The sequence below is a fragment of the Gopherus evgoodei genome, chromosome 8 (genome assembly GCF_007399415.2).
Source record: "Gopherus evgoodei ecotype Sinaloan lineage chromosome 8, rGopEvg1_v1.p, whole genome shotgun sequence".
Taxonomy (NCBI): domain Eukaryota; kingdom Metazoa; phylum Chordata; order Testudines; family Testudinidae; genus Gopherus; species Gopherus evgoodei.
The window spans coordinates 99,966,374-100,247,491 of NC_044329.1; the positions used below are offsets into that span (position 1 = coordinate 99,966,374).

The 281,118-nt window shown below is 44.3% G+C and overlaps 4 protein-coding genes across 8 annotated transcripts; 1 reads left to right on the forward strand and 3 right to left on the reverse strand.

Annotated features, from left to right (window-relative positions):
- The first annotated feature begins 75,869 nt into the window (after window positions 1–75,869).
- USP24 (ubiquitin specific peptidase 24) lies at window positions 75,870–194,739 on the forward strand. The gene is made up of 67 exons (XM_030574173.1): window positions 75,870–76,304; window positions 104,473–104,638; window positions 105,712–105,779; window positions 107,701–107,844; window positions 108,724–108,846; window positions 110,077–110,112; window positions 110,787–110,852; window positions 113,514–113,579; window positions 115,464–115,538; window positions 116,857–117,015; window positions 118,117–118,231; window positions 118,807–118,910; window positions 126,157–126,264; window positions 126,751–126,846; window positions 126,944–127,105; window positions 128,916–129,023; window positions 129,693–129,842; window positions 130,506–130,637; window positions 131,367–131,478; window positions 131,741–131,817; window positions 132,816–132,956; window positions 133,118–133,171; window positions 133,686–133,801; window positions 137,794–137,860; window positions 138,065–138,175; window positions 138,567–138,665; window positions 138,743–138,913; window positions 139,411–139,496; window positions 139,657–139,750; window positions 141,200–141,355; window positions 144,968–145,065; window positions 145,848–145,943; window positions 146,121–146,349; window positions 148,135–148,294; window positions 148,541–148,696; window positions 150,511–150,581; window positions 153,880–154,040; window positions 155,179–155,240; window positions 156,058–156,249; window positions 157,218–157,335; window positions 158,104–158,248; window positions 158,743–158,862; window positions 159,323–159,448; window positions 159,682–159,780; window positions 163,247–163,329; window positions 164,234–164,375; window positions 164,986–165,105; window positions 165,519–165,739; window positions 166,510–166,634; window positions 167,067–167,208; window positions 167,548–167,698; window positions 168,844–168,939; window positions 169,699–169,802; window positions 171,571–171,684; window positions 173,541–173,637; window positions 176,415–176,531; window positions 177,107–177,199; window positions 177,540–177,642; window positions 178,631–178,752; window positions 179,139–179,252; window positions 179,545–179,610; window positions 182,226–182,292; window positions 189,581–189,659; window positions 190,381–190,456; window positions 192,202–192,288; window positions 192,622–192,732; window positions 192,942–194,739. Exons 1-67 carry the CDS (start codon window positions 75,981–75,983, stop codon window positions 193,002–193,004), a joined length of 7,812 nt encoding a protein of 2,603 aa, XP_030430033.1. The 5' UTR covers window positions 75,870–75,980; the 3' UTR covers window positions 193,005–194,739.
- Window positions 194,740–198,121: 3,382 nt separating this feature from the next.
- Window positions 198,122–222,268, reverse strand: PCSK9 (proprotein convertase subtilisin/kexin type 9). Its single transcript, XM_030573701.1, has 12 exons — window positions 221,877–222,268; window positions 219,288–219,479; window positions 217,237–217,360; window positions 216,284–216,417; window positions 214,163–214,304; window positions 211,738–211,934; window positions 210,598–210,781; window positions 205,248–205,418; window positions 202,721–202,869; window positions 202,168–202,348; window positions 201,294–201,475; window positions 198,122–201,075 (listed from the first exon to the last, which is right to left on the reverse strand). Exons 1-12 carry the CDS (start codon window positions 222,057–222,059, stop codon window positions 200,875–200,877), a joined length of 2,040 nt encoding a protein of 679 aa, XP_030429561.1. The 5' UTR covers window positions 222,060–222,268; the 3' UTR covers window positions 198,122–200,874.
- An 18,010-nt stretch (window positions 222,269–240,278) lies between these two features.
- On the reverse strand, window positions 240,279–247,728 carry BSND (barttin CLCNK type accessory beta subunit). Its single transcript, XM_030571861.1, has 4 exons — window positions 247,552–247,728; window positions 244,092–244,183; window positions 242,991–243,257; window positions 240,279–240,717 (listed from the first exon to the last, which is right to left on the reverse strand). The coding sequence occupies exons 1-4, from the start codon at window positions 247,726–247,728 to the stop codon at window positions 240,279–240,281; spliced, it is 975 nt and encodes a 324-aa protein (XP_030427721.1).
- A 7,827-nt stretch (window positions 247,729–255,555) lies between these two features.
- On the reverse strand, window positions 255,556–270,284 carry TMEM61 (transmembrane protein 61). Of its 5 annotated transcripts, none has more exons than XR_004001765.1 (4): window positions 269,119–270,284; window positions 263,989–264,368; window positions 257,355–258,054; window positions 255,556–257,260 (listed from the first exon to the last, which is right to left on the reverse strand). XR_004001765.1 is itself a non-coding variant. In XM_030574002.1 (4 exons), exons 3-4 carry the CDS (start codon window positions 264,336–264,338, stop codon window positions 257,769–257,771), a joined length of 636 nt encoding a protein of 211 aa, XP_030429862.1. In that variant the 5' UTR covers window positions 264,339–264,368; window positions 269,119–269,648; window positions 269,941–270,284; the 3' UTR covers window positions 255,556–257,768. The 5 variants fall into 5 exon arrangements, 4 of the variants coding, with proteins under 4 accessions (XP_030429862.1, XP_030429864.1, XP_030429863.1 ...); XM_030574002.1 differs by having other exon boundaries at window positions 255,556–258,054; window positions 269,119–269,648; window positions 269,941–270,284; XM_030574004.1 differs by having other exon boundaries at window positions 255,556–258,054; window positions 269,119–269,234; window positions 269,937–270,284.
- Window positions 270,285–281,118: the final 10,834 nt, after the last annotated feature.

The following is a 281,118-nucleotide window of genomic DNA, read 5'->3' on the forward strand; positions in this document are numbered from 1 at the left end:
TTATGGAACAGGACTGGCCAAAGCCATAAAGTTTGGATCTGAACTTCCCCAAAGTATGTGGATCTAAGGCTCCAGGGGTTTAAAGGCTCTGGCATGCTAAAGCAAGACAACCAGACCTCCACTATTCATTCTGTGTTGTCAGAATCTAAGCATGAGACCTACTGCCTTGTGATTGCTGATTTCAGTTCATTTCTCTGATTTACAGTTTCCTGATTTGCAGGTTGTTAAAATACTTATAAAGAAGGCTGGTCTGGAATATGTTCTGAAATAATTATGTTGATGACTAAAAATCAGCCTGAAAGGGCCTTAATTCATAGCAGCTTATACAATAAGAGAGATTTAGGGGAGAGCTTTTATTCTCAACTCATATTTTTTAGTACATTTCATTCACATTCATATCCTGTGCTGCAGACCCCAATGTGAATGTTTATATGACTAAACTGGCTGTAATGGCTAAACTAGCTCTAATCCTGCTCTCAGGAACTGGTTGACTTTTTGGAAAAGCTTTCTAGTGGAAATAAATTCTTCTAGTTGAAGGTTAGTGTTGCGTTTATGCTCTGGATATTTATGTGGGGAATTAATAAAGCATTTTTTTCTTCTTAAAAGACATGAGGGACTAGGGGAGTTTTGAGAGGTTAGAGTTGAAGCTAAAAGTCTATATAGGGAGAAATGTAGTCTCTAAGTTTACTTGCTGCAGATAATGGTCCTGGCTGACTTTGTCCATAAAGATGTGTGTTTTAAGCAAGCAAGAATCCGAGTGAAACACATCCTAAACGATTTTGATACTAGACTTCTCTATTGGTGCTGAGGGGAAAACTTACCCACCATGATCGTGTCTTGTAAGTAAGGCTGAATATTTGGGATTTGTAAAATGTTTTACCAAAGCTAGCATCATGACCCTGCTCCCCAGCAGTAGCGCCGGGCAGGCGGAGTGGATTGGGGTGTGGGGGTGCCCATTTTTATGGGCCCCCCCAATTGGCTGGGGCCCCAGGCATGGGCCCTGTTGGCCTATAGGCTAATACACCCCCCACAGTGCCAGGGGAGGTTTATGGAAAACAGGGTAAGGGGACCAGGCTCCCTTCTGGCTTGACCACAACACGACTGCCGCTTAACAGTACTGGAAGGACATTCCTGCTTGACTACATCACAGCTCCCATTCAATGGCAAGAGGGTGACTCCTGCCCATAACTGGCCCAGGATGGCAGCCTTCAGGGCCCACTTCTTAACCTTTCAAACTAGCACCTTTGTGCTTTCTCCCATGCTGCAGCTTGTGCTTGGGAGGAGCTCCCTGTAATCCTCTACAAAGCTACCTTATTCTCCTCTCCTCCTTTTCCACAATGCCTATGAAAACAGCCTGCTGGTGGGCTGAGATCACTGCCTTTCATGCTGTCCAATAGTGTCTCATTTCTTCCTTGTACTCCCCCATGTGTCTATCCATCTGGCTCGTGCCTTATACTGGATTGTAAGGTCCTGGGGGCAGGGAGTGTGTTTGTTCGCACAATACTTAGCACAATGGACTCCTTCTCCATGACTGGGGCTCCTAGGAGCTGTGGTGATACTTCGATTCTGTGCATTATTATTTGTAAGACACTGTCCCTGTCCCAAGCAGCTTACAATCAAAGGCTATTTCACCAGCCAATTGTAACCAGCCCCTTAAATACAATGAGCAAAATCTTGCCTTGATTTGCAGCTCCATTGGGTACCAGGGGTAGCCCACTGTGTAAGTCAGGATAGTGTTGGGCCTAATATAATGACAGATGGTAAGATATTGCTCTTTCACTTTTGTACTGAAAGCTGACATAGGTTTAAGCGGGCTTCCAAACTCTTTAAATCTACAGAAAACCATGAGAGGACTTATGGAGAGCCACTGGAGCCTGGATCTTGTGGAAATAGTTTCAGACGCTTGTGATAGCTTCAGAAGCCATGGATAGCTACTGGAGGTATCTGTCCATACAGCCAAAGAAAGGATTCAAGTATCAGAGGGGTAGCCGTGTAAGTCTGGATCTGTAAAAGCAGCAAAGAATCCTGTGGCACCTTATAAACTAACAGATGTTTTGGAGCATGAGCTTTCGTGGGTGAATACCCACTTCCTCAGATGCATGGATTGTAGTTGGGCTCAGTCAAAGGCAATTACTTTGAGTGAAGTAACTAGGCCTGAAAAACCCTGTCTACCGCTGCTTTAGAAAATCAGACATATCTGATGTCCAGAGCTGTCATGGTGACCTTAAACAAGATGATCTGCCACCTGCCATGGTTCTCTCACACTCCTCTTTGGGGACTATTCCATAATCTCATAGACTCTGCTGTTGGGAATCTTTCTTTCCAAAAGTATCCTGAGCTCAGTTTCATCCCATTAGTCCTGGTTCCACCCCTTGAGGTTACCCTACACATAAGATACAATGGTGTATTACAAAGAATCTTCAAAGCTATTGCAGTAAACTACTGCTGTAATACAATCGTCCTACTAAATGTAAAGATCAAACATTTACTCAATGTAAAGGCTATTTTAGATTTCTGGCACTCATAGCTACCCTGAAAGATTACAAACAGTTCAGTACAGTACTGGCACAGTTCACTGGGTCAATGTTATGGTGTGGCTTATTCAAGATGGAAACGATTTCCTGATCTTTAACAAGGTATTCCATGTAACGACTCTAATAGGACCTTGAAGTGGGCTGTAGATGGCCTGCAAGACTACCAGCTGAGCCAACTGGAGACAGGTGAAGGCCCATCACAATTGCTGAGATGGGAGGGGGAGCATTCAGATACCTGGTTGATCCAGGCTCTATAAATATCTAAATACATAGATCCAAACACTGTACCGCAGGATGTATTTTCTAGGCAATGGTATGGAGACCTTTATTTAGGGTTAGATTGATTCAAGTCCTTGCTTGGCCTCACAGGAAATCAAAGCCACCTCCTGCTCAGACTGTGACTAGCCAGGGTGGGGAGAACAGGGTCTGATCACCTATCCTCCCCACCTTGTGAGCAAGCAGTGGGTGGAAGGAATGGGGAGCTGTAGGTGCTCAGGCTACAGCCTCTTATGTGCCAGGCAGATGCCCAGAGGGGGGCAGCTGCTCCACCAGAGGCCACCATAACGTATTCCCTTCAGAGGAAGCAGGAGAGATGAGTGACTCCCAGTTTACTCCCTGGTCTGCTCCTGGGAACTCAGGTCAGAGGGTCACCCTATAGTCCAGACCCTAGACAGCTGGATGTAAGTTCACATTTAAGTGCCAACTGCAAAGCTGCCCATAATGGAGCCTTCCCCAAGATAAGGTACATATGGTGTCCCAGAAGTCTAGCTGGCTGCCAAGGCACACTAGTGCTGTTGTGTCCAGTAGTGTTGCCAACTGTCCAATCCCACGCACTCTAACAAATTTGCCCCACCCCCCTCTCCTTCCCTAAGGGCCCATCCCTCTCACTCTCCCCCACCTTCAATCACTTTCACCAGGCTGGGGCAGGGAGTTAAGGTGTGGAAGGGGGCTCCAGGCTGGGGCAGGAGATTGGGTTACAGGAAGGGGTGAGTGGTGCAGGCTCCAGGAGGGAGTTTGGGTGGAGGAGGGGGCTCTGGGCTGGAGTAGGGTGCAGGTTTGGAGGGAGTTTGGGTGCAAGACGGGGTTCCGGGCTGGGGTAAGGGGTTGGGGTGCAGGCTCTGGCCAGGTGGCACTTACCTTGAGCGGCTCCCAATCGGCGGCGTAGCAGCTTCCTGCCTGCCCTGGACCCATGCTGCTCCTGGAAACGGCTGACATGTCCCGGTTGCCCCTGGGGGAGCAGGAGTCTCCACATGCTTCCCATGCCCCAAGTGCCGACTCCTCAGCTCCCATTGGCCGGGAACTGCAGCCAATGGGAACTGCAGGAGTTGAGCCTCCCTTAGCCATGCTGCGCTGCTGACTATGAACCACCCTGCCCCCTCCATGTGCCTCTCCTGGAAATGGCCAGCACATCCCTGTGGCTCCTGGGGAAGTGCTAGAGGGTGCCACACACTGCCCCTGTCTGCAAGCACCACCCCTTCAGCTTCCATTGGCTGCAATTCCTGGCCAATGAGAGCTGTGGAGCTGGGGCATGGGCAGCACGTGGAGACCCCTAACCTCCCCTGCCTCCCCCCCAGGGCTGCAGGGACATGGTGGCCATCTTCCAGGAGTGGCATGAGGCAAGGGCAGGCAGGGAGCTTGCCTTAGCCCTGCTGCACCACTGGACGTTTAGTGCCTAAAATCTCCCGGTTTGGCTTCAGCAGCCTCCAGGAGATAAAGCCTGATTCCAAGAAACTCCTGGCAAAACTGGGAGGGTTGACAACCCTAGTGTCCAGTTAGGCTGGTGAGCCTTGGGGAACTCATCCAGATGCCTATAATGGAGGGAATTGGCCAACCAGCCCTGAAATCTGCAGAGCTATCAACAGGAGTGAGTAGGAGTGTCTTGAGAAGGCATTTTTGGCCCCAAAAGGTAGACCTCTTCCAAGATCAGTTGGTTTTTAAGACTTCCCACATCTTGTGTGGTGGAAATGTCAGTGAGAGATCTGCTGCTTCAGCACAGTTTAGAGTTACAGGACCATCGGCTCCAAACTCTGGCTCTTCTACAGTTGCCTACCTCAAACCCAAACTCTGGCCTAAACTAAACATTGTTTAGAACTTAACTAGCAATGAGTAAAGCAGGGATCAACAAGAGGCAGTCAGCAAGAGGGACGCTACTTCAATCAGGTAGGAGTCTGACCCACTGTTCTCGCTCCATTTCAGTAGAGGCAACCTCGCACCACCATCGGCTGCACCATGTGCTAAATCAAACCTCATTGCCACTTGTTTCCCTTCTTAAAGAATTGCTCCCAAGCAGGATGTAGGACAGACAGAGGCTGAGATTTTTTTTTAGGTCATTTCCACTTCATTATTAATTATTAAAATGTGAATGTTGATTTTTGACTTCCTCTCCTTTGATTACCACTGTTTATTCAAAGGCAAACTGGAAAGGTGTAATTTATTGCCCCTTTTTAAAATATATTAACCTTCCATTCAAGGTTCTGGTTCATGCCCACAAAATGGAGTAGAATCTGAATTAAAGCTGAAAGCTTGTCCTGAAATCTTAACACATGCCTCTGTGCAAGTATGGAAGTACATACAAGTCTGTAAGATCACCTTTGTCTGACATGCCAGTGAAACTAACCCCTAACTGGTGATGGAAGCACCTCTAAAGGTTCAGTCATTCAGCTAAGCACCCAAAGAACCGAGCCAATGTAATTACTCAAAATTTCATGATTGGCTTTCTTGGGAGGTTTCCATTACTTTCTGCTTTTTGGTTGTCCTGGAAAACAGATGTTGTTGGCACTCTTGCTTTACTGGCCAGAACCAGGAAGTGTAGAGGGGCATGAAAATAAGAAGCCTGGTTTTTAAATTGTATCTGACCATTTTTGAACCTCAAAGGTTGGGGTCTGAGTTTTGGGCAAGCATTCAAATTTGCTCTTGATACCTAATCCGTTCACACATGCCTATGCACACAATACAGTGAGCGAAGGCTAGTGTTTCAGTCTTAATTCTCAATTCCCTTGCTTGGGTTCTTAGCCAAACCTTTAACTGCTTCACTGCTAGGGTCAACTGCAGCTTCTCACAGCAGATCATTGTAGGGTTCTTTTGAAGTCTTCCATTTCCATTGGGGAGTTGAACCAGTGGTGACGGCCTACCAGGTAAACTGGGCAACTCTACAGACATCATGTCTCAAATATCTGTTAATTAAGCAACGCTGAAGTGTAACTATTTCATGTTTGGGGATTTGGTTAAGATCTTTGTCTGCAAACCATTGAATTGTAGTAGTATAGTCTGAAATAGTTGCCTGTAGCAATTTTATCTTAAACAGCCATCTCATCAGATTACAGATTTAGCCTAGTTGGGCCCGAGCAGTACTTGGATTGGAGATTTCAAAGGAAATCTCAGATGGCATAGGAAATGGATGGATTTAATTGGTGAGTCTGTGCTTGAAATCCAGACCAGCATAAAAGGGGGTTAGATGTAAGGCAGATATGACTTTTACAAAAGTTTAAAATGTAGGTCACTTGTCAATAAAGGTCCAATAGAACATTTTTTACAGTGGTAAGGAGCTGGTACCCTGGCAATATTCCAGTTTGTCCCCGAATTCTGTACCTTCATTTCCCTCCTAATCACTCTTTACTTCTCTTGCTCCAGTTCTCGGGTGATGGAACTGGCAGGGAAGGGCTGAGGCCTTTCCAAAGATGACTGCATTTCACTGATGAATTATGTGGTCCTTGTACTAGTACATGAGCACATCCTTTGGGCTGAAAGATGTTTAAGTACAATTATTAATCAAGCTTTTGATGACTTAAGAACTTGGCAATCTAGCACAAAAAAAATTAAGGGTGCTTTAGCACAGGTCCGGGCTGTGATTCTTCATGAAAATACATCTTCTAGTACTTTTATATGGCTGCGTGAGGTTTTACCAAACTATTTATTCAATTGACTGAGTAGCAACATTTGTGTTCTGCAATAACCTATTTATGTGCCAATGTTGACGGATTTCTTAAAATGGGATATTACAGAGTACATGAGTATCTTGGATATAATCACCATAATATCCCTGGTGTGTGGCATTACAGCCTAGCTGAGTACTCAAAGGAAGCATGGTAAGAATGACAAGCTATGAACACAAGTCAAGATTACTGCTACTGATTGGCTCACTGCAGCTATGATGTAAGCATACAGCTAGTCTGAAAAACAGGTGGTTGTAAAGCCATGCTACTGAATGGGTTTTCAGTGGGAGGAATGGAACCTGGGACCTTGGATTTTTAAAGCATAAACCTCTACTCCCTGAGCTAAAAAAACAGCTCTATCAGCAAGGCTAAAGTAGGCTGGTCATCCTGCACATGGCCCAGCCACCACAAAAGGGGGTTAAAGCACCTCACTGAGTGGGTATGCCACATTCATTACAGTTGCCTCATTTTCCTCTCCTCCTGTTTCACCCACCTGTTGTCGTGTGGATAAGAACTCTCTGGCAGAATCAGTGGTGCTGGGTAACTGCTCCTTCTCTCCAAAGGCCCTACAGGTATACTATACCCTGCCTGTCCATGATCTACATGAGACCACTGGGAGAAGGTGGGACACCACAGGCTCATGCTGATAACACTCAACAGTATCTCATTTTTGGCTGAGACAACCGCCACCACCACTAAGCTGTCAGTTCCTTCAGGAAACTAGCTCTTGGATTAAGAGTAGAGGGCCGAAACTGAACCCCAGCAAGACCAAAGAGATGCTGCCCAAAAAGGGGAAACACTTCCAAGAGCTGGCCAAGACCATCTCTACCTTCTATGGAAGGTGCACAAATCCTATTTGTCAAAGATGTGTGAAGCCTGGCCTCCTGTTTATCTTCTTGCTAAGCTTGGATGACTAGATGGCCAGAGTTTCCAAAAATGTCTTCATCTCCAGCTTGCTAGGAAATTTTGTCCCTTCCTCCTGAACAAGGATCCAGCCACAGTGATCCATGCAGTTGTCACTTCCATGCAATGAATTACAGTAATTCAGCATCTGAAGCAGAATGTGACTCTGAAGCCCAAACTCCACCTAGTACAGAATGCAGTTCTCCTTCTCCATGGCTCAGGCTGCTGTGAGCACAACAGGCCCATGCTCCAGTCTGCTCCCAATCTGCTTCTGATGCCAGTTTAAGGCCTGGGTCCCAACTTTCAAAGTAGTTAATGGATAAGAATGAATTTTTATCTCTGAGCCACTGTGCTTCTCTGGGGCAATGCGGCTCACCAAGCCCAGGAAAAAGCATGTGAGATTTAGAGATGAAGAATTCTCTGTCTAGGGGATCCAGCTATGGAATAGTCTTCCAGAGGAGATTGGGCAAGTCCAGAGTCTGACCATCTTTAGGAAACATTGCAAAGCATTCCTCTTTGAGACCGCCTTCCCACCAGAAATAAGACTCACAATATGAACACCCCTGTCGAGCCTCAAGTCCTCACTAGCCCCTCTTAAAAACAAGGAAAACAAAAGCCCTACCCCTAGAAGTGTTTTCACCATGTCTGTCTTTTCCAGAAATCCCCTAGGAACTTTGCTATTGCTACTGACTTTACGTGGGAGGCACTCAGCTTTTCTAGAGATGGGCAGCAGTAGACAGAAACTATCTTTGCACAGCACCTGCTACAGCAGGGCCCCAACCTATTTGGGCCCTCAAGGCATTATTGTAATGGGGATAATGAATAATACAAATAATTGCATAAACCTCCCAATGCACTGGGCCAAGTTCACTGCTGGTGTAATAAATCATAGACTCATAGACATTAAGGTCAGAAGGGACCATTATGATCATCTAGTCTGACTTCCTGCAGAATGCAGGCCACAGAATCTCACCTACCTTCTGTATCAAACCTGTATCTGTATTACTTCTGTATCAAACCTGTGTCTGAGCCACTGAAGTCCTCAAATCATGGTTTAAAGACTTCAAGATGCAGAGAATCTTCCAGCAAGTGACCTGTGCCCCATGTTGCAGAGGAAGGTGAAAACCCCCAGGGCCTCTGCAAATCTGCCCTGGGGGAAAATTCCTTCCAGACCCCAAATATAGTGATCAGCTAAACCCTGAGCATGTGGGCAAGACTTACCAGCCAGACACCCTGGAAAGAATTCTCTGTAGTAACTCAGATCCCACCCCATCTAACATCCCATCACAAGCCATTGGGCATATTTACCGCTAATAGTCAAAGACCAATTAATTGCCAAAATTGGGCTATCCCATTATACTATCCCCTCCATAAACTTATCAAGCTTAGACTTGAAGCCGGATATGCCCCCACTACTCCCCTTGGAAGGCTGTTCTGGAACTTCACTCCTCTGATGGTTAGAAACCTTTGTCTAATTTCAAGTCTAAACTTCCTGATGGCCAGTTTATATCCATTTGTTCTTGTCCACATTGGTTCTGAGCTTAAATAATTCCTCTCCCTCCCTGGTATTTATTCCTCTGATATATTTCTAGAGAACAATCATATCTCCCCTCAGCCTTCTTTTGGTTAAGCTAAACTAGCCAAACTCTGAGTCTCCTTTCATAAGACAGGTTTTCCATTCCTCAGATCATCCTAGTAGCCCTTCTCTGTATCCGTTCCAGTTTGAATTCATTGTTCTTAAACGTGGGAGACCAGAACTGCGCACAGTATTCCAAATGAGGTCTCACCAGTGCCTTGTATAATGATACTAACACTTCCTTATCTCTACTGGAAATACTTTGCCAAGAGTGCATTAGCTTTTTTCACTGCCACATTGGTGGCTCATAGGCATCCTGTGATCAATCAATGCTCCGAGGTCCCTCTCCTCCTCTGTTACTTCCAACTGATGCGTCCCCAGCTTATAACAATAATTCTTGCTGTTAATCCTTAAATGCATGACCTGGCACTTTTCACTATTAAATTTCATCCTGTTACTATTACTTGAGGTTGCAAGGTCATCCAGATCTTCCTGTATGATATCCCAGTCCTTCTCTGTATTCGCAATACCTCCCAGCTTTGTATCATCCACAAACTTTATTAGCACATTTCCCACTTTCTGGGCCAAGGTCAGTAATAAAAAGATTAAATAAGATTGGTCCCTGAGGAACTCCACTAGTAACCTCCCTCCAGCCTGACAGTTCACCTTTCAGTGAGACCCATTGTAGTCTCCCCTTTAACCAGTTCCTTGTCCACCTTTCAGTTTTCATATTGATCCCCATCTTTTCCAATTTAGCTAATAATTCCCCGTGTGGAACCGTATCAAATGCCTTACTGAAATCGAAGTAAATTAGATCCACTGCATTTCCTTTGTCTAAAAAAATCTGTTACCTTCTCAAAGAAGGAGATCAGGTTGGTTTGGCACAATCTATCTTTTGTAAAATCATGTTGTATTTTGTCCCAATTACCACTGACCTCAATGTTCTTAACTACTTTTTCCTTCAAAATGTTTTCCAAGACCTTACATACTATGGATGTCAAACTAACAGGCCTGTAATGGCTTGGATCACTTCTTTTCCCTTTCTTAAAGATAGGAACTATGTTAGCAATTCTCCAGTCATACGGTACAACCCCTGAGGGTTGTGAGGTGAATTCAGTAGCAGTAACTTACTTTCTTAAATGATGTTACTTGGTGGATTAAATTAGATTTTCCCCAAACTACTTAATTTCTGGGCTGAAACCTTCCATTTAAAATACACCATGAAGTCATAAGAAGGCCATATTGGAGGTGAAAACAAAGATGTTGATAGCTATAGGTCTGATTTTTCCCTGCTACAAATGGTGCCTCCCTGCCCTGGTGCCTCCCTCCCAAAAAGTGGGAACACTTTCACAATATTTTTCTCCAGAATTGCCCCTTTTAACATCTGTTTGAAAGTCTATATCAATTTTGAAGCCAGCCCAAAAAACAGGATGGCTGGTTGTGTGGTTTTTTGCAAAACTTGTCATGAAAAATCCCTTCTGTTGGCATCTTTTGAAATTCCAGCTACACTTCTGAAAACTTCCACCAGCTTCACTGCACCTGTGGGGATTGAGCAGTGGCTCTGCTGAGGCCTGGGGTACAGGGAAGGAAGGGTGTGCTGACTTGACCGGCTGCCTCCCAATGGGCTTAACTAAGCAGGCTGGTTTAGGTTCTGCTGAGCATTCTACAGGAAAGGCTGGAGTGAGTCAGCACATCAGCCGGTCATCCTGGCCATGATCTTTCCAAGGCTGTTGGGTTACACTGGCAGTGGACTGACAATTACGTATTGTCAGAGCACTCCCCATAAAAGCCTGCATGATCTATGGCTATATCTGGTCCTGTGAGGTTGAAGATAGCCAAGCAGATCCAGGGCTGTCCGGGGGGGAGGGGGGAGGAATGGGGTAATTTGCCCCAGGCCCTGGGCCCTGCAGGGGCCTCCATGAGAATATAATATTCTATAGTATTGCAACTTTTTCTTATGGAAGGGGCCCCCAAAATTGCTTTGCCCCAGGCCCCCTGAATCCTCTGGGCGGCCCTGAGCAGATCTTTCATATTTCAGTAAAATTTCTTCCCCCAGAGATAAGTTCAGCCCAGAGCAGATTTCTTTATAGCGCAGCTGTAAATGTTCACTGGCTATGCAGGCTTTTCTGGAATTCTTATGTAGAGTGTAAGAGCTGCACAGGAAGTGGCTCTGCATTAATATGAATGTCTTCCATAACTCTCTTAAACCTTTAATATTAAAGTTATCCCAACTCAACTGGAAAAGACCCTTAGCTCGAGAGCAGCTCTTAGCACACAGCTGAATGAGAAAGGAAGTCTCACACTTATCTCAAGAAAGGACTTCATCCCAGCAGGAGCAAAAAACCTTGTTAATAATCATAACCATTTTCAAGCACAGCCACTCCAGCCTTATCTGCATTGAGCTAATTAAACAGCAAAAAAGAAACTTGCGAACATTCTGTTCTTCTTGGCAGGAGTTAAACCAGCAGCATAATAGCCAAATACAAAATATTGTTGTTTCATCCTTTCTCTGCATTGATCACCCCTGAGCCAACAAAGAATTCTATGTGGTGTTCTTCCGGAACATTCTGATATTCTTTAGATAGATCCACAAATCAGCTTTCTTATAGCAGCCTGGTAGACCTGTATCTATTGCAGCCTAATCTATGTAGATGCCTATAAAAGACTTGTCATCATAGCTCAGTACATGACAAAGTTTAAATACACTCAGTGGTCTACTGAAAGACCTGATTCCCCCCACCCTGCATTTCTCTCCCTCTGTCCAAGGGCAGGTAGGATTCCTCTTGTCCTTTTATTCTGCTTTTCTCCCCTGGCTTGAAGCAAGCAGAGTTGTGTTTTTGTGGGAGGCACACAGAGTTAATGGACAAGTGTGGTATCAGAAGGCTGTGTCACATGACTGGTGCATTTTCATCCTCTGTGTTCCTTAACCAAGATGATGCATCCTTTTTGATACACACACCTATATTATGTACATATTTGTCTGAAGATTCCAATACTAGGCATAACCAGTATTCTATATAGAAACCTCCAGAGTATGGAATTTCATATGGAGGTCCTGTAGCCACTCAATTGTTGACCTTCATTTTCACAACATATACAGGATTAGCTCTTAGATGGCTCATTTTTAAGCATTTCACTACTTACTAGAGCTGCCAAGCGATTAAACAGATTAATCACATGATTAAACAATACTAGAATACCATTTATTTAAATATTTTTGCATGTTTTCTACATTTTCAAATATATTGATAGATAAATTTTCATCATCGGAGTCAGATGCCACCAGCAGAAAGTTGATTTTGGTTTTTGGTGGTTCGGATTCTGTAGTTTCCACATCGGAGTATTGCTCTTTTAAGACTTCTAAAAGGATGCTCCACACCTCGTCCCTCTCAGATTTTGGAAGACACTTCAGATTCTTAAACCCTGGGTTGAGTGCTGCAGCTATCTTTAGAAATCTTACATTGGTACCATCTTTGCATTTTGTCAAATCTGCGGCAAAAGGGGTTCTTACAACAAACGTGCTGGGTCAACATCCAAGACTGCTATAACATGAAATATATGGCAGAATGCAGGTAAAACAGACGTTGAGACATACAATTCTCCCCCAAGGAGTTCAGTTACAAATTAAGTTAACACATTATGTTTGTAATGAGCATCATTAGCATGGAATCATGTCCTCTGGAATGGTGGCCAAAGCACAAAGGAACATGTGAATGTTTAGCTTATCTGACATGTAAATACTTGCAATGCCAGCTTCAAGAACCATGCGAACGCCTTTTCTCATTTTGAGGTGACATTGTAAATCTGAAGAGGACAGCATTATCTCCTGTAAATGTAAACAAACATATTTGTCTTAGAGATTGGCTGAATAAGAAGTAGGACTGAGGGGACTTGTAGGGTCTAAAGTTTGACATTTGTTTTGGAGTGCAGTTATGTAACAATCTGTAAATTGCACTTTCATGACTAAGATTGCACAACAGTACTTGTATGAGGTGAATTGAAAAATACTGTTTCTTTACCATTTTAGAGTGCAAATATTTGTAATAAAAATAATATGAAGTGAGCACTGTACACTTTTATTCTGTGTTGTCATTGGAATCAATATATTTGAAAATGTAGAAAAAAATCAAAAAATATTTAATACATTTTAATTGGTATTCTATTGTTTAACCATGCAATTAAAACTGTGATTAACTCAAAAAAATTAATCTTGTGAGTTAACTGATTAATCAACAGCCCCTCTACCTGCATGTGCATGGAAATTAATTTTCCAAACAGGGATTTGAAAGGCAGTGTGGACATTCAGACCAATACACAAGAGTTGTTGCCTTGTCTCTGTTCTTAATTATAGCCAGCTTTCTTAATGAGGTAATGTTCTTTTCTGGGTTTATCTTCTAGCAGTAAGGGCAGCAGGTGATCCATTGGGGAAGCACACTTGAAAAACATCAGAGGCAAGCTGTTTAATGTTAACACTGTCATTCATCACTCAGGCCTTTTGGATAACTTGACAGATGTAGTACACTCCCTTGGGATCCCACTGGCCTCTGGCATGCTGCTTAGTGAAATGTATCCATCGGCATCATAGAGGCAGCTGAGACTTGGCAGTGTGGAGGAAGTGGCTAGAATCCTGTAAATCTTCAGGAACTATTCAATAAAATGCTTGTGGCATCATAAGGCAAAAGCAGATTCTCATAATGAAGGGTTTCCAGCAGAAGTCATGGTACTGTTTTTTTTCTCCACAATTTGCATATGGTGTTTGAAAATAGACTCAGTTTCAGATTTCATGCGATGGGTTTAAGGTGACCTTTTGAATTTGCCCATATGGTTTCTGGCTGTTAATTGTGTGTGTGAATATATACACAGCCGCCTTTACGAGGCACATAACAAGTCTGGATTTGGTCACTTAACCCTTCACTAACTTTGCATTTTGTCTCTTCCCTTCATAGTCTGTCTGCTAGGTAGTTTCTAATCATGCACTTTGATCAGTTTGTGCTGGTGGTGGGTTGTTATCACTCTGCTCGTTAGCAGGCCATGCTGGATTTAAATGTCACTAACATTGGATGGGGAATAAGTTGATGATCTCGTCCATTTCCTAGTGAGCCGGTGCCTACATCACAAAATGGGCAGCTCTAAGGATCTTCTGGTGAGGGAATGTAGGAACACTGCAACTTCTTCTGCCTGGCCCTGTCTGTTCTGTGCATAAATACAACTTAAGTCGCAAGTGCTGTCAATCTAGTTCTGTCTACTCAACTGAGCATGGCGGGGGGTGCTAAGCAAATCTCAAGTTCAGCTTTAAATTCACTTGTGGAGGGGGGAAATCTCTCTTCTTCAGTAACACAAAGGAAGATTATCTCTCTCCCAAGAAAGCATAGTCTGCTCCAAGAGCAGCATACATAGAGGGGCACACAGAGTCCTAGTGTTACTATCCACAATGTCCTGTTAGCCAGGTCTCGCTTTGGAGGAGCGCTCTGAAAACGGCTACTTTTTAGACTACTGGAAGGAATCCTAATCATATGCAATGTTGGTGATGAAAGCAGGCAGTGTATTTGTCTCGAAAATCCTGTCCCTAGCCACTGATGGGGAGAAAACTGGGCCAAAGCACTAACCACCAGGCTGTAACGGAGCTGCCGGTAATGTGTCGTGTGGCCACTGCAAGGAATGTGCCCAGCCAGGTCTGGGGAGGGAGCAAAGCCAGCACTAGTACATTGACCTGTGTACCTAGTCTGAGTGGGGGGACTGAGTTAGTCTGGGCTAAGCCTTCCTTGCAGAAGCAGAGCTGTACTCTGTGCAGTAATATTGCTCAAGACTCAAGCAGGAGTCTGGCAAGAACAGAAGCAGTGGGAGGACAAACTGCACGTTCTGTAAATAACCTTCCAGCGAGTTGGTTCATTCTCTGCCATCCCTGGGCACAAGTAGGTCAGTGGGAGGAGTGTGGCCTGCATCCAGGGGAGAGCAAACTCCTTGTGTGCCAAATTATGTGCCAGTATCCTGAGCATCGCTCAGCTCCATGTGGTATCGTGTTGGCTTCACATATTCAAATGCAGATGTGGCTTGTGGTGTTCTTGCTGCCTGCCTGCATGCAAATGTAAAATACATACAGCTCTAGCGGTTTTGAAGAGGTCTCTTGATGACCTTTACAGCAGCAGAAACATAGCATGTACAGTGGGCTTAAATTCTATTGCAGATACGTCTCTTTTTGTAACCGCACTACAGTGGTTTAACTTGCCTTTAATTTACATAATGTCTTCCAATTATCTAGTCACATGCTAAAATGATTACCATAAGCCCTTGGTGTGAGTGCAAGGTGTGCTTAGAGACAGGGCCGGCTCCAGGCACCAGCTCAACAAGCAGGTGCTTGGGGCGACCAAGGGGAAGGGGCGGCACGTTGGGCTCTTCAGCCGCAATTCGGCAGCGGGTCCCTCGGTCCCTCTCGGAGGGAAGGACCTGCCGCCAAAGAAGAAAGTGGCACGGTGGAGCTACCGCTGATCACGATCGCGGCTTTTTTTTTTCTGCCACTTGGGGCGGCAAAAACCCTGGTGCTGGCCCTGCTTAGAGAAGTCATACTCTGGACTCAGTTTAACCCTTCAGCTACAGCGGTTTGACAATAAAGGGCCAGATTGCTGGCTGGTATAAATTGGAGTGGCTCCATTCAAGGCAATGGCATGACTGCAAGAGGCTTGTGCCTATAAGGGCAGAATTGGGTCAATTGTGTTGTTTTGTTTTGTTTTCCTTTGGGATGTCAAAGAAAAACTGGAGCTTGAGACTTGTAGATTTTGAAGGTATTTAGGTGCCTTAACTCCCACTGATGTCAATCAGTTAGGTGACTAAAAATCTTTAAAAAAGTTAGTCTGTAGTCCTGCTTCCCTAAACCCAAAACAAAATAATGCAGAATAGAGGCTTGTGGAAGCTTTGCAAATGAATGAATTACGTGTCTCAACTGCTGCTATGTAATTGCATAAAAAATGCTATCTATTGCTTTTGCAATCTGCTTCCTATAAAGCGTGTGTTCTCTTAATACAGTTCCTGCCAACTTTACCATTCTGAGGCAAGGGCAGATCTTGCACTGCTTATTAAAAGCAGTACACTCCAGGAGTGGGCTGGCTAGTTTGTGTGCAAAACATCACCCTCTACTACACACAGAATCAAAACAAATCATCCTGGTTACACCACATATGCCTAAGAGCTAATGGGAGATTCTCCTTTAGATCAATGAAGAGGAGGATCTGGGATATATCCCAGCTACTCCCAACATTCGGAATTGTCATTGTGTGCAGAACAGTGACTGCTAGAATGATTGTGTAACACGTGACTAGGCAATTCAAATTACCCAGGAATAAGTGCTTCCTCTATTCAGACTGCTGTATAGCTGGGCAAACAATTTCTCCATTCAGAACATCTCTATCCACCATCTAGCTTATTTGCCAACCATTTTTCCCCCTAATATTTGATCAGCTCTTATGGCAACCAGGAAGTCCTCTGAGTAGTCAGGCATGGATGTGTTACACTGAAGGACTCCTTCTAGTATGTATAAATGCAAGAACTGGCCTCTACACAACCCAAGATCTATCTTGCAAAATGTTATGGGGAAGAAGGGTAATGTTCATAAAATTTACACCACAAACTAAGGATGTAGGAAGGATGGTCTAGGGATAAGCCAATGACCTGGGACTTAGGATTTGGATTCTGATCTCCCAGATCAGCCACCTACTTTCTGTGTGATCTTGGGCATGCCCTTTAATCTACCCCCATGCCTTCATTTTCCCTATTATTCCCTATCTCAGAGATTGTTGAGGATATTATCCATTCATGATTGAAGTTTTCATACTATAGTGATGAGGCCATGTAAGTATCTAGACAGGGGGATGGAAAAGAATACAACTTGCACATGTAACCATGTATCCTGATCTCACGGAAATGGTGAGTTTCTAAAATTAGGTTTTTCACTAATAATTCAAACAAATCCTTTTAGATTTGAGTCTCTTTCCTTCCCAAAATAGATATATCTGAAATATAACATTGCACAGGTTTATAAGCAAATCTGGACCAATTTGGTTATAGTGGGAGGACAAAACCTTCAACTTTTGTTTCATGTTACCTAACTTTGAGACTTATGTTTCCCATTTCCCATTGCATGAAGGGGATGTACAGTATCAAAATGCCAAAAATATCTTAGTGTTTCCTTTGTTGTTCCACTCTTCTAAATCTACTAAATATTTCACTTGTGGACTCTGTCCAGTTTCTGGTACACCAGTGTTCTTCATGTAAATCACTGACACAAGTGGCATTAAGGGACTTGCTTTCAGATGGTCTCCATCTTTGGATATGCAAATATGGCTTTCCATGTGCAAATACAGTTACGTGCATAGCTACTAATCGGTACTCAAAATCCTGCATTTTCAGTTGTAAGTGTAGGGTTTGCACATGCAAACGTTGCGTATGCCCCCAAGCCATGGGCTGCATGAAAGTTTTGGCACCCTTGTTGGTAGATTTCCATGTCAACTAAACCTTTCAATTCCCCTCCCTCTGGGATGAGACATGTTGGTAGACAGTGCTGAGTGCCTTGTGCAGCCATTGCTGGTACTGAGTCTGTTCTGAGAGGAAATAAGATTTCAGTCTCAGGACTGTCAGTCTAGTAGCTTTCACAAACCGTGCAAAGCTACTTTTCCAAAAGATCAGCACTTTATTTTTTCCCTAGTCGTTTCATTAATAAGGCCGATTACTTACTGACTCAGGGGAGCCTGCCGGGACTTGGAAATAAGAGCCCCACTCTAATTTAATAATGCAACTTCCTAACAGAGCAATATTTCAGCACTACATAATTGTATCAGTACTTTTTTTCTATACCAGGCTATTCTGCCATTTTTTTTTTCTCCTATGGACATTTGAAATCTCCCTGATTATGATACCATCAGCATTATCTTTAGATTTTGCTTAACCTTGCTGAGAAATCCTATGAGTCTGAGAAGTCTAGAATATTTTTAAATTGCTAATCTACCCCTACATAATACCACTTTATAGCAACTTCCTTGCTTGTAATGAGGAGATCTCTTGCAGATGTAGTTAATCAGAAATAGAATCCTATCACTCTGCAAACACCTGCATTGGACGTCTGGCTTTTATTAGTGTAAATTCCTACTGCTGACAAGCTCAGGGAGACAAGGACAGGCAAGAAAACCAAGATTCCCTTGCACAGCTGGAGCATAAACTTGAAGTTTTGTTCACATTTATTTTTCTTCTGTAAATGATTTAGCCGCTATTGATCAAAATTACCACCAAATAAAAAACAGAGTCTACTAGCTTGTTTTGTGTGTTTACATGGCCATAAAACGTGTCTGTGCCTCCTCTTGGAATCTACAGTACCTCCTTGGTCTGTTGCATACAGAGGTAGAACAACAGAAAGACTTGCATTGCAGATACATTTGTTAATGTTAGGTCTTCAGGAAGCTAGATCCAGTGCTGGGACTCCATATTGCATGTGTTAGACAGAAAATAAGTGAACTATTACAAGAGCCTGCACTATCCAGGAGTGCTAGAACAATTTGCATAGTGAGGGGTGCTAATTTCCTTGTTCCAGCACCTATGGCACTATCTGTGAATTGTAAAGTTCTGAGCACTGTGGCAGGTGTAGAAGACGGAGTCAAACAGGTAAAATATGTGATCTTAAAGAGAAGTCAAGAGTATTAAGCATGTATAAGAGGATAGGGAGAAGTTGTGTAATTTTGTACCGTAGGGAAACAATTCATCACCCTGAGGCCTACTGGGTTCGCTGGCTGATCTTTCTAACACCAGGATTGGCATATGATCTATGCACAGGTGTAGATAGCAGTGGAGAATCAAGCTCAATCTTTTTTTTTAAATAAAGGGACTATCGATGTTGATTGTTGGGAGATGCTGTTTCAGAAGCCTGAGGTTCATATAACTGGGGTTGTGCTAAAAATCTTGGGACTCTTAAACAGGCAAACTTGGATGTAGACACTCACTCTTGGTGGGAGAGCACATGTCTTTCAAGGGCAGAAATGGAAATAGCTCAAGAGATTGCTGGGAGAGTTCCGATTTCCTATGGAACATTAATATACTAAGGTATTATGTCTCCAGGCTCTGGACAGATAATGCTGCTCAAAAAATGCCAAGTGTTCTTTGCAAGAAATGTTAAACTTTTTAAATTTTACACAGTTTTTTATTTTTCTTAAACAAAACCTGAACTTTTTACTAGAAACTACTGTTTTTATGTCCCTAGAATTGCCAGTTTTCAGGAAGAAAATTAGAAAGAAATTTCAGTCCAGCTCTTCCAGGGCCTGATCCAAGGCTTTGTGTGGTCACTGACAGCTATGCAATGTTACTGCGAAATATATCCCATCAGAATTCTCCACTTCCTTACACCAGGGAACAATTTAACCGCTCTTGACAATAGTTTAAATAGCAGGATGGTGGAGAATCAGGCCCTTGCTGCCAGAAAGATTAAGGGGAAAAAAATTAAAGTGCAAAGCAGAAAGGTGAAATACTGAAGCCCATTGATCTTAGTACTTCATTATCCCTTCATTGGGGGTTCAGAACATACACTGCTTCAGCTGAAGGGATTTGTGGGGATGGGTTTTTCTCCCAGGGTATGTCTACACTACGGGATTATTCCAATTTTACAGAAACTGGTTTTTTAAAACAGATTGTATTAAGTCAAGTGCACGCGGCCACACTAAACACATTAATTCGGCGGTGTGCATCCATGTACCGAGGCTAGCGTCGATTTCCGGAGCATTGCACTGTGGGTAGCTATCCCGTAGCTATCCCATAGTTCCCGCAGTCTCCCCCACCCACTGGAATTCTGGGTTGAGATCCCAATGCATGATGGGGCAAAAACAGTGTCACGGGTGATTCTGGGTAAATGTCATCACTCAATCCTTCCTCTGTGAAAGCAATGGCAGACAATCATTTCTCGCCCTTTTTCCCTAGATTGCCCTGGCAGACACCATAGCATGGCAATCATGGAGCCTGTTTTGCCTTTTTGTCACTGTCACCGTATGTGTACTGGATGCTGCTGACAGAGGCGGTACTGCAGTGCCACACAGCAGCATTCATTTGCCTTTGCAAGGTAGCAGAGACGGTTACCATCCCTATTGCACTGTCTGCCATTGTAAATTGGCAATGAGATGATGGTTATCAGTCATTTTGCACCTTTCGAATTTGGAAATTGGCAATGACGGTTATCAATCCTTTTGTACCGTCTGCTGCTGTCATGGGTGCTCCTGGTTGGCCTCGCTGAGGTCAGCCAAGGGCGCATGGACAAAAATGGGAATGACTCCCCGGGTCATTCCCTTCTTTATGTTTTGTCTAAAAATAGAGTCAATCCTGCCTAGAATATGGGGCAAGTGTACTAGAGAACCAGAGAGCACAGCTGCTCCAGGTCAGAGCCCCAGAGATCCAGCAGAAATGATGAGCTGCATGCCATTCTAGGGGGTGCCCCTGCAACAACCCCACCCGTTGCTTCCCTCCTCCCCCAACCCTCCTGGGCTACCATGACAGTGTCCCCCCATTTGTGCGATGAAGCAATAAAGAATGCAGGAATAAAAAACACTGACTATTTAGTGATATAAAATGAGCAGGAGGAAGCCTCCAGCTGTTATGATAGTCCAAGCAGTACAGAATCTTCTTTAGACATGAAAGACGGGGGGAGTTGATGGAGCTCAGGCTCCAGCTGCTATGATGAGGACTGTTTCCAAGCCTTTTGTACCATCTGCTGGGAATGACCGGGAGTCATTCCCATTTTTACCCAGGCGCCCCCTGCTGACCTCACCAAGACCAGCCAAGAGCACTCAAGGGCCGATGATGACAATGAATACTAGTCATTTTGAACCATCTGCCACCGGGAAGGGGATGCTGGTGTTCAGCGCTGCAGCACCCCGTCTACCAGCAGCATGCAGTAAACATAGGGTGACATTGAAAAAAGGCAAGAAACAATTTTTTTCCCTTTTCTTTCGGGGGGGGAAGGGTGTAAATTGACGACATACACCTGAAACACCCGGGAAAATGTTTTTGACCCTTCAGGCATTGGGAGCTCAGCCAAGAATGCAAATGCTTTTCGGAGACTGCGGGGACTGTGGGATAGCTGGAGTCCTCAGTTCCCCCTCCCTCCCTCCATGAGTGTCCATTTGATTCTTTGGTTTTCCGTTACACTTGTCACGCAGCACTGTGCTGAGTCCCTGCTGTGGCCTCTGTCTATCATAGCCTGGAGATTTTTTCAAATGCTTTGTCATTTCGTCTTCTGTAACGGAGCTCAGATAGAACAGATTTGTCTCCCCATACAGCTATCGGATCCAGTATTCCCGTACGGTCCATGCTGGAGCTCTTTTTGGATTTGGGACTGCATGGCCACCTGTGCTGATCAGAGCTCCATGCTGGGCAAACAGGAAATGACATTCAAAAGTTTGCGGGGCTTTTCCTGTCTACCTGGCCAGTGCATCCAAGTTCAGATTGCTTTCCAGAGCGATCACAATGGTGCACTGCGGGATACCGCCCAGAAGCCAATACCATCAAATTGCTGCCACACTAACCCTAATCCGACATGGCAATACTGATTTCAGCACTACTCCCCTCGTCGGGGAGGAGTACAGAAACCAGTTTAAAGAGCCCTTTATATCGATATAAAGGGCTTCATTGTGTGGACGAGTGCAGGGTTAATTGGGTTTAACGCTGCTAAATTCAGTTTAAAAGCGTAGTGTAGAACAGGCCCCATTTTAACCTTCAGAGCTTGGTGTGGCTTGTTGCTTTGTTTTAAATGAGGCTATTTGTCATGCATGTGTGACTTTTTGTCCTGTTTGACTGGGGCAGTCCCTCTTTCAGCTCTGTGCTGGCCGTCCTACTTTTCACTAAAACTGAGCATTTGTCCCTGATTTGTATTGTCTCTGATTTGTGCAGGCAGTGCTACTTTCAGAGCTGTTTCTTCCTCCCCACTCCCCTCTCATGAGCAGCAGCCCCCTCTCTCCCTGCACAAGGGAGAGCAGGGCAGGGTGGGGGTATCCGTTCTGAAGACAGCACTGCCCACCAGCAGCATGATTAGAGAAATTTGCTGCTGGGAGGCAGTGCTGCTTTCAAATCTGTATTCTCCACCCCCCACCCCCTAGCCCGGGCAGCAGCCCCTACTCTGCAGCTGGACACTACAGGACCTGGGTCAACAGCTGTCCACTGCTTGCATCACAGGATAGTGAGGAACCACAGGCTGGGGGAGGCTTGCAGCTAACCCTGCCCCTTCCGCCCAAGGCCTAGCCCCTACCCCAGGCTAGCGCTCCTCCCCATCCCCCCGAGCACCAGGAGGCCAGTGGCACGCAGCCACATGCAGAGTGGGGCGGGAAGCAGGAAGGGGGGCCCAGAGGTGGAGCCACACCTAGCTGTTTGGGAAGGCACAGTCTCCCCCAGCCTATGGTACCCTATGCCCACATATAATCCTTTCCCAAGGAGCTTGGTGGTCTGGTAAAATGAGTGTGCAGCACACACATTAGAATGCTGCACTCTTCCCTGAGTTCAGTGGCTGCAGCCACTGGTCTTTGAGCAGGATGCACGAAGAGTAGAGTGACAGAGTGGAGAGCGGAGAGCTGTGACTGCTGCCAGGGGGAATCAGCTCTGACGGCAGCGATGCCCACCACCAGAAGCAGAGAAACTTGCTGCTGGCAGACAGCATTGCTTTCAGAACTGACCCTGTGGGCAGCAGCCCAACTTGCCAACTGCAGGGAAGAGCAGAGAAGTACGGGTGAGGTGGTATTGCCACCCTCACTTCTGCACCGCCTCAGAGTCTGAGCCTTCCCTACTGTGAGGCTCAACAGAGAATGCTTTGAGTGACTTGACCAGGAGGCTGTAGAGAAGCACTAAAATTAATTTTCCCATCCGCTCAATGCGAGATCAGCAATGAGAAAGGAGGAACCCCATTCACTGATGGGCACAAAACGTGGCTAAATGGATTGTCCACATCAGCAGGGCTGAAGGATGCCGCACGCAGGTCATCCGATGGGGCTTAGTAACAGTGCTGAGTTTTGTTGGTTAGCTGAGTTGCAGCTGCAGGCTGAAAGCAGCATGATGGTCCCTTCATAGCTCCAATGTTTGCCTCGCTTGGGAGCCTGAATGATGAGACGGTGTGAAATAGGAAGGTGTTTTAATTACACATTTGCAGTAGCTAAGGGCTTGTCTACATCAGAAAGTTGCAGCGCTGGTGAGGGAGTTACAGCGCTGCAACTTTGAAGGTGTACACATCTGCAGGGCACCACCAGCGCTGCAACTCCCTGTTTGCAGCGATGGCCGTACTCCCGTTTTGTCTCGGGTGTAGAGGATCCAGCGCTGGTGATCCAGCGCTGGTAATCCAATGTAGACACTTACCAGCGCTTTTCTTGACCTCCGTGGAAGGAGAAGCCTCTGGTAATCAAGCTGTCTCCTTCCCTGCGGTTTTGCTGGGTGGCTCCGGGAACACGAGAGCAAACCGCGGCGAAGCGGGTCTCCTTTCCCGGTTTGCTCTCTCGTTCCCGAACCCCGAGCAAGCAGGTCTCCTTCCCTGCGGTTTGCTGGGTGGCTCCGGGAACGCGAGAGCAAACCCGCGTCGAGCTGGTCTCCTTTCCCATGTTTGCTCTCGCGTTCCCGGAACCCCGAGCAAGCAGGTCTCCTTCCCTGCGGTTTGCTGGGTGGCTCCGGGAACGCGAGAGCAACCGCGGCGAAGCGGGTCTCCTTTCCCGGTTTGCTCTCTAGTTCCCGGAGCCCCGAGCAAGCAGGTCTCCTTCCCTGCGGTTTGCTGGGTGGCTCCGGGAACGCGAGAGCAAACCGCGGGCGAAGCGGGTCTCCTTTCCGGTTTGCTCTCGCGTTCCCGGAACCCCCCTTGAAGCCGCCAACAGTGCTGCAGTGTGGCCACATCTAACACCACTTGCAGCGCTGGTTGCTGTAAGTGTGGCCACTCTGCAGCGCTGGCCCTATACAGCTGTACTAATACAGCTGTAACAACCAGCGCTGCAAAATTTTAGATGTAGACATGGCCTAAGAGTCCCCCTGAACCAAACAGGCTGGCTGCCATAGAGGCAGAGTGCTGCTGTGTTCAAATGCTGGACTGAGCCAGCGTTCAGCATTCCTTGTGAAGGAACACTTGCAAATTGATTCTCCCCTGGTGTTTCAGTAGCTGATTTACCAGACCATAGAGATCTCTGGTATAAACACTTCGACTTGGAGATTAACTTGGCCCATAGCAAAATGGGCTGCCAGGAGCAGAGTCCCAGCCAGAGGCAGACTGACATCATGTATCCAAAAAATCCCTATAAGGAGCATAGACCGTTCTGCTTAGTCAAGGGCTCGTTGTGTTAGAAGTAAGGGTGGTAATGCCACCATGCTACCCTTACTTCTGCGCTGCTGCTGGCAGGGGCACTGTCTTCAGAGCTAGGCACCCCAGCAAGCAGCTGATGCGCTCCGTTGCTCAGCCACGAAGGCGGTGCTGCCACCAAACACACGATGTTGCCAGGTGATGTTTTTGGTCCTTTTGTGGGGCAGGGTGGAGAGGGCTTGTGCATACCTGTGTCCTTGGAAGAATCAATAGTTTGTGTGTGGTCATTTTTCTTTGCTATAAAATGTCTAGGAAAACATCTGTAATTTTAATGAAGACCTCCAAAAACAGGTCAAGTTTTAAAAAGACACTTTGACATTGGACAACAGCAAAGTTGTATGCAAGACACGTGGAGCACATTTCTCCATTGCCCACAGCGGTCAAAATGATATTCCCAGCACCTTCAAAGCAAGAACCATGGAGCTGCTGATAAAAGTAAGTGTATAGTGCCACGTGTTTCAGGATTGTTTTCTGAGGCAAGACACAGGGAGTGTTTGCTTACCACGCAGTGCAGCATGACCACAATTTCCAATCTAGTGACTGTACCATGGGCGCCAGGTTTGTTTGGTTTTTTGTGGTGCCCAGAACGGGTCCAAGCAGAGCCATTCCATCCACAGGGGGATGTGGGGTCCAGGGCAGCCTGGGAGGTTAGTGGGGGGCCTGGCGCCAGCAGCAGCAACCTGGCCCAAGCCCGCCCCTGCTCCGCCCCCATTCCACCCCTTCCCCCAACCCCCCCACCCTGCCTTTTCCAGCTTCCGCCCTCTCCCCTGAGCAACACTGGGAGCTGGCAGGGTGGGCTGGGGCTGGGTTGCTCACTGCTGCCGGCACCAGCCTGCCCCCCACTAACCAACGCAGGCCGCCCTCGATCCCACATCCCCCTGAAGCGTGGGGCCCCCCAAAGCACGGTGAGCCCAAACATTGGTGGAGCCGGATCCATGTTCCTAAAGATTAATGGAGCACAGGCACCATGGGCCCATATAACTCATCGCCTGTGGGACTATACCTCACAATAATTAGGAAACTGTACCAAACCAAGTTTTCATCTGCTCACACAAAATCTGAGGCAATAGTTTGCAACATTTTTGCCCCTTTATCCATTGAAGAAGTGCAGCTTGAGTTGAACAAGTGTTCCTTTATTATGCTTAGTGTGGATGTACTGAACAGAAAGGAGCAAAAAATGATTTCCTGTTCTTATACGGCATTTTCTTCTACTGAGTGGAATTTGCACAAAAATTGACTTTTCGTCTCTACCTGGAGAAACATCACATTTGCATTGTGCATTCATCCAGCAAGAGATTGAGAAGTATTCTTAGTGACAAGATGGTTGGAATATGGGCAGACAACACCAATACTAACTTTAGGGGAGCCATACATTGTGGGGAAAACAATTTGTGGTGAAAGCTCTTGGCCAGCTTAGGAAAAGAGATCTACCCCCAAACTGCAGTCAACTGTCTTCCTTTAGATGCGGAGAACTTTGCTGTAAAGGTTTACAATGTTTTCAATCTACACAGTGCATGTTGAAGAGCTGAAAGACTTCTGTGGTTTTGTTGAAATTGAGTATACCAAATTACTAGAGCATAGCAGCACACAAGTCCCCTCACTGTGATCAGCAATACACAGGATTTTGTTGAGTTTTCGATGGGCTTAAAGCCCATTTTCTTTCTCAAGATGAATGCCCAACACTGCTAAAGAAGGTCTTTGAGGTCCTGCCACTCAATTGTGGCTTCTATTTGCCAGCAAACAAACTGCCATGTTCCAAAACATAATGGAGACTATACAGAAAAACGATTTGTCAGTGACAAAGTTGTAATGCAAATATGTTTCCTGCACGTTAACTTATTGGAGAGGCTTGGAGAAAAATTTGTCACAAGAGAAGTGAAGAACCTACTGCACACTCTTGTAGAATGCAGGCAAATGAAAGAAAAGGAGCTTTTTATGATGTAGTTGACAATTTTTACACAACATGCCTGTCCTACTTAGAGCACTGGAGACCTGCCTTTGAGTGCACTGAAAAGTTTGAGGTGGGCTCTGCTGAGGAATATGCTGAGAACACCAGTCACCGAAAGGTGGCAGAAGATTTTTCAAGAGACAGAAGGTAATGCAGTACAATACACAGATCTAGCCAACGCTGTGGAATTTGTGCTATGTCTGCCTGGTGCTACAGCACCTGTGGAATGTTTTTTGTTTTGTTTATTCAATTATAAATGATACATGGTGTCCTGAAAAATCATGTCTGACTGTCTCCACTATGAACGCTGTCTTGTCTTGTCTTTTCTCTAGACTGTACTGCAAGTTTCTGAAAGACACGCAAACCTTCAGAAAAATAGCATCATCAGAGAAATACAACTGCTATCAAGCAGCTTCACACCCTGAAGAACGGCCAGGCAAGGAACAATGCCAGGAATTACTGACTTCTAAGTGAAATATATGAAACTTATATATAGAGAGCTTATCTTTTTTCATACTGTAAGTAAACTCCCTGAGCACTGACATCTCTTACCCAATGTCCATTTTAAGCTTAGGGAACTAGGGTCACCCTATACATGTTCACACAATCACTATATGGGCTGAACTCAGTGGTAAAAGACTAAGAAAAGACTGGTCTTGGCACTGAAGACCAGATAGTGCTTCAAGTCCTTAGTGGCAGAATTTGGTGTTAACTGGTCCTTGGTAATCAATTCACTAATGCACATATTGTTCTATTTGCGTCATAGGGGTCAGTTACGACTGAGTTAGTAAGGAGTGCCAGAACCCCAGACTATCGAGTGCTCCCTTTCTAGTTGGCTATGAGGTAATACACAAACGTTAGCAATGTCTATTTAAGCCAGACTTAGCCTGTGGATAAATATACAGGTCCTTTGACCTTCAAAACTTGAAGTGCCTTGCACAGAGCTACTGCACTGGCTTATATTACAAGATAAATTATGAAAAATAAATTGACCTCAGTAATTTTGTTTAGCTATTCTGAGCATGAACTTTTTCACTTAACTCTGTTTTCCAGACCACCTATCTTCCTCGCCCAGAAGATGAAGAGAAACTAATCAAGACTGGTTGGAATGTATTTAGACAACTGGCCAGTGTACTGCGTAGGGAGCTCCCTCTAGGCTTAGAAAGTGACAGAGAAAGACAAGGGAGGAAAAAAAAAACCCTTCCATTTTGAAAGAGTTTAATATTGCAAATGGGATAGCTGTGTCACAAGCCAGGAAGGTGGGACATGGCCCTGATGATGTACATTTAAATCAGCTGAGGCAGGTACCCATTGAATCAGATCCTATCTGTATAAAGAGAGGCTGAAGCAGCGTCAGCAGGACTAATCTGGTTCACAGCTGAGCACTGTAATGGCCGATCTCCCACACACAAGCTTGTTGCCCTCAAGTGCCAACCAGTTAAAGTCACAAAATCAAACTAACCATTTCCACATTACTTTCATAGTGTGACACAAACACAGGCCTCTGTGGATGACATTTTCAACCCAATTATCCAGGGACTTGGTCAGGAAATCATTGGCTGGAATTGAAAACAAGCAATTCCCCGCTACCTTTTTACCAAATCTTCTGTCATCTTCATAGTCTTTGCTTCTGTATTACTGTTGCTTAAGTGCCGATTATGCACTCAGCACTCCCCAGGAGCTTATAGTCAAAGACACTGATCCCTCTCACTCACATACCAGTCGTGCTGTCATTTGTGAAACCGTAACTGTAGATAAATCACTGTTAAATGCTTCAAATGTATAACCACGCACTGTACGAACCTGCTGCTGGAATCTAAGTGGCCCTAGTTCATAATGTATTTACTCGTTAAATATATTCTTCTAGGGATGGCTCACGCTGGTAATAATTAGTGCACTGTACAGGCACTTTTGTGGTAGCCCTATCATGCGCCCATGGAATATAAACTTTCATCTTGTTTAAATATTGTGGGCTGGCTCCTCAGCTGCCACAAAAAAGCATAACTATGCTGAAGCTCTCTTTCCAGCCCTCTTGGCTGCAAACATAACCTTCTGAATGCCATCTTTCTGAGCCATATTACAGGTGTCCTCTAACCAGAGCTCCTAGAATGACCTGCTTCCATTTGTCTCAATATGGTATTAGTCGAATGACAAGTAAATGTTCATGAACTTAACTGCTGTTCATTTTAGTAGAATCATCCACAGGGGGGAACTGAGTTGTACCCCTGCTTATCTCTAATGGGAGTCCCACATTGATGGTGGGGGGAATAATGCCTAATCCTGAATGGGGAGTGGAGGGGGAGGACTGCAAATGCAAAGTTATGATCTCATACATCATGAGAGCAGAAGGCCCTTGAGCATCTTCTGAATGACAGCAGAGCTCTCGGCTGGATGACAGCCTTAGTTTTCAATCCAAGAGGAGTCAGAGGACTACGCATTGTTGATAATTACACAGTGAAGAGCCTAAACTAAACCAGGTGTCTTTCCCATTTTGCCAAAGCTAGTTTGACACAGACTAGCTTATAAATGGATGCTTTGCCAGATCACACAATGATATATTGCACTAGCCACTCAAGTGGCCCTACTGGTGAAGCAATTTTCACACAAAAAATGCAAATTATTTTAATTGAAAACAACAAGCAGGCTGCCTGGTATTGTCCTGAAAAGTATGTTAAAGGAGAAGGTTCTGTGAAGGGGAGGCGGGGGAATCTGACAAGTCGTAGGTTATAAAAAATTTCAGTCAAGCTTCATGTTGTGGCAAAGTAATTATTGCTGACAACTTCTTTCAAAGGTAACATGACTTTTGGTCATGCTGAAATAAGACAATCCATTACTTTACATGTGAGTGTTTCTGTTTTAGTGAGCAGTAGCAGGCTTGGTTGGGAATATGGGAAATGGTTTAGTCCAGCAGCCAAGTATCCAATAGCTAAGCATGAGTGCATCTTTAAATGGTTTGTGGATTATGCTTAACTTTCTTACTCAGGTGCCTAACTGGAGGCACCTAAACAGAACACTTTAGGTGTCCTGTACAGTTCTGTTTGCTTGCATGGGACTAAACTCATAGTGACTGCTACCCCCTACAAAAGGACATTGGCTAAATAGAATTTACAGGTGTTATGTAAAGTCCCGAAAAGTGCATCACAGCAGAAAATAAGCATTTTTCCAAGATCTAGCTACTATAAACAGAACTAGGTAGGCTCAAGCCATTACAGTTGGCATTGTCTGGTGACGCCATGAGGTTGCCAATAAGTGATTTAGCTTCCAAGGGTGTTGAGCGCACACAGCGTAAGGGGCACTGAAACTGGATTAGATTAGGTACCTAATTCTAGATCTAGTGACCTAAAATTTGACAACTTGGCCTAACCTTCTACTGTCTTCAAAGTGATTTGTAAGAAATGTTAATGTTGTTCCTCTCCAAAATCAGGCTCTTCTGGAGTAGAGAGAACCCGTGGCAGAACAGACCGCTTTGTGAGAGAAGTAGCTGGTAGGGTGAGGCTAATGTGCATTTCCTGAATCTACAGCGTCCTCAGACCACACAAGCTAACAGAGTTCTGGCTTTTCTGCCAAATCCCACTAGGTAATAAGATACTGCAAGAACTGTGGAGTCAGCGTTTCACTAAGGATCATCTCTGCCTCCTGCCATGGACTGGAGAGATGCCTGAATGTACGAAGAAAAGGCACATGGGAGATGCTGTATTTCAGATGGGACATACACCAAGGTCCTCCTAACAGTTAATGGTCTTTCAAAATATGCCAGGGGATAGAGTAGCTCTTGTCTTCATCCTGTTTCACTTCTGCTCCTGGGGCACCAGCTGGCCAAGGAACTCTGCAGATGTGGGAGGTGACAAAAGGTGCGGCAACTGCAGGATGTGATAGTGCTAGGCCCAGGGCTGTGAAGGGGCAGGATCAAAAGGGGGGCACTTTGCTCTGGCCTCTCATGTGACTGGATCCCCTGATTACACCACACACACACACACACACAACAATACAGGGGTTTGCAGTGAGCCATTAAAAGTGGGAGGGGTGACATGGAGGATCATCAGGTCCTGCCCTTGGGGGTGAGAGGCTGAAAGGGGTGTTGCAGAGTGAGGCAGGCTCCTGTCCAGTGCGGCTGGGCCTGGCTCCCCACTCCAGCCTGGGGTTGGCTCTTGACACAGCATCCCATGACCAGGGTGGGAGAAGGGAGCGCCAGGTTCAATTTGAGTGAGTGGTGTTACAACCTGAGGCACCCTGGCTAGGCCCTGGCTGCTGGCAGCTGCGCTGCTTCCTTTCTCTCACGTTGCCTGGGTCATACAAGGAAAAGAAATAGACGGGGTCAAATGGTCTTACACAGCTGTAACAAATTTGCCTCAGGGGGCATTTTCTAACCCAAAGCTCGTGTGCTTTGACGTGGACGAGCTCTCATGTAGACAGCACTTACTTTCTCTGAGCAGCAGCACATTAATTAAACCGCTTCATGCAACCGTATTTTGGAAGGACTGGCAGAGAAGACTGTTCTTTACTTATATGGCTCACCCTAAATCAGGATTTACCTTTGCAACCCTTATTCAGCTGTCACTGCTCACGGGAAAATAATCCCACTGACCCAACTGGTGCTAGTCATGTACTGCTCACCAGTGTGAGTAAGGGCTGCACTCTTAACACAGGACAGTCTGGCCCACTGACATGAGGAAAATAGTAGCAGTAGGGCTGGCAACAGTAAATAATCCTCCTCCAACATTTATTTTAGCCTAAATGGTTTACATAGGGCTGGATTTTTTAATCTAGGGCTTTTATAGATTAAAGTGGCAGTAATTTATAGTGTATCCACATACATTCCTTGCACCTAACACACATGGTTACTAAAATCTTGGTCACGCTTCTGGATAGAAGGACGAACAGAATACAATGATCTCTTTCATAGTTTCTCTAGCCTAGCCTTCTCTTTGGGTAAGAAATATATTTTTTGAATCTTCTTGAAAATAAACACTCATTCCTCTCCATAAAAATAACATGGTGGGGTGGGAAAGATTTCATAAAAACTGGCACTTGCCTTAGGAGCACAGTCTGGGGGAGGCCAGGAAGGAGAGGAGGGATGTCCTAAGCTCACAGACCTCATAGGATACTGGGTTGGAACAGCCCTGATTTGTATTATACAATGCAGACCCACGCAGGGGATTTCATACAGTCTGGCTCTCAGGGTTGTTTGTTGTACTGGAGGCGCTCATGGCCAGCTGCCCAAAGTTCCTGTTAGTGTTCATTCTGACTTCTGGCTGCTTATTAACAGGGAGTCTGACTCTTGCATGAATAGTTAAATTGCACAACACCATGACAAGTAGTGACAGAGTCATATATGTCCAGTCACACGTGCAAGTAGAGCCCCTGTGTGCACCACGGTCAAAGCTTGAAATATGCACCTTCCAACCCCAGTGTTGAGCAGGTGAACTTCCTCTGGTTAGTGAGAATTAGCAGCACACTGAAATTGACCAAGTATGTTCATTTTCACAGCTGCATTTTACCCAACAATGAACTGAACAGAGATGCTGGCATATTTCAGTGAGCTACTCTGAAAGCAGTGGAAAAGACAGGGGCTCAGTCCTCCAAATGCGGGAGAACTATCCCGCTCTTCACCTGCCCCTTCCTTTTGCTCCCCAGTGCCAGAGCTGCAGAGGATTGAGAACCTCCTGATGCTGCTTTCTAGCAGCTGATCAACTTCACTGCAGATCAGAAAGGAGCAATGAGTCTGGCCAGATTCCTTGTCAATTTCATGCTGCTGCCTCAGAAACTAAGAGCAGCAGGGGATAAGGACTTGATCAGACAAGGAGAAGAAACTAACATGAGAGAATGGGAGAAAGATTCTCTCTCCCTTATTCCCAATTTACCATCATTTTGGAGCCCTCTGTCATGTTCCCTCTTATTTGTCTCCTCTCTAAATGATAGTCTAAATTAGTTCTTCCTTTTGGTTCTAGTTACCTTTGTTACCCAACACTGCCGCCCTCTCTTTGGGCTGTCTCTCACTATTCCATGTGAGCATGTACCACGCATTACATAATGGCATTACACTTTTCTTTAGTATCTTCCTCTGTTCCTTGCACTGAAGTTTGGATTGCTGACCTCTGCTCCAGGCTGAGCAGAGGCTTTTACTGAGTTGTCTCCCATGATGCTCAGGTCCTTATCCTTACAACTTGCTTAGACCCCAGCTGTGTAGCAAGAGAGCAAATTGTTCATTCTAATGTGCATTACCTGACATTTTTTCCAACAATATACAATCTGCTAACCACTCCTTTAGCCTGCTTAGATCCCTCACATTCCTCCGTCTTCTCTAGTCATGACTTTAGAGTGTTACTGGTGCACCAGCTGTGCCCCTTTATACCTATGTCACATGACTCAGTGAATGTAATTCATCTGGTTCATCTCCCATTTGCCAATACAGAAGATGGAACCCTGTATAACAGAATGGCAGAGGCTGCTGCTAAAGGCATTATATTTAAATGTAACATGCCACTAACGTTTTTTTTAGAATACATATTCCAAAGGAGCTAGAGAAAAAGGAACATTGTCACTAGATTTAAACTATATATTACAAACGTAACCCTTCTGCCCCTCTGAGTTGGCAGCAACAAGGGCCGGGTTCAGTATCCAGGGGTTCCGTTTCAGTAACACAATGCATAACCAGCTCAAGCCCCCACCCAGTGACCTGGGACACTTACATACCACACACCCCTGGGCCTCTCTAGGAAGCAATACTTCCCCTCTCGCAAGCACGGATTCTGAGTGTGGCAAAATCTTTTTAATAAAGGAAGGGAATCAATGCGGCATCCATTGGAGAAACACCACAAACAGGGTTATAAAACAAACCATGAACAAAAACCCACCTCCAAGTACATTTGGCAATGTCCTTTTTCCCCTTAGGGTTTTAAGTCCAATCACTCCAAAGTCCAACAACCCAAAAGTCTCTGGTCAATGCCACCCCAGAGTTCGAGAGTTTTATCTGTAGATGTCCCTCCTCTCAGCCTGGGTAGAAAGGGGCACCTTACGTGGTCCGGGGCCAACTGCCCTGCTTCTCCATGGTTCTGCTTCCGCCTTCTCCACGAACTGCTCCGCTTTACCAGCCGCACCACTCTGCTCCTCCAGCCGTCCTCACAAACTGCTCCCGCTCCACCAGCTGCTCTGCTCCATGAGCTGCTCCAGTTCTCCCTGCAACTGCTCGGCTCCGCTCGCTCTGTGGGCTGCTCCAACCATCCCACAGCTACTCCACTCTGCCAGCCGCTCTGCTCCACCAGCTGTCCCGTGATCCGCTCCAGCCGTCCCCACAAACTGCTCCACTCTGCCAGCTGCTCAGTTCCACAGTAGAGCTTCAGGCTCCCCCACTAGTTAGCACAGTACTCAGTGCTCTCAGCTCAGTAATTTCAGCTCTTTAGTGATTTCAACTCTTAGTGATCTCAGCTCTTAGTAGGGGAGCCCCAGTGCTAGTGCACCATTAGCCCAAAGTGAGTTCAGCTCAGTAACCTGTATCTAGATTCTTAAGGGAATAAAAAGTAAACTGACATTCCACAGTGGAGAGAGGAGGCGGGGGGAACTTGTGCTTCTGGCTCCACAAGGAGACTGCACCACCAGGCACAGATACCTGTCCCCAGCCTCTCTCAATTCACCGGGTTTTGGAACCCATGTCCCTTGTCTAGCAAGTACCACTCAACTGAGGTTGAGTCATTTCTGTCACAAAGCAGTCCCACAGCTCGGCAGTCTGGGATGGGGTAGGCATGCCTATGCAAATACACTCTTTGAAATTCTTTCCACCAGATGTCAGGGTAGAGCTCATCCTGACTCTGCTTACACAAACACACATGTGACCAGCTAACATGACTAGTGAAATGCTTGCTTTATAGTGATGGTGGTCATAGAAATCCTATATTAAAATACACAGCTTTGCTTATTAACTAGGGACTGCTTTTTAAAATCCAATTTAGTTCCAAAGGTCATCTGCAGAAATCCCAATTTCCTCACATTGAATACAAGTAGATCCAGTAATCCAGATCTGTATTTTTCACAGTTCTATGTAACAAGGATTTTGAGGCTTGGATGACAGAAACCCATCTGTATCGCATGTAGACTCTCCTAGATGTATTTTCTATTTAAAGCAAAGTGAGGAAGATTCCGGTACACCATTCACTGCATGTAGACCTAATGAATGTTCAGCCAAAAGAGATATCATGAGATATCAAAACCACGAGCCTCATTCTGTTCCCATTAAAGCTAATGGCCTAATTCCCCTCATTAACTCTGGTTGGAGTAAATTCAGCTTCACAGATGTTAACGATGATATTGAGACAGAGGTTTCAGGCCACATCAGCTTTTGTGCAAATGAAATTCCTTATCTGTTAATATCTGAACTATGCAGTGTAGTTGTAGCCATGTCGGCCCCAGGATATTCGAGACAAGGTGGGTAAGGTTATATCTTTTGTTGGACCAACTTCTGTGGGTGAGCGAGACAAGCTTTGGAGCCACCCAGAGCTCTTCTTCAGGCCTGGGAAAGGAACTCCCAGCATCACAGCAAAATGCAAGGTAGAAGAGATTGTTTAGCATAAGGAATTAGCACATATTGTAAGGGACCATTCAAGGTAGAGTGGCCCCTTAATACCTCTGCAGTCCTAGGACAAAAAGAGGGGATTAGTGGGTTACAGAATGTTGTAATAAACCATAAATCCAGTGTCTCTTTTCAGTCTATGATTTTTGGTGTCTATATCATAGCTGAAGTAGTTTTTTTATGAATTAATGATGTTTTTGCCATATCTTTAAAAGCAATAAACTGCAAGAGCTCTGACCAATAGGATTCTTTCATAGGCCTTCACCCTACCTGGAATGGAAAACAAGAAGAAAGTCAATGTTAGAGTATAATTGTCATGATAGAAGAATAGTAAACTCTTAGGAACAAGGATTTTTCCATCCTTCTTTAACCAATAAACTCAAAACCTTGTGAGATGTAGAAAGAACAAAGAGGGCATTAGACATACAAACGAGAAAGGGCTCAATTATTGCATTGCAATCTCCAAGGGTGTTGTTTTAAAACAAATTTCACATTTAGTCTTGCATCTTTTTAAGTGATTCCTTATTTTTCTGCCTTATAAATAGGCATCAGATGCCAGAGGGAATTCTCAAAATGTCAGTGAAACCTGAGATAAAATAAGTAGCCTGAGGTCAGGATAAGTTGTAAAAAAAACAAAAAAACAACACCTGGGATGACTTTTCTTGCAGAACTAACAACATAAAAAGGCCTTTCTTCCAATATTCCACTTTTAAAAGTTTGACAATAGCAAGGAGGCACGAAACACTGTAAAACCTCAAAATATTTGTCACTGCCCATCACCCTCTTCCCTATTAAATAAGGTTCTGGCACTATCCCCATCCTAAAATAGGTGGCCACCTTTCCTCTCCCAATGTCAAACGTCCCCCAGCTGTAAAAATGTCATCAGATCCACAGGGAAATGTATTGTAACATTACAGCTTATGTTTTGTCTGCCCTCACTTGCCACGTTGTTAGGGGAGGAGGGTTGGGGGCCAAGGAGAGAGGTTAGTGCAAAGGCTGCCTTGCTTAACAATGTGTGTGGGCTGGTAGCCAAGTGATCTTGTTTAATCAGTTGGTCCTAGAGCCACATCTCATGTTGGAACATGCAGCTAATTAAGCCATACATTTTAAATTAAATAATTCTACATTATTTTTGTTCTTTTTTTTTATTCCAAACACTTTCCCGCCCCCCCCTCCTTTGAGCCCTCCTGGTTTGAGTTAGTTGGATCAAAGAACAGGGAGTTCTGTACAAGAATGAGACATGTTAAGTTAAGGGGCTTTTGGGGTAAGATATTGTTTTGCAATTCAGGATTTGAATGCAAGGAAGATTCCTGTGTCCTTTCACTGGATACAACGTTCTGAACCAAATACTTTTCAATAGAATTAATATCTTTATTTTAGCTTCACAGCCTTTCAGAAGAATATCCCTATTGTGTTGGCAATAGTCCTGCTTATCTGAACTCCCTTCTACTACAATAGATCATTTTCATTAGGCTCAAAGTGGGCTACTTGCCCATGTGCTGCCCTGCATGGTATCCTGGGTTATATAAGCAGCCACTACCAAGTTGTGAACCATAATGATACACTACAAAATGGGCCTTCTGAGCTTGGAAACTTCATTTCCATAACTTTATATGAATTTTCCTTTTGCTTGGAGTTTATAATGGGCCGCCATTTTCTTACCCTTTGTTCTTAGAGAACAGTCATTTTCCAAGCTTGCCCAAAGGGAGTCTGTAGGAAAATGCATTTCTGCTTCATGCACCAAATCAGTCCAGTCAAAAGTTATTTGAATTGGACTTTGCAAATCAAATGTGGTGTTTCATGTCACCTACTCCTCCACCCAACCCCTGGCCATGGGAACAAATTTCATTTGTGCTCATCAGAGTTAGACATGAGTGTAGCAAGGAGCGACTGAACTTCGTCTTCTGAAAGGAACAATAACTTCAGCTATGCAGAGCACATTTAATTCTGTGTGTAAATTGCAAGTCTGCTTCTCTCTACCTATGCGGCTCCTCTGGGGCTCATTCTTCAGCCCTCCTGCACTTAGAACTCCCATTGACTTCAGCAGAAGTCCATGTGTGATAAAGCAATTACAGCACCCTAACAATTCCTGCCACATGTTACAGATTGTCATATTTAGTAAGCACTCAGATGTCCAGTTCATCAAGAGAGAAGGCGCAGCACTTCCATTGCATGAGCACTCAGCTCGGCATGAATCTGATCAGGTTTCTTGTCCCTAGGCATGCTCAGAGGCTAAGCAAGGCATTAGCCAAAGTCAGACACGAATCTTATTTTGCATAGCCCCTCCACACTTGCAATTTGATACCCTGATCTTTACATAAATAACTTCCTTATATCCTTAAAAATCCAGGGAGTTTCCAAAAACAAACTTACTTTTCACCATTTGCATTTAGTTTTCTGTGAAACTAGATGGTCAAGGTTCATTTTCTGGTTCTCATGCATTGGCACGATGCTGTTCGTCCAGCTTCTTTGGATGTCCAGTGCCACAGAGAAATGGGCCCCCATCCTTATTTAAAATTCATGAAAACATTTTATGCAAATTAGGTTTCTGAGATAGCAGCTTTTTCAGCAAAAACTTAATTCTTTTGGTCTAACCAAGGTTCCCAGCCCAGGTCTTATAGGTGGTCCATAGAGCACAGGCTGGTCACATTGTGCTGGCACCTCCTTGTTCCAGCAACTAAATGGCCCTTAAAATATAACTAAAATTACATTAAATGTTTTCCTACTTTTTCCCCAACTAAGGAAGAGATCACTCAAGCCTCAAATCCTTAAAAATGGGAAAGCTCCTGGCAAGGATAACTTGAAGCAGAATTGCTCAAGGTAAATTCCTAAATTAACTTCATCTATCCTGGCCCCTCTGTTTACAATCAGTCCGGGAAAGGGAAAAAAGTGCCAGATGAGTGGACCAATTGGGGTTATCATGAAGATACCAAAGAAAAGATCTCTCAGTGATTGTAATAACTGGTGTGGTATCACACTTTATCTGTACCAAGCAAAGCTCTGTGTAAGATCATAGTCCAGCATATATCAGAGGCAGTTGATAGCATTTTCAGAAAGAGCAAGCTGGTTTTCGAAAGAGCGTGGATTCATAGATCAGATCTTCACTCTATGAAACCATAATAGAACAGTATTTATTTAGAATGGGAACGGCAACTCTATGTAAATTTCATAGACTTTGAGAAGGCTTTTGATAGCATTCACAGGACCAGACTATGGTTGCATTCTGCGGGGATATGGAACTCCTTTCTGTATAATCAACGTCATCAAAAGCTTCTATTTCAACTTTTACATGCAGTGTGATCACAGTGAGCTTCATTTCTGAAGTCAAAACAGGAGTATGTCAGGGGTGTGTCATGTCTGCAATCCTCTTCAACATTGCCATCAATTGCGTAATGCAGTATACAACAGAAGACATGCTGAGAGACATTAAATGGACACTCTTCTCATCCCTTGAAGACTCCGACTTTGCAGATGATGTCACTCTCTATCACATACCCAGCACCATATGCAAGAAAAAACAATTCGACTCAATGCATTCAGCCAGCGAATTGGACTGAAAATCAACTGCAATAAGACAGATCGCAGACCTTTAATATTTCCTACCATCACCAGTACGGCTAGAGGATATGTTCTCACCAATGTAGAAACTTCTACACATACTTGGGCAGTGCAGCACCATCAGCCAGGACGATGGGAACAAGCTAGGAATCCAGAAACAAAATCAATAAAGCCAGGAACACCTTCAGGAGCTTAGATACAATCTGGAAATCATCAGAAAACAACACCAAAACCAAACTCAAGATTTATCAGAGCTGCTTCTTTTTCAACACTATTTTATAGTGCAGAATGCTGGGGAATGAGAAAAAAAAACATGTCCAAACTGTCTTCATTACATACAACCTGCCTCAGAAAAATCTTCCGTATCTTTTGGCCCAGAACAATCAAACCAAGCTCTATTGACACAGTGCAGCCAAGAGGATCTGAGCACCATCATTGCCAGGAGGCACTGGAGATGGATCGGTCATGTCCTTCGGATGGAAAATGATTACGCCACCAGAGTAGCAATAAGATGGACACCTGAAGGCAAGTGAAAACGAGGCAAAAACAACATGGCAAAGAGCTGTGGAAGCCAAGCTGAAAAATCTGGGGGCACAGCTGAGAAACCCTTTGAAAGACTTGCCAGAAATAGACAGGAGGTGAAGGAGCTTCGTCACTGCCCTAAACATCAGAAGCATAACAGGAACTTGATGATGATGACTTTTTACCCCACCGAGTAGGCCATTGATGCCTCAGGAATGTTGTTTGATTGTGACTAGAAGGGAACTGGGACATAAATTGTGAATGGAAGGAGAAAGGTCCATGAGCTGGAACTGCAATGTGATCCACAGTATGTAGGAGTGGGAAGGGGAATGAACTTCTTGTCTAAACTATCTGGCAGTGTCCCTTTAAGCTTATGCCTATTAAAATACAATTTTTGGCCACAACAAAATTGTTTGGAAGGCCAAGTGAATAAGTCATAATGAGGTAGAATTCAGAAAATTATTCTTTTTCTGTTGGTTTGGCCAGTCTGAAGATCACCCCATGGATGGTTTTAATCTGCTGTAGTTCAAACAGGAAATTAATTCAGCAAGTCCTATGTCCTGTGTCATAAAGGAGGTCAGACTAAATGATCACAATGTTCCCTTCTGGCCTTGGAATCTATGAATCTAAAACCTGGTTCTCAGTTTTGAAGAACTACGTCGTGGTTCTCATGCCACTTGAGCAGTTGTTGCTTTGCTGTGAGTGGTTTACACGTTACATGGTGATTGTTCCCTGATTAGAGGAAGAAGCTCATGAGGTTGCAGTGCAATACTCTCAGGAAGCAAATTTTAAAATTCACTCTAAAGCAGTGGTGCCCAAACTTCCCCTGTGGTGCCCCCCTTACCAATATGGAATCTGTCTATGCCCCCTCCATTACTTCACAGTTGGCTCAGCAGAGGAGCTTGGGCTGAAGGTGGAGCTAGGGGCAGAACTGGGTATGGGGGAGGAGCTGGGGCTAGAGGCGGAGCTGGCAATGAGGGTAGAGAGGGAATGAGGGTGGAGCTAGCTGGGGGCAGAGTAGAGCTGCATCTGGGGCTGGAGCTGGGCAGGAGGAAGAGTGGAGCTGGGTGGTGCTCTCTCCCTGCCCCCCATAGGGATGGCCCAGGCCCCACAGTGTGTCCCCCTCCCCCAAGATGTTCCTCCACACGCCCCTAGAGGGGCACGCTCCACAGTTTTGGGGGGCCCCTGCTCTAAATTAATAGTGATCATGCAAGATTAGAATTTCTTTTCTATGAGATCTGTGCTAGCAAACTCAATCACTGAATGTTTGGCCATGTTCACTTAGCACAAAGTGCAGTGAATAATCAAGGAAACTTTCAGAGCATTTGGCCAGTTCTCATTATGAATTCTTTCTACCTGTTTTTCTGTCCGACTTATAGTGAGGGGCTTTCTTCTGGGAATGAAGAACATTCCTAACAGATGAGTTGCTGAACATTTTGCTGTATGATGAATTCCCAGTGGGTGAATGCATTTTTGAATGATTTGTACTAAGTTAACTTTTTATTGTAAATAAAATCTGCAAGTCGTACTTGTTTTTTACACTCAGAGTAACCCTGGATAAATACCACAGGATGTACCATGTTTTTAGGATTCCGGTGCATATGCGGTTCCCCTACTTACCACTGTTGCCAACAAGGAGTGGATTAGATGGGAAAGGTCCATGAGATGGGAAGTTACTTTTACTTTTCCTCTCCATTTCTAGCGCCTGCATGTGACTTTCCTCTTTGGCTTTGCGCGAAATCTTGTCCAGGGTTTTGTCAGGAAAAATGGTAGTTTAAAGTAAGCAAGGTGAGGAGACCAGAAGGTAGGTTAGAGGAAGATGGAATGGGAACTTTCCAGCCCTCCCTTAGATCAGAAGCTGGAGTGGTCCAGAACCCCGCCCCTCCCCGCCACCTTTTCCTACTTAGCAGGTAAGGCATCGAGAGACGGGGAAGGAAGCAGTTAGCTCTGCTCTTGGTTGGTGGCACACTATGAACATCAGGGTGGGATTCTCAATACACTTCCTGTTGGCTTAACTCTGCTCCAGCTGAAGTCAGCGGAAGTTTTACCAGCTCTCTCATCGAGTCCTAAATAAACTGCTCACATTGCCACCTGATTGCAATAATTAGGCTGGGATGTTCAAAGGGCCTGAGGGAGTTAGGCACCTAGCTTGCATTGATTTTGAGTGGCACCTTTGACAATTCTGGCCTACATTTTAAAGTGGTCAGCAGTGCCAATGGCATGCTAAGTGCTTTGGGAAATCATACGGTCTGTCCAGATCCAAGCTCCAGAAGGCATGCTTTAAGCTGCCCTTCTTACAGTCCATTTATTTTTCGAGTCATGTTGTAAGGCAGCCTTTTCAGCAGTGGAAGGTTTGCCTTAATTATGTACTGCTCACTTGATACCCTTAATTCTTCTGACACAAATTTGAAAAGTTATTTGCATCAAAGCTCAGTAAGTTGGAAACCTTCCTATATATATAAAATAACTTCCTGAACTAAAATTGCTAAAGGCCAAATCCAGTCTTGTTGAGCTCAATGGGAGTTTTACCATTTACTTCAATAGAACCAGAACGTGGGACTAAGAGAACAATACATACTTTGTTCCTGAATGTTTAACAGGTGCTTACTATAACTAGGTAAAATACTGTATCTCTCTACATGAATGAAATATTCTGTCTTGTATTACACCTGTATAATTGTATTTCACATACATTTGAAAGTCTGTAGAACATACAGGATGTACATTTTTCTCATCAGGTTTTGTTCTTTGTTTTTCAACACAGATGTCTGAACATTGGCACAATGTATGTAACGTTCAGTCTAAGGTGTTATTTGAGTGTTCCATTACATGTAAAAGACCTTCTTATTCTCAATCCTTGGATTTGGAGAGGACCACACAGGATCAAACTCTTCTCACTTTGACTGCCTTTTTAGGCTGAGATTAGCACAGAAAGTGCTTTTGGATAATAGAATGGCAACAGTTCATAATTAGGGCTGGTCAGAATCCGGAGTTCCTATTCTGTGAGATATTCTGAAACCTGCCTGGTTTCCATTGGAAGACTCAGCAAAATCAACAGGTTCCCACAGAACATTTAGATTTCAACTAGCTGGCATTTCCCCAAAAGAAAACATTCCACCAGAAAACTTCCAACCAGCTCCAGTCATACTTATATATGCACAGGTTTTAATCCAACACTGTGCTGTTTATACCTTCAGAATTTAGCATTTAGCTGTGTTGTTTAAGACCTTATTTTGGACTTTCTGGAATTCATTTCATAGCTGTTTCTTCTTTTCTCATGTAGCTACAAGTTCACAAAGTCTCTTGTTGGTGATGGATAGTCTCACATCTAGGGCTTGTGAGTGTTGTCTTTATAGAGTCTGTTTTACATGGGTCCTCTTTTGTTGAATGTTTACAAGTTCCCTTTGGATGCTATTGCTCATTGCACCTATCACATGCAGATGGAACACCAGGACCATATACAACCCTAAGCTTGATGTGACATTTTCATAAGTACTTAAGTGATTTAGAAGCCCAATTTTTTTAAAAGTGATTTTAGGCTCCTAGGTCTCATTGCAAGTCAACGGTGACACTGTTTTTCTGATGACCAATCAACACTTTGGTTTTTGAAATAGCTTTCTCAATATAAAACCACCACCACGTCCATTGTTTTGGTTCCTGGGAGGTATGGTGTTCACTATAAAGTTGTAACATGAAGAGTGAATAATAGAGTAGGATTTTAACAATTACATTTTATGCTTCAATTTGCTGTGGAAATGAAGAGAATCCAGTGCAGGACTTGAGAAGGGGCTGGTTCCAGACAGTGGGCAAGAGAAATGATTTTCACAGCCGCATTTTAAAAAGATTGAAGTGAAATGTGTGGGGAGCTTGGTGGCCAGAGGGAAGGAAGATGCAACACTGAAGGTGAGTGATTAGGTCCTAGACAAGGGTCACCACTGATAACACTTAACAGTCCAGCCCTCGGGGACATTTAGCAGATGATTCCCTTAACCATGAAATGCTTTTCTTTAAAAATCATCTCTATATCTTCTGTTAATGAACTAGAGCTTATGACAATGAAGGCTCTTGGAAACTGAATAGTGTGTATCCAACCGTCCCCATGCAGCCCTGCCAATCTGGCTCTGTTCTGATCTGCAGAAATCCCTGGTTTTCCAGGCTTGGGCTCTTTTATTTTGACCTACAAAGCCTCTCTACTTACCCTGTGCCCAGGTCCAGCTCCAGGCACCAGCACAGGAAGCAGGTGCTTGGGGTGGCCAGTGAAGAGGAGCAGCACTTTTGGGTTTTTGGCGGCAATTCAGTCATGGGTCCCCCAGTCCCTCTTGGAGGGAAGGACCTGCCGCTGAATTGCTGCTGAAAAAAGAAACAGCGCGGTGGAGCTGCCACTGATCACAGCTTTATCTTTTTTTTTTCTTTCTTAGCCTCTTGGGGTGGCAAAAAAGCTGGAGCCAGCCCTGCCTGTGCCTCCTTTGAAAAGACATTGAGTGATGGTATTATGACATACCCAAAGGGGGAATGGGCTGAGGCCCATAAACTCTATTTCATTTGTTACCGAGGGCAGCATTTGAACTCTAGTTTCCAGAGGTTAAAATGCCCCCTTCTTCTTCACATTGGAACAAAGGCCAACCAATCAGCAAGGTTTCAAACCCACCGTTAAAAGTGAATGTGATTAATGTGTGGCTTTGAATTTCAGGTATTATTGAACTGTACACATTGCTTGGAGGGCTTTCCTTTTTAAAGTGTGATACAAATGTAAGCTTAAATGGGGAGAGAGGAAAGAGCGAAGCAAAAGTATTTCCATATGTATTTTCAGACTCCTATGCCTGGAGGACAAGGGTGGGATGGAATTTATACTATGTTTCACCAAACCAAAAACCAAATTTGAACCATATTAATGAAGACGCATTGAATTCAATTGCAGAAGAGCTGTGGGATACAGGACCCCTGCCAAGAATGCTTGGAGTTCATCGCTTGTTTGTGGATCTGCTGAACCCCCAGAGGATTGTCAGAGTTAACGTTAACAAGCACAATGCCCTATTTACCCCCTATATAATTCAGGATTATTATTTCTCAGCAATCAAATTCTGAGCAGGTCAGTCCTTAAACAGATTTAGGTCCTGATCCTGCAACAGGATCCTCAAGGCTGGACCTGCTCACCCACTGGTTTTAATGGGCTAGCACATGGACAGAGGGGTCTTTTGGATCTCATTGCAGGGAGGGGGTGCCTTATAGAGTGTTTTTAAATGCAGTTGCCTCCATCAATCCGATGGCCAATGATAGGGATAATTTTAAAATGTGACTGGGCAGTTCTGAAAGGGCAAGGTATGTTGTCTAGTGTTTTGAACAAAGAATTGAGTCAGGACTCTTCCATTTTATTCCTGGGCCTGCCACAGACTCACTGCATGACCTAGGGCAAGTCACTTGACCTCCCTGTGTCTCTAACATAACATGAAGTTAATAGGTGAGGTGCCTTCAACGGTGGGTATGAAATTTTAATTAATGGGCACCAAAGTCTTTGGAAAGCACATTGCATTGAAAGCGTCAAGTGGGAAATGCCTGATGTGCAAGAGCAGGTTCTTGCCAGATATAATATAAAATCCCCGTTCCTACTTCGTGCTGCAGCTACCTTTGCAAGCCCTCTTGATTTATTATTTTTTTAATGGCGGGAAGATGGCTCAACCTCCTGTGGTGCCAGATGGCGTTTGTATTAAATATGATTAGTATATAGAAATGAGCACATCGTCCATGGGAAGTAATGTATGATCAATTTCACCTCTCCTTCTGTTCATGAGTTTGGTTGCTATGAACCTAGTTGTTCAAAATTATTTCATTTAGTGGAAAAATTCTTGACGGGGTTTCTTGATTAAGAAGAAGGGTTGCACAATTATGCCCTAAAGCTTTAGTTCTATATTGCAGCTATGATTCCCCTCCCAGATAACTGCCTTCAGCTTTGCCGCCATGGGAGGAAGTTAAGTTCTCAATGATTATCCCAATCTATAAAGACAAATCTTTAGGACAACTTGTGTTACCATCACTCTGCTCTGTTAACACTGGCATTATTTCAGGCCTGGGCGGTGGAGTGAGTTCAAATTTTGGCTTAGGTCACAAGTTAAATTTACTGTTTATGGAGTGAATTCTCTTCCTTGTCACTGTCCAATCTGCGCCTTCTGGAAGCCTTTTGGACAAGGGGCGGAGAGGGGTGGTGCCTCATCCTAGTTCCCCATTTGTTCACATCACAAACCCCAGTGCACAGTTGGCAGTCTCTGCCCCGGACCAGAATAGCAGGAGTGTTGCAGGTCACTCTTGTGGTTGGATTTCAGAGAAACATGCTGAGCCCCTGCCTGCACTAAATCTAGGATTTCTGAGCATACCAAAGCCTGAATTGCATCATTTCACTATATAACCCTCTAATCCAAGAGAACTGGCAAAGAGTGCCATTTGAATTGACCTCACGCGGGATACAAATCACTGGCTCGGCAGAGAGGACTGGCAGAGATCAGAATTAACAGTGTGTTAGCCTTTTTCAAAGCCCAAGTCTAGGGAATTCCTCAAAGGTTTCCATCGGGATTGGCACCAGGGACTTCATTTGCTTGTGGAAAGGGGCAGGAAGTAGGGCAGGGCTGCTAAACAAGAGAGAAGCAGCAGCTGAACAAATGGAATCTGGCTTCGGAAGCAAGCTGGACTATGCTGGGAGTAGGAAAATGGAACCTTCTCACCTTGGGAGCCCTGTGAATCCCCGTGTCCCATGATTTAACCATCACCAGTCCTAGGATTTCAGGAAACACATCAGGCACCTACTCCATCAGCAGTAATAACTTTCCTGCCTTGATAAAGCTGGTTAAGGGAGATACACGCAAATCTGTGCTTGCCAGTGAAAATTTCCAGATGGTGACTGTAGAATTCCTAGTGCAGCGCTTGTCTGACACTTTTCCAGTACTGATTTTTCTGGCTTCTCTAGAAGACACACATTGAAGAGATCTTGATCCAATAGATTGCAGGAGGAATGAAGCCCAGCACAATGCAAAATTGATTCCCAAATCCCAGAACAGTTCTGAAATGTCATTCATTGCCTATGAAATTTTGGGAGAAAATGATTAATTGCCCTGATGGAAATAAGTCCAGTAGAATGTAATGAACAAAGAATGATCATTCCATAAGGGTGGTTGTTTTTTTTAAACCAACCTATAGAATTTAATGGCAGGGATAAAATTCTGTTACATTCTGTAAGTGTTTGGAGTAATTCCTATAAAACCCCATAAGGATGAAGCCAATTGGATTCTAAAAGATTCTTCCATAAAACTGTTTTCAACCTTCATCTATTCCTTCCTGAGCAAGCTGAATTGTAGGAGAAATCCATGTGTGCTGGAGACCGTCTTGCTAGTGTGTGGCAGTCAGGTGGCTTGACTTGCACGTGAGCTCATTCCATTGGTATTTTAATAAATTCTGAGCATCCCAGAAGTCCTCTGTTGTAATGCCAACCTTGTCCTGTTTAAACTGAGCTCCCCCATTTTTAATTTCACTTGACTAGACCTCCTCCAGTCTTTTTAATTAAATCCAACCGAAAATGGGGAGTCTTGCAAGACCAGCTGATTGCCCGCCCCGCTTAGGCTAATTGGCAAACAGGTATGTACACTCATGTAGTTCTGTTTTCAGGATCTGACCCAGGGTAGGACTCTTTTCATCTATATATATGCATATAGATGCTTTGACAATATGTATATATTGTCAAAGCATTTTTGCACAGGTTTATTTGGACTCAAATCTTCAAATTCATCAAAACTGTCAAGGGTGATTTGCAGGATGTAGCTACACCAACGGTCCAATCAGCTTTGGTGTCACAAACAATTACATGCCAAAGAACGATCCCAATTAGTAAATACCCTACTAATAGGTCACCTCCTCAAGGATGCTGATTGCTTGTGACAGAGGTTTTCATGCTGTCTGCTAGAAAACTACAATTCAAGCCTTTGTGACTGCAGCTTTGGAAAATTCCTTGTTAACTTTCTGCACCTTCCCACCTCCAAAAAAAAAATAAAAATAAAAGACAAAACTGTGCACACACAATTTAAAATATTCACGCAGAAGTGTTATGTCTGTTCAGCTTTGTCACCCAAAGTCCTTTTACAATAAGGCCTACTTCCTGAACAGATCAAAAGAGAAATCCTAAACCATTGCATGTTCCCTATCTTGACTTGCACAAGGAGATCCATGATTTGGTGCTTTTCTCCTGGAGTCAATAGAACCACATAGAAGTTAGAAACGTATTTGCTCTCCCATTTCCCCTTCATTCTGTTTCCCTTTCTCTCCTTTTATGTCCCTTTATATTTTTTTCTGGAATGGACTCAAGGGTGAAACTGTCAAGTTCTTGAACTCCAGCTGATTATTCCTCAGTTAGTGCCGGGTATCTTTCGAGTTTATGTCATTACTTAAAACAGCAGTAGTCCTGCTTTTTAACAGCTACAGTGTCACTTTATTGGATGGAATCAATGAGCCAGGAATGAGAATCTGTATACAAAAATAGGTGTAGTAAGACCTGTAAGGGCTCAGATATTAATTCAAAAACTTTAGTACCGGCGGACAGGGAGGACAGAAAGTGATCAGTCATGCCCTTTCACATGGACCTATAGTGGAATTAAAGGGTCAGCCTGCCTCTGATTTACTAGTGTAAACCAGTCAGTGAGATTGCACTGGTATAGAACTGAGGAGTGCTGCGGCAAGCTCAGGCTGCTGAGAACTACCAAAGAAATACCACTTTCCACCGTGTATGTTCAGCCTCTAGCATTCTGTGCAGCAGATGGCTCCAGCAAAGTACCTGCTCTGGCTAGAGTTTATAACAAGCTGGCTCATTTCATGAGCACTGATGACACAGTAGCTGTGAGATAAGGTTGTGCTGCAGGTTGTAAACTCATAACTGCAGGGGTCAAGAAGATTTCTCCCTTTTGGACAGGATTGCAAAACAAGCTAAATGTTTTAGAGGTTTTTCAGGTACTAGCTACTAGTAGAGACGTGATAGCACTAGTCTAGCCCGGTAGAGTAAATCCTAGGATTCCTTTACTAGGGAAAGATTGTAGATATTTTTAATACTCTAATCCCAAAGTAATTCCTTTGTGCTTCCTTCAGAAGGTGTCGGAGGACACCAAACAGTCCCCAACACTCTAACAATAAAATATCCTCCTGAGTAAAGGAATATTAGATCTGACTCCAGCAAAATAAACCAGCAGTAAACGGCAATTTCCCCTTTAATGTCCATTGAGAATAGCATAGATGAGATCTGAGCCAAACCCTCTGTAAATCAGGTGAGCTTAACTCCCCTTCCCTCTTTATTCACTTGAAAAAATAAGACAAGCCCAGTGATGCCATAACACTCCCAATCATTCATATGTAAAAAGCTCCTGCTTCTCCTCCTCACCCAGCTGGCTGAATTCTGGAGTTCTGCAAGCCTACATGAAATTCAACCTGGGGGAAGGATAATTTAAGAGTAAAATATTCCCATTCTCCCACCATGTGCTCAGAGCATTCAGATGAAATGTGGTAGCCAGGCAAAAGGAATATGCAATTACTGGAAGCTGAGGTTCCTTCCAAAGCAGTTAGCAATAACTAACTGATCTACAGAGCATATATCTTGTGTCTCTCCAAAGGGAGGGAGCTACTACAGGATCTCTGGACCCTCCATTAATGGTTAATTCATCACCATTTGGAGTTTAAGTTGAGACTGTGCTCTCATTCAACCGCAAGTGATTGGGCTTGACAGCATACCCTTACGTAGTAAGGAAGAATAATTACGTCCACTGCAGGAATTGCTGGTTGAAATTCTATGTCCTGGTGTAGTCCATAGTATCCTATTGTACGGTGATGGAAAAGACTCATTTGGTCATCTCACCCAACCGGTGCAGGACAGCCCTGTGTGGGACCTCAGGGAGGACTTGGGCCAGCTCCCCATAGGGGGTGGGGATTCAGGTCTGCCTGGGGCTGTTCCATTTTCCCTTCTGGAAAATATGGTCACCCTAATCCCATGTCATTTCTATCCCATAATTTTCACACCCATTTTCAACTTCCCACAAACCCGCACAGGACTTGTCGCTGTCCGCCATCTCTGGCAGAAGCACGGAGCCTGCACAGCTCTGCCCTGTAGTCATGAGCATTGCAAGCACAGGACGCAAGATCCTCCAATACTTGCAGAGCCGCAAGAAGAATAGCAGGGAATGTGACGTGTTCTTGGAGGGCAGATTGCTGTGGGACATAGTGCAAACCAATTCATGGTTGTTGGTGGCATTCACAGAGCAGCTGCGGATGGTGAAGCACTGATTCTGGGCCCAAGAAATGAGCACTGGCTGGTGGGATCACACTGTAGTGCAGGTCTGGGATGGAGAGCAGTGGCTGCAGAACTTTCAGATATGCACAGCCCCATTCCTGGATCCACGTGACAAGTTCATTCCAGAATCCAACGCAGGGACACCAAACTGACAACGGTATTGACAGCAGAGCCATCAGCTGAGCTCATGGAGGAGCTATATGGCTTTAAAAGAGCACTTCAACAGCCAGCCACAGTAACGCCCTGTGGTATGCTGGGCTCAACCTGGCGCTGCAGTTTGAGGCCTATCGGGAGTTGTGTGGTGCTTGCTGCACGTCTGTGCATATATCACTGACAGTGCAGCCGATAACGATGTGGCGCTTGCTGTACATTTATGACGACTACAGTCTTTGGCACTCGTCCTAGGGGTTGAGTGTACAAGAGCACTACTTTCACTGCCAGCAGGCATTATCCGCCATGTATTGCAAACTGCTAAAGATAAATAAAAGCTTTATTCAGCTACTAAATCAGCTCCAAAAAAAATCTGAAGAACTTAATAAAAAATACATATTAACTTCAAAAAACTGAGGAACCTTAAACAAGCAAGAGAAAGGAATATTGATGTCCATTGTAGCTACACATACAACTGTGGCTCCCAGAGATCACTGTAATGGGAAACTTATTTACACACTTACCGGCAGTTTGCTTCCCTGCTTTGGGCTCGCCCATGCTCAACTGCAGGGACTGGGTGAATTGAGGTGGAATGAAAAAGAAGTCTTAGCTCATGGCACAGCTGGATCCCCCAGCTGCCTGTCCTCCATACTACTCCTCATCCTCATCCACCTCCTGCTCCTGGCTGATCATGGCAGGGGCCTGAAACTCAAGCTCCTCAGAGGTATCCGTGGTGGTGTGCAGGGTGATGGTGAGATCTCTGCCAAGGATGGCATGTAGCTCTTTGTAAATGCAGCAGATCAGCTGCTCTGCACCGGAGCAATTGCTGGCCTCTCTGGCCTTCTGATATGCCTGCCTCAGTTCCTTGGCTTTCACACAGCACTGCCGCTGGTCCCTGTCGTACCCCTTCTCCTGCATCCCCCAAGCTTGTAGATGTCCCCATTTCTGTGACTGGTTTGGAGATGGGCCTGCACCTCTTCTCCCCACAGGCCTAGGAGATCTTGGATCTCCTGTCTGTTCCAGGCGGGAACGTGTCTGGAGTGTGTAGCCCGCATGGTCAGCTGCACACAACAAAGCCGCTAGGTGTGCTTGCCATGCTGGACAATCAGGAAAAAGCACTTCAGTAATTTACTGGGGTTTCAAGGGAGGAGGGGATGAGTGGGTTTCCATTCTACATGACCCTGGGCAGTGGAGTTAACGAATGTGACCAAAGGGGTCAGTGTTGGACATTGTAGGACAGGGGCTAGAGGGACAGTTAGGGTCGACATAGGTAACACGGTGTCTATGCTCGCACTGTGCCGACGTCCTTACATTGACCATGAATGACAAGAGCTATCATTGGAACAGAATGGAACTGCATTCCTGGCTTGGCTAAGGGAATTGTAATGCACAATACTCTCTGAACATCCCTTTCTTACATTACGAAGGATCCAAATGGCTGAGAACCCATTGCATCCACAGAGGGCTCATGACAGTATGGACCATATGATAACCAGAATAGCAGGAAAAGTTTTATTTCAATATGGAGCAAATTCTCCCTACAAATGGAGATGCCACAGCAGGCCCAGACGTTCACCTAGAACAGAGGATGCTGGAAAAGAGACAGCATGGCACTCCTATGGACAAGGCTTTTCAGGATCACATTGGAAAACTATTTGCTTTTAAAATAAAAAATATCATAAGGACAAATCCAATCCTTCACTGGGCATGAGTGGCTCTCACTGAAATCTCTGGAAATAGCACTCGTGTGTTGGAGGACAGAAATTGGGCCCCTACATGTTGGAGTAGCGAAAACTCAGAAGGTTTTCTAGAGTATCCTTTTGCAACTGTAGGACGGATCCCTGAAGTATGTTTCTCAAATGTTTTCTGAGCCACATTTAAAGTGATGTAAATGACGGTGCTTCCACCACTTTCCCCAATCTGCAGTCTAAGTGAGTCTTTAGCAAAGCGGAACAGACCGAAAACATATAAAATACAATGAAATGTCAAGCAAACACACAAGCAGTGAAGAAAAAGCTTTTGTATTGGAATACAGCAGTTTCCTCTTGGAGTATTCCTTGTATTCCCCTAGGGGTCTATGGTCCATCAATGCACAGGTGATTTAGGCTGGCAATGATATCAGTGCTAGAAATAGTTTAATGGGTATTAAATCCTCATCCCTTGCACCCAGTTGTGAGCATAGACCCCAATGTCTCGTCTCACCCATGGAAGTCGCAGCAGAACAGCATCACAATCCACTTTAAAACATTTTGCTTTTGTGTAGTCTCTGAATGTCATCTGCTGTGTTCCTTCTATGCTGCATGCACATGCACTGATTTGGTTCCAGTGCTCTGCACCATCTGTTCCAACAGCACTAAATATTTATACTGTAGACTAAGATCTCAGACAATTGACCAATATCCTGATGGTGTGTCAGAGCCTGAACACCAAGCTGATCTGCTGAGTAAGAACTTGAAATTCAGGCACCCTTGCAACCCTCTAACGTAGTTGGGAAGCTGACCTCACTGGCCTATGATGTTGGTATAATGCAGTGAGAAACTTTGCCAGTAGATTTGACTTGAAAGATGGCAGGGGCAGTAGGGAATTGCACTCTCCGAATGACAGCAGGATCTAATTGCATTTGCTCTTGCAGATCCAGTACATTGTACACAACTCAACTGGATGGAAATAACATCATGTCTTGGCAGGAGGCCAGCAGCAGCTTCCTGAACTGTATGTAAGCAATGGTGCTTGGTCCTGGGAGAGAAACAGCTAGTGTGTGTAGTTGGATATTCTCTAGGCACCTTTCCTTACCAGGGTAAGCGCACTGAGTATCAGATACATCTTAAATCTGTTTGAGAAGCAGTGTGATCAAATGCACAGACCTCTGTGACATTCTGATAATCTGCCTTATCCAACATGCTGACATGGGCTTTGACATGCATGCTCTAACACACAGGCCAAAATGTTTAAAACCGGGTGTCTAAAGCTAGGCGTCTAAGGTTTTTCTGCTCCTAGCCACTTTGACAACAACAGAATGTTCATCATGCTTAATAGCACAATTAATGATTTCCCACTCATTAAAAAATAGTGGTTCCGGAATCTGAAGCATCACTATGTTTAAAATCCAGCTGGTGACTCAGTGTGAATAATAATTTGCATTTTATATGCCAACTTAGCTTCTATCTAAAGATCAAACAGCACTCTAAATATTATTACTAGCTCTATTTTATGGAGGGATCCTATCGCTGTATACAAGGAGTTACCTTTACTCATTTTACAGGAGGATAAACTGAGGCACAGAGAGATGGTGACTTGCCTAGGGTCATCATGAACCAGTGGCAGAGGTAGGGATAGAATCTACATGTGTCCTCCTGACTCCTACCCTGCATTCTAACCATGAGGCCTTACTCCCTCCCTCTGTTTATATTGTATCTATTTGCACAGCTGTTTCTGAGAGGTAAAGTCACAGGAAAACCTGGATTTCGCTCCTGTTCCACAGCAGGTACTCTGCTATCAAGGAGGTCTCTGGGGAAGTTTATCAGGCCAGCCCTATGGGTATATCAGCCAACTATTTGGCGAAGATGTTTTCTTAGACTAGGGACCAAGTCTATCCATGGTGTAACTTCTTTGCAATCAATGGAGTTACACACTATAGGTGATTTTGATCTCATTTACATCTGCCCTACACTGGTGTAAATTCACTGACTCCTGTGGAGTTGTTCTTGATTTACGTGACTGGAGAGCAAAATCAGGCCCTTCACGTCTACAAGAAATAGTTGGCCACCCAAACTTCTTGTAGCATTTTGGTGATCTGTGAGCATCGGTCAGTCTGTCAGAGCAGAGGAATGGCTCATTCTCACTGATACGTTTTAGCACCTCCCTGTCCTTGCCGTGAGTTTATAGACAGTTGTATGCATTTGGGACCGATGATTTCTAAGTGGAAAAAGTATAACTTCCATATAATCAGAGCAGTCAACCAATCAATAAACTTCCCTTAAGGAAAAATGCTACAATAATGGTTCAAAACACAGCAAGTTCCAACAGTGCTATTACCATTGGTGTGGATTACTGTCATTCTGCAATAGTGATCCATAAAGAATTGAATAGGGTCCTTTGTGCAGCTTTTTTATTACATAACTGTATGGATCAGTTTGGAGAGACGCACTAAATTTGGATCTACTCTGAAATCCTAATCCGTCTTGATCAGCACCTGTAGGATTATTGAGATACAAACATTCAGTGCTAATAGTAAACATAATTAGAACAGAAAGCTGCTTTCCTCATATTTACAAGGAAGTGTGGCCACATTAGACTCAGCCTTAGACGGCATAGATGGCTGCCCATCCATTGTATCATCCTTTTCAAATTTACCCTCCCTTTTTTAAACGTCCTTCAGAAATGGCTGCGTTTCTGAAGGGACTAGGAGATCTCTGTGCAACAACACTTCCTATGCTCAAAGTGCTGTACAAATAGTGTCAAATTATCACCTAAAAACCCCTCACCTTGTATAGATGTAGCAGCTTTATTTACTAGGGGTATGTCTATATTACCCCCCAGATCAGCGGGCAGTGTTCGATGTATCGGGGATCAATTTATTGCGTCTTGTCTGGACGTGATAAATCAATCCGCTAATCGACGCCCATACTCCACCTCGGCAGGAGGAGTAAGCAGAGTTGACGGGGGAGCCATGGCAGTTGACTTGCCGCCATGAGGACGGCCAGGTAAGTCAAACTAAGATACTTCAGCATATCTTAGTTCGAACTCCGCCGCTAATGTAGCCCAGGCCTATGATGCACAAAGCACTTGGAGATCTTCAAATGCAAGTGACTATGTAAGTGCAAAGTACCTTGTCAAGGTATTAACATTTTGTAAAGCATTAGAGGACAGAGTCTGTGTGAAATCAGCTTACACAAAATAAAGTACCGTATAATACTGCATGGGCCAGTTCCTCCGCTAGTGTTAATCCATTGAAGACAATGCACTTTACGCCAGATGAGAGCCTGGGTCAATAACTTCAGTTGAATCTGTAGATACACCTTGAAGAGCATTTATATTTTATACACATATGTAGTTAGAAATGCACATTTTTATCCAATTCAACAAACGTTGCAGTAATATTCCTAGGACAAGATTCCACTCTGCAGGTTCAGGGGTGCAAATTACAATGCCTCTGGCTAGGAAGGGGCTTTGCCTCTGAAAGGGCAAGCACCAGTACCAGAGCTCCTGACAGCTGGGGCAAGTTTAAGTTCAGGCCAGGCTCCACACCCACAGCAGGCAGCATCTGCTGCCTGGAAAAGGTGTTGAATCCCCTATGTGGGGGCAGGTCAACTGACTCCCAGGCCTCAGGTAAAGACGGGTTACAATATGGCTAGCACTGGCACACCACCCAAAGAAGCTAGTTGTAAGGGGCTGCCTGTGGCCTGGCTTGTGCTGGCTGTGAACTGGGCCCCCAAAAACTTAATTTATTCCTGTTATAAGTGGAGGTATCTCCTGCTGAAATCAATGAGTGTTGGGCCTATTTGCACCTGGGCTGAATTTGGCCCCCAGGTGAGTTACCTGTTAAGAGGTGAGCTCAGTATTTGCCATATGCATTAACTATGACTGGAATGACTGTGGCTTCCCTTCCTTTACTCCAAAAGGCCAGACTAGAACCAGTTTGATTTCCTGGTCGTCTGGGAAAGCCAATGACACAAAGCCACCCAGGCTCTTGTTGAAGTTCTGAGAGTACAGGAAAAGGTGGACATGGCCTCTCTCTGCTTTTCCTGCGGCTCAGCGTAAAGGTCAGGTGTCAGCCATGCAATTAGTCCTTTGCTTGGAAGGAAGTCATTCAACAAGCCTAGATCAGCTTCTTGTAAATCAGTCTGCAAGCAGGCAGCCTCACCCACACATGCCCACACAAACAGGCCAGCTGCATTCCACACAAACCAGGAAAGATATTGACCTTATTGCAGAAGTCAATTATTTTAATGAGGCAAAAAGGTAAATGTTATGCCACCTCTTTTATCCTTCTAATCTTGAGATTCATATTTCTAACACACCTGTGCCAGCAGAGAGGCCCATCAAATTGCTTTAGGGTGACCAGATGTCCCTATTTTATAGGGACCGTCCTGATATTTAGGGCTTTGTCTTATATAAGTGCCTACTACCCCTATCTTGATTTTTCATACTTGCTCCCCCTAAATTCCTTGTATGTTTGGGATTTAGTAGAGATGGATGCAAACCAAAGCCATAGATCCATTTACTGCTGAACACTGGAGAATACTGGAACTAAGTACAGATTGAATGTTGAAACCTCTCTAATGGACCTCCAGCTCTGAACACCTCCAAACACTTAGTGATGTTCAGATCTGACTGAGGTCTAGTTCTTAGAGTGCTAACCCTACTTCTGTCAAGTAGTGAAGTTCCATGCAGATCTTTGACATACTAAAAACTAACGGGGTGTATTGGATATGTGCCCTGGGGGAGGAAAAATAGACTGAAACAAGATATTTCAGTGACCTCGCATGATAAAAATGAATGGCCAGTATTTCAGGGAATAGCTCCAGTGAAACTAGTGCTATAGCAAAGAGTGCCAAGGCCTATGAGTTTAAAAGAGGCGGCAGTGGGGGAGGGATTGGGACAACTAATCTGAAATAAAACAGATAAAGGGGAAATATGTCCTCTCAGGTTTTTGTTGTCAGGGTATAGGCTAGGCAACAGCGCCACCTAGTGGCAATAAAGTAGAAACAAAATCGCTTCAGACAAAAGGTGTTTTTCTGAATTCACCCAGAGACCAGCATGTAATAGGTCAGTGGTTCTCAACCAGGGGTCTGAGGTGCCGGCGGGGGCTGTGAGCAGGTTTCAGGGGGGCCACCAAGCACGGCCAGCATTAGACTTCCTGCAGCAAGGGCAAAAAGACAAAGTCCTGCTGCAGGGGGTTGAAGCCTGACCAATATGTAATTGGAGATATACCTATCATCTCCTAGAACGGGAAGGGACCTCAAAGGGTCATCAAGTCCAGCCCCCTGCCTTCACTAGCATAACCAAGTATTGATTTTTGCCCCAAATCCTTAAGTGGCCCCCTCAAGGACTGAGCTCGCAACCCTGGGTTTAGCAGGCCAATGCTCAAGCCACTGAGCTATCCTCCCCCCCAAATATAATTTTTTTTTTGGGGGGGGCCTGTGGCATGAGGCCCCAGGCAATTGCCCTGCTTGCTATTCCCTAATGCCAGCCCTGTCTTTTATGTTCAGAAAACCAGTTATTTGTGGCACAGGTGGAGTTTTTGTAGCATGGGGCTCAGAAAGATAAAGGTTGAGAACCCCTGGAGTAGGTGATTCCCGACCTTTCAATTAAATGAGTGACCCGATGAACATGAGTGGAGAAATAATATAGCTGCTATGTCATTTTTAGCCTGTCCTATAACTAAAGTTCAAGGATTCAATGGGTATGTTTTCAGCCAGGCTGAAACCTGACATGCTGGCAAAATGAATTGTGTGTGTAAATCTGAGCACCCAGGCCTGGGATTCCCTGACAGCTCAGAGAGCCAGAAACATAAGTATTCAGTCCCTGCAGCTCGACTGTGGGTGCAGGCACTGCTTGTGTCTGCACCGAGAGGCTGCCACATTTCCTGAGATAGGAATGTTGTGTGAAAATGAATGCAACTGGACAGCAGGATCCCATTGCTGGCTTAAAAATTTGGCCTGTTCTTTCGGAAAAGTTCCCTGGGCAGTTTTGCTAGCTTTCCTCATTGTTCCCTTTAATGGTAAGACAAGCTTTACTTCAAAGCTGCCACATGCTCCAGTTGCAAATTATTATTATAAAAATAAAAGCAAATGTTGGGGCAGACTCTGCCACCCTGGAGTTCTTCACCTCCTTGGATAATCCCAATGAAATACATAGACCACGCACAGAACAATTTACTACACATCAGGAGCCAGGATGGCAGAATTGGTCCCACATAAAGACCATCAGAATGCAATACATATGACTATGCAAGGCAGAGGCAACCAGGCTGTGCATTGCATTGAAGGCATTAGAAAACCTCCTGTTTGGGAGGGAAAGACCATCTGGTTTAGATCCAAGTTAAGATTAAGTTTCATGGGCTCAACCTAATCACTAGTAAAATCTACCCCATAGATGTTCATCCATGTTCTGTTGGCCCTGGAGTATTCATATTTGGGCTCCATCTGCAGCTACACCACTGCAGCCTATAACCTCATCATTAGCTAGATGAAGGTAGGATTTGGTTAACCTTGGGATGGTGGATTTCCAAGGAAATGCTTGGTGCAGCAGGAGCTGATGTTGATGATTCAGGATACGTGTATACACAGGGCAACATGCTCCTGTCTGCTGTACAGCAGCAAAGAAAGCAATACTGGTAGTGCCAACCCCCAAACGTTCACAAATCAGGAGGTAGGCCTCAAAAACAGCATGACATTTTTAAAAAAATGAGTAAGTGGGGGGTTCATTGCATTTACCTTCTGACTTCTAAACCTGGAGGAGTTCACATTTCCAAGCTTTTCTTCCCAACCACAAGGGCTACAAACTTTCATTAAAAAAAAAAAGGCAGCAAGTTGAGATTCTCACATGGTCACCTGGCTCCAGGAGCTGGGGCTTTAAGGAAAAAAAACCAAATATTTCAAGGCTAGTAAAATCATGAGAGTTGGCCACACTGCCTTATGTGCCAGAGTGGTCACCAGAAAGGTGAAGAGGAGAGAGCAGTAGCTTCACAGTCTGCTACTCCCTGGTCCTAAAAACTGCAGAGGCACAACAGACACATCTCTACAGTTCAAGAGTAATGGGTGGAGGACCAGAGGTGGGGAGAAGAAAGGCTGGAGAGTACCCATGTCCTACATTACACTCCCATTTTGCTTTGGGAGATTGGAAATCTGCTCTGAAGTCATTTCTGGTGGAAACTCCAGTAACTCTTCCTCACATGCAAACCCCTCCACACTACAACCAGACTTTAGGTGATTTGTGGGTGCTAGGCAGCCACAATCAGGTACCACGTGGCAGCATCAGTCCTAAGGTGGCTAGTAAATGGCCACAACCAGCCACCATTGGATGCTGGCCAAAGGAAAAGAGAAGCCCAAGAAGTGTGCAAGCAGAAAGAGAGTGAGAATTCTGTTTCCTGGTGGAACAATTATGTTTGGAAGAATAAATCCTCTCAAAGAAAGTCTGTAATTTTGCTGTCTATATCAACAGTCATATAAAACTCTAATCAAGGAGGCTGATCATGTGCTTAAAACCTTTTGTCATGTTTTCATTATTACAATTAGCTGGTTTCTGCAGTACCTCTCTCCTTTCATGCCCGCATCTAATGATGAAACTGCTAGTAGGTTACTTTGCTGTCACTGGTTTCATGCAGTGTTTAAAGTCCAGAGATAAAGCCTGAAGGGGTTTAATGATTTCTTGAGTCCCTTACAAAGTTTTTTTAACCCAGGCCAGGTCCACACTAGAGCGTTAAATCGATTTAACGCTGTAACCGTCCACACTACAAGGCACTTAAAATCTATTTTAAGGGGTCTTAAAATTGATTTCTGTACTCCAGCTAAACGAAAGGAGTAACCCTAAAATCGATTTTACAAAATCGATTTTGGGCTAGTGTGCACGGAAATCGAAGTTAATGGCCTCCGGGAGGTATCCCACAGTGCACCAGTGGCCGCTCTGGACAGGTAAAGGAACTCTACTGCACTGGCCAGGTACACAGGAAAAGCCCCGGGAACTTTTGAATTGCATTTCCTGTTTGGCCAGCGTGGAGCTCTCAGCAGCACAGGTAACAATGCAGATTCTGCTTTTCCCCTGGTTGTAAATCCCCAAAAAAGATTGTGTTTTTTCACAGCTAGTCAGTAGCTTATTCCACTGGTCTTTCATGGCCCAATAGAGGGCAGTAGCGCAAAACAGTTAGAAACTAGTACAACAACTAGCCGTCAGGTTCATTATTGGTATTATGAAGGCAAAATGATTCTCTTCCCCACTGTAGCCGTGTAACATGTTAAAGAATAGGCTAGTCTGTACCTAACAGGAAAAATAATCCTGAGAAAAAAAATGCATTGCAATTATTTTTTTTAAATCACCTTTTAGGAAAAAATATTTGGCAACATTAATCTGTTTCTCTAGAACTGGATGGCTCAGAGAATTGGTAATTGGCTAAAGAATAGGGTGACCAGATGTCCCGATTTTATAGGGACAGTCCCAATTTGGGGGACTTTTTCTTATTCTAGGCTCCTATTTCCCCCCCCACCCCATCCCAATTTTTTGCTATCTGTTCACCCTACAAAAGAGTCTCCTTCTTGTTCATCAGGCTGACTCCAGGCTCAGTCAGTAGAGAGTAGCAGTGATGAAAAGACTGAGAAGCAAGGTGGACTAGTAGGTAAAGCACTTCTCTGGGACTCAGGAGAAGCAGATTTGACTCCTGGCACTGCCCCTGACCTGCAGTGTGACTTTGGGCAGGGAGAATGTGCCCAATCTAGATTATACTGAAAACTGACCACAAGATGCAGAGGCGGAATCTGTTTGTATTTATAAATAGTTCACCTACGTATTTCACAAAACAGCACACGTCGTTATGCAGCTTTGGCTACAGTAAAAACAAAAACCAAACCACCTTCTCCATAGGCATATATCTAGGTTTCCTTTGTCCACAGCCTGGGATATGGGTGCTCAGGTCTAATGATCGGAGTTATGGCACTCAGGCCTAGTGGTCAGAGCCAAGGGGCAGGAACTGGGAGTCAGGAGCAAAACTGGGAACAAGGTGGGTACAGACACAATCACAGCTGCAGACATAAGTGCAGAGTAGCCATGGGACAGTTCCTTCTGATGGGCCTAAATGCAATCCTAGCAATGCCACTCAAATGATCTGTCCAATTAGGAGTTTCAGCTACGGTTAGCGGGCTGATCCCAGGCCCTGATTCCTAACACTGGGCTTTCTTTAGAAGTCTCCCATCCTTTAACTGACCTCGCTGGATCTTGTTTAATGTGAGATTTGGTCATACCTAGAGACTTTCAAGAAAAAAAATGGGTACCGTAAGAAGCAATGGTGGTTATTTAGCAAGTAGTACAGTTCCCTGAATCAGTATGAGCTATTGTCCCTGCATGGATATATGGGGCACCATGTTGCTGGAGGTGGTGCCTTTCAGATGAGCCTACGAGAACCCTAATGTCCTGAACACATTTCATCTTTTAACCTCTGAATAAATACTGCTGCAGTGACTTTTCAGGTCAGTGCCCTAATCACTGTGTTGTAGTGTTACCTCCTTTGATCTCAGAGGTGGCTGTATTTCAGCACTGGGTCTATGATTTCTAGTTTGTAGTGTTACGAGAGTCTTCTGGATTTTAACCTACTCTTTTATTAGAATACCGAGATGCTGCAGGATGTGATTTTGGTAATTCATTATTAGTAGTATCTACTTGTAAGTTACCCAACACTAACACCTGTAGCCTCCAATGATGCTTCATTGTGTTAGGTGCTGTACACATGTAAGAAAAAGACAGTTCCTCTCCCAGGAATTTATAATTAGGCTAATAGCAACAGATGGATAAGACAAGCCAATAAGGTGGGGAGAGGGAGGACAAGGTATCAATCATTTTGACATAGACTAGCTGTGTGTATAATGTCGTTCACCACTGACCTAGCTGTTACCTACTAACAGCGTTTGGGAGATAGCACGCTAGAAGTGAGTCTTGAGGAGGCTAAAGATGTGTCTTTACAATACGTGTAGGGGGCAGAGGGTGAGGAGTTTCTGCAATGCGTAGGGGCAGCAAGGTAGAAAAGCAAGGAAGTGCTGGGGGGAGAAGTAGCCAAACAGGTTGGGAACGCTGGTGGAGTAAAGGTAACAGTGGGTGGTGGGATATGGTAATATGGCTGATAAGTGAGATGGAGCTCAATCTTGAATATGTCTTAAAGAGTAAGGGCAAGAAGCTCCTCCTATTGAGTCCTTATTAGTCCAATATCAGTTTGATGTTAGGGATACATACAGTACTGCTTTAGCTGAGACAAAAGAAAACCAAGGCCCATATCCAATCACGACTATTGAAGAGCTCTTGGTATTTCTTGGAAGCTAACCCTGCTGTTCTAACCAAATTAAATGGGCTGCTCGTAGTTCCATCTGCAGAAATTATTCCTGACTTCCTTTCCTAAACTCTGTGGCACAGAATGGCTGCTGCCTTCCACCCTAGAGTGGTCCAAGTTTTGGTGTTGGTGGGTGCGTGATCCTGGTATGTGCATTTTGTAAAGTGCTTTGCAGCCTGTTGGAATGAGAAGGGAAGTAGAAATGCTACAAAGTGCAATGGAAATCTAGAAATGTCCCAAAGGGAAGTACTCTTCTACCACAACCAAACTGCTCCCAAGCTCTCTGCCTAAATTCCCTCTGGAATGTCAAATGGAGAAATTGTTTATCATTTCCCTTCTTAAAAACCGCTGCATGGTGTTGCATGTGCAGAATGGCTGCTGGATGCTACCCAAAGCAAAGCCTCAGTACTGAGAATGTGACTTTGTCCTTATGCGACACTGCAGACAAATAGGATAACATTTCTTTTCAGTATGCGCATGTGCCTCCCATGAGCATGGTAGGAATTATGGGCCAGATCTTCATGTGATGTAAATCAGCTACGCCATGCTGATTTACACCAGCTGAGGATCTAGCCCTACTGACACCCATTTGTTTAACAAATGTGTATTTAGTGCTAGTTTTTGTTAAAAATCAAATAAAATCACACAGGATCTGTAAAGTAAGGGTCCATTCCCCCACCCTCTTGTTTAATTTCTTTCTTGAGGCTCTTCCTCAAAGTACACCTCTACCTCGATATAACGCTGTCCTTGAGAGCCAAAAAAATCTTACCGTGTCATAGGTGAAACTGTCTTATATTGAACGTACTTTGATCCACCAGAGTGCACAGCCCCACCTCCCTAGAGCACTGCTTTACTGCGTTATATCCAAATTTGTGTTATATCGGGTGGTGTTATATCTAGGTATATAAGCCAAGCTTCTCCCCCTGCAGAATGTTTTATGTCTACTAAATGCTTTGTTAATAGGAGCTTTTAGAATTATTTACCTTTATAGACTTGTTTCTTCAGCTCTGACATTGAATTTACACCATGAGGAGCTGAAGCTCTCCCCCTCCTACCACTCACAGTTTGTCCCAGATACTCCCTGTCTAGAAACTACATTGTAAAAATGAAAATTATGTTAAGGGTGTGATTGACCACAAAAGCCACAATATTCAGATGCAGACAGCGGTCCTTATACCGCAGTCACAACATTACAGTGAATGACCTAAAGAGGAGCTTTATGGAGCTCGAAAGTGTGTCTCTTTAACCAACAGAAGTTGGTCCAAGATCTTACTCATCCACTTTGTCTGTCTTATTCCTTTTATTTATTTATGCTTCTGCATCACAGAATGGAAGATATGTATGATCAGAGACTGTTCTAAGGTTCCTCTGAGAGCTGTTGCACACAGGTATACTGGGACAATAAAACTGTGAAATAAAATCCCCTTGTTTTCAGCCCCTCCAACCCAAGAAGAATTCAATGAAGCTATCTGGACATTAGGATGCTAAAGGGATGGGAAGTGAGATGGGCACATGTCTAATAGATTAGAGTGATCTGGGCATCAGGACTTGGAAACTTCAGATATTTGTTTCATATCTAGCGCCTTCTCTAAAATGTCACTACATATTTATATGCAGCGGTGTTGTAGCCATGTCAGTCACAGGATACTAGAGAGACAAGCTGGGTGAGATAATATCTTTTACTGGACCAACTTATGATGATGATAGAGACAAGCTTCCGAGCTTACAATAACTCTTCCTCAGGTCTGGGAAACTTACTCAGAGACTTTCCCAGACCTGAAGAAGAGTTCTGTGTAAGTTCAAAAGCCTGTCTCTCGACTCTCTCACCGGAAGAAGTTGGTCCAATGAAAGATTGGACCAGCTTGCCTCTTTTCATATTTGTTCATATTGGTTGGTTGCTTTTTTGGCCGTATAGAGAAGTAGGGCCTTTCTTCCAAAAAGCCATGGTCCATTTCCTTTCCAAATCACAGGATGGCATTTATGAACGTTATAACTTATTGTGATTCCTGTGTCTCTATTTCATTGCCACCAAGACCCTTATCCTGCTCTTTGAAGTCAGTGGCAAAACTCCCATTGATTTATTGGGAAAAGGCTTCTCTTTAATTCTCTTTCTGAATCCTCAGTCATGTGCTCACAAGTATGAATGCTCAGCCAGGTTTCCAGTGTTAACAGTAAATGAGACATTTTAATATAATTCAGCTTTGCTCTGATTGAGGTCTAGCACCCGCAGTATTATCATCATCTTCATGCTCAACCAGGTTTGTCTGCTGTGGCTACGGTTGAAAAATAGCTGACAGTTACATTAAATGGCAAATCTTTGTTCCTCCATGGTGATGTCACTGAATCCTCTAAGTCACGAGTGGTGTGCTGAGTCTTCATTTATTCACTTTAATTTAAGGTTTCGTGTGCCAGTAATACATTTTAATGTTTTTTAGAGGGTCTCTCTCTATAAGTCAATATATTATTGTCATGGTATAATTCCCCACTCTGAACCTTAGCGTCCAAAAGATGGGGTACCAGCATGAATTCCTCTAAGCTCAATTACCAGCTTAGTACTTGTAGCGCTGCCACCAACCAGGAATTCCAGTGCCCACTCTACTCCCCCCAAAACCTTGCCCGGGGATCCCCAAGACCCAGACCCTCTGGATCTTAACACAAGGAAAGTAAACCCTTTCCCACACCGTTGCCTCTCCCAGGCTTCCCCTCCCTGGGTTACCCTGGAAGATCACTGTGATTCAAACTCCTTGAATCTTAAAACAGAGAGGAAAATCCACCTTCCCCCCTCCTTCTCTCTCCCCCTCCCAGACTCTCCCTGAGAGAGAAAGTAATCCTAACACAGAGAGAAACTTAACCTTTCTCTCCCCCTTCCCTCCTTTCTCCCCACCAATTCCCTGGTGAATCCAGACCCAGTCCCCTGGGGTCTCACCAGAATAAAAAAACAATCAGGTTCTTAAACAAGAAAAGCTTTTAATTAAAGAAAGAAAAAAACAGTAAAAATTATCTTTGTAAATTTAAGATGGAATGTGTTACAGGGTCTTTCAGCTATAGACACTGGGAATACCCTCCCAGCCTAAGTATACAAGTACAAATTAAAATCCTTCCAGCCAAATACAAATTTGAACTCCTTCCAGCCAAATACACATTTGCAAATAAAGAAAACAAACATAAGCCTAACTCGCCTTATCTACCTAGTACCCACCATTCTGGACATATAAGAACCTGTATTAGGGAGATTGGAGAGAAACCTGGTTGCACGTCTGGTCCCTCTGAGCCCCCAGAGTGAACAACAACCAAACACTAACAGCGCACACAAAAACTTCCCTCCCTCAAGATTTGAAAGTATCCTGTCCCCTCATTGGTCCTCTGGTCAGGTGACAGCCAGGCTCACTGATCTTGTTAACCCTTTACAGGCAAAAGAGATATGAAGTACTTCTGTTCTATTAACTCTTACTTATCTGTTTATGACAATTATATAACTAAACTATTGTTGTATGTAAAGTAAACAAGGTTTTAAAAATGTTTAGGAAGCTTCATTTAAAATTAAATTTGCTGACCTTACACTGCTGGCCTGCTCAGCCCGCTGCCAGCCTGGGGTTCAATTCACCTAACCTGGCAGCGGGCTGAGCGGGGCCTGCAGCCGGGACCCCGGCTGGCAAAAGGCCTGCAGCCAGAACCCCAGACGGGCACTGGGCTGAGCAGGACCAGCAGCCGGCACCCCAGACCGGCAGTGGGGGGCTCAGCCTGCTGCCGGTCTGGGGTTCCGTCCACCGGCTCCTGCCAGGCAGGGTCCCGGCCCCGCTCAGCCCAGTGCCAGTCTGGGGTCCCGGCCCTGCCCACATAGAGTAGGTACCTACCTTCTCCCTGGTTTTAGCCCATTCTCTTCCTCTCTCTCTCCACTGAGCACAGGGCTGGGGGTGAAGGAACAGGCTGGGGGCTGGGGTGTAGGGTCTGGCCAGGAGCTAGAATGAAGGAGGGGGCTCAGGGTTGGGGCAGGAAGTTTGGGTGTGGAGCACGTACCTGGGCAGCTCCCATTTGGTGTGAGGGGTGCAGGTGGGAATGTGGGGGTGGGGCTGCAGGAGCTTCCATTTGGTGCTCAGGGTGGGGGTGTGGGGGTGCAAGAGTCAGGGCATGGGGTGTGGTGGACTGGGTGTGGGGGGGGTGCAGGAGTCAGGGAAGGGGGATGAGGGGTGTGAGGAGGGTGCAGGAGTCAGGGCAGAGGGCTGGGGGCATGTGAGGGGGGTGCAGGAGTCAGGGCATGGAGTGTGGGGGAGCTGGTTATGTGTGTGGGGTGCTGGAGTCAGGGCTGGGGTCATGGGGGGGTGCAGGGGTCAGGGCAGGGGCCTGGGGGTGTGGGCTGGAGTCGTGGGAATGCTCCCAGGCCCCTGCCCTGAGCTGCTCACGGCAGGGGGCTGGAGGGGATATTGCCCTGATTCCACCCTCCTTCCCCAAGGCCCATCCCCATCTCTTCTCTGGAGCAGCAAGCACACTACAACTGCGGTTCCAGCTCTGCTTCTCCTCCTCCCTCTCCTCCTCCCTCTCCAGGGCCTGTTCAGCTGCAGGGAGGGAGAGGAGGAGGGGCAGGATCCCAGGATGCTGGGGGAAGAGGCGGGGGAGGATGGAGCTTGACTCCCGATGGAGGCTGCCCTGCAGCAGCAGCTGGCAGGACCAAGCTTCTGCCCTCGCAGGGGAGAGCAGTGGGTGGAGAAGAGCAGGCTGGGTCGGGCAGGATTTTTAATTGCACGCTGCTGCCTTCCAGGGTCCTGGCCGCTGGCCCCGCCCAGCCTGCTGCTGGCCTGGGTTCGGCAGTGGGCTGAGCAGGGTCAGTGACTGGGACCCCGGCAGGCAGCAGCATGCCATTAAAAATCGGCTTTCGTGCCGTCTTTGGCACACGTGCCATAGGTTGCCAACCCCTGCTCTAAGTAGTCACGTGGATCCTGAATAAGAGCTGCTGGGTTACTCTGGTGGTCTTTTCTTCCTGATTTGTTGAATGAATGCTCATAATCCACTCTTAATCTAGTTTCTGCATCCTTAAAAGTGGAAACATTCAAAAATTATGTAGATGCTCATCATAGCTCCTTAGTTAAGATTGAGTTCAATTTTGCACTTAAAACCTCTGTTATTTGTGAAGAATACCACATATCCTCCCCAAAACTGCTAGAGAGATTAACAGTGTGCGTCTGAATATCTGTGGTTGTGTATATGATTGAGAGCTGATTTATGAAGGGATAGGCTTTGCATAGTATTTTCTGTTGTGCGGGGGTGGGGAGTTGTTACTTTTAGTTTTGTTTTATTGTCCCATAGTAACCTTAACAGTTTTTCATAGAGATGTGGGTGGGGGGTTGTTTGAATAGACTATAGACAAGGCCAGCCCAACAGCTCTGGTTCTGCTTCACTGGAGCCATTGTGACATCACAGATAACTAGCCATCACGGTCCTTCCACAGCTAGTTTGCACACTATGATTTTATTGGCTGCAATGAGGAACTAAGTGTGATGCCTTCCAAGGGTACCCAGGGTTGTGAGGCACCTCACTATCACTTGCCCTTAGCATGTGGAAGCCTTTTCTGTGCCTATTATGGGTGAGCTACCCAGATCCACTGGCAATACTAGCCCTTTCCTCTAGACCAGGGATCGGCAACCTTTGGCATGTGGCCCGTCAGGGAAAGCCGCTGGTGGGCCAGGATGGTTTGTTTATCTGCAGCGTCCACAGGTTCGGCCAATCACAGTGCCCATTGGCCATGGTTCGCCAGCCAATGGGGGCTGCGAGAAGTGGCATGGGCCAAGGGATGTGCTGGCCACCACTTCCCGCAGCCCCCACTGGCCTGGGATGGTAAACCGCAGCCAGGGGGAGCTGCAATTGGCCGAACCTGCGGACGCTGCAGGTAAACAAACCGGCATGGCCCACCAGTGGCTTTTCCTGACAGGCCACATGCCAAAGGTTGCCGATCCCTGCTCTAGACCTACGCAGGCCCCTTCTCTCTGAAAGGCACATTCCAACCTCCAAGCATCTCTCTACAGTGTCCAGACTCTGTTCTACTGAACACCCCTAGTATTCACAGAAACCATACACACCAGTTTACTAGTTCCACCTCCAATCACCACTCTGCTTAACACACAGTACTTAGATATATTTACAGTGAAACGATGTATGAGTTTATTTAACAAAGTACAGAGATTCAAGTGATAGCAAGTAGAAGCATTGGAAACAAAAGGTTACATAGAAAATAAAATCATAATACACATTCTAGAGTCTAAACTTAAATAACAAGATACTCTCATCTGAAGTATTGTTCACCAGTACTTTACAACCAGGCTTGACTGTGAATTCCTGTTCACGAGATAAGTCAGCTTCTCTTGCAATGAAATGTCTCTTGGTACCCTTAGATATATTGGGACAGTCCTTTTCAAGAATCCCCACACTGGCATGCCACCTCCCCACTGATTGTTCTTTTTCTATGACTTCTCTCTCTTGTTGATTTCTCTTGGTTAGGATCCAGTTCAGTATGCAAATAGACCTCTATTGTGAAGTGGATAATACAGAATTCACATATGACCAGTCAGGGAGATAAGCATCTGTTACCGCCTGTGTGAAAGGAACCTGATGCATATCACTTCTTCCAAGATCTTAAAACACACTTTTCAGTATAGAGATATAACTTCTTAAATACTATTCTTATATACACTATGCAATGATTGTGATGACCAGCAGCCTACTGGATCTCAGTAGAGACATTACATGCCACCCATTGTGAACTAATATGTACATATCTGACTCAGGCAGTCTCTGCAAACCCCTGTGCCCTCTGTCAGTTGGCACTAAGTGATTTCTGGATTACACTGAGAACCATCATGAACTTCACCAACTTCCACTCCAATTGCAAAGGTGAACTTTGCTGACCTGCATTCTCTAACATAAATACATAGCAACTTGCATGTATAAATCATACCAAAACAAGATACCCCACGGCACACACTTTGACTCCTGAGGAGAAGATGAAAGAAGAAATAGCACAACAGATGTTGGTCGTATCATTTAACATGCTACTGGAAGACACTCAGGTACTATGATGAGTGCGGTATAAGAACCTCTGTAGAACAGAATATAGTAAGCATTGCTTGTACTCAGCTCATGAGGCAAAATATAAAAATTATGTCTTTAAAATCATTTTTATAGAATCTAGAACCACAAACATTAAAATGCATCAATCATAATTGTATGATTATTGCATGACTACTGCAGGGTGGAGTTATGGGTGTTTGGCTACTTTTACATGTTTAGATTTTTTTTTAATTTCACCCTATATCTATATTTCCTGGGTTTGCAGTTTGTTTTGGAGAAAATCACAACATCCTTGTGACTTCTTTTTAACATTTAAATTGTGGAGTGAGAGGAAGTCTTGTAATGCTGGTCTGAGCTGAAGAGCAGAACACAAGATTGGGTATATCTACATTGCAATTAAATAGCCCTGTACCCTGATCCCTGCCAGCCCAAGTCAGCTGGCACAGGCCAGCTGTTGGTGTCTAACTGCAGTGTAGACATACCCTATATGGTCAATCAGGAGTGAGCACTGCAGAGCAATTATGATCAGACCGTTGAATAAGTTCTTTCCTCCCAGTTGTATTTCTCTTAAATTACTGTTTCACTATTTCCATTGCTGTATCATGCTGTTCTCATTCAATGGAAACAGTGTGAAACTTTGATTTTGTATTTAAGAGAATAGCTAGTACTGTTATAATAAAAAGTGCCAGAGTTCCGCTCCTGTGTTCTTTGACCACCAGGATGAGAAGGGGATTAGTCTGCTGCCTTTGCTGGATGTTGCACCTCTAGTGATCACACCAGGATTTGCAACACTAGAAGTGATTAGGTGGGGCTGGGGTAATATGGGGCTATGATACTCCCCGCTCCTCTGTAAAGCACTTTGAAATGCAGGGTTACAAAGCAGAAAAAGTAAATATTGTAATTAGGATTACGTATGCACATGAGCAACCCCCTGCTTGAAACCAAGGTAAGCAGCATTAGTGCAAATCACAATTTATAGCAGCTTTGCCTGAAAGTACAGACCAGTGCAACCATACTGTTATCTGGCCACCAGCAGCTGTAACTGTGGGCAAATCCACAAGGCCTAAGAGTCTTGCATTTATTTGTTGTTTTTTTTTACGCTTGCCTGTATCACATGGTGCCAATTAACACCAACAAACTTTGTCCCTGTTAAAATCTTCATTTATATACACCACTGCCTCGATATAACGCCACCCGATATAACATGAATTTGGATATAACGCGGTAAAGTGGTGCTCTGGGGCGGGGCGGGGGTCTGCGCACTCCGATGGATCAAAGCAAGTTCAATATAACATGGTTTCACCTATAACGTGATAAGATTTTTTGGTTCCCAAGGACAGCGTTATATAGAGGTAGAGGTGTATTTTGCCTATATTTGCCTAGATGTCTCAATATCTAACTGCATTTGTGTATTTACTTTGTTAGTATCTGTTATTGTATTTGTATTTTATAGGATATCTTTCATGATCCTTACTGAGCCCTTTTGATTCCTCACTTTAAAATTTCTCTTTAAAACTGAAGATAAGCTAAATTATTTCTTCACAACTTCACCAAAGAAGCTACTGGAGACAGAACTCTCTCCAATATCCTTTCTTCCGGTAATACATACTGATGTGTTAAAAGAGGAGGTGCTGCAACAAATAGCTATATTAAAGAGCTGGAAATCACCTGCTACTATAAAGCACACTCATTATGCCATCCCTCTTTTATAATGTTTTAAGTTAATATGTATTATGTTTTGGGTAAATGAAGATAGAGAGGGGATATACCTGTAGCCAATGATTTAAGTTTATTATTCATTTATTGTGTGATTTTATGATTAATCAACATGTTATGTCATATATTCATTGTGAGTTAATTAGTAGGATTATCGAAGTATAAGATTAATCAGTATTTGCAGGGAATTATGTATTAGATATAAGTAAGACAAGCTAAAATGCAAGAATCTGTGTTTTGAAGCCTGCAAGATTTTAGCTTAGCTATTTTAGGCCTTGGAGACATGAAATGCTGACATAAGTAAATGACCGAGGAATATGCTCTAAGATTATGGGGGAAAAGGCACCAAGTGGTAATGTTGTGAAAGTCTAGCCAAAAGATTAAATTTTAAATTGTAAAACACTGTAAAAGCAAATCTTGTCTCCAACATGTCTTAACACCGGATATAGGTGGTATGTCAATATTAATGAAAACCTACACGGCCTATAGAATTCAGGGTCCCATATGTTTCTAGGGGACACAAACCAGTAAGAGAAGGTTGACACTTCCGTGTACATGTGCAGAATGTAAGTATAGACAGAATCACATTATAAAAAAGGGCGCCCACAGCGGGAAAACTGAGCTTACTATGGGAAACCTCCAGCAGGATCCATCTCCATATTGATGATCAGTCCATCAGATGGCCATGAGACTCTAATACCATCTAAGAGGATGTGAGTCTGTTTGTAGTTATAACGGGTGCATGGATATATTTAGGAATTGTATATGCTGTAACATTTATAACTTTATTGGCAGCTTTAATAAAACTACTAAAAATAGTGAACCTTGTTCTTGTAATTGTGTTACTTGCCTTTGATTTCATGTGTTCCTATGAGCTCTAAATCTAAAACAAACAGAGATAACTCTTATTAAACTTAAGACTGTAGCCGCCAAAGGCAAACCCACTGTAGTATAACAGTGCTAAAATTAACATTAAATAAAACAAAAGGCTACATACCTAACTAAAATAATAAAAATGACCATCTCAGCTCAAGAGCAATGTGCTATTAATTTCTTAATTTATTGCGTAATCCTGTCATGTTTCTTGACAGTTGTGTGTGCCAAGTTCTCACCCATAGTTTTCACCCTTCTGCCCATGGAAAGAGATGCTGTTCATTTGGCTGGCTACCAGGCTGGAAATCTCCATTATCATCATCTGATCTGCCTGCATCAGGTGCATTATCCTAAACCATTAAAGTGAGTCAAAAAGAGTGTTCGTCCCTCCCAAGTAGAGCACAGCTGCTTTTTGTAATGCACATGACTTGCATACACTGGTCTACACTACAAACTTATGTCAGTATAACTACGTCACTCAGGAGTGTGGAAAACTGACTCATCTCCTGGTGTAGATAGTGCTATGTCAACAGGAGGGCTTCTCCCATCAATATAATTACCGCCTCATGGAGAGGTGGAGTACCTACGCTGATGGGAGAAGCTCACTAAACACTACAGCAACGCATCTGTACTAGCACAGCTATGCCGCTGCAATGCGGTAAGTGTAGACAAGCCTTGTGTCCCTTCATAGAATGCCTGGAAAGAGAAACTCTTTTCTGAGGAGACCATTTATATATATGTATTTCTTACCATGGAGGATAAAACTCCTGTTTTATGCCACTCCTATTGCTTACCTACCTGAGTTTTGAGTATTCAAAACAGTAATGTACCTGTCTTTTTATTCCACTTCCCTGTATGACTGTTTATTCATCGTTTTAAGGATTTATAAACAAGAAGGTTTAATCTCATCACAAACTCTCCTTGATAACATGTTACTCTGCTACTTCAGGGAGTCAGTCCTTTACCATAAATAAATCATATACACAAAATAAAGGACTTGTTGGCAGTTTAACAAATTTAAATTCTCCTCTACTAAAATCGCCAAATATTTGTTAGTCACTTTCAGTTACAAGAAGCTGAAGCTTTATTTATTATAGGCACATAGGAAAATAAAAACAGGATCACAAAAATTTTTTCCAGTAAATTCAAAGATTTTGGGTGAAATTCTCACTCTGTTGAAGTCAATGAGGAAACTCCCATTGGGCCAGGATATCACCCTTTGCCTGTGCTGTGCATGCATTGTCTCCACAGCAACACAACTGTTTGTTCTCACAGAGTGAAAATGTTGCATTTGCCGTTTAAGAAAAAGTGATATCTAAAACACCGCATTGCTTGGGTCTGTGAAGAAAGAATAAACAGCCAGTTACAAATATAAATCAACACAACAGCCCTGCACCAATATCTCTGCAAAAGTCATTATACTGGATTCAGTCATATCTTATTTTTAGGCTGGCTGTCTAACAAATCCAAGCTAGCTATGACTGCCATCCCAAAAGCTGTCTACAAGGTCATGTACTTCTGGCACCTACCAAAACATTAGTGACTATTGCAAAATACTCTTGTGAGTAAGTAACATCCTTGGGGGTTCTTAGGTATTTGCATACCATTAATTCTGTAGGAACTGGTTAATTTCTGTAAAAATAACACAACTCAAATAGCTGGTAAATTCACAATATATCAAACAGGAACACAATTAAATCAATCACTGAATATCTACACACATTCCTGGTGACCAAAGTGCCCATTTTGATGCTCTAAGCTAGGGTGGGAAACCTATGGCCCGCGGGCCAGATCCGGCCTGTTGCTTAATTTCACCCGGCCCATGGCAAGCTCCAAGCCTCGGTGCCCCCCCACAGGGCTGGAGCTGTGAGCACAGGCTTGCCCCGCCGCGGGTGGGAAGCCCCGAGCGTCGATGTCCCTCTCCCCTACCCTGTGGGGCTGTGTGTGGCTCGCCACTAATTTTTTCTGTGGGCCAATGGCCCATGATAGAAAAATGTTCCCCACTCCTGCTATAAGCATCCTATGACCTTAACTCCTCAGTGCCAATTGGCAATGAGATTATAAGAATATTCCAATATGTACACTCTCGTTCTCCAGAGAATATCACGTGAGGTCTTAAATGAAAGCCAACAACACGTTGGTTGTTAATATTGTTGTGAAATGCGTGTACAGTAATTATGTAAGGAGTTATGTGTGTATATTGGGAATATGTTCCTAAAGTCTGTATCAAGACAGAGTTGACAAACAGGTTTTCTGTCATAAAAAAGACGTTTATCACCTGTCTCGCTGGCATGTAAATTAAGCATATAAGTTAACACAATGGAGACTCACTAACGTATGAAGTCAATGGGAGGGTTGTGAACTCAACAGGGAGGCAGCACACCAAAGAATAAGTGATGAGAGTAGACGTCATCCAAATTCTGAAGTTCACACAATGAACTTTGGGGAATATAAGGAGAAGGCAAGGAAGAGAACCCTTCATCCTGCACCTAGCAAATAACTGGGCAGTGCAATAACAGTCATGAAAACAGGATCACAACCTGTCATGGCTGGAAATGCTGCAAAGGACATTTGGATGAGATAAACTTTAGATAGAAAGTTAGCCTGTCAGATTTAGTTTCTAGAAATCATGTTATAAATATACATGTTTTATGTAACCCTATTGTTCCCTTTATCCTTTTTCATTGTCTCTTGAATCTTTGATAATAAACTTATTGTTGTGCTTTCTTGCACCCTCCAATGACCTTCTGGGTCTCCAGGCACCACATCCTCTCAATAATGCTCCATTTGGGCTGATTTGCTCAGTTAACCTCCTCCATCTGGGGCATAAATTTCTTCTAGTGATATCACGGGAAAACTGTGTGCAACTTGGGACCGACAACATTCCTGGAGGATTACTGAATATCCTCCCCAGCACCTCCACTAAGCTGTAAAACATAGTCATTGCCTGAGGGCTGTCTCCAATGAACCCTGTCTGGTGAGATGGTAAAAGGGGTCTTTGGGACTGGCACTTCTGGTTCTCAAGTGACACTGCACTGTTATCACTCAGTGCTACCTCCACATTTGGCTAAAATGTCATCAATCTGCCCGATATAAAATTATAGCTCGCAAGTTTCAGCACTGCTTGGCTATAATAGAGCATCTATCATTACAACTGAGTCCTTGACATTCTGCTTCCCTACTACTTCTGCCTGCAAGCCAATAAGGCTTTAATTCATTCACCTGCATGCAAAATTACAGATGTAGTCTGCTGAGCTGAGTGCTGGGCTTCCTCTGTATAGCCTTAGGCAAGTCACTTAAATGCTCTTTGCCTCAGTTTTCCCATCTGTAAAATGGAGATAAGTCTGACCTACACACAGTGTGTCGAGGACTAATATATGGTTGTAAAGTGCTTTGAAAAAGAAAAAGTGAAATGAAAGCAGTACTGTAGGTAATATGATTGACTCAAGAGTCAACATTCAACATATTAAATGAATCAACTAGAAATGCTGGAATTTTGCTCAAGCCCGCCACATTTGAGCTTTGGCAACTCAATGAACTCTAGTACCTCATGACTGGAGGTATGAATTAAAGTGTGAATGAAAGTGCCCTCCCTAATTCTAGAAGGTGAATTCCAAACAAGCTCAGAACTTACACACAATTGATTTGTACGTAGTTCTATTAAAAGCACGAGAGGAATTAGAAAGTTTATATTGTGTGACCACTTTTTCTGCCCATTGTTTATGTTGACATGAGGAGTGTGATGGCTAGTGACATACTGAAATACAAAATGAGTAAACATTTACTATGTCGAGTTGTCCATTGTTTCATCTAAAAACTGTGTCTCTTGAAATCTTTATCTTAATTGATAAGTACTGTAACAAATCCAAGGCATCTGGGACATCAATGTCACTACACACCATACCATAGCCACTTGGAATTTCATAATGATAGTGATGATGTAGCTCAGATCCTCCCACTCCAAAAGCACAGGTCCTACTTCTTGAGTTAAAGGAGACTCTCCATTAATAGCTAGCAGTACAGAGTCTATGGCATACAGTTGAGCATTTTTAATTATAGTCTGTAGAAGATACACAGTACTCAGCTCATTATAGTATTATAATCAATGCCTCTTTCTTAGTTGTAGTCTCTCTGATTTTAGGGTCAGCTTTTCAAATTTCCTCCTAAATTGCACCCACAGGGTTTGCCTCTACATCTGCAGAATCCACCACTTTTCTGCCCGCGCTCCTTGACCCTGCCTGACCATTTGCACATGTACCTCACGTTTTACCGCTGTCACGTCCTCATTTATGCCAGCAGTTCTGCCAGCCTGTGCTAGCACAAGGTGTATGGGCGCAAATAAGCAAAGCGGGCAGAGGCCGGTTTGGGAGGCTCTTTCCCAGTCCTCACTGCCCACAGGACAAAGTGGCATTAGTCTGAAAACCCTCGTCCACTCCTCTCTCTACGCCCCCAGCAGCCGCCTCCTTCTCTCCTTGCTTTGCAGCCTCCTCCATCAGATCCCTGGCAGCCCCCTCCTTCTCTTCCACTCCTGGGAGCCTCCATTCCGCTCCCTCAGCCTCCCCAGGTACCCTCTTGCCCTAGACCCTTCTCCCGCTCAGGCTCCACAGGAGGCTGCATCCTCCCCCTCAGAGCCCCTCCCTTCCAGCCCGGAGCCTCTCTGTCCCCTCTCCTTGCCCCCGCAGCAGCCTTCTCAGGTTCCCATAGCAACCTCCTCCTCCCTCACACCCCGCCCCTGCCCGCCTCGCCCCCATTCATGCCCAAGAAGCCACGCCCCTCCCTTGTCACGTGACCAGGGCCCCCGGCGTGTCCCCCCACCCGGGCTTCCCGGCCGCTTCCGGGTGGGTGCGGGGCTCCGCGGCGGCGGTCCTGAGGCGGAGGGGGAAGGCGGTCGTCAACATGGCGGCGCGCAGAGCGGGCAGCGCTTGAGCCCGGCTCCCGGCCCCTATCCCCCGCCCCCGGCCCGGCCATGGAGAGCGAGGAGGAGCAGCACATGACCACGCTGCTCTGCATGGGCTTCTCGGACGCGGCCGCCATCCGCAGGGCCCTGCGCCTGGCCAAGAACGACATCAACGAGGCCGTGGCGCTGCTCACCAACGAGCGGCCCGGCCTGCACTACGGCGGCTACGAGCCCATGGACAGCGGGCAGGGCCAGCCGGGGCAGGGCGGACACGGCTCGCCGGCGGGCGGCCAGGGCTCCCGCGGAGGGGACGGAGACGGCGGCGGGGGGAGCGGCGGAGGCGGCGGCGGGTTCGATCCACCCCCCGCTTACCATGAGGTGGTGGAGACCGAGGTGAGGCGCGGGGGGCTGCCTGGGACGGGGCCCCTCACTCCCGGGCGCTGAGAGCTGTCAGCCGGCGCCGGGCTGCACCTAACGGACCGGCCGCTGTCTCCTCATCCCCGGGTTAACGGGCCGATCCCCTGCGGCGGCCCGGCCCGGGAGAGTGGGATAGCGACAGCCCCACCTCTCTGCTCAGCTCCCACCGCTCGCCTGGCAACATGCTCGGCCACCTCCCACCCAGCCCCAGTGCAAAAATTACCTGGCAGGGGCCGCAGCGTCTTGGTTGTAAGGGTGCCGGTCTCTGACTCCACCCGACCTGGATGACTGGGCTACTGGGCCAAAGGCATCGGGGGGCTAGTAGGTTTCCACTGCTGCCTTGGGGCGGCTCCAAAACTCAGTGGGTGCACGGGTGAGTGCTGCTCTCGCTGCTCCCTGATGTGCTGGCAGAGCACAAACTGACGGTGGTTTTAGCTTCTCCCACAATATGGATCCTGTTGTAGATTGATCCCAAAATGGAGCAGCTCTACCCTGGGCATGTGGTAGCCAGTTTCAGCCATCATCGGCTCAATTAATTCAAGGTATCGCTGCCTCCCCCCTACCCCGCCCCACTGCCCACTAAAAGCATATCATGGCATTTTTCTCCTCTTTGGTGACTGTGGAGAAAATATGCTGTATTTTCTAGAAAGTGAAGTGCTTTCCGTTTGCTCTTAGCATTTTAGGAACATAGTATTATCTGGCTTTCCCAGGATTTTTTTTCCTTTGCCTCATTGCATCAGCCAGGTGGCTCTACACTGTTACGTTCTATTTATTATTATTATTATTATTATTAGGTTAAAAGAAAGAAAAAAATACGGTGTGATTACCTTGATTTACTTTGCCCAAATCAAAATAGAGTTGGGTTTGTTACTGGATGCTAGGTTAATACAGATAAAAGTAATGGAAATAAGAATAAATGATCACTTAAAAGATGGTGAACTGAAATAACAATGCCTTAAAATATTGATTCCCCCCCCCCCAGCTTTATAATTTAAACTTATCTGTATTTCAGAATAGCTTTTTGATAAAGGTACTGAAGAATATTGCCCCTTCACAACTTTGCCTCTTCCTACTGGTCTGCTTTGTCTCTTTTCTCTCATCTCTCCTCTGCTCTGTCAGTTATGCCAGCCTTATCCTCAGCCCTTATGCCAACTTCTCATGCAAACCTCTTCATGCCTCCTATGCTGTCTCTCATGTGTGGATGTCTTCTCTGACCTTATGTGTAAAGCCATTACCCTTTCTTCCCTCAAATCTGAATTCAAAACTCACCTTTCCCATGATGGCTTTAAGAAATGAGACAATTAATGTCTAGGTTGTTGAATATAGGGGAATGGCTGGTGCTTATCTGTATTTTTAAATGTTGCTATTATGTGTGGATAACATCTGTATGTGTATGTATACATACACACAAGCTGTTCCCCAACTTTCACTGCATCACTTTACTTAGGCAAGCCTTAGGCATGTGAATAGTCCTGTTGAACTCAATGGGTTAAAATCTTCAGCAGATATGCTATGATGTACACCAGTGGAGGATTTGCCTGATGGATTATCTTACACGCATAATGTTACTCATGTGGAGATGTCTGCAAGATCAGAACCATATATTGTTTGAATCAACAAAGTTACAATGGATAAAACAAAACCTGGTTTTTAGTGTCTGTCTTGGAGAAGCTGGTGGGGGGCTGGTATCATGATCTCAGTATGTGTAATCTGTTGTCAGTAAGCAGTTTATGACCAAGAGGAAGGGATATTTAGCATCTTTAATTTCAAATAAACATGTATAGTTAAACGTGAGATAAGATTTTTTTTAATATGATATTTAAAGGGACACTGACCATTTAAACATTACATTTGTCTTTGGGCTTGTCTACATCACAAAGTTGCAGCGCTGGTGAGGGGGTTACAGCGCTGCAACTTAGGAGGTGTACACATCTGCAGGGCATCACCAGCGCTGCAACTCCCTGTTTGCAGCGCTGGCCGTACTCCCATTTTGTCTCGGGTGTAGAGGATCCAGCGCTGGTAATCAAGTGTAGACACTTACCAGCGCTTTTCTTGACCTCCATGGAATAAGCAGGTATCCCAGCATACCTGAGGATACCTCTCTGGTAATCAAGCAGGTCTCCTTCCCCGCGGTTTGCTCCGGTGTTCTCCGAATCCCCCCCCAAGCGGGTCTCCTTCCCCACAGTTTGCAGGGGGGTTCGGGGAACACGAGAGCAAACCGCGGGGAAGGAGACCTGCTTGCACGGGGGTTCGGGGAACGCGAGAGCAAACCGCGGGGAAGGAGATCTGCTTGCAGGGGGGTTCAACCGGGGAAGGAGACCTGCTTCCCCGCGGTTTGCTCTCGCGTTCCCCGAACCCTCCTTGAAGCCGCCCAACAGCGCTGCAGTGTGGCCATATCTAACACCACTTGCAGCGCTGGTTGCTGTAAGTGTGACCACTCTGCAGCGCTGGCCCTATACAGCTGTACTAATACAGCTGTAACAACCAGCGCTGCAAAATTGTAGATGTAGACATACCCTTTTTTTGACCTATTCTTGTTACAAATGATATTTAAATTTACGATACTACCTCTGAAAGAATAGAGGGTGGAAATTCCTTTGTATATGTGATGCTTTGTGTATAGTGAACTTCACTGTTTCCCTTTCATAGTAAAATATTTCCCTTTTAGTGGTAGTGTTACAGAAACTAGGGAAACAAAAACAAAATGCAGAAAATATGACACGTTGCAGAGGGTTAGGAGCATTTGAGAGTACAGTTTCAGCAATAAGATTCACACAGATACAAGGGTTCTTCCACAGTAACAGATCTGATTACAAGATTGAGAGCCTATTTTTTTGTAATGTGAAAGTCTTACAGGAATAGTTTAAAGAACAAAGTTAGATGTTTTTCTATTGCACTGTTGCAGTTCTTCACTTATTCCAGTTTTTCCTCTTTAAGGTGTGAGCTGTGATCTGCTATTCTATTTTGTCTTTGTTTTTTAAAATTTTAACCTGGAGCATTCCTATATATATACTTATATGATGAGACTACTATAATAGACACCTTCTGAAGCAGCGTTTCAAGATATACAATTGGTTAAAGAGACGCAGGCCACTGAGAAATGTTTGTTTGCAACATAAGATGCTCTTTCTTTTACTAATGCTAGTTTACATTATTAAAAAAGAATACATTTTAAAATCCAGTTTACATTTTAATTTAATTGAATTGTTTCTTTCTCATCATGGACAATGAAAATTAATCCCATGTTCTTAATGTTGCAGTGTTTAGGGGACTTGCTTAATTTTAGCTGCCCCCTTTGTGCTTCAGATGAGTTGTTTCTGGGATAATTTTAATGAGGTTTTAAATAAGGTTTTCTCTTGAGAATCCATTAAACTTTCCAGGGAAAAATATTTCCATGGTATTTGGATATTCCTAGAAACACCTATCTGTTATGTTTGTTGTGATTACTAGAGTTGCATGTTAAGCACTTGTATTCAGTTTTTGATAAATAAGCAAGGTGATGGAATTTAGTATAGTCATATAATTCACTTGCTGATTATGATGCATGCCATGATGACGGGTTCTATTATTGCCAAATGCCCTACCCTGAGCTACCAAAAAAGTCTGTTCAACCATCATCAACTCCATCCATCTTAGAGATATATCAGGGGGAGCCTGTTTGCTTGCTGCTTTATTTGCCTGTGTGGGCATGGAGTCCATTAAATTTAAGGCTTTAAAAAAACCCAAATAAATTTGACATCTTGGAGACCTTTCTGAGCTCTTAATTCCTGTTATGCTGTCCTGTTTTTTTGAGACCGCATGGGACTGAGACTTTTGAGCCTGAGGCTTGCAAGAAGAGAGAGTGGTGGCTCTGGGGTTGTGGGATCTCTTCTTTTTAGAACTTATGGTAACAACTTAAGACCCCTTTAGAAAGAAATGTTAGATCCTTTTTTATTTCAGAATGTTTTAGTATGGCATGTTTCATATTTTTCAAACATCAAGGTTTATTCTCTTGTTACAAATTATAAACTTTGATTCAATGATTAAAATGCCTAAGCTGCTTGTAAATAGATGCTATGTACATTTAATAATAAAGTCAGCTATAAATGTACACTATAATTGCATAAATAATATACTTGTTAATTTGTATTTACATTGCACATCTTAAGGATATGCAGTCTAAGGCTAGACAAAGCCAAAGGATGAGAATCTAAAAGGTGAAGTGTTCAGATAAAATCCCATGAAAACACAGGAAAGGAAGAATTTAATCAGGAAGGTAATATCTTGATCAGGAATACTGTGCAGTACATTAATACAAATGATGTAATTAATAACATCTCTTGGTTTAAGCTTTGTGGTGAATGGGTGAGTTTCAGTGAGCAAGGTCCAAGAGTCTATCTACCTGTGCCCACCTTCAGTGAATGGATTAAACATTTGTTATGTGGGGAGAAGAGCTAAGGAACTTTATCATCTTTTGATGATTGTAGTGAGGATTGTGGCTGTTATATAGTTACCATCCTCCTCTAAATGGATCAAAATAAATATTCTCCTATGAAGGTGGAAACTGATCTTAAAGAGAGAATTTGGTAGCGAGGAAAATTTAGAGGGCTGGGAGCTCATTATATAACTTAAACCCTGCAGTATGACAGAGTAGTAACTTGCTGTGTGCTTCACTCATACTAATGCACTTGCTGATCTGCAACGTTATGTGTTAGTTTCATTTCCTAACTTTACAATTAAAAAGAATCTGGAGTTCATGTTAGTTTTTCAGGTTTTTTAGATAGGAATTTCCTTGGTGCTCACTCCCTAGTATCTGAATAGTTCACATACCTGAAGTGTCACTGCATTTTTCAGCTACCAGTCTAATTAACAGTGATGGCAGGGAAACTGAAACTGTGATCCAGTGTCTGATTCTTAACTGTAGTCCTGAACCAGTGTCATGGCACACCAAGAGCCAGTAGTTCAAAGTTTAATAGGTTTCATCGGGATAAAGGTATGTACCTTCTATTTTTGTGAATCCGGTTGTTAGTTTTGACCTGAATCACAGGTCTGCTGCTCCCCCTTTCTCTCCATCTTCTCCACTAACTGACACTTGTCTCAAGTGCTGAGCAGGGCAGAGCTGAGGCCCTTGCTCAGTACTGACTTCAGGGGTACTTCAAAATGGGATCCTCCAGCTTGGGGAGTACTGAGCAGGCCTTGCAATTCTTGAGCTTGGCCAACCCTTTAGATGAGAGTGCCAACATAATGTTCTGGAATGTATGAGATACGAAAAGACAGCAAGTTTTCTGTTCAGTATTTACTTCTGGCATATAATGCTGTTGAAAAGTCAATGAACACAAATTACAGTAATAGTATTCAGCATACACTAGCATATTTCTGCTGTTTCCGTTGAACTTCATGTTAGCATTTTAAGACTTGCCAGAAAGTATACATCGTATAGTAAATATGATATTGCCCCTCTCTCTGTTAAATCTATTTCTAGATTATCACTTCACAAAAGCCACAAAGTGCAGGAGTGTTATGCTTTTTTTATCTAGATGGTATGTTTCAATACAGTTCATGAACTTGTGGATGGAATTTATTTTTTACTATAAGATGTTTTTTCTCTAGACAGAACTGTGGTGGTATGGTGAAGTACATTGTATCAGTGTGTTTGCCTTACAAAAGTTACCATTTTTTATAATACAAAATAGTAGAGCTTCAGGCATGGTACGAGTTGCAGAACGGGTTTGTATTCTACCTTTTCAGTTGGAGTTCTGTTGCTTCTGTATAATTCCTACTGCAGGTTGTCATAGTATCTTTCCCCAATCTGAAACTTAGAGTCCAAAAGTTGGGGTACCAGCATGAATTCCTCTAAGCTTAATTACCTGCTTAGATCTGATAAGCTGCCACCAATAAGGAATTCCAGTGCCTGATACACTCTGGTCCCCCCAAAACCTTCCCTGGGGACCCCCAAGACCCAGACCCCCTGGATCTTAACACAAGGAAAGTAAACCCCTTTCCTCACCATTGCCATTCCCAGACTTCCCCTCCCTTCTCTTCCCCTCCAGGTGTTCCCTCCCTGGGCTCCTGGAGAGAGAGACAGATTCACGCTCCGTGAATCTAAACCAAAGAGATTCCACCCTTCTCCCCTCCCTTCCCCTTCCCTTGAGCCTCAACAAGGGGAAAAATCAGACAGGTCTTAAAAGCAAAACTTTTAATAAAAAGAAAGGAAAAAAAAGTAAAAGTTCTCTCTGCAATTTAGATGGTAAAAGTTACAGGGTCTGTCAGCTTATAGACACTAGAAAGAAGCCTCCCCCCAGCAAAAATACAATTTAAAATACTTACAGTAAACTACACATTTGCAAATACAGAAAACAATCAAAAGACTATAACTGCCTTTCTTACTAAATACTCACTATTCTGAATATATAAGAGACTGTAGCAAGGAGATTGGCAAGAAACCTGGTTGCACATCTAGTCCCTTCCAGGACCCAGAGAGAACAAAACCAAACCCCAAAACACAAAGGCTTCCCTCCACCGAGATTTGAAAGTATCTTGTCTCCTGATTGGTCCCCTGGTCAGTGTTTGGTTCCCCGTTTGTTAACCCTTTACAGGTAAGAGACATTAACCCTTAACTATCTGTTTATGACACAGGTCTAAATAGATTTATAAATGATTGAATGCTTTACGTAGTGGTGACTGTGAAGGAAAGTGTGACCGTTATGTAGTTGCTAATGTACGCAGAAACTTGGATGTTAGAATCTATTATGTTGAGTGAGGGAGAGTGTTGGCCAGAACAGAGGTTCTTTCACCTTTTTGCCTTTTGAAGATGACATGACACTGGATAGGTATTGAATGCAGGAAGATAGCATGAAGGATACCAGATTAGCTGCCCCTCTTCTTCCCCCCAAGTGATGCAGTGTCAGCCTGGGAGGGGATCCATAATCATGGTGTGAAAACTAAATGCCACATCCACTAGCCCATTGGTTCTCAACCAGGGGTACGCATATCCCTGGGGGTACACAGAGGTCTTCCAAGGGTTACTCAACTCCTTTAGATCAGTGTTTCTGAACCTAGGGGTTGCAGTCCTTAGGGAGGTCATGGGATGGGTTAGGGGGTTGCAAATGTAGGGCCAGCATTACGGGGTAGCAAGCAGGGCAGTTGCCTAGGGCCCCAGGAAGCCAAGTTACATGCCTCAGCCATGCTGCATGTAGGTCGAGCTTTAAACAAGGCTCACAAGTGAAAAACAGGCCAAAGTTTCACACTGAAATGTAATTACAATATTTATATTTAAATTGATTTATTTTTTAATTATATGGTAAAAATGAGAGAGCAGTTTTTCAGTATTAGTGTGCTATGACACCTTTGTATATTTGTCCCATTTTGTAAGCAACTAGTATTTAAGAGGTGAAACTTGGGGTACGCAAGACAAATCAGACTCTGAAAGGTGTACAGTAGTCTGGAAAGGTTGAGAACAACAGCATTAGCCCAGAAGTAAAGCTGCTACCACTGAGCCATCCTGACGCACTGAATATTTTGTATCCCTGGACATATTTTGTATGTCATGGTTGAGAAAAAGGGAAAAATTATAAATTCCTCTTTGTATGTGGACTGAAACTTGAACTATACAGCAGACTAGTTTATTTACTTAGAGTGAACTAACCTTTAACTAAATTTCATTGCAAATAGTTGAGGCATATCGATTACAGTCAATCTTGTTGGCATCTTCATGCCCATCTCATCAAGAAAAATAAAAATTGAATGTCAAAATTCAAAGAAATGCAAAAAAAAAAAAAAGTTTGATTATTTTTGCAACTCTTCTGAAACATAATTAAGTAGCACAGTAGGGTTTCAGTTGCCCCAAAAGGTCCTCCCTGTATAAGGCAAAACACCTTGGACCTGCTAAGTTGGACCTGCTTATACAAGTCTTGATTAGGCCCTCTTAGCATAACATAAATTGAATGCATATCAGATTTACTCCAACCAGCAGACAAATTGATTTGGAAAAAAAATAGAATTCTGTACATCACATTCTTTAAACAACATGTTGGATTTTAAATTAAGCTGTTTTCACAAAAAGTATGAAGCGTTTACTCGTTTCATATGTCTCTTATTGGCCATAATAGAAGCTGTTATACTTGCTTGAAACAGGGTTGTGAATGAATGATGATGAATGTCAATTTTTTAGCAAGTATCAGAGGAATAGCCGTGTTAGTCTGGATCTGTAAAAAGTGACAAAGAATCCTGTGGCACCTTGTAGACTAACAGATGTATTGGAGCATAAGCTTTCATGGGTGAATACTCACTTCGTCAGATGCATGTAGTGGAAATTTCCAGAGGCAGGTATAAATATGCTGGCAAGAATCAGTCTGAGATAACGAGTTAGTTCAATCAGGGAGGATGAGGCCCTCTTCTAGCAGTTGAGGGGTGAACACCAAGGGAGGAGAAACTGCTTTTGTAGTTGGCAAGCCATTCACAGTCTTTGTTTAATCCTGAGCTGATGGGGTCAAATTTGCAGATGAACTGAAGCTCAGCAGTTTCTCTTTGAAGTCTGGTCCTGAAGTTTTTTTGCTGCAGGATGGCTACCTTTAAATCTGCTATTGTGTGTCCAGGGAGATTGAAGTGTTCTCCTACAGGTTTTTGTATATTGCCATTCCTAATATCTGACTTGTCCATTTATCCTTTTACGTAGGGATTGGCCAGTTTTGCCGATGTACATAGCAGAGGGGCATTGCTGACACAAGATGACATATATTACATCAGTGGACGTGCAGGTGAATGAACCAGTGATGTTGTGGCTGATCTGGTTAGGTCCTGTGGTGGTGTCGCTGGTGTAGATATGTGGGCAGAGTTGGCATCGAGGTTTGTTTCATGGATTGGTTCCAGAGTTAGTTACTATGGTATGGTATGGTATGTGGTTGCTGGTGAGAATATGCTTAAGGTTGTCTGTGGGTGAGGACTGGCCTGTCTCCCAAGGCCTGTGAAAGCGAGGGATCGTTGTCCAGGATGGGTTGTAGATCACTGATGATGTGTTGGAGAGGTTTTAGCTGAGGACTGTAGGTGATGGCCAGTGGAGTTCTGTTGGTTTCTTTCTTGGGTTTCTCTTGGGGCAGGAGGCTTCTGGGTACGCGTCTGACTCTGTTGATTTGCTTCCTTATTTCCTCATACGGGTACTGTAGTTTTGAAAATGCTTGGTGAAAATCTTGTAAGTGTTGGTCTCTATCTGAGGGGTTGGACCAAATGTGGTTGTACCTCAGCGCTTGGCTGTAGACAATGGATCATGTAGTGTGTCTGGGATGGAAGCTGGAGGCATGAAGGTAGGCATAGTGGTTGGTGGGTTTTCAGTATAGGGTGGTGGTAATGTGACCATCACTTACTTGTACTGTGGTGTCTAGGAAGTGGACCTCCCGTGTAGATTGGTCCAGACTGAGGTTGATGTTGGGGTGGAAACTGTTGAAATCATGGTGGAATTCTTCCAGAGTCTCCTTCCCATGGGTCCAGATGATGAAGATATTGTCAGGGTAGCGTAGGTAGAGAAGGGGCATGAGTGGACAAGAGCTGAGGAAGCATTGTTCTAGGTCAGCCATAAAAATGTTGGCATATTGTGGGGCCATGCGGGTACCCATAGCGGTGCCACTGGTCTGGAGGTATATATTGTCACCAAATTTGAGATAATTGTGCTTGAGGATAAAGTCACAGAGCTCAGCAACCAGTTGTGCTGTGGCATCATCAGGCATACTGTTCCTAACAAACATCCCACACACAGATGGAATACAAGTTGTGTAGAGAGCCTCTACATCCATGGTGGCTAGGATGGAGTTTTCTGGAAGATCACCAATGCATTGTAGTTTTCTCAGGAAATCAGTGGTGTCACGGAGATAGGTGGGGGTGCTGGTGGCATAGGGTCTGAGTAGAGAGTCCACATATCCGGACAGTCCATCAATGAGAGCGCCAATCCCAGAGATGATGCGTCCAGGATTTCCAGGTTTGTGGGTCTTGGGTAGTAGATAGAATAATCCCGGTTGGGGCTCTAAGGGTATGTTGATTTATTTATTTGTTGATTTTATATTTTTTAGCAGTAAATCTACATACTTTCTCTTCAGAGAGTGGTATCAGAAAGCGAGCAAAATGTGTAAGTGAAAAGTTACTGTATAAGTACTGTAAAGTTGTCCTGGTTAACGTTGTTTCATTGTTACGTTGCTGATCAATTAGAGAACATGCTCGTTTAAAGTTATGCAATGCTGCCTTATAATGTTGTTTGGCAGCCGCCTACTTTGTTCACTGCTTGCAGGAAGAGCAGCCCATTGGAGCTAGCTGGTGGGGGCTTGGAACTGGAGTGAGCCGTCAGCCCCTCTATCAGCTCCCCTCTCCCGTAAGTTCCCTGTACAGCAGCTGCCCAGCAGGCTGTCAATTGTTGGCAGTTCAGCTGTCACGCTGCCTTGTGCTGCCCTCTGCCTTGGAGCTGCTCCCTGGAGCCTCCTGCTTGCACTGTGGCGGGGGGAATGTGGGGCTAATGTCAGGGTGTCCTCTCCCCTGCTCCTGCACCCTGCTTACCCCATCTCCATAGAGTGTGGTGGAGGGACACGACAGGGTTCAGGACGGAGGGAGCTTCCTGGCAGCAGCTTCTGTCTCCACTTGCTGATCTACTTAAAAAGGCAGTGTACTTAGTGGGGTCAGCATACTTAAAGGGGCAATGCATATCTTTCACATATGTGTGTCTGTCTGCCATGCTGTCTCTCCTCCTTCCGTTCGTGCTGCCTTGTAGAGTGTGAGGCTACGTTAACAACATTGGTTTAACCCTTGACGGCTTTGCTGGTTGCTAGTTCATCATTTAGCAGTAAGACATTCCCAGGGAAATATCCCACCCTCTGACTTCACCACCTCAACCAAGCTTCACAATCATCATTGCTGCATACCAGTATCAAATTGTTATACTCTGTGTGGGGGTGGGGGTGTATGTATACACCTCTACCTCGATATAAAGCTGTCCTCAGGAGCCAAAAAATCTTATCGCGTTATAGGTGAAACCGCGTTATATTGAACTTGCTTTGATCCACCTGAGTGCGCAGTTCCTCCCCCCGCAGCGCTGCTTTACTTCGTTATATCTGAATTCATATTATATCGGGCCGCGTAATATATATATATTTGTTTAACTAAACAAATGTGTTAAATTTAACCCTATGATCTTGCTGTGCATTTCAGACGGACCTGTTTATTGCACATATTGATTTTGAGCTATACAACATGAAGATCTTTGTATGGTATTCCGGAAGTTTTTACAATGTGTTTTACATAAGAATTGGCCTTGTAAAATAATTAAGCAATCAAATAAAGCATTGTGGTAGATGCTATCATTACAATCCTGTTTAGCTGCCATGTGGCTATCAAGTGGCATTAGAATTTTAACACACTTGCATTTCTAAAGACTACTGAGTAAGCTAGAGGACGTCTTTCTTGGCTTTGCCTATTTAAATTTTTCAGCGTTTCTTTTTTTAAGTAACTTGACATATCTTTCACTATTTATGAATCTTGATGGGCCAAGAGTAGAGACAGATACCAAGAAACTACTTGAAGAAGGGAGTACTGGATGAGAATTAGACTCATAGTTGCTAATACTAAATTCTAGCTTTGTATTTCAGAGGGCTTGCAAATTGCTTGGCATGTAATCTGTAGTGTAATGAAGTAGTTACCGCATAAAAATTAATGCTTTTAAATTACTAGATTGACTCAGGACACATGTTATAGAGGTGATGTTTGTAGTCAGTGCAGATGAGAGCTTGACTTGCTTTGTATATAGGCAGCTTCTCAGCTGGGCAGGAAGTCTCTGATATAACATTCTCTAGCTGCATTTTCTGGTCATCTTCCCAGCCTAAAGCACTATTCTGTGGCAGCTGTTTAATAAGGAAGTGAAATACTGAAGGAAAATGGGGATAAAAACAAATTGCCAGTGTTAGACGTTAATTCCAGCAGATCATTAGGAATGCTTTTGGATTAACAAACAGTAGCTCTTTGTAAGAAGAGGGCTGGGAGGGCAAGGGAAGTGCTTATTTCTTTGTAACCCTTATTTTCAGAAGCACTTGGGTATGTTAAATTTGCAATAGGAATAGTTTTCAATATGTAAGTTTCTGCCACACTCTGAGCCAAATTCAGAGGAGTCAGGGGTAGTCTGAATTTACCTTGTTTCTTTAGCTCCTCCCATTGTCTTATTTACACAAATGCAGACTCCTTCTACTTGCACATGCTTCACTAATGTGAAGTTTACCCCTCCTTATTCATTGTCTCTGTATGTGGCTTTTGGAGTTTAAGGGAGCCTAGCATGGTGGTGTTTGCCGGCTGTGGGGGTAGGAGGAAGGAGTGTTGTGGGTGGGAAAAAGAACAGCTAACAGAAGGGTGTAAGAAGATGAGTTAAAGAAAGCCACCTCCTGCTTAAATTTACATTTATCAAAGCTCCCTGCTGTGTACGCTTTGTCATTAGACTCCTTTTACACTCCTACATTAGTAAGTGGGTGTAAGTAAGACTAATATCTGAATTAAGCTGCATATATGGCGGCTTAGAACTGGCGTGATATATTCTTGTTCTCTTCATAGCAAGCAGAATTAGGCACTTGTTGATTTTCGTAAGCAGGATGGCCTAGTAGCTAGTGCTACACACTGAGATTTAAGAGAAATGTCAGTTTTGTTTTCTTTACTGATTTATTGTGATCACCCTAATTTAATACTTAGTTTAGAATCTTAAAAATCTTTCCCTACTGACTTATTTTGTCATTGGCCAAACATTTTTATATCTCTAGTGATCTTGCAGCACTGTGATGTCGATACCTAGTGTCCTGGCAGAAGCAAATAGTACTAATGATTTTGTTTTTTTCATTCTGGAAATCTGTCATTCATTAAGGCACAATATTTAATTCCTACTAAAGATTGTTAGTTGGAGTTCTGACAAGCAGTATGTTTGTGTGTGATCACTCTAAAATGTTCATAATTATTTACTCCTCAGCATCATTACAATGACTAGACTATAGAATTGCAGCTATGAATGTGGAATGTACCTGTACACAAATCTGTTTAAAATATTTCTTGTTATAGTGTTTAAAACATTTTCACCTTCAGGTTTGTTTTTACATGTACATGGCATGTACAAAGCCACAGAAGAAGCTTACAGTATCAATGGCATTCCTTGTAATGGCTTTATTTTCTCCTTTCCCAGACTAATGCTAGCTACCTAACTTTAAAAATGAGGCCAAAAAATGTTTGTAATAGGTTCTATTGCACCTCCTGATCTGTCATGGTTTCCAGACCGTGTGATGGTTACACTAAAGCAGTGGTTCTCAACCTGTTTACCATTGTGGGCCGCATAAGCAGCTCTCTGTGTTGTTTGGGCCATATCCACACGCTATATATACTACCTGTATGGCCTTGAGGATGTCACAGGGGCTGCAGCTGCATGCTGATTGGCCACAGGATGAGAACCACTGTACTAAAGGGATCAATATTGCCCTTCCTTAAGCCATATGTCCCCCAGGAAATCACATGTGTGCAAACCAGATGCTTAGGATCCCATTGTCTGTTTTCAGCTATAACCCTACTAATATATTTGGGCACTGTGCTGGACTCTGAACATTTAGACAGCTGGGCCAGGGAACACTGAATGGTAACGTTGCACCATTACCCTGGAAACCAGGAATTGAAGTTCCAGCAGTACTCTTATAAAATTTTAATTAAATAAGTTTAAGTTTAATTTCTAGACTGGCTTTGGGCTAAGAGGATTTCTTCTTGGAAATGTGTATAGCATTTCTGTATCCAATCTTATATGCTACACTGGTTTTGTTTTTGTAGCTTGCAGTTTTGAGTGGAGGAAATAGGTTCATCTTTTTAGATTTTCCATCGGGCCTAATTATTAATAGTTATTAGGGATTGTAACAAAGAAGGGTAAGCCCACTGATAGATCCATGGTAACGTGACTGTTAGTCTAAAGTAGGCTCAGAACCTACATCTTGCTCTGTGTGTGTACGCTGAGTTAGAGGTTTGATGGGAGCATATTTAAATTCACCTGTAAAAAGAATTCCAGTTAGCTTCAGCTAGGTGGAGCTAACCCTAAGACGACTTATCTCTTGTGAAGTGAAAAGCAATCCTCCCATACAAGTGCTACTGTTAATTGCTTCCCATACCTATGCTGCAAGCTACATTTACATTTGTGTAAAATAGCAAAATTTGAGCTAAAGGAGTTGACTTTCTTTAGAAATTAGGTAAATCATCCAAATGCTTAAGCAGTCTAGGACTTTTTTGGTATCACTTTGGTAGCAGAACAACAATAAAGTAGAACCTTCCTGAATTTGCTAATCAGTGAACTTCATAATTTTCACACATGAAACAGTGTCCCTCCTTTACAAAGATTTAATAGCAAAGTGCTGTAGTGTCTTCTTGTTCTGCTGAAACTTAATTATTCTAACCATATATATGCATGAAATATTATCAATAATTAAAGATAGACTGCACTCTCAAAATAAGTGAACACCACATTTATAGTACATTTTGGCATGTACTATACTTACTAACTGGTAAAATTCTGTAAATCACAGTGGGTCTCTGTCACTAACTTTCACTAATGAAGTTCTGCAAAGTTTAGTTTTGATTCTCTTAAGATTAGAAATGGATGCCAAGTTTGCAGTGAGCAGTATGGATTAGATGAATTTCGGCTAATGTTGAGAGTCAAAAATCTTTGGTTCTGTTCTCAGATCTGCCACTTTTGTGACTTTGGGGAAATCACTTAACCACTGTGCTGATGTCCACCAGTTTTATAAAATGAATAGAAAACTAACATTACATCTCACTTCATAAGGTAGACCAAGTGTTTTGAGATATTTGGTTGAAATCACTGTATAACATGCAAAGAAGTGACTCTGGGTGGTTGATTTTAAAAAAAAAAATCAGCTTTCAGCAGCTGCCAGAATAGATCCTAGACGCAGAGTCCATCTTCCTTTTTAAAGATGGGTTTGTAAAGCTTTTTTTAAAAACTGACACCTCAGACAGACCGCAGAACATACATGCTGTATTAAATATGAAAATTCCTCTGGACAGCTAACTAGAAGAGGAACTTGAACTATCATGTCTCGATTTCAGGATTTATTTCTGTCTCCTAGGCTGACAGACATCAAACCTTACAGATCAGAGAGCAGAGATAAAAGCTCCCTGTTTTATGAGTATGTGATGTGGTACTTTTTATACTGCCTTTAAGAACATAAGAATGGCCGTACCGGATCAGACCAAAGGTCCATCTAGCCTGGTATCTGTCTACTGACAGTGGCCAATGCCAGGTGCCCCAGAGGGAGTGAACCTAACAGGCAATGATCAAGTGATCTCTCTCCTGCCATCCATCTCCATCCTCTGACGAACAGAAGCTAGGGACACCATTCTTTACCCTTCTTGGCTAATAGCCATTTATGGACTTAACCACCATGAATTTATCCAGTTCTCTTTTAAACACTTATAGTCCTAGCCTTCACAACCTCCTCAGGTAAGGAGTTCCACAAGTTGACTGTGCGCTGTGTGAAGAAGAACTTCCTTTTATTTGTTTTAAACCTGCTGCCTATTAATTTCATTTGGTGAGCACTAGTTCTTGTATTATGGGAATAAGTAAATAACTTCTCCCTATCCACTTTCTCCACATCACTCATAATTGTATTTACCTCTATCATATCTCCCCGCCTTAGTCTCCTCTTTTCCAAGCTGAAGAGTCCTAGCCTCTTTAATCTTTCCTCATATGGGACCCTCTCCAAACCCCTAATCATTTTAGTTGCCCTTTTCTGAACCTTTTCTAGTGCTAGAATATCTGTTTTGAGGTGAGGAGACCACATCTGTACACAGTATTCAGGATGTGGGCGTACCATGGATTTATATAAGGGCAATAATATATTCTCAGTCTTATTCTCTATCCCCTTTTTAATGATTCCTAACATTCTGTTTGCTTTTTTGACCGCCTCTGCACAATGCATGGACATCTTCAGAGAACTATCCATGATGGCGCCAAGATCTTTTTCCTGACTCGTTGTAGCTAAATTAGCCTCCATCATATTGTATGTATAATTGGGGTTATTTTTTCCAATGTGCATTACTTTACATTTATCCACATTAAATTTCATTTGCCATTTTGTTGCCCAGTCACTTAGGTGGCATTGTCAGAAATGCTCCCAGTTCCACGCGCAGGGCCAGGAAGGCAGGCAGAGCTTCAAAGTCTCAATGCGTGGATGAGACGATGGTGTAAAGAGGAGGGGTTTGCATTCATTAGGAACTGGGGAAACTTTTGGGATGGGGGGAGCCTATACAGGAGAGATCGGCTCCACCTAAACCAAAGTGGAACCAGACTGCTGCACTAAACATAAAAACTGCTCTACAACCTTTTTAAACCTAGGAGATGGGGGAAAGCCGACTGCTGCAGAGGAGCATGTGGATCGGACACAGACTTCTATTAGGGGAGAGTCTGATGATAGAGAATCTCCAGGTTATAATCAGGAGCAGAGGACGGAAGAGAATAATGTAAGGGCCAGATCAGATGATAAACAGTCACATAAAAAAGAATCTGGCAGACAAATAAACAGGGACAAGTTTTTAAAGTGCTTGTATGCAAATACTAGAAGTCTAAATAATAAGATGGGTGAACTAAAGTGCCTTGTGATAAAGGAGGATATTGATATAATAGGCATCACAGAAACCTGGTGGACTGAGAGCAATCAATGGGAAGCAATCATTCCGGGGTACAAAATGTATCGAAAGGACAGAACAGGTCGTGTGGGAGGGGGAGTGGCTATCAAAATTAAGAACCCAATAATAGTGGGGGATTTCAGTTATCCCCATATTGACTGGGAACATTTCACTTCAGGACAAAATGCAGAGATAAAATTTCTCGATACTTTAAATGACTGCTTCATGGAGCAGCTGGTACAGGAACCTACAAGGGGAGAGGCAACTCTAGATTTAATCCTGAGTGGAGCACCGGAGCTGGTCCAAGAGGTAACTATAGCAGGACTGCTTGGAAATAGTGACCATAATATAATAACATTTAACATCCCTGTGGTGGGAAGAACATCTCAACAGCCCAACACTATGGCATTTAATTTCAAAAGGGGGAACTATACAAAAATGAGGGGATTAGTTAAACAGAAATTAAAAGATACAGTGACTAAAGTGAAATCCCTGCAAGCTGCATGACCGCTTTGTAAAGACACCATAATAGAGGCCCAACTTCAATGTATACCCCAAATTAAGAAACACAGTAAAAGAACTATAAAAGAGCCACCATGGTTTAACAGCCATGTAAAAGAAGAAGTGAGAGATAAAAAGACTTCCTTTAAAAAGTGGAAGTCAAATCCTAGTGAGGCAAATTGAAAGGAGCATAAACACTGCCATATTAAGTGCAAGAGTGTAATAAGAAAAGCCAAAGAGGAGTTTGAAGAACGGCTAGCCAAAAACTCCAAAGGTGGTAATAAAATGTTTTTTTAAGTACTTCAGAAGCAGGAAGCCCACTAAACAACCAGTGGGGCCCCTTGACGATTGAGATACAAAAGGAGCGCTTAAAGATGATAAAGTCATTGCGGAGAAACTAAATGGATTCTTTGCTTCAGTCTTCACGGCTGAGAATATTAGGGAGATTCCCAAACCTGAGCCGGCTTTTGTAGGTGACAGATCTGAGGAACTGTCACAGACTGAAGTGTCACTAGAGGAGGTTTTGGAATTAATTGATAAACTCAACATTAACAAGTCACCGGGACCAGATGGCATTCACCCAAGAGTTCTGAAAGAACTCAAATGCGAAGTTGCAGAACTATTAACTAAGGTTTGTAACCTGTCCTTTAAATCGGCTTCAGTACCCAATGACTGGAAGATAGCTAATGTAACGCCAATATTTAAAAAGGTCTCTAGAGGTGATCCCCGCAGTTACAGACCGGTAAGTCTAACGTCGGTACCGGGCAAATTAGTCGAAACAATAGTTAAGAATAAAATTGTCAGACACATAGAAAAACTTAAACTGTTGAGCAATAGTCAACATGGTTTCTGTAAAGGGAAATAGTGTCTTACTAATCTATTAGAGTTCTTTGAAGGGGTCAACAAATATGTAGACGAGGGGGATCCAGTGGACATAGTGTACTTAGATTTCCAGAAAGCCTTTGACAAGGTCCCTCACCAAAGGCTGTTATGTAAATTAAGCTGTCATGGGATGAAAGGGAAGGTCCTTTCATGGATTGAGAACTGGTTAAAGGACAGGGAACAAAGGGTAGGAATTAATGGTAAATTCATCTCAGCGTCTTGAAGCATTTTGAAAATACTCATGAATCATGCCTCAACACACTGAGGTAGAGAAGTACCATTGTTGCCATTTTATAGCTGAGGAAACTGAAGCAATGGCTATGCCTACGGAAGAGCTGGAAGCAGGTTCTATATTTCTTGGCTTCTCATCCTGTGCTTAAGCACTAGGACTGTTATTCCAAATGTGTTACTTACTGATCTTCAGTGTGAGTTGTGTTTACATATAGGCACAGATTGAAATCACTGGAGAAGTCTCTGAACTAACAAATTGAGGCACTTAGGGTTTGGCTATACTCACAGGTGTGCAGCGCTGGGAGTTAAAGCTGTCTTTGTACAGCTGTGTAGCGAAAGCGCTGCAGTGTGGCCACACTGACAGCAACCAGCGCTGCAGTGTGGCCACATTTGCAGCAGTGTTGGGAGTGATGCATTATGGGCAGCTATCCCACAGAGCACCTCTTCCCATTCTGGCGCTGTGAATTGTGGGAAGGGGGCAGAGAGTGCAGGTCATTCAGCTTCCTGTCCCAACGCCCCTTGATGCATTGCTTCACATCCCAGCAATCCCTGTTATTCCGTCCACGTTTGGCGCCATCTTGATTCTTTCAGCGGTTTCTGTGCAGCGCGGTTTCTGTGGGAAATGGAGCCTGAACTGCTGAGGAATGTGCTGACGAGTCTCGCCAGCACATCACGTTTGGCAGTTGAGCTATTCCTTAAGATCCAAAGTGATGAGGAGTCCGATGATAGCGAGTCGCCTGACGTGAACGACACGAAATTGCTTGGAGTATTCACAGAAATGCTTAGCACAGTGGAACGCCTCTTTTGGGCTTGGGAAACGAGCACTGAGTGGTGAGATCACATCATCATGGAAGTCTAGGATGACGAGCAGTGGCTGCAGAACTTTTGGATGAGAAAAACCACTTTCATGGGACTGTGTGCTGAGCTCGCCCCCACCCTGCGGCGCAAGGACACGAGATTAAGAGCTACCCTGCCGATGGAGAAGCGGGTTGCTATTGCAGTCTGGAAGCTGGCAACTCCAGACAGCTACCGATCGATCGGGAACCAGTTTGGAGTGGGAAAGTCGACCGTTGGAATCGTGTTGATACAAGTTTGCAGGGTTATTAATCGCATCCTGCGAAGAAGAACCGTGACTCTGGGAATGTTTAGGACATTGTGGATGGCTTTGCACAAATGGGCTTCCCTAACTGAGGAGAGGCGATAGATGGGACGCCTATACCTATTCTGGCACGACCTCACCTGGCATACGAGTACATTAATCGGAAGGGGTATTTCTTCATGGTTCTCCAGGCACTTGTGGATCCCCGTGGGCGTTTCATTGACATTAACACAGGCTGGCCTGGAAAGATGCATGATGCACGCATCTTTCGGAACACTGGCCTGTTCAGGAAGCTGCAGGCCGGGACTTTTTTCCCAGACCAGAAAATCACAGTAGGGGATATTGAAATGCCCATTATGATCCTTGGTGCCCCCACTTACCCGTTAATGCCGTGGCTCATGAAACCATATACAGGGAACCTTGACAGGAGCAAGGACTGGTTCAACTGCAAGCTAAGCCGGTGCCGCATAACTGTGGAGTGTGCTTTTGGCCGTTTAAAGGAGCACTGGCGATCTCTGTATGGGAAGCTAGACTTGGGGGAAAGCAGCATCCCCATGGTTATATCCGCGTGCTGTACCCTCCATAATATTTGTGAAGGGAAAGGTGAAAGATTCAGTCAAGCATGGACCTCTGAGGTTCAACGCCTGGAGGCTGAATTTGCACAGCCAGAGAGCAGGGCTACTAGAGAGGCCCAGCACAGGGCTGCAAGTATTAGGGATGCCTTGAGGGAGGAATTTGAGGCTGAAAACCAACAGTAATGTTTGGTGCCTTGCATGGGAGTGAAGTGCAGTGGTTACAATGTTAGTAGGAATCTGTGTTTCCTAAGCTGATTTGCAGTGCCTGTTTCTTTCCTGGGCTAAGGTATCTTTGACTTTCTGCAATAGTGAAGACTGTTTTGAAAGCCAAGAATTCATTTATTGAAAAGAAAATTCCTTTATTGGCAGACACAACTTTTTGGGACCCTAAAAGGGCAGGGAGGTGGGGTGGGCAACTGTACAGTCACAGGTTTGAATATGTCCTGTCTGGAGTGCTGTGCAATGACTGCTGCACTTTAGGATGGCTATACTACATTAAAAGTCTTAAAGTAAAATTAAAATTAAGAAAACATCACCAGAGTTAAGTTGCTATTAATACTAAATTACACCAAGAATAAAATACTTTAACTGTTAAATAAGAATTAAATTAACAAATCAAATTTTAATTTAAATCTTAGTATTGGATAACTGTTAAAGTATCCATTTAATACCAAAAATATTTAATACTTTTAAATTCCAAGTGGGAGTTGAGGAAGGTGGCTGTCTGGTTATAAATCATAACTAGAGAATTTTGCCAAAGTCAATTAAATCTAGAATTGGTCTCAGTAAATAGTGTAATACTGAAACATGCATGCATAGTGCATTTCTGCAGGATATCTGGCTCTCGCATCTGCTATTAAACTCTCATTTTCAAGAGCACTACACTAATTCTTTTTTTAAAAGTTGAATAATAAACCATTTGATTTAGAAGCCAAGGATGATATTAACAAGAAGCAGGCATGCATTTCTAGGGGAGTTACCACCCGTTTCAGATTTGATATCTTCTTGTGGCAGGGTTTTAGCAGAAGAAAAACTCAGCTGTATTTTCTCCAGTCAAAGGAATATGACAAAGAATGCTTTCCCTTTCCCAAAATGATGGCTTAAGTGAAGTCAACCTTCTAACCACCATCATCACCACCATCATCACCACTTCCTTGTATAAATGACATTCCTTTCCCTATGCTTTAGTGCACATAAGTGACTGACCCCCTCGGAAATACAGCAGATTGTTGGTGGAATTGTATTTAACATCTCCTCTCATTTCCTCAGTGGTTCTAACTTCAGTGATCACCTTCTGTTTTACAGTTTTTAATCTCTTAGGGGAAGGAAGCATAAAAGGTCAGTACTGCTGAAAGATAAGTGACACCAGCTGTTCACAGTGTAAGTCTTTTAATATGTTCAACGTTGGTAGTAGCAGTTGAGCCATCTATGCCAGTTTAAGAATAAGGGCTGGTCTACACCTGAAACTTAGGTTGACCAAGCTAAATCACTCAGGGGGGTGAAAAGGGGGGTGAAAAATTCACCCCCCCCCGAGTGACATAGTTAAGCTGACCTAAGCTCCAAAATAGATGCTTCTAGATCAACAGAAGAATTTTCCCATTGACCTAGATACCACCTATTGGGAGAGTGGTTAACTGCAGCGACGGGAAAACCCTTTTCATTGCTGTAGCAACTGTCTGCATTTATGCTGCCGTAGTGTAGACGTACCATAAGCCTCTCTTAAAACTGCCAACAAGATGCAAACTTATGCCAGTAGTGGATTTATTTTTAAAAAACACACTGAGGTTTATCCACTAAGAAATGGATGGAGTCCACAACTCACTTCACATAAACCAGTCACTGAAAGGTTGTTTTCAGTCACTACAAACCTGGGTAGGAGTCAGATTGGTGACCTAGGTGTCAGTGGCACATGAGTGCAGAACCTATCTGAATTATTTTTCTTTTTTACTGGACTAATATTTATCCTATCTTGTATTAGAAAAAGACGACTCATTTTCTGGTCTGCATGAAATGAGTTGTGATTTCAGTCCCTTTCTTAGTGGATAGGTGGTTGTGGTAGCACCCCACTAGCAGTGTTTAAAGGGCCAAGTCTTAAACTGATGTGGAGGTTCAACTGTACTACTTACATTGTATGTTTTAGAGCAGTGACTCAACCTTTCCAGACTACTGTACCCCTTGCAGGAGTCTGATTTGTCTTGCATACCCCAAGTTTTGTTTTACTTAAAAACTGCTTGCTTACAGAATCAGACATAAAAATACAACAGTGACACAGCACGCTATTACTGAAAAAAAATTGCTTTCTCATTTTTACTGTATCACCTTGATCAATCGATCCTTCAGCCCTCATATAGATTGCACCAATCACAATATGCATTCCATTCTTCTCGTATCCTTGCCTTCCTTTTTCATGTGCGGCCATGTCTTTTCACGATAAAATCTTCCCATCTCTTTGGAGGTTGGCCGAGTGGTCATTTCAGTTCCCGTGGGTACCACTCAGCAACAGCTGCAGTCCGTCGATAGTGAGCCTCGCTATATGCCTGGCCCATTGCATTTTACTGTGCATGCTCTCAACAACGTCCTGCACTTCACTCTGCTGTCTGGTCACTTCACTGGGGACTCTGTCACTGATTGAAATTCCCATATTCTTCTTTCCATCGTTCTCTCTGTGACAGAAAGTTACTGCTCCTCTGTCTTCATCAGCGCCCATGTTTCGCTGCCGCACAACATTGTTGGCAGTACTGTTGAGCTGAAGAGGCTGGCGCATGTTGCCTTACTGATTTTTTCCTGCTTTCTTTCTTTGCGAGAGTTCACCTTTCTGATCATAGCGCATGTTAGTTTCTTGGCCAAACTAAACATATTGCTCAACTTCTTCTATTTGTTTTCCCTTGATGATTATTTGGGCTTTTGGCAAGGTATCAGGCCACAAAAATTTAGTTTTGGAGGTGGTAATTTTCAGTTTGACTTGGCTGCTTTTTGTGTTGAGTTCTCGCAGCGTTTTCTGTAGTTTAATATCGTCCGTGAATCTGAGATGTTTTAACTTCTCTCCATTGATGTTGATTCCACCCTTCCAGTGCTTCCACCTTATTACCATTTCAAGGCAGGCTGTGAAGAGTTTCAGTGAAACCGTGTCTCCTTGTTTCACACCTTTCTTAACTGGGATGTAAAGGGGAATATCAAAGTTATATTTGTAGTGCAGTCAGAATTTGCTTCCTTTAATAGTTTGATATAGTTTGTGTCAATGCCCTGCTCTGCAAGAGCTGTCGACACTGCATTGATCTCTATGCTGTCAAATGCTTTTTTTATCGTCGACGAAGGCAATACATAAAAGGAATTTATATTCCCTTGAGTGTTCCAATAGCTGGTTTATAGTGGAAAATATGGTCCATTGTGCTGAAATTCCTTTGAAAGCCTGCCTGCTCTCTCAGCTGTTGCTCATCCAGACTCAGAATCAGTTTATTTTGGTGAACAGGCTGTAAACGTGTGAAAGCAGGGATATTGGTCTATAGTTCTTCAGATCTTCATGATCGCCTTTCTTGTACAGCAGAATGGTGTTGGACTCCTTCTAGCTAGATGGTATCTTCTGCATTTCCAAGTCATGGCTAAACCTTTGAGCAAGGGTTTCCCAGAGGTCTTGGCTTCCAGCTCTTATTTCGATTCAGTCCATCTTTACCTGGGGCTTTTTCTTCCTTCATTTGGTGAACTACATGTCGAACTTTGCTGACAAGGACTGGGAGTATATGCTCATTGGTCTGTTGAAGTGTTGGTAATGGGACATTTATCTGAGACGCGAACAGTTCGGTGTAGAAATCTTTGCAGACTGCTTCCATCACTGTTCTGTCAATTACTGTTTTTCCGTCCCTGTTCTTCAGTGCCATTATTGTACCATATAATTATAAAATAAATCAACTAGAATATAAAAACTGTACTTATATTTCAGTGTATAGTACAGGGATGGCCAAACTTACTGACCCTCTGGGCCGTGCATGACAATCTTCAGAAGTTCAAGAGCCGGGGCTCACCTGCAGCCCCGAAACACACCCACCCCTCCGCCCCACTGCCAGAGGTGATGCATGGGGGGAGGCCCATGGGGTCATGGTTCCGTCCCTCCCCCCGCCCCAATTTTTGCCAGGATTTGCTGGCTCTGCTCAGTCATATGGGGCCGCTGGGACCCCTCTCTGCACAGCAGCTGCTGGGAGCTGTGGCCATGAGGAGAGAGCAGCAAACAGCTGGGAGCTGCAGAGAGAGCTGCTGCTTTTGCTGCTGCCTCTCCCTGTGGAACTAAAGCAGTGGCCCCTCGCTGCAGTTTCCAGCTGTTTGCTGCTGCCGCTCCATGCATAACTAACTCCTGGAAGCTGCAGGGAGGGGCTGCTGAAGGTAACGGGGGATGTGCCTAGGTGTGTGTGACTCAAGCTTTTTTGGGGGGAGAAGGGGCAAAACATTTAAATTTTGCCCCTCACTATCAGTAGGCACCACTTGTCTCTGGCAGAAGCTCCTAGAGCTGCCACAGGGCAGAAGCCTGAGCTTCTGGTAGGCAGAGAATGGGGGGCGGCGTTGGGGGCTCCATGAGCCACACTTTAACCGTAAAAGAACCGCATGCAGCTCACGATCCACAGTTAGGCCACCCTGGCATGGTATGTAGAAAGGTATAAACAAGTCATTGTCTATGAAATTTTAGTTTCTACTGACTTCACTAGTGCCCTTTATGTAGCCTATTATAAAACGAGACCAATATCTAGATGAGTTGGTGTACCTCCAGTTTAGAACCACTGTTTTAGAGCACTTGTGTTGTCAGTTTTGTCTCCAATATCTTTCAGCAATAATAAATTCATTAATGGTATGTCTACAGTGGACCTAGAAGGTGTGATCTCTGGCTTGAGTAGACATATTAATGCTGCATCTGATGAACGAACACGCTAAAAAAGCAGTGTAGCTGCCATGGGATGTGCTCGCTTTCCCGAGTACATTCTTAGGATCTCAGATGGGATTGCGTTCAGGGTGATTAACCCATCCCACCACTCGTGCCACTTCAGCTACGTTTCTCTTTTAAGCGCAAGAGTTCTGTTAGAGCTAGCGTGGGTATGTCTGCTTGAACTGAAAATTACACCTTCCTGCTCCATACGTACCCTAGACTTTCAAACTCCTCTCACCTAAAAAACTTACTAAACCTCCTCCCCCCCCCCCAAAAAAAAACAACTAATTTCAGACATAAATTATATAGGAATGTATTTACCGCATCAGATCAGGCTATTTCAACAGCATAAGCCAATACCTGATGCTTCAAAGGAAATACAAAATCCTGTAATTGCTTGCTAACTGTATATTGTTTTTCTCAAAGTTGGATGTGGGGGAAACTGCTTCCTGTCTGCTGACAAGCTCATGCCCTGAAGTTTTGGACTTAATTACTCTTTTGGACTGTGCAGCTACAAATATTAACGGTGGTGATATCCAGCCTTGTTGTGTTTTACTTCAGCCACTGTATCCCAGTGACACCTGTAATAGTAAATGTCATGAGTCAGTTATATACAGTCTGAGTTTGTTTCTAAACTTACCGCTCTTGAATCACTGTTATAGTTTAGGTCAAAACCTCCATATTGGGGATGCAGTGAGAACTAGGAACGCCATTATTTGCTCAAACAGACTGAATTCTGTGCCACTTTCTCATGGATTCTGTTTTCTTTTGATTTTCTTTTCTTTTGTTCATTTCACTTCCCTGACCTTTTTTTTTTTTTTTTTTTTTTTTTTTTACACATTTGAATATGCTTTGTCCTTGTTCTTCCTCCCCACATTACTCCTGAGGGAATTCTGCACACAATATTTTAAAATTCTGCAAATGTTCTTTATCAATAAACAAATGTGGAGGCTCCAGCACTGCAGTGGGGAGCATCCTCCAGCTCCTTGCCCTGGGACAGGGACTCGGCAGTGAAACTGTACCCGCCCCTGACAAAGCAGAAGGGCTGGGCCTGCCCCAGAAACACCCTGGGGCCCTGCCTTCTGTGCTAGGCGCACCAGTTGTGGGCAGGCAGGCTCCGCACAGCAGAATCTAAGTGTAGAAAGATTTAATGTGGGGAGATCTGGGTGTGGGATCAGAGGGCTTTGTGTGGGGTAATCTTGGTGCAGGGGCAATGGAACTCTGCAGGGGGTCCAGGTGAGGGTGGTTGGGCCTCAGCAGGAGGGGTCTGAGTGTGTCGTAATGGGGCTTGGTGGACAAGTATCTGTGTGGGGAGCTCAGTGTGGGGGTCTGGGTGCTGGGACTGAGAGTGGGCTCATTAAGGTGGTCCAGGTGCAGGGGGAGGGCTTGTCTGGGGGAGTTTGAAGGGTCTGCTTATTGGGAAGCCCCTGCTGCTGCCACTGCCGCCAAGAGAACGCCTCATGCTGGGCTCCTGCTTCCCCGTCCCCTTCTCTTCCCCTTTCCCACCATTCCCTGCCCCTATCTCTTGCCCTCATGCCAACATTCCTGCCTTGTCCCACCCTCCTTTCTTCCCTACTGCCTCTTCCCCTATCCCATTCACCTTCCCCTGTTTCCACCATCCCACCTCCCTTGCCCAGCCCCACGGCAGGCACTCATTCCTGGACAGAAGACAAGATGGCCCTAGCACGCAGAAGGGGAGCACGTCCAGTACTAGGACCCATGAAGCAATGTCCAAGCAGCACCCTCCTTCAGCTGGGCAGCTCTGTGCTCCAAGAAATGAGGGGCAGTAGCACATGACCTTATGTGCCCCCATGCCTAGCCTTTGTTTGGGAGGTCAGTTCCCCTCCAAACTAAGCCCGTGGGCATCCCCAGGTCCCCCACCCCCACATGGCTTCCCTTTGCTTCCCTGTCATTTTCTGTGGGGAAGCAAAGAAATCTGCGTGGGGGAATGTATTCTCTGCATGTGCCGTGGCGCAGAATTCCTCCAGGAGAATCACATGTTCCTGGCTTTTCTCTGGAGTGCAGTCCTGTTGCTGTTACTGCACTTTTGTTTTCATTTATTTCCAACTGGTGCAGGACCTGATCCAAACATTCTGTCCTTTCTCCTGTTAATGTTCTGCCTCCTGTTTTAGTGTCAGAGGGAAAATTCCTCTTTATGAACCCCACTACCTCACCACACTGAGTGATCAGCATTTGAAACAAAAGAAATGGTAGCTTGTTTCCCACACCGTTATTTTATCTGCCATCACAGTTTTACCTCACGTGGCACTTCACAAAGAATGTTGGGCTAATTTTGTGTGTGCTTTCTGTATGCAGGGATAATTGCAATTCAGTGGCATTTACAAGGAAATGGGTAAAGTTGATCTGAGCTGCAGATTGCTTCTTGTCCTGTGTGGGAGGGGGATGGGAAAATACAGCTTGGTGTTTTTTTGTTTTTGTTTTTTTTTAGTAACTCATTTTGACTGTAAAAAAGGGACAGTTGTGATTGAGATTTGGGGTTGGGTTTTTTTGATAAGCCACTACTATACGTACAGCATATTAGAACTATTTTAGCCTGTCCTTTTTCTGAAAATGGGGGAATTATATTGTCATACAGCTGAATTACCTCAAATGATACAGTATCTTGCTTAATCAGATGGTTCACAATGAATATTTAGTAGACAATTACTGAGATAAAATTGCAGAATTCTGACATGAATAGGGTACTTCACACCATAAGCATGAGTCATTTATTACCTTTTAGTATGTAATATGTTCTGTGATATGTTGTGTGTGTTAGATATTATTTAAATACGATATTGTTGACACCAGATGTTCAAGAGTCATGAGGCAGGACCCCCAACATTGAGATTGGCTTAGAAGCTTGAGACTTTAAAAAAAACCAAGCTTATTTTTAATTTGCCTTCTGGTTTTTGAACCTCTAGGGTTCATGTTTTCCATCTTTCCTTCACAATCAGGGCAGTTTTTTATTCAGCTAAGAGTCTCCTGTCACATGACTCCAGGAAAATTAATATCACAAGACTTAAGTTTAAATCATGAGTTGGCAATCCTGGAAATAAGACATGTAAACACACAAATGTATAGAGGAAAGTACAATCCCTGTATCAATGGATATTCAGTTGAAACTTCATATTCTCCCCTCAAACATACTTGCAACTCCATTTGAAATCTGTGGGAGTTGTACATGCTAATGATAGGGCAGGATTTTGTCTTAAAGGAGTTGATGAGCTTAAGTAATCACTAGGAGCAGCTAAAAATGCCTTCTTCATTTGCACCTCTTCTCATTCACAGAAAAATGATGAAAATGGGAACTGCTCTGGAGAAGGTATTGAGTTTCCTACAACCAATTTGTACGAACTGGAGAGCAGAGTCTTAACAGATCACTGGTCCATACCATATAAGCGAGAAGAATCCCTGGGCAAGTGCCTAATTGCATCTACCTACCTAGCAAGACTTGGTAAGTTCTGTTTTTGACTTTTTTTTTAATAAGTCCAGTGTGTAATTAGGAAGAGTACTTATAAATTCTGTGTAAAGGTGTATACAGAGGATACGCTCTAGAAAACTGCAATTTTTATACTTACTACCTGGTGCCATACAAAAATATTGCACTCTGTCTAGAACAGTTAACTATCTGCTGTTGTGAGCTCATACTGGTTCTGCAAAGAGCATTTGAATTTTGTCTTCATGTGTGCTTGATTGTAGAATAGAATAGGTATGCAGTTCTTTTGATATTTTAAAGATTGTAATATTTTTATATGTAAAATTGTTTTTCATTTTTAAAATTACTGTTAATGAAGAGCTGTATTAATTTACTTGGGCATTTGTTGTTGTTATTATTAGTGATGTTTGTGTCCAAGCTCACTCCATATTGAGCTGTAGAGTAGGTTATTTGGCCAGGCTGTCCTAGTGGAAATACTCTGTTGCCATATCATAGACTTGGGTTGATTCCTTCCTGGTCAACAAGTAGTCAGGGGCTGAGGGTGCTGTGGAGGCAACATGTTCAACTCTTGAGGTTGAAGGTATATGTGAACTTGCTTTTCAGTATGCTCTCTGGTGAGCTAAAAGGAAGTTATGCTATGTTGTTGTGTTGGTGGAAGACATTACAGTGCTTAAAAAAAATTAACTGAGTGTTGTATGTGAGTTTCTTATGATGGATGAGCAGCAGAATACTTATGTTTTAAGTATCAAAACATAAACTATGTTGTTGAAAGGAAAAACACCTACAGAAATGAAGTTCTGTTAATGCCACATAGTTGGACCCGATGGAATGTTTGGAAACTAAACGGCCCCAAATTTCTAAAAGGCTGGAGATCTAGTTTCTTTGACCTCCAGCTCCTTTTGTTGGAAGACATATAGCACAAGTAATGTAATCCCAATAGGATGCTTATTGCTTTGTGTTGCAAACACCTTATTTGTGAGCTCATCTTCTGTGACCTCAGTAGCAAGGCTTTGAGATCTACAGCTCATGAGGCTGTAAGAAATCAGCCAGAGGTAATCATAAATTATATACCCTCTATCCTTTTTGAAAAGGTCTTTCTGATTCTGATGAGAATTGCAAAAGATTCATGGACAGATGTATGCCTGAAGCATTTAAAAAGGTAAGGGGGAGGAAAGTGCACAAATCCAACTTTTGTGTTTGGGAGTCCATTTCGTGAAATATTTATGCTGGTCCATTCTGATGTGTGCCTCAGATATTATGGGGACTGGGGTAATATACATTTTTCAGTAGAATTGAATGCTTATGCCCAATCCTGCATCTGTGCTGAGCTCCATTGAAATCAGTGGGGTCCTTCATATGGATGGATCCCTCCATCCAAAGTCAGTTGCAGGGTCACAGCCTTAACTGGTGTATGTTGATACAGTGCTTTGAAGGTCTAAAGATCCATAAATATTAAGATGTATTATTTTTTAGTACTAATGACCAATGTTCCCTTCTCATTCTTCATTGTAATCGTTCTGTCCCCCAGGTCTGAAAAGTTGGAGTCATCCGTGACTCCTCTCCTCTCTCCATTACCCTACACAGTTAGATTTCTAACTCCTGCCACTTCTGCCTTTTACAGCCTAGCCAAAATTTGTCCCTTCCTTTTTGTGCTTACCGCCAAAACTTTCTTCCATGCTTTCATTTCCTGCTTTCATTTCCTGCCTGGCCTACTGTGAACTCCTACGCTTTGGAGTTCTCAATATCCATCTTGCTTTCCTCCATCCTGTTCCATAATCTGTGGCCTAATTTTGTTCCTTGCCCATCACTCTGTCCCACTTAAAATTATCTTTGCTGGCTTCATGTCCCCTTCCACGTCAGTCTCAAACTTTTGTCCTTCCATTCAAAGCTATGAACAAACTCTGTCCTGCTTTTGTCTCAGCACTGGTTGATGGTGCACAGACTGCCTTACCCTGCTACATAAAGTGCCATGTGCATCTGTGGTCCCGTATTCCAATGGTAAACAAGGGATAGACCTTTGAAACTAACTGGTATTTTAGGATTTAAGAATAATTGTCATATATAATTTTCTAAATGTACATCATTTATTAAGCCCTACATTTTCCAGGAAAAATTATATTTCAGGTAGAAGGATATTAAGAAAATAAAATCATGTTCCAATTGGTTTTGAGATTAATGTTTGTGCTTTTTTTAACCACTTGGTGCTTTCTACCCACTTAGTTTTCATCCTGGATAGCTGGGGTGTCGGTGGGGTGGAGAGATGAAAGAGGGTAGCTGAAAGATTCTGTTTGCAGAGATTAAAGTTAAATCTGCTGCTGGGTTACATTTATTCTAAAATACCCATAAGCCACTTATGAAGCTTAATGCACTGTAGTTTCTGAAAATCTTAAAAAAAATAAATAGTCTTTTGGTTTCTTTGAGGTTCTAAAGCATAGTAATTTGAATGCAAGCGCTTCAAACACAGCTGGTAATGTTTATCTAATTGCTGTTTCTGCCTTTTAAAAACCTAGTGTAGTTCTTTTATCAGTTTGGCCTAACACGTTGGTTTAATGCTGCCTCTCAATCTGTTAAAAATGTTCTTTAAACATCCACCTCTTCAGTAGTGCACATTTTCCTTGGTTTCTAAGGAAAATTATATTAAAGGGGTGATATAGTAAACCATGACTTCAAGCAAAGTCATGTGGCTGTGTGACAAACTTATTGGAAAAATTCAAAATGGATTATCTAACATTCTGCAAACATGTTAACAGAGTTACTCGAGCACTTAAAAATAAAGACAGTGAAGTGAATGGCCATCCTCCATACAAAACTTTTCTGAGTTAATAGTGATTTCCAAAGGAAACTGTCAGTGTATTTTGATAATTACCTTTTAGTCTCTGCTGTACCCTGTTTTTGATTAGTAAGTTTTAAAATGGTGAAATTGTGAATATCACTGTTGCTTTTCCTACCTTCCTGCTGTATAAAGATATCATAAATAATATTTATATTAGAGTACTACTATCAAGTATTGTGATGGAAAAGTGTTACTCTGAAAATAATGATCAGTGCCAGAGATTGATGCATCTTTCTCATTTTGGTAGCTGCTGACATCAAGTGCTGTTCATAAATGGGGTACTGAAATCCACGAGGGAATCTACAACATGTTGATGCTGCTAGTAGATCTGGTCGCAGAGAGAGTGAAACAAGACCCAATTCCTGTTGGCCTTCTGGGTGTGCTTACAATGGTACTCTATTTTTATCATGCAATCTCTTGTAATGGTAATATTTTACATCCATAGAGACATTTGAATCACTTTGAAGGAGAATAGAAGTTCTAGAAGACATTAATATTCATTAGTTTTATTAATGTCCTTAAAATATGGAAGTCTCTAGAAATCCGTTCTTAAACATCATAGATGGTTTGTTTACAATCTTCAGGAAAGCACTTATGACTTCTAATATTTCTGTTGTTACTGTTTACCATTTAAAAGCATGAACTCAAACTGTGACCAAAATATTAAAAAGTGAGTAATGATTTTTTGCATGTCTATTGTTGCATTTTGAACTTGAGGGACCTAAAAAGGGGCCTGATTTTTCAGACTGAGTGCTCAATGCTTTCTGAAAATCAGCCCTCTAAGGTATTTCAGGTTTTAGCATTCAAATCATTTGTCACTTTCTAAAATCTTTGCTTGTATTCCTCTTCTGAAGAGGCTATCATTGCCAAAAGAATGACCATAGTCCTGGGAGGCGGGAATTCCTATCTTCTAATCCCTGCTCTGACCTTACTGTGGCCATGTGCAAATCACTTTAACTCCCTTTCAGTCTGTCCTCCCTCTCTGTAGAAGCAAATCAGTAAGGGGATATCTACCTGCCTCATGTTGGAGGATTGTTGGAGATTGTTTGTACCGTGTTCGGAAGTTGTAATACTGTATATGTTAAGTACTAAGTATTGTTAACATGAATTATCCATGCTAAACTGTTAATTTCTCTTTCACTTGGAAAAATTAGCCGTGCTCAAGAACTATGTTCAACTACTGATGTCAAATATTAACAAGATCTGTCTTTGAGACTCACATATAAGCCTCTTTGTGGTTGTTTTTAATCAATTTATTTTTTGTTTCAAGGCTTTTAACCCTGACAATGAATACCATTTCAAGAATCGAATGAAGGTATGCCAGAGAAACTGGGCAGAAGTCTTTGGAGAAGGAAATCTGTATGCTGTCTCACCTATATCTGCTTTCCAGAAGGTGATCATACATATTTTTGCCTGTTTTATAGAATAGAAATGCTTTATAACCCTAGCATATAAAAGGCTTATCCAGTATATGTAAATACTTATCCAAAATAAGCTGAAGTAAATGTTACCAAAAAATATTGAGTGGCTTTTGAATACCAAATTTGGTTGCTGTTTAGAAGAGCATTCCCTTTTCGTGACTGTGAGAATGTTCTACCATGGAGACTGGATCTGGGGATTGGTGCCCATTCCTCTCTAAATCTGCCATTATTACTGCTAGTTCAGTAATAAACAAGACCATCTGTCACAGTGGTCACCAACCGGTAGATCGCGATTGACTGGTCGATCCTGGAGCCTCTGACAGTCGGTTGCAATCTCAGGGGTGAAAAATCCAGTAGTGCAGCAGGGCTAAGAAAGGCTCCCTGCCTGCCCTGGCCTGCGCCACTCCTGGAAGCAGTCAGCATGCTCCTGTGATATGGGGGAGGGGTGCAGGGGTCTGTGTGCGCTGTTCTTGCCTGCAAGCACCGCCCCTGCAGCTCCCATTGGCGGCGAACGGGAAACTGCAGCCAATGGGAGCTGCGGGAGTGGGGGCTCAGGGGCATGCTGGCCGCTTCTGGGAGCGGCGTGGGCTGAGGCAGACAGGGAGCTGCCCAAGGTAAGTGCTATCCGGCAGGAGCCCGCACCTCAGCCCTGAGCCCCCCCCTGGAGCGAGCACTTTGTACCCCCTCCTGTACCTCAACACTCTGCCCCAGCCTGGCACTCTGGTAGAGATGCAATTTGAGACTTGCAATGCCATTGTAGGTGCTATACCTGTTGTATGGATAAATAAGTTTTCAGTCTCTGGTTGTCACTCTGTTGCTAGAAAGAAAGCTCGTGGCTTGTCAAAACAAAAAGAAGCTTTGCCAAAATTCAGGGAAAGTTCTTCCGTAATATTCCACACTACTGATAAGTTATAATTATGGCTGTGTGTCAGTCAGCAGCCACATAGCTTAATGTTGCCAGTGATGACAGGGATTGTCCAAAAAAGGAGGAGGAGGGGGAGGATAAGAACAACCCAAAGCTCCAGCTGCACTCAGTAAAGAAGGTAGCATAAGCACATTAATATATTCTTTGAAGTAGTAGCACATACTTACAGCTCATTAACCCAAAATGCTAAATGCAGCACATGATTAAAAAAAAAAAAAATTGCCTTTCATATATTGTTTTAAAATATGTTGCCGATGACCTTTTTTTAATTGTCTAGGAACCTCATGGGTGGCTGGTGGACCTGGTAAACAGGGTAGGTAAAGCTAAACTGAAAAGAACTGTTCATAGTATATGCTGTCTGTCACTTTAATTCATTGCTCTCAAAAGTGATTCTTCATATTTGTTCCCATAGAGGATGACAGCTATGTAGAGCAATGAGTTTTTTATGCTTTTAACCCTGCCCAACATAGATGGTAAGGTCCTTGCCAGGCAATTATGCTTCCTTGCCCACCTTTGCACTACTGATTTGTACCCTTCAGCTGTGGAAGGCCAGAGGTCACCTCTGAGGCTGCAGTGCCATTCCACAAACAGCTGCTAGGGAATGCTAGAGAGATGCATCCCGCCTGCTGTCCCTTAGCTTGTCATCCTATGTGGATCTTCTAGCCTTCTTCCCTCATCCACCTTTGCTTAAGGAGGGAGAATCTCGAGCTTGCTTTTGAACCCAGGACTCCACCATAATAGTATGTTGTGTTCTCCAGTGAACCATCAAATAGACATGAAAGCACATGTCTTATATTAAACTTAAAATCTCACTGTGAAAGATCCTTGTTGACAGCTCAAGCATCTTGTCTTGAATTCTTATTTCAGAGATGATCATTGGAGAACAAAGCGTTATACGCTCCAAGTTAAAGTCTGGAATATTTGCTTTAATCACATATTTAAAAGGCAGACTGTTGTAATTCATTGACTTGCTGTGGCTTTTTGCAGTTTGCAGAGTTGGGTGGATTTTCAGCAATTCAGTCTAAACTCCATTCAGAAGATATTGAACTTGGGGTAAGTTAATCTTCTGTTGATGTCTTTTTTTTATATGTTAATGTTCTATAGCAAGGGATACTGGTAATTTGATGCATTGAATGCTTTTCTTCAGTACAGAAGTAGTACTCCAAAAAGAATGCTGTGAGAATTCTTTGGTATGGGATGGTTGGAGGTCAAGGAACTATATTTGAGATGTGACTTAGAGTTGGTCTCTACGAAGAGTTGACACCTGGCAAGCTGGGGTGTAAATCTACACATTGCAGCTGCATCCTAACTAGTCATGTATACCCTGTTACCATACTCTAAAAGTTCTGTAACGTATTATGGTTCTACTGCTGCTTGGGATTAGAACAAAGTCTTGACCACTTGTTACTAAAGATCCCATGAATCTACCCAGAAGAGAGCAGTTATTAGTATTGGTGTCCTGAATTAATTTCAATTTGGGTAATTATGTTTAGCATCCCAGTTTTAAGTGGGTGTAAACAATTACATAGTTTTAGCATTTATCACTGAAGTAGCTGCATTTCAGTTGCAGGGATGGTGATTCCCATGTTTAAATTATTTTAAAAAAATCTTTGGTTCATATATTTCGCCTATCTTTTTTATCAATGGAAGAAAGCATAAAATCGTCACTTGTAAAGTTTGCAGATGTCCCAAACATTGGGAGAATGTTTAATAATGAAGAGGGCACGTCACTAAAACAGAGCAATCTGGATCGTTTGGTAAACTGGATGCAAGCAAATAATATTTTAATATGGCTAAATGTAGGCCAAAGCATGTAGACCATACTTACGCAATGGGGGACAATATCCTGGGAAGAAATGCCTCTGAAAAGGACTTGAGAGTCATGGTGGATGATCAGCTGAACATGAGTCCCCAGTGCCGTGCTGTGCCAAAAGAGCTAATAGTGATCCTTGAATGTGTAAACCGGGGAATCTCAGGCTGGAGTAGAGAGGTTATTTGGCACTGGTGCAAGTGCTGCTGGAATTCTGTGTCCAGTTTTGATGTCCACAATTCAAGAAGGATGTTAAAAAATTGGAGAAGGTTGAGAGAAGAGCCATGAGAATGGTTAAGGATCAGGAAATGTGCCTTATAGCGATAAACTCAAGATGACCGACTCTAGTTAGCTTAACAAAAAGAAAGTTAAGGATTGACTTAACCTCAGTCTAGAGGTACTTACATGAGGAACAAATATTTAATAATTCTCTCCAGTCTAGCAGACAAAAGTATAACTTTGCTGGAAGTTGAAGCTAGGCAAATTCAGGCTGGAAAAGGTGTAAATTGTCAACAGTGAGATTAATCATTGGAACAATTTACCAAGGGTTATGAAGGATTCTCCATCACTGGCAATTTTTAAATCAAAATTGGATCTTTTCCTAAGAGATTCTCTAAGAATTACTTTGGGAAAGGTCTATGACCTATGTTTCAGAGGAGGTCAGACTAAATGATCACAATGGGACTTTCTGGCCTTGGAATCTATGCACTGAATAACTCTAAATATGTTAACTACTGCATCAAAATTTGACATATTTAATTACTACATAAACTATAAGGGGTCTTAGGTTCATAACGCCTATCACTGTTTGGTGTTGAATATAATTTAGAAGACTCAGCTATAACAGATTTCAAATCTAAATAACCATGTCTGAAAACCAGAATACTGAGAGGAAGCACATTATTTCAAATGTTAATTGTCTGTAAAGTAATAACTTGTTCATCACCTGCAGTTGAACTACAAATCTGGAAAATGCTATTTTCTTTTAGTGGGTTGATTACTTCTCCCCCCCACACACACACTTATTAAGGAGAGGCAAGTAGTTTATATGCAGATATGACAGAGGGGGAGTTTCTCGTTAAACTTAGGCATTGCTATAGATTCTCTCCTCTTAACTTATTAGTAACTCCTTTCTTAAGAAAGTGATTTTTGACTAGGGACACTTAACTTACAGGCTGTTGTTTATAGTGAGACACTCACTATTATGTAAGTCATTGCCTCTTCTCAGGAGGAAATTGGTCTTGATATGTCATAATGGCAAGTGAATTTCCTTCACTCTGCTTGAAAATAGATAAAATTTGGAAACCTTGGATCTCAAGTTTTTTTTCATTCCATATATGAAGGAAAATTCTTGTGTGACTGATCTGCATAATGAACATTCTTCAGCACTGGGTCCTACACAGAAATTCACTTTCTGTTGAAGCAGTCTGGCAGATAGTGATAGGATTCATGAAGAAGATGAATGTTGGATTTGGGGAAAGAAATTCTCTCTTGTGGCTGTCCACCAAAGAACATGCATTTGTACTCTACAGTGCTACAGAGTGAGCCATCAAAGCCTTTATTGGCTCTTGCATTGGACCAAAACAGACCATGAACAGACTCTAAGAACAGAACCATAAAATGACCAAAACCACTGAAAGTCGAGAAGGTCCTTTGTGTTAGCAAGCAAGAGATGCAATACTTAATGCATACCATTATTTTAAATCTGTTCCTTGGACTGCGTGTTGTCCATCATAGCAAGAAGTCCCTTCAATGCTGAAGCAAAATTTTAGGCAATGGGAGGATAATTGGGATGTATGATACATGCTGCTTGTTAATCTTCACCTGTGTTTTAAAGAATTTGATCATCAGTCTTAAAAGGGATTACTGTGTCTGCGCCTAAATATCTACTATCTTTCTTCCAGGCAGTCTCTGCATTAGTTCAGCCATTGGGGGTGTGTGCAGAGTATCTCAACTCTTCTGTGGTGCAGGTAAAACCACCATTTTTATGAGTTAATTTCAGAAAGTAGAAAAATGAACTTCGAATCACACAGCTATATTGCTCCCTTGAGTTTTGTATTAATTTTTCTGTGTTAAAATGGATCTCTTAAAAAATGGCATCCAGAAGGCAACACTACTGGTACTTAAGTTTGGCATGAGAATCAGAAACTTAACATGGAAAACTGAATTAGTTTATCACTGACTTAGTATCAAAGTGGTGGTTAATTTTGAAACCCTCTTAAACATGTCTGGTTTAGAGTGCAGGGTAGTTGTTTTGCATAGGCTAATATTGGTTGAGTGACACTTTTTTTTTTTTTTTTTGGGCAGTAAAATGTGCAAATAACAATTTTTAGATGCATTCACAAGTGAAGGTGGGGTGGGGAAATAAGTTGCCTTTCACAACACATGGCTAATAGCCAACGAGTTCAGATATGTCAATTTTTGAAAACTTTTTTGAAAAAGCTTTCTCAACATACTTTCTCCACAAACTAGGGCTGAAAGAATGTTGCATGCATTAGAGAAATTTCTGCATATTACAGTGGTGCAGAGCTACCCAGAACAAGGAGACCACATGTGCCATTTGTTACCCAAGAGAGTAGAAATGCCATTTTTAATTACAACTGTATAGTCTAGGGATGAGATTTTTCAAAGTCAGTTGAAAATCTCAACCTAACGTCTTGGTTTATATAGAGTAGAAGGGTTTCTCACTACGTGAACATCCATATTCACATCCCCATATTTGCTGGGGACAGTAATCCTGAATCTCCTGATCTTCATCAGTGTAAATCAGAAGCAACTCCTTTGCAGTCAGTTGAGCTATCTCAGGGTAAAACAGATGTGACAAGAATTTACCCCAATGAGCACCGCTTGGTCTGGACTCCTAGCTTTGTGACTGAGATCTAGGGTGGGTATGTGAGCATGAGTTGGAAAATACATTGCTGGAGAGAAAAACATCTGTGATCCACATACCTTTGCTAAAATTATGGCAGATATTGCAACCCCATGCAGTATCTTTAGGGGCCATTGTATTAAATTTATGAATGGCTTATGTATGATTGTGTTCTTCTCAATGGAGGAGGACTACCAGAGCTCTTCTAAGACCTAAAAACAGTGAGGACGATTAAGGTAAGTCACTGAGACTGAACAATCAAGAGAAATACCACACCCTGGAGTGGTTGGCATATGTACTAGTTCAGACTGGGTTTTCCAGAGACAACCAGCCAAAGAAAGGGCTTTTTGGGATAAAAAGGCTGGATTTAAACTGACTCAGGACCTTCTTTCTGATCCAAGAAACATGAGGCCCCAGCTCTTGCAAAAGAGTTGGAAACACTTAGGCCTACTATAGTCCTGTAAGACTTGTGGGTGACTCCTAGTATGTTTAAATCTATTTATTGTTTTTGGTTTTTTCTGTAATACTTTTACCTTAAGAATAAACGTGTTTGCATAGAAAGAGCTGTGTGGTCATTTCTAGCTGCTGGCAATACACTATTCATAGCCTTCAGAGAGAAAGCAACACAAGTTCTGGCTGTTAGGCAAACTGCTTGCTGGGAATATTGCAGCTGGTTTGGGGGGTTTTGGGTCACTATTGAGAAGAGAGGCTGATAGGAAGCCACTAGATGTCAAGTTGACTTGATTGTATGTATAGCAAGTGTTTGTGTGTTGAAAAGATTAGATCTCTTTACTAGATACTTTTATGGTACAAGCTGCTGTTAGTTTATCTGGGAAATGTTGGCTTCTTCCTTTGTATTACTTCATTGCGATCTTAAGTTGTTTTGGCCTTTTTAGAGAGAGAAGCGATTGTTTCATTTTCTTCCAAGTAACTTGACTCTGGAAAATAAAAAATGATTGTCCCTGTATTTTCTCAAATTCCTTAGCCCATGCTGGATCCAGTCATTCATAAAATGATTAAATATGTACAGAATGTGGAAGAGAAGGACCTAAAAGACAAGGTAACATTCTGATTATATCAAATATACACGTAGAAACTACTGTAAATGTCAAAAGTGCTAAACTGTCATAACTTGAGAACAAATTATACTAGTTTCTGTTTGGAAAGTATCACTTGAGCTAAATTTAGACTGAGAATGTTTGTAATAGGAAACTGTGCTAGTGGGTTGGCTGTACTTACCAGGACCCACTCTAAAATCTTATTCAGTGTTAGACCTTCCTGTCTAAAAAGTCTTCCCCCTCATATTTATCCAGCAAGTTTACCTGGTTCCAGTCATGCAAGGTGCCTAACACCCTCTATTCTAGTTGACTTTAAGGTGCCTAGTACCTTGCAGCATTAGGCTCTATAGCCTAGATTTTTAAAGGTACAGAGGCATTTCTCAGCTGAGTGTTGCAATGTCTAACTTACTTAGGAGCTCTAGGTCTCATTTTCAAAAGTGACTTGGAAGCCTAAGTCAGTTAGGTGAGCAGAGTCTAAATACCTTTAAAAATCCAAGGCCTTCATGGCTGCTTTGCTCTGCGTTGGCTGTAGCAAGTAGAAAATGGCATTACTGTTTACAGGTACAAATATTATATTGTTTCCAAACGAGTTTGCTGATCTTTATCAGAGGAGATCATTAGATGTCAACATCATCTGACTTTTTTTGTTCTACATTGTGCTGAATTTGTCCTTTATTTCTAATGAGTCTTTATAGTGTCTTTTTTGTTAAGATCATTTTAGGTTATGTCTGCACTGAAATTGAGAGTAAAACTTTTGTCAGTCAAGGGCTTGAGAAAATCACTCCCATGACCTACTGATGAAAAGCAATGCTATGAACAGTGCTTTGTTGGCGGGAGATGCTCTCCTGCCAACAAAACTACTGCTCTTCGTTGGCGGTGGTTTTATTTTGTCGGCAGGAGAGCTCTCTCTCCTGCTCACAGAAAAGAGTGGCTACACTGTGTACATTACAGCAGCATGGCTGTAGCAGGACAGCAGTGCCACTGCAAGGTGCATGGTGTAGACATAGTCATCGTGATGTGTTGGAAATGTTATTGTTTATGCACTTAAAGAATAGTGATAGACGTGAATATATATATCTTACAAATTAAACATTTTAACATGTTTAACTTTCAGCAGAAGTTTCTTCCTTACCCCTAAACTTCTACAGATGTTCACAGAAAGACAAAGTATTGTGGATTATAGATCAAGCAGCCTTCACCAGCTCACTATTATTACCCTTTGTGTCTATTATCCAAGTCTAAAACATGACAGAACTTATGCTTAAAATAAAATGTCTAAAAATCTGTATAGCCATTACTAAAAAAAAATTTTTTTAACAGAGGCTGGTTAGTATCCCCGAACTCCTGTCTGCTATAAAGCTACTGTGTATGCGCTTCCAACCTGACCTGGTAACTGTGGTGGATGATCTACGATTGGACATTTTGTTGCGCATGTTAAAATCTCCCCACTTCAGTGCAAAAATGAATTCCCTCAAAGAAGTAAGTTTGAATTTTTGTTTGAGTATGAAAGGCTATTCTTGCTATACCAACAGTAATGTCTGAAAGGCAAAGGTGGCAGGGTGGTTTTGTGCCAATCATGTGGCCTTAAGGATGTCTTAATTCCAAGTAAAGAACAAAGGAAGTCAGTCTAACAAGAATTATTTTTGCAAGTTAGCAGTGGATGCAAGGGTTGTGGTTTCCTTGGAAAGAGTCCAAGTCATATCAACGTTCTCTAAGGACTATTGTTTCAGCTGTATTTGTGAGCAGCAGTCTCTGCCATGCCTAGGCCATTCATGGGTATTTCATAGTAAGCTAAATCTTAAGTGTATCCCAAAGGCTGTGCTGAGCTAGCAAACGTTTTATTCCTCATGTGGGACTGCATAAAAAAATAAAACTCTAAATTCAGCCTCTCCAGATGTCACTTACAGTATGCAAATTTAGTCATTCAGTCCTCATTTCCAATGTTGGTATATCTTAGTACTCCAAGAAATTGCTTTTTTAAAAGCCTACCAAATTAAATGTATTTGAAGGCTTTCTTGGTTCAGTTCTTGTTTCTGGGATATATTAAATATTTCTCAATTGTCATTTGAAATCAGTAGCACCAATATGTTTATCATTAATCTTGGGTCCTGGATATAAGTGTATCACATTCCTCGTGAAATTACATAAATGCATCATTTTGGGCTTCATCCAGAACTTGTACTTTGGTCACCTTTATCACTAGACTGAGCTGAAGTGTAATGGTTTACTACCATGGAGATAGGGAACTAATTTGAGAGCCACAAAAAGAAACCTGTTCTGCAATAATAAAATTTTAGTAAATCTAAAGAAGTTTGTGGTACAAGAGGGCCCTCCTGTCTGTGACAGAATTGGTGTAATAATGGTACCCAGCAGGCTTTTCTCTTTTTAAGACTGTAACTGGCCTTCGGCAGTGTATTGTTATATTCTCCTGGGGCTTGTACTACTTTGGGCTTTGCAGGAGAGTGAACCTTGTAAATGAACGTGTGTGTGTGTGCGCGCGCGTGCTTGTGTGTGTATGTATGAGAGAGAGAGATGAACCTATAGAGTACAGCAATAGTTTTAACATTCTGTGATTTATAGGTAACCAAATTAATAGAAGACAGCACTGTATCCAAATCTGTAAAGAATGCGATAGATACAGACCGATTATTAAACTGGCTAGTAGAAAACTCTGTTCTATCAATTGCACTAGAAGGTAAGCTTTTTTACCAGTTGTTTTTACACTGTGAACTTTGAATGTCATAGGCTTCAAGGAACTGTCAACTGGACTTTTTAAAACTGTTTTCTGATAGGGCCCTTTATAAAGTGCTTGGGTTTTTCTACAGTGTTTTGATTATTTAGAAGGGTTCTGAGAATCCCACCACCGCGCATACTGAAGCACACTTGTTTCCTTTTTGTCGTCCGATGCCTCTTCGGTTGCACTTTTAGCTTTGCTGGTATTATAGGTTACTACTTGCTGAGTGTAGGGGAGGATGTGAGCTTTTTCAAAGCACTGAAACTGACTAGATGCGATATGTATCAATTACATAAAGAAAACAAGCTGAAAAAATAGAGAAATGGTGGGTATTTCTTTGATTTTTCTCTCTTAGTAATCTTAAGAATTGCCTGTAATAGTAGCAGACACAGAATTTTCAGATGGAAATGACTTTTCAAATTGATACTTTTCCTTTGAAATAAAGTACCAAGTTTCTTGCTATGACTTGTGTTAAATTATTCATTTTTATGATATTATTCACAGTTTCTAATTTAGCTGTCCGTTTGTTCGATTAGGTAATATAGACCAAGCACAGTACTGTGACCGCATAAAGGGAATTATTGAACTGCTGGGCAGTAAATTGTCTTTGGATGAGCTCACTAAAATTTGGAGAATACAGGTAAGCTTAAGGATTTTCTATTTTATGTATCATTAAAAAAAACAGTCCAGCATTTTCAAACTTAAGTGCCTAAATTTAGGCACCTAACTTTGAAAATAGTGAAAATCTAGCTGTCCATTTATTTACTGGATCACATTACTTTGTTCATTCCCTATGGGAATCATGGTGTACATTATTAATGGACTTAAATATCAGTGTAGACTCCTTACATTCAGTTTTCAGCCGTGGGCGTTAGTATTTCACTTACCTCATGAGCACCATGGCCCTGACAGCAAAAATGCTTTTGGGAAAGAACACCTTAACATGTACACATTTTCCAGTCGTTTACTATTGTAACTACTGCCTTCAACTAAACAAGTTTAGATTGCTGTTTATTTTGTACCTGTGTTAATCTTTATTTCTTTATAAACATCTCTACCTTCAAGGTTGCACTCCTTGTTCTAGCTCAGTGTTTCTCAACCAGTGGGTCTTGACTTTGGAGGTGGGGGGGGGGGGTCACAAAAGGCAGTTGAGGGGATTGTGAGGTACTGAAAATGTTACAGTCTAAACCAAATAAACCCCTTCTCCCTATTTCCCATGCACCCTTACCACTTAGTCAGGTATTCCGTTTACCTCTCAAAACATTCACATAAATTAAATAGGCTTCTCATTGATACCTTTTTTATGCTTTTATAGTGAGTGTAAGGGGGTTACAAAAACATGAAGACCTGGGAGATGGGTCGGAAACAAGAGGGAGCGTGGGCTATAATGGCAGAGAGAAAGGAGGGTCAGGGCAAAACTGGGAGGCAAGGTCAAACCAGTATCTTAGATGCCTATATACAAATGTGAGAAGTATGGGTAATAAGCAGGAAGAACTGGAAGTGCTAATAAATAAATACAACTATGACAATGTTGGCATCACTGAAACTTGGTGGGATAATACACATGATTGGAGTGTTGGTGTGGATGGGTATAGTTTGCTCAGGAAGGATAGACAGGGGAAAAAGGGAGGAGGTGTTACCTTATATATTAAAAATGTACACACTTGAACTGAGGTGGAGATGGACATAGGAGACGGAAGTGTTGAGAGTCTCTGGGTTAGGATAAAAGGGGTAAAAAACAAGGGTGATGTCATGCTAGGAGTATACTACAGGCCACCTAAACAGGTGGAAGAGGTGGATGAGGCTTTTTTTAAACAACTAACAAAATCATCCAAAGCCCAAGATTTGGCGGTGATGGGGGACTTCAACTATCCAGATATATGTTGGGAAAATAACACCGTGGGGCACAGACTATCCAATAAGTTCCTGGACTGCATTGCAGACAACTTTTTATTTCAGAAGGTTGAGAAAGCTACTGGGGGGAAGCTGTTCTAGACTTGATTTTAACAAATAGGGAGGAACTCGTTGAGAATTTGAAAGTAGAAGGAAGCTTGGGTGAAAGTGATCATGAAATCCTAGAGTTTGCAATTCTAAGAAAGGGTAGAAGGGAGTACAGCAAAATAGAGACAATGGATTTCAGGAAGGCGGATTTGGTAAGCTCAGAGAGCTGATAGGTAAGGTCCCATGGGAATCAAGACTGAGGGGAAAAACAACTGAGGAGAGTTGGCAGTTTTTCAAAGGGATGCTATTAAGGGCCCAAAAGCAAGCTATTCCAGTGGGTAGGAAAGATAGAAAATGTGGCAAAAGACCACCTTGGCTTAGCCACGAGATCTTGCATGACCTACAAAACAAAAAGGAGTCATATAAAAAATGGAATCTAGGTCAGATTACAAAGGATGAATATAGGCAAACAACACTGGAACGCAGGGGCAAGATTAGAAAGGCAAAGGCACAAAATGAGCTCAAACTAGCTATGGGAATAAAGGGAAACAAGAAGACTTTTTATCAATACATTAGAAGCAAGAGGAAGACCAAGGACAGGGTAGGCCCACTGCTCAGTGAGGAGGGAGAAACAGTAACAGGAAACTTGGAAATGGCAGAGATACTTAATGACTTCTTTGTTTCGGTTTTCACTGAGAAGTCTGAAGGAATGTCTAACATAGTGAATGCTTATGGGAAGGGGGTAGGTTTAGAAGATAAAGTAAAAAAAAAAAAAGCAAGTTAAAAATCACTTAGAAAAGTTAGATGCCTGCAAGTCACCAGGGCCTGATGAAATGCATCCTAGAATACTCAAGGAGTTAATAGAGGAGGTATCTGAGCCTCTAGCTATTATCTTTGGAAAGCCATGGGAGACGGGAGAGATTCCAGAAAACTGGAAGAGGGCAAATATAGTGCCCATCTATAAAAAGGGCAAACAACCCAGGAAACTACAGACTAGTTAGTTTAACTTCTGTGCCAGGGAAGATAATGGAGCAAGTAATTAAAGAAATCATCTGCAAACATTTGGAAGGTGGTAAGGTGATAAGGAATAGCCAGCATGGATTTGTAAAGAACAAATCATGTCAAACCAATCTGATAGCTTTCTTTGATAGGATAACGAGTCTTGTGGATAAGGGAGAAGCGGTGGATGTGGTATACCTAGACTTTAGTAAGGCATTTGATACGGTCTCGCATGATATCCTTATCAATAAACTAGGCAAATACAATTTAGATGGGGCTACTATAAGGTGGGTGCATAACTGGCTGGATAACCATACTCAGAGAGTAGTTATTAATGGCTCCCAATCCTGCTGGAAAGGTATAACAAGTGTGGTTCCGCAGGAGTCTGTTTTGGGACCGGCTCTGTTCAATATCTTAATCAATGACTTAGATGTTGGCATAGAAAGTACACTTATTAAGTTTGCGGACGATACCAAACTGGGAGGGATTGCAACTGCTTTGGAGGACAGGGATAAAATTCAAAATGATCTGGACAAATTGGAGAAGTGGTCTGAGGTAAACCGGATGAAGTTCAATAAAGACAAATGCAAAGTGCTCCACTTAGGAAGGAACAATCAGTTTCACATACACAGAATGGGAAGAGACTGTCTAGGAAGGCGTATGACAGAAAGAGATCTAGGGCTCATAGTGGGCCACAAGCTAAATATGAGTCAACGGTGTGATACTGTTGCAAAAAAAGCAAACGTGATTCTGGGATGCATTAACAGGTGTGTTGTAAACAAGACACGAGAAGTCATTCTTCCGCTCTACTCTGCGCTGGTTAGGCCTCAACTGGAGTATTGTGTCCAGTTTTAGGCACCGCATTTCAAGAAAGATGTGGAGAAATTGGAGAGGGTCCAGAGAAGAGCAATAAGAATGATTAAAGGTCTTGAGAACATGACCTGTGAAGGAAGGCTGAAAGAGTTGGGTTTATTTAGTTTGGAAAAGAGAAGACTGAGAGGGGACATGATAGCAGTTTTCGGGTATCTAAAAGGGTGTCGTCAGGAGGAGGGAGAAAACTTGTTCACCTTAGCCTCTAATGACAGAACAAGAAGCAATGGGCTTAAACTGCAGCAAGGAAGATTTAGGTTGGACATTAGGAAAAAGTTCCTAACTGTCAGGGTAGTTAAACACTTGAATAAATTGCCTAGGGAGGTTGTGGAATCTCCATCTCTGGAGATATTTAAGAGTAGGTTAGAAAAATGTCTATCAAGGATGGTCTAGACAGTATTTGGTCCTGCCATGACGGCAGGGGACTGGACTCGATGACCTCTCGGTCCCTTCCAGTCCTAGAGTCTATGAAAAAACATTGATTTTAAAATAAGAGATGAAACATTATATTAGCCTCTGACCATACTTTAGTGTTTTAATTTTCTTGGATGAAGGTATGAATCTGAATCCAACTCTATCTGACTTTGAATAGAGGGAGCTCAAATTCTATTAATTGCCTCGTAACATTTTCTACTCTATTACATTGACAACAATCTGTTAGTCTTATTATACACTCACATTAATCAATGTGTAGAAAATGATTCTCAAATGCTTAATGCAAACTGCTGTTTGAAAGCTCTATCCTCAACCAAAACTGCTTGGTCTGAAATTTAACTGCTAGTGCAAAGTTGTAGTCGACACAGAAACAATTTAGCCTTTATATTTTGTTTTAAATAGTTATGTAAGCTTTTTGGACACCTTGTATAAATCTACAGTAGGGTTGGGGATAATAGCAAGTCTCTTTTGCTCAGTGAAGCTGTGACATTGACATGATTCATCTGGCACTTATTCTGAGCTCAGCTGTAATATTTTGTCTTCCTGCTGGCCTGTTTGTGACGTGGGTTTTGTATTGAGAGGCTTTGTATCACTTCTTCCTGAAAAGAGTCTAAGTATGATGGTGGGGCTATTGAGTATGTAAACAGAGTACCCTGAACGTAAAAACTGTGTAATGTTGGTGGAAGACTTAGATTTTAACTAGACTTTGGGTTGGGAACAGGCATATTTAAGGGAGACCCTACTCTCATACCTGAAGACGTCACATCCAGAAAATTTTCCTCCCTATGCATCACCCTCCTGTATTTCAAAAAGTTCAATTTTGTATGCCAAGGCCTTTCTAGATAGGCTATGTATGTTACTTTTTAAAAAAATTAATAGTGCATCAAGACCATCAATCTTATTCAGAGAACAACAATTATTCTAAGAAACAGTATAGTATTCTTAGTAAGAAACAAGACTGATTTATGAAGGCCACAAGGAACAGAAGAATATAAATTTCCTATTTAGCAAACAAGTTCTGTTCAAAATTCCCAGTGTGTAATGTAAAGAAGTTGTTGATAGCTTGGCTGGTCAGTGCACTACAGTGTATTCAGATTAGTGTTATGTTATTGGTCTGTTTTCACATCCTGTACGGATGCTATTGATGTGAAGTTTCCTAGGCTTTTTTTAATGGTAGCTGCTGACACAGCACATCGCCTCAGATGTGGACAAGTCAACGCAGCATTTTAAAGATGCTGCACACATGAAACAGCTGGTTTTTCCCCCCACATCCCACCCCTCATTTCCTTCAAGATTGAGTGCGTCATCTCTGCCTGAAGAGTAACATTTCTGTACACTACTGAACTTGAAGACTCTTGGAGCTTGCATAGAAGGCACTCCAACTATTGGCATTTTGTTTTTAATAGGAAAATCTTAACTGGGCTTCCCCCACTTCTTGCTTTGGATTGATTAATCTGCTGTGTATTGGTACATTCAGTATTGATGGGTTTTTTACTTCGTAAAATCGTAATACAAAGATTTTTTTTTTTATGATTCAGTATAACTACTGTTTGGCTGCAGTCAAACAGGACACTTTATTTGAATGATTTTCATGTCATTGTCCAGATCTCAGGAAGATCTCTGACTCTCAAAAGCTTGTCCCTTCCACATCACCTGCCTTGTCTCTCTCATTCAACTTGATATTTGATTTTCTCAGATATAAACCCTATCTTCTGAATGTAGGAACTTCCTCATGTTGCCTTCTGGGATGCACCCATATTCTGGCCCAAATCTCCTCTTTCCTATTTTACTTTATTTTAGGGCGAAGCGTAGCTTAGTGGTTAGAACACTAAAGACTAGCATGAGTTTTGGTTTCTGTACCTAGCTCTGCTACTAACTTGCTCTGATCTTGGACAAGCTGCTCATATCTGTGCTTGTTTCTCAGTGTGCCCTGGGGTGTGTACATTGTAAATGGAGAGGGTGGTATACACCAAGAAGCAAGGGTGCGCATGGTGCAGTTTAGCAATGGGCCTCATTTGATGTCATGCTCATGTTATTTATTACTTCATGGTCATTTGGGAGGATGACTAGAGTGTATAGGACACCTGGAAGAAGCATGATGTTGAGGAAGGGATGGAAGCATAGTAAACCTAGTTAGGGTGGGTTTCAGATCTAGAGAGATGCAGAAAGATGCACAGAAAAGAGGACACAGGGAGTGATTAAATGTGTTCTGGGAGGCATAAAAAAAATTTGATTTCCCCACCGCAGCTGGTATAGAGTGAAGGTTTAGGCTCCACTTTTTCATGCAGCATCAAACCAGGATGACACCATGCAGTTTAGGTTTATCAGGGTTACGTGTTTGGAGCTGGGATCCCCAAGCCAAATTTTAAATTAACAGCACTCTGTTCTCATAATGGTAGAAACCTACAGGTCACTGAGTTCAATTTTCATTTTTTTCCCCCAATCTTGTGAAAGCTTCCCATGCTCATTCTGTGTTCCCATGTAATGCGATGGAAAGTTCTAGTACAGGAGTCGCAGATACTGCCACCATTGTAATCAATGGAAGTGCTTTAGCTGCAACACCCCCACTGTACATGGGACTGAGCAGTTGACAAGATATTTTCTGAGAGAACCCTTGATTCTGGATTTTACTACTTCCACTCCTGTATCCCCCAGAGCCTGGATCTGGTAACTTTCTGGTCACTGTGCAAAGCCCACTTCATCTGTCAAGCACTCACTGGGTTGTATAGATTGATGACTGGGGTGGGAGAAGTGTTTATGGAAAGCTGCTTATTTATATTGCTGGTGAGTGTTTGAAGGCTATGTGAGATTCAAGGATTGTGATGATTTTCCTCATGAGGGAATCCCAGGGGCTTCAGTGAGGCTTTCTAGAGGTGCAGGAATCAGGGCCTTAATGTTCATAAGCAGAAAAAACATTTCTATATATGCGCATAACTTCCCTGAATAGCTTTGGAAAATGGATGTATGTATGGAGAAAAGAGGAAAGATCTGTCAATGCTGTGTGCAGTAGTGCCAGACAACTGCAGATAGCATCAATACCTTCCTGCTTAAATGTTAAAAGTATTTCCATATGTAATTTTAGACTGAACATCTTGACAAGCAGTAAACTGACAGCTGTACATTCAGCAGACTGATGGATGTTGTGGTTCCTCGTTCTGCTTCTATGGGTTCCACCATCCTACCTTAATTGACGCAATCAAAAGTCTGTAATGGTGGCCACTAGGATGTGGAAATCCTGCAAACACCAGTGTTGCCACAGCTTTTCCTATTTCTTAAAATGGTTAAACACTGAAATAGAAAATACTTCTGAAAGAGTGAGCAGTTAATTTAAGGTCAGTTACTCCTGCCCTACAGTATCTGCCCAGAATATTTTCAATTAACATAGCACTTTTCTCACAAATATGAACTGCTTATTTTTGGACAGTATTTCAACCACCTTTGGGGGTTTGGCAGATTGAGAGTACTGTCCTGTCTTGTTTTAGAATGATTCTCTAAATTATTCTCTTTCCATGAGATGTGTCAATACTCATTTTAAAGTCATTGTTGCTCAGATATCTGAAGGATATTACATGTGCACAGTCTTGATTTTCTCCTCCTTGCAAAGAACCAGTTGTTGTCTCATTTCCTCCCCTCTTATTTAGTCAGGACAATCATCCACTGTGATTGAAAACATACATACTATTATTGCTGCAGCTGCTGTGAAATTCAGCTCCGATCAACTTAATCATCTGTTTGTTCTTATTCAGAAGGTAAATCTTTATCTGAATTTAAATTTCTTACTAAAACAGGAATGTTAATATATTTGAGCATCTAGTCTACAAGTAACATTTCTAAATACAATTTTTTTTAAAACCTATAATATGACTTTGAGAAGATTAAAATATTTATTTTAAATAACTCAGCTCCCGTTGTGCTGTCGATTTTAATCTTTTAACTCAGGTTTTAACCATGTTAGGTGTTCTTACTGCTAAAGTATATTCAAGCAAAGATTTCATTATTGCCTCTAGCCACTTGTGATAAATTTTTGGAAGTGTTTGGTGAATTAGATCTCCTATTAACAAAACTCAGTTCGCATTCTAGTGAAGCTGGCAGTGGCACATGTTGAAACCGTGTCCATTTATTAATTGGTGAAATCACAGTAAAACAGGCCATAGCTGGAATCAATTAATATGAAACTTTGCATTTTTATTACATATTTGCTGCTGTAATAGAAATTCTGTGTCTTTGTCCTGCAGAGCTGGGAGACTGAGAGTGACAGAGTGCGACAAAAACTGTTGAGCCTGATAGGACGCATTGGTCGGGAAGCGCGCATTGAGACAACCACCGGAAAGGCATGAGAAATAAAATCCTCCATTGTTAAGATAAAGAACAGAATTGCATCTCTTTTGTAATTACTATTGTCCCTGACCATTTATGCTGTTCTTGAAGGTCCTAGAGGTGCTTTGGGAACTGGCTCATCTTCCAACATTACCCTGTGGTCTAATTCAGCAGGCCTTGGAGGAACATCTGACAATTCTTAGTGATGCTTATGCAGTGAAGGAAGCAATCAAAAGGAGCTACATCATCAAATGCATAGAAGATATTAAAAGGGTTCGTTTCTCTGTAGAATTACATTTTTTCCCCAAAATGGTATATTCTCTAAAGAGTGGCTTGGGCAGTATCGACACTTCTTTCAAATTACATGGAATTGGACACTTGTTGCCTCTGTAAGCTTGTACCTTGGGAGAATCTGAGAGAGGGAGATTTTATGTGAGCCAGCTTGTTTACCGTGAGACTCCTAGTAAGTCTCTTGCCTTGTTTTAAACAATTGAAAGAGAAAATCATGTTTTCTGATTCGTCTGTTAGACGAGTCGCAAAATGTCCTTTATTTAAAGAAACAGGCATGAAAAATGTCTTCTGGCATAAGAACCCATTTTGTAGCTGAATTTGCTCAGATGTCTCCTGGGCAGCAGCATGTTTTTGAGGGGAGAGGGCTTTGACCATGTGAAATTCATGGCACATAGCTTAAAGGATTTCCCATTCTATTTACAGATGTGCCCATATAATAATGATCTTTCTATAGGCCTGCAAGAATGCACCTGTCCTTGTTCTGTAGTCCAAGATGTGCCATTATAAAGGAAATGGCTTGTTACTTCGGTTGCCCTCTCTTGTGCTAAACTAAACTTAAACTAGCCTTTCTGTTTTTCCAACATCATCCAAGAGTTGGGGTTTGGGTTTTTTGTTTTGTTTTGTGGTTTGTTTTTGGTTTTTTTGGTTATTTTTTTTGTTTGTTTTTGGGGTTTTGGGTTTTTTTTTTTTTTTTTTTTTTTTTTTTTTTTGGTACAACAGATATTCCTTAGGTGCCAAGGTACCTTGCATTCTTGCTTTTTCTCTAAAAATCAAATGCAGATCTCAAGCTGTCTGCACTAGGGGGAATGTTTGTTTGAAATCCAGACTATTCTGTATCTGTTGTTCACGTCTCTTTCCTGTTCTTACTAGAAACGCCTCCAATTTATTCCAAGGCATCCTTCTGTAACAGTTTTTTTTCTTACTGCTCCCTGTTGCAGTGCCTCCATCTAAGGCTTTGATAATATGTAGTTTTAAGCTAGTTTTACAAATGCAATATTTACCTATCTACCCCCACCATAAACAAGGAGAAATTAAAACAACATTTGAGAGAATATTGACAGCACTGTCAAAGGTATGGAAAGGTCTTCAGTGTAGCTTTCTTTCTGACATGAACAAGCAGCTGAGAATGTAGCATTGATTGTTAGCATCTAATCTAGAATCAAGATGCTTCTTTCCCAAACAGAATTTGGTGTGCCAGCTTCTAATGTCAGACTTTATTGAAAATAACCCTCCTCCCCACCCCCAAGGGTTCAGTCCTACAAAGTGCTGAATGCTTCTGACAGAGGTACTCAGCACCTTGCAGGATCAAACTTTAAGTTCTCTTGCAAAACTGAGTTTAAATATCTTATCAGAGGGCTCCTCGTGACCCTAAAATGTCTCATTGAGATAACTGCTGATTCCCCCTTGGCTCTGAATCCCTTGGTGGTATTTTAAATAATTTTTAAGTTCTGTTTTGCCTGACTCCTCTCACCACCTCCCCAACCTGGTCTTTCATTGAGTAGCTGTATTTGGTTACATTTGCCCTCTAAACTTGGTTTGCATCTCCATCTTACTTGCAGTCAGCTAGCCATCTCCTTCCTCAGCTATCTGATGTAATTGTGAAAGCTAAAACAGACCGTCAGTGAAGAGAAACCAAGGACTAGTGACTGCAGATTTATGAAAGAAAATTATTATCCTGAAGCTGGGGAATGGATGATGATGAATAGATTTCTAGGATTCTCTTACAAGAAACAATTATAGTATTGTTGAGCATGAACATGTGTGTAATTATTTTAACTTCTGTTATTACTAGTCATCCCAACATCATAATCCCCAATTTGTTTGGGTGGTACCAGCTTTACGTCAGCTCCATGAAATCACACGTTCGTTTATTAAACAAACGTACCAAAAGCAAGATAAGGTAAGGCACTTGCTAAAATATTTTTGAAAGCAAAGTTACATCCATCAAACTTCAGCTCTTATAACAAAGTTTAAGTTAAAAATATGGTTTTAATTTAAGGCACTATTTGAATTGAGAAGTTTAATATATTGGTAGTATCTTAACAGTATAGTTTTACAATGGTAATTCCTTAATACTCTGTGTTGTCCATTATATGTGGATAAGCTTATCTCTTCTGACATACCTGAATTGGCTCATGTTATCTTTGTGCCATTGCTAACCATAAGTGAACCTGATTGACAAATTTAAGGGAAGAGGTTGTTTTTTGTTGCCTTTTGACTGAAATAATAAAATCAGTTATGACCTTTCAAAAATAGAAATGACTCCAGTCTACTACCAAGTTGTGCTTTGCGTTATGCCAGCTTTGAGTGGAAATGTTTGGCTTTGCATGTAGTGCTGTGCAGTGCTACATAGTCAGATGCTGAAAGCAGTTGCTCTGTAGGATGCTTTGTAAATGGGAAGGATGAAGGTGAACCTTCAGGACTCCTTTGTGACAGTTTTGATAGTGCTGAAAAACTCCACCATTCTCATTTAAAAAAAAAAAAAATTCCCATTAAAATGCAAAACCTCTAAGTGTGCCTGTTGTGGTGCTTCATTTCTTACACTGTCTTTCTCGATGTTTCTGCCAAGAGCATTATACAAGATTTGAAGAAAAATTTTGAAATCGTGAAACTGGTGACAGGAAGCCTAATAGCATGTCATCGATTGGCTGCATCTGTAGCAGGTCCTGGTGGACTAGTTGGAACAACGTTAGTGGATGGCCGATACACTTACCGGGAGGTACTGAACACTGCTTTCTGATGTTAGTTACTAGAAATTGTCAGATGAACCATGTTACAAATCACCCCAAAAAAGCCATGGTCAGCTGAACACAGACGGCTAGACAATGTAAAATATCGGACACTTAATGTACACTGTATCTATATATGCTGCATTTCCTCCCTCCAAAATTACACTGTTTTCTAATATATTGAGCTTTATTACTTAACTGTTAAATTAAATGGTGGGGTAGCCTCTCTATATTAAAACTTGTGGCATATTTTAAATGGCTGAATTTGGTACCGACTACTTAAAGCCAAAAATATTTTTCTGTTAGTATATGGATTCATATATCCACAGAGCACTCGCAGCACAATGTATTGCACCTTAGATCTCCTTTTTATGCCAGGTGGTGGCTCAGGCTAGTTACTATTACGGCGATCGAGAGCAACCTGAGTGTTTTCAGAAAAGATGCCTGAAATGAGGTCTTTTGTTTAAAACAGTGAAAATTAGAAATTATAATTGCAGGCCCTGCTCTGTCTACATGGAGTTCATTGCAGGATCAGTCAGTTTTTGGTTCTTCACACTTTGCAAAATGTTAAAAAAAAAAACCAAAACGTTGTATTTCTAATTTTAAGTTCTCTTTTGGAAAGATGACACTCAGTTTTGTTGTTCTCTTTTCAGTACTTAGAGGCGCATTTAAAATTTCTGGCATTTTTTCTGCAAGAAGCCACCCTCTATTTGGGTTGGAATCGTGCCAGGGAAATCTGGGAATGTCTTGTGACGGGTCAAGATGTTTGTGAGTTAGATCGAGAGGTAAGAAACCCAAGAGATCAACATCTGGAGACGGGAAAGGAATTTAATAGCTCATGACTGGAATGCATGTATAGAAAATAAATTGTTTATAATGTTTCTCTCAGTCAGTGTCTTCAAATGCCTTACAAAGCACTAATGTATTCGATCCCGTTAGTGCAAGGACGGTGTAGGCAAATGGAGCAGCTATTATGTGTTTAACTATAAATGGCATACTGCCTTGGACATTGAGACCTGTTTAGTTGAAAGGGAATGTTGATCAGGAGACTAGATGAAAGTTATCTGCTCTTTGAGCTGTAACTTCCATCTGAACAGCCAGGGATGTCATAAATGAAGAACCTTCACTTAATGTTTTATGCAATAGATGGCATTAGTAATAATGCCTGGTACCCTAATGCAGCACTGCAGGCTTGTGTAATATGTAAGAACCTGAGTCTTGGTGTGGAATCTGAACCTTCTGCTCCAGAAGAAAGTCTATTACTATCTGAGTTATGCTGATGCACACAGCATTACTATGTATTATGTAACAGCAGTGAACTTCAGATGATTACAGACTACTGAATGTTTTGACTATCTTGCCTTTTCAAGACAAGTCTTTTATCTAAGCTTTTTATGCACTCGTCACTATAGTATCTGAAGTAATTTAAAAAAGCAGTGTTGATGTATTAAAAAACATTGTCTGATCTTCAAAATATGGACCATATACACTTATACACCTGTACTCGTTCACAGATGTGCTTTGAGTGGTTTACAAAAGGACAACATGATCTGGAGAGTGACATACAACAGCAGCTTTTCAAAGAGAAAATTCTCAAACTGGAGTCATATGAAATTACTATGAATGGTATGAAAATGTTTTTGGTCACCAGGTCAGAGGAGTAAATATATACCCAAATACTAGATAGTTGCTTTCTAATAAAACATTAAACTTCGTTTTTAAAGCTCTTCATAGGTCTAAAAAACTAACACAATAAGAGGTCTTTTTCCATGATTCTAAGTTTTTAATTGCTATTAAAAGTATCCTTTATTCTTGTGTATTTAATGTCCTGTTTTAATAAAAACAGGAATTTATTCTAAATAAAATCTTTCATGATTTTTACATACAGGTTTTAGTTTATTTAAGACATTCTTTGAGAATGTGAATCTATGTGATCATCGACTAAAACGACAAGGAACTCAGTTGGTAAGTGTTTTTGCAGTTTCATTCCTAAGAACGGCACATGAGATCTGGGGAACAGGTCCTTATTTTAAAAAAAGCCAGCCAGCCATTTGATATGGTCATATCTGTACTAAAATACCTCAGGTCCTTTTAGTATTTTCATTACAAATTCTTGCGTTTTACCTTGAGAAATTAAGGGTGGGATTTTCATGAATGCTGAAAGTTGATGTAAAAGATTTTGCGTTGGAACGCAATAATGTCATGAAACTTGAAAGACTAATTCCAGTTTTCCTTTTCATTGTTAATGAGCAAATGAAATTCTAGTGTGTGTAACTTGTTTCGCTGATGCCTAAAGAAAAAACCTATTGTATGTTTAGTTATTTGTGTACCTATTTAGAAGAGATATGTTTAGTAAATTTAAATAGTAATTAAGTTGTAATTATTTTTAACTTTGGTATGATCTTGCACTGCTTTTTAAAATAAAATTATATGGCAAAAAATAAGTTTCAGTATACATCTGGATCTGCTTATTGTCAGGGACTGTTAATTTACCTCAGACTTACCTATGGTGCTCATGGACCTGTTGTGAAGTACGTTAACCCAGTATGTGCCACTTGATGAGCATTTTAGCCTATGATTTGTTGCTCTTTTGACTTATCTGTGTAAAATAAATTATGTTTTGTATGATTGTTGAACTCTTAAAATTATCTTTGAATTCATCATTATTCCATTGCTTGGTGAACTGTTTTCTGTAGAAGTCATTATTTGTCCATATGTAGACAAAGTGGGTTACACTTAAAATTTCCACTGATTTATGTAGATTTGAAATTATATAAATTTAGTTCATATTGTATAAACATTTTTGTAGCGTTGACAACACACTGAAAAATACAGCTTCTAAGACTTTAGCCAAAAGTTACTTTTCCAGCAGATATAAAACAAACGTGATTTTATGATTATACATGCTTATAACATGTAACAAAGTCAAATTGTATTTTACTAATGTATTTTCTTTTGAACAGAATGTAGAAAAACTGGAGTTAATAGGGATGGATTTTATTTGGAAAATAGCAATGGAATCACCTGATGAAGAAATTGCTAATGAGGCCATTCAGTTGATCATAAATTACAGCTATATTAATCTAAATCCTAGATTGAAAAAGGTAAGTATAGTCTGTTACCAAGAAAGATATTCGACCAATACGAAGAGGTCTAATACTCTGGAAGTTGTAAGATATTACGTTTATTTAAACTTGTTGTTGCCCATTTTATTCTCATGAAATTATTTTTAAAGTGCTAATATACCTGTCCTTCATACCTTCAGGATTCAGTGTCGCTGCACAAGAAATTCATTGCTGATTGTTATACAAGATTAGAGGTAAGTGGCAGATAACATTTGTTCATGTTCCTAAAGCCCTTTCTGTCTACAGTGTTGTTTTACTTGCAGAATTGAAGCTGTTACAAAAAACTTGCTTTTCAAAAACTAGAGAATGCAATCCTATGCTCTCTCCCAAAATATTGCTAATCTGAAATTGAAGGTCTATAGAGGAGAATCCACAAGCTTCTGCATTTTAGCTGAAGATGTTTGAACTTCAAATCACAGTGCAAACGGTATATTATGTGGAGACTAGACTATTGAATTATGGTAAAGATGCTTGTTAAATTATTTTGAACTTGAAAATCAGCTTTATTGAGGACTTAAGATTTTTCTCCTCTGTGACACTATTTCTGCAATGTAATGGATGTAGAAAACCTCAGAATGTAGTTAAATTTTGTAATCTTTCCTATTGCCTAACTAGGAAGAGCTCTAATAGTTTTCATATAATTTCATCACTTCAGAATAAGTAATACAGTAGAAATGCTGTTTTACATTGGTGCATCTTAAATTCTAGGCAGCCAGTTCAGCACTTGGTGGTCCAACATTAACACATGCTGTTACAAGAGCTACAAAAATGCTTACAGCAACTGCTATGCCTACAGTTGCAACGTCAGTACAGTCACCCTACAGGTAAGTCTATGTTTGAGGATAAACATAATAAATGTCTAACTCAGCACTTAAATTCATGTGGGAAGCATCTTGACAATAATGGGCATATGAGGAGAGTAAATGCCCCTGTTGAATACAGCCTCACGTTTTATATTCCAAATCTTTCTACATCATAAAATCAATATATATTTATTTTTTCAGGAATACAAGGTAATTGTAGGCTGGGCTTACTGATGGTCTGCCGCTTTGAATTTCTGGTAAATCATTGAGACACAGTCATGAGCGATGGAATATTCATCTTCTCCTCTTTATAGCTCTTTATATCTCCTCATACAAAACAGGTTGCTCAGTTGTAGTGCTTCCTTTCCCTACTGAGCATACGAAGGGAGGGAGCTGAGAACATTGAAGGACATCAGTAGGGAGAGAACATAGAAGGGAGGGGAATATTTCTGTACAGACTTAACTGATCAGAATCTAGTAATTACGAAAATGTAAGTTTTGAGTCTTAAGGTAGTCCATCTCAAAGGATCACCACCATCAGAGTTCTTGTGGACAAAAAATCTCTTAGGTTTTAAATGCCACAACTGTGTGTTTGTAGAGAATGGTCGTTATTTTCACTATCCATCTCCTTCTCTAAACAGAAGTGTACTATTCACAGATTCATAGACTCTAGGACTGGAAGGGATCTCGAGAGGTCATCAAGTCCAGTCCCCTGCCGTCATGGCAGGACCAGATACTGTCTAGACCATCCCTGATAGACATTTATCTAACCTACTCTGAAATATCTCCAGAGATGGAGATTCCACAACCTCCCTAGGCAATTTATTCAAGTGTTTAACTACCCTGACAGTTAGGAACTTTTTCCTAATGTCCAACCTAAATCTTCCTTGCTGCAGTTTAAGCCCATTGCTTCTTGTTCTGTCATTAGAGGCTAAGGTGAACAAGTTTTCTCCCTCCTCCTGATGACACCCTTTTAGATACCTGAAAACTGCTATCATGTCCCCTCTCAGTCTTCTCTTTTCCAAACTAAATAAACCCAATTCTTTCAGCCTTCCTTCACAGGTCATGTTCTCAAGACCTTTAATCATTCTTGTTGCTCTTCTCTGGACCCTCTCCAATTTCTCCACATCTTTCTTGAAATGCGGTGCCCAGAACTGGACACAATACTCCAGCTGAGGCCTAACCAGCGCAGAGTAAAGCGGAAGAGTGACTTCTCGTGTCTTGTTTACAACACACCTGTTAATGCATCCCAGAATCACGTTTGCTTTTTTTGCAACAGTATCACACCGTTGACTCATATTTAGCTTGTGGTCCACTATGAGCCCTAGATCTCTTTCTGTCATACGCCTTCCTAGACAGTCTCTTCCCATTCTGTGTATGTGAAACTGATTGTTCCTTCCTAAGTGGAGCACTTTGCATTTGTCTTTATTGAACTTCATCCGGTTTACCTCAGACCATTTCTCCAATTTGTCCAGATCATTTTGAATTTTATCCCTGTCCTCCAAAGCAATTGCAATCCCTCCCAGTTTTGTATCGTCTGCAAACTTAATAAGCGTACTTTCTATGCCAACATCTAAGTCATTGATAAAGATATTGAACAGAGCCGGTCCCAAAACAGACTCCTGCGGAACCACACTTGTTATACCTTTCCAGCAGGATTGGGAGCCATTAATAACTACTCTCTGAGTACAGTTATCCAGCCAGTTATGCATCCATCTTATAGTAGCCCCATCTAAATTGTATTTGCCTAGCTTATCAATAAGGCTATCATGCGAGACCATATCAAATGCCTTACTAAAGTCTAGGTATACCACATCCACCGCTTCTCCCTTATCCACAAGACTCGTTATCCTATCAAAGAAAGCTCAGATTGGTTTGACACTATTTGTTCTTTACAAATCCATGTTGGCTATTCCCTATCACCTTACCACCTTCCAAGTGTTTGCAGATGATTTCTTTAATTACTTGCTCCATTATCTTCCCTGGCACAGAAGTTAAACTAACTGGTCAGTAGTTTCCTGGGTTGTTTTTATTTCCCTTTTTATAGATGGGCACTATATTTGCCCTTTTCCAGTCTTCTGGAATCTCTCCCGTCTCCCGTGACTTTCCAAAGATAATAGCTAGAGGCTCAGATACCTCCTCTATTAACTCCTTGAGTATTCTAGGATGCATTTCATCAGGCCCTGGTGACTTGCAGGCATCTAACTTTTCTAAGTGATTTTTAACTTGCTCTTTTTTATTTTCTCTTCTAAGCCTACCCCCTTCCCATAAGCATTCACTATGTTAGACATTCCTTCAGACTTCTCAGTGAAAACCGAAACAAAGAAGTCATTAAGCATCTCTGCCATTTCCAAGTTTCCTGTTACTGTTTCTCCCTCCTCACTGAGCAGTGGGCCTACCCTGTCCTTGGTCTTCCTCTTGCTTCTATGTATTGATAAAAAGTCTTCTTGTTTCCCTTTATTCCCATAGCTAGTTTGAGCTCATTTTGTGCCTTTGCCTTTCTAATCTTGCCTCTGCGTTCCAGTGTTGTTTGCCAGTATTCATCCTTTGTAATCTGACCTAGTTTCCATTTTTTATATGACTCCTTTTTATTTTGTAGGTCATGCAAGATCTCGTGGTTAAGCCAAGGTGGTCTTTTGCCACATTTTCTATCTTTCCTACCCATCAGAATAGCTTGCTTTTGGGCCCTTAATAGTGTCCCTTTGAAAAACTGCCAACTCTCCTCAGTTGTTTTTCCCCTCAGTCTTGATTCCCATGGGACCTTACTTATCAGCTCTCTGAGTTTACCAGAATCCGCCTTCCTGAAATCCATTGTCTCTATTTTGCTGTACTCCCTTCTACCCTTTCTTAGAATTGCAAACTCTAGGATTTCATGATCACTTTCACCCAAGCTTCCTTCTACTTTCAAATTCTCAACGAGTTCCTCTCTATTTGTTAAAATCAAGTCTAGAACAGCTTCCCCCCAGTAGCTTTCTCAACCTTCTGAAATAAAAAGTTGTCTGCAATGCAGTCCAGGAACTTATTGGTTAGTCTATGCCCCGCCGTGTTATTTTCCCAACATGTATCTGGATAGTTGAAGTCCCCCATCACCACCAAATCTTGGGCTTTGGATGATTTTGTTAGTTGTTTAATAAAAGCCTCATCCACCTCTTCCACCTGGTTAGGTGGCCTGTAGTAGACTCCTAGCACGACATCACCCTTGTTTTTTACCCCTTTTATCCTAACCCAGTGCCTATTGGGCACTATGCCAAGGTTTGCTTACAACAATCTTTAGGTGTTTGCATTAATGGCCACAAATAAGAACAGCAGCTCTCTATGTGAACTAAGCCCCTGTGTTTAGAAGGAGGAGTGGCCACTGTGTAGCAAGTTCTGTTCTTAAATGGAACTTTTTTTTGAAGAAGCATAAGCAAGTCAACATCATGGAATAATATTTGCAAACTTAATTTTGTGTCTTTCTTTTTAGTGGAATGAGTTCCTTTTCTTTTAATATTTGTAATATTTCTGTCTCTAGGTGTAAGTTTACAGCCACTCGCCCAGTAGCTTTTCATATTTACATTAAAGAGTATTTGCTTTCAGAAGAGATTTTTTTTAAACAATCTCAGTATAAGGAATTAGACTGAAAGTCTAAATGCGTAAGTCCTCGAAACTACAGAGATTATTGCTGCTTAAGAGCCATCAGATCTATGGAGTAGGAGATATTGGGGGAGGGAGTTTGACTTACTGTCATCCTTGAGAGCACTGACGTATTATGTGTTTAGTACCTGGGCACAGGGATGGGCCCTTTAGACATGCACAATGTATGTCCCCTCAGACCTAGTATGACACAGGAAGTGCAATTCAAGACTTGCACTCTGCTTTGCCAATGTGCCTCAATCTAACTACACTACCTCAAAGAGTGAGAGTTGTATTTAGTCTCTACTAAATTCAGTCCTTGCCTTCGGCTGTTGTCTTTTGTGATTGAACTGAAACCACTCACCTTATACTTTTTAAAAATTTTTGGATACAATCTTTAGGTCAACTAAACTTGTCATAATTGAGAGACTGCTCCTTCTGGCAGAACGCTATGTGATAACTATAGAGGTAAGATATTTTCTTGTTACTTAACATTCATGTCCTTTCTTGTAACTAGACAAAAATTTAGATGCTAACTCAATATTTTTAACAATACCGTGAGCTGTTCAGGCCCATGTACCGTAGAATCAGTTACTACTAATACTGTGAAAATGTTTTTGTTCTTCCAGAATTGTTTACACTGTTTTATTTTGTTTTTTCCCCTTTCTGTAGGATCTTTACTCTGTTCCTCGTACTATTCTACCTCATGGTGCTTCTTTCCATGGACATCTTTTAACACTTAATGTTACATACGAGTCTACCAAAGATACCTTCACTATAGAAGTATGTTTACCCAAGCTACATGTGTCATGCCATATTGATCTTATTTGTGAAAACATAGTATTCACTAACCGCGTCATGTTGCATGGATGACGTGAAGGACAAGCAGAGAAGTGTAATGGGCACAGCTAGCTTGAAAGCCACATTTTTCTAAAAGCTTTGTGTTCGCACCTAAAGTTATAATAACAGAAAGGCTTGTGGAAAGAAAATATTTTCTTGCAGCACTTGGTATAGTCACTTTCACTCTTCCCCTGTATAGTTAGTCTCCCTGGCTGAAAAGACCTTTATTAATATAAATAGAGGAGCTGAAAACCCCTTAATGTTAACAGAACACTTAAAAAATCAGGCCCCACTGTTTAAACAGCTTCCACCAAATGATCTCTTTATTTTACAGGCTCATAGCAATGAAACTGTAGGAAGTGTCAGGTGGAAAATAGCAAAGCTTCTGAATTCTCCTGTGGACAATATACAAATATTTGCAAATGAAAATCTGGTATGTGAATTACCTTTTATCTTGTGAGTTTGAATCGTTCCTTTCACCAGAACTAAGCGTTAAATACTTTGTTGCAGCTAACGGTAAATAAAGATCAGAAGCTACTCCACCAACTGGGTTTCTCTGAAGAACATGTACTTACAGTAAAAACGTCAGGAAGTGGAACCCCCTCGGGGAGCTCTGTCGATTCCTCAACCAGCTCCAGCAACAGTAGTGGTGTCTTTAGTTCATCTTATGTGATGGAACAGGTACAGTATAGTAGTCTGAAATCTGCTTTTACAGTGCACCCTTTGACAAGCATGTCACAATTGGGATGAAGTGGCAGAGTAAGATAATGCTGTAGTCCTTCACTTCCTGATTTGGTTTCAAATTCTGCTAAATATCAGAATTGAAAATGGGAGAGTTTGGTTTGCATTTGTTTGTATTACAAAATCAACACACAGTGCAAGACTCGTCTCAGGTGATTTAGGATTGGAACCAGTGAAGCTCAGGTGTGTTAAATTAAAAAGTTGGGAGTGGGTCAAGCTAACTGTACCATTCTGCCATTGCTCTCCAATTCACAATTAATAGTTGGCCTAGAGACCATCTTCTGTCTGATATAGATGTAATGCTGCACAGTGACATGCAGATATGAGAGAGACGTGGGGGGGGGTAATTGGAATTCAAATTATGTCTTGGTCTACACAGTAGCTGAAACATCCCTGGGGGGAAAAACCCTTTGTAATTGTGTCTTTTTAATCCTCAGGAGAAATCCCTCCCTGGAGTAGTGATGGCTCTTGTGTGTAATGTTTTTGACATGCTTTACCAGCTTGCTAACCTAGAGGAGCCAAGGTAAACAAGTTAAATAGTTATTAAACAGTGGAGAAATACTTGTTATTGAAAGTCCAGATAAGACATCATTAAAAATTGTTACCAATTTACGTGGACTCTTGTCCAATATGAATCTGAGTGAATCCTATCTTATGTGAAATAATTGCTTTGAACTTTCCAGGATAACTTTGCGTGTACGGAAGCTTCTGCTGTTGATTCCTACTGACCCAGCTATTCAGGAAGCACTTGATCAACTAGATGCCCTAGGAAGAAAGGTATGGATTAAGCCCATATTAAATTCCTGTCTTTGTAGGGCTAAAAAGAGGCATTTAACAGGGATTTTGTAATACTGTGTGTGATGGGTTGTATCACAGAAACCCCCTTGGGAGCTGCCACCCGATGTGCCAAGACTACTTCTATCCCTGCCAGCTCAGGACCCCAGCACCCTGTCTTGCTGAGGGAGACACTCCTGTCTGCTCCAACAAAGACCCAGGGTCTGAATTACCTGCCCCAAAGCTTCAGGTTTACCTGAAAGCAGCTCACAGAAGTGTGCTTTCTTTAACACTCAGATGCCCAACTCCCAGTAGGGTCTAAAACCAAATAAATGCGTTTTACCCTGTATAAAGCTTATGCAGTGTAAACTCATAAATTGTTCACCCTCTATAACAGTGATAGAGAGATGCACAGCTGTTTGCTCCCCCCAGGTATTAATACATTCTCTGGGTCAATTAATAAGTAAAAAAGTGATTTTATTAAATACAGAAAGTAGGATTTAAGTGGTTCCAAGTAGTAACAGACAGAACAAATTAAGTCACCAAGCAAAATAGAATAAAATGTGCAAATCTGTCTTATCAAACTGAATACAGATAATCTCACCCTCAGAGATGCTTCAGTAAGTTTTTTCCTCAGACTGGACACCTTCCAGGCCTGGGCACAATTCTTTCCCCTGATACAGCTCTTGTTCCAGCTCAGGTGGTAGCTAGGGGATTCTTCATGATGGTTCCTCTCTCCTCTTTGTTCTGTTCCACCCCTTTATATGTCTTTTGCATAAGGCGGGAATCCTTTGTCCCTCTTTTTGGGTTTCCACCCTCTCCTTCTCAATGGAAAGACACCAGGTTAAAGATGGATTCCAGTTCAGGTGACATGATCACATGTCACTGCACAACTTCATTACCCACTTGCCAGCACACAGGTATACAGGAAGACTTACAGGTAAAACACCCCCATCTGCAGACAATTGTCCTGGTTAATGGGAGTCATCAAGATTCCAAACCACCATTAATGGCCCACACTTTGCATAATTACAATAGGCCCTCAGTTATATTTCATATTTCTAGTTTCAGAGACAAGAGTGGTATATTTATACAAATAGGATGATCACACTCAGTAGATAATAAGCTTTGTAATGATACCTTACAAGAGACCTTTTGCATGAAGTATATTCCAGTTACATTATATTCACTCATCAGATTTTTATAAAATCATATAGACTGCAACGTCACACTGTGTTGGGTGTTCATTTGTGAAGTTTTCAAGTTATGTAAAACTTTTTAGTGATAAAGCAGAATAATATTGTCTCAAGGTTTTTAATGCTTTGTTTCTAGGTGGCTGGGAGGGCAGAGAAGGGTTGTTACTGGGACTATACAAGATGCAGTTCCAAGGCCTACTTCTCCTTAAGCGGTATTCTAAAAGTGCAGTTTTATATCTGTGCTTATTCCCCTCAGAAAACACTGCTGTCAGAATCGAGTTCTCAGTCTTCGAAATCGCCATCCTTGTCTTCAAAGCATCAACACCAGCCCAGTGCTAGTTCGATATTGGAAAGTCTCTTTAGATCTTTTGCTCCTGGCATGTCCACCTTTAGAGTGCTCTACAATTTAGAGGTAAGAAACCGTTTTGTCAACACGTGCCTCAGTTTTCTAACATTGCATTTAAAGCAATGGATACAGTTTGTGAAGTCCTGCTAAAAATATTGTCAACTGCTAAAAATATCAGCTAAACTACATCTACCTCTATCTAACACTGTCCTCGGGAGCCAAAAAAATCTTACTGCGTTATAGGTGAATCTGCGTTATATCGAACTTGCTTTGATCCACCGGAGTGCGCGGCCACGCCCCCCCGAGAGCACTGTTTTACTGTGTATAATACCCAAATTCGTGTTGTATCAGGTTGCATTACATCGAGGTAGAGGTGTAGGATTAATCTGTTGCACAAAACAAGTGATGTAGAGCAGAACATTACATGATCATGTAGTAGATTCAAAAGAGCTTGGAGCATGAAATATGAAGCTTCGCCTTAAGGTTTCATTACGAACCCAGGCCCCTCTCATCATTGTAATTGTAAGATGGCTTTTAAATGTGCTAGTAAGCAGTACAGACAACTTTGTAATTTATCTGTATTTTTCTGTCTGCTATCATAGAAAGCTTTAGCTATTGGTTTAAGTCTTTGGCTGGATCTGCAGAGGTTCTAAACACATGCATCTCTATTAAAAGTGAATGGGAGCCACGGGTGCTCAACATCTCTGAAAATCAAGCCAAATTTAATTTGGATTGTTTGGATTACAAAATAAGCTCTCCAGTAAAATGAGCCACTGTCAGATGTCACTGAAGATGTGAAGGGAGCTGACAAAGCAAAACATTAACTGCTTTTTAAGAAGAAATATGCCAAGGCCCACTATTAGGGTCCCGAAGGGGCCTTTTTAGGAGATGCAATTAGTGTGGTGTACTGTATTTCTGAATCTCCAAATAGACAGGGATATTACTCTAATGGATACAAGTTCAACTGCAGGAAAAGGGATGAATATATTACTCACTTTCTCCTGTTGAAGCTGTTTCTCTGTTCCAATGACTATTTATACAAATGTTGGATTCAGTGTTGTTGTAGCTGTGTTGGTCCCAGGATATTAGAGACAAGGTGGGTGAGAAGTAAAAAATATAACCTCCAACACCTTGTCTCTCTCTTTACACAAAGTGGGAGTGAAAATGACCCTGCTCCAGTGAACCCAGTCTCCTGCGTCCCAGGAGAAAGCCCTGACAACTGAGCTAAAGTGTGAAGGGAGACACCACCAATGTCATCGCTTTTTGACTGAAACTATTTGGTGAATGTGTGTCAAATTTACAAATAGTTACGCTGAGGGGAAAAATGTGCAGCTCTAGAGTTAATTTAATCAGGGCACTGAGATGTAGGGCAGACCCAGGACCTCTTCCTGAGGATGAGTGTTAACTGGTCTGAAATGCTTCAGTGAGGAAAGTTATTGGTGGGGAGCTGCCAGGCCTTTTGTGGGCTGACAAGACCAGAAGATGTGTGAACATCTGGAACAGAGAAGGAGGTTAATCACCCCCAAAAAAAACATATTTGGTATGAGAGTTATTCAGGGCAATGAGGTCGGCCTCTCCAACAAGGAAGTGGATATATTTTAGCAGATTTAGATAAGAAATTGTTAGCAATCTGGGAACCCAGCTGGAAGTAAAGGGGAAGGCAGCTAAGCGAATTGCTGTTAGCTCTTTGTGGCTAATGTCCAGTACATGTACTTGTTCCACACGAGTCCAGTTCCCTGATAAACTGGAACTGGAAGTGGACTACGGGAAAGGCATCCCCTAAAGTTGAGGTATGGGATGGGAGATCCTAATGTCTGATACAATGAGAAGACAACCTCCTTTCTCTAGCCCCTTCACCTTTGTACAAGTTGAGGGCAGTGAGTTCCCAGGAACAGGCTGGGGACCAGCTGGAGGGGTGGGGTCCTGACAGCAGCCCTCGACCAAGTTCAGATGACTAGGGATGGAATCATGACCTGCATGGTATGAACTGTTGTTGGATAATTCCCACAGCAGTTAAGTTAAACTTGCGGCCTAATTAATCCATATACCTTGTATATCTTGTCTGTCTTTCCACATGTTCAGAACAATGAGTCAAATACTATTGTAGGATGACTCTTTTACAACTCCATTACGGACCTATCTAGATTAATATGTACAGGTTTGGGGTCCCATTGCCAGCCACTGTTGTCAGCAGCAGGTTAATTTCCTAGTGTATTTGGGGCATAAGAATCCCCCCCCCCCCCCATTTCAAATCCTTCCCGGATGCCACAAACAGAGGCATACGCTCATCTCTCAACCCTGGTGTCTGCAAAGCCTTCTGCAGGAATTTTTGTAATAGCCATTTACCTTCATATGTCTGTTACCAGTACTGCAGTTCTCCACTTTTTGCATACCACATCCCATGTTCTAACAAGTTTCAGGCTGCTCCTCTTCCAAGGAGCCATGAAGAAAGGTAGAGTGATTGTAACCTCCTCCCCCCCCCCCCCCCGCCCCCCCGAATGTGTTTGAAGCTCCCAGACTGAGAGAGCAGTCTGCTGTGTCACAGAACAGATGCCCTCCTGGATGAGAGGATTCTGTTTTGCAGTGGGACTAGTATCCCAAAATGATTTTTTCACTTCAGACCAAATAAGTAAAAAATGTTTATTTCCCAGCAGTAAGACTAATGAGGAAGCAAACCTAACTAAATATTCCTTAAGTCCAATAATTAAATGGATTATATTAGCAGATTTGTTCCTGAAGTTCAGTCAAGCATAATGGAAAATATTTTTCTCTCCTAATAAGCCAGAATTATTTTTAATCCCTCATATTTTAGTCTACTAAAGCTATTAAACATGGGTCCAGCCAAGAACATTAGTATGGCTATTTACTGAAAAATGGCTCTAAAAATTTACCACTGAGTCACAGACACAAACATGAAATCTTACAGAATATTGCAGAGAATAGAACACATCTTGACTTTCTGTCTGGCTCGTGGATTATACCTCTTGTAATAGTAAAGATGCTGCAACTGGAGTAAGTAGCTAGTAAAAATAAACTTGTGTTAAATGTTAAAGGAAGAAGATTCAACTCGGAATACACATGAGGATCTCATCCGTCAGATGAGCAGGTCCCCATGTGGTCACTTTTCTGACCATCACTGCACTTTGACACACTCTGCTGAGAAGGGTACCTTCTTGCAAATGAAAGGAGCGGTATAATAAAGATGATGTTCCTAAAAGTCATAAAATTTCTTGGATCCTCTTAATTTTTTTCACACCTCAAAAATAAAAGTAGAAATGTAAAATCAAAACCTCATCCTTGGGAGCTCTTATTTAATAGTTATTTCCATGAAATAACAACATCTTAACTAGAAAGGTGTTCAGATTGTAACCCTCCAGAGCTCCTCTTAAGCCTGAAGAAGTAATTCACATGCAGGTCCAGACTCTTCCCTTCTTACTGTGTGAGCTATTTATGATTATATCAGTCACTTGTCAGAGAATAAAACCAGAAGGCAATGGTTTAAAATATTGTTTGGCTCTTTATGGGTCAGATTGTTGCAAGGCTGTATCTTTGAATTACTGAGAGTGGGAAATGCTCAGATTTAGGGTGAGACTGCCTAGGATATTGTATGCCACATCAGAGATGCTATAGTTTTTGTGTATACTAGTTATGAAACATTTTTACGTGCATGCATTTCAGGTACTGAGCTCCAAGCTGATGCCAACAGCAGATGATGAAATGGCAAGAAATTGTGCCAAATCTTTCTGTGAAAACTTTCTGAGAGCAGGAGGCTTGAGGTTAGGTCTTAGACATTTTCTTTTTTTCCATAACGCTAACTCTTTCTTATCAGTGATAACTGTATAGTTTCTGTAATAGGCTCTAACACGCTGCTTATAGTATAGCACACTTGCATAGGTATTCAGTTGTTTTCATTTAGCAATATAAAACTAAAATGGATTGGGTCCTGTGAATAAGGAACTACCTGTGGATTTACTTACTTTCACTAGTAATGTCAGCCACTCTGTATCTACAGTATGTAGAGTATAATGTATATAGTGTTAAAGTTTGAATCAAAGCTGATTCATTTGCATTCTTTTTTCTGTTGCTGTAGTCAGTATTTGGGTGCTAAATAAGTGGTCTCACTTCAATTCAAGATTACAGATGTGCATATTACACAACCTCCCCAGCTGACACTAGTTGGCATTTTTAGCAGTGTTAAAATGGACCAGGAATTGGTCAGTGCAGTTGATCTTTCCATTCTTATCCATAAAATTGGTCCCTCCTGGTGAGAGTGGAGGGACAGTGGGCATTTTGGAAAAACTTGCAGAGCTGCTGCCTGTGCAGTACTTATCAAGTGATTCTACTTTGCTCTTACAGCAGTTTTCACCTATAGCTCTCAAAGCCCTTTGTAATGGGGGGAAAATAGGGATCTCGTTCTCAAGAGGTATCAGTCTGGTACTTCTGTCAGCACTAAGTCACTGAGAATGGCTGAGGGGGAGGTGGGGGGAGATACCCAAAACTCATTACCAACAGTCTGTTTTTTACACCATCTCATAAAATAGTCTCTCTCATTTTTAAGTTTGGTGGTGAATGTGATGCAGAGAGACTCCATCCCATCAGAAGTGGACTATGAAACAAGACAGGGAGTCTATTCCATCTGCCTGCAACTTGCAAGGTATGAGATTGCCTTTCCTTGTATATAAGGCCACTAGTAATGCTACTTGCATGTTTTGTTTTGTTTTTTAGCAGTTGGCCTGTTATCTTGAAATGTAACAGTGATTCGAGTTCTATACTAAAACTCTGATCACTCAATATTGAAAAATAAGCCTGACTCTTTTCTTTGTGTGTTTAGGTTCTTACTTGTTGGCCAAACACTTCCTACCTTACTAGATGAGGATATCCTCAAAGATGGGGTAGAAACACTGTCCTCACGCCCATTCCGTAATGTGAGCCGGCAGGCTAGCAGGCAGATGTCTATTTGTGGAACACCTGAGAAGTCATCCTACCGACAGTTGTCAGTTTCTGACAGGTCCTCCATTAGGGTGGAAGAGATCATACCTGCAGCACGGGTTGCGATACAAGTAAGGGAAGGTTTGACAGTCTTGAAGATGTAGCAGTGTGCTGTAGAGTGAAAGTTGAAACTTGCAGTCCTCCACCATAACCCAATATAGAGATTTTAAAAGGACCTTTCAGATGGGCCCGGGTACAGTGGGGAATGGTCCACAGTCCTCCAGTCTGAGGGGGTCTGCTGTGGATCCCGGACAAGCCCCCAAATGGTTGTGGAAAATTAACCACTCGTGTTTGAATCAGAAAACGCCTGAGGCTCCTTTAATTTATGCAAGCATATATGCAAGGAGAGTCAGCGTAGCCCCATGCAAGGTGGCAAGCTGCTCTGCCCTCCCTAAACTTTAACCAGCTTATAAAGGTTCAAACCACAGACAAATTACATATACTTCCATATTAATTTCCTTATTTGGAATACATTGCAAAATCAATACAGGCCAAAAGCAAAAACAAGCATGTCCCCCTCTAGGCCCCTCCTGTTACTCACTGCCTGTTCTTTTGCGGTCAGTGACCTTTTTAACACAGCTGTTGCAGTTATATATTTCATAAGCCTGGCTATTGCAAATTATGCTACTTGGGGACTTTTTCACTCTGCCCCCTCATGCCCTTTGTACACACAAAGCCATTGTTCTGCTTTGGGGACTTTCATACTAAAACAGGCTCAGTCAACTCTTTAGGCCTGTAAGCTTGACCAGAATCCTAATACCCCCCTCCCCCCCCCCCCACCTATTTTCCTTCACACAAGTAAGGGAAAGTTTGATAGTCTTGAAGATATAGCAGTGTGTTGTAGAGTGAAAGGTGAAACTTGCTCTTAGTTTCTGGAGTTTAACATAAGTAGCTGTGAAACTGGTTCTCCATGCACAGGTCTCATCTCAAAGCTTAGGAGACAATCCAGGTCCTATCCCTCCTCCCCCAAATCTCACCCTGACTTTTATTTTTAACTACAACGTGTCTCTGAAAGATCTGTAACCTACTGAAGTAGTAAACCAATAGGTTGGCTATTCACGTTGGTTTGCCGGGGATGTTTGAAGATATTTAGATGTAATGTACTTTTCTGTTCATTTTATTTTACGTTATATTTGTTGTCACACTGTCCCATCTGCAAAAGGAAGAGGTGAAGTATTTGATTTCATTGTACCATCTCAGAAAGCAGAATTGAGGGTTGACCAGTTACCTTTTGCCAATGTGACTAAACCCCCAGGCGTACCTGGTTAAAGTCCTGAAGTTTCTAATATACCACAATTGCTTTTAACTGTAATTTTATAAAAACGAAACGTGCACAATAGCTTGGGAAAAATGCATCTAACTTTTTGTAGCATGAGCAAGATGATCCTAAGCATCCAGAATCAGAATTTCCTAGTGATTAATATGTTGGGAGAGGCCACGTACTAAAACACACTGCTATAAAAGGAATAACTTGACCCATTTTCCTATTGTCAGATTGAAAGAAATTGCATGTGCCATGATCTATTTGCTAGCACAATGTGTTATCGTGTATAGGATCTCAATTTAAGATTCAGTTGGTGCTTTCTTACCAGGGTGAAATTAGCATTCTTAGCTCCAAATGGAAGGTGGGGAGTCTCTCTGTAGCGACTCTTCTTTCTGTTTCAAAGACAGTACCGGCTGGCTTTCAATAAGCCATATTAACCATTGTTTCATATGAGCAAAAAGTCCTTGTGTCATGGCACCAATAACGAGCAAGGAACAAAACTGAATGAAAAGACCTTGTGGTTTCTCCTTTCCTCGTGGTAAAGGAGACTATTGGGTGTGGCATAAGTAACCACTTTTTCCTGTTCCTTCAGACAATGGAGATAAATGATTTCACATCTACAGTGGCTTGCTTCATGCGACTTTCTTGGGCTGCTGCTGCAGGACGACTTGACCTAGTGGGGAGCAGTCAACCGATAAAAGAAAGTAACACTTTATTTCCTGCTGGGATTCGAAACAGACTTAGCAGCTCAGGTATGTCACTCATAGATGAGACTGCATCATTTTAGTCTAAACAAAATACTCTCAACTTACTCCAATTGTCTAAGACTTCTAGAGTTCTTAGAAGATGAACTCCTTCTAAATTGCTACTTAAATCTTCTGTATTTGCTGTGTTCTTACAAGTACTTTTTAAAGTACTTTTTAAAAGAGAAATGTTGATCAGTAAAGCTTTAAAAACCACAACTGATTATTACATTTGTTGTTTCTAATCTAATGCAGGAAGCAATTGTAGCTCAGGAAGTGAAGGAGAGCCAACAGCACTCCATGCCGGAATCTGTGTGAGACAGCAGTCTGTATCCACCAAAGATGCTCTGATTGCTGGAGAGGCCTTGTCTCTACTTGTTACGTGCCTACAGTTACGCAGTCAGCAGTTGGGTATGAAGTAGACTCTTACTAATTCAGACTTTCAGTATAATGTAATTAGTGGGGAGTCAGGTTTTGAAGATGAATTTATACATTTTGTGCTTTCCTCCTTACTGAATTTTGCTCTTATTGAAGCATCTTAATTTCCAGATACAACTTAATTTTTAAAAAATGGAAAGGAAGCTTTCAGTCTGCTGGTTTTCTCTGCAAGATTTAGTGTTAGATGGCCTGCTGATATTTTTATAAATGTATCAAGGTAATTGGGATAAAATATTTCAATCACTTTTTAAACAGAATTAGTGAGGTGGCTTCTGTATCAAAAGCCTTTCATTATGTAACTACTATAGAACTAGTGCTTTGGGGATGATAAACAATATTCTTTCAGTATTTCTTTGAGGGGCATCTACGATGAGAGCAAATGAAACTGAAATGTTCAGGATTGTATACTTTATTGATCAATTACCGCAAGTGTTTTGCTGGTGTACACGGGCTGCATTACTTATTGGCTATTATTTTCTTTTTTAATTTTTTATTGCAGGTTAATGTTTTTTACACTGAAATCTCCTGCAGTATTCATTTCTGAAATAAACTGCAGCAGTGTAATAAACATAGTTTACCAGAGTGCAGGGGTTATGTTTCCTAGGCTTTGATTCAGCAAGATACTTATATCAGTGGAACTGCTTGTGCGCTCAAGTACCTTGCTGAATCATGGCTTTAATGAACTGTGTGTTTTGGGCAAGTTTACTTAATGTTAGCATCAAAATGATTACAGCTTTGCTTTGAAGTAATCACTTCTGCTGATGTTACGTTTATCTAGCTGTAAATTCAACCATAGGGCTAGTAAATCACTTCACTAGCACTTGTACCTTCACATACAGAGAGGCTGAAACCTTTACTGGGAAGAAAAGAGGAACGGTCATATTTATATTAATAATCCACAATCTATGGAAGGGGAGAGATTTAGGTGTAAGAAGATTTTTCCATACCACATATATCAGAGGGATTAATATTAGGGAGGGAGAGGAATTATTTAAGCTTAGTACCAATGTGGACACGAGAACAAATGGGTATAAACTGGACACTAGGAAGTTTAGACTGGAAATTAGATGAAGGTTTCTAACCATTAGAGGAGTGAAGTTCTGGAACAGCCTTCCAACGGGAGTAGTGGGGGCAAAAAACATATCTGGCTTTAAGACTAAGCTTGATAAATTTATGGAAGGGATGGTATGATGGGATAGCCTAATTTTGGCAATTAATTTTTGGCAATTGATCTTTGATTATCAGCAGGTAAGTATGCCCAGTGGTCTGTGATGGGATGTTATATGGGATGGGATCTGAGATACTGCAGAGAATTCTTTCCTGGGTGCTGGCTGGTGAGTCTTGCCCACATGCTCAGGGTTTAGCTGATCGCCATATTTGGGGTCGGGAAGGAATTTTCCTCCGGGACAGGTTGGCAGAGGCCCTGGGGTTTTTTTGCCTTCCTCTGCAGCATGGAGCATGGGTCACTTGCTGGAGGATTCTCTGCAGCTTGAGATCTTCAAACCACAATTTGAAGACTTCAGTAACTCAGACATAGGTTAGGGGTTAGTTATAGAAGTGGATGGGTAGGATTCTGTGGCCTGCTTTGTGCAGGAGGTCAGACTAGATGATCATAATGATCCCTTCTGACCTTAAAGTCTATGAGTCCATATCTCATCCTTGGTTTTGGCAAGATGCATTTTTGTTCTAGTGGTACTTAATAATAAATATAAAACAATAATCAGTTGTTTATATTTTTAACAAGTTCCATTGGCAAAAAACACTGACTGGGATTGTTTAATTTTTAGGATCTTTCTACAGCTTGCCTTGTGTTGCTGACTTCATCATTGACATTCTACTTGGATCACCAAGTGCAGACGTGAGTGGCTGTAATTAAGATTTCTAAGTCATTCATTGAGGGTCCCACTGAAGTATAACATCTTGTTTACATTACTGGTCTCAGACCAAATATTCATTTCAGCACTTTCGGTATCTGATTAATATGTTTTGTATATTATTCAATCAGACATCACTGATTGCAGTATTAATCCCTGTCTCAGTTAAAAATTATACCTTTTTATAGTATTATGTCATACTGTGGGAATATAATCTTGATTTGTTTGCTTCATCTATGACTAGTTATCACAGGGCAGTGTTCCCTTACCCTGGATTCCTCTCTGCAAACAGTCTTCACAGGGGATTTGTGGCAAGTTCAACACCAATGCTTTATTTACAATGTGAATATAACTGAACACAGTTATAAGCACAGCTCAAAGTTTTTACATTTTTCCTAAGTACAGGGTGAGGTGGGGAGAGATCTCACCTCCCTGAGAACTTGGACTTCTCTAGCTCTTCTAGATGTCCTCAGTTGATGAGCTGAGCCACCTTGTTAATTGGCTAATTGTTCAGTAATTAACCAGTTATCTCCCTAACTTTCCCCATGTGGGGATGTTTGCCAAGTGCTCAGGCTAAGTCTACTCACGCTGTGTCACACCAATGTTAGTTGAAAGTAAGACTATGCTGACTAGTTTGACTAACCCAGTTTTGGGGAGGTCTGAAGGCTAACACTATCGCTCTCCCAGTCAGGACTGAGAATCTCACAAGGGGCTGTTCCTTTTAGCTTTCCAGCCAAAGAGGTTTGGAGAAGCATATGAATTCTTAGGGTATGTCTATACTACTCGCCGGATCAGCGAGTAATGTTCGATGTATCGGGGATCAATTTATCGCGTCTTGTCTGGACGCCATAAATCAATCCGCTAATCGACGCTCATACTCCACCTCTGCAGGAGGAGTAAGTGCAGTCGATAGGCACTGCAGCAGTCGACTTGCCGCCATGAGGACGACCAGGTAAATCAAACTAAGATGCTTCAACTCACATAGCTGATGTTGCGTATCTTAGTTCAACCCCCCCTACTAGTTAGCCCAGGCCTCAGGTGCTCACCGAAACCTCTGAAACATACAGCTAAGTGCAAAAGCCTCCTAGCATTAGTTTTTCTGTGTGATTGAGAGCAAGCCCTCAAAAGTTGGGATATTCTGAAAGTCAAGGTTGCGCCAACCACACTAATTTGGTCTCGTAGCACGTGCTGGATATTTTATGATAGGTAGTTTTTTGCATTTTCCTTTGTCTGTTTACACTTCTTGTTACTTTTTATTAATATATTGCAAAATATATAGCATGTCCACCATGGGCAAGTGAACATTGCAGGAGCAACCATAAACATTTGGGGTTTCTTGACATTTGGATGCTTGACTTTCCAATCTTAATGTTGTAGTGATACTAGGGCTGTCAATTAATCACTGTTAACTCACGTGATTAACTTAAACTGAGATTTAAAAAATTAATTGCAGTTTTAATCAGACTGTTAAACAATAAAATACTAATTGAAATTTATTAACTGTTTTGGATGTTTTTCTACATTTTCAAATATTTGATTTCAATTTACAACACAGAATACAAAGTGCTCACTTTATATTTTTATTAGAAATATATGCACTGTAAAAATGATAAACAAAAGAAATAGTATTTTTCAGTTCACCTCATACAAGTACTGTAGTGCAATCTCTTTATCATGAAAGTTGAACTTACAAATGTAGAATTATGTACAAAAATAACTGCATTCATAAATAAAACAATGTAAAACTTTAGAGCCTACAAGTCTACTCAGTCCTACTTCTTGTTCAGCCAATCGCTCAAACAAGTTTGTTTGTTTATAGGAGATAATGCTGCCTGCTTCTTTTTTACAATGTCACCTGAAAGTGAGAACAGGCGTTTGCATAGCACTGTTGTAGCCAGCATCGGAAGATATTTACATGCCAGACATGGTTAAGATTCATATGTCTCCTCATGCTTCGCCCACCATTCCCGAGGACATGCTTCCATGCTGATGACTAACAGGTTCTGCTCAACAACAATCCAAAGCAGTGCAGACTGGCACACATTCATTTTCATCGTCTGAGTCAGATGCCACTAGCAGAAGGTTGATTTTCTTTTTTGGTGGTTCGGATTCTGGAGTTTCCACATCAGACTGTTGCTCTTTTAAGACTTCTGAAAACATGCTCCACACTTCATCTCAGATTTTGGAAGGCACTTCAGATTCTTAAACCTTGGGTTGAATGCTGTAGCTACTTTTAGAAATCCCACATTGATAACTTCTTTGCGTTTTGTCAAATCTGCAGTGAAATTGTTCTTAAAACTAACAATGTGCTGGGTCATCATCCAAGACTGCCATAACACATCATTGGCATGGAAGTATGTCCTCTGGAATGGTGGCCAAAGCATGATGGGACATATGAATGTTTAGCATACCTGGCACTTAAATATCTAGCAATGCCGGCTACAAAAGTGCCATGCAAATGCTTGTTCTCATTTTCAGGTGACCTTATTTTGGGACTATACAAGATGCAGTTCCAAGGCAGACTTCTCCTTAAGTAGTAAAGTGAGCACTGTACACTTTGTATTCTGTGTAGTAAATTAAAATCCATATATTTGAAAATGTAGAGAACATCCACAAATATTTAAATAAATGATGTTCTATTATTCTTTAACAGAGCGAGTTCAGTAGGTCAAGTTACTCCAGTTGGAATTTGGCCAGCATCCCTATCTATGAATAGTGCCACAATACTTAAAAGACTACAAGTGGTTAGGATCTTGTTTTAATATCTCAGCCAAAAGAAGGCATCTCATTAGTCCTCACGTGCTGTGTTAGGTCATAGGCTCAGTTCTGACTGGGAAGGAAGAATGCCATCTATCAAATTGTCAACATTGCTTTTACAGCACTTGCTGGCTCTTTAGAGTCTCTCATTCTATTATTGATTCATATCCAGTGCTACTTAACTTGAGATGTGAAAGGATTACATATGGGATGGGATGCTTTGTAATGACTCCCCTGAAACGGTCATCTGCAAGGGTTGAGACAGAGACCTATGGATCTAAAAGCACAAGTCTCTGCTGCTTAAGCTGAAGAACCCAGGGCCATTAACACAGAGGCAGTAGCAAATTTATAAACAACTTGACATGGTGTTGCCACCACAGGGGGGGACACAGCCACATTCAGTGGGTCCCACAGTCTAGTATGGCTTGCCGATTCTAACTTATATTTCTGATATAGATTTCTAATCAAAGTAAGTGTATCTTGGGGAACATGAAATATAGAGTACTTACAGTGCTTTTGTTTCAGATTCGTCGCGTTGCCTGTGACCAATTATATACCCTTAGTCAGATAGACACATCAACTCACCCAGATGTACAAAAACCAAACCAGTTTCTCTTAAGTGTCATTCTCACTGCCCAGCTGCCTCTTTGGTCACCAACCAGCATCATGAGAGGAATCAACCAGAGGCAAGTTACAGAAAAGAAAATTCACAAGTTTTAGAAAAAGGCTTTTGCATTAAGGATTTTCAAAATCTTTGAAGTTTGAAGATGATGTAACCTTAGCAGTCAACTAATACTGCACCAGTCAGACTTTTTAAAGTTTCCTATCTACGGTAGACTCTGAACATTAGAGTCCAATTCATTTGTATCTTTGGGTGTAACCTTCAGATCTTGGATGCTGCCCCAGGTGCATGGAGGTGCCACTATGTGTTTCCAGCCATCCAAGATTTAATGGCAAAAAATTTGATTCAAGAGAGTCCAGACTGAATGCTAAACAAAGATGTTTGGTTCTTTGAACGTTAAGTCTGGACCCATCAGTTGTGACACTGACCTTACACATTCCATCCCTGCCTATTGCATTTTAATAATACTGTAGATATCAATTCCACTGACTTTTCTGAAGAATGCTTTTTAGTTGGGAAATTGAATTCAACAGTAATTTTGAAATACAAATTCTATGTCCACCATGGTAGAAAAAGAATAACTTAAGAACCTGAAGCATCTTATCCTCTTTCTATCAACTGTAAGTGATCATCTAATATGTAGTTTTGTGAGGTGGGGGGGGGGGGCGGGGAATTGAATTGTCAGTCCAAAATTCAAAAAATGGCTGCTATGAAGAAATTTGCTTAGAAGCTACAGTGGCGTGCATGTGAAGGTATAAATATATAGATCTATAACAGTGGTATGATTGTGTGGATGAATGGTACATATTTAAGCAAATGCTCTAAGGCAGGGGTCGTCAGCCTTTCAGAAGTGGTGTGCCGAGTCTTCATTTATTCACTCTCATTTAAGGTTTCATGTGCCAGTAATACATTTTAACGTTTTTAGGAGGTTTCTTTCTATAAGTCTATAATATATAACTAAACTATTGTTGTATGTAAAGTAAATAAGGTTTTTAAAATGTTTAAGATGCTTCACTTAAAATTAAATTAAAATGCAGAGCCCCCCTAGACCGGTGGGCAGGACCTGGGCAGTGTGAGTGCCACTGAAAGTCAGATCATGTGCTGCCTTCGGCATGCGTGCCACAGGTTGCCTACCCCTGCTCTAAGGTTTAGACTTATTAAAAAACCCTCTTCCCATTTGTAATTACTCGTCTTTGTTTTAGGCTCTTATCCCAGTGTACAGAGTATTTTGACCTGAGATGCCAGTTACTGGACGATCTCACTTGTAAGTATGTGTTCCAGGTTGGAATGAGAACTCTGATATGACATTTATATAGCAACCAGAAGTGTTCTAGGTGCTTAGACATGTAAGACAAGTCCGTGCCCATGAGAACTTACAGTCTAAGTAGACAAGACGTTGAGAAGTCAGGGAATGGGGTCAACACAAGCTTTTATATTTGTGCTTTTTAAAAAAATGGTTCATCCCTCTCAACTCATCTTGCCTGTACCCTTGCTTAATAGTCTGTTTTTGTTTGCAGATTTTAATGTTTTTCAATTTAAGATTCTCTCCCTTTCTACAGAATTACTTCTTGCCTGTTGCCCCTTACATCCCTCCCCCATCTTGTCATGTAGTGACACTTGGCTTTTGACTTGGCTGCCTCCCTGTGTGGCCTGGTTTTCAGAGGTACTGAGCACCTAGGCACCTAAAATGAAGGCACTGAAGGTCATAACTATGAATTTACATGCTTAACTTTAGGCATGCACATTTAAAAATGCTCACCTTAAAGACTTAGACTTCTTATTTCACCTTTTTTACATGTGGTTATGTATTAGCTGTAATTGTACAGATATGTACATTTCCCCTCTCTTTCATGCGCTAAATTTCTTTTAACCAATTTACAATGAACATCAATAAGTTGATGGTGAGCTGCGGTTTCATGAGCTTTTTAATTAGCTGCATAACTAAATGCCTGCTCTTGACATGAAATGTAATGTGCCATATCCATTGTTAATGGTCAAAGCTGTGAAATTCTTGGAATCAGATTGTCTATCGGCGTTTAAATTCATGTCTGTAACGTCAGTTTTCTCTGTTTATTCCATAGCTTCTGAAATGGAACAGTTGAAGGTCAGTCCAGCTCTCATGTTAGAAGATGAGATCACTTGGCTGGATAACTTTGAACCCAACCGCACAGCTGAGTGTGAGACCAGTGAAGCAGACAACATTTTATTAGCAGGACACTTGAGGCTCATTAAGACTCTTCTTTCACTGTGTGGGGCTGAAAAGGAAATGCTCGGTAAGTATCCTTTTGTGTACCCAAGTACATAAAGCAATTGGAGTTTGATCTCTTTATCACTTGAAGATGTCTGGCTTTGTTTAATAAAGAAGTAGATGGTGTCTTTGGCAAATCTATGCTTACGATGGCTTGTAGAGTACAGGCCCTACACATATAGCTACCCACAGCAGTGAAAGGCAACCTACACCCACACTTGTCCCTACAGTATGTAGCTACATGCCTCAGTGAAAGGCTCTAGCAGCGGGGAACTGTCAGAGCCTTTCTCCACTGCTGGAGCTTTTCACTACGGTGGGAAAGGATCTGGCAGCAGGACGCTATGCTGCAAAAAAATATCAGTGTGGATGTTTTAGTCACTGCTTGGGCGTGTAGAGCGCATGTGTATGTATACCCTTGGGGTTCAAACTTTTAGGGTTTTCTACTCACCAAAGTCATGTTTTCCCTTCTACACTGCTGTTTTTACCCATGCTAGCTGGGCATACAGTGTTTGTATTTTACACACCACCGTAAGTGTAGACATAGCTTTATGAAATCATTTGGTACCGGGAGAAGTAGTGAGGGGTTACATGGAAAAACTTACCTGAGTTAGTAACCATGTTCTTTATTTGCAGGTTGTTTGGGTTTGGTTTGGGATTTGTAGTGAATTATTTAAAGACATTTTTCTCTGCCATGGTCTGTGTGGAGGAAACTTACAGGAGAATAATAATATTGTGGCTGCATATAGTTTTGTTGCTGCTTCACCACTGCTGCAGCATCTAGAAATTCTGAGCATATTTTCCTGTGATAGTTACTAGTGTCTGATTTGAAAAATCAGTAATGAAGAAAATAGGATAGTTCCTGCTGCTGCTGCTGAAAGGCTAGCATGGTGACATTTTAAACAGGTGGCTTTCTTCATATGCACAAGATTTGACTGTCTTTTTGTAGCAATACGGCAGATATTTAATATTAAATGTGGATTTGCTTTCTTACAGGTTCATCTTTGATTAAACAGTTATTAGATGATTTCCTCTTCCGAGCATCTAGGATTATCCTGAATAGCAATTCTCCAGCTGGCAGTGCTGCCATCAGTCAGCAGGACTTTCACCCAAAGTAAAGAAAATAATTTGCATTTTTATTCATGCTGTACAAATTCTTGCCTAGCTAGATTGCAGGCTGGAACTGTAAGCTGTGGGGATTAGTGCAATGGGTCAACTTTCCAGCTCTATCTTTGGGGACTTTAATAACGAGCTACTTGTGCATTTGCTAAAGGGCTGTACCAAAACTTGCCAATTCCTGTGTGCCTTTAAACTCCCGCTAATCTCTAAATCCCAAAGGATTTGCCTGTCAAACCTATTAAGAACATCACATGCAGCAGAGAGCTGTACCCAGTGGGCATGGTATCTTGGCCTAGAGGTGGTGGGGAATCCTCTAGCCTGAAGAATATTCATCACCATGGGAAGATGGCTAAATAACACATGCATGGAAAGTTAACTTCTTCTTCGAGTGGTACCCCGCTGGGTGCTCCACTTCAGGTGTCGGTGTGTCCTGGCGCCATTGGTCAGAGATCTTTGGTAGCAGTGCCCGAATGGGATGCACGTGCACAGTTGGTGTCTCGCGGTGTCTCTTTTTGACCTTCAGCACAAATGTATCCCTTCCCACAAAATGAGTAACATTCACTGGTACCGGTCCAGGGAATACAATTCTCACAGGATGTTGTGAATCAGACTATTGAGGAGTCTCTAAACATCTTTTTTTATTTTGTTTTTCTTTGGTAATTATACGTGGATTACACAGTCTGACTAACAAGATTTGCCAGTATTTAAAATTATGGAGTATGACTACCTACTAAATAGATCCCGCTTACGGTTTTCTTTTTAGGTGCAGTACAGTGGGTAGCCGATTAGCAGCTTATGAAGTGCTAGTGATGTTGGCTGGTAGCTCACTTTCCAATCTTCAGCTTATTGCAAAAGAGCTGCTTTCTATGCACCATCAGCCTGACCCTGCACTTACGAAGGAGTTTGATGTACGTAAAATGCCTTGATGCAATTTAAATTATTCCGTGTGATTTGAAATACTGTTTACAGCCACTTACTTGTTTCAACCACTAATGTTCCAGGGCCTGCATTTTAAAGTGATGGTAATCAGATCTGAATGAATGCATACCTATTGATCTTTCCAAGAGCAAGCACACTTTTGAGTCTATTAGGCAGTTGTCATCTTGATAAATAAAATTATTGCCAAAAAATCATTGACTGGTTTGATTTAAAAGGTACACAACTTTGTAGACCGTTCTTAGGTATCTTCTATTCAATATTTGCTGTACAGCCACGTACAACAATTTGTGTGCATAGCTCTCACAAATTTTCCCCAGATCTCAGTGAAATGTATGAAAATGTTGTTTGACAGCCAGCGTACCTTTTTATAACTGCCTATATTATAATAATTTGATTTACAAGCTGTTGGAGTTCATACTTTCTATAATCAACTGATACAGAGAAATGTCAATTTTCCCATAAGTATCTTCCACCTGTGGATAGTCGATCCACTTCAGGATTTGTGGGGCTGAAGAATGGTGGTGCCACTTGTTACATGAATGCAGTCTTCCAGCAGCTATATATGCAGCCAGGTCTCCCTGAGGTAAATTTAATTTTTAATTTCTGACACATGCTTTCTGCCAGCCCATTCTTTACTATAAATCAGAGCTGAGTAAAGAAAAGGGTTTTTAGTCAAATATTTGTCAAACACTACAAAATTAGTCAAATTATTTTACAAATATTTAATTAGTTCTACTGTAAATTCATTCAAGTTCCAAAATAGATTCCTATCGGGAGTATTGAAATATGCTGAATGGCTCAGGACATGGAAATTCTTAAGAGAAATGATAGGTTATAATATCAAAATCAGTTTTTAAAAGAATTTTTTAATGAATCTATTGTTTAGCACTGCAAGTTTTATCTAAAATGTAAGTTTTTATTCACAAACTCAGTTTTGTCTTCTAGGAACACTTGTGCCTTGTTTTAAACACGCAGTAGTAACAGAATTATTAATTTAAATTCTTATCTGATATTTTTGCAAATGGTTATTTTCCCCCCCCAAGGCATTGCTTTCAATCGACGATGATATGGACAATCCAGATGACAGTGTATTCTATCAAATTCAATCTCTCTTTGGCCATTTGATGGAAAGCAAATTGCAGTATTATGTACCTGAGAACTTTTGGAAGGTATCATTTCCATTTTGTTCAGCCTATATAATTTTCCTAATTAGTTAATATGTGGAACTTGGATTCAGACATGGTGAAACATGTCAATATTTATGATTCTTACTAGTAATTAAACATCTGTCTGGTCTTAAACTAATAAATATCCTTTTTAAGGTAAGTAGAAGCCATAAACATGTAAAATTCACTTTTTACAGTGGTGGCTATAAAACTGATTATCTTTTTGGTCTTTATAGATCTTCAAGATGTGGAATAAGGAACTTTATGTTCGAGAGCAACAAGATGCTTATGAATTCTTTACTAGCCTTATAGATCAGATGGATGAATACCTCAAGGTAGAAGTTTGTGTGGGTTTCTGTTGTGTTTTTGGTGGGGGGGTTTGTCCCTGCACCTTTGGAAAGTAAGTTAAGAGCTGCTGTGTTAACAATTTTTGTCAAGTGCAACAAAATCTTACTAATTTTTGAGAAAAAAATGCAGAGATTTAAAATGAACCGTAATTTTGCCCTGTCAACCTTCCACCCTGCATACATTTTGCACCTTGCATTTTGGATGGGCTTTTGGGAAATGTGGTTTTGATAGACTCTGAGAAGTTCATAACTTGTAGCTTTAGCCCCTTAAATCTCCTAAATCGATTCCTTTGTGTAATTTGCCTGTGGTATCCAGAATTCTGGCAAAAATCGCTTTGGTTATGTATGTTTGATAAGTAAATATAATTCCTGCCACCCTAGGTCCTTCACATGATGCCTCTGATCCCCACCACTTAAATCCTTGGTAATGGAACTTTAGGTCAAGGCCTCACATGATTCATAGCCCAAAATATGGCATGTATTCTAAATCCATCATATAACAATTATGTTGATTAATATTTTGAAGGGGAGATTGTTACCAAGCTACTCTCCAGAATGTAATCATTTGTGGGGAAAGAAATGTAAAAACAGTCATTCCTGGTGAGCTTTTAGAAGGCAGAAAATTAATCTGGTGTATTGATGTAACAACAGATGCATTTTTATTTAAATTATACAGATGGCTCAGTGAGACCAGTTAAATCATGCCTGTCTTTTGGACTCAGTGGTATGAGGAGGATGTGCATTGTTTGAAACTAGGATTAAATCTTTGTTTCCATTGATTCTGGTTAGTGATAAAGTTGGGGGCCTGGTTAAGGTGTGTTTGGGTGACATTAACTGTTCGTTTATCGGCATTCTAATGTTGAGAGCCGAGAACTCCAATATTTCAGTGTGTGTTCCCCTAAAGTTATTGACAGATATTTATTTGTCTTTCACTTTATTAAGATGGGAGTGTTTGGCTTGTGAATTTTCTTTTGGCTAAGAATTCCTCAGTGAGATCAGTTCCTATGGCGCTTGCAAGTTGCCCAGAAATGAACCACATCTCCCCATGCACGTTGTTTCACCCTCCCACACCCAAAAAAGGCCCCTTCTCTTTCACACTCCAAGTGTGGATTCATGCCTCCCACTCATGGAAAGAGACCTATTTTGAGGGAAGTTTTTAGTCTACTCAATGGCCCACCTTATCATTTTACAGTAGCCAGAAAGTACCAGACCTCCATAAACCAACTCTCCTTGTCTGGATTTGGGGAACTATATCTGCATTGGAGCCGTAATATATTCAGGAACTACTTTAATTCCATCCACAAACATACCACCTCCCCGTGCCCCCACCCAATAAATACCACAACTAATCAAACACATCATCATCCAGATAAACAAATAAAACACACCTGGAATTTCTAGGCCATTGCAGTTCTTCGAGTGACTTTCTCATTTCTATTCCATTGTAGATGTGTGTGCTCGCCCCATGCACTGGGTTTTTTTTCCCCTCAGTGGTATATCTGTAGGGGACCAGCTCTAGTGCCCTCTCGAGTGGCGCGCATATGTGCCTGTATAAGGAGTGCTGCTGGCCCCCTACCTCCTTCAGGTCCTTCTTACCACCAGTGTCGGTGCTGGAGCACTGCCCTTGCTCTAGCAAGTAGTTTCTCTTTCAGTGGTTCTTTGAATTTGTGTTTTGTAAATAGTTGTGTAGTTATCAGTTCCTAATAGTGCTAGTGTACTTAGTTATTCATAGTCCTCCAAAGGACTTAGTCCAGGGATGGGACATGCCCACCCTCAGGCTTCAAGCCTACAAGAAGCCCATGCCAATCAGCAATCCGCATTTTAATTGTTTGAAGTGTCTGGTGAGTCCCACATTTGTGAAAAGTGCTGTATCTGCAAGGGATTCAAGCCCTAGACCAGAAAGGAGACACACATCAGGCTCCATGTGCTCCTCGTGGAGTCTACTCTTGTACTGGCCTCGGAGCCGGCACATTCAGACTCAGTGCCGAATACTTCGGCATCGACAAGAAGTGCACCCTCGGCGCCAGCTGTCTCCCGATGACTGTCCTTGCACCGGTACCAGCCAAAAGGCACAAGAAGCACTCTGGGAGGGGGCGTTCCCAGGGTCCTGCAAGAATAAGGGAAATGACAACCCTGGACCTAGTCGGGCCACCTTGCTGCCACCAGAATGCAGTCACGCAGTAGCCTTGCCTATTGGGCCTAGTCCGCCCCGCAATCTGCCTCCAGGGAGTGGTAGAGTACATGGTACCTCACGGTGCCATCCGCCTCAGAAGCCTTTCAAGCGGCAAAAGACATCTTTCTCATCCTGGTGCTGCCTACTCCTCAGGAAGAGAGGCCTAAGAATCCCTCCCTCCCCACCTGTTTCTAGGGGAAAGCCCTCAATGGCACCCCCTACAGAAGTCACCCCCATGGCACAGTACCTCGGCCCACTCGCCAGGACTACCTACGTGTCCCGAACCACAGAGCCAGAGCCACTACTCGGCAGGTTCCTGGCAGTGGCTGAGCATTACACCATTACCCAGCAGGCCAGAGATGATGCTGGATTTGGCAGAGTGGTGTTGCAATTGACCTATGCATGAAAGCCTGTCCACCTCCAGAAGTACTGCTTGGGAGTCACCTACAATCGAATGGACTTGAACAAACACTCGGAGACAAAACGGCTACTAACTTTTCATAACTGGTGTTCTTCAGGATGTGTTGCTCATGTCCGTTCCATAACCCGCCCTCCTTCCCCTCTGTCAGAGTTCTGGCAAGAAGGAATTGAGAGAGGCAGGGGGCCAGCAGTGCGCCTCATACTGGCGCATACGCATGCTACTGCAGAGGTCAACAGAGCCGATCCCCTACAGATACCAGTGAGGAAAAAACTTCTGGCACTGGTACATATAGCGAGTGCACACACCTACAATGGAATGAACGTGAGCAACCCATCTCGAACAACAGTTAAAAAACTGTTATTAATCTTTCATGTGAGATCAACCTTTTAAACTTCAAAACCTCACTTCCTATTTGCCTTAAACTTTTGTGAAAAAAATTCTAATGTGGCATCAAATTACACATGCTGCATTTTAGGAGGATTGATTTAGCACTGGCAAAGTAAGATGGGGAGGGGGAGTGATGAAATGGGGATTAAAATAGAAGACTATATCTAATCTTAATTTTAAACAGACTTGCTTTTTAAATATTTGAGGAGATGCATCTTGGTGATATAGCTTATATGAAACACTAAAAATCAAGGAGGAAGTGTATATATGAAGTACTCTGTACACAGTGTGAGTAAGTTAACATTGCGATGAGTTAACTTCTTCAGTTTCTGCTTTTGTACTTTGTGACCTTAACATTGCATTAGTACAGGTTTTTTTTATGTAATAAGTAAAAATGGGACTAAATTCCTGATACTGCTCTTTGTACATAACAAAAATATCCAACTGATACTTCAACTTTCTATCTTCAACAGAAAATAGGACGAGACCAAATATTTAAGAATACTTTTCAGGGTATCTACTCAGATCAGAAGATCTGTAAGGACTGTCCTCATAGGTAAGTAACTAGGCAGTGTGAGACTTCCCTACATAATGGAGTTTACTTCTGCTTCTTAAAGTAACAGATGTGGGAGGAGAAATAAACTTTCAACTCTATTGTAATCTTAGTATTGCAAATCCCTTTAATATTCACTGACCGTTTGCCCTGTGCAACATAATTTCCTATGCCTGTGTCCTACTGGCTCAGAATTCAGGACCACTTTTCCTTCTTGTTTAAAATTGCTCATATATTAATGTTACATGAGCAAATTTGGAACCGTGTCACCTAGTTGTACAGTACCATGTGATGTCTCCAGTTTTAAAAAGTAGAGCAAAATGGTACTTTGTAAACAGCTGGTGACTAAAATGCTTCCAGCACCTTATCTAGTATAGGAAATATCTAGCATTCTCAAGCTAAAATTCTAAGGCTCATAATTCCTTATATCGGTCATCACATTTTTCTAATTAGTGGCTCCAAAATAGAAGCTGAAAATGAGAGCAGGAACCCTGTAACCAATTGATGGCCACTTAGATCAAACAGAAAATAATTCTAAATCATGGTTCTCTCCTAAAGTCAAGTAGGTGTAAGAAAATAATCCTAATCAGCAGCTGAAATCTCAACAAAAGTGAAGAAAGCTCTGCCCAGAAATTGTAACTACTTTCAGAGCTGATCCTCTGTATATGAGTTATACTTTCCAGAAGTGGCTATTTATCTTTATGAAAACTGATAAGCAGATTATTACTTGTCTGTGATCACTTAGCAAGCCAGTAGCAGAGCTGGGAATAAAGCACACATTTCTTGATTTCCAGCCTTTGCCCTAACAATTTGAAGATTCTACCTAGGAGGACATACCTAAGCTAGATGTGTTTTGCTTCGTTCTCTAATATTTTAATGGTTTTTCCCCCCCCCCTCTTGAATCTAGATATGAGCGCGAAGAAGCCTTCATGGCGCTCAATCTAGGAGTCACTTCATGTCAAAGTCTGGAAATTTCATTGGATCAATTTGTTAGAGGAGAAGTTCTGGAGGGAAGTAATGCATACTACTGTGAGAAATGCAAAGAAAAGGTATTTTACTTTTGTGAGGAGAGATTAAAATACACACTATGACTTAGGCTATGTGTACACTGTGCCGCTAAAATCTTGTAGCTGTAGCACTTGTAGCTGCTCTTTGTCACTGTCCACACTGGCGCTTTTTGTCATTACAACTTTTGTCGGTCAGGGTGTGTTTCTTCCACACCCCTGACCAACAAAAGTTTTACCGACATAAGTGAAGTGTCGACGTAGCCCTTAGTATTTCCTTGTTTTCTACATGGATGTAGGAAGAAAGATTTCATATGGCATGTGAGGGAACAATGTCTTTCATTCATGATCACAAATTAAATTCAAATCTAGAGCCCTAACCAAACATCAAGTTCCATCCCCTATGACTTGTGTTTTGTATATCATGAACGCTCAGATGAGCGACTGGATAGTATAAGATGTTTTTGCTAAAGGTGTAAATAACCCAATCTGTGTGGGTTCTGTACACATTGCTCATTGCTTGTGTGTGTGTTTCTAACTTTCATCTGGCACAGTGTGTACAATTTTGGGACATTAAAAATCATTTAGACTAGACAGGAATCGTACAATGTTTTTTAATGAGTATGTAGACAGGTGACTTTCTTCTCTCTTTAAGAGAACTACAGTGAAGCGCACCTGCATTAAAGCTCTGCCCAGTGTTTTGGTGATCCACCTGATGAGATTTGGATTTGATTGGGAGAGTGGCCGCTCCATTAAATATGATGAACAGATAAGGGTAAGAGAACTGCTCGATATTCTTCCCCGTCCCCGGGCCTCCTCTTGAATTCCCATTTTTTCCCTTCATCCCCTTCCTGAAAAAAAGCATTTTTTCAGAGACCATTGTACTTCTCTGCAGTGATAATGTTTGCATGTAGCTCCCTGTGGAGCCTTTCAAGGGCTGAGTCTGTTGTTTCCACTTTACTCCCAAGTCCTTGATGGCCTGGAAAGCAAGAGCAAAAACCTGCCTCTTAAAGAAATGCTGGCTACCTTATACATTGTGCGAATAAAAGGCAAAAGCACAGCACTTTCATTTGATATTTCCAGTGTATAAGGCATTTGACTAAGTCTTTGTGTTTTTATACAACTACAGCAAGCTGGTACATACCAGATGGTGTCTTAGTTTAATCCAAGATGTTTGCTTTCGAACAGTTTCCCTGGATGTTGAACATGGAACCCTACACAGTTTCAGGAATGGCTCGACAAGATTCCTCTTCAGAAGTTGGTGACAATGGAAGAAATACAGATCAAGGAGGTGGAGGATCCCCACGAAAAAAAGTTGCCCCTACAGAAAACTACGAGCTTGTTGGTGTGATTGTGCACAGTGGCCAAGCCCATGCAGGGCACTATTATTCCTTTATAAAGGACAGGAGGTAACGAATGACAATGATCACATGTTAGTGGGTTAGGACCAAAGCATCTGGGTCTGAAGATGACTCGTTTTAAAAGGAACATCCCAGGTTCCTTGTTAAACGTAGTGAATCCTTTAAAGCTACCAACAAAGACGTGAGCTACTGAAAAAAACGTAAGCGCTTCTGGAAAAAGTTGAAAATTTTAGTGTGAACTAAAGTCCAATCCTGTAAGCTACCCCATTTGATGTCATTGGGTGTGTCTACACTGCATCTGGGCGCAAGCTGCCCAGCCAGGGTAGAAAGACTTATGCTAGTGAGCTAAAAATAGTTGTGTAGACATTGCTTTGACATTACAGCTGGGCTCTCAAGCCTGGGTGGGGAGGGGCAGGGGGCTTGAGAACCTGATCTCCAGCCCAGGTGGCAACATCTGTACAGCTATTTTTAGTATGCTACGGTGAGTCCTGCTATCAGAAGTCTGTTATAACCAAGGCTCTGGAAGGCTCTTTCCAAGATGCAGTGTAGACATACCCATTAGGGTTCCATGTAGGCTTGCAAGATTGGGGCTTTCAGTGATATCTGAACATTAGATGTCATGTTTCATGCTTTTGAATTTTAAATCACACCTTTTCATTTTTTTTGTAACTTTAAGAATAGTTTTAAAGCCCTTCTTGTTCACCATCAAAGCAGACCCAATCTCAGGAATTTCATTGCTAGAGAATTGTTTTTTTTAATTTAAGGTACTCAAACCTATCTTATAACTTCTTTCAACTTTCTGTTGTGTTTGACCATAGGGGATGTGGAAAAGGAAAATGGTATAAATTCAATGACACCGTTGTTGAAGAATTTGAGTTAACTGATGAAACCTTGGAATATGAATGCTTTGGTGGAGAGTATAGACCAAAAGTATATGATCAGTGTAAGTAATAAGTACAGGCTTAATGAATAATGGCCTTGTTTCATACTAATTCACTGTAGAGTTAGAATTAAGTAAATTTTATCCAAACATGCTAGGATTAACACTTTGACTCGGAATGACTAGAATTAGAATGTCTTCAGTTACATTTGACTAGGAAACCTTCCTAAGCAACTTTTCATAAAGCTTTCCACGTTGAGGAATGCTTTTACTGCTTATAGAGAGAGGATTGAATAATACTTATTGAACCAAATTCCCTGTTGCCCCACGGCTTGTGCTCGCTTCCCTCAGAATAGGCTGGGATTAAAATGGTTAAAATTACTTTATATAGCTTACCTTTTGCATTAATTGTCTATTGAGTTATGTTTCCCCTGTAGGGATTTTAAGGCTAATTATACCTACAAAGACTGACTTGAACCTCATTTTTCCTTAAAGCTAACCCTTATCCCGACGTGCGTCGGCGGTACTGGAATGCCTACATGCTGTTTTACCAGAGAGTCTCAGATCAGAACTCTCCAGTTTTACCAAAGAAAAGTCGAGTCAGCGTTGTACGGCAAGAAGCTGAGGATCTCTCGCTGTAAGTTTGTCCTCCTATCTGAAGCATTTCTGATTCCATGATATCTAGATACCATGGACAAAACTAAGAATAGGATAATTCCTGTCCCCCAAAGGAGCATGCTGTCTGCCCTGTTTTTTAAAGGCTGAGTACTTTTTTATTGCTTCCATGAGTAACTTTCATGCTCCCACTACTGTTGTAGTGAGAGGTCTGACACTGACTCAACAGCCTCCAAAAATATATTGAGATAAGGATCAAAACACTTTATTAAGATGACATTTTCCTGTTGGTATCTTGAAAATTGCCTTGCAAGATTATCTCAGGATTCAATTATCAGCATTAAACTTGTCTGTCTCTTAGATCTGCTCCATCTTCTCCAGAAATTTCACCCCAGTCATCACCTCGGCCACACAGACCCAACAGTGACCGTCTCTCCATATTGACTAAGCTGGTCAGAAAAGGAGAGAAGAAGGGACTCTTTGTGGAGAAAATGCCTGTACGAATATATCAGGTATAGAACTCCAAAAATAGGGACTGAATGCTGCTTCTGTCAATTAATTTATTAGGCATAGCAGGTGAAATACATTATTTTGAAGCTGACAATGTCGAAATAGATTTGTTGAAAACAAAACTAGATTAAAGTTGGGAAATGTTTCAGGACTGTTCGACTCGTTCCTGTAGCCATCAGTCCAATACTAATAACTAATTGTACAGCGTGGTACTTTTACACCATATAATTCAAAAACGTTGATTGACAGACTCCCTGCCTTGAAGAATTTTTAGTTTAAAACAATCTAAATGAACATTAAAATCCAGGTGTATAAGGGAGAGAGAAGAGATGATTGATGAGAGCCGAAAGGATGGAGTCCTTGAAGTGAGTGTGAAGAAGAACAGAGAAGATATTTGGCAGATAAACAGGAATTCTATCTAGCTGTCCTTATTTTTGGAGCAAAGTGTGAGAACAGTAAGGTGAGGAGAATGGGAGAAACCAAAACAAAGAGGAGACAAGCTCAGACATACAAATGTTACCTCTGCCGATGAGGGCTTTGAAGTTGGCCTGGTAAGATAGGAAGCCAATGGAGGGAGAATTGGTGACAGTTTAAGCAGTGGAGTACAGGAGGATTTACAGAGCAGTATGGTGTTTAAAACATGTAGTCACAGAAAACAGAATTTGTTTTAAACTTATTGTGAAGCTTCTAGTGAAACTTGCTTGGGGGAAACTGCATTCATGACTCTGTTATCGTGATTCTTTGTTGCACCTGCTAATTTTATGTTCCAGTAACTTTTGTATAGCACCTTAGTGATCCTAAGCTTTCATTTTCTTGGCACGTAGTCTTGTAACATTCCTAAATACAAACAAAACCACAAGCTGTCTTTTGCTGGGCAAGTGGGTAAATTATTCTCACTCTGCCAGTGCGATTCTTACCATGTTTTGGGAGAAAATAATTGCCTTTATGGAAATCTCTCAGTACTAACTTCCCCAAAGCAATACAGTGAGCTCGAAGCACAAATAAGTTAGTTGCAGGACCATGTGCCAAACACTGCCAATCCCACCGGAGTAGGTAGGATTGGAATGTTAATGTGAGCACTATAACCTGGGAAAATGTAATGGTTTCTTGCTGTTCATTACTAACAATAACCACTTCTCCTTTACAGATGGTGAGAGATGAAAATCTGAAATTTATGAAGAATAGAGATGTGTACAGTAGTGACTATTTCAGTTTTGTTCTGTCGTTAGCTTCTCTGAATGCTGTAAGTAGCAGGATTTTAATCCTTGGGTGCTATAATTTTGGACAGGAGGGCATACGTACGGCTGTTTGGGCCCCAGTCAGAAGAGAAGCAGCTGGGTAGATTAATGGAATTCTTGTTTAAATTATTCAATATCTCCGATTACGTTTCCTAGTGACAGCATCTAGTTAAAAGCTGATGCTATTTTCCTGTTCCTGATCATGGAAACAGTTGTCATCAGACTGCAGTAAAATGTACAACAGCATGATTTAAATTTCTGTAATTAAAAACTTGTGTGACAGGGATGCAAGTTGCTATGCTCTGGTTGGTTAGCATTCCCTTTCTATATGAAGAGTGGATGACAAGTGATGATAGTCACCTTCATATCATTCTTTTTCCAGTTCTTGAAGCTTTCTGTAAAACAATGCCTCCAACTTTAAAGGGACATTTATAAGCCTGGCAGCTCTGATAGATGCACTCCAGAGTCCTGGAGCTCATACAGTCCTGTCTACTCACAATAAAGGAACAGTAAACAAACCAGCATCCTGGGTTGGCTGGGTTTTTCAGCAAGCTAGTTCATATTTTAGCAAAGGTATAGCCCTGATTTTAGACTGGTGTTGTATTCTGAGCTGGAGAGTCTTCATTTCAGTGTAGGTAAAATTTGGGGCCGGCCAATGTGCCTCCAAATGAAGCAAAACTTTAAAAAACAAATATTTTGCTATATTTACTAATTCTTTACAAATATGAACTGCTGGACTGGAGTGAATGTGTTATTTCTTTCAGACTAAGCTAAAACACCCCTATTACCCATGTATGGCAAAGGTGAGCCTACAGCTAGCAGTCCAGTTCCTCTTCCAAACCTATCTACGAACCAAGAAAAAACTCAGGTAAGGACTCGTTTTAGTGCTCCATGGACACACATCCAATGAGAGAGTTACTAGCTTGTAAATCCTGTATCTTTTTTAAACATACGTTTAAACCTCTTGACTCCACAAATCCTGTTGATATTCACCAGCACAGCAAGACTCTCCAGCTGTGGAATTCCAAATACAAACGGAATTTGCCCAACACAAAAAAATCCAGGGAGGGAAACTTGACAACTTATTTCTACTGCAGTTGCCCATTTCTGTGGGTGTCACCTATAACATCGTTGTGGGGGCAGAAAGGATTTAAATACAAGTAAAATGGTCAGAGCTTTAATTAGCGTGTATTCTGAATTGAGAAATAAGAACTCTGAATCCTGGTATTTTATGAGCACAAGTAAATTCTTAGTTTTAAATAAATACTTACTTTTCCTGAGTATTGCAGAGTTTATGAATAATGTTAAAACCCACTTTTTGGATCTCAGTGCAGGAATGGCCAGGCTGGATTTGAGACAGTAAAATGTGATGGATGATCTTTTTCCTAAATGTCTCACTATTTTGTCCTGTGCTATCCAACATGTTTTCAATTCAAATCAAGACATGGGCCCTTTATACACTGTAGACAGGTGAAACAAAGAGAGAGGTTTTGAGTTACTGTATCTTGTTAAATTCTTAAGATATTTTTCAGTGGTGGAAGCAGTAGCTCCCTGGAAAAAGGAGTCAAACCACTGCCCTTTGACTGACCAGTTGGGTCTTGCTGCCCTGAAAGCTGCACAGCAGAACAATAACTACCTCTAGAACAGGGGTGGGCAAACTAGAGCCCGCAGGCTGGATCCGGCCTGTCAGGGCTTTGGATCTGGCCTGCAGGATTGCCAGCCCCGTGGCACCGTGGGCCCTGCGCCACTCCTGGAAGCGGCCGAGCACCACGTCCCTGCGGCCCATGAGGGAGGGGGAGCAGAGGGGAGCCAATGGGAGCATCAGGGGAGGTACCACATCCCTGTGGCTCCTGGGGGAGGGCAGCCAGAGGGCTCTGCATGCTGCCCTCACCTGTGGGTACCTCCCCCGAAGCTCCCATTGCCCACGGGGAACCAATGGGAGCTTCAGGGAATGTACCCACAGGTGAGGGCAGCACGCAGAGCCCTCTGCCCCCCTCCTCCAGGGGCCACAGGGACGTGGTGCCGGCCGCTTCCAGGAGCGGCACAGGGCCATGGCAGACAGGGAGCCTGCCCTGACCTCGGTGCGCACCGCTGCCATTGCAGAGCCACTCCAGGTGAGCAGCACCGGGCCAGAGCCTGCACCCTGAACCCCTCCTCCACCACAACCCCCTGCCTTGAGCCCCCTGCCACACCCTGTCTGCACCCCAACCCCCGACCTGAGCCCCTGCTGTGCCCTACACTCCTCCTTCACCCCAACTCCCTGCCCTGAGCTCCATCCTACTCCTCCTTGCATCCCTGCCATGAACCCCATCCCTCACTCTGCACCCCCTCTGCAACCCAACCCCCTTCCCTGAGCCCCCTCATATACCATGCACCCCTTCTCTGCTACAACCCCTTGCCCTGAGCCCCTTCCTGCACATCGCACCCCCTCCCACACCCCGTACTCCCTCCCACACCCCACCCCCTGCCCCAGCCTACAGTCATGGCCCTGCATGAAGTATCCCCACCCAAATGTGTCCCTTGGGCCAAAATGTTTGCCCACCCGTGCTCTAAAAACACCAGATATTGATTATCAGACAAAGTCAGATATGAAATTCTGCTGTTTTACTGATCCTGCTGTCTCTGCTTCATAAAAGGACTGATACAGAAGAATGGATTGCCACCATTGATGCATTGCTTTCTAAAAGTTTTGATGCCTGTCAGTGGCTAGTTGAATATTTGGTTGGATCAGAGGGACGAGAGCTTGTAAAGTAAGTACCAGTATCCTCTCTCAAGTCAATATAAGTAACATTTCTTAAAGGGGTGGTTTGGCACATACTAATAAAAGTAGAAGAGCTGTTCAGTATATTCTGTATCCCTTAATCATATGTTTTGAAATAGTATTTGTCATTATCTAATTGCTTAATTTTTCATGAAGAAGCCAATAAATATAATAAACTAGTGATATCCACGTAAATGGAGGAACAAATGTCTAATCTAGTTTTAGTGATTGCTTTGAAATACAAGAGTTTGTGGCGCTCTTGCCTTGTTTGTGCTACAAGAGGAAGGGAACAGAAAACACAATTAAATGTGTTTAACAAGATCGTTGCAGGAATTCTCAATTTTGTTTCTCTTACAAAGATGTAAAAGCTAAAGCATATTCTTTGAATAAGTTCATCCACCCACTGACTCTTCTGCAGTGAAGTCCCTAGATGAGCAATTTCATAGTTCAAGTTGCTCAGAAGGATGTTATCAAACAGCTTTTATTGTACTTAATAGAAAGGGGAAGTAATTTGTGTTCAAGAAACAAAGTCCACTAAAATGCGCTAATCAGGCCTTATTTCAGAATGCCTTTCATTGAGAATTCTCAAGTTATTTGTCGGTCCTCAGCTTTTTATGAAGTGGTTGTTTACAAAAGCTCTTCAGCCTAGTTTATTTCTTTCTTAGAGGCATTTACATTAAATCCTCCTTGCAGATTGTTGTGTTTATCTTGCACTATTCCAAGGTTTCAGTGGGGATGTCCACAGCAACTCTTTTAAGCATAATAAATCCAGGACATTGCTGTTGCTATTACAGTTTAAATGAGTGGAGAGCTCACAACTAAATACTGGCTTGTTTTGGGATTACAAGAAAATTTTGTTTTGCATCCAAGGCTCTTTTTACTTTTTAGCACATATTCCAATGTATTAGAAAGCTTCATGATCTAAGTTTAAGCATTTTCTTAATTGTATTAAATATTTAGATGATGATAAATCATTATTTTGAGGGAATAGCTCTTCAGCTGTCATACTGTATTCCCATGAATCACCTGATCGTTGTAGTATATTTCTAGCTAACTAGCAATAAAAATCACTAATTGAGGCAAGGAAATTCAAGGTTGACATTCCTTCCGTAACTTTAGTTGTGAGAGAACCCCTAACTTTGAATGGCTTTTTGTTTTTCTGCATCAAACTCACTAGTGTTTAAACAAAGTTCTCTCTGAATTACCTATATGCTTCAAGGTATTTTGGATTTCATATCAGGAAGTCGGTTTGCTGGTTCTTGATCAGAAAAGGAAATATCTAGTGTTTCAGCATTTCAAAGGCACCTATCATGTAATCTAAGATGGAAAATGTTGGAGAGGAGGTGATGGTGGTAGTATGCTGTTATGAAATTGCTTCTTGGATTTTTTTTATTGCTGGAAAAGATTGCATGGTAATCATGCCATGTATAAGATCATCTATTGGTGAAGACCACTGGGTGGGGAAAGTGTGCCAGCTCTCAGAAGTTGAGGCAAGATCCCATTTAATCACTTCTGAGTGGCCTGGAACATATGCTAGGAATCTGCTATGCAACCGTACTGTATGCTGTGTATAAAAGCGCTGATTGAAGAACGTTGATGCTATATGTATAGATGTCTCTTATGAATTGTACTATAACTTCAGTTAGGTCTTTTAAAGTGATCAAATGCAGGTTCACTGCTCTAAAAAACTAAAACATTGGCAGTTGTAGTAGGAGCAAACATGAATGCAAGCCTCAGCTTTTGTCCTTTTACATGCCAAATGCCAAACTTCAACATGAAGTAGTAGCATAGACAAACCGAAAGTTTGATCCCAAGCTCCCTTCAGCTTCATTGTGTATTTTCCAGGACTTTCCTGCTGGAGTGCAGTGTAAGAGAGGTGCGAATTGCTGTTGCCACCATTCTTGAAAAAACTCTAGACGGTGCCTTGCTTTATCAGGATAAGGTCAGTGATATTTAATTCTGAATTAGTGTATTGATTTTTGTAATGTTATAGCTGGCACTGTATTGCCAGAAAATACCATGCACCTCTATTAATGACCGAAGTAGAAGGTTTTATTAACCTCTCTCTCCATAGTTCTTCAGCTCTTGAATCTCTTCATGTGCATTTCGTCTAGCCATGATAATGCAGTGTATCCCAGTCTTGGAGTCCCACGTTGCATATTTTGAATGTCTGGTACACATCACGGGATCTCAGCCCTCTATCTATACGTAAATAGCAGTTAAGTTTGCTGGGGAATGACATGCACCTTAATTTTAAGGTAACAGAGGATGGAAAAGTCTCCAGGAGCAAAATTAGGACCTGTACATGGTTTTCATCAATTTGAAAAAAGGTCTTTGACTCTGTCAATCATGAAGTCCTATGGAAAGTGCTGGCCAAATTTGGCTGCCAAAATGTATTATTTTGTTAAGTTTCTAAGGCTTCTCCATGATCAGATGACTGCTACGGTTCTCTGTAATGGCCTTGAGATGGAACCTTTTTGTCATAAGAACTGGGGTTAAGCAAGGATGCGTTATTGCCCCAACCCTGTTTTCCATCCATTTAGCAGTCATTTTGGTCCTTGTTAAAGATCACCTCCCCAGTGGAGTTGACATTCAATATAGAATGAATGGGTGGCTCTTTAATCTTCAGCGTCTCCACTCAAAGTCTAAAGTCTTCAGGGCATCCCTTACTAATCTTCAGTATGCTGATGATTGTGTCATTCTCGCAGACATTGAGAATGACCCTCATTCCGTACTGGATTTTCTTGCACAAGCTTATCGAAGCCTAGACTCTCACTCAATATTGAGAAGACTAAAGTACTTGATCAACCTGCTTCATGCCTTGTACATGACCCACCACAAATCACCATCGAGGGTCAGACTTTGGAGTGAGCACTTTTGCTACCTGGCCAACTTTCTCAAAATGCAAAAATCGAGAGTGAGCTCCACCACAGGATCCAGTGCACAAGTGCTTCCTTTGGGAAATTGCTCCGATGTGTTTTCATGAACCGTGACCTACGGCAGGACACAAAGATCCAGGTCTATAAGACAATTATTGTTCCTACACTCCTCTATGGATGCGAAACCTGGGTGACCTATCGACAGCACCTCAAGAGTTTGGAGGGATACCTCCAATGATGGTGCCAGAAGATCCTTCGCATCAAGTGGCAAGATCACCGCACTGACGCCAGCATCCTTGCTGAAGCCAGTGTCACTAGCATGGAAGCAATGATCCTCATGCCCCACCTTCGCAGGGCTGGACATTCTGTGCGGATGCCGGACTCTCATCTCCCAAAACAAGTCCTCTACTCTCAGCTCACCCATGGTCAGTGATCCCGTGGTGGTCAGAGGAAATGCTATAAAGACACACTGAAAGCGTAGCTTAAGAAAACTGATGGGGACATCACAAGCTTGGAAGAGCAAGCTACCAACCAACCCCAATGGCATCATATCCTCCATCAGACAGTGGCCCACTTTGAGGAGAAATGCCTTTCCCTCGAAGCTAAAGAGAGACAGGAGGAAGGAAAAAGAAATAACTTGCTCCTAGCAAGCCTCTGACCTGCCACAAAATGTGTACCTACTGCAGGCGGATTTGCTGTTCTAGGATCAGATTCCTGAGTCATCTCAGGACCCATATGTAAATCCATGGTAGAGATCGAGATCATCCTTGAAACTGAGGGATCACCAATCAATCATCAATTTTAGGAGCTCAAGTTTAGTTAAAACACAGTATTCCCTGTAAAAAAATATATAATATTCTCAAGTTTGTTGTCTCACAGAGAAGCTGACCCCACACAAAAAAATTGAAAAACATTGTTTGAAAATCATTCTTTGTCATGTTTTGGTTTATTCTCTTTTGATGTTACCAAGTCTGGTGTACACACATTCAGAATCTGAGTTACCTGCAGCTGCTTCCCCTTCTTTATCTGAAGTCAGAAGTCTCTGACATCAGCATAATATAGTACCCTGAAGTGAATATAAATGCAACGGTGATTAGAGGATTAACTCTGAGTGAGAGCGCCTCAGTAGGTGAGCTTTTTCAGTGTTCCTGCTTACATGCAACTGTCCCTAGTAACACCACAAGGGGGAAACCACAAGAAAATATGAAACAGGAAGTACTTTCTGAACAGTGTCTTTTCCAGGTGAGAGAGATGAATTTAGGTGTACTCTCATGGAATTGTCCTTGAGTTGTAAGAGAAATTGAGAAAATATGATCACCATTCTGTGCTGCTAGCATATTTCCATGCATTGCCAATGGGCTTTTAAGTTATTCTTAATTGCCAGACTGCGATTCACAGCAGAAATTAATTTCCTAACTTTGTATATGGACTTTTTCAGTGAATGCTTCTGTGTGATGGATTAAGATAACTCTCTCATGGGGAGGAGGATGTTCCTACCCCTTTGGGGCCACTGTTTAGGAAGTTGTCTAATTAAGCCTATAAGGAAAGTCTGCTAAATGGCCCAGTGAGACAAAGCTGGCCAAATTCCATTTCTCTGAGCAAGTTCTGCTGAATGTTGATATTTTGCTTTCATTTTCATAATGTACATAATATTACTGTCTGAGAGGGGAAAGCAGGTTTTGACTGTGCTTCATCCTGGTTTGGTTTTTCTCATCACAATAAGTACATCTGAATATAAACACGGTGATGTTAACTAGCCCTCAACCTTAATAGGGGGTGTTTTTGAATGATTTACACAGTAGACAATTGCCGCTTTAATTTAAATATTACTTTTTGACAGTTAAAAAGTCTACATCAATTGATGGAGGTGCTACTTGCTCTGTTGGATAAAGATGTTCCCGAGAACTGTAAAAACTGTGCACAGTACTTTTTCCTGTTCAACAACTTTGTACACAAGGTAACTAAATGAACTAATAGCTTCTCAAATTATTTTAATTTAAAGAGACGTGAGAAAAGGAACTGGTTTTGGATACTCTAGAACCTATTTAAGAAAACAGTGGTAATGAGAACTTTCCAGAATTCAAATGAGTAAAACTCCTATCTCTGTAAAGTACATGGCTTTTGAACACTAGATTGGGACCGAAGAGTACAGAAATACAAGCAATGTATACATGTTAAACCCTGCCTGTGTTGCTTAAGTCTAAATGCAATAATTTGACAATATTTAAAGAAATAGGCTGAAAGGTTTGCGGTGGAAAGCTGAATAGCAGAGAGGATGGTGCTGTACATCACAGCATGGTTTGTAATTGTTTTAAAGGCACAAAAAGCTTACAAACCACTAAAGAAGAATTTAATAAAGCATCCTTTATTTAGTGCTCTTGCTATGTGAAGGTGTAGCTTATTGACAGAGAAACACTTTCTTCGTAAGTAGGGAATTTAGAGTCTAGCCTGTGCAGCGAATTACTTTTGCTCCTAAAAAACGTAATTCTTTATCTGTACAGCAATGTAACTTTGCATTCTGTCTTTTGACAGCAGGGTATAAGGGCTAGCAATCTTCTTCTCCGACATTCTGCTTTAAGGCATATGATCAACTTTCTCCTTGGCCCCAATCGGCAAAATAACCAGGTAACACCTGAATGGCATGTATGTCGTGTGTGCTTAGGTTGACTATTCCCAGATTTTTAATATGCTTAAGTCAGAGGACAGACTTTTCATGAGGTTTAAAAAGGGGTATTGCTCTGATTATTTTATCATTTTCCTTTAAATCTGTGCTTAAACTCCACCTTTGTCTGAATGAATTGATGTTTCGTAGCTGTGATGGATTGAGTGGGTTTTTATTACATGTAGTACAGGAAGGTTTCACTGCATCCAGAGAAGAAAAAGTTATAGATGCTTGGCTTTGAATGTGTTACTACCTATGTAAGTAGGCAGTGATGTATATTTTGCTCCATGCTTTGCCAAACAGAACCGCAGGTGGAGTTCAGCTCAAGCTCGGGAGTTTGGATTCCTTCACAATACTGTGGCACTACTTGTTTTGCACTCTGATGTTTCCTCACAGAGGAATGTGGGTAAGAGTTACTTTTCAGTTTTTATATGGCACTTTGCTGAGATGATCTTACGTTTGTGGATGGAACTAATTTTGTCATCATTGAGGGAAATAAATTATCTTGAACATCGAAACCAATAGTGTTTGTGAGATGTACAGCAGAGCCCCACGTGTTTTTCATTTGTGTACATGTAGAGGTACTTGAATACCATGGTGAACTAAAAATATGGCTAGCATTCTAGGAATGTGTGAATATATCATTTTCATAGCACCCTGTCATCCACGTGTCCAAGAGAGTTTTACCAGCATGAGGGAATTAAGCCATGTCAATCCAGTCTGGACCATGTACCAGACACGACCAGCTTTTAACTTTGTACTTTGCTTGCATTTTCCGTATCCCTTTCAAAAGGATATTTAATTATTAGGTGAAGTTAAATAAGCAGTTAAGTATCCAGCCATCTGCCGCTGGAAGGACACCCCTGTTAAACTAAGTGCTGTGGAAGGGATAAAAAGACAAAAGTTGGGATCCTCAGTGCTTGAAGTGGGACTTTAGAGACATCCCCTCCCTCATTTGAAAGAAAAGTTCCAGTACGGAACAGAATTATTAAATTTGCCAAACTTTGAGATGGGATTGAGGTTTTAAAGTACTAGAAAGGTGTTAAATTCTGTTGTAACACTTGAATGTGGTGGTAGTGATTGTGTTTAAAACTTGAGATACAAGTATCCAAGGTTAATGTACGTAAGTAAACTCGTTTGCTGTGGTCTTTTAGCACTTTATTAAGTTGTCACTAGGATGCTGACACCATAATAAATGTTTCATTTTCTGTGCTTAAGTGATTGTGTGGTGATTCATATTGTATGTGGTGCAACATTTGAGATGAAGGTTCTTGGAAACTATTTGCTGCCAACAGAGATTGCAGCAAACCCAACGTTGTCACAGAAATGATGGTGGTTTTTGAAGTGCAGAACAGTGTTATATCCATGGTTTGTGTGTTCTATTTTTCTTTTAGCTCCTGGTATCTTTAAACAGCGTCCACCTTTTAGCATCACTGTCTCAGGTCCACTTCTGTCCCTCCATGAAGAAGTGGAAGCCTTGTTGTTCCTGTCTGAGGGGAAGCCTTACTTACTGGAGGTAGCGATTGTGCTAAATGTCTCCACATCTAGTGTGTTTAAAAGCTGGGGTTATGTTGGTTCTTTGCAATACCGCTACACTTGAGAAATAAAACAAACATTTTAGCCTTTGGAACACACATCAGAAAATATCAACTCAGCCTTTTTACACTGGGAAATTTCAGTAACATAGCTCGTAAGTGGGCTGCAAATTATTGTTGAAGGCAAGCTTAGCAGAGACGGAAAGCAGCAATGTTATGGAATGCTATTGGGGGTGGACTGACCTGGCCACTGTGGAGTAGGAACCAAAATTACATCCCTGAAGGATACTAAAAAAAATCCCATAACACTATAGCTTTTAAGAGTAACACTATAGCTGTGTTGAAATGATATGTATCTCTCCATTAGGTGATGCATGCATTACGGGAGCTAACTGGATCATTGTCAGTTCTCATTGAGATGGTGGTGTACTGCTGCTTTTGTAATGAGCACTTTTCCTTCACCGTGCTACATTTCATCAAGGTACAAAGCTAATCAAAGTAGACTTTCAGCATATGGTCTGTTCCAGGCTTTGAACTTAGAGTTGTGTTCCAAGGGCTTTAAATATTTTTTGGGAATCTTAAGTATAGTCTGTACGCTCCTTGGAGTTTCCTTTAGGATTTAAGGTTCAAATAAATAGTTCTAACAGTTTTTTTGTAAACTACAAACAAGGAATATTAACTATCTGGTATATTTTGAACTGTTACTGAATTACATCAAATTTATGCTGGTGTGTATTCTACCGTCTGATGAGTTTTGTTTTTCTAACATACAGAATCAGCTGGAAACTGCCCCCCCTCACGAACTGAAGAACATATTCCAATTACTTCATGAGATATTGGTAAGTGAAGAGTCAAGACTTGTATATGGAGCACTGCCCAAGCAGGCTGGATTAGATTTAAATACCTGACTGAAGGAAGGCATTATTGTGGTGGTCACAGTTCTGACACACACACACATCCTGTAATCTTTCCTCCTTTCAGCTGAGAGTTTGTCTATTGTAAGCTGTGTTACTCAGTATTGCAGTAGTCATTGAAATGCTACAAGTCTTGTTTTTTTCATTTTGGACCTGAAGAGAATCAGGTTCATAATTCTAAGGAATGGTAAGAAGGAAAACAGCACAATAAATGTAATGGATTTCAAGAAGGCAGACTATCAAATTCAGGGAGATGGTAGGTAAGATACTATGGGAAGCAAGTCTAATGGGGAAAAGAGTTCAAGAGAGTTAGCAGTTTTTCAAAAAGACATTATTAAGGGCACAAGAGCAAACTAGCCCACTGCATGGGAAAGAGAGGAAGTATGGCAGGAGTCCATCCTGGCTTAAGCAGGTCTTCAATGATTTAAAAATCAGAGTCCTACAAAAAGTGGAAACTAGGTCAGATTACAAAGGATGAATATAAACAAATAACACAAGAATGTAGGGACAAAATTAGAAAGACCAAGGCACCTAACAAGATTAAATTAGCTAGAGACATAAGAGGTAATGAGAGAACAGATACAACTTTAGATAATGTTTTCACCCCTCAGCCATGGTTAGATGCAAGAGGAAGACCAAAGATAGGATAGGCCCGTTACTCACTGGGGGCGAGGGAAGGGGAACAATAACAAAATGTGGAAATGGCAGAAATATGAAATGACTTTTTTTTTTGTTTTCATCAGAAAGTTTAGTATCACTTAAATATCTAAGTTAATGAACGCCAGTGAAAATGAAGTAGAATCAAAAGCTAAAATAGGGAAAGAACAAGTTAAAAAAATATCTAGACAAGTTAGATGTCTTCAAGTCAGCAGGGCCTGATGAAATACATCCTAGGATACTCAAGTAGCTGAGCCATTAGCGATTATCTTTGAAAAGTTATGGAAGACAGGAGAGGTTCTAGAGGACTGGAAAAGAGCAAATGTAGTGCCAATGTATAAAAAGGGGAATAAGGACGACCCAGGTAATTATAGACTAGTCAGCTTAAGTTCTTGGAAAGCACCTGGAAATACAATGGAGCAAATAATTGAGCAGTCAGTTTGTAAACACATAGTGTGATGTTTGTATAATGTGATAAGTAGCTGTCAGTGTGGATTTGTCAAGAACAAATCATATCAAATCAACCTTATAGCTTTCTTTGGGCTTGTCTACATCACGCAGCTGTCGCTAAAAGTCAGCATGTATAAACGCTCTTTTTCGGTACTTTGTCGGCACTGATTAGGCCTCAGCTGGAGTATTGTGTCCAGTTCTGCATGCCCACGTTTCAGGAGAGATGTGGACAAACTGGAGAGAGTCCAGAGAAGAGTAACAAAAATGATTTAAATGTCTAGAAAACATGACCTGTGAGAGAAGATTGAAAAAATGGGTGTGTTTAGTCTGGAGAAGACTGAAGGGATCATAATAACAGTTTTCAAGTACATAAAAAGTTGTTACAAGGAGGAGGGAAAAGAATTGTTCTTAACTTCTGAGGATAGGACAAGAAGCAATGGGCTTAATTGCAGCAAGGGTGGTTTAGATTGGACATTAGGAAAAACATCTCAACTGCCAGGATAGTTGAGCAGTGGAACAAATTGCCTAGGGAGGTTGTGGAATCTCTGAAGATTTTTAAGAGCAGGTTAGACAGTCACCTGTCAGGGATGGTCTAGATCAGAGGTGGGCAAACTACGGCCTGCGGGCCACATCCAGCCCAGCCCCTGAGCTCCGGGAGGCTACCCCAGCTCTTCTCCTGCTGTTCCTCCTCCCCCGCAGCCTCAGGTCACTCCGCTGCCAGCACAGTGCTTTGGGCGGAAGGGCTATGAGCTCCTGGGGCAGCACAGCTGCAGAGCCTGGCCTGGATCCGATGGTCTGTGCTGCACAGTGGTGAGGCATAGCGCTGCCAGCCACCAGTGCTACAGGTGGTGCAGTAAGGGGGCAGGGAGCGTGGGGGGTTGGATAGAGGACAGGGCAGTTCGGGGGGAGTGGTTGGGGGTACAGGTGCGGATAGGGGTCAGGGCGATCAGAGGGTGCAGTGCAGGGGGGTTGAATGGGGGCGGGGTCCCGGGGAGCAGTCAGGAATGAGAGGGGGTTGGATGGGCCAGCGGGGGGGCAGTCGGGGCAGGGGTCCCGGGGGAGGGGTGTAAGGGCCAGTGGTCCCGGGGGGCGCCATCAGGGAACGGGGAGGTTGGATGGGATGGGGGGGCACAGATAGGAAGTGGGGTCTGGGCCACAACCCCCTCCCCTAACCGACCCTCCTTACAATTTCCAAAATCCGACACAGCCCTCAAGCCTAAAAGTTTGCCCGCCCCTTGTCTAGATAGTACTAAGTCCTATGTTGAGTACAGGCGACTGGACTAGAAGACTTCCCGAGATCCCTTCCAGTCCTACAATTCTATGATTTAGAACAAAAAAATCTGAAGAACCTGAGACCATGGTTATAATGGAGACCACCTTGCAAGTACCTCTCACATAACACTAAGTTCTACCAACCTTTGTTTTCTTCACAGGTTATTGAAGACCCTTTACAAGTAGAGAGGGTCAAATTTGCATTTGAGACTGAAAATGGATTGCTAGGCAAGTAGGCCTATTGTGTGAAATGTGGTAATGCTTTCCTTTGACAAATGTCCAGATAACCTATTGTTTTTTATATCTTGCTGAACTGAAGAACCTCTTAATGAAATTGATTTCACATGTTATCCAAAAGCAGAGCATGAGAATATCATGGTGATAGACGGGAGGAAATGGAATCTTATTTCTCCCAAACAAAACAAATCATTGAGCTTATAGAGGGATGGAGCACATGTACATCAGGGAAGGCCATTCAGAGTTCAAATCAGGTCCAAACTATTGGGGGGTGAGTGTACACACAAATATACAGCATTGTCATAAAGGTTCTCTTCCCGGCCCCGTACTGCAATGTAGTCCTCGCACTGGAGACCAGGAGGAAAAGCGGTTAGTATATAGGAAGCAACCTATATACTAATAACATTTTTGGCCTTTCCCTAGGGGGAAAAAAAGATGTGAAGAAAATGTGAAGTAAGTGGAAGAGATGGGAATTTCTCTGTTTGCTGGGTGACTTTCAACCCAGTTGCACAACAGACTCCTCGAGAGAGTTTCCTCCTTACACATCTTAAAATTTTTGCTGCCTCCTCCAGTCTTCCTCCTTTATGAATGTGGTGACCGCTGTTCTGATTCAGTAATCTTACCAAGCACTGGATGCATGCGTCCTGCCTTTAAAAGTGTGTAAGCCTGTATGCAGGCCTTAGCTCATCTCCAGGTGCTCTGATCCTGCTGAATCAGAGGGCTGGTATCCGAATGCAGGCTCTCCATAGCTAAGATGTCCGCCCTCCCTCCCCCCACTCCATGAGTCAAGGTTCTTTCCCCCAAAGCTTCACTGACCTGGAAGGTAAAGTGTGGGGGAGGGGAGGCAACAGCCCTAATCTCCTGTGGAATGATAGAACCTTCTTTTACTATAGGGGATGTGAGACACACATACAGCCCCATCCCAGATTTGGTTCTAATGTGAGCTGCTCTCCCCTTCTAATAACAGTATTACCAAGAGCTCTCCCTAGTCAGCAAGTTGCTGAGCCCTTCCCCACCCACATGGACTGCTTTGCCACAGAGCTGTTGGAAACGGTGGGGAGGAAATCTTTTACCACTATGGGTTTTGTAAGTAGGATTCTCCAAGGGTGGTGCAACTTTTCTGTCCGGATGTCGAGGAAAATTTGTTCAAGGATCTTGTACCTTAACAGCTGCGGGGCTGTCCCTTCTTCTCAGGTGTGAGTTTGAACATCATTCCCCCTCATGGTGTCTTTCATGCTTCATTTGTCATTAAATCTTACTGTTCTTGGCCACATGGACAAGATCCTACTATTGGTATGAGGATAACTAAGTTAAACCTGGAATTCCTAGAAACTGTTCAGATACTTCGCAGACTTTATTACTGTGCTCTTTACTGTTAAGACCACAAAGCCATTTACAAAACAACCTTTGGGTAACAAGTCCGCTTCTGGCAGATCCTTGAATCCTTTCTTGCAACCTCTGCTCAGGGTAGATTATTTAAAACAAATTGACTTAAATCATCAGTTGGCAATGATTAAAACATGCTGATTTGCAACTAAATATAGCCTTTATACTAAATTTGGTATTCCTTTAGCTAGCCAAGGGGATATGCTATATCTATATACATATATTTAAATTTAAGCAAGTATAGAACTTAAATACATTTATTATGTTAGAAAATGTGATAACACGTTTCTTCTTTACTTGATTCTTCAATTCAGGATTTGTATCAAACTGGATGAAAATTGGACTTTAAATGCGCAAAAAAAATTTTAAATAGTTTTATTTAACTACTAAACAGTCTTATGTGCTGATACATAAGAAAAAGTCAAGTAACAATGTTTTGCATTTAAAACCAACTGATTTATTAAACAATATAAGTATCTGTGGTTAATTGAACTGGCTGTTTCTGGTCTCTGTCCTTCATGCTTTAGAACTACTAGTTATCATAATTTCAAATTCAATTTTAAATGATTATTTTAAAGAAAAATGTGTTTTATTCAACAAAATCTGATTTTTTTTTTTTTAAATTAACGTATTTTTATCCACCTTGACTCCATTGTGGGATGCAGAGACAAGAAACTTAACAACATAGGAAAATTACTGACTTGTAATGGCTTATTGTAGTCTTGCTCGTCCTCCATTAAGGGGTTCCTGGGTGATGAATTTTGCTTTCATTTATATACTGAGGAGTTAGACGTTGCTTTAGAAAAACAACAAGGAGTCTGGTGGCACCTTAAAGACTAACATTTATTTGGGCATAAGCTTTCATGGGTAAATAAGCTTTTGTGGATAAAAAACTGCATGGATCTGAAGACATGGGTTTTTTACCCATGAAAGCTTAGGCCCAAATAAATCTGTTAGTCTTTAAGGTGCCACCAGGATCCTCATTGTTTTTGTGGATACAGACTAACATGGCTACCCCTCTGATAATTGCTTTAGAAGTTTTAGCTCCAGTTGGAATATGGTGAGCTGGGGTCCTTTATCCTGGTTTTGATTGTTAATTTGCTTCCTAGTAGATGGAACCATGTAAAAATCTATAGTAGGATGGATAGGAGGAAGATAACAGTATTACCAGAGATTTACAGCTTATATGTAAACTGCTGTTTGAAATCCAGATACAGTGCGTAAAATAATTGCCTGCAGTTTTACTTTGATCTAGTTTAGACAAAAAGGAGGGTTCAGATAAACTGTAAGAGAATCTTGAGCAAAATTAGTACTGTTAGCGTGAATATTTTATAAATGTCTAACATTTCTGAAAGCTCTAATAAAATTAAATTATAGAATGCCAGCATTTTTTGCTTTAGCCTGATATCTTCAATCCAATTTGTAGCTGTTTGTATCACAAAACTGTGCGTGAATTATGTTTTAAATATTTCTGTTCTTCGAGGGCTTGTTCACATCAATTCCATTCTAGATGTGCCTGTGCCCATGTTCACAGTTGGAAATTTTTGCCTTGGCGGTATCCATAGGGCCAGCTGTGGTGCCCCCTTGAATGCCACCTTCATGCATCAGTATATCGGGCCCCAGCAGCCCTACGTCCTCTCAGTTCCTTCTTACCTCCCGTGGTGGTTGGTTGGAGCTCCTTTCCTTGCATAGCAAGGGCTAGTGATTTCATCTCTTCTGACTTAGAGCCTTAGGGCCTTGTAAATAGTTTGTTTATAGTAGTTAGTCTTAAGTAGTTGTTAAATGTTATTAGAAGTTAGAGTCCCAGTGGGGACTTCACACCAGGCAGGGCATGCCCCAGTCTCCCAGGTTTAAGCCCTGTACGGACTGTAACAGGCCTATGCCTGTAAGTGACCCCCACAGCAGCTGCCTCAAGTGCTTGGGGGAATCACATGTGAAGAACAAGTGTCATATTTGTAAAAAAAAATGTCAACCCAGGACTCAGAGCAGGATATTCATTTGCGGGCTCTCCTCATGGAGGCTGTCCGTTGTCCGGCTTCCGAGCCATCCCGGCAAGACTTGCCTAGTACCTTGGCCTCAGTGAGCAGCGCACCCCCAGCACCAGGCTCCACCTAGCACTGCTCCCTGTTTCTGGTGCCCAGAAAGAAAACAAAGAAGCACGGCTCTTCGGAACTGGGCTAGAAAGGCCATCGGGCAAAGGACCCAGTTCGGGCCGCCCTGCCACTCCACAAAGGCGTATGGACATGCCTCCCCTGTTGGGGCCCTTAGCCCCAGAGGGTCCACCAGCCACTCCTGGGACCAGTAGGGACCCAGACTCCTGATTGTATCGACACCTTCCCAAGCTCCCCCAGTGCAAGAGAGCAGAGGCCTCTGCCTGCGCTGCCTTGGCAGCACGGCCACTGGCCTTATTGGAGTGCATGGGGCATGCCGGTCATGATGATGCCCCCTTCACACCGCTCCTCTGCTGCTGCCTCAGTGCAACAGTTGGCTGCACCGGCAGCACCAAACTCGGTTCATGAGTCGCACTCAGAGGTTGGGGTAGAGGAGACTGCACCCACCCCTAAACCTCCCTCTCCCATAGGGGACGATGTCCCAGGGCCTTTCCCAGTGGTACAGTCATCTCTTCGTCCCCGGACGAGGCGGGTCACGGGACTCTCATGGGCCAGCCCATCTGACAACTTTAAAAGAACACCAGGCCCTGTTTCAATGGGTGGCCGAGAACTTGGGCCTAGAGGTGGAGGAGATAGCAGAGCAGGCAGACACCTTGTTCAGTATCCTCTCAGCCTCTACCCCGGCCCATGTTGCACTACCAGTACATGATGGAGTCCTCAAAATTGCCAAGGCCCTCTGGCAAACCCCGTCATCTATCCTTCTCATCTCCAGAAGGGACGAAAAGTAGTACTTTATCCTGGCCAAAGTACCTTTATACCCACCCATCTCCGGGCTCGCTGGTTGTGTCTGTGGCCAACAAAAAAGACAAACAGGGGCACACCAGCTCAACTCCCAAAAATAGAGGCCAAAGAACTGGACCTTTTTGAGAGGAAAATCTATTCCACTGTCAGCCTGCAATTCCAGGTGGTGAACCATCAGGCCCTCTTGGGCAGGTACAATTTTAATTTATGGGACTCCCTCCATAAGTTCCAGGAGTCCTTCCCGAAAGGGTTTGGCCCAAGAATTCAGCACCCTGGTGAAGGAAGGCACCGCAGCAGCTAGTTGCTCCCCCCAAATGGCATAGGACATGGCGGACTCAGCGGTTAGGGTGGTCGCGTTGGCGGTGGTTAAGAGGTGCAGGTCCTGGCTTCAGACCCCCGGCCTGTCCCAAGAGATGCAGACCTTGATCCAGGACCTCCCCTTCAATGGAAATAGTGTCTTCTCTGAACAAATGGATGTGAGGCTGCATGGGTTGAAGGACTTTCAGACCACCCTTCGCTTGCTGGGTATGTATACACCACGGTCTTCACAGAAGCCATTCCAGCCACCCCTGCTACCAAGGCCTTGGCAGCCTCAGGTGTCAGGGGTCTTCTGAGAAACGTCCTCCCACGCACCTGGCAAAGCATCCCGAGGGCCAGAAGCACTCATTTTGAGAGTGCGATCAAGAGCGACGCCCCCATCAATTCCCTGGATCCACCCTGCCCTTTCCTCAAACGTCTTCATCCCTATCATTCGGCCTGGTTGTAGGTCATCTCAGACCACTGGGTGCTGGACATAGTATCTTAGTGCTATACCCTGCTGGTTGCGGGACGGTCTGGCCCTCAACATGAACGTCAGGGAGCTCAGAGCAATTCACCTGGCCTGCCAGGCTTTCTTGCCCCACCTGAAGAGTAAACTAGTGCAGGTCCTGATGGACAATACTGCCGTGATGTATGACATCAACATGCAGGGTGGTGCCCGGTCTTTGGCCCTTTGTCAGGAAGCTCTCCACTTTGGGGATTTTTATGTGCTGCATGCCACTCATTTGATAGCCGCACACCTGCTTGGGACTAGGAACATCTTAGCAGATCACATCAACAGCACTTTCTCCTCTCGCCACGAGTGGTCGCTTCATCCGGAGGTGGTCAGCATAATCTTCCAGAGGTTGGGGACTCCCCAGGAGGGCCAGTTTGCATCCAAGCAGAACAGAAAATGCAGCGTGTTCTGTTTGATTCAAGGAATGGGCTGGGGCTCCCTATCAGACACCTTTCTTATTCCATGGTCAGCTGCACTGATGTATGCCTTCTCACCGGTGCTGCTGATTCAGAGTCCTTGCGAAGATGAGGCAAGACAGGGAGAAAGTTAGTTATCTTAATAGCCCCCGCGTGGCTTCGCGAGCGCTGGTTTGGCACGTTGCTGAGCCTTTCGGTAGCCGCCCCGCTGCAGCTGCCCCTCTGGCCACATCTGCTGTCACAGAACCACAGCAGCCTTTTGCATCCGAACCAGTGCGGTGCTGTACTTGACAGCTTGGCTACTGCATGGTTAAGCGTGGGAGAAGAGACATGCTCGACCCGTGTCCAACAGGTCTTTCTGAATAGCAGGAACCCTCCATCAGAGCAACTTACCTGGCCAAATGGAAAAGATTCGTATGTTGGACCTTGGAACAGCGTATTCGGGCTGAGCAGGCCCTGCTGTGGGAGATCCTGGATTATCTGTTGCACCTCAAACTCCAAGATTTGGCCTTGTCATTGATCAAAGTCCACCTGACAGCTAACTCCGTTTTCCATGCTTTGTTCCAAGACAGGTCAGTCTTCGCTCGCAACATGACAGCACAGTTTTTGAAGTTCTGGAGCGTCTCTACCCCCACATCCAGGATCCCATCCCATCCCTCCCTGGGACCTGAATCTCATGCTGTCGAGACTCATGGGGTTTCCATTTGAGCCGCTGGCTTCCTGCTGTCTCCTGCTTCTCTCCTGGAAGGTCTCATTCCTGGTTGCGATAACATTGGCCCACAGAGTGTCCAAAGATCAGGGTGCTTACTTTGGAGCCACCCTATACGGTGTTCTACAAGGATGTGGTCCAACTGCATCCGCACCCAGCATTTCTGCCAAAGGTCGCTTCCAAGTTTCAGACTGGCCAGGATATATACTTATCAGTCGTCTTTCCAAAGGCTCATGCATAAGATGAGGAACGCAGGATATGCGCCCTGGACGTCAGGAGGGCACTGGCCTTCTACAAAATAGAACAAAGCTGTTCCAGATGTCATTGCAGTTGTTCGTTGCGGTGGCAGACAAAATAAAAGGTTGTCCAGTGTCTGCTCAGAGAATTTCCTCCTGGATCACAGCCCGCATCCGTTACTGCTATGAGCGGGCGAAGGTGCCTCCACCAGCGATCATGACAGCACACTCATCTAGTGCACAAGCGTTGTCAGTGGCCTTCCTGGCACAGGTATCAATCCAAGACATCTATAGGACCTCTACCTGATCTTCTGTCCACATGTTCGCATCTCATTCTAGACTTACCCAGCAATCTTGAGATGACACTGGCTTTGGCAGAGCAGTGCTGCAAGCTGCAAGATCGTGAACTCTGAGCCCACCTCCATTGATACTGACTGCTTGTGAGTCACCTAGAATGGAATCGACATGAGCAAGCACTCGAAGAAAAAAGTTACCTACCTTTCGTAACTGTTGTTCTTCGAGATGTGTTGCTCATGTCCGTTCCATTACCCTCCCTTCTGCCCCTCTGTTGGAGTTGCCAGCAAGAAGGAACTGAGAGCCCATGGGGCTGCTGGCCCCTGATATACTGATGCATGAGCACAGCACTCAAGAGGGCGCCACAGGTGGCCCTTCGGATGCAGCTGAGGCAAAAATCTCTGACCCCGCATGTGGGCGTGCACACATCTAAAATGGAATGACATGAGCAACACATCTCAAAGAACAACAGTTACAAAAAGATAGGTAACTTTCTTTTCCTCTCATTCCAGCCTTGATGCACCATAGTAACCATGTGGACAGCAGTCGTTGCTATCAGTGTGTCAAGTTCCTTGTTACTCTTGCTCAGAAGTAAGTAATGGTAAAAGAAAGTGAAAAGTTCATGTTAATCTCTCCATAGTAACAACCTCACAAATTGTCACCTGTAGACTTGGGTTACTGTAATGCAGTTGAAGTTCAGAGGCCTGCCCTTGAAGTCTACTTAGAAGTTTTCTGGATCTCTTGAAAATGAGATGCTAGGTTCCCTTGAGATGGATTGAAGTTGTATGTAGGGTATTTTTAAACCTGCTAGTCACTGAGTTGGATTTCTCCTGCTACAGATGATGTGATAGCAACATCGAAAGCCAAAGCAGGAGAGCTGCATTCTGTAGTGTTTAAGGCAATTGTCAATTCTTGCATGCGAAATGCAGATTTCTGGAAGATATATAAGAGGAAGGATTTCAGATCTTTCATTTCAAAATGTTCAAGTTTTTAAGTCTAATCATGTATTCTGTTAATAATTAAAGGTTTAAAATGTATGCTCTTGGTTCACCTTTAACTCACTTATGTAATCGACTATCTGATGTAAATTTCATTCAGGGTTATTTGTGTATCACTAAGCCAGTTAATTTATTATAGCATTGTCTTCAAAAAAAAGAGAAAAAAAAAGTGTTTACAATAATGACATGTAGAGAAGACAGTGACTGATGTGGTTCTTGTAATGTGTGTGAAGGAAGGAGCAGTCTTTGAATTTCAGATTTAGCGGAAAGGATTGCCTTTATTGTGGATAATAAATATGCGCTCAATTTCCAAGGTGCCCTGCTGCTAAAGATTATTTCAAGGAGAATTCTCATCATTGGAGCTGGGCTGTACAGTGGCTACAGAAGAAGGTAATTTGGCTAGGGCAATATTATGGAGAGACTGTCTGTCTTCTCTTCCTTGTTACATTTGCAGATTTCTGTTATAAGTTGATCTATGTGAATTTTTTTTAATTTAATTTTTGTTGACCCAAAAGTATTCACAAATTTCCTCTGATAGTTTAGGCTGGGGAAAGGTTTTCACGATCAGCTTCAGAGAATTGTCTCTGTGTGTCTATCCTTCCATTTATAACTGTTACTCCAGTAGTTAGGACACTTGCCTGGGATGTGGGAGACCCACGTGGGAATCCCTGATCTGGAACAGGGACTTGAACACAGATTTCCCTCCCAGGCAAGCAGCCTAGCCATCAGGCTGTAGGCTACTCTGTGGTAGATTGCTCTCTCCTGTTGAAGGTTTCCATTTTGTATAAATACGTAAATATTCAGTTGAGCAGGTGAGTGCCCTAACCAATGGGCTCTAGGCTATTCTGTTGTCAATCTCCACAGTTCCACTTTGTGTAAATCTATAAATATTCGTTGGACTAAAGAGAGAGACTGTTGCCTGGTGATTTGAGACACTAACATGGTAGATAGGGAGATATGGATTCAGATCTTTTCTTCCCAAATCAGGAAAATCAAAATATTTTCTGAACTGACCGGGATGTTGTCCCTGATTTTTTGGGTTTGCTGGCCAAAATGAAAAATCAGTCATTTGCCCAGCTCTAATTATAAGCTCAAATCTCTCCTTGCTGTATTTTTGGAATAGGCATGGATTTTATCTTGGTTTCTGTGATCATTATTATGACAGAGTGCATGTTTTGCCTGGAATCGCAAGTAGTATTATGACATGGCTAAATGGATACATTTGGAAAAGTCACTTTATTTGGCTCCTTACTTTAAAATAGAAAGGATTGTGTGCATACAAATGTACACACAGGTAGCAGTAAAGAAAACTCGTGCATAGTTTTTATAAATTAGAACATTTTTTTAAATTCAGTGCTGATCCCCATGACTAATGTCCCTCCCCATGAGGAAAGCCAGCTTTGGAAGCTTTCAGAGGTTAAAGTTCAATGTAGAAAATCCAGTATGGAAACCTTCCCTTGCCAGCATACTGGTGCAGGGAGCCACCTTTCCACTGGAGATTTCTTGCAGCCCGTTGTGGTTCAACACAGAAAAATGTATGCATTAAACAGACACCACTGTCGTCTCAATTCCCACTGCCATGGCTAGGAACTCTAGCTCCCAGCTAATGCAGGCCAGGCAATGGCTCTCCAGTACTCAAAGACACTTCAGTGTGAAGGTCAGTAGAACCAGTCCATGTTCTCCTTCTGCAGTCCAGATTAGGCCATGGTCTCTCTGCAAGCACTGCATGGGGTATTGTTACTGTTCCATAATCCGAGACTCTCTCCAGCTGCAAAAACCTCCATCTTTTTCCGACAGCTTTTACAGGGCAGTTGTGTTGCCAGTGCAGAAACTGCACCATACTGAAAATTGAAAATGTGGTAACAGGAATGAAATGAAACTTGCTCTAAAAATAGAACTGTGTTACTGTACTGCTATTATACATCTTGGCTTTGGTGCCTTTTAATGAATTAAATAAGAATGTTTCAGTGATGCGGACACAGGCTGTCCAGTGCGCTGCACAGGTATGCCACAGATTTGGGGAACCTTGCCACAGGCTTTTTGGCCCATCCTGCTGTGGAATATACAAGCAAGGCCTTAGGCATGTAATGTGTTTCTGCTGCTCAGGTTTAATTTCTACTTTGGTTTTTATTTAGATGTCGGAACACTATTGGGCTCCACAGAGTAATGTGTCCAATGAAACATCCACTGCAAAAACCTTCCAGCGCACTATTTCAGCACAGGTACATGTCATAATCACAAGAGGTAGTGTTATATTGTTTTCATTTCCCCTTCCTACTCCTTGCTGAGTGGCCATTTTCTTGGCATCTTACTATAGACAGGTGGACTTAAGTGCATTCTTCCTGTGGCGGTTGGATCTTAAGTCTGTTCCTGGCTACAGTGGGCACCCTTAAGTGAATCACATGGTTACCTCGCTTACTTCCTGCCAAACCATTGCAGGTCCGTTAGCATGTGATCAATATTGGCAGATTTTGAGTTTTTAATTACGATAATTGAATGAATGGGGTATGTGGTCTTTTTGGCATCTAACCTCCTGAATTTCCATTCTACCTTAGGACACGCTGGCATATGCCACAGCCCTGTTGAATGAGAAAGATCAGTCAGGAAGCAGTAATGGATCAGAGAGTAGTCCAGCCAATGAGAATGGAGACAGGTATCTACAACAGGTAAATAAAATAATAATCCTCTCATGTTAAGAATTCATGGTGGGCTTCACACTAAGAATTCCCTGTACTGTATATTTACTTAATGGCTGCATTTTAAAGATGTGATACAGACAAAATAACCCTGACTGCAATCAGGGTGCTAACGTTTCACTGGTTACCTTTTAAAGAACAACGTGTGTACTACCATCATTATTTTTGTGTGTTGAAAGGGTTCGGAGTCTCCCATGGTGATTGGTGAGCCTAAAAGTGACCTTGACGACGTTGACCCTTAGAAGATATCTACGAACTCAAGAGCAAGAGTTAAACTGAAATATTTAAGCCTGGCACCTTTGTGAAACTGGAGTCCCATCACTTACACCTTCAGAGGAGTCTGGAGAGAGAATGCTTTATAAGAATCAGTGGCACCTCTGAAGAAGTTTTGTTTCCTTCAAAGTTCAAAGCATTCTTCATCTGTGGAGATTTAGGAACTTTAATGCTGCAAAGAACTCCTGCAGTAGCTAGTGTGATTGTCCAGACAGGATAAAAGTTTGTCAAGATTTTATCAAATACAAAAAAAGCTAGTGGTTGAAATTTTTATTATGTGAACATTAAATGAGTGAATGTAAAACCGTTGCTTTTTCTGTGATGCTGCAAACAAAAAAGATTCTTTTGGGTTTTATACAGGAAAAAAAAAATCAGTCTGCCTTTAGGTATGGAGGGCAAATTTTTAATCTTTCTGATAATATTGAATAGGAATATTCAAAATTATGTAAAGATGTGTGATGACTTACATTTACATTGTAAAATATTAGTTTAAGAATTAGTCTACACAAGGACCTTTGTATTTAATATGTCTCCCCACTCGTTTGTATAGCGTCTGACAGAGGGGTCACGGAGAGAGCTCTCAAAGATTGTGATTCCTTATAGAATGACTTTGGCACAAGAACTCTGGAACTGGTGAGCTTTTTCTGATAACCTTCTGATGTCAAACTGGGAAGAGCAATAAAAAAGCTTTGTTTTCTCTAGTACCAGGTGTGTATGAAATGACATAGGTGGATTTAAAAAACAAAATTTAATGTTTAAAAAGAAAAAAAGCACTTTAAGATTGAATTGTTGCAGTTTGACTCCATTAAATCATCTTTTTAAGACTTGGAGACATATTGAATAAACTGTAGTCTTAATCATGTGATCTGCAATCATTTGCTTATGCTTTGAAGTTACTGAGAAAGTTGGTATTGGTTGTATATGATGAATAATTCCCTGAGTGAGTTGGAGACATTTTTGTGTGGATTTTATAATAATTTTAATGCAGGGAAAGAATGATTTGGCTTTGTGTTTTCACTTGACCAGGCAACATTTAAAATACCACAGCTAGGTTTATTGGCTCATAAATAACTGGAAACTAGTTGAACTACATGAGCAGAGTCTTGGTTTCCATGTTGAATGCAATTCAGTCATTTCTAGTAGCTCGGGATACTACTTTTGTGCCAGTTGAGTTTTCATATTTGTACATTTTGCATTTTCAGTTTCACGTTGTCTGCACTGCTTTTGCCTTTATTTATGGATTCTGCCTTACTTTAAAAAAAAAATGCACAGAAATGGGGGAAATCTTAAGGAGTGCCTGCGTACCTCCAAAATGGATACATTTGCCAAGTCAAAGGCACAACCAGCCAAAAAGTGCCTTTTTTTCTTTTTACTTTTATGTACTATTGTCAAAACACGAACTGGCAGATGGCTTTTCACTATTGTGCACTAATCTTGAAATTACTGAGTCATTTCATTGTTGAAGCAACCATCCGATAGGATTTACGCTGTACAGCTCTATAACTTATTGCAGGTTAGAGAACCCAAGTCAGAAACTGCCTGTTCAAAATAAGGATGGCATTGAAGTGGATATTTTTTTCAAAACAATGTCATCCTTGAAACACGGCAGAGTTAGCAGATTTTATAAATGTTTCTGATAACATGCTGGGAAATTTTAAATGTGATGTTTTAAATTAATTTTGAATAAATCATTTCTCACGAACACCTCTTTCCCCACCTTCCCTATTACTTCATAACAGGTCATAAATCATCTCAGAAATAGTCAATATACAGTAGTGATTTGATGTCATTGTTGTTCCTAGGGGCCAGCATCAATTGTCACTTCAAATTTCTGTTATTTCCTATGGAAACTATGCCCTCTGTTACTGCAGGCCAAAGTAACATCACTTGCACAACTGCACCAAGATGGCTCAGATCACCACTGTATGTTCCACATCAATACAAACTTTTCATGGTTCTGCTCATGCTTGTACAAAGTCAGTGGCTATAATTTTCACTACTTTGGTTTCCAGCTGCTGTCATTTGAACCTGCTGAAGATTAATTTTTTTAATATAGTTTGACAAAAGTAGCTTTTTTGTGTAAATTGTGACGTGTTTCTATGTTGTAATTTTTACTGCCAGTCTTTTGGATGAAACTGTTTTGATACATCTTACAATATGTTCAGTAAGCGAGCAGCCATAGCATGCCTATGTGCTCTCGGGGATAGATTTGTCCAACTAATGCATAGACATTGGCACTGGAAAAAACAGGCAGTCTTGATGAACAGTCTTGGGAATCCTGGTCAATGGAATAAAGTTATTCCTTTCACAGAAAACTAGTGTAGTCTTTAGCTTGTTCATAAAGCTGTGCTGTCATGTTGTTGATCCTCTTACCTTGATCTCTCCCATAGCCAGTCCTTCAGGTAATAAGCGGCAGATTATTATCCTGGTACACCTTTTTTGACAGCCCCGGGACAAGATGACATCATCTAATGTGAAAGAGGTGAATTACTTTCAACGCTATTCTGCTGTACACCCTTCCAGTGTGGCTGTCTGCAAGCACAAGCATAGACAGGTGTAATAGCCATCTGCACTACTCCACCCTGCTTTCTTACAGTAGAATAAAGTCACTTGATTAGACTGGTTAAGCTCTTTGAATATTTTCCTTGTCACATAGTAGGATTAGCTGGAAGTTGCCTGAGGGCCACACTTTGCACTCATACTGACTTCTTTGTGCCTGATGCATAAAACAGTGAGCTTCTGCATACTCCACTTATGCTGGTTCAAAGAAAACTTGTATGAAAAGCAGGAAACAAAACGACATCAGACTTGTTATATGTGCCCAGTCTTCCTCCTTGTAGAAGGGGAAGACACAATAGCTACAAACAGGTATGTAAGTCGCAACTCTACATTTCTTAATGAAACAAAACCCTCCCTGTATCCTGTGGATGAGTGTTTTAATCAGCAGAATAAAAGCACAGCACCTCTGCCCTGTTAAGAAGAAACAACTAATCTTCAAGCATGATAAGGCTGCTCCCTATCATGGTAATTACTTGGTAGCAGGAGTCCAAAACATTGAGACAATACACTAGTGTGAAATATACTGGTGCTTTAACCATTGACAGTCTGGATCTTCGAGCAAGCTATTATGCCACACTTCTCAGGGGCTTAAGCATTGTGAGAGCTTTCTCTTATCTCACCCCTTCACCAAATGGAGCGATGCACTTTGCTCATGTATCAACCGCGAAGCAGCAGATACCATATTGGAAGATGTCAGAAGGCTCTGAAGTGCCCTAGCATGCCTCAGGGTAGTAGAAAATACTCATTTGCCATGGGTCATGCTGCTGTTTAAAGAGAGAACTGTCCCCGTTGCTACTGTTTTGTTGTTCAGGCACAGTGGGAATTATTCACTGCTCTCCCTATCATTTAGGAAAACCAGTTTTGATCTCCTTGGGTAAGCCATGAAATGTTACAATTAGCACAGTAAAGTGCACATCATTTTCCATACCCTTTTTTGAGCTTTTATTAAATCTGTTTCTGCTCTTTAAGGAGCATCCTACTGACCAGCAATGTGTTCTGCCCTCCAGCCTTCTCTCTTAAGTAGTTGTAAGTTGAAGTGGAAAGGTTTCCTATTTTTCCTCAGATTTAGATGTCCTGAGTTCAAAATCGAGCAGGCTGTCCCTGCTTGCTTAAAGAAAAAAATTGCACACACACTTGGATCTTTGCAACAATCTGATAAGAGTCCTGACAGCGCTAACATATTGTGGTATTGGCACAGCTAGGCAGGGGCTAATCTTGTATTAAAACTTATTAATATCTGTAAGGAAACTGAGTAAGTGCTGGAAACCTCTCAGGTTGTAATAAGTCTAATCTGCTACAGTGTTTGCTTAATGTTAATCACATGACAATGCTCAGATGGGTTATTTGCTATTTAGTTGAGCAAATTAAGCCCCTTTATGCAGAACAATCCTTGCTTTTAATGTCTTTATGATAAAGCACCTCCCCAAGGAAGTGCTTATTGTGGACGAAAGTCTTCCTGTACTGTGTTCAGAAGTGGCATAACCAAGACTTGGTATTTGCCATGACTGCCTAGGCTTTCAACACTGGTCAGTTCCCTAGCTAGCCTACAAAGCACCAGATTCAACTTAATTCCTATCATTTCTTGGGGAGCTAAATGCAAGAGATTTATTCCTTGTTTAGGGTTCAGAGGGGAGAACTTGAGTGCAGATGCCAGCCGACTCAGTGCCAAGCTGGCGTAGCTGTTACCTTCTCTCTCTTCCCCCTGCACATCACACGGCATTGCATGTGCTTTAAGTAGAAATTTTGAGATAGGCTACATCATAGATGCCACCTTTCCCAACCCCACTGCATCCCTACTGTTAGCTGCAGGTTACCTGCCACATAGGGCTGTCTTCTTACAACAATGATCTGTACTACAGCCACCCTTCTGTCAGTGCAGGTTAAGTCCTGCTAGATGTATTTTATTTAGAACACCAAACAGAGAGAACTGACTTTGCAGAAAATCCTACCCAAAGCAACTGTAATTCGAACTCATAATTTTCCCAGCTCCTTGGTGGCCTATATCTTAAGGAGAGTGTATGGTCAGATCTACTCTGACTGTTCAAGTCAGTTTAAAGTTCAAACATTTTACCTGTTAAAACAGCCCAACTGTTCCCTTATGGAAACTCCATGTACTTCTAAATTAGAGCACTTATCAGATAGGGTTTAAATCCACACTTCTATTTGAGACAATAGCTCAAACGTTCTTAGGAGGATAGCTTTAGTATGGATATAATATGGTAAAAACAGCTTCTAAATAGAATGAATAGAAGCAAATCTGTGGAAGCCTTTAATGGATTTAATCAGAGGGACAACACAATGTGCTATTTATTAACTGAAACTTTCCGTCTAAGGCCTCATTTAACACAAACCAACAGGTTTATGCAGTTCATTCTGGGAGTCTATTTTTGTTCAACACCAGGGCTTATCATGGGTACCTGTGTAGAACAGCTTCACTGTTAGTTCCTCTAGCAGAAGTGACTGATGCTTCCCATGGGCTAACAGGTAGTTGAAGGGTATGGGTAGAGAATTTGCCCTTCTAGTACCTCTCCTAAGAGGAACTGTAATGCTACCCTGTAAGAGAGGGTAACAGGCACAGAACGACTCACATGTCCAAGCTCTTCGCCTGACACTCATGGTCTACCATTGTAGTTGGGAGCGACCCTTTCCACCCCACTAGACAGAGGCGCGCTAGGGGCTCTACGTAGGGCACTGAAAATAGCACTGCGGCCATTCTGCCTCAGGTGAAAGTTTTGGGAGCACAAGTTTGACAGCTCCAGCACAAGCTGGAATATCCACAGTGCTGGTTTTAGTGCACTGGCTTAAGCCCTGCTAGCACAAGTTTGTTTACACCAGGTGGGAGGCTCGCTCCCAGCTTCAGCACAGCTAAACCTTAGTGGAGCCAGGACACCTGCTCCCTGTCATGTATTTGGTCTAACCTCCTGTGCACCTGAGTTGTCTCCTCTCCTGTCAACTTCAAGCAACATGGATGGCTTAGCACCATGCAAGTTCCCTGGGAGATGGCTGCCCTTTCACAATGCTTTACTTCCAGATTTAATCTCCTGCCATGTTACACTAAGACAGTTGAGTATACAGATGAACTCCAAGCTGTGGCATACAGATTTTTATTTGTAAAAGACACGATTATAAAATGTGCTGTTTATAAAACTCAGAATAAATATTTTCAAGATACAAATGTAAAAACCACAGTACTATGAAACCTTTCTTTATAAAAAAAAAAAAACCACACAGGTAATGAATTACAGCATGTTCATTCAAACATAAATTTCCCAGGAGGGAGGACCCCAGAGGAGACCAGTTAAAGCAATACAGTAGGTTGACATTTATACTTCAACTTTCTTTCACACTCTTAAAAAAAAAAAAACTACAAAAACTCTTATCTTTACAGATTAACGTCTGATTAAGCAAGCAGTTAAACTAGAGGTTGCAAGCTTGACTGAGTAAACGGGGGTCTATTTGCCATGCTATTAGGCTACCTTTTGGGAAAGCTAACGCTGCAAAAAGTGCCAAACTGATGAGCTAGCGCTGAGGGGTCTAGTTGAAATCTGAGGAGTAAACAAGAAAAAAGCCCACACCAACAGTGCACTTGGTTACAGAGATTCTGGTTTTGTCAAACTGACAAGGTAAATGAATACACCCTAATGATCACTTTTGTACTATAAATGTTTACAGAAACAATCTCAATGCATTGGTGGGGTCAGGGACTGTAGTGAGATAAACCAAGCCTGGCTAAGCTACAACTCACGTAGATCAGCTTTAATGTACTTCCTAGGAATTCATACTGCATTCAGCACTAGGGTATTGGTTGTTACCAGCTGATCCCTGCTGTGGGGCCTACAGAAAGTGAAGTGATGGTTTCAGTCCAGTTCCTAGGGAACAGGAGGCTGTATCCCCAAAATAATCAGAACAGACCCTCATGTGGTTGGCCTCAGCTAATGAAGGAAACAGTCCCCAGACAGAGGGTACCAGGCCTCATGCACAGAGAACCTCCACGCACCAAGAGATCAGCGCGTGGGGATGGTGTGGCCAGGGAGGACTGCCAATGAGGAGACCAAGTGGAAGCCTGGGCCAAATTCCTGCTGCTGCCGCAGTGGGGCTAACTCCCTGATATTCCCCTCTGGTGGCTTTTCCACTGGGGGTGAGGAATAATTCCCTCCTCATTGACCTCACCTGTCTCAGCAGCTCCGAGGCAGCCAGGTGGGGGAATCCATGGCACTGCCCACACTGCTCTGTTGTGCACAGAGGCCTTCACTGGCACATTTCAGTGCCATGACTGCTGTAGCTGGGGTTTATAAGGCACTTGGGGCTCTGCTTGGAGGACAGAAGCTATAGAACAATCAGAAAAGAGGGTTTTTTACTAGAAACAAACCAAAAAATTTTAATCCCTGCTGGGGTTTTTGGCTAATTGCAAATCAGAGAGCAAGGGCCCCGTGCTGCACCTCCTGGAGGATGAGTCTGAGCCTGAGGAGGGGGTAGGGGGACTACCATGGCTTTAAGGCACAGTTTGAACCCTGAGTGTGTATTGCTGTGAAGGCTGAGACAGCTTAGGCAGCTGAACTCTTATGGGAGACTATACCAGCCAGAATCACCTTAATGGCAGCCCCGACAGCTTCTCCCCCACCCATCATTCTACACTAGGGGATGCAGAGAGGGCCCACATCACACCAGTTCCTGAGCCAGGAGAATTCTCCCCTTGCCAAATCTAAGGGGCTCCCAGGGGCTATAGCAGGAGGGAGAATCCGTCCCTGAGTGTAGAAAAAGGGTGTGGTGGTAACACAAATACCCACAGAATGCTGGAGAGGGAACCAAGGTACCCAGCGACATACCAAGAACAGGTAAAGGTGCTTGCTGACCTGGTGCAGTAAATACACCTCCTTAGGTCACCCTCAAACCACTTACTGACACTGATCTTATAACCTTGCTGCTTGGTAATAGAAAAACTGGTGGCCAGGACTTTTTGCCAAATGTCGTCCTGCTAGAATGCATATGCGGTAAATTAGGAGGTCTTATGGAAGAAGTGGGGAGGGAGACAATCTCTCATCCTCAGGGTGCTGGGATGGAGCATTTCCAGACACCAACAACCCTTGCATTTTAGATGTGTTACATCTCCCACCTGCAAGTAATTAGTGATTCTTATTCCATCCCAATCAGCCCTGACCAAACTGGGAGTAGCAGCCTCAGCTCTGGAATCTGGAAAGGTGATGCTTTTGGAATGTGGTTTTTTTGGTGTGATGTCAGTTTCATCTCAGCAGGGGCGCCTTGTGGCCACGGGCAGTATCCTCACTTGTAGTTGGAAGAGTGCTTGTCGTTTTCCAAATGTCTGCTTCTGCAGCAAATGGCGATGGCCGCTGCCCCTTTGCCAGCGAGAGCGCTCATTACCACACAAGTGTCATCCACAGCATAGGCGCCAAGGGTACCGGGACCCCAGGAATACGCATTGCATCCTGTCAGAGTCCAGCCTTCATCACAGGACACGGTCACCTACCGGGAAGAGGGATGGAATCACTCTTTGTGGGGAAGTATAAATATGGGTCAGATTGAGAACTGGGGTAAGCAGAGACAGCTCCATTTATTTCAATAACTGGAGTGATGCTAAGAAAAGCAGCTTTATTGGGGCAGGGGGATGTAAGAGGAATGATTTCAATAGACAGCTGGCAAAAAGATTCTGCAACTACCTACGGTGATTGGTTCTGCCGTACCTTTTCTTGGAAGCCCACAGGTGAGTGTTCCTTCACCTGGCATTCAATGTGGGGGGCGTGGCAGCAGGAAGTATGCAAGGTCACATCTGTTCTACCTATGCATTGGTGGTGTCCGGTCTCCATCCTTAGAACGGGTCTGACGTTGTCACTAAACTCTCCAGCAAGAGAATGGGAGCTACAACCTGCCAATAATACAAAACGCTTCAAGGTTAATTGCTCACAAGAGCAGGCTTTGAGCATTCATTGTCAGGGAAATCGGTTTTGCTTAAAAACATGAAATAGCACGGAATGGTGTGGGGGAGGCATCTCTGCCAGTGCACCTCAATCTTGGTATGAAATCCTCCTGGATATCACCAACAGAGGCCACTCCAGAGTGGAGGATGCCAGTCAAACCAGCATGGCGATTGTGATACGTGGGCAAATATGCTCCGGAGGGTAAGACGAGACCCAAAAAGTGTACTTGTGACCTAAGTAGGGTGTTCAATTTTGAACGTCAGGGCTGACAGATTATTCATTTTGCAAACCACCAGAAATCCAGGAACTGGAACCCACAGACAACAGCGAGAGGTGCTTTGAGTCACTGACACTGTCACCATGCTAAGGGAATGAGTGTGTGTCACAATCTCCTATACGAAGAGAACATGAAGTACTGGAAACAGACAAAAGCATCAGCTGGCTGCTTAGTTCAGGAACTATCAAACCAGCCCATACAGCACATAAATAAGACCATGGACATAAATTAATCCAAGGACCTCCAAGCACTTTACAAATATGAAACTGAACTTCCCAAGTGAATGTAGTAGGATTATTCTGCTTGCACAGGGGACTAGGCAGAGAGGTTGCTTGTTGTCATCAGCAAGGCAGCCTACCATACCTGTCAAAATGTGGTTCTCCTTGGAGCAGCCCACTCCAGTTGTCGAAGAACCATCCACAGTCAGGGAGCGGGTGTGAATCTGGCAGTCGGCTTTGGGCCAAATGCAACACCTCGCTATTGCGTAGACACCATGGCCGCCAAATGCATTGTGAGCCACACACTGCTTCCTGCCTCCATGAACCTATAATTCAGAAGGCACCATTGTTAAGGCAATGTTTCTAGTCCCTGCTCATGGGAGTTGCAGGAGCCTTTAGGTTGTTCCCCACACACACTATTTTCTAAGGGACAAATCCGACAGCCCTGACAGAAACAAAATGCCTCTGGAGTGCTGGGAAGTTTTGCCTGTGTAAGGCCTGATGAGGGGAATCCTCAATGAATTATTCGGTCCTACAGGCTGAGGCCTAAGGTATTTAGGGGCCGGACTCTCACTGAAATCAATGGTAGTCAGGCGCCTATGTACCTCTGAGGAACTGGGCCTGAGAGATTTCAACAAGACATGAGATGCATGAGGGTCAACTGCAGCACCCCAAACCACTCCCGGGTGGAGCATCACCTCGATACGCTCTCCTCGTCGCTTGCCGTTCTTGGAGAAGCTTGAGCAGCTGAGCATCTCCTCGTTCCCACTGCAGCGCACGACGCCCGTCGCAGAGCGAGTCGACCCGGACTGGGCAGACCACACGGAGCGGCAATACAGCTGCTCACCTGAAAAGGGACGGCTCAGTCGTCAGTCCCACACGGCAGGTTTGCTTCCGGTCGATGCCGCGTCCTCAGGAGTACATGGAATGCTCAAGGGGCCGCATTTGTTCATGTGAGTAAAATGGCCACGAGTGGGCTCGGTTCCACACCAAGCAGCATGTAATCGCTGATCCGCAAGAGGTTTAGAATGAGAGCAAGCCCCGCTGTGCCCTCGACATGCACAAACTCCTTGGCAACTTCTGAACACTGGACCTCCCCTGCTCTGCCTATTCCCCCCAAGGCCTTGCCCTCTGCTTGCTCGCTGCTCTCCCTCCGCCCCCTTCCTAGTCACTTGACCCTTTCCTCCCCCGCACAGCTGGGCTCCCTTTGCTCTGGGGTAGGGATGGGAGCTGCAGCCTGAGGAGGAGCCTGCTGCCTGCCCACCCATGAGATGCAGGTAGGAGGCAGCCCCAGCTGAGCAGAAACTGGTGTGGGTTGAAAACCTGGCATCTCACCTGCCACCCTGCCCGCAGTGGTGTCCAGTCAGTACATCTGACCGGATACGGCCACATCCCCTTTTTAACTAGACTTTATGGTTGAAAACGAGCCACCCTACATTACTTTATTTGCACAAATCCAGCACAGCCAAGTCACTCCGGGTAACTTACCTTAGGCCTACAATGCAATTAAAAACCCGCAGTTGGCCCGTGGCTGCTGACCTGGGCTGGTGCCAAGGGACTGTTCAATTGCAATGGAGATGCTCTGGCTCAGGCTGCAGCCCTCACATCTACACCGTATTCAAACAGCCAGCACGGGCCACCTGAGTGTTTCATTGCAGTGTAGACATATCCTCAGAGGAGTGGGCGTCATTTCAGTCATGCACATCTCAGCCACCTTATCAAGGCAATGCTGCTCCCCGGAGCCTCTTCCTTTGCTGCGCATCTGCTCCATGGAGCACGCAGAGGCGGCAGGTTATATACATTTGCGGTGCTTGGGCACCAGGAATATTCAGGGCTGGGGGCCCTGCTCCAGCAATATTTGGAGCTGGGTCTCTCCCCCAACCCTGCCTGGATCGGGCCCTGGCCCCCGTGGGTCTCCCCCCAACACCCTGCTGCATCCCTGCCTGACAGAAAGCAGCGCGGCGCCTCTCCCCTGCCTGCTTCTGCTGCCGGAGTAGAGCGGCTCCCGGCAGAAATGCTGTCTGCTGCCCCAGGGTGCTAGCGCCAGCCATCCACTAATGGCGGGGCAGGCTGCCCTTATCCTGCCCTTCTGCCCTAGCCCTGAGCCTCTCCAATGCCCCAAACGTCTCACCCCAGCCAGAGCCCTCATCCCCCTGCACCCTCATCCTCAGCCCCAACCCTCATCCCCCGCTCCATGATCCTCTGCCCCAGCTCTGAGCCCCCGTGCAGCATGAACCCCTCATCCTCAGCCCCAACCCTCATCCCTCCGCACCCTAATCCTCTGCCCTAGCCCTGAGCACTCCCGAATCATGAACCCCTCATCCTCAGCCCCACAGCCTTCACCCCACACCTCAACCCTCTGCCCTAGCCCTGAGCCCCCTCCTGCATCATGAATCCCTCATCTCCCAGCCCCAGCCAGAGTCATCATCCCCCCACACCCTAATCCTCTGTCCCAGCCCTGAGCTCCCTCCTGCATCATGAATCCCTCAGCCCCACAGCCCTCACCCCTGCACTCCCTCCTATCCCCAAACTCCCTCCGAGAGCATGCACCCCCTCCCAGAGCGTGCACCACTCCCCTTTCCCACACACTCCTTCCCACCCCCAAACTCTCTCCCAGAGCCTGCACCCCTCACCCCTTCCTACACCCCCACTCCCAGCCTGCACCCAAACTCCATCCCAAAGCCTACACCCCTTCCTACACCCCCACCCCAGAGCCTGCACCACCTCCCCTCTCCCACACGCTCCTTCCCACCCCCAAACTCCCTCCCACAGCCTGCACCACCTCCCCTCTCCCACATGCTCCTTCCCACCCCCAAACTCCCTCCCAGAGCCTGCACCACCTCCCCTCTCGCACACGCTCCTTCCCACCCCCAAACTCCCTCCCAGAGCCTGAACCCCTCACCCCTTCCTACACCTCCACCCCAGAGCCTGCACTCAAACTCCGTCCCAAAGCCTGCACCCCTCACCCCCTCCGGCACACCCACCTCCTGCCCCAGTCCAGAGCCTGCACCCAGCACCCAAACTCCATCCCAAAGCCTGCATCCTGCACCCCTCCTGCATCCTAATCCCCAGCCCAGGACCTGCACCCCAGACCTCCCCCCCAAACCCCTCCCAGAGCCTTAGGCAGGTGGGGGCGGAGTTTGGGGGGGTGGAGTTCGGGGGCGGGTTCTGGGCACCACCAAAATTTCTACAAACTTGCCACCCATGGGAGCACGTGTGACTTACCTGCTAGGAGTCTGCTAGGCAGTCCTGCCACTCTGTTGGGTGTGACCAGCCGCTGGTTTTCAGGAAACCAAGCCTCATTGATCACGTTCTTGGTAGAGAAATGAATTAGCCTTTGCCTCAGCTCAGAGACCGTCAGCACAGAGTCAGTGTTCAGAATCATGGCTGCAATGCCTAGGAGAGAAGCACACATGCCATTTCGATTGTAAAATGTTGATTTAACCATCAAAACACGTATAGAAAGCCCTGGAGAATATACAAGCAAGCGGCCGCACGTCTGCTTTAGATTAGGGTAGCTCACAGCTGGCAGAATTTGTATAATCAAAACCAAGTTTTCGGGTATGTCTACACTACGGGATTATTCCGATTTTACATAAACTGGTTTTGTAAAACAGATTGTATAAAGTCGAGTGCACGCGGCCACACTAAGCACATTAATTCGGCGGCGTGCGTCCATGTACCGAGGCTAGCGTCGATTTCCGGAGCGTTGCACTGTGGGTAGCTATCCCATAGTTCCCACAGTCTCCCCCACCCATTGGAATTCTGGGTTGAGATCCCAATGCAAAAACAGTGTCGTGGATGATTCTGGGTAAATGTCATCACTCAATCCTTCCTCCGTGAAAGCAACGGCAGACAATCGTTTCGCGCCCTTTTTCCCTGGATTACCCTGGCAGACGCCATAGCATGGCAACCATGGAGCCTGTTTTGCCTTTTGTCACTGTCACCGTATGTGTACTGGATGCTGCTGACAGAGGCGGTACTGCAGTGCTACACAGCGGCATTCATTTGCCTTTGCAAGGTAGCAGAGATGGTTACCATCCCTGTTGCACTGTCTGCCATTGTAAATTGGCGATGAGATGATGGTTATCAGTCGTTCTGTACCGTCTGCTGCTGTCATAGGTGCTCCCGGCTGACCTCGCTGAGGTCGGTTGGGGGCGCATGGACAAAAATGGGAATGACTCCCTGGGTCATTCCCTTCTTTATGTTTTATATAAAAATAGAGTCAGTCTTGCCTAGAATATGGGGCAAGTGTACTAGAGAACCAGAGAGCACAGTCAGAGCCCCAGAGATCCTGCAGAAATGATGAGCTGCATGCCATTCTAGGGGGTGCCCCTGCAACAACCCCACCCGTTGCTTCCCTCCTCCCCCAACCCTCCTGGGCTACCGTGGCAGTGTCCCCCCATTTGTGTGATGAAGTAATAAAGAATGCAGGAATAAGAAGCACTAACCTTTTAGTGAGATAAAATGAGGGGGAGGCAGCTTCCAGCTGCTATGATAGTCCAGGCAGGACATTAAACAGTGGGGGGGAGAGAAGCGCAGCATCCCGCTGCTGTGATAGTCCAGACAGTACAGAATCTTTTCTTTAGCCATGAAAGAGGGGGGCTGATGGAGCTCAGGCCCCAGTTGCTATGATGAAGACGGTTACCAGCTGCTCTGTACCATCTGCCGGGAATGACCAGGAGTCATTCCCATTTTTACCCAGACGCCCCCGGCCGACCTCACCAAGGCCAGCCAGGAGCACTCACTGGCTGATGATGACGATGGGTAGCAGTCATATTGTACCGTCTGCCACCGGGAAGGGGATGCTGATGTTCAGCGCTGCAGCACCTCGTCTACCAGCAGCATGCAGTAGACATAGGATGACATTGAAAAAAGGCGAGAAACGTTCTTTTTCCCTTTTCTTTCGGGAGGGGGGAGGGTGTAAATTGACAAGATATACCCTGAAACATCTGGGGAAATGTTTTTGACCCTTCAGGCATTGGGAGCTCAGCCAAGAATGCAAATACTTTTCGGAGACTGTGGGGTAGCTGGAGTCCTCAGTACCTCCTCCCTCCCTCCATGAGCGTCCGTTTGATTCTTTGGCTTTCCGTTACGCTTGTCACACAGCACTGTGCTGTGGACTCTGTCTATCATAGCCTGGAGATTTTTTCAAATGTTTTGTCATTTCATCTTCTGTAACAGAGCTCTGATAGAACAGATTTCTTTCCCCATACAGCGATCAGATCCAGTATCTCCCATACGATCCATGCTGGAGCTCTTTTTGGATTTGGGACTACATCACCACCCGTGCTGATCAGAGCTTCAAACTGGGCAAACAGGAAATGAAATTCAAAAGTTCGTGGGGCTTTTCCTGTCTACCTGGCCAGTGCATCTGAGTTCAGATTGATTTCCAGAGCAGTCACAATGGTGCACTGTGGGATACCGCCCGGAGGCCAATACCGTCGATTTGCAACAACACTAACCCTAATCCGACATGGCAATACCAATTTCAGCGCTACTCCTCTTGTCAGGGAGGAGTACAGAAACCGGTTTAAAGAGCCCTTTATATCGATATAAAGGGCCTCGTTGTATGGACGGGTACAGGGTTAAATCGGTTTAACGCTGCTAAGTTCGGTTTAAACGCATAGTGTAGCCCAGGCCTTCGTTACACTTGTATTTGCACTGCAGCTATGTCAATTCAGAACCAGGCACCTTTCATTTGGGGGAGGGGAGGGGAGAGACATGACCATCAACCATGGACCATCAGTGGGGTGTGAACCCAGGATCTCTCACACTGAAAGCATGAGCTTCTACTTCCCAACTTAGCCCCTAGCAGCACGATACTCAGCTCACAAGCCTCTTTTGCAGATCAGCCACTAGCAGGGGACAAAGACCCATACTGAGGTCACGTGAATGACGTCTGCACTCTCCTTGGAGCAGACATACAGGAGTATCTGAGACTGTGATCCTCAATGAAGAAGGAACGTTGGGAATACTTTCGGATGCCCATGAATGCCTCAGTGCCCTCTGTGTTTTACATTGCTGTGCACGAACTGTGAAGGTTACACAGCTACTCTTGGGACAGAGTAGGGGACATGAGGTGTTGCATCACATAACTGCCTGGGATGGTATGAATGGGTCATCTAAGGACTGGCTGAGACTGACATATTAATGGAGGATCCAGAAAGAGAGTGGGAACCTCAAGGGCCAGAACATTCATAACTAGCAACCAAGAAGGAGGAGATTTTCCCCCGACCCCTTCTCAGGGAAGTAGAGCAAAGGCCACAGCTGGAGAACCAAGGAACAAGGCGTCAGGTGCCTGGGTTAACACCTGGCCTTTGGACAGAGACACACAGACCTGGCGCCGAGGACAAAGGAACAGAGACTGGGAAAGCAAGACAAGATGGCTTCCACCGCAGCCAGGCCGGACTCTGTCTTCACCTTTCCCTCTCTTTGCTACCCTAAGGAGTGTCCGATGCTGCAGGCCAGGTGCCTACTAAATTGTTAGCTTGTTTTGGAGAGGCGGCAGGGATGGCTGCAAGCACTCACTGAGAGCATGGTGCCCTGAAGGGGCGTCATACAAGCCTCCCACAGGAGTCTGGCTTGGATGGATTCACTGCAGGGAGCCATGGATCACTGGCACCCACACGCCCAGTTTCAGAGACTTGGAAGCCCGGGGCTTGTCCCTATGGACCTATCGGAGTCCTTGGGGCCCAGCCCATGAAAGGGGTCACTGCCAAAGGTCACAGGCTGGGGTATGCACCAGCCGCTGTGGATCTGTGACGCTGACGGCACTGCACCAGACGAACTCTTCAGTAGGAACTGGACCTCATCGCACCCTGGATATCATGCTGCCTCTTCAGTCATACTCCAGTGCAGCGCGGGCCTCCCATTTCACTCTGCGATGAATCGGGAACGAAAGGAAGTTCTGCTTTGCAAAACCAATATTCTCCTGACTAGATCCCACGTTTGAGATCCTTAAACTTAACCTCCAGGCAGAAACATTTCCATGCACAAGCTCAGGTTATTTCTTCATTTAATTCTTCCCTGATACATATCAGCCTGGTGGAGGGAGATGCACAAGGCAAGAATCATCTAAAGAACCACAGGTCCCTGCAGCCTCCTCTCCACAGCGTGACCTTCAAAAAGGATTCACTCACCTAAATGTTTCCATTAAAAATGTTAATGACCTAGCAGAAAAAAAAACCTGTTGCCATCTGGGACTATTTTCCCCTAACGGAATCTGCCGCCTAACTGAAATCATTTTCCTCATTGTAAACGTTTTCTCTTCTTCCCCAGCCTGTTCATCCCGCAGGGAGTCATATTCTACAATCGCACTAGGACAAAGCGTGTGTATTTATGGTCTAAGACGGACACATGTGAACAGTTAACAGCACTCAACCTTGGGCCCAGGAATCCACAAGGCATATCACTATTCGACAGAAACACACAGCCGGGCATTTCTCACTGCTTAATCAGGGCATAGGCATGGATTTCATGAAGCTGCTTTGGAAGGCTGGAAACGGGGAGGGGGGGAAATTGATGTACTGATGTAGATGGACAGCACAGGGAGGGCCTTACCTGATGTAACCAGATGCCACTGTATGTCTACACTGCAAAGAAAAACCCGGAGCGGGAGGCAATCGAGTCAGGCTTTCAGGGCTTAGGCTGTGGGACTCAAATTGCTGCGTAGATGTTCCCGTTTTGGGCTGGACCCCAGGCTCTGAAATGCGGCAAAGGGGGAAGGTTTCGGAGCTCGGGTTCCAACCCGAGCGGGAACATCTACACTATTGTTAGCCTCCCAACCTGAGTCAACTGACCCAGGCTCTGAACCTTGGTGCCATGGGATTTTCTTTACAGTGTAGATGTACTCACAGCCAATATCAATGGTAGCTCTGGGTCACGGCTGTCCTGGGGCCACTGCTCTCGAACAGGGCAGCATCAGGCCTTGCACTGACTGCTGGCAGCCTTGTGCACTGTAGTTTTTATCTTACGCCTTCCCCCGGGGCAGCACGATGCCTGTTTGTCTGTAGGGCCCCACCTACACTGCATGACTCTGGTCACCTTCCAGCAGCCTCAGAAATGTATCACCTCACTGCAGCCAGGTCCTGTCTTGTCTTTACTACGAGAGACACGGAAGTTGTTACTTGAGAGGGGTAAAACATGGCTCCTCTTTACAGCACTGATGCATTATATGGCAGGGCCTAGAAGCCCCAATGGAGATCAGGCCTCTGTTGCGCCAGGTGCTGTACAAACACATAACAGGAGACAGTCCCTGCTCCATAGAGCTCACAAACTAACATAGACAAAGGATTATTATCCTAGTGTCACAAATGAGGAATTGAGGCACAGAGAACTTAAATGACTTTCCCCAAGTAACACAGGAAGGAGAAGCTAGGAGGAGCTAGGACTCACGTTTTAACCACACCCCTGAGGTGTGACAGAACCCAGTTCTGCCCAGGTTGCACTGTGCTAGTCAATGTAATGTGCTTTGCTGGGGATGGTTCATTTTTACCCTACTGGGCACACGGTCACACAGCCACTACTGCTTGCTTCCTACTGCTGCATTTAAAAAAAATAAAAATCAATTCACCTGCCACGTGTGCAGCAGCTTGGGACGTCCCGCTCTGGGAAGTGAAGCAGGTGCTGCAGTCGCTGGAGGCCCCTATGATATCGTCACCCGGGGCAAAGACATCCACACACCGGCCAAAGTTTGTTCCTAAGGCTCCCATGGAGGCAGGCTGGTCCTGGAAGTCGGTTGCTCCAACAGTGATCACCTGAGGGTTACAGCGCAATGACACGAGTCAACTGGGACATCAGCAGCGAACAGATGGTCCATAATTGCATTAAAACTCACAAATAAATCCACCCCGGCCTGTACAATTCCTCCTGCCCACCAGGGTGACTGCTACTGAATAACATTGTGCCTTTACAGGAACACAAAGCCACACCCCTCCTTCAGGACTGGAGGAACTGTAAAGGACCAGGACTATATAATTCTGCAGGGAGACTCTGAAAGTCCACTGCAAGGGTGAGTATAGCCGGGAGCCCAGAGAATGTGCTTCAGAGACTACAGATTCTGACATGATCAAAGACACTCAGGCCTCGTCATGCTGCCCCAGCCAGTAAATCTCTACCTCACACACAAGCTTCGTGCCAGCCACCAAGTGACACTCCATCTACAACAAGGTGCAGCATCCCGGCCAGCAAGGAAGGGGCGGGACCTGGGAGTCGCAGGAGGCAAAACCACCCCACATCATTGCACTGCCTGCAATATCCCAGGTACTGCGAACAAGCCCGCTGCACTGCCCCTGCAGAGCGTTAACAGGTCCTGCACCATATGGTGCCTTTCGAGCACAACCCACACAAAGTGCCTGAGGGAGGGGGATTCTGCCATCCCATTTAGGGAGCCATAGAGAAGCAGCAGAATGATCTGTGTGTTCCCCCAAGAGCAGGGATCGCGATTGTGCATAGCCTTATGTGGCCTGAGCAAGGAGGAGGCAAAGCTCCTTATTTCCCCGCCAGCGAACAAACTGCGGTGGGGACTCTGAGCCACAGCACGCTTTGTCCAAAGGGCAGGAAGTTATTGTTATCCCCATTCTACACCCAAAGAAACTGAGGAACAGACAGGGTGACATGCCTTGGTCAAGGCCAGACGACAGCTAAACAGTGGCAGAGTCAAGAATAGAACCCAAGTGTCTCAGTCCGTGAAAGCAGTGTCCCAGCCCCATACCTCTGGTTCAGACGCAGGTGAGTACAGGCAGGCATCCTCCTTGTAGTTGCCAGCTGCAGCAATCATGACCACCCCTGTCTGCACCATCAGCCGACAAGCTGCATTCAAAACACGGCTGTAGCCTCCAGCAAAAGGGAGCAACACCACCAAGGGGGTGTAGGGCTGGGCAGTCAGGGTCTTCTTGATAAACTCCAGGCCTGTTGATCACGCACAAATTAAACAGACAGAGAATGATCACAGAAAAGGGCAGCGCTAATGACTCACTCATATCCTGCTAGTTGGGAAGTGGGGAGCCAGATTCAGCTTTCCCCTCCAGCTGGAAGGAAGCAAGATCCTTTCCATGTAAATATCCTTTCACAGACTGAGACAGGGAAAGAGACTTGGTGAATCAGCAAGGGTTGCTCAGTACAGGCGAGCACGCTGATGGGATGAGTCAACAGAACCCCAGCAGAGGTGCCCTCTGGGAGGCAGGGCCGGCTTTAGGAAGTGCGGGGCCCAATTCGAACATTTTCGGTGGGGCCCTGGCAGGGATGACTTAAAAAAAAAAGTGGAAAAAAAAGCCTTTCATTTCTTTCATGTATTATTTACTTTCCATAACTATATAAATAATAAAATTATAAATTATGTACATTGCATCATATATGCTGTTGATTGGTTATTAATGACTGCTGTTTCACATGTGTGGGTCCCAGCTGCTCCCTGCCCACCTCACTGAGGCAGGTGTGCAGGTTTACTGTCCTGGAACTGCAGGGCAGCAGTGGACATGGGGCTGGCTGGAGGCAGGGCAAGGGGTGCGGGGTTGGTTGGAGATAGGGGGTGTGTGGGGCGGGCTGGCTTCAGGCAGGGCCGCGGCGGGATGCAGCAGGGGTTGGCAGGGCTGGAGACAGAGGCAGAGACTGGCTGGCTTCAGGCAGGGGGGTGCAGCAGCGGTTGGCTGGAGACAGGGCAGGGTGTGCAGGGCTGGTGCGGGCAGCAGTGTGTGTGGGGCTGGCTGGCTTTGGACAGGGCCACGGGTGTGTGGCAGGGGTTGGCTGGAGACAGGGCAGGGGGGTTGACAGGGACTGGTTGTGGGCACGAGGTGCAGAGCTGGCTGCAGGCAGGGGGAGCGGGGCTGGTGTGGGCAAGGAAGAGGGTGCAGCAGAGGCAGCTGGAGCCCCAGCCCTTTAAATAGCCCCCAAGCTCCCTGCTATCCCAGGGCTTTGGGGGCTAATTAAAGGGCCCGGGGCTCCCCAGCTTCTGCCCTGCCCTGGACCTTTTAAATAGCCACGGGAGCCCTGGGGAATGCATGGGGGTGGCGGGGCTCTGGCGGCTATTTAAAGGACCGGGATGGCAGAGGCAGGCAGCCGGAGCCCTGACCCTTTAAATAGCCCCCAGAGCCCCTCACTACCCCAGGGCTCTGGAGGCTATTTAAAGGCCCGGAGCTCCAGCTGGGAGACCAGGGCCTCGGGGCTTGCTGCATTCTGGCTGGAGATCCAGCCAGGAGAGCGGGGCCTCGGGGCTTGCCACGCTCCGGACGGGGCTCCAGCCGGGAGAGCGGGGCTTGGCGCGCTCCGGCAGGGACACTGGGGCCGCGGGGCTTGGCGCGCTCCGGCCGGGGCTCCAGCCAGGAGAGAGGGGCTTGCCGCGCTCCAGCCGGGACTCCAGCTGGGGCCGCGGGGCTTGGCGTGTTCCGGTCGGGGCTCCAGCCGGGAGAGTGGGGCTTGCCGCGCTCCGGCTGGGGCTCCAGCAGGGAGAGCGGGGTTTGCCGCGCTCCCGCCTGCGCTTCGCTCTAGGGAGTGGGACCACGGAAGACCCCTGAGCAGATCGCAGCCAGGGACCCGGGGTAAGTTTAAAAAAAAAAATGTCTAAGGTGCGGGGCCCTCTTAGGCGCGGGGCCCGATTCCTGAGAATTGGGCGAATCGGCCTAAAGCTGGCCCTGCTGGGAGGGGCTCTCCTTCCAGGGACCAGGTTAACAGTAACTAGAAATCTAAACACAATCTGAAGAGAGAGAGAGAAAACTCTTCCAGGCCGGGCTCCAGCCCAGTCCTAGGATGTTGGGAGTGTAGCCCTGTATTCCTGCAGCAACTCGTGTATGGTCCTTCACCTGTGCACTGGCAGGGAGGTTGGGAAAAGTGATTAACCCCTTGTTCACTCGGGCCAAGTGCACCCTGCCACAGGGTGTTCAGAGGCATATCCACAGTGACGTGCTAAAGGTCAGTTTCAGAAAAACTCAGCAGATTGGGTGCAGGGCACTTCTGAAAATCCACCTAGGTGCCTAAATGAGAGTTGAGCACTTCTGACAATCTGGCCCCAGAGGCCTGAGCCAAGTGCCACTGACACCAATGGGCACTGGCTTTCAGTGGGCGTTGAATTGACCCCAAAATCCCAACTGTCCCGTCAGGCTCTCGAGGGTTAGACATTACACACCTCAATGGTTCTTACTCACCAATCAGGGTCCCACTGACCGTGCCTTTGCCTTGGCAATTCAGCACCCGAAGGCTGCGAATGCTGGCTCCCTTAGCCACGCCAGCGTCTCTCCCGCTCACCACCCCGGCCATGTGGGTTCCATGGCTGTCGCACTTGCTGGCCTGCCAGAGAGAGGAAGTCAAGCAAGGCAGCAAACGTTTCCAGAATCATCCCATGCATTGGTCCCCATACACACGCTTGGGGCCCAATCCCGCAAACACTCTCACACGCATGATAGCGGTTCCACTGATGTCCATATAGAGGGACTCATGCATGTCGGTGCATGCAGGATCAGGCCCGTTATTTGGTACCACCAGTTCTATCATTACACTTTTATGCCTTTCTCTAGTGCAGTAGTCCCCAATGCGGTGCCCGCGGGTGCCATGGCGCCTGCAAGAGCCTCTTAATGCGCCCGCGTCCTGGCCCCCAGGAGAGCACCCGCCAAAATGCCGCCAAATTTCAGCAGCATTTCAGCGGGGACGCCTCTCGATGACGCCGCTTGTCATCGACAAGTGATGTCATCGAGAGGCGTCGCCATCGAATTTCGGGAGTGACGCCTCTCGCTGATGCCGCTTTGTCGCTGACAAGCGACGTCATTGAGAGGCGTCACCGCCAAAATGCCACCGAAATTCGGCGGCATTTCGGCGGGTGCTCCACCGCGGCAGTGGTCCTTCGGCTGGCACCCACCAGCCGAAAAGGTTGGGGACCACTGCTCTAGTGTATTAGCCATTTTCAGTGACACAGCTGCTAAATAACACAGAAATTGCTGGTTGGGTCAGACCCATAGTTCATCTAGCCCAGTATCTTGTCTGACAGTGGCTAGCACCAGATGTTTCACAGGCAGGTGCAAGATGTGGTACAATCTGCCCCCCATGAAGGTTTGATCCTGATCCCTAGTAATCAGAGACTGGTCTAAGCCCTGAAGCATGTTTTATCCCTTCCAAAATTCTTTGTTTGCATTAAGTCTGGATAGTCTTGTTATCCATATAACCATCCTTGCTGGGCACCCTCCAATCCCACTGAAGGCCCTGGGCTGTGAACGTGAGATGCAGGTGTTCTTAGCCTTTGAGCCCATCTGCAAATACTAGCTAATCAATCCTAACAATATCCTTATGAGGCAGGTATTATTAGTCCCATTTTACAGATGTAGAAACCGAGACTCAGAGAGGTTGCCCAGGTCATCCAGCAAGTCAGTAGCCGTGCTTGGTAGTAAGAATTCAGGAGTTTCTGGAGCCAAGACTCTTCAGCTAATAATTCCAAGTCAGAATACTGGCTCAAGGAACTCTACCAAGGCCAAGAACCTATTAATACAACTGTGCAGGTGGCCTGGGCACAAACGAAACACCCATTGAGCGAGAGGAATTCAAAACGTGTGGGACTCCACATCAGCAGGACAACAGAGGACAGCCACGTGTGGAGGTGAGGCTTGGAAAGCTGAGTTGTGTTTGGCATCCTCCATCGAACAGAGCAGAAAACCGTCGTGCAGATAGTGCCCACCCTGGCATCAGTCACTGTGCTATCTTCCCTGAAGCTGTTGCTAGAGTTGATTTGAAAATGGGGGTTCCCCCCTCCACACACACACGGAAAACTTTGATTTTTCAGTTCAAATTAGAAAATCAGAAAACGTTCAAAACCCAGGAAGTTCTGATTGAGAAATGCTGCTGCAGCGCGTCATGGGAGTTGTAATCTGGTTGCTTCGTCCCTCCATTCTCCTCTGCATCCTGGCTCCCTGGTTGGACTGCATCTCCCAGGAGGGACTACAGTTTCCCCTCTTGGAGAGATGGTGCATCATGGGAGCCCCTGGCCAGGGTGCTTCATGGGAGATAGAGTCCAGCTAGCAAGCCCAACCCACAGAGCAGAGGGATAGGCGACACCATGGCAGCATATCCCAATAGAAATGTTTGGCTGAATTTTGGGGGTGTCTCAATGACAGAGTGAAATCGTCCATGGAAATCCAACACTTTTTCATGAAAAACTGTAATCAAAAACTCCATTTTCCGCTGAAGAACAGTTTTGACACAAAACTTTCCACCAGCCCAAGCTACTCCTCTCATAGGCAGTGAGAGCCCAGGACCCTGACAGAGCCCACAGGCTCGCTCACCTGTCTGTGAAAGCGTGTGCCGTCCTCCTCTGGCACATTCTCGAAGTCCGTCACAAACACTCTGCCCTCTATCTCCCGATGGTTGCTCTGGATGCTGGTGTCTAGCAGGTAAACCTCAACCAGATCTCCTTTATCTACCAAACACAAGCCACGGCACAGTCAGTGCAAAAGGCAGCAATGCCCTCCGAAAGCACACACACCCTTACGACCAGAGCAGTCGCAGCTGTCATCAGTCCAGCACTCTAGCCAATGAGACACAGATGTTTTCTGGGCACTGCTATCTTACAAACGACATGGCTACATTTTTACAGCCAAGTTATCAATTCCCACAAACAGTGGCTTGAAAGGGAAATAACAACAAACAGTGCATCCATCAAGCGCCCATATAGGACCCAATCCTGCAAACTCTGCATGCACACAGCTCCCACTGACTTCCAGGGTAGTTATGCAAGCTCCCTGGCCCCCCAGAAACATAGCTATAGTGGTTTCTTCTGTTCTGGGCTCCATCCTCCCAAGGAAGCGCAGAAGGTGCTAACAAGTCGTAGGGAGAGCAGGAGAAAACAATGCAGATCAAGGGCTCTGCTCCAGATAAGGCCAACCTGCCCTGTCCTCACAAGCTAAATGTATCCCAAATTTGGAGGGGAAGGTTACCATGGAGAGCTGATTGGCTCAGCCCCTTCCCTAGCAAGCCACGCCCCCTCAAAAGCTCAGAGTGCCAAAGATGCCAACAAACTTCCTGGAGAAGAGGACATCGGTCCCACTGGGGTAGGGAGAAAGGTGCTCTCTGAGATTCATGTTCTCCCACTTTTCTGCACACACTTGGAACTACATTTGCACGTTTCCAACTTTCTCTGCATACATTTGGAAGGTGCAATTTTGTCCCTAGAAATTATCTGCTGCCCCACGAATTCTCTTTTAAAATAAATTCAAACAGGGGTAGAGGGAGCCCTTACTGGGAGGGTTATATTCGCCAGACTTGTACTGTGCGGGGACGATCCTGCCGAGGTTCCAGGGGATGCTCTGAGCAAACACGTAGGAGTCCTCTTCAATGTAATCAACATGCGGCAGCCGCAAAGCCTGTGAAAAAGAAACATCACAGAGAGATGGCATGGACACAGTACTTGGTGCACACCACGCAGAACAGACACAACATGGGATGCTCTCAGATGTTCTCTCTAGCAGCTTCCTCATGCCACATGACCTGTATCTTCCACCAGGGTGGGAGAGCTCCAAGCATTGGTGCAACCACAGACAAAATACTGGTACGGAGCAGGAGCCTCCCAGTGCACTGAGGTGGCCACTTACAGGATACTACACTTCCAGTGGTTGCCCCTGTAGCTCCAAGATTGTGCCCCTTTGTAGCCCTCCTTGCTAGAATACACATGTACCACAGTGACCTGTCTTTCCTGTGAGCAATGTTGGATGCAGCTCCCTGCAGAGCTCATCAATGCCACTTGCTCTGGAAGGCCAGGGAGGTTCTAGTGACACAGGAAGGATGGTCTGATGGCTAAGGCACAGATCTGGCTGTCAGGGAATTCGGGTTCTAGGCCTCACTCTACCACATTCATTTACTGACTTCTGTGAGGTTAAATTCAGCAAAGCGCTCTGAGATCCTCAAGTGGAAGATGCAAAACATAATTAGAGAGATCAGTGCCAGGCACTCCCCATTGCCTTGGGAGCAAAGGGCAGACCTCAAACTCAAGTCGCTACGTGGCAACATGCTCACACGACCCCAGACAGCATGACAGAGTAGGGCTGTGGGGAGATGGAGAGTTGCTGACGTCCATGTCTGCAACTGCAAAATGATTGTCCTAATGCAGCAAAAACAAAGAACCTGTGAATGGCCCAGGCTCCTAAATCTGTAGCAGTCCTGTCAAAAGAGAACACAAAGTAAATTCCATGGCCTTCTCACAGTCACCTCCTCAGAAAAGGAGCACTATATTGCCTCATCTTTAGTGCAAATTACTCCCACATGCTCTTTGATCAGTGAAGACATATGACTAGCAGCCACAAGTCTGTATCCAGCCATGTGGGTAGAGTACTGGGACTTGCATCACCTTGGATTCCTGATTGGATCTGCCTTACTTTGAATTCTTTCTGAGTTTTACAGACCCATCATTCACAATTTGTTTCAAATATCAGTGCGATCCCATGTAAAGCAGCGAGCATCGGAAAGCAGGTATGCAAAATCAGTGCAATGACTTTTGTCAGACTGGAGAGGGACAGTGGAATTGCCGGTTGGGTCAGACCCAAGGTCCACCTAATCCAGATTCTGTCCTGGACAGTGGCCAGCACCAGATGCTTCAGAGGAAGTTACAAAATGCCTCATGCAGACAGTTATGGAATAATCAACCCACAGGAAAGTTTCTTCCTTAAACCCATAAATTAGAGATTAGTTTATGCCCTGAAGCAGGGCCGGCTCCAGGCACCAGCGAAGGAAGCAGGTACTTGTGGCAGCCAATGGAAAGGGGCAGCATGTCCGGGTCTTCAGGGGCGGGTCCCTCAGTTCCTCTCTTCCTCTTTGAGCTGCTGCCGAAGTGGAAGAGAGGGAGCGAAGGACCCGCCGCCAAATTGCCACCGAAGAATGAAGCGGCGCAAATGAGCTGCCCCCGAAGTGCCGCCAATCGGCTTGATTTTTTTTTCCCCCGCTTTGCCGCTTGGGGCGGCAAAAACGCTGGAGCTGGCCCTGCCCTGAAGCATGAGGATTTACAACCCTTGCAAACATGTGGATGGAGACGTGGGTATTTTAACCCTTAGTTTTGCAACTCTACATGTTCTAACTATCTAGACAGACAAACATTCTCTAGGTTGGATCCTTTTACTTCCAGCCTGTGTTGCTTTCCTGCCTGCCTGCCTTTCAATCCACGTGTTTCTTGCCACAAACAGAACTGTTACCACTGGGGGGGAAACCTACTCTCCACACTGCCTGCCCTACCCCAGATGCCTCTGAACAGAAAACAAAACCAGTGCAGGCTGAAAAGCCAGATGGGCCCCATCCTCTTACCATATCCAGCACATCACTGCTCATTTTAACAAGAAATCCCTGGAACAGATCCTGGAAGATGTGAAGGATTTTGGTTAGGTAGCCATGCTTCGCTGCTCGAGCTTGCAGCCTGTGGATGGTTCTCTCTGTCTGGGATTTATGAGTTTCCTCCTTCAGCACCACTATGTACTGCCCCGGTAATCTCCACATGTCCTGAATTTAAACAAGCAGAAGCAGATTTTTTCAAAGCCATGCACCTTCACAGAGCAAACACGGCTGTTCAAATTCTCACTGCACGCTCAGTCGCGTGAGCTGTTACTTTAATCAGCACAGCAGAGTTCATTTTGTAATGTAATCCACACAGAAGGAAAGAACTGTGTGCCGTATTGTGAGCCCTAACCATTCAAATATCATAGATTGGCTTCATGAGAACCTTTAAAAAATAATTTAGGTTTTCTTTGGCTTCTGGTTTTTGAGTCTGCAGAGCCCATGTGGATCACATTTACAACCTGTCCTCTGCAACCGTAAGGGCTAGAAACTTACGAAACAAAAGGGAGATTTTTACATCATCACTTGACTCCAGGAGCTGGGACTTGAAGAAGAACTTCCGAGAGCTGGCAACACTGTGAATGCTCTGAGCCTGTATTATACTCATGGAAAGGCACTGAGCTCTCGCAGCTGCAGATGAAGTAGTCATGGGCCTATGCAGAGCTTAACATGGGAATGAAATACCCTACACTTCTCATTAAACTGCATGGACACAGATGTTCTCTATGCCATGGCTGTGGCAGCTGCAGTATACTTGGAAAACATCTTACCAAGGCCCCAAACAGTGTGAAATCACCAATTCATCATGGGGAGGTAGAAGGCAAGAATGAGGGTTAAGTGCACAGTCTAGCAGGTCAGTGGGTGGGACACCAACCCAGCCCCACCCTCAATGACCAGAACCCTCCCTCGCTCTCAGCACAAGCCAACTGCTCTGCTTCCCAAATCCTTCTGCACCTGCAGCTCCCTGCATCACTAGCCAAACCCTCCCCTCCACCAGGGTAAGAAAAGGGTCCAGCCAGAGCTCTGTTTCCAAAGCCACACAATTGGGTCTACAAGGGTTTAAGAGCCTGCTCCCAAAAGAGGTAGGAAACAAACTACTGTGGCCAGGTCCACAGTCTAAGGCACCAGCCCATTGTAGCTGCAACAAGTTAGTGCCACAACTCGCTGCATGCCCCCACACCCTAATGTGAACTTCTCTAAGCCTCCTTCCCAAGCATGGCTGCCTTGCATCCTCCAGTCCTGCATGCTCCACAGTGCAAATCTTTATTTATTTGATTTCTCTGGCTGTCACAGGGCACAAGAGACACTCAGCACCACCCAGGGAGCTCACACCGACAAGGTGGAATGCACCCATCCCTCTTGCCATGCCATGGCAGTCACCTCTCCCTGCTCTAGGCATGTCAGCTCTGTCTCAGCAGCTCCTTCATGCCGAGATCCACCTGATCATCATTACAACCCGCAGCCCTAACCCAGAAACCTTTTATCAGGAGGTCCCACAGGTGGGCAAGAAGCAGCAGTGCACCCAGAGCCTGCAAAAATCTCTTTATTCTTTGTAACAGTTTGATTCATTTTATCCCTGAGGGAAGGTCCTGCCCCCCTGGAGAGGGAGTCCTGGGAGTAGGGGAGAATCAGGTCCTGCCCTTAGGGGTGGGGGAAACTCTCCTGGAGGAAGAGGAGGTTCTTGCCCCTGAGGGGTGGGGGTGGGAAGAGAGTGGGGTCCTGCCACCATTTTTATAGTCGGGGGGAGGGTGCTGAACCAAACTTGTTTATGATGGAAACCATTTCAAACCAGGGGGTGCTGCTGCCCCCCAGCACCGCTAGTTCCAAAACTTATGGTCCTGCCCCCTCCCCAGGGGAAAGGACTTGGGGAGGTGGGGGGTTCAGAGTGGAGAGCAGGGCCGGCTCTAGGCACCAGCTTACCAAGCAGGTGCTTGGGGCGGCAACTCTGGAGCGGGGCAGCACTTTAAGGTATTCCGCGGAGGATCCCTCACTCCCGCTCGGAGCGAAGGGCCTCCCGCTGAATTGCCGCAGATCGCGGCTCTCTCTTTTTTTTTTTTTTGGCTTTTTGGGGAGGCAAAACTCCTGGAGCCGGCCCTGGTGGGAAGCTCATGCACCAGGTGACCACGCCCGGAGCTGAGCAGCCCCAAGGGGCAGAGACCGGCGCTGTGGGGCGAGTTCTTCGTTTTATTTTGCATGTGCATGGCACGCAAAGCTGCAGTGAAGCCATGTGCACGAACCAGGGAAACTGAGGCACCACGCGGCTAAGGGACCTGCCCAAGATCAGCCGAGGAAGCCAGAGGCAGAACCAGAAAGCAACTCCTACGGCCTCGTGCCTGACCCCCGGGGCTCCCCTGTCTCGCCCTGGGCTGAGCAGCTCCAGCACCTCTTCTGCACCAGGCGGCTCCCCGGCCGCCTGCTCTGGTGCTCGGCGGCCCCCGGGGCGCGGAGCCCCAGGCTCCAGCTCCCTTCCCAAGGGCGCCGCGAGCTACGTGCCCCTCGCCAAGGGGCGGCCGGGCCGCCCGCGCCCCAGCCCTCTCTGCTGCCTGCCCCGACGCCGCTCACCTTGTTCGTCCTGTAGAAAGCGGCCGAGCCCAGGTGCTTCGCGATCTCCGTCTGGTTTTCCTCCTCGGAGGGGAAGGACAGCACCAGCTCGTCGTACTCGTCGTGGTCATCCTCAGCAGCGGGGCCCGGGGCCAGCAGGGCCAGCGTGCCCAGCAGCAGCAGAGCGCGGGGGCAGCGGTCCATGCTCCCGGGAGCCTTAGAACCCAGGGATCGGGGGCCGCAGAGCCTAGAACCCGGCTAGGAGGCGCGAGGCGGAGCTTAGAACTCGGCTAGCGCGGAGCTTTTGGGGGCGCGCGGGCTGAGCTCTGTGGGGAGCGCAAGCTGCTCCGCCAGCCGCTTCTGCTGCGGCTGAGCCGGATTAGCGAATGGCAAGTGCTCCCCTCACACACACACACTCGGTGTTGCCACTTCCACCCCCTCAGATTTCCACGTGCTTCCCGAAATCTTTGGGGCGTGGATGTGCCGGATCACGCCACTATTGTCCCATCGGACCATTCTAGCATGTTAAACATTAATTGGAGTTTTACTTATCCATTGAGATCAGGTTTCTGCCCCTTTTTTCTTTCCTGGGATCATATTACAAGATTATTAAATCAAAAAAAAAAATACCATTCACAGCTTGAGGAAGAAAAATGCAGATTTTTCTGTGCATGATCCACTCCAAATACACAAAGGAGAACAGTCTAATTAAATGCACCTCAGCAGTGAGTGCATGTAATAGACATTGCTATATTTTATACTTGTAATGTGTATGCAGTTTTATGTACACATATTATAAACTAGCAAACACCCCTACTGGGGGTTATTCCGTTGCTACCACATACAAGAAATAGTTGATTCCATTTTTCCAGGGTATAATAAATTAACATTTTCCCAGTACTTTGATCCCAGGAAAGTATATTTTCCAAGGGCAACGCAGGCGTATCACACAATCGTACTGAGCCTTGCCACAAGCAAATGCTAACATTAAAACAGCAACATACACAGACATACCAAATTAGCCCAGCTAGGGACAAGCCTCCTGACTGCAAGTCCTATAAATAAGACAGCATGGGAAAATGAATTTGGTTGTTTTTTTAATTAGCTAGCAAAAATAAAAGAGTTAACAAAGTCCCTTACTAGAACACACAATCCACCAGATAAACAGTCCAGAGGAGGGGCAGCAGTTATGTTGACATTCTGATGTCCCAGAAAAGACACAAATAGTAGTAGAAGCTTTGGAAAAGAATCAACCTTAAAACCAGCTAGTGCAGTTCTGCATGATCCTCAGGGCAGGGATTCAGTGCTTTGCTTGTCACACCTCACCTACTGTAAAACCCTAGGATTAAGGCAGACAAAATAAAATGGCTGCTCCACAAAATCCAGAGTGACCTGAAAACTAATCCCTGCAAAGATCTAGCTGCATTTGGAGTGAGATGAAAGCCATACCCAGGAAATATTAATAACGTCATGAGAAGAGAACCCAGTCAGCCCATCAGAACATGCTCTATGTATCTATCTTAGTTAGCACTTGGCTGCATCTGCTCCTTTGAACAAGTGAACAACAAACCCAGACCCATCACTGGCAACCTGCAGGGTAACCCACATAAGACAACAGAAAAGCCATCACCAGGAGGTGACATTGGCACACTGTCCATAGCAATGAACCACAGTAGGGCAGCAGGATCTGTGTATGTTTACAAGCAACATGATTACAGTTGCAGGTTTGTCATGACAGGAAAAAAAATTCATGGATAGTGTGATTTTCCTATTTGACCATGATCTTCTTGTGTGTTCGTGACTGACCTTGCAGCTGCAGCTCCTGTCACGTGGGGCTGGGCCTAGCTCCCCACTCTGGGCATTGCAACCCAGTTGTGGGATCACAGATCTGGCCCAGCCACCGCTGCATCATGATGGCGAAGAGCAAGGCAGCAGACCAAACCTAAGTGGCGCTGCAATCCAGCATACCAGGTTGCAGCCCCTGGAACAGAGAGCCAGGTTGAGCTCTACGGGGCACAGGAGCCACCACTGCCCAGGATGAGTGTTGGTGGGTTCATTCTTCAGCCCCTGCCTCCCTTCCCTTCTAGGCCAGGATAGGGTTGGGGTGCTGGGGCAGAGGATGCCGCTGGAGGTAGTCAGTACCCCTTCATTTGTCAGGGCATTTTTTTAATCAAAAATCATGGTGCTGACACGACTTTTACTAAATTTACCATGACTGTGATTTTTTAATAAAAAATCCCATGACAAATCTGGAACCCTCAACATGATAATTCAGTGCTTTGCACCAAGGAAAGAAACGAAAAGAAAGAAACTTTGGTCCGTCATATACCTTTAAACAGAACCTCTCTTGATACAAAACAAACCAGACTCCAAGGAACATGGCGCATTACTATTTTTAGGCAAATCATTATAATATGACAGCCAATTGCAACTCAGCGCTATTAAATCTTTGCTGCAAAATGGGCCACCCCCAGTAGTCTTTTGTGACATTTATCAGGGGTCGGCTGGAGGAATTTCATTTGGGAATTCTCCTTAAAAACTGATAACGTTTGCAGGGGAGCAAAGAATTAGCAAGGTTCAAGTGTAATAACATTACAGAGAGACGGAAGAAGAGATCCCTCCCTAACCCTAATATATTCTGCTCAGGATATTTTATTTTTGCTGTTGATAACAAAAATCTAACAGACTTTCCATGCATTAGTGAAAGAGCTGGCAAATCAAAGGCGGAAGCTAAACACCAGTTTTCAGAGGAAGGGGTTTGTAAGTCGCTATTGGGCTTACTCTGGAGATGAATTTTCATGAAGGACTCTAATCCTATTTAGGAATTTGTACAGACGCGTCACACACTGCAATGATTTTTTTCTTCCAGTGTTCTGGTCTATATTTCTGGGCAGCTGTCAGAATTTCTTTGCAAGTCTTTGCTACCAAACCACTAGGAAATGTTTAACATATCTGCATGAGAACAATGTATTTATACAGAGCATCTTTGAGGCAGGAAGCCTTCAAAAATTTACCATAGTTTAGTCCAAAATATACAGTATATTGGAGGGCTCATTTAGAGAGGCAGATTTGTTCAATACACTGGGCCTTGGGAGACCTACATCCTGTTCCCTGCACTGCCACTGACCTTTTGGGTGACCTTGGGCAAGTCACTTTCCCGTATCTGTGCCTCAGTTTCCCCTCTAACATGTCTATTTAGACTGTAAGCTCTTCAGGGCAGGGACTGTCTCCTGTGTGTTTGCACCTCTAGGCTCTGCTGTGGCTAAAGAGAAGAGGGGGTTATGTGATAATATTAAGAAATAATAATTAATAATCTTTTACATTTAAAATTACCTTATTTATATTTTCCAGTCCTTTGGTCTAAATGCCATGTGCTGAGCAACACAGATAATCACACCAGCTTCTCTTTGGTACAAATGAGCTATTACCAGAGGCTGAGCTTGCTCTTATTGAAGTCATGTAGGACTTCCAAATCGTTCCTTGTCAATGCCTGTCTTCCCTCCAGGCAGGCTCAATCAGGCATCAATCCTAGCTCAGCTCCAGGCTAGGCTCTTCTCTCACCCCAGGAATGTTATTGATCTGTACTCCTCCTAGCCCAGCCCCCAGACCTGGCACCCTACAGGTGTAGCAGGAGGGGCTGATTGGGTCTACAGCGGCACATTAACCCTTCCAGGTCCGCGTGGGGCCTGTGTGAAATGGACAAGAGGCAGAGAATTGGCAGCAAAAAGATTTGTGTCTCCCCTCAGTTACCCCGCCTCAGTTACCTTGCTATTGATGTAAGCTGAGATTTTCAAAAGAGCCCAATGGAGTTAGGTACCAAAACCCACTGAAACTCAGTGGGACTTTGGTGCCAAACTCCCTTAGGCCCTTGTGAAAATCTGTGCTTCACAGCAGCTGCAGCATCAGGCTCTGGGTTTGGACATTCGAGTGCAAAAGTAATGACATTAAATGGACCTTTGCAGCAGATCAGAACTCACAGCTCAACTGAAGGGGCAACAACAACATATGGTATAAAGATGGCTTTGATTTAAAGTCCCGAGCGCATGCAAGTCTTACTGGGGCGGGACTTGACCACTAACCTTGTTAAAACAAATCAATTAGCATAATGAGAAGAGAGACACGGTGACTTGTCCGAGCCCATGTGTCATCAGAAATCAGGCGGGGTAACTGAGGGGAGACACAAATCTTTTTGCTGCCAATTCTCTGCCTCCTGTCCATTTCACACAGGCCCCACGCGGACCTGGAAGGGTTAATGTGCCGCTGTAGACCCAATCAGCCCCTCCTGCTACACCTGTAGTGTGCCAGTCTGGGGGCTGGGCTAGAAGGAGTACAGATCAATAACATTCCTGGGGTGAGAGAAGAGCCTAGCCTGGAGCTGAGCTAGGATTGATGCCTGATTGAGCCTGCCTGGAGGGAAGACAGGCATTGACAAGGAACGATTTGGAAGTACCTGGGGACCTGATAGGCCCTGGCAGTGGGGTGTCTCACCAGAAGAGGCAGGAGAGTGCATGAGAGCTGAGCCCAGGGCGGCAAATGGATGAATAACTCTAAAGGGGGTGAGTGCTGAGCCCATTTGGGCCAATCATTCCTTTATGTTGTGTTTGGACTGGGACTCTGGCTTCTGTTCCCCCGGCAAGGGGACTGAAGTGTTGTAGCGACCTGGCTGGAGGGCTGGGCCATGTAAACAATCAGATCAGGTGGGGAAACTGAGGCAGAGGGCCTGCAGTGCGTTGCCATCGGGATGCGCCCAGAGGCTGGTAGCCTGCTCGGATCTGGCTAATACCAGGTGAGAATGGAGCCAGGCTGTGCTCAGCTATGGTGGCCCCCCACCAGTTCCCTACACAATTCTCAAGTGGAGATGAGGCAACCCTAGTAAGACTGTCCCCATCCCTCCTGTTTTCAGTGGGTTGGAAGCAGCTGTCTCCTGATCAGCGTGTGTGGTCCAGGGAGCAGGTAGTGAGAGATGAGGGAACATGGGGAGGCAGGGCCCAGACAGGAAGGCTTACGGGGAGGAAGGCAAGATGGGGTGCAGGGAGGAAGGCAGTGTAATGAAGGGAGAATGTGACGGGCAGGATACTGAAGGGAAAGAGAGTTAGAGTGTAGGGGGGGACAGGAGGATTAAAGACAAGGAGAGACTGGGTTGAAGGATGTGGACAGGGGAATTTGGGCATTTGTGTGTGTATGTGAGGTTCAATTTCCAGCCTGAACCCACCTTGTGTGAACCCTGGGGTGGGGGCTGCGGCTTGCTGGCCAGAAAGCAAGCCGTGTGCTGGGGTCAGCACCAAAGCCATGGCTCCCGAGCCAGGCTGCTGAATGGCTCCGGTGGGGCTGGCTTCCAGCACCGCTCGCAGGCAGGGATTCCAGCCAGGGAACCACGCAGATGCTGAGTTGTTGCTTCCAACTGTTGTGGCCAGGTGACCTAGGCTGTGAGGCTGGCTGCTGGCATCAGCTTGTGGGAATACCTGAGAGGCGAGAGGCCCCGCGCTGTCCGTGTGTCTGGAAGCTGACAGGTAGCGGCAGCCCTGGTATAAATCCCTCCCTGCAAGGCCTGTAGAGCATACATCACTCAGTCCTTAGCCCTGTGAAAGGAAGAACCCAAACTGGCACAGTCTGTTGGGGAGAGGAGGTCTTGCTAACGCGCTCCCCTGGCCCAGCTTGCTGAGGTGCTTTGCCAGGATCACAGAAGCGAGGCCCTCGAACACAGCCATCCTTCCCTTTGCCCTTAGTGCTGCATGTGCACCAGGGACAGTGGGGCGGTGCTGCTGAGGGTCTCTGGTATACAGTGGCTTGTTTTCAAAGTGGGAGGGCGGCCAATGCTTCACAGGGTTGGGAGGCACCTCACTACCCCCTGCTCTTAGCCTCACAACATCTTGTCTGTGCCTGCTGTGGGCCAGCTCCTCAACTCATAGGCCACAGGCAACCCCAGCATTCCCCTCTAGGCCTCGCAGGCCCTGCTGTCGCTCTGCAGATTAGCCATAGGCCCAGCCTGACCTCCAAGCATCTCCCTGGAACGTCCAACCCCTGCTCCACAGGATACTCGCCGTGCTCACAGATTCGCTGCTTCCAAAGGAATGTGCAGCCCAGCTTACAAGTCCCACGGAGATCACTGCTCTGCTTAAAGCACAGCACTTGGATATGCTTCTAGTGAAACCAAGTAGGAGCATATTGAACAAAGCCCAGAGCTTCTAGTAGAAGTGTTGGGTGAGCCTGCTATCCCCAGCGTGATATTACGAGTTTCCTTATATAATACCTCACTCTTGGTACAAACACCCTTCATGCACAATCCCCAATTGCTTTACAAAGGGGATCAATATCCTTATCCCCATCTTACAGCTGGGGAAACTGAGTCAACATTTGAGTGAAACTTTTTGCTCGTGAATGTTGATTTTTGATTTTTCCATAAATCCAGTTCACTAGGAAAATGTGTCAAAAACCAGCAAGCAGGTCACTGTTATTCTCATTCAGCGTGTAAAATTCAAGCAGGAGCCTGTCCTCCTCCCCTGCAGTATCTACACTGCACTGGAAATGACAATATGCGCTTTGCCAGCAGAGGGCAGGAGGCAACAAGGTTATCAAAACTCCAGCAGCAAACTCTTGAGCCGGCTGGGCGCTACCAAACTTCCCGGTTTGCTCTCTCGGTCCCGGAACCCCGAGCAAGCAGGTCTCCTTCCCTGCGGTTTGCTGGCTGGCTCCGGGACCGAGAGAGCAAACCGCGGCGTTCCCGGTTTGCTCTCTCGGTCCCGGAACCCCGAGCAAGCAGGTCTCCTTCCCTGCGGTTTGCTGGCTGGCTCCGGGACCGAGAGAGCAAACCGCGGCGTTCCCGGTTTGCTCTCTCGGTCCCGGAACCCCGAGCAAGCAGGTCTCCTTCCCTGCGGTTTGCTGGGTGGCTCCGGGACCGAGAGAGCAAACCGCGGCGTTCCCGGTTTGCTCTCTCGGTCCCGGAACCCCGAGCAAGCAGGTCTCCTTCCCTGCGGTTTGCTGGCTGGCTCCGGGACCGAGAGAGCAAACCGCGGGGAAGCTGGTTTCCTTTCCCGGTTTGCTCTCTCGTCCGGGAACCCCCCTTGAAGCCGCCCAACAGCGCTGCAGTGTGGCCACATCTAACACCACTTGCAGCGCTGGTTGCTGTAAGTGTGGCCACTCTGCAGCGCTGGCCCTATACAGCTGTACTAATACAGCTGTAACAACCAGCGCTGCAAAATTTTAGATGTAGACATGGGTAGCTCACACTGGTGGCGTAGTGCTTGGCTCTGTGTTGCATTCTGATCCTAGTGCTGCTCTGTGCATGGCCACTCCTTTGCCTTCTATTACAGGTGCTTAAGGGTAGCTCTAACTTCTGCTGGACTGCCACAGCCGTGTGCCAAACCTGCAGCAGAGGATCAGCCTGGCCTGGCATAGGGGCATCGTGGCCCTGCCTCATTTCTCTGATTTGTACCCCGCTTCCTTTCCATACTGGCACCAACCAGAGGGAGTGTCCAAAGAACCCTAACATGGACCACTGGAGGATCTGGCCCCTGACGTGTAATTCTCTTTCAATGGGGAACACACAATCCTCTGCAAACTCAGAGACCAAAACACTCCTTTGGGCAGCGTATGTTTGCCTTGAAGTGAGACATTAAAATCCCCAGGGAAACTGAGAAGTAAATCGTAGATGGGCAGCTGAGCTGCATAATGGGACTATGTGCCACAGAAGGCAGACTCGAGTTCACCTTTGGTATTTCTGTAGAGAGCTTTACCACTGAGCTCCTGAATCCGTTAATACAGAGACCGCCCAAAAAACACTTGTGCATTTGTGTTACTTCTTGTACTATTTAGACTGATAAGAGAAAAATGGTACATTTATGCCAAGGGAATGCGCTGTAATCTTTAGCATTTATGAGCTTCCATTAACTCCCACACATCTCCTGTGACAGAGATAAGAATTGTTGTCCCCATCTTAAAGATGGAGACCCTGAAGCAGTGAGGTTGGGGGATGTGCCAATGGGAGGGAATTGGTGCCAAAGCTTAGAACTCAGGCCCCTGTTCTATTCCTTAAGTACTACCCACGCTTCCTCTCCCAGGAGAGACTTCATAGAAGTGTAGGACTGGAAGGGACCTCGGGAGGTCATCTAGTCCCGTCCCCTGCACTCAAGGCAGGACTGCATAATAATTAGACCATCTCTGGCAGGTGTTTGTCTATTCTGTTCTTAAAAACCTCCAATGACAGAGATTCCACAGCCTCCCTTGGCAATTTGTTCCAGTGCTTAACCACCCTGACAGGTAGGAAGTTTTTCCTAACGTCCAACCTAAACCTCCCTTGCTGTGATTTAAACTCATGGCTTCTTGTCCTATCCTAAGAGGTTAACGAGAACAACTTCCTGGCCAGTCCTGCACTCAGACCACAAATAATCATAAGTCAAAACAAAATGAAGACACTCACACATGGGTATTTCCTGTATGTATTCATCTTGTATTCATGCTTGTGTACTGTAGATCTCCTATGTAAGGGTATGCTAGGGGCTGGGAAATAGGTGTTAGTATCACTACTGGCCCAAGAGATTAAATGTTGAATTCAGGTAAAGATCTGCCAGTGTAAAGGGTTTAGACCAACAAGGTGAGGTCTACACTAGCACATGTGTTGGCAAAACTTTTGTCACTTGGGGTGTGAAAAAAAACCACATCCCTGAGTGACATAAGTTTTGCTGGTATAAGCGCTTGTGTGTACAGCGCTATGTTGATGGGTGAGTGACATAGCTACCGCTGCCCGTTGAGCTGGTTTTGTTATGTCCACGAGAGAGCTCTCTCCTGATGGCATAATGCGGCTACATAATCGCTCTTACAGTGGCACAGCTGTATTGTTACAGCTGTGCCACTGTACACTTAGAAGTGTAGACATGGCCCAAATCACGAACTGAGAGGGTCTTGTGCTCTTGTTTTTAAAACTGTTCTGACTCCTACAGTAGCCAGAATAGGAGCAGCTCTCCTAGTTCCGATAAAACCAGGCCCAGTTGGTTCGCATTCCATTGTTGAACCCCTCCAGAGCTACAGGCAGGTCCAGCAGTGAAAGGCCTGACAGGTGGTTTTCCCTGCATTCCCACCCTGAGAGCCTGTTCCAGTGAGCTTGCTGGCTCAAAAGGTTTGACTGACCATCTCAGGATTGGTTCAACCAACTGCAAGCAGGGCATGTCTGTCTCCCCTACAGCCGCCAGAGATGCAGGTTTTCAGTGCCTTCTATTCTGCTGCTAGCTCACCCAGCCACATGGAGCCCTGGTTTAAAAACACAGACTGAAATCTCAAAGCCGGAGGTTCATCTCCCCAACAATGTTCTCCACCAAGACATTCCTTTGAGGCTATGACACCCACCTTGTACCAGATATATACTGCCAATATACAAACGTACCAGTAGGGGTCAGCACTCCCTTCTGTGAGCAGACCCTATGCCAAGCGCTAGGTTTGAGTCACAAGGAAGGACTCTGGAAAGACTTGGGCCAGCATTTTCAAATGTGGGTGCCTAAAGGAAGGCACCTAAATCCCTACCTAGGCACCTCACTAAGTGACCCGATCAATGGGAGCACTGGGTGTGCCGCATCTTCAAAGCTCGGGCCTCTTTGTTACCTGCCTCATGTTGAAAATACCAGCAAGCTGTGCTGTCTGCAGCTAAGCTACACAAGATACAATGTGCCCGTGTCCCTGCCTCCACTAGCATATTGTAAAACCAAAGATCTTCCTCTCTGCTGACCCCACTTCTGCTGTCTGGGGGACAAAAGCTGGCCTCTCATTGCCATCTTAAAACCAGGACAACGAGAGACCCACCCCACTCTCCGTCTCGGATAGTTGGTACAGGTGCTGGGGGAAGAGATTCTCCCTCTATGCCCAACCCAGGTGGTGGAGTGACCAGGCAGCCCTGCGACTCCAGCCCTACCATGTCCCCTCCACGGAGGGCAGATGGGAGGAGCTGCATGGCCCTTACCCTGAGCTGGCCCTCACCAGTACCAGATCAACTGGGCTGTGCAGGAACTGGGCCCCTGGCCTTAAAATCTGTCAACTGCCAGCCAGCCCTCCACAGCCACACAGGCAGGCTCTGTTCAAACCCACTCTGGGAGACCGGCCCTGTCCCCCAAAGATCTTTGCTTCTCCATAGCCAAGGGTGGGAGGGTAATAGGCACAGAGGGGATGTGACTTGCCCTACCTTGCAGGGAAAGCAGACAGGTGACAGAGTTAAATTGCCGGGGTACCAACCGAGTACCCTCTGTGGGCAGGCTGCCTAGCCAGAGGGGGTGCTTTACAGTACCTGGGGTGAACACGAGTTGCTCATCGGAACATGCTGGGTTTTCATTTCTTCCCCTGTGAAAATAGTTATTGCTAGCAATTTTTGGGGGTTCTTTAGCTCCCTTGCCCTCCCCAGCACCAGGTCAAGGTTATTTCCTAGGATCGTGCTCAGCTACCAGCTGAGACATACAGTCAACATTTTAGCTTTCTGCTTTGTACCGTTTTTAATTTCATGCAGGAATGTCTCTCTTCCTACAATGTTTAACCTCCCGTAATAGCAGAATAGTTCAGACTCAGACTAATGTCAGCTTCGTTCCCTGAGGAATTACCTCACTGGGGCTGTCTGGTAGTGGTTTGTGTGCACAGAAGATGCTGCACGGACAGACTTGGTATCTGAGCTCGGTCAATGCAGCTGCCCTCCTGATGTGCCTGAACCCTGAGCTGAAGGGGCCACTTCTTGGACCGAGGGGATAGCCCCATCTCTATGCTCACAGGTCTATCAGCCATGGCAATTGTAGCTGACACTTGGTGGAAGATGGACTGTAATGACCAACTCAGGTGCGATGGTGATGGGGCCCTGTGTACAAACCTAGAGAGAGCTCAGTTCACGTGAGAAAGAATAGCTATGAAAGGCCAATAGCTGTCGCCACCTACTGTCCAAAGCTGAATTTGAAGTGGAGATGTAGGGCTGTATCCTAGCCCCTCTAACATCCTGACCACTCCACTGAAGTCAAACTGTAACATGGGGCAGTTTTGCCCCTAATCTACTGGTCCCTCGGGCCAACTGTCTGACAAATAATGAAAAGATAAAGCCAGCGGTAATATCCTAAACAGACTAGCCTCCTCCCCTCTCTCCAGCATGAAGACAACTCACCCTTGATGTGACCCCACTGGTTTAACCAATGCCCATGTGCTATCTGTCACGTGAGGCAGACCCAGAAAGCCACATAGAAACGGAGCGAGAGGAAAGGAAGGTTTGAGGGAGAAATGGAGAGAGCTGTGTGGAAAGGGAAAGAGTCTCAACGGAGCATTCGCCCTCCGAGTGCAACGAGTCAAGAAGAAGAGACAGAAGAGGAGCTAAGTACAAGGCAAATTCTTGAGGATCCAAGGATCGGTCATTCTAGAACGTAGATGGCAGTTCAAGGGAAAATAGCCAGCCAAGTGTAAACAGTTGGAATAATTGTTTTCTTTTGGACAGCAGCATGCGCCCTGCCTTCAGTATTTAGGAAACACTTTCCTCTTTACTCCCCACCTTTATCACAGCAGTGTCAGCCATAAATACATAAACAGTGGGTGAAAGCCTAGCCTTGTGGGAGTTTTGCCACTGACTTCAATGGGGTCAGGATTTCACCTCAGTCTTTGACCTTGGGTTTTGCCTTCCAGTGTCTCTGGTTCTATGCAGGACGTAAGTGAGCGTGGATCAAAGTTTATTTTTTGTGTGACAGTCAGTCCCATTGTGCTAGATGCCGTATGAACACCTAGGCGGAGGCAGGCCCTGCCCCACAGAGTTCACAGCTTAGGATACAAGTGAGGAACAGCTAATGAGAGGTAGGCAGGAGAGAACCGGGAGTGGGGCGGGCGAGGGTTTACGTACAGATAGAGTGGTGTGCAGAGTCAGCAAGGCTGAAAGGACCATCCATTTTTGTTTATTATATGTAAACAGGAAATAACCATGATCTTAATGACCCTGGTAGGCTGGCTGGCCATTGGCAGGTGTCAAGTCGCCATAGGGACCACAATGGGAGTAGGTCTTAAGGGTGGGGCTTTGAAAGGCCTGATGCACTAGTTCTGGGATGTGATCCTGCATGTGGGCCTTGGAGGATTCACTTACCGCAGCTTAACTTCAAATCAGTCAGCGAAGAAGCCACTTAACAAGGGTGGCCCTGTGTCCTGCCCAGTCTAGAGGAGATTGCATGGTCCCCAGAGACAGAGAACTGTGCAGCATCCAGTAGAGCTAACATAGAATATCAGGGTTGGAAGGGACCTCAGGAGGTCATCTAGTCCATCCCCCTGCTCAAAGCAGAACCAATCCCCAGCTAAACCATCCCAGCCAGGGCTTTGTCAAGCCTGACCTTAAAAACCTCTAAGGAAGGAGATTCCACCACCTCCCTAGGTAACCCATTCCAGTGCTTCACCACGCTCCTTGTGAAAAAGTTTTTTTCTAATATCCAACCTAAACCTCCCCCACTGCAACTTGACACCATTACTTTAATATGGGTTAGAAAGAGCAATATCCTAAGCCAACAGTGTACCCTGGGAAGGTCATTCCCCAGTGATAGTATAGTAATGCCAAAAAAGAGGCTGCGTTTCCCATTGAATGAGACTGGAAAGGTCCCATCCTAATAAACCATATACCACTGAAGGAGAATGTTCTATACATGATTTGTGTAAATCAGCTTTTCCCCAAATTCACTTGGATGCTCTGACATTTGCCCCAAAGACAGGAACATCAGACGCTCCCTGAAAGTCGAGGGGCCACCGCCACATCTTCCCCTTCCCACTCCGACTGAAGCCCTTCTGGCTCCTCTCCACTCTCTCTCCCCTGTCACTCGCCCTTACAGCCTGTAAAAAGTGATGGAGTCATGGCCTCCCGCCCCCTTCCCCCCCGTTACAGCACCCTGACAACAACACTAAACCAGTAACTGATCTCAAGTTTCAAAAATAACCAATAGTTTTTGATGTCTCAATATTGGATGATTGACTTTAGCCGCAAAAAAGAGGTACTGGCTTTCAGAAAGGGCTGAAAACCCATCCTCTGAAAGATGTCTTACCCAAAAACTGAGATCCCCAAAATCACTAATCACCTCTGACATTTTTGGCCATGGTATTTTTGAATATCTTTCAAATGGAGGGACAGGAGCAGAAACAGCATAAGAATGGCCATACTGTCAGCCCAATGATCCACCTAGTCCAGTCTTCTGTCTTCCAACTGTGGCCAGTGCCAGATGCTTCAGAGGGAATGAACAGAACAGGGCAATTTACTGAGCCGATCCATTCCCTGTCATCCAGTCCCAGCTTCTGGCAGTGAGAAGGTTAGGGACACTCAAAGCATGAGGCTGTGTCCCTGACCAACTTGGCTAATAGCCATTGATGGATTTATCCTCTACGAATTTATCTAGTTCTCTTTTGAACCCAGTTATCCTTTTGACCTTTACAACATCCCTTGGCAACGAGTTCCACAGGTTGAGTGTGCGCTGTGTGAAGAAATATTTCCTTTTTGTTTGTTTTAAACCTGCTGCCATTAGTTTCACTGGGTGACCCCTGTTCTTGTGTTATGTGAAGGGGTAAATAACACTTCCTTATTCACTTTCTCCACACCAGTCATGATTTTATAGATCTCTATCATATTTCTCCCTTGTCTTTTTTTTCCCCTAAACTGAACAGTCCCAGTCTTTTTAATCTCTCCTCATATGGAAGCTGTGTCATGCCCAATATGTTGTCAGTAAGGTGTCCAGAGTTCCAGGCAGGACTCTGAAGGGCGTGTACAGGTCATAGCTCCCATTGGGTTGGGCCTCTCTATTTGTTGTAAACAAGACTTTAAAAGCAATTATGTTTTCATCTCTTCTGGTGCCAAGGCCTGTCTCTGACAAAATGACTTACACCAAGTGCTTCCTATTGAGATAGGGTGGGATCCACAAAAGAACTTTAAGTGCCTCCACTTAAGCTGTAGGCACTGAAGTCTTGAGTTTGGCTGCCTATGGCCCAGCTTTGTAGCCAATCCACAAATCTGGTGCTAAACCCTGTAGGTGTCTAAATTCCCTCAGCATCTCCATTTTTCAGAGCCCCAATTCTCTAGTGCCTATGTTCTGCCACTGGGTATGCACGCTGCTGCCTGACTCTAGGCATCTGGACACCCATCTCCCAACTCAGCCCCACAGCAATTCATGAACTGGAGAGAGACAGGCATTTGGCTGCCTACGCTGCATGCAGGACCCCTTCTGGTAGGCATCCTCTGAGACTGCCTACTGGGTTGGGTCCCATTCCAGGAAGGGGTGGGGGTGCTTCCCAGGGGCTAGTGCACTTGCCTGGGATGTAGGAGACCCAGGTTCAATTGTCCCCTGCCTAGCAGAGAGGGGGAAGCAAAGATTTGAACAGAGATCTCCCACCTCTCAGGAGAGTGCTCCAACCACTAAGCTCTGGGATACTCCGATTCACCTGTTGAAGCTGTTGCTCTTTGGATTAAACAGTGAAAGTGGCTGGAGCAGCAGGGGATGGACCTGGGGTCTCCCATCTCCCAGGTGCATGCCTGAAACTCTGGCCCCCAGAGTCATTCCCAGTCTCTCATGCCCAATGATTACTTCAGTGTTTATCCACAGTGGAACAATCCCCCCATTCCCCACTCCATCCACTCTTTCATTATTGATGCAGAGTACAGCCACTTCAACAGGAGGTCCATGAAGAGTGTTACCACCATCAAACCAGGGGAATTGTTCAGAGATGGTCCAATGGTTTAACTAGGAGTCATGGGGTGTAACTGAGCCAAAGAAAACAGCCTGGCTTTGCCTCTGCTCTGCCCTGGAATATCTGTACCCGAGGGAGAGGTCAGGGAATGTAAGGCCAACTCACCTATCTAATGAGACTACCAGCTAAAAATCACTGGTGGTTCTGTTCCAGACACCTACACAGTGCAGTCTGAAGGGAGACCACCAATTCATCTCACAGGCGTGACCCAATATTCTTCAGATGGGAACTACCTTCTACCAAAAGGCAGGGCTGGCTTTAGGCCTATTCCACCAATTCCCCCAAATTGGGCCCTGCACCGAAGAGGGCCCTGCGCCCAGTGAGAATCACTTCCTTGGCTAGAGGCGCCTTTTTAATTTTTACTCACCGGGCGGCACTTCAGTTCTTCGGCGGCACTTCGACAGCGGGTCCTTCGCTCGCTCTGGGTCTTTGGAGGCACTTTGGCAGTGGGTCCTTCAGTGCCGCCGAAGACCTGGAGTGAGTGAAGGACCTGCCGCCGAAGTGCCACCGAAGACTCAGAACACCGCCTGGTGAGTACAAGCCCCAGGTGTTTTTTTACATCTGTGTTTTTTTGTTTTTTTAAAGTCATCCCTGCCGGGGCCCCGTCGAAACTGTTCAAATTGGGCCCCGCACTTCCTAAAGCCGGCGCTGCCAACAGAAGCCAGATCAGAACCAGGGGCATATTGCTGCAGGGTGTTAACTGAGCCATCCAGTTGCTTAAGCAGCATGTGATTGGTAACAATCAGTCCCAATGAAAGACTTTGTGGGTGACACTGAATCCCTCCCTCTCCATCCCATGGAGTCCCCGTCCATTTTAGAGATATGCCCAAGTCACAAGATGCCTCTGAGTCAGAATGGGGTCTGAACTTTCCTGGGCTGGGAGGGTGGGTGGATTCAGGGCTCTGCTTTGGGTTAATTTTTAGTACCATGCCAGGGTCTACCTTGAACCTTGTATAGTCACTGTCTAGTACTCCTGGCAGCCCTTCGCACGCGTGTGATTAGAGAATTATGATTCAGTAGCGTTGGCAACCACTTTATTCAGGGGTAAATGACCAGCTAATGTGTGGGGCAGTGGGGATCAGGCCTGAAGGAAGAACACTTACTCTGTACCCCCAAGTCTCAGTGGGAAATTAGGACTCTGCAGGACCCCCGTCACTCACAGCTGTGAACAGCAGCATTTGGAGAAATCCACCTCTGTATGTGCCTTCTGTAGGCTTTTTAATACCTCAGAAAGCCATTTCTGGAGCAGACAAGCAGTGAGATTTGGTCTTCTCATGGTATTTCCTCTCTTTTGCAATATCATTAGAAAACCAAATAACACATTAGTTTGACATCAAGGACTTAGGCATTAAAAAGCCTGTGACGAACATAAATGCAAGACCCAATGTATGAGACACAACGACTCTCAGATTCCCCAAGCATCCCTTAGAAATAATCTGTACAGATCTTTAATTCCAATGGCCTGAAATGCGAGTGACCTTGTGCAGCACCAGCCTAGTGCTCAAGCATACGATCCTGTTGAATGAAAGCCAAGTAACCGTGTGTGTGTCATGGCCCTTCGCTCAAAGGCAGATCATGGACTCTCTGCACTTAGCTCCTGTGGAAAACTCCAACTGCGCACAACATATTCTCGTGATAAAATGAAACCAGATGTTAATGGGATAAAACCTGCAACACCATCATCGCTGTATCATTCAACTTCAGGCCACAAACGTGGCCCTTTACTAGGGTGACCAGACAGCAAGTGTGAAAAATTGGGACATGGGGGTGGGGGATAATAGGAGCCTATATAAGAAAAAGCCCCAAAAATCGGGACTGTCCCTATAAAATCGGGACATCTGGTCACCTTGCCCTTTACTACTATAAGGGCCCAGATTTTCAAACAGAGATGCACTGTGGGTCCTGAATAAATGACCTGGTTTGCAGATGGCCTAGTTAGGAGTCACATGGCTGGCAATTGTTTTGCTGCTCATTGTCAATTTCACGCAGCTGCTGCTGGCATGCTCCATGGCTTGCTGTCAGCTTGGCTTCATTTCCCAGCACCAGGAGGCAAACTGACCAGCCAAGAAGCTCAGCAGCGGCAAGATCCTGAAACTGACATGAGTCACTCCAGATTTTCTGCCCCGCTCACCCGGCGAGGCATCTGTCAGAGCATGAAGTGGTTCCTCGGAGGCAAGGAGGTGACTGCAGGTGAGCTGCATTCTGCTTGATTGTCCCTTGCCTGCAGAACCCCTCCCCCAAATCATGGCCGCCAGTGGAGGTGAGCAGTTAAGGATCTGGACATTCTCAGCTGAAGTGCGTTTTAACCTGGAATCTATAGCAAAACAGCATTCAAGATCCCTAGTATTGGTACTAATTGAATTCTATAGGACTTTTATGATTAGAAAAAAGCTTTGCCACATCTCTGCTTTGTGAAACCCACCTGGGGTGAATACACTGTTGCCTACCTAGAAGCTAGTCCTGCTGTCTCAATCCGAGAAGTTAGTCTTCTCCTTCCTTCCTAAGCACATGATCTGGCCCTGATCCTGCCAAGGCTCACGTGTGTGCTGAACTCTGTTCGCATCGACAGTCCTTGTCAAGACAATGGAACCACTCCTAGGCTGAAAGCCAAACACGTGTAAGCCTTTGCAGTATCCGTGCCATAGTTTGTATGGTGCAGCATGACTGCACCCTAGATTGCCGCCTTCCACAGAAAAACCTGCATGAGGGGCTCAGGGTTTCCCATCTCCAGATGGTACTTGCACTGAAAGCTCTCAGGGAAGAGATCTGGATTATGGAGATTATGGTGCTGGCCAAATCCACAGATCTTGGGGATATGCAGAGACAACGACTCCCCAGCGCCTAGGCAGCACAGACCTGGACTATCATAGGTACTACCACGGCCCCGTATTCCACCTGGCAACGTCCAGGTGATCAGCCACTTGTAGGCCTGGGTCGCCATGCCTGAGTAAGGGCTCACTTTCCTGAGTACCATATTTACCTAATTATTTTCATTGGGCAAACGTAAAATCCATTGTGTTCTTTCTTGACATTAGAGTTTACATTTTCAGCCAGCCTGAGCCCTGGCCTCCCTTTTGGATGAGAACCCGTAACATTTGTTCCTGTTAACTCAGGGCCCAAAGAATGAGAGGTGGGCCCAAACAGATGGGTGCCTGGATTCAGAGCGTTGTAGTGCAACTGGCTGGGGCTTGGGCACAGAATTACCGGTGCACGTTTATGAGCCCAAACTACATTTCCTCCTTTGAAAACATGGCTCTGTGGGTGCAGGGAGGAGGCCTGTTAATTGATGCCAATGGACTCCCAGTACCCACGGAATTGCAGCCTCCATGTTAGGTGAGCCAGCAGCTAAATATGTACGGGAGTGAGGGGGAGAGTGAATGCAGAGTACTGGCCCACTGGGCATTCACTGCTCTCCGAAAGCTCTCCAAACAATCGTATTGCACAGGTGATTGTGAGACAGGCTGTGTTTTCAGAAATGAATCAGACCTTTTTTTAATGTTCCAAACATTCTATCTTCCCCCTACAAACCAGCGAATTCCCAGGAGCCAGGACCTGACAGAACTGCCACAAACCCTGCAGCTGGCTGTGGCCTTCCAGCAAGCTGCCCCCAACCCCCAGTCTGAGCAGGGCTGATCTGCGAGGCACTTAAGATATTGAGCAGCACTTGAGCTCTGCAACCTGGGCCTGTCTCTGACCGTCACTTTCCCCTCTCCAGGGTTAGGTCTCCGGCTCAAAGACAAAATCATCCGCTATCAGTAAATTCTCTGGCCCCTCTTTTAACCCATAATACATGTCATCCTCTCCCACGCTCTGTCTCTCTCCTGACTCTGCTGCCTTTGAACCAGGACCTGAGACCAGTGCAAACTGTCTTGCTGAGGCAGCCCCAGACAGGTAGTTCTGGGGTAGGGCCGGTGTTTGCTCCTGGCTTGGACGCCACCCTTCTGCCAGCGGTGAATCAATCAGGGCAAAATCTTCATAGCGAGGAAGCTCAGACCTGGGCTTCTGGGTGTGCCCTTGTGATGGGAGTGGATTCCTCAGTGAGTTGGTGGATCCCCCCAGAAACAGGCTGCTGGAGGTGGATCCCTCCGAAGAGGGAAAGTCAGTGTCATCCAGGAAGGAAGCCAGTGGCGCTGCACTGCAGGACCTCTCTGATGGGCTGGAAATGGCATAAAGGTACATTGAAGGGCACAGATTCATTTACTGGCTGGTTTCTGTACAGTTGTTTCCCTGTTTTGTGTTTTTGGCCATGGGGTTTACAGTAAATCAAGCTGAGCAGATGCTCACTAGGTTCGTGGTGTTCCTTCCGCTAGCTGACTTGTGCCTGGTTTTCATAATGATGTTGTTCTGTTTGTTTCCCATCCCCATTGTGGATCTCAGCTGCCACCAGTCAGGTGAGACTCTGACACTGTATACATAGGGAGCCCAATCTCTCCATTTTGGTACCTTCAGAAGAGCCCACCTGCCCATCCCTTCTCTTCTCCTTCATCTGCTGTGCAGCAGCTTCCAAGGAGAGCTTGCACAGTTCGCTGTGTCCTTTGACAGTCTCCTTGCTGTAAATCCTGGCACAGGCATAATCTGACTCCGGTGGCTCTCCTGCCAGTGGTTCATGGAGAATAGAGAGCTCAGAGCTCCTTTCGTCACCCAGGAGATAGACCTGCTGTGAGCCACTAACTGATTATCCAGAAATAGTTTAAGCAGACCAAGGGCATGTCACTTAGGCAGAAGGCAATGACCCAGCTAACCTCCTCACGTAATTTCAGTTGGTTATGATACTCTTCACCGCTCATCCTAAACAGTTGAATAGTGTTGGTTATGGACACTTTAAAAAGCCACCATGTTCTACCCCAGAGATGGCCCCATTCCAGCAAGGGGGGGCCAACTGAGTCTACATCAATAGTTCATACAATCGGTTAATAGTGTTTGTAAAGCAGTTTGGGGATCGACAGGATTTATTGTTCTGACCATTGTAACCCAGCTTCTTACACTGCGCCCATCACCGTGGCATCTGTACGCCTTCCTTGAAGTCTTTAAATGAAGAAGTAGCTAGGTCTCTCTTTGCCTGAAACTCTGAACTGGGAACATGGATTTATTCTGAGGAATGACATTTGTTTATTGAGACGTATAACGGTGTAAGGAAGTTGCCTTCCCCAATCAAATTTTGGAAGTGATTTGATCTGGTCTGCTACAAATAATTTGGATAAAAAAGCAAACAATAATTTGCCAAACTTTGATTAAAAGTTCCCAAAGAGAACATAATTTTAATCGTCAATATTATCTAAATACCAGCTGATTACAGCAGAGGGGGACCTAGATTCAAGGTTCAGTCTAATGATGATTTCAATGAACATATGCACTGAAATAATATTCAACACCTGTGAGCCCCCGTGATCCAGGGGTCTGCCATCATGGACCCCTATGTAGGACCCAGCTGGGATGCTAAGGGGCCCAAACCCTACTGACAATCAGGGTTTGGGAAATAGGTCATTATTTTTACTTTAAAGCAGGGAAATGAAACCCTGCAATCCCCCAGGAAGGCTAGGAAAGGCCCGAATCCTGCAGTTAATCATGCAGGGGGTGATTTTCAAAAGCAAAAATGGGGACCTGGCTGCCCAATTGTCCTTGGTGCATTTGAAAACCTTCCCCTTCCCAAAAACCCCCCACCCCTTTTTTTGACTTCTGCGTGCTGGCTCAGGCTCTCGTGAGACCAGGCTGTGTTTTTCATATAAGGGGCTAGTAAAAGCCTGTTGCATTGGCCTTGAATTGTGTTTGGGAGAGGAAAGCTGCAGCACCTAGTTAGGTTCATGTGACCTAAGAGTGTCCTAAATTGCCTGAATGGATTCAATCCAGTTGTAGAACTCTGTGTGACATGTCTGAGAAGCAAGTTCACACCCCATCGTTCGCCTGCAGAGACATTTGCCAGTCACCAGGCACCGTGTTCCTGCTTTCTACCTGCATTGCTGCTGTTTACATTGCAATAGCTCCCAGGATGCACACATGAAGTACAGCCCTGGGCTCACACACCAGGGCTGCAAACAGCAGTGTAGGCATTTTGAGTTCAGGCTGGAGCCAGAGCTCTGAATCCTGGTGAGGGGCAGGGGGCAGGGAAAGGGGGGCTCCAGCCTGAGCCTGAACACCTCCACTGCTGGTTGTAACCCCCATAGCACGAGGCCGAGGTTCTGAGATTCGGTGCTGTAGGTTATTTTTCCCCCATAGAAAGAGACAGTCCCTGGCCCAAAGAGCTTACAGATACCCGGAGCACCCAACAGCTCAGCAGGCATGTTCCTCTTGGATGTATCTATCTGGAAGGATTTGATCACTGTATCTGCTCCTATTTCTTGTCTATTGTTATGTCTGCGATGTGTGAATCTCCATAAGTGCAACTTTACTGCCCTTTGGACTCCTCTATAGCCGAGCCTCAAGGTCACCTACCTGCTGATTGCTGCTGTGACCATTTGGGATGCTGGATCTCTGAACATTTCTCCATTGTTCTCTGAGATTCTGTGGACCTCAGCCTTGGCCTGTACAAAGGAATGGGGACATCCTCTTGGCTTGAGCTCACAGTCACCTAGGAGCGGGGCCATTTGAATCCCCAGACATTCCACAGAGCCCTTTGCTTTCCTCTGGATCTGTTCATAAGATGGCAGGCTTTTCTCATAGACATTAGCATCTTCTGGGCTAGTGTAGGGAGTCTGGGAGCTGGGGTGAGGGAGAAAGAGGGGAAGGGACACTATTAAATTTTGCCATTTAACTGAATTCCAATAGTTTCTGGTTAGACACAGGAATTTTATCATGAGCTGAATAAAATGCCCCAAAAGGGAAGGGCAGCGTGTTCATGTCACATTGAGCGGATTTGTATTGGAGAGGGGCCACACCCCGATCCCCCACATCTGAACTCCCCAGACTGCGGCTGTTTGGATCCAGCATGTAGTGATCAACAGTCACCTCCCAGCTGAGAGGCATTGACATTAACTATTGGTCTTAGTCTGGTTTCTACTGAGAGAGCTTGCAGCACGTCCCTGTTACTGTGGATGGCCGTTTGACATGGGGGATTGGCTAGGACCGGACTGCAGGATTTGGCACTCTCTCAACAGGCACTAGAATAGGCCCACCATCGAAACAGCAGCGAAGGACTTCAGTGGGGGATCTTGCCTGGGAAAGAACTGAAATCAGTGGGACATGTAGCTGGGAAAGGACTGCCGGATCAGATCACACCCCTCTCCTTTCCTCCACACCACTGTTGGCAGCCTCATCAGAGAGAAGCCATGTAGTCAAGGGTTGAAAGAACATGGAAATGGAGTCCTCAGTTCCAGAACAAGCTGCTGCTTTTTCCCCCCTCAGCTTACTATTTATTATCTTTTTTGGTTTTTTTAGACTAAATATTTTTAGCCCTCCCTCGTGCCAGGGTTTTCAGACCCTGACCTCATCCCCGGAGGCACACAGATAACCTTGTGTACAAGCTAAGGCGCTCATTAAAAAACAGATTGAAAACTGTTGAGCTGAGGCTGGGAGCCTGGGGTCTTTCCAACATACCAGCTCTTCTCCGGAATTTCATTTTCTATCGAAACAGCAGGCTTGTGTGACAGGAACTTCTCGGACTCCGTCTCCATGGGGACAAAAGTTATCTGAGGGGAAGGAAAAAAGAGAGATGAATCATTCCTCTGAATGTGAACAAAGAGGGTGAATCTCCTGCAGTGGAGGAGGAGTTTTCCCTGGATTGGGGCTATCATTAATGCCTTCCCAGCGGTGACATCACACTTTACTGGCACTTCAAGTAGGTATTTTTACATCCAAAACACTGCAAAGGAAGAGGTATCTAAGCCCCCAGCTCACATTTACAAAGAATAGACAACGTACACACTGCTCCCCTGGCCCGGAAACTCCAGCTGATAGGAAGAACCACAACAGGGGCTCAGTTGTGAAAGGTCCTGAGTGTTCAGTGGTCCATGCAGCATGCTCAGAACCTCAAGCCTGGCCGGTTGGGACTCGATTATGTCACCAATACTTAGTCCTGTCATCCTGCTGGATGACAATAGGCATCCTGCCTTCAGAGGCGCAGAGGAGACAGGTAGGGAAATGCCAACTCGTTCCAAGTGGAACTGAGAGCATGCTTGTACTGGGCCAACTGGTGGCCCTGCGGATGCTGAAGCACAAATCCCAGCAGGAGTTGCCAGCTTGGCCACCCTCACCACCATCAGAAATGATGGCAGATCTTGAGGAGTGACGGGCCCCTTCAGAGACAAGCAGGCCGTTCCCCAAAGGGGCCCTCCAAGGGAGTCAGAGCTTTGTCGTGGACTTCAGTCTGAGGAGAAGCTGGGGGCTCCATGGCTTTTCCCCTCCCTCCAGGAGGTATGATTGGTGGCCAGAGCTCTGGCCGATGAGAGGTAGGATTCTTCCCCGAGAGGAATGGACATTTGAATGGCTTATTGCAGCCCACAGGCTGTGGTTCTGAAATGGAGACGTCGTCTGGGAAAGGATGGGCCTAATGGATCGGATTCCAAAGCCACCCCCCCACAAACTCTGAGGACTAGATCTAGTTCTAAACTTCATGGCTGGCCTTTATCGCTATTGTGGGCCAAACTAAAGCCCCAGAACCAACCGCTCCACCCCTCACCCCAACCTTCAGGAAGTCTGGATCCAGGTCCAAACTCTGTAGCTTACAGCTCTCTCTCAGTGACACTAAAAAGGCCGAATTGCCAGCAATTAAAGACACCATAGAATACAAATTTCTGGAGACGGATCCCTGTCACAGGTGAACCCTTCAGCTCATTGTGCTGTAACCTCCAGTTCTGCCCCCTCCCCTCTCCAGCCCATGCTGTGTCTCAACATGCACTCTCATAGGCCCGGATCTACTAATGAGCCATTTGGCATCACTGAGGGATTGTCTACACATACAGTGCTGCAGTGGCACTGCTGTAGTGATTAGTGCAGATGTTACCTATGCCAACAGGAGACCTTCCATCGCTGTCGGGACTCCACCTCCACAAGAGGCGGTAGCTACATTAACAGGAGAAGCCCTCCTGTCGACATAGTGCTGTCTACACCAGGCGTTTGGTTGGTATCTCTGCGTCGCTCAGGCTACAGACATAACTCTAGAGCTAATGTGTTGTTTCCAGTGGGAAAATGGTGTTCTTGGTTTGATGTTTCTTCAGAGGATGGGAGTTTAATTGTTTTACTGCACTATCAACAATTCTTTAACCAGGAGATTTTCCAAAAGGGGTTTTAATGACCCATCTAAGTCAAGGGGTTGGGGGTTGGGCACGGATTCAGCAGGGTCTAGGGGTTCTTTCCCTTAATCTACACTGAATTTAAAACAACGTTATATAAAGCTATCAGCCATGGATGAGCAATAAGTAAACGCTTCCCCCTCCCAGCAGCTTCCTGGCTATCTCCTGTACCTTTCACTTACACAGCCGTGTTGTTCTTTAGGCAAAAGATCAGTTCTTCCCCTACTCTACAAATTTCTTTCACCGTGTCGTGAATCTGTTCAATAAGCTGCTTGCATGAAAACATTTCTGCTGCACCAGCCTGCCTCTCTGTTACAGGTCTCCCAAAAGAACTTGTTTCAAGAGTCCTGTGAAGGCAAGAGGAACCCTTTGGAAAGCAGACAGTGAAGAGACCGGCTGAAAGTGGGGGAGGGGACTCTCTCCTTATCCTTCAATGTCATCTACTCAACTTCCATCGGGGAGGGAAAAGTGGATTTTGGGGGTGGCTTTCAAACAGCGACCCTGAGAAATGAATCATGGCTTTCTTCATTCTTTGATTCCTGATCATCATTTCACAGCAATGATTTACACTGCAGCTGGTATAGCAAAGGGCTTGGGACATACAAGATAGTTTCTTTTAAATGATTCCTTCTTTCATTAGGAACAGGGATTCACTGCACTGCCCAGTGAAAGTCAGTACAGCTTTCAATAAAGCCTCAAGTGGTTTTATCCCTGGATCAGAAAGAAGAAAGACACCCTGTCCAGCTTCCCCTGTGCCAGCTGCATCTGTAACTCTCCAGAAACAGCAGCCAGCCTCCTCAGCCGTCTTAGCATCCTAAGGGTTAAAGCCAAACCTGGCAGAAAGCAGGCTCTTTGGGGACAGAAAAACAAAGTGTGTGTGTGTGTGTGTGTGTGTGTGTGTGTGTGTGTGTGTGTGTGTGTGTGTGTGTGTGTGTGCAGCTGGAAGTGTATACAGTTTTGTAACACCAGTTAGATGTAATCCCCCTAGCCCCTTCCATGGACAGTGGCAAAGTGTCTGCTCCCCATGCACAGAGCTAATTGGAGGTGCTATGGGGCAGGTGGAGAAAGTAAGGCAGAAGAAGTGTCTGTCCTCTCTTCCCTGCTCCACTCACAGCTGTTTCACATATTCTTTTTTAAACTAACCCAAAGTTATGGTAACTTTTAAATGCCCCTTTGAAAATTAGTCTGAATTGCCTGACTGTGGCAGAGGGCATCTTCTGAAGCCCCTTGATGCTCCCAAGCCCCTCTCGAGGGAAGCAATGCATTACACACCCAGGAGAAATTGCCAGCTAGTCAATAGGACATATACACTCAGCAATATCCCAGAGCCAGCCATAAACACTGACCAGTGACAGATCAGCTGCCAAAGGAGAGAAGGAAGGCTGGGCCAAGCCTTACAGTGACTGTAAGTGGATACTAATACTTAGTACTTTTCATCCCTGGGTTTCAAAGCACTTTGGAACGAAGGGTAAGTACCACTATCCTCGTTTTACAGATGGGGAAACTGAGGCACAGAGCAGTAAAATTACTTGCCCATGGCTGCACAGTGAGTCATTAGCAGAGATGGGACTAGGACCCATGTCTCCTGGTCTGGTGCCTTAAGCCTTGCAGCACCTACCCCTCAGCAGGGCAGTTAGCTGTCTCAATGGGAATTTAAGCCATTAGCTACTATCGATAAGCACCTGTGGACGGTTTTTACCCTGCACATATCCCCCCCGTGCCAGAGAGGCAGAGTGAGAAAGCACAGATAAGAGACTCGGCCCTACCTTGGGGTAGCACTGACACATGCTCCAGGTGATCCCCACTGCTATGGTTAAAACCCCCAGGGTGCAAAAGGTGATGTAGACCTGGGGCTTGTCCACGCTCATGATGAACATCCCAATCATCACCAGGAAAAAGCCCAGCACTATGAGTCCGTAGCGGAAAGTTTTATCCTCAGCCATTGCAAATCACACAGATAGAAACCAAGGGCAGAGTGAGAATGCAGAGAGCGAGCCCGGGGCTGGGAGGGGACAGATGCCAGGGAGTCCTGTGCCTGTCTGTGTCCCGCCAAGCACTCCTCAGGTGCACAGCCAGAAGCGTGTTCCCAGTGGCTGCCAGGGACTGAGGATCAGCTAGCTGCACATTCAGACCAGTCCTGCCCAGGGCTGAGCCAGCCAGTTTTTAATGGGAGTGTAATGAATGCAAACAAGATCCTGAAATTCACACTCCAGTGAAGCTGCCCAGTGCACTTCACTCTAACCTTCCCTCGAGGTACGTGCAGCCCCAGCTCCAGATCACTTTAGCCAGGGAGTGTGAGTCACAAAGGGAGAGTTCACGGGGGGAGGGGGCAGGTTAGTAGCACCAGGGCCCAGAGATCAGGCTATACCAGCTGCTTGGTCCGGAGCTGGCTTGGTATTTTGGCAGAGGGGGGCAATCCAGAGCAGGCAGATGGGCAGTGCTGTTTATTTTTCAATGCTCTGTGAAGGGCACATCTCCTGCAGGAAAATGAATACCCCTCTGCATGGCAGGCTAGGTATACTGGCTCTGGTCTAGTGTATTTAATCCTCCCTCTGCACGGGGGATGGACTCGACTCAATGACCTCGAGCTCCCTTTCAGACCTACTTTTCCATCCGGGGGTGACAAAGTCATCGATGTCCCGTCTACATCCATGCTTACACCAGTGCTGAGCAAAGGCTACTGATTCTCTTAGCACAGACTAAGGCCATCAACAAAAAAGACCCGGCCCAGTTAGATTAATGACCCGATGTCAGCTGTCGCCAGACGCTACGGATGTCCCTGTGCTGCTGAGCTGTTCTGGAGCCACATTGGTAGAAAAGATATGGCTGATGCCTTCCAGGCATATCATACAGCACGGTGTTCCTGAGCTCTGTGGGTATGTCTTTGCACCACTATGTTTGAGCTATTGAAAAGGAAATGATGTTGATTTATTACTTGTATTGTGATAGCACCTAGGAACCTCAGTCTAGGGTCAGGGCCCCATTGTGCAAAGTGCTGTGCAGGCACCTAAGAAAGAAGACAGACCTTGCCCCAAAAAGCTCACAGGTAGGTAGGATGCAACGGGATAATTCCTTGTTAGCACTGGAAACTTCATCCTCTTCTTGCAAGGACTACGAGCAAGGTCATGCTCCAAGCAGGACAGATTAATGTCTACCAGTGGCTATGGGGGAAATCGCACCATGATGATTCCTCGGGAGCAAGATCATTGGCTGTGTTTTGAAGGGATTCTGGCCAGAGCTGGTCAAAACATACTTTTTTGCAGAAAACTTTGGAGGGGAAATAATGGTTATTTGGTTCTCGTTGAAATTTCCCATTTATTGTAAAACAGAAACCTGAAGCGCTGATTTTCAGAAAAGTTTTAATTTTCAAAAAAAAAAAAAAAAGATTTCTGCTACAAATGTTCAGTGCTTTGGTAAAGCTTTTACCACAACTGTAAACTTTTCCTGAAAACTTTTTGCTTTCCAATTTTTTGATAAAATAACAAAACTTTAAATTTATACATGTCAACCAACTCTAGTGACATGTCCTCCTGAGGAAACAGCCACCGAAAGAACCCCTCAGAAATCCCTACAAGGAGAGATCAATAACACCCACACAATGAGGGATCATGTTTTTCTTTCTCTGGTTCTTCATTCCTTGCTTGCCCCCTGTGCCTTCTTGCTGGGGTGCGCCCTGCACTCAGCTGCCAATGACTATCATCTCCCTGTTCTCTAGGAGATGGGATTGGGACATCATTTTTGATAGGCCTGGGTACTATCCCGAAGTCAGGTGGAAGGAAAACTTTCCCCACAGCACAGTTCTTGGAGCACAGAGCAGGCCCCTCTCCTGTGTCATGGATCCTAATGGCTGACTTGAAATCACATATTGTCCTGCATAGACGAGAGAAATGGAGCGGGGGGGCGGGGAAGAGAGAAACTCGAGTGAGAAAGGAGGGTGGGAAATGGAGCCAGGGAGAGCAGGAGTGAAAAACAAATCCACAGACTGTGAAGGAAGGAGCAGAGATGGGGAGGGAGAACTTCCCATGGGGACAGGCACCTCTCCCAATCCCAGAATCGAATGTTTGGCTTTGGGATGGCTGCCATCTCTCTGGAGAGACCAAGCTCATGCTTCTGTTCAGCTGGGAGGACACGTGATTGTTTTGATTTTTAAATGGATTCATCCTAGCGGGATAGGAGAGAAGCGTGGCTTAAATGAAAGGGCAGATGCCTCTGCTACTCCAAAGCAAGAGAGCATGAGGGACAATCTCAGTTTCCACCCTTGTTATTTGGATGCTCTGGGGACAGAAACACCAGAACTACCTAGGAAGAGGGAGCCCTCATGCGAACGTGTATCAGATCCCTACCCTTCCCTCCTCTGAGGTCGCACCAACGTGCTTTGTAACCTACCTGCATGGGGTCAGGAAGTCAGGGTTAGTCCTTCCTCCATCCCCGGGTGCCTCAAACAATCAAATCACAGAAATGTGTCTTTTAAACATAATTTTCAGCTGCATGATTTTTCCCATGTAAGTGTATTTTAAAGGGCTGCAGAGGGCAACATAGACCCTATCCGACATTCAGCTGGTTCCACTGGACCCTGGGGAGTTAATGGGCGATTTCAATTATGTGGGAGGAACGACTGCCTTTCCCTTGTGACGCTTAATGCTCCCATGTTTTCATTTTATCTCCTTTTGAAAAATGGGTTTAGGAATAGTTGGACTAAAAGCTTTGGACTCCTGGCGCCCCCATGTGGATTTGACACATAGTTGCACCAGTAAAGGTCAATATTACAGGGACACCAACAACTCTTAAGAGGGGTAACTGTGTTAGTCTGGAGCTGTAAAAGAGTCCTGTGGCACCTTATAGACTAACTGTTAGTCTATAAGGTGCCACAGGACTCTTTGTTGCTTTCAACAACTATTAGTGATTAATGAATGTAAAACAATATGGACCCTGTTCTCCCCTTTACAGGAATAACCCTGCGAGGGGAGAGGGAGCACTGTGAGCTTAATGTTCCAGTCCTTCCATGAGGGTGCAGGTCCCCATGTGCCCTAGAAATTATCCAGGGACTCAGGCCCCCTGGAAACCGCAGCCTAAGAGATCATGGACATCTCCCCAGAGGCTTCGCTCTTTAGCAGCAGTGCTTCACTGGGGCCACGCTGCCAGGTACCTCTATTCTTACCGCTACCCCAGACACCCCCACACACACACACTCCAAGGGGCCCGTTTTGCTAGTTTCCACCACCAGCTTTTGGGGGGAGCAGCCTGGTCATCTCACCAGCTCTGAGAAGCCAGATCCCTGCAAAACCTGCCTGGAGAGGACTCCCCAGAGCTGGATGGGAAGGTGGGCACATTTCCCACAGGCCAGCACCAGTCTGTCTGAGCGAACCCTCTGCCAGTGGCTGGTAGATGCCAGATTGGTGTCTCTTGACAGCCTGAGGCTGGGGTCATGCTACAGGCTTCTGCCGACATAGCTGTGAAGCGGTGTGATTCCCTGCCTGGCATAGTTCTACAAGCAGAGGTCTCTAGGGCAGGCACAGTTATACTGGCAAACCTGCCCGTCTGCTTGTTTCATTCCTGGGGGTGGTGTCACTGTACCAGTACACAGTGCCGCTTTGCCAGTATAGCTCTGTCCACACGAGCAGTGCTTTGCCGGCATGGTAACCTGGTATTCCTATGCCAGTAAAGTGCTCGTTGTGAGCCCTGCCTGAGTGTACCCTGATCCCAGCTCAGCCCCTGAAAGAGAATGAGCATGGCAGGAGCGGCGCCAGGGTTTCTGGCGCCTAAGGCAGATTTCGGGGGCCGGCATTTTGTGTGCTCCCCACGGGGCGCGTGGGAGCTTCCGGTTCCACTCCCATCACACCGCCGAAGAAGGACCCTCCGCCAAAATGCCGCAGGCGACAGCAGCAGTCATTGAGCTGCTCAATTGCCTGCCGCTGTTTTCCGCGGCACGTCAGCAGAGGGTCCTTCTTTGGTGGCTCAATGGGAGCGGAACCGGAAGCTCCTGTGCTCCCCATGAGGAGCGCACAAAATGCCGCCCCCCGAATCCTGGCACCCTAGGCCACCACCTAGGGTCGCCTAATGGAAGCGTCGGCCCTGGAGCACAGCCTTTGTTGCAGAGCCCACTCTACAGCTAGGACACATAGGCACTGTCTATACCAGGGATTGGCAGCCTTTGGCACACAACCCACCAGGGTAAGTCCCCTGGCGGGCCTGGCCAGTTTGTTTACTTGCCGCATCTGCAGGTTCGGCCGATTGCGGGCCTATGGGGGCTGCGGCAACCAGCACATCCCTCAGCCCACGCCGCTTCCCGCAGCCCCCATTGGCCTGGAGCGACAAACCACAGCCAGTGGGAGCCGCGACCGGCCGGGTGTCAAAGGTTGCCGATCCCTGGTGTGTACTAAGGAAATCCACCCTGCAATGATGTAGTGACACTGGCTCAACCCCCTAATAGACTCATAGACTCATAGGTCAGAAGGGACCAATATGATCATCTAGTCTGACCTCCTGCACAAGGCAGGCCACAGAACCCTACCCATCCACTTTTATAACAACCCCTAACCCAGGACTGAGTTATTGAAATCCTCAAAACTGGTTTGAAGACCTCAAGCTGCAGAGAATAATGATGTCCCAGTGCAGCAGGCTTTAGTACCAAATTCAGCAGCACCAATGTATGTCCCAGTCTGTGCTGGTGCAGCATTAGTGGTTGTTCGGGTGTAAAGGAATAGACTGTAGCTCCAATGGTGTGCATATCTTTAATCTACAGCCTGTGCTCTCCAGGGGGTCTGACTATGTGATCACAATGGTCCCTTCTGGCCTTGGAATCTAGGAAACTAGATGCAGCCCCACTGATTTTTAAAGAGGGTGGTAATTATGCTAGAAGGGGGGCACCAGGGTTAGAGGGCAGCCTGACATGAAAGCCCACCGAGGGGTTTTAAATTAAAAGGACATCAGAGGAGGGAGGGTGTATGGTTCCTAGGCAGACATGCCCTGACAGCCCAGGCCCATTGTGGTAGTAAGAACCTCAGGAGGGATTGTTTTCTAAACAAACCGGCCTCCACCAGGCAGGGAAGCCATGCTAGAACCAGCTAGCAACAACTGAACACGCACCTAGGGCTTAAATTCAACCAGAGCTGTCCGGAGCAGAGCTCTGGTCAATATTTTCAAACCCACAGGGCAGAAGCCCCGAGCCCCAGGAAATAATCTGAGAATTTAAGCCCTGCATTCACCCACTCTAGGCATGACCCAAATGCTGCTGTGTGATGAGACTGCAGATCAAACTCATGGCCTTGGGCAAGTCACACTCTCTGGGTCAGATCGGGGCCCGCTCTGTGCCCCCACACTGGAGAATATGGGGAGTGGGAGGCACTTCCCTAAATCAATGGTAGGAGCCCGAAGAGATGGGGATGCAGCCATTGCAAAGCCCCTGCTCCCCTTCTCCTGCAGATGAGTGAGACATGAGAGTGAGCAAGGCTTCACACACATACCCTCCCCATCCCCAGCATGCAGTGGGCAGCAGTGGGGTCACAGTCAGCTATGCTACCCTATACTGCTCCAGGAGCAGCCTGTGAAGCAATGTAGTTCACCAGGCTCATGGTGCTGCCATGACTAGGCCCCCTCTGCCTCAGTCTTCCACCTGCAAAATGGGGATAATTCTACCACTCCACCGCAGAGGGGCCCTACCAGGCTTAGTCCAATGATCCAGTTTGTAAGGCATGGTGGATCCTCAGGTGGAAGATGCAAGAGAAGTGCAAAGTATTCAATTACTGAGATACAATCATTATGATTTTATTTTAAGAGCTCTGCCCTGTAGAGTCTCTCAGGCATTGAGGGGTTAAGGACAGGCAGATCCATGAGGTAAGTAAGCTTTTCCACTCCAGTTCTCTGTTGCTGCCCTTCTGGTTTTGTTAAGGCTGGTGACAGACCCAAAATTCATCTGACCTTGTCTTTATCTTCTGTCTGTTTGTACAGGCTCTGGAATTCTCTTTGGCTCTATTTCCAAAACAAATGTTTCAATTCTCTTTGTAAATAAATACAAAGAAACCAACTGCCAGCGACTCTGCCATAAAGAGTCAGTGGGAGTGTACGAGGGAGAGAAGAAGCACAGATAATGGCAGGAGAACAGCTTTTCATAGTCAGAGGGAGCAAAAGACAATATTTGAAAAATACCTCAGCAGCGTCCTTCAAAGTTTCTCTCGTTGGAGGTGGAGGCTCTTCGTGAGCCAGGCCTTCCTTCACACACTAGTAAGTTACAGTCTTAGAAGATGGCTTGCAAGGAGTGAAATTACATCAGTTCTGTCTATGCTGAGCATGGGGAAAGATTTGGCCTTGGATATTGTCCACCATCCGCAGATAGCGAGAGATTATTTATTAGAAGCAGAGCTGTTTTAAGGCTGTTGAAGAACTATAGATTCAGAGCAGGTCCTTGAATTGTTCTTCCATATCTACTGTGGGGTCTGCTGAGCGCTTCACAACATAAACGTCCTCTGACAAGGACACATCTAAGGTTATGGACCTTCTGCCAGAAGAAACTCTACTACAATCCCTCCTTTTACAGAGTTTGTTGCTTAGATGCCAAGGATCAAATGACAACAGCCTGTAATTTATCTGGCCTTCACTGCTGGCTTAGATGCACATTTGTTTATTGAAACTGTATAACATATTTAAGTAGCTCTGGGTGTATTGTGCACTAGCTGAAAATCAAACACAAAAACAAAAAACAAAAATCCTACTACACGCTTAAGATCAAAAGGCAGTAAGTGAAGTAGCATAAGTATTTGGGGTCTTTTGTAGGGAGGGGAGATCAAACAGGAAACAGCTGAGATATGAATGAACATCCTTCATAAGCAATTATTGGTCACAGTTTTGGAAAATTAACTGTAAGCACAGCTGTCATGGTATAATTCCCCACTCTGAACCTTAGCGTCCAAAAGGTGGGGTACCAGCATGAATTCCTCTAAGCTTAATTACCAGCTTAGAACCTGTAGCGCTGCCACCAACCAGGAATTCCAGTGACTGGTACACTCTGGTCCCCCCAAAACCTTGCCTGGGGACCCCCAAGACCCAGACCCTCTGGATCTTAACACAAGGAAAGTAAACCTTTTCCCCCACCGTTGCCTCTCCCAGGCTTCCCCTCCCTGGGTTACCCTGGAAGATCACTGTGATTCAAACTCCTTGAATCTTAAACAGAGAGGAAAATTCACCTTCCCCCCCTCCTTCTCTCTCCCCCTCCCAGACTCTCCTTGAGAGAGAAAGTAATCCTAACACAGAGAGAAATTAACCTTTCTCTCCCCCTTCCCTCCTTTCTCCCCACCAATTCCCTGGTGAATCCAGACCCCGTCCCCTGGGGTCTCACACCAGAAAAAAACCAATCAGGTTCTTAAACAAGAAAAGCTTTTAATTAAAGAAAAAAAAACCAGTAAAAATTATCTTTGTAAACTTAAAATGGAATAGGTACAGGGTCTTTCAGCTATAGACACTGGGAATACCCTCCCAGCCTAAGTATACAAGTACAAATTAAAATCCTTCCAGCCAAATACAGATTTGCAAATAAAGAAAACAAACATAAGCCTAACTCACCTTATCACCTAGTACCTACTATTTTAAATCTATAAGAACTTGTATCAGGGAGATTGGAGAGAAACCTGGTTGCATGTCTGGTCACTCTCAGAACCCAGAGAGAACAACAACCAAAAACTAACAGCACACACACAAACTTCCCTCCCTCAAGATTTGAAAGTATCCTGTCCCTGGACTGGTCCTCCGGTCAGGTGACAGCCAGGCTCACTGAACGTAACCCTTTACAGGCAGGAGAGACATGAAGTACTTCTGTTCTATTAACCCTTGACTATCTGTTTATGACAACAGCATATGCTTTATTTTTGCTTTAATCTTTTTGTGGATGGAAGATTGTCCATTAACTTCAGTTTGCAACAACAAACAACAAAAGAACCAAGCAAAAATTCCTTAAAAAACAAAACAAAAACCCAACCCCTCCCAGCCCAAGAAATAGGAGGAGACAAGCCCAGCCATGAAGGAGGAATACATTTACTAGGAAACAGAGACCCCGCAACCCCACCACTCACACAAAAGCAATGACTACAAGCTACTCTTCCTCATCTCATGCCTCTAGAGAGTCTGTATATGCAAACGCACACAGAATCGCAGAGATCCCAAGCAGGAAGCTGTCAATTCCCTCACACGGGGAATGCCTAAAATTTCGCAACAATTTTGAGAGATTTTTATTTTGCAACTACAAATTCTTTTACACAATCCCAGTCCGACTGTGAAGCATTTACTGTAAGCTCTGGGGAGCGCTCGCTGCTGTGAACTCCTTAGCAGACTTTCAACTAAAGAGGCAACACTCCAAAGGCTGGGGGACAGATTCTTAGCTGGTGTAATCAGCGTAGTTCTTCTGTGGCCATGGCACTCTGCGAATTTACACTGTCTGAGGAGCTAGCTTAGTCTCGCTCTAAAATGGCCATAAATTTTGATTCCCTGAAGCTGCTTGATTGCTTCCCTCCTGTTAATGCTTTGATATGGGCATCACCATGGTGATTTTACCGGATTGCTATCTCCTGCTGCCTTGTGTGTGATTTCCCACGACAGTGAGAACTCTGCACTTCCTACATTTGTGTCCGTGTGTATGGCGAATGGCAGTCACAAAGTACGCTGGCTAGTCATCACTGCCATCCATGACAGCGACAACGCTACCCTTCCCCCACTCTCCTGCAATCACCAGGAGTGTGACCCACAGCTGTTTCTGGAGGGACTGAAACACCAAGACACTTGGGTTTTCCATGATACAGCAGCAAAGTGACTGATTTAGAGGGACAGCAGGCTGAATACAAACCACTCAGATTATAAAGCACTGCCCTAGCTAATTAGTATCAAGGATTCCCCACAAAACATTATTTGGGAGAGTTTTGTCTTGCGTTGCTCGCAAAACAGGGAAGCTGGTTTCTTTTTGTTCCTGGGGAACAATCTATTGAAGTAAGCACATTTCACACACACACACACACACACACACACACACACACACACACACACACACACACACACACACACACACACACACACACACACACACACACACACAGTCTCTCACTCTCTCTCAGAGGTGCTGAGCAGTTCAGCTCACGATCAATGGTTGGGTAAGGCTTAAGCCCCAGCGCGCTTATCTACCAGAGCAACATCGGTCCCTGGTGACTTAGGGAAACGTCAAAAGTACATTCAGCACCTAGGAACTAAGGCCAAGATTTTCAAAAGAAACTGGTGATTTGGGATGTCTCAAGTTTGTGGTGCTCAACCTGAGGCTCCTTAAGAGCCTGTTTTTCAGAGGCGAGGTGCTCAGCACTGTCTGAAAATCAAACCTCTTTAAGGTGGCTCATGCTGGGCACCCAAAAATCACTACTGAGAATCTTAGCTGGTGTCATTGAGCGGCAATGCAGCTAAGCCTCCTTAGTGACCAAATCATTTCTTAAGATGGCACTTAGGCACCTAAGTCACCAGGCTGTTATGAAAATGTTACCCTAAGATGCTAGGCTTGGCTGGATCTCTCTAGTAAAGATTTCCCTGTGCATTTCACAGGCACCTAAGTCACCAGGCTGTTATGAAAATGTTACCCTAAGATGCTAGGCTTGGCTGGATCTCTCTAGTAAAGATTTCCCTGTGCATTTCAACAGGCATCCTATGTACTCAAAAATATTTTCTCCTCTGTCCTGCTACCTGTCAAATATTTGCAATCTTCAGTGATTGTATTAAATATATGAAAGCTTTAAAACATACTGATTATCCACACAACTCAGAAAATGGCAGCATTGAGCTTATCTGGATTTACTGTAATTATTCTGGATTTACTCCAGAACAGCCATTTTGATCTGAATAGCTGATCTATGTTTCCCCTCTCACTTCATGATCATTATTTAGAGAAGGAAAGGGCCGGTTCCAAAGCATACAGACTAGGCAGCAATCTATAGAGTCCAACGCATTGTATGTGGTTCGTAGATCATACACCATGTACACTGATGTCTTCATAGCTGGGCGGTGGTGTAGCACTGGGCTCGCCCCAGGACTCTGTTTCCCTCCTGGATGGCACGGTCCTGAGCAGCACACTGTCTGAGGAGCTGCGTCTGCGACAACCTGGCCACGTATCATCCTCATCTAAGTCTCCATATAGAGGGGGTGAAGTCTCCTCCTTCCCGCCATAAGGCGGTATATAATTTAGGGTACTCTGAGCAGGCCTGCAGTTCAGGGCTTCTTCATAGGTGGGGACAGCATTGGCATCCCAGACACTGAAACAAAAAGCAAAGCAAAACTGCATCAAGCTAAACCAAATCAAATGCATCGGATTGTAAAATAGGATTTATAATGAAGTACATGGACTAGGTAAAAGTAGCTATCGCATTAGCTAGCGGTTGCTCCAAAACTCCTGGCTACTCAATAGAGAGTTTGAATTTGACCAGGGTACTCTTTCTTTAAGGGGAGTGGGGGGACCTACCACTACCAATTGCATAATAATAGTCACAATTCTTAAACCAGATGTCCTTAGACTGTGGTCCCAAAGTGAGTCTGCAGGCACTTGGTGGTGGCGTATGGAGCACTTGCTGGACACAAAAGTTGCAAAAGTGCTCAGCAACTAACAGCTTCTACTGCCCCCCTGGTGCTGGCAGCTTCTCCTTTCTTCCAGATGCTAAGCATTGCATTACAGGGTGGCTCCATATTACTTTCTAATGTAAGCAACTGTTGTTGTCATCACACGGAAGTCAAGGGAGTTGTTTCAAGAGAAATTTTCTGCATGAAAGTGTGGTCCACTTTAATTAAAGACATTTGAGAAGCCCCATCTTAAGTGACTGAAGGCACGGATGCATACAGCACTGAAGTCCCGTTGCCACTCTGTGCCCTGTGGTGGTGCTTATAACTGTGTGTTGAAAAGTAAGAAACTTGATACTTTACAGCATCAACAGGCTGTGCGTTTGGGCATCCCAAAGTGCGGGCCTCTCCTGATCTGACATGATCATGCAGCTGGTTTTCTGGAGACCTAGAGAGATGCTATAGCTTCAAGCTTCCTTCCCACCCTCTCCTTCAAATTGCTCTTTAGCATTTACTTCTGCTGTGATGTCTAGAGGAATTCAGCCAGCCAGTGATGCCTAGATTCTGTTGCAGCTGGGGCTAGCTCACTTTATTTATGTGTTTAAAAAAAATCTTCATGTAATTTAGAACCAAAGACCCCAATGACGATCCAAGATCTTATTGTGCTAACATGCCAAGGATAGCACAAACATGCTGCTAGGTTGCATTCCTGCCTGGACAGGTATAATTTGAAACAAGAGGCAAGAAGGGAGTGTGGCAAATGAAAGGAGGAAAAATGGAGGAAAGGGAGGATGAGGGTACCAAAAACAGTTATAGACAGATCCTGTCCGGAATTTCTGGATGCTGCTACAAGCCAAACACATATTATATTATATTATTATTATTATTATTATTCATTATTAATAGTGTCCAGTGTTAATCATTAACTAATCAGCAGTGGGGAGAACCTGGGAAAAACGCAACGTTTGTGCCTTTCAACTTTGTTTTGCTGAGTAAACATAGACCGTGTACAGGTAAAACATTTGCACAACCTTTGATCTTCTCACTTCTCCTTTCCTTGAAGGGGAGATTATTTTTCAAAGGGGGTGGGAAATCTGTGTAAAGCCATGGCCACAAACCTCTCAGTTAAACCTGTAACAGGGCCTGGCTTGAGACTTGATGTTTGTATTGCAGTGTTAGGACATGGCGACACACACACACACACACACACACACACTCCAGAGAAACCCTGTGGTATCCCATGAAAACATCGAGCCATGATCCTTCCTTAGTCTGTAAACTGTGGTACCTAAGGGAGCCAAAAACTTGGGACTGAATGCCACAGCCAGGTGGCCATGTGTCACCACAGGAGACTTTCATCATTAGAATGGAACACAATGAATTTTACATGTGAGGTGTTTACCTGAATTATCCACAGACCAGGCAGTGCCCAGACCGCCAGTGTGCAAGCAGTCCTACACTGCCCTGTCAACGGGTCTCAGTCCTGCCCTAGCGTGAACACCATTAGAGTTGCCATCTGTTACAGGAATGCTCTATAAAGGGGAAGGTCTGCATATAGGTAAATAGTTAGTAGATAAGGTAGTAGTAGATGATGCTCAAGAATTCTGTTTGTACAGCTCCAAGCACAAGGCGGTCCTGGTCCACGATGAGGGCTTCTCGGTGCTATGGTAATATAAATAATAGTAATATCCAGCATTGTTCCTGGGGTTTGTAGGACCAATACATTTCTTCCTACTGTGCACGGCAAGTGGCTTCTTGTGTGCAGCTTTTTACATGGAGCTCTTCACACCCACACACCTGTCAACAGTGTTCTCAGGCTCTCAGCAGGGCTAATTTAGTTGCAAGCCAGAATTTGCCCAATTCGCTTACAGTAAGAAACTGGCCTTTTTAAACAAACAAGTTTGAAAATCAACAAGTTGCCTCAGGCTGGCTGTGGGACGTTCAACAGAAGTCGGGTGGGAAAATTCCAAGAACACATTTGTTCACTGGAGTTTGCCGATTTGTGGAAAACAAAACATTTCACGGAGACATTCACTTCTGATGGAACCCAGGCACTGAAACCTGCCTGGCTCCTGCCTGCTCCTCAGCAGCCTACCTGCCAGACTGCCTCAGAAATGGGGAGCCCAGAGCTCCCCGGGTCTATGGCTCCAGGACAGCCTACCTGCCAGTTGGCCTTGGAGCAGGGGACCCCAGGGCCTCCAGGGACTGCAGCCAGTGGTGAGCTTGAGCTTGTTCCCACCGGTTCACGGGAACCGGTTGTTAAATTTAGAAGCCCTTTTAAATTTAACAAAAGCTCCAGCAGCTCCCTGCCTTTCCCCCAGGCCCAGCTCACCTCACTCCACCTTTGCCTCCTCCCCTGAATGCTCCCCCGGCTTCTCCTCCTCCTCCCTGGCTTCCTGCAAATCAGCTGTTCACGCGGGAAGCCTGGGAAGGCTGAGAAGGAAGCAGCGACTTCCTGCAGGTGAGCTGGGGCAGGGGGGCGGGGGCGCGAGTAGGGCTCCAGGTGCTGCACGGCTCCAGCCTGGCCCCCGACCCCGTCCCTGGGCAGCGCATGTCCAGTCCGGCCCAGCCCCGACCCCAGCCAGCTGGGTGGCGCAGCTCCGGCCCGGCCCCTACCTCTGGTAAGGGGGCAAGGAAGGGGGTTGGATAGAGGGCAGGGGAGTTGGGGGGGTGGATTAGTGTCAGGCGGGCAGAGGGCAGAGAACAGGGGGATTGAATAGGGGCAAGGGTCCCCGGAGGGCAGTCAGGAAGGAGTGGAGGTTGGATGGGGCAGCAGGGGGCAGTCAGGGGCAGGGGTTCCGGGGACAGTCAGTGGACAGGGAAAAGGGGTGGTTGGATGGGGCAGGGGTCCCGGGCTGCCATCAGGAATGAGAGGAGGGGTTGGATGCGGTGGCAGGGGGCAGTCAGGGAACAGGGAAGGGGGGGGGTGGATGGGGCAGGGGTCCCAGGAGAGGGAGCTGTCAAGGAACGTGGGGGGTTGGATGGGGCAGGAGTCCCGGGGTGGGTGAGGGGCATGACCCCCTTGTGGGGTGAGGAGGAGGGAACCGGTTGTTAATATTTTGGCAGCTCATCGCTGCCTGCAGCTCCAGGGTAGACACCAAGCAGACTGCCCCCAAGTCAGGGATCCATTCCCTTTGTGGAGAATTTGGTGGTTTCATTCCAAATCAGAACTAAACCAAATTTAAAAATATTGTAATCCTCCATGAAACAGAATGGCCTTTCTCTGCCCTGCTCTGTTCAAAGGTTTCCAAGTCCAAAAGCCAACGCAGCTGCTATGGTGGAATGAGCTCGTTCACAACGGCAGTGCTTTTTTTGCTGAACTGTGTGTTTGTGGTGAACCCAGTACTGGGCTGATCACCTCCAGGTCATCAGGATAGTACAGGAGAAGGGCCAAAATTAGTGAGCCAGACTTCAGCTGGTGTGTATCAGCATAGTTCTGCTGAAGCCAAAAGAACTACACTGATTGGCACCAACTGAGGCTCTGGCCCCAGATTTTAAAAAGCTTCCCAAAAAAGCCTCTGGATGAACAGGAGCCTGTAATTTATGTCCCAAGAGAGAATTTTTACAGTAAGTGCTTATGTTCCTTTTAGACTTATTTTTCCCATAGCCTGATTTATAGAAGACATTTCTAAGGACTTTTTTTCCCCTTGGTGATTCATTTTGTTTTCAAAAACATCCCCCGAAGCCAGTCAGAGACAGCATGAGTACAGAAGAAAAAATGGTTTTGATTCAGAGCTGGGAACAAGTCCCAGAGATTCAAACCGGATGAAGTAGCTAAATGTGCATTTTGGGGTGCTGGGGAGTCTGCCCCAAAGCCCATCAAAGTCAGTGGGAATCTTTTCACTGACCTTACTGGACTTTGCATCAGGCCTTTTGTCTAACTGCATTTCTGTTCTACTTAGCAGTTAGTTGTGATGGTTTTCTTCAGTAATTTTTTTTACCCTGTGTCCAATACAAATTGCTTCTATTTAGACTGAGATTAGTTGCATGGACAGTGAAGTCAGTGAAAACCAGTGCCACATGCTGTGGTGAGATGCAGATTATTGGCCTTGAAATATCCTTCTGCATATGGTGCTGCAAGAATGGTGGCTGAGATCAATGTGCACATGGGCAGAGCCAGCTGGCCTGAAGGACTCTTGGTTTGGTTACGTCATGAGCAAGACCCAGCAATTCCTATTGCATTGAAAGGCCACATGCTCCTGGTGGTGAGACGTGCCTGGAAATCAACATCTACTACAGTCAGTGGTACACTTCCGGCCTTGCCCTAAAGTTTAGGAGGAAAGAGTTGAGGTTAGGCAAAAGGAAAAGACTCACAACTACGCAACTGGGCAATGGCCCAGACTCCCATGGGATTTGGGGGAGGCTCCGTCGGTGATTCGAACCAGCTGAGAGAGCTGGCCCTAAAGCAAAAGTCCCCACCCAATGTAGGATGATCAGGTTGAATGTCACAAATCGTTTTTTCCCAGCCCTAATATTTATGGCATCCCATAGTTTCTCAAACACCACTGTTGAGCCACAGAACACTGCCAAGGAGTTTGCAGAGCTGTACCAGTCACAATAATGAAGCGTAGGGAAGTGAAACAAGCAGTTGTGCCCTGCCAGAAGGCTTCAATTGCACAGATTCTTGCAAAAGAATCTATGTACTGTAGTCTTCAGCTTGTTGGGTCATGACACAAAAACCGAAACGTGTCACAGAGACAATCTGTCTGGTGGCTGTTCCTTCGAGGGTAAAAACAATCACAACCACATTTCCTGATTACACCAGCTATGGAGCAGCAGCAAACATGAGCCAAATTGCAAAGCAACCTGAAGGGAACAAAGCAATCGAGACTACAGGGAATTACAGGAGTTTTGATGCTAATGAGCATACAATCCTACACATCCATGGAGAGGAAATATACTGCAGACACAAAAAGATCAATGGGAAATATATCTGAGCAGCAGCATCCATCACAACAAAGTGAGCTTATTTCAACTTTGTCTTAATGCAGTCCTAATATTATCTTTTAAAATAACTAAGGACAAGAGTTACCATAGGGAAAATGTGGAATTGGGACAGAGAGCTGTCTTCTTAAGGTAGTAATCTCCTAGTGGCCCACAGTAGGAAAAAGGTATGTACTAAGGTATTGCCAACCCCAAACACTGTGAGTCGGGCCCCATAAATCATGTGTTTGACTTAAAAACCATGAGTTTTGGATTCTTTTATTTGCTTTCTGGTTTCTGAGCTTTAGAGTTCACTCTGGTCACATTTTCAAGATTTTCTCTGAAGTCGTGAAAGCTAGAAACTTACTAACAAAGAAAAGCTGAGAGTCTCTTGATTCCAGCAGCTGGGGCTTTCAGAGAAACAGCAAATACTTGTGATTAAAAGTCCTGATAATTGGCCACACTGGAGTAAGTAGTACTTAACTAACCCTCCCATCTCCTTCGTGAGGAAGGTTAAGTTTGATCAGTGCTTTGAACATATCAAATCCTATATAAACACTCAGCTTTACTGTACGGTAGTTTAATCATGTAAGTTACTTATTGTCTGGTCCTGGATATCCTAAAATCAATGGAAACTAGAGTTTTAAAGAATTCATGTTTAAAAAAAAATAGTTTCCCTTTTGAGAGTCATCGGTAGCAGAGATTGCACTAACCTGCACATCCTTTTATCAAGAGGTTCCACAGTGAAGTAGTGTAGGTCTCTGGAGAAGTGGTACTGATAGTGTCGAGACATCCCCCGAGCGTTTGCTTTCACTGACCACAGAAGCCCAAAGAGGAGGAGGAAGCCACCGATGCCGCAGCAGAAGAAGCTGACAGACCTGAGCAGTGCATTAGAGGAGGAGGAGTTTGGCACCACTTTGGCTTCTCCATGAGGCACAGCCATAGCATCATTATTAGACGTGGGTCCCACCTCGCCATCGCTCCACCAGGCAAAACAAAGCGTTCCTGTCACCAGCAGGATAGCTCCAGTGATGGTCACTCCATAGCGGAAAGAGGCAGCCATTCTACAGCCAGGAGCCTAGATATCAAACAGCTGAAAAGGAGAAAGTGACAGGGCTTAAGTCACGCTGAAATAAAGGAAAAGGACTGAGCTGATAGGGACACTGTCATGGTTTCCAAAAGGCAGGACCTTCCAGATGGGACAACTGTCAAACAAGGACCACTCTGTGGCTTAGAGACTTCAGTGTCCTCTGAAATTGCTTACTATGGGCCAAACTCTGCTCTCACATATGCACTTCCCACCATTTCAAATGGGAGTTGCACATGTGTCTGAGGAGGGAATTCGGCCCCGTGAGCCCAAGAGGAAAGATAGCTACAGCTTTGGCCTGTGATCCCTTCAGCGACCTTGTAAATATCTTTACCGTCTTTAAAAAAAAAAAAAGTCTAACGTTACATCCAGGCTAGATGAACATCCAGAATTGGTATCTAAGTCAGCTCCAGAGATTTGCAAATTTTTTGTCTTTAGATTTCACTCCAGACTTCCTACCATCTTGGAAGATTTGCAGATTGTTTTATGGTCAAAGCTCTTTCCAAGATGTTAGGGGAAAGGGCATAAACCTAAGCTAACATCCCTTCCAAATCAGATACAATTATTACATGTTTTCTCATCTGAGTGGTGACTGTAAAACACTGGCTCGGTGACAGCAGGTATCCTGACCGAAGCACAACGACGGATAGACCAGGCTGTGTCTGTTTGCCCTCCAAAAGGGCTTATCTTATAGCCGGCAGACAGTGACGCCTATTAAAATCCTAGCTCAGAACTCAGTCTTTGATAGGACCTCTATGACTGCCAGGTGCTGTAGACCAAGGGTATATCTGCACTGCAGCCTGGGTAGATGGACTTGTGTTAGCTCAGCTGGAGTCAGCGCGTTAAGAATAGCAGTGTTGACATTGCAGCACCAGTGGCGGCTTGCGCTAGCCATGCAAGCTTGGATCCACCCAACCTCCTGGATGCGAGTTCAAGCAGCTTATTTCTGGTCTCCACCCAGAGCAATTATTGCTTTAGATGTCTTCCTGGTTTGCCAGCATCTTAGTTTCTTCCACTGGAGCTACCCACAATAATGAAATGAATTGCACTGGGGTAAATGCATGTAGATATACAGAAGTCTTAGTCTTCTAACTTTCAGCTGTAGAACTACAGCACCTGGCAATCACAGAGTTCCTATCAAAGACTGAGTTCTGAGCTAGGATTTTAATAGGCGTCACCGTCTGCCGGGTATAAGATAAGCCCTTTTGGAGGGCAAACAGATCATTGCTTTTCCCATGCACTCCTCAACAAGTTGGACCCCAATTCTGTAGTAAGGTCCCTGGTTCTAATTCTCTGGCAGTTTCATTTAAATAAGAAAATAGACATTTATTTTGAAATTAAATGTAATTTATTTTCTCTCTGCTGCAGTCTCAGTTTATGATATTGCACATGTATTGATGGTGCATCTCTGCATGGTAAAAGGTATTGGGGATGAGGGGAAAAGTTTAGTAACTAGATATGGAGTTCTGGGGGTGGCTGGGATTGAGGGATAAGCAAATTAGACCGATGTATCTGCTGAAATGCTCAGCAGCATTCAGATTTATGCCATCATTAGGGTCCAGAGTCAAAACACATTGACATGATTGAGGAAATTCACATCACACAGAGCTACTGTTTTTTGCAGCTGCATCATGGTCTCAGCTAACCTCAAAAGTATGATCTGTATAAACTTCAAAACCACAAGGGTCAGAAACAATATTGTTTAGACTGAAAAGCTAGGTTCTGGAGTCCAGTTCTGTGGCATGGTGTGGATTCTGTGGCTATGAAATTGTGAGATACAGGAAGCCCTTGCCACATGGGTTGGAATTTGAATGGCTTTTGGCAACTGGATCAGATTATGTCTATTAGTTAAATATGGGATTTTTCCCCTCTGTAAAACACGACATTATCTGTGTGTGTACAGTGCCCATTATCTGGGGCCTCGAACTTGGTTGGGCCTGTACAAGGCACAGTAATACTAAATTAATAATAATAATAATAACGTATATGCTCATAGTAAAAAGAATGCCAGGAAAAGAATACACATGATGTGCTACACAAACTGAATACAGTAGTTCAGCAGCTTTCCATGAGCAGTGAGGTTGCCCTTTTCTGTATTTTTGATGCAGTGATATTCATTTAACATCATTTTTCATGTTACAAGTTAGCTTTAAGATCATCTTTAAAACTGAGTAGGCAGATGAATTTATACCACATCTGTAACCCACAAACTGTAGCTACGTAAAAAGCGCCAGTCAATGTCCAAAAGTTCAAGATCAGTTCAGCATTGTCAAGACTGCAGCTACTTATCAGACAGGCCAACTAAATGGAAACCTGAATTACTTGGTAGTGAAAGAAATGCTATGTGATCTGATCCACATTTAATGCAGAGCGATGTTGAAAAGTAAGATTTATTAAAGTCACCAGAAGCCTGGATGACTCAGAGGACTGATAATGTGATACATCTTTCGGCTTGAGGTCATAGGTTCAGATCCACCCCAGGCTAGCGCTAAGCCAAAATTACCATCTGCTGACTGGTTAGTGGTCATTGCAAAATGAATTAGTGTTTCATGTTTGTAAGTAGATAGGTCTCCATATTGGAATTAGTACCGTTATTGGCAATGTAAGCAGAGAAAGCAGCGATTGGATTGACTGGAGAGGGAGATTGAACTTTCCAATGAAGGTGACCCCTCCAGTGCAGCCTGAGGGTACATAAGCAGGGTAGCATGGAGAAGTTTGCCCATGTGCTGTCCTTGAAGTGTGGTACCTCATCATGCAGACAGAGGACTCTGTTTTCCAGAGTTTGTCAATCCAGTATTTTTTGTGAGCATTAAATTCTGCTGAGGTTTTTTCAAATGAATTAAGTAATAATCCACGAAGAAAAATGATTTATTTATGGAAATATTAGCGATGAACCTGACACCAAAGTCCTGGATCTCAGTATTCCCAAATTTAGTGAAGTACAGATGCCAATTCAAAATTCAGCCCTTTGATCTTACAGTCAAATCCATCCCACCAATGGAATTTCAGCTGGATGTAGAAGTCCACCTGCACATCTCAGATTGCACGATCAGGGGGCCTTTGAATGAGAGACCCTTCTCAGGATCTCAATGAACAATTTAACCTAAAAGGCTTCAATACCAGAGTCCCCTTCGAAACACAACTTCCTCTCAAAAGCACTGAAGTGTTTGTTTTCTTCTCCCACTTTGGAGGCTTTTCAAGGGACTTTCACAGGCTAAGAACATTTAGAAGATTTGTACATTCAGGGCTTCAATTAGTATAGCTACCAAAGTATTTAAAATTAAAGGCCTTGATCCTGCAATTGCAGTATTGCCAGCTCTCATGATTTTATCATGAGTCTCGTGATAGTTCATGGTTTTTGTTAAAGCCCCAGCTTTTGGAGTCAAGAGATTACCTGAAAATCTCAGCTTCCATTTAACACAAAATAAGATTCTAGCCTAAATAGTTGTCAAGAAAAGCTTGAAAACATGAGCTAAGTGCACCCTGAAGACCCAAAAAGCAAAGAAGAACACCTCCACACTCATTATTTCCCCAGTACATGATTTTTTCGGGACCTAGCTCAGGATTTTGGGTTGTTTGGAGTTGGCAATCCTGCAATCAGCTTCGGATGGATGAATTCCTACCCCATGTACTGCCCACATTGCCCTCATGGGTAGGGCTGAAGATGCAGGGCCCTAAACAGTATAAAGGTAACTTGAATAGGTGAGGTTTTATCTGAAATCCAGTAGATGCCTGTTCATTATTTTGTATCCAAATAACCCTGGGAACGCTTTTCAGTTCTGCCTTGCAGAATTACTGCGTGGGGAAGGTTAAGAGCTGAAGGGAATCCTGATACTTGTGAAGTGTGATAGATTGACAGCTCTAGAGAATAAAGTTCTCTCTTGACATAATAGGCACAGCATAGGCAGTGACAGCGCTAGCTTCCCTCTCCCACCCACCCACCCACCGTGCCTCAGCCTGGATCCAAGAGGGTGATTTTTCCAACATGACAGGTTCCTGCTCTGACACCCCACCTCTGTTCCCACCATCATGCACATTTTTTTTTACTACACCCACAACAACAAAATGCGCAGAATATGCTTTAAAACCATTTTTAAAAGGCTTCTCAAACATTTAATGTTTATCCCGACGTGCGAGCTGAAGGGGAAAGAGGACAGAGAAGCAGGGGGAAGAGGGAAAGGACTTTATCCCTCTCTGCGGCTATGGCTAAAACCATATCTACAAGAGACTATGGTTCTTTCTGGTTTGCATGGTTCCAAAGGCAAAAGACATAACTGCTCCTCAGACTGCACCAAGATGATTCATATTAGCAAACAAAGTTCCAAGAGAAGGATGCACTGAGACCACCCCTCCTCCCACCAAGGATGGCTACTTGCTAATTTCAAACACTGTCACCCAGCCAATGAGACACTTGGATAGCTTGTTCCCCCATCCACCCACCCCCTTTCCTATATTCATCCATAAAGAGAAAACCCTTTGACCTGATTCTAAACAATCCTTATGCAGGAAAATGTATTTGTATGTTGCATATACAACCATTATTACCATAGATGTCTCCAATAAGATACTTAGAATTGCATCCCCCATACAGTTATGCAGATGATGATTCATAAGATCTACTGTTAGTTAGAAAAACCATCTTATCCAGTAAAAGCAGCAAAGAATCCTGTGGCACCTTATAGACTAACAGACGTTTTGGAGCATGAGCTTTCGTGGGTGAATACCCACTTCGTCAGATGCATGTAGTGGAAATTACCTTATCCAGAGCCACAAGAGACGGAATGAAGCTTGAATTTCCCCCATCTCAAGAATAATGTATGATTCCACCTCCACAGCCAGTCTCTCCACTGTGCGCTCTTGATACTTTTAATACTCACAAATACATTACCAGGAATACAATTAAGAAAACAAAGTAGGCTGAGAAATTGGAGAGTTTAAGAAGATTCCATCTAGCTTAGATTTGAGATATATAGATATACATTTCAGTGCAAAACAAAATCAAAATACTGGTTGAGTTTTAACATAGCATTCAAGTAACTCTGCTAATATATTAACCTCCCACATGTGGGCTAGAGATGAGATCACATGCCCTGATGGCAAATTTACAAGATGGAAGCACTTCTGCAATGGGATATGCAACCACATTTTCAAAAAGTGTTGCGGATTTTGTGTGCTCTGGGGGACTAAAGAAGGATGAGAAGACTTTGGTGCCCAGTGCACCCAAAAATTAAGACATACCTGAACTTGTGGGCCACGGTCTTTTGGAAACTGGTAACACATAAATGACTGGTGATAGAATTATGCAACATGTCAGGTTCTGATTAGCAGAGCAAGGCACAGTGCCTAGCTTACTCAGCCCATAGGGATCACAACCCTTTTTTTAAAAGGGGGGACACTTTATATTGACAGCTATCAGCCAGATCTGGATTTTAAGGAATGCCACTAACAAGAGAATACATCATATTCCCCTCTGGGTTTCTAACATCTTCAGGGTGGAAAGTCACTAGCAAGCACTGCTCCTCCCTTCCCTTACCGCATGCCTAGGGCTGGGAGGCAAAGCAGGGGGGTACTCACCCACCTCACAGCCTCAGATATCCCCCCATCCGCTCAGCTGACACAGGGCATGGAGAGCAATGAAACTCTTCTAGCAGCAGCGGCCAGAGCACTAGACGGGTCTGCTCCGGGGAACGCTAGCCTTGCACACACCGGTCCCAGCCAGACCGTCCAAGCGCCCCAGGGCCTGCAAAGAAAACTTTGGCAACAGCAGCGCCCCCCCGCGGAGAGGCTCCCACTCAGCCAGGGCAAAAACAACCCCCAAAAAAATCACAAAACAGCACAAGCAGCTGCTGTAATCTCAGAGTCACAAGTGATGCTGCGGCACAAGATCCTCCATGCAAAGCAGCAAACCTCTCTCACCCCACCCTCTGCTATGCCACTGACACGCCCTTGGAAAGTCTGTTCTCATGAAGGGAGTGTGGCAGCAAAGCTCCTCCTGCTGCCCAGCCAGCCACACCCCAGCCCTGCACCCCTCCCACGCGGAAAGCTGGTCTTCCGTACGCGCTTTCTCTTGCCCCGACAGGAATCAGAGCAAAAACATTCCCCCAGAATCCTAGTATGTCGCTGTGGGCAGAGCGTCATGTGAACCCCATCAAACCCCCCACCCCCAAGCTGCAGATGTTTCACCGAAGTCCTCGTGCAAAAGCCCTGCGTGTTGAAATCTGCCGGTGCTGCCCAGCCACCACGCTTGCCTGAGGTTGCTCCCGCTCGGCTAGCAATTTAAAGTAAGGCAGAAGCCTGATTCCCAGATTTAAGTAAGTCTGGCTGGCTGCTCCGTTTCGCCGTTGATTCACCTTCCCTTTCCCATCCTACTGGGAGCATGAGGTATAAAGTGATGCGATTGCAGGACAAGCTCAATTTTCATTTAAAAACAAGCAAGTCTCGCCCGTTCAATTGCAATAAAGAAGCTTGAAAACCTGAGCTCAAAACGAGAAGGCAAATAAAAAGAAACCCAACTGTGGGGGTTTTTTAATCTCCTGATTTTAAGGCAATCTCATGATGGTGGGGGGCAGACCCGTAGTTTTTGAATGTTTGGAGTGGGCAATGCTGCAGAAATCTTTTTAAAAGGGATAGAGAATAAGACGGAGAATATCTTTTTGCCCTTATATAAATCCATTATACTCCCACATCTTGAATACTGTGTACAGATGTGGTCTCATCTCAAAAAAAGGTAGACTGGCACTAAAAAAGGTTCAGAGAAGGGCAACTAAAATGATTAGGGATTTAGAACAGGTCCCATATAAGGAGAAATTAAAGAAACTAGGACTTTTCAGCTTGGAAAACAAGAGACTAAGGGGGAATATGATAGAGGTCTATAAAATCACGAGTGATGTGGAGAAAGTGAATAAGGAAAAGTTATTTACTTCTTCCCATAATATAAGAACTAGGGGCCACCAAATGAAATGAATGGGCAGCAGGTTTAAAACAAATAAAAGGAAGTTCTTCTTCACCCAGTGCACAACTTGTGGAACTCCTTACCTGAGGAGGTTGTGAAGGCTAGGACTATAACAGAGTTTAAAAGAGAACTAGATAAATTCATGGAGGTTAAGTCCATTAATGGCTATTAGCCAGGATGGGTAAGGAATAGTGTCCCTAACCTCTGTTGTCAGAGGATGGAGATGGATGACAAGAGAGAGATCACTTGATCATTACCTGTTAGGTTCACTGCCCCTGGGACACCTGGCATTGGCCGCTGTCGGTAGACAGGATACTGGGCTAGATGGACCTTTGGTCTGACCCTGTATGGCCATTCTTATGTTCTTAGGAAAGGCACTGGCTCTGAGCACAAGCCAGCACAGAAACAAACATGTCAGTAGCAGCAGTGGGGCAGTTTAGAGGCTGAGGGTAGCTGAGAAAGGATAATCTAGTGGGGAGAGATGGGGTGCAGTCTGTGCTCTGCCACAACTGTACTGCGATCTTGAGAAAGTCACTTAGCCTCTGTGTACCTCGGTTCCCTGTAGATGAGGGATGAGTGCATTTCCCTGTCTTGAAGTGGTGGTGTGTCATTAAAGATTGTGAGGCTCGGCTATTGTGGTAGTGGGGGCCACAAAAGCACCTGAGATAGAGACCTAGTGTTCCCTGTTTCTGGAGTAAGTTTCCAGGCTGAATACTTTTAATTGGAAGTGGCTCAAATCACCTGTGGATCTGGATTCCAAACAAATGTGAAGTTTGATGGTGTTCCAGCCTAAGGTTTGGTGGCCAGTTCACCTTTATTGTTCCATTTGCTATCTGGATTTATGGGCTTTTTAACTGTCCAGGTGAAATTCTGTAAAATTTGACATGCATGACCAGAAATTGTCCTGTGCCACTGTGTAGTGTTGCTGTGCCTTGCTTAAAAGCTGTCATGTTTCTTCCCAGAAACAGCTAAACATCTCTGTAGCTCACTTACTTCCCTGTAAGGGTGCTGCAAGACTTACCATTGTAATAATTAATAATGAATTAACACTTTGCAAGTATACAACACCTTTCACCCACAAACATCATTACAAAAGTGGTTAGTCTCCCCAATTTCCAGAGGGAAAAATGGAGGCACAGAGAGGGTAAGTGAACTGCTCACATTCACACAGTAGCAGAGCATAGAAAAGAATGCAGTAAAATTGAATCTCACTTCTAGCCACTAGTCTATGCTGCCTCCACCTAAACCTGGTACATTCATGTTAGCAAAGCAGTTTATGGCCCCCATAGAATCTGGGTGCACTTAAAGAACATTGTTACAGCAGGAGTCACAAAGTGAAGTTGTTATATACAGCCTTCCAAGTTCTTTTTCTTAGTGTGTGAGCAAGTGTTCAGTCTTGGGAAGACATGCTGTGATGTCATTTTTGTTTATGCAAGATTCCGGGCAGAAGCAATGGTCCTCCACTGGGAAACTGACCTGCCAAACCCTGGATATATGTTACTGCTCAGCAGATGGGCAACAATATAATGAAGTGTTCCCTTGCCTCCTCCAATGATAATGAGGTGGAAGTTATATTGGTTTCAAGTTGCTGTGAAAAGCAGAGATTCACGGTCATCCTGGTCTCTCCAGGAAAGGAGTTTTACAGCTGTCTCCAGCTGTCCTGAGATGTACAGTCTTTGTGGACAGCTCTATTGTTCCTGAGTGTTAAGTCTCCCAAAATCCATTTTCCCAAATATGCTTTATTAATTGGCTACAGTCACCTTAATTAGATCAGAATAACAGTGTGAAAATGTAACAAGAAAAATGAACTCAGTTAACACAATGAGTAGGTCTATGTTTATAAACTACATCCAGTTCTTCTACTTTCTTGGGCTCAATCTCCAACCAACTTCAACTGCAGCTTCTTCCAGCTGGCCAGTCTTTAGAACTCTGTCACTCACTGTTCCAGCTCTTAAAAGTATAATAACCATACACCAGAACGGCAGTCGGTAAACAACACCACTCTGATGGCAAGCTACTGTTGGAGAAGGCCCTGGTTGCAGAGATAGAGGCAGGTATGGCAGTCTTGGGCCATGGAGGTCTTTTTAGATTAACCATGACCTTAAATTCTCTCTAGTGTTCAGGGGGAGCCATTCATGTGCTCCCTTCCAGTGTTGCTTTGCAGACAAGCAGCCATGTACTGGCTAATTGTCTACTGCAAGGTACTGATTCAAAGGTAATTGAGGATGCTCTGCAATTCCCAGGATCAGGTCTCTAGTCCTTAATTAGACAAAATTCTCATTGAGTTCTAGCCTTGAAGTTTACTCAGGCTAAACTCCCATTAAAGTTAAGACTGAAGAATTAGCCCCATTATTATGGTTTCAACAGAGAATCAAGCAGAAAAATGTGAGGACATGTAGGAGAAAATGCAAATAGCTTCAGCTGTGAAAATGAGAGCTGAAAAAGTTACTGGCTAAAGTAAACTGCTTTTATCTAGATGTTTTACTGCCTAATATAAAACTACAGGTGCTACACAACAACCTATGATAAACGGGAGATCTGCAGGGTTTTGGTGGGTGGAACTGAGGCTCATTCCACATAAGCAAAATCAAGCCCACTCTCTAGCCAGAATGACTGATGGAGAAACTGAGATCTTTGTGGAGTTTCCCCATCAGGACCTTCCCATATGTATTTCCAATGAAGGGGCTGGTCCAGCCCTGGGCCTGATCCCATGGGAGTTTTGCCTGAGTAAAGATTGAGTAAGGAGTTGGATTGATCTCATTTTGAACACAAATATGAGGTCTGAGTTTTTAAACATTTATTAAATAGTCAGAGTTGCTTCTGGGTAAAGGTAGGATCAGCTGACCATGTTCCTCAGAACCATGCTTAAGTGTTTCAGGATGTATGATGTCCCAGTGTACAAACATTATAATATCTGCATATTGTTCCTGCTAACAATTAGTGGCACTTTTGCAAACTGACCTCACAGCAGCAGCAGAAAGAAAACTTGGATCTCTGACAGTAACTGCTTAGTGTATTGTTATTATTAAGCGATTCCACATTCCTTACACAACCGCAGCTCCCACTGATTCTCTTCTAATGTCACAAGTGTGCTATAAAATAATAGACTATCTCTTCACAGGGATCACACAAAAAGGCAGGCTTCTTCTCTGAAGAGTTTACACTGGAAATGGTAGGTTTAATAGACCCCAAAAGGGGTGAGGGATAGTAAAGGTGTACACCTTGAGTAAAACAGCATGGAATTTTGTATTGATTTTTTAAAGACTCTTTTGTAGACTGTGCTACAGAAGTAACGTGGTTGGAATGAGGCAAGAGTGGAGACTTGGTTAACAGATTCTGGAAAAGCGTTCCTAGAACGAGGGGTAACATGGACGAAAGTACTGAGACATTGGTGAAAGGAGATGAAAGGGGGATTGAGGCTGGCGTCGATGGAGCACAGCGTGCAGGGTGGGAATGGGACTGGAGATCAGGGAAGAGGTGCAGGAAGGAGCTGTGTGTTGCCTTGAAAGCCAAGAACAAGTGGCGGTTTGTGGCACTTACAGCACCCGACCTGGAAGGATGAAAGGTACCAATCTGAAATAAGGTGTGAGTTACCCCTACTGGACCATTCTCCTCCAGGGCAGGGCAGATGATGTTTGCACGACTGTCCTCCCGCAAAGGTTTCACTCAGGGAGGGCAGTTTTAATGGGCACGGGAGGCACTATTCTCCAGCTGCCTTGTTTACACTTCCTCTCCAGGTAGAGCCACTTATTACTGAGTCTGTGATTGCTGGCTCTCAGTGCTTGTGGACTGGTGAACTGAACCCTGTTCCGGAGGACGTTCCAGTGCTGGGTCCCTCCACTAGGATGTGAAATGACAGAAGCTGTCACCGACTCTAGGAATAAGGAATTCATTAAAACCATTGGGCCAAATCCTAAAGTCCCTACTCAATCCTTACTCCAGCAAAACTTCCCCTGACTCTGAGAACCATTGTATGGCGTAAGGCTTTGAGGTTTGGGCTTCCTTCTTGCATGTTAGGGACAATAATTGTGCTAGCCCCTGTGCACCCCTCTGGTTACTGTTTGTTACCCTCTGTGACCACTCCACAGAGCTTCTATTCAATAGAGTATTCAATAGAGGAGGTGGGTCTGTTACAACTCTGGGTGATAGAGCCTGTTGTTTAGCTCAACCTGTAGAAATTTACACTTTAGGGCTGTTTCTTGTTCAGTCATTGTTGGCCAAAATGGCTGCAATCCCAAAGCTAAATATCAAAGTGTCACAGAATGTCATGTTGTCTCTGTGAAACCCAGAAGGTGTCAGGTTTCAATAAGTAGATTGAATATAATAAGTTATGACTCTTGTGCATCCTTGATTTTAAATGTTCACATCATAAAGACAGGGGTCCGACTCCTGGTCCATGACTAGGGCTCCTAGGTGTGATGGTGATTGGTAATACAAATAATTATAATAATACTTGCTAAATAATAGGGAAAATGGACCAAATTCAATACTTGTGGAACTCCAGTGAATTCAACTGAGTTACACCAGCAATAAATTTAGCCCAATAATGTTTAAATAAACTGACATCATCCAGATATTCTAAGCAATCTTTCAAGCTTCAGCCTTACCCTCTCAACTGCACTCAGATATTACAGGGGTATCAAGGGAGCACTTGATATCCATGTATTTTATTTTATTTCATTTTGGGCAGCACAGAAACACAAAGGAACAGGTTACTGTGATACGATAGTACCTAGCCCATAGACATACCATGGCTATATGATTTCCCAGCACTGTTTTCACTGACACAGCAGTATAATCATTCCTGATTGGGAACAGGCACTCTGCAAGCATTTGCACTGTTGCATGAGTATATTATGAAATTGTGTGCAAAATCAGACTACCACAATGCTGATGCAGCCAGCCTTAAAAAGACCCATCCTCAGAACAAGGTTAGAGGCTTCGGCCCAGATCCTCACAGGTAGCTAGGTGCTTAACTCTCATTGATTTCAATGAGTTAGATGCCTAAATTACCTTTGAAGCTTTGGCCTTTACCTCCTTAACAGGGTTATAAAATGACTGTGAAATATATTTGAATACCCTGTATAAGGGATGCAAATGGTGCACCTTTTCTGTAACACGGATTAAAAGTCGGAGGGCCAAATTCACTGCTGGTATAAGTGGGCCAAGCTCCACTGGAGTTGTGCCTGCTTAAAGCAGTGGTGAATTTGACACCTCAGGTGGGCAGGGTCCATACTTCCTGGCTTTCTTTGGGACTCGATCTCAATGTTATGCTAGCATGTTTCCTAAATGAAACAGTACAAGTAAAACCCTTCTGTTGAGGAAGTGCATGACAGGTGTTAATATGTGCTGGAGAGATGCACTACAGGCCTTCTGGGAAAACATTATTGTTAAGGCAATGATTATGACATTGAAATTTTTAGTAAATTTCACTGCACAGGTATGAGTGGGGAAGTTAAGTGACAGAAAAGGTTACCAAATAATGTAGTTTGTGCTATATCAACATACGCAAGAGTAGAGTGAGGGGTACTGGAAGGTGAGGCCAGGGAGAGGGAGGCTTGCTCACCCCATTCTCAGCTTCTATTCAACAGGAGTGGGCCTGGATCCCTATTCTTTGGCATTGCGACCTGGCACATGGTGTCACACACCACTCAGGTTTGGTCTGTCCACCCCTCCATAGATGGAGACAGTGGCAGATGGGGCAAACCTTAGTGGCACTGCGACCCCATCCACCAAGTCACAATGTCACTCAGTTTGGGGGCCTAAAATGTTTTGATCATCGTTTCCAAGATTTCGTGGACATGATTCAAATTCACAATTTCTGTGACCACCATGAAAAAATCATCCCCTACTTATTGTTGATGCATTTTCAGGTCTATGCGTGAAGGAACAAGATGTTTCTATAGAAAAGGCCAGTGCTCTAAGTCATTAAAGCTTTGTGTCAGTAACAACTCCACCACTGCTGGTGAAAGGGAAAAATTGTTCCCCCTACTGTGTGATTGTAGTAGGAGGTATAGGGATTATTGTTATTTCACTGAATATTGGTATAAGAGGCTTCCAAACAGAATTTTACAAAAGAGGTAGTAATTTTGACACCTCCTCTGATGTGTACAGTCCAAAAAGCAGTAGAACCACTTCAGACCATAAAGAACACATGCCAACACATCCCATCATTCTCCAGTGTGTGTGCATGATCCATCCACTAACTACTCCTGAGGGGATTCTGCACCAAAAAATTAAAAATTCTGTGCACAGTATTTTAAAATTCTGCAAACTTTATTTGTCAAATAAATTTGGAGTCTCCAGCGTGGCACTGGGAAGCACAGGCCATTAACTGCACAGAGGTGAGAGATCACTGTGCAGCTCCCCCCTACTCAGGACACGAACTCAATACTGAGGCTGCACCCAACCCTAACACAGTGCAAGGACCGGGCCATCCCCAGAAATACCCCAGGGCCCTGCCCCTCCATGCCAGGTGCACCAGGTGTGGGCAGGAAGGCTCAGCAAGGCAGGATCCAAGTGTTGATGGGTTTAGCGTGGGAGGATCCAGGTGTGGGTTGAGAGGGTTCTGTGTGGGGCAATCTGGGTGTCGGTGACTCAGTGGGGGATCCGGGTGCTGGAGGCTTGCTGGGGGGTTCTGGTTGCAACAGTAATGGGATACTGCAAAGGGGTACAGGTGAAGGTGGTTGGGGCTCAGCAGGGGGGTCTGGGTTTGGGGGAATAGAGCTCAGCAGGGGGGCCTGAGTAAGAGGAGCTCAGAGGGGGGTCCAGATGTTGGAGGAGAGGGGCTCAGTGGGGTGGGGAACCAGGTGCAACTGGTTAGGGCATGGTAGGGTGGGGATTCGAGTGTGGGTGGCTCATTGGGGTGCAGGGGGAGTGGGGCTTGTGTTAACTGAGTTCCTAGATCTCACTGGGCACCTCTTCATGCAGGAAAAGATGGAACAATCACAGCCTCCCCTATGGCTGCTGCCACTGCTCACTCCTGAACAGCAGCATACAAGGACTCAACGGGGCCAAAAACCAACTCTCAATTCATTGCTACCCCAAGAAACCACCATGGCCATCTCCTGCCGCATACACCTCTCTGTGCTGCATGACATACCAGATGCAGTAGATGTCCATCTGTAGCACTAGATTCCGGACCTCCTTCCCAACTGTTTAATGCAGAGTGATGATTGGTCACAGCCATTTTATTTTGCTGCTAGCGGCACAACCCCACAGTGACAATGCAGTGAGGCTCAAAATCTCTTTCCCAGCCCAGCTTTTTGTTTTGACTTGTTATTTTTTTTATAAACCCCAGACAGTGTGTCTTTTCACAGGCCGTTGTAAAGCTGCATTTAATAAACTTTAGAGACAATCCACAAAAGCTCTAGGAAGTTCCGCAGCATGTTTATTTCAGTAGCTCTGTGAATGTTCTGACCGTTAGCTAACCTTGCTTCCTGACCTACGGTGCTGAGCCACCAAAGCATTTGCCAAACGCAGGGGTTTGCTAAACTTCAAAATTTTATTTCACATTATACATCTGCTTCCTCCCCACACAATGAATGTGACCCCTACAGCAGCAGCTGTATCCAAATCAGCACTGATCATGCCATCTTATTATGCAATTGATGCTTGGTTGATAATCCAAATATATGGTTCCATTTATATAACACTTTGCCCACTCCAGGTAATTAATAAGGCCTCATACTAACACCATTGTGAGATGGGAAGTATTATTATCCTCTCTTTTACAGATTCAGAAACCAGAGCTATGAAGTGAAGTGATTTGCATAAGATCACAAAAGGATTCAGTGTCACAGCTGAAACTGTAACTCAAGAATGCTTGGTTCTCTGGTCTGTGTTCAAACCACTAGACCAGGGTGGGCAAACTTTTGGCCTGAGGGCCGCATCGTGTTTCGTAAATTGTATGGAGGGCCGGTTAGGGGAGGGGGTCGTGGCCCAGCCCCCACCTCCTATCTGCCCCCCAGGACTCCTGCTCCATCCAACCCCGCCCCGTTCCCTGATGGCCCCTCTGGGACCCCTGTCCCATCCACACATCCCTGCTCCCTGTCCCCTGACTGCCCCTAGACCTCCACTGCCCCATCTAACCCCTCCTCTCATTCCTAACAGCTCCCCGACCTCTGCCCATCCAACCACCCCTTCTCCCTGTCCCCTGACTGCCTCTGGAACTCTTGCCCCTGACTGCCCCCTGCCGCCCCATCCAACCCCTCCTCCCCCCTGACTGCCCCCTTCGACCCCTGCCCCCAGTCAACCCCCTGTTCCCGCCCCCGACCGCCCGGACCACTTTCCGCACCCTGGCCCCCTGTCCACCACCCCAAACTCCCCTGCCCTCTATCCAACCCCCACCCCCTGCTCCCTTACCACACTGCCTGGAGCACCGGTGCCTGGCAGCGCAACTGCCGCACTGCCTGGCCGGAGCTGGGCCACACCACTGCCGCTTCCACCACCACGCAGCACAGAGCACCAGGTCAGGCTGAGCTGTGCAGCTGCACTGCCCCAGGACCTCACAGTCCCACCCCCCAGAGCACTGCACCGGCGGCAGAGCTAGCAAGCTGAGGCTGCGGAGGAGGGGGGACCGTGGGGTAGGGACAAGGGGCCAGCCTCGTAGGCCAGGAGCTCCGGGACTGGGCAGGATGGTCCCGCGGGCCGGATGTGGCCCGCGGGCCATAGTTTGCCCACCCGTGCACTAAACTATCCTTTTCTTCAGATTAAATTCTTCCCAGTGCAAAGAGCTCAAACCAGACATTCCTTATCGATTATGTCCCAGTCAAGCCTATAATGAGAGAGTTAAGTGGGGGTCAAGTGATGCGGTGGACCTTATCCAAACTCTCTACAGAGGGATGAATTTCACCCTCTCTGAATACCATCTGGAGACTGCTAACATTCTAGAAAGTGATCGTCCAGTACAGTTGTCTGCCAGTAAAATGGAGTTTCTGACACTCAACACTAGATGTGATGACACTTGACCCTCAGGTGCTCCTCACCAAAAGTTGTTGCCTCTATTCCCTAACTTGAAATATTTGCAGAACATGTCAGGTGATAGGAACCATGCAAGACTGATATCTTAATATCCAGCAATAATTTATTTGTAAATGTCTTCCTAAAGTTAGTTATTAGTAAATGTCTAGATATCACGGTGACTGAGCAACATCCAACAGATAATATTCTTTTCACATAAAGTCTAAGGGGGAGATTTTCAAAAGGGCAATCAAGTGCCCAATTGCCACTGAAAGTCAATGGGTATTGGACACCGAACACATTTGTGCCTTTGAAAATCTCCTTAATTATGCTGGCCCCTGCACATGTGCATTAGGGTGAGGAAAGGGAGCAGGGACACATTCTACCCCTTGTGCACCTGTGTATGAGACATTCCTTATCTCTCCTAACCATTCCCAGGTCTTATCTTGGCCTTATCCCCAGGCACACTGTATAGCTCTGGCACCTTTTAAAGGGCATAAGGACCCTAACTCCTCTGGTGCTATTATCCCTTACTCAGTAATGTTGCCAGGTAACTAACACCCAGGTATGGCACTTGCTCCTTCTTCCTAGCTCAGCCCTGCTTCATCATACAAGTTAGCTCTAAATTCCTATTTAGTGTAAAAATGACTGGCTATGCTATTCTACAGAAATAGCCCAAACCACTACATTTTATAATCATATTAGTACAGGATTGTTTGCCATTACTCTGGAATTTTGTTGTAAGGAATAATAGTAACTGGCTTATAGAATGGTTGATTATATTCCACCATATTTTTTTCATTAAAGTCTTTAACTTGAAACCTGATCTCTCTCTGAAATCAT

What these genes read in the sequence shown, in the direction of transcription:
- USP24 (XM_030574173.1), top strand. Translation starts at nt 75,981, where the DNA reads ATGGAGAGCGAGGAGGAGCAGCACATGACCACGCTGCTCTGCATGGGC. An exon ending in CAGAAGATATTGAACTTGGG is followed by an intron (nt 110,853 to 113,513) that starts GTAAGTTAATCT and finishes TCTTTCTTCCAG; the next exon opens with GCAGTCTCTGCATTAGTTCA. An exon ending in GAAGCTGAGGATCTCTCGCT is followed by an intron (nt 167,209 to 167,547) that starts GTAAGTTTGTCC and finishes TCTGTCTCTTAG; the next exon opens with ATCTGCTCCATCTTCTCCAG.
- PCSK9 (XM_030573701.1), bottom strand. Translation starts at nt 222,059, where the DNA reads ATGGACCGCTGCCCCCGCGCTCTGCTGCTGCTGGGCACGCTGGCCCTG. An exon ending in TGGCGAATATAACCCTCCCA is followed by an intron (nt 216,418 to 217,236) that starts GTAAGGGCTCCC and finishes TGTGTTTGGTAG; the next exon opens with ATAAAGGAGATCTGGTTGAG. An exon ending in GGTCAGTGGGACCCTGATTG is followed by an intron (nt 211,935 to 214,162) that starts GTGAGTAAGAAC and finishes CGTGATCAACAG; the next exon opens with GCCTGGAGTTTATCAAGAAG.
- BSND (XM_030571861.1), bottom strand. Translation starts at nt 247,728, where the DNA reads ATGGCTGAGGATAAAACTTTCCGCTACGGACTCATAGTGCTGGGCTTT. An exon ending in GAAATTCCGGAGAAGAGCTG is followed by an intron (nt 243,258 to 244,091) that starts GTATGTTGGAAA and finishes CCCTCACCCCAG; the next exon opens with CTCCCAGACTCCCTACACTA. An exon ending in GTCACAGCAGCAATCAGCAG is followed by an intron (nt 240,718 to 242,990) that starts GTAGGTGACCTT and finishes TGCCATTTCCAG; the next exon opens with CCCATCAGAGAGGTCCTGCA.
- TMEM61 (XM_030574003.1), bottom strand. Translation starts at nt 264,338, where the DNA reads ATGGCTGCCTCTTTCCGCTATGGAGTGACCATCACTGGAGCTATCCTG. An exon ending in CTTGATAAAAGGATGTGCAG is followed by an intron (nt 258,055 to 263,988) that starts GTTAGTGCAATC and finishes TTTTTGTTTCAG; the next exon opens with TGTCTGGGATGCCAATGCTG.